The sequence below is a fragment of the Mustela erminea genome, chromosome 5 (assembly GCF_009829155.1).
Source record: "Mustela erminea isolate mMusErm1 chromosome 5, mMusErm1.Pri, whole genome shotgun sequence".
Taxonomy (NCBI): Eukaryota; Metazoa; Chordata; class Mammalia; order Carnivora; family Mustelidae; genus Mustela; species Mustela erminea.
Genome location: NC_045618.1, coordinates 122142160 through 122430517, shown reverse-complemented (window position 1 = coordinate 122430517; position 288358 = coordinate 122142160). Strand labels below are relative to the sequence as shown.

The 288358-nt window shown below is 35.2% G+C and overlaps 1 long non-coding RNA gene across 3 annotated transcripts; it reads left to right on the top strand.

Annotated features, from left to right (window-relative positions):
* The first annotated feature begins 85760 nt into the window (after nt 1-85760).
* LOC116591661 lies at nt 85761-223017 on the top strand. Of its 3 annotated transcripts, XR_004286094.1 has the most exons (5): nt 85761-85823; nt 162214-162377; nt 168217-168296; nt 219182-219316; nt 222870-223017. It is a non-coding gene; the product is annotated as an uncharacterized LOC116591661 (long non-coding RNA). The 3 variants fall into 3 exon arrangements; XR_004286095.1 differs by lacking the exon at nt 168217-168296; XR_004286096.1 differs by lacking the exon at nt 162214-162377 and having other exon boundaries at nt 85779-85823.
* The last annotated feature ends 65341 nt before the right edge of the window (nt 223018-288358 follow it).

Genomic DNA, 288358 nt, shown 5'->3' with positions numbered 1-288358 from the left:
TTTATTTACCTGGGTTTTGTTTGGTAACAATTGTACAGTTAGACCAAAATGCAACTAACTGTTACTGTCTAACTCTGGTTAACCAAATAACTTAGTGTTAGGCATTGTTAGTTCCATGGAGGTAGGTTGAGGGAAAGGATATTTCTTTTTTTCTGTTGTAACTTTCCTTATCTCATTTTTTTTTTTATGATTACCTGTGAAGTTATCTACACTCTTTCAAGAAGGAGGGATATGTATTCTGAAGGTGTTATATCATAGGTTTATCCAGGGTTATATATTTCAGACCCTCAACTTTTAAGTTGCATTGAATTTCTGTTTAGGGTGATCAAGGTCCATCCAGACGGATGTTAGCTACAGCTGGACATTGGAGAAGGATATAGGTGGACACCTGCCCCCTGCTAGGTCCTTATTTAGTTTGAATATGACAAGAGAGAAAAAGTGTCATCAAGAGCCATGTAAAGAAAATTGTGTTACTTGTATCAGTTGAATGGCCTTATCTAGGGTCAGTCTATGAGCTGAACACTGTAACAGTCCCTTATTCTCATTCTAGACATTTAAGGATGTCAATGGAGACAAGAGAATGGACTATGTGGCCTGTGTATTTCATGTACAATTTTCTCTCATTTTTGGATTTTCAAAAGCAATAGCATCAATTGGATACATACAATTTGCTCATGTGGGTATAGAGGCTGAGAAGTCTCAAGATCTGCAGTTAGCAAGCTGGAGACCCAGGAGAGGTGATGGCATAGTTCTAATCTGTGCCTGAAGGCTGAAGATCTGTGTCCCAGCTGGAAGACAATCAGGGCAGAGAGCTGATTCTCCCCTTTTGTTCTATTTAGGTTTCAAATGGTATCTTAGTCTATTTGGGCTGCTATAATAAATTACCATAGACTGGGTAGCTTATAAGCAACAGAAATTTTATTTCTCAGAGTTTTGGATGTTGTGAAATATAAAATCAAAGCTCCTATAGATTTGGTGTTTGATGACAGCCTTATTACTGGTTCATAAATGGATGCTTTTAATTATGTTCTTAAATGGCAGAAGAGCACAGGAGTCTGCAGAGATCATTAAAAAGGCATTCATTCCGGGGCGCCTGGGTGGCTCAACGGGTTTAAGCCTCTGCCTTCAGCTCGGGTCATGGTCTTGGGGTCCTGGGATCGAGCCCCATATCAGGTTCTCTGCTCGGTGGGGAGTCTGCTTTCCTTCCTCTCTCTCTGCCTGCCTCTCTGCCTACGTGTGATCTCTGTCTGTCAAATAAATAAATAAATTTTTTTTTTTTAAAAAAAGCATTCATTCCAAGGGCCCACCTCAAAATATCAAATAGGTTTCAACATATTACTTGGATTAGGGGGAGGACAAACATTCAGTCTATAGAAGTGGACAGATGATGCCCACCTGCATTGGGCAGTGCAATCTGCTTTACTCAGTTTATTGATTGAAATATTAATTTCAGGGGTGCCTGAGTAGCTCAGTCCAGCAAGCATCTGCCTTCAGCTCAGGTCATGATTGAGCCCCACGTTGGGCTCCCTGCTCATCAGAGTCTGCTTCTCCTCTCCTTCTGCCTGCCACTCTGCCTACTTGTGCTCTCTCTATCTCTCTGTCAAGTAAATAGATTTTTAAAAAAATCTTTAAAAAAAGAAATATTAATTTCATTCATAAATACACTCATAGACATACCCAATAAGATGTTTAACCAAGTATCTGGAATATCTGTATCTCAGTCAAGTTGACACATAAAATTAGCCATAGTGGTGGGAATAATCACGGTCAGGGTTAAGGTCTTTTAAAATGGCTTGTTTAACCTAGCATCTTCAAGGTCACTTCTCTTTTGAAGATCCATGTACATTGCTATGGAAAACAATTTGTCTCAGATGAATTAAATTCACCACACATTTGCTCTGCTCCTGCATTTACAGGACAGAGTGTTAAACTGTATGAGAAAAGGAAGGGACACACTTTAGAGTTTATAATATGGCACTGAAAGACAAATGTCACCTAATCAGAGAGGCAAAATATAATGAGATGTAGGGTAGGTATAAACTGTTTCCAAAGGAAGACCAAGAGAGGAGAAATTATGTCTACTGAATCAAAGGCTATATTAAGGTAAGGTCTGAATAGCCTGGATTTGGAGGATAAAAACAAGAGCTTAAAAATGGTTATTTTATATTATAATAACTAATCCACTTTGAAATAAATTTGTGCTGAAGCCCAGAAAATTCACTGGATAAGTAACAGTGAACTGTGGCCAAAGGCAGGCAAGGATCAGGATCCTATCATGGGATTTGCAGGAAGACACTTGGGGAACTATTTTGATGGAATCCTGAAGGAATTCCCTGGTTATCCATAGTAAAGGTATTTCTTATCTCCCAGTCAGTTCCAGCAATAAATGTGGTTATTTAGAAAGTGGGGTGCTCACTGAATACCATTGAACAAGGAAAGACTGTAAGTATAAGAAGAGTCTTGAAATGTAAATATCGACTGTTGCTCTATAGAAAGTGTTCTCTGTGAGCATCTGTGTGGTTCAATCAGTTAAGCATCATACTCTTGGGTTTGGCTCAGGTCATGATCTCATGGGTTGTGAAATCATGCCCTGTGTGGTGATCTGGACTCAGCAGAGAGTCTACTTGAAGATTCCCTCCCTCTTTCCCAGCCCCCATTCTCGCTTTTTAAATAAATAAATAAATATTTTAAAGAAAGTGTTCTTTGTACTGTACAGAATTAATGTTATTTTCTAAAGAATTAAACCTGGAATAATGGTACAATGAGCCTGTTGGTTACCACATAGATCTGTGATAAGTTGTAAAATATTTATTCAGAAAACAATTTTTACAACTAGCTTCCATATTAAGTGGAAAATTATTGCACATTCTTCCTATTTTGTAGATTTTGTAGATAGCATAAGACTGCCTCAATCAATACTTTTGTAGTTATTAATATTTAATTTTTATTGATCCTGCCTCATAATTTTGATCCTTTATGATTAATGATTATAGTAAATATGTACAGGATGGCAGAAGAAGATATAAAAGTAAGTTTTTAGCAGAGTAATAAAGACAAGGAATAAACAAGATATAGATGTTCTTCATCATAAATGAAGTCTAAAAGGGGAAGCAAAATTTTTCTACTAAAATACTTAATAATGGATATCATTTATTTAGTATCTATTATATACTAGGTTTTGTGCTTGGCACTTCAACACTAGAACTACAGTATTATTTACCAAATTTGTGAGGAAGAATCTGGGGCTGGGAGAAAAATTGTTGCCTTTTCCTATTTATACAGATAGCCAGTGATGGAGCTGACATTCACATGCAAGTTCAATCTCTCTTCACTTGTTCCAAAACTCATATTCTTTTCAATACATACTGGTCCCATATAGGAAAGACAACACCAGTCTTATATCTTTTATCATTGAAATATTTCTGGCCTTCCTTCACCCCACTGACACACTTTCTCTGTCTTTGCTTTGGTCTGAACTGATCCTTTCCTATTACACTAATAATCTCTGAATTGATTTTTCTTACTCTTATTTTCCATTTATGCCAGTTATCAATTTATCACCTTTCCACTTCAAATTCACCCTTGTTTTCCTTCTTCTGGCCATTTAGATATTCTCTTCTTTGTTCCAACATTTGCATTCCTTTTCAACAGCATAAACCGATCTTGTTTGGTCAGAGAGATGATTTATTTTCCAGGACCTGGAGGAAATCTTTTTGGCTTTTAGAGTTTGAAGAATTCTGTAAATTCCAAATAGGAATTTATACATCAGAACTGGCCAATGGTCCATCCAGTCAGGCATCCTGCTTCCTACTGAGTCTAATGATGGGTATTTTGGGAGAAAGCGACAAACTCACCATGATGTACCTAATTGAGAGACATAGCATTGCCAAGGAAATTTCTTCCTAAATCTGATAGCTTGTTGGTTTACGCATGGTGCCTGAGGCCTGATAACTATTTATCTCTATATTACCGTTACAGAGAAACTCTTATTTTTTCCTAAGAACACATTATTAAATTTCTCATAAGTATCTAATCCTTAATTGAATCTTATTAACCTCTTCTGATTAACAACCCACTGTAGAATGAACATGTAATCACATTCTGCATTTTAACTTCACTTAAAAACTTCCTGCCAAATGTACATAAAATAGCTGTATCTCTCTACATTATGGGTTTCTTAATAATACTCTCTCTCTCTCTCTCTCTCTCTATATATATATATATATATATTTGTGTGTGTGTGTGTGTGTGTGTACACATATACACATACCCCTGGAAGTCAACAACAAAAAAATACTCTGTAATTAAAATACAGAATGTATTCAGGTTATTAAGATACAGGAAGAGAAAGTTCAATGCATGACTTGTGAATGTTTCAAGTGCACTCTGTATTATTTGCTTAAACTTTTCAGGAACCCCATATTTCTTTAGTAGAAGAAAATTGCCACCGAACTAGACTACATTAATATGAAATATGTTTAACAATGTCCTTGTTTGGAAACTACTAACAACGTGTTAACAGTTTTCCAGGACACGGTGGACAGTGTATTTTATTTTTTTGACAACAGGGCTGCAAACCACTTTATGCAACTCTGTACAGCACTGTTAAGCTGTTGGTGGAGGGACTGTAAGTAAACAATCTATGTCATCAAAGGACTCAGCGCATTGTCATCACCTATTAGAATTTGAGCAATGCAAGCAAGGTCAAAATCTTGCATTAGTACTTTGTGCTTCTGTAGGTTAACTGCTACTCGAGCTTGGAGAACTAGCATTTGTATTTGTTGGTGGACTAATTAAGGGGAATGATATGCCAAAATAATTCTCTCTTCATCATTTTTTATACTTGTATTTTTTCATAGTATGCTTGGGTTAGTGGAGAGAAGGGCTCGAAGAACTATGAATTCCTTCATGATTCTGATTCTTTTTTTCTTTTTTTTTTTTTTTTTTTTGCAAAGGCAGCTGAACCTATTTTGAGTGAGAAGCTGTAAACTATTCCTAAGAAATAATAAATATTCAGTCATATGCTACAGGCTGATTCTCTGCATGGTAACATGTCAACCATCCAATATTTTGTTTATTAATATGACCTACAAGACTAAACGAGGGTTAATTTAAACATTATAGAATGAGCATCTTAAGTGTGTGTCTTCCAAGTGGATGCCCTGGATTTGAGTAGTTGACCTAGGTTGTCATTGCTATATGGCGTCAGGCAAGCTACGAATCCTCTATTAGCCTAGTTTTCATAAGTGCTATTTGACGGTTAGAAATCTAATAGCACTTTCTAAATCAGTGTTCCTATTATTATTACTGTTTTTAAAATTAATTTTCTAAATGGCATCGTTAACATGGATCAGTAAATTACGTAGACATAACTTATTCTACAATTAAGCTAGTTAATTTTGAGAACGAGTATGAACTGTGAGTTGTTTAGAAATAAAAAGGAAAGAAAGAAAATCTTGATAATAACACTATGTTGTACTTAATCAAGTTTCTTTAGGGAAATGATCTGGAATTCTTTTGTACTGTTACCAGGGAGCACTAGCCTCATAAAAAGGTTTCCACCATGTCCCTTCTTCTATACATGGGCATAACACTTCTACTTGAATGGCTTTGGAGCTTCAGGTTTCTGAGAGTGTCCTCATCAAATTATTTCTAAGTGCTTATCATTATCTTTATGCCCAGAATGCATATGTATAGATCTCCTAGTAAGTTTAAACAGGTTGACTAGAAATTTTTTTTTTTTAAAGATTGTATTTATTTAACAGACAGAGATCACATGTAGGCAGAGAGGCAGACAGAGAGGAGGAAGCAGGTTCCCTGCTGAGCAGAGAGCCCCATGTGGGGCTCGATCCCAGGAACCTGGGATCATGACCTGATCCGAAGGCAGAGGCTTTAACCCAGTGAGCCACCCAGGCTCCCTGACTAGAAATTTTTTTTATTCAAACTTTTATTTATGAGGCAAATCTGCCATACAGACACTGCTCCATGTATCTGAAGAGAAACACAGAAATCCACAAATGTGAAAACTAACAGAGTTAACAAAATTTTAACGTTTAAACTCAGAATGCACAGGCATAATTAGCATAAGGGCCCTTGGATGCATACTGCCATCTAGGTAAACAGAATCTCCAAGGTTGAGGATAGAATCTGGCATAAAACTAACACTCTTTGATTATTTCCTTGAAAACACACACACACACACCCCACATATATTCCACATCATTATACATACCACGTCATTATATATCATGTTTTTAGAGGATAATTTCTTGACCGATATATTTACTAATATTTTAAAAGTTAAATGTGATTTGAAAAATTATTCAATCATTGGAAATTTGAAAATAAGGAAATCTAAAAAAAATCACCCACAACACAGTTGACTTAAAGATTTCAATGTTATTTACACTTCAGAGTATTTTCCCTCAGGGCTATTATTTTTTGCATTGAACAATTTTTTTTTTAATGTCTGCAATATTTCATACATAACTTTCATATTCCCTTTTCTATCATTGAAACATATGCACATTTATAATGAAATTTCAGAAACAATATTATATTCTGTTTGGTGAATGGACGTTGAAATGTGTGTTCTCTGGGTTTTACTTTATAAATAAAGTTGAGGGACACCTTGGTGGATCAGTCCATTAACCATCTGACTTCAGCTCAGGTCATGATCCCAGGGTCCTGGAATCTAGTCCCACATCAGGCTCCTTGCTCAGCAGGTAGCGTGCTACTCCCTTGCTCCTCCTGCTTACACTTTCTTGCTCTCTCTCTCTCTCTGAAAAATAAAGTATTTGAAAAAAAAAAAAAAAGTTGAGGTACACCTGGGTGGCTAATTTGGTTAGGCATCTGCCTTTGACTCAGGTCATGATCCCAGAACCCTGGGATCTGGCTCATTTCTCAGTGGAGAGCCTGTTTCTTCCTCTCCTTCTCTCTCTGCCTGCCATTCCTCCTGCCTGTGCTCTGTCAAATAAATAAATAAATAAAATCTTTAAAAGAATAAATGAAAATTAAAAATAAGGTTGAATTTAACATCTTCAGGAAAAAAAAGTTTTTTTTCTTTGTTGCATTTATTTTCATAAACTTGGGTCCCAGAAATGTAATTTCTGATAAAAAGTAAGAACAATTTAAGTTTTTGATACATTAACTTTTAAAAGCTATTCTTTTTTTGTACCTTCATTTCTTAAATATTGCAGCCCTGGAGGGGTGAGTCTTTGTTGAGTTTGGGTAACTCAGTCACAATCATTTGAATATTATAATATTTGAACACTTTTCATGTATTGTATTTCTATTATTTTTCTTCTTCAGTAAATTACATATTTTCTTATTATCCTCAGTGTTTTTCTTATTGCTATTTCTTAGTTTTTCTACATTAAAGGTATTAACCCTCAGCTACTTATGTTCCAAATACATTTCTCTGAATTTATTCTTTTTGTAATAATTTTTGGCATGTAGACAATCTTGATCATTATGGAATGAAATTTGATCTTTTGAAATAAAATCTGTGATTTGAAAATTATATTTTATATGCTTATCAATCATTTTTCTCTAGAGTCTACAATAGAGATTTGGAAAAAATTACATATTTTCTTCAAGCTTCATATGATTTAAGTCATATTCAATTCTTTAATCCATATGAAATTATAATATATGATGAGCCAAATTGTTTTATTTTTCATGTTGTTTCTCCCTTTTGTTGTGGTCCTTTTCCAGTGGTCACTCTTTTAAGTTTATTTATTTAAGTAATGTCTACACTGAACATGGGGCTCCAAATCACAACCCCGAGATCAAGAGTACTACACTCTTCCAATTAACCCATCCACTGCCCCTTCAGTGGTCACTTTTTAAAACTTGGATATCGGGGCACCTGGGTGGCTTAGTGGGTTAAAACCTCTGCCTTCAGCTCAGGTCATGATTCCAGGGTCCTGGGATCGAGCTCCTCATTGGGCTTTCTGCTCAGCAGGGAGCCTGCTTTCCCCTCTCTCTATCTGCCTCTCTGCCTACTTGTGATCCATGAGGAGCTCGATTCCAGGAATGTAGATGCCACATAATTCCATTTCTTAGGTAGGCATCTCCGGGTTATGTCATGATGGCTGATGTTCAGTCACAGGTTAGTGAGAACTATTTGGAAATGTCAGTGTTAGCAAAGAAAAAGAAATGTATAATTGAAAATTTGCCCAGAGGTTTCAGTGAGGCTAACTCTTCTGAGGTCTGCAAAAGGCAGCATGCCAAGTCCCAGCGCTGTCTAAGCAATCAGATAAACACACATGTTTGCGTGTGACAGTGACCACTGACAGATGACCTATGAGAGCCTGTCAGAAAATATGTCTCGATTAGCAGTCAACTGGATGCTCTCCTTTGCTTTGTGCTTTGTGTTTTGTTTGGTAACAAAACATACTTCCTTGTTTTACTGGTGTGCAGCCACAGTTTGGGCCTATTTATTTCACATTCTCATCAGTTTCTTTTTAAGGTGCAATAATACTTGAAGGCTTTATTTAGACCCCTAAGTTAAACAATTTATATAATAAACCTGTGAATCACATGACTAAAGACTAAAGACTAAATCACATGACTTACTACCATGTAAGAAATAATTATCAGGATTCTAATGTTAGGAGTTTTCTATTTATTTTTCTTTCATTTTATTCTTATCATTGAAATGATAAGAATTTTTCTTATAGGAAATATTTCTAAGGCTATCTTTTTTTTTTTTTTTTTGAGTGAAATAAGTCAAGCAGAGAGAGTCAATTATCTAAGGCTATCTTTATTCCCTGATCATGGTGACTATCAGAAGGGACAGCATAACCATGAGAATAGAAAAGAACAAAGAGTCCTTAGGCATAACTTGTAGCCAGTGCTTTGAAATTACCCAGCTGGATGCTTTCTGCCTAGTTTACAGGTTTAATCTTCAGTGATATGAGAATTAAATGATCACTAGAGGTCTGTTTTCTCCTCCTTAATCCAATAATATGCTTTGTTCTGAAACAACATTCAGCATTTCTAAAAAGATCACTCTGTATACCAAATATAATAGCTTTATGGAAGAGAAATCTACAATTCCTAGTAACCTAATTTTGGGGGTATTATGTGGGTTAGTTCTTAGACTTAAGTATTTTTGTGTGTTTGAAATACTTGATGTATAATAGATGTCCTTCAAAGAAACAAGTTTCAAGCATTAGATATGTTAATCTATCTTTATTAGATATCTTTTATTTATCTATTTCATCTATCTTTTTTCTTCTCCTTTTCCTATGTAAGTACAATGTAAGAGTGAAAAGTATTAAAATTTGTTAACATGAATTTCACAGTTAGGAACAAGTCTTCTGAAACATCTGCATCTGACTATGATAATTAGAATCATAGTCATGAATCATCCAGTCATTGAGCCTATATCCTGTTATTATAGAATCATAGGTATGGATTATCCAATCATTAAGCCATTTATATTATTACCATTATCTAATCATGGACAGCACTTTTTAAAAATGTAGCTCTCTGAAGGCATCAGCCTATGTTCAAGGAGCCAACACTCAAGGGCACAAGATACTAGAATGGTGAGACATGCACAGTGGGGAGGCTGATCCTCCCCAATGCTTTCTTCTAAAGCCAAGGAAAGAGCATGTAATGAGTTAAAAGTCCAAGCAAATATTTTGATTGAGTCACAGCTACAGGGAGGGAAAAAAAAAAAGAAAAAAAAAGAAAAGAAATGTGGAGCCCAGTGAGAAAAAGGAATTCTGGCAAACACCTTGGGATTTTATTTCAGATTACTGAAAGATGACCTCCTAGAGCAAAGGCAGCAGCAGAGGACCAGGGCTATTAGATTGGAATCATCTTATTACAGATTAAATTAAGGTGATCTTCCAGAAGAAAATGATATCCTCTCTGGGGGATAAAACAAAGCAAAACAGAAAACAAAACACATCTAGAGACTTTAGAATGTTTTATATGCTCAGTCCAGAATTTAAAACATTATAGGCATGCCTGAAGATAGGAAGAAATGAATCAAAACATGTAACCCAAATTTCAGACAATAGAGGCAGACAGGCCTTCCATTTGTTGGAGTTAGCTACATACTTTAAAATGACTGTAAAAAAAAATTATCAGGAAAGTAGAACACAATGTGGATAGTTTTCCAGAGCACTACAATCTACATAAAAAGCATGACATTAAACTAGAATCAAAAGTATATTAACCAAAATGTATTTAATGAGCTAAGTAATGAATTAGAAACAGTAGAAAAACAATAAATAAATAAATACAGGAAAGAGCTTAGAGAATCATATGAAACAGTGAAAAGTTTTAGGCTCTATGATGTTAATGTAGAAGTAAAGAAGAGATAGAATAAGACAACAACAATATTTGAAAATTATTTGGTTATTTTTTCGAAATCATTGAAAGACATCCAACCACAGATTCTCAAAGATTTATTAATGCAAAAAGAAATATTTATAGTAAAACCACACTGAGGTATATCATACCAAATTGCTGAATGCCAAAGACGGAGAGAAAATTTTGAAAGCAAGGCACACTGCTTTAAAGGAGCAATTATAAAACTGATGGCTAATCTTTCAATAGAAATAAAGTCAAATTAAGTCTTTAATTCTAATTATCAGTCCAGACTAAAACAAAAACAAAAATTATACTTCCTATAACAAAGAGGTTGGAATTTAAAGGAAGAAAAAGACATGTCCTGCAAGTACCACCAAAAAGAAACTTGGAATAGCTATATTAATACCAGAGGAAGTATGGTTTTAATATTTATGTTTTTAAACAGCTTTTGGATATGTATCTCTCTACCATTTTTCAGAGTAGTTCAAACTCTTCAGTTACAGGCTACTCAATAAACAATTTCAACAATAAAGTACAGGTGCTCAGTCAAAGCATAACATTTATTATGGATCCAGTTTTCTCCTATAAATTTCTTGACTTATTATTATAAAAGGATTCTGGCAAGCTTCACCTCCAGGTGTTTCTGAGGCTAGAGAAAGAATACAGATCAACTGTTAACTAACCTTCCAAACAAGAAATCATTAGCATAATTATAACTCACACAAATATTTGGAAATTAAATCATACATTTCTGAATAAACCAAGGAAGAACCAAAAGAGAAAAAAGAACAACACCTGTGAGATTTAGGTAGAGTTATGTTTAGAAAGAAGGTAGGGCAAGATTAACAAATTAAACCCAATGAATATTAAAAAAGGGAAAAAATAAGATAAATAACAACAGTACAATAAAATCATTAAACAAGAGAAATTTTTCTTGGAAAATGATGTTAAAATTGCTACAATGAGTGATGAGTAGGATGAGAATACACAAATTAACAACATTCAACATTTTAAAAACATACACTGTTTTATACATTAAAAATATTGAGATGATAATATGAATATTTTATGTTATATGTTTGTGATAAAATACAGTAACCATGGGTGATGTAAGATATCTCTACCTTTACAATAATATTGTGAATCCAAAAACATGAAGTAACTTTATATTAAATAGTAATTGAAAACTGTCCTTTTGAGGTTGGAAACAGAATAGTCACCTTCTATGCAACAAGGTACTGGAGATCCCAGTTACGGTAACAAAGTGAGCCAAGTTTACATATGTAAAGAGTAAAGAAGAAATAATAAAATTCTGAATATTTGTGTATGTGTTTTTCTTTTCTTTTTTTTTTTTTTGAAGATTTTATTTATTTATTTGACAGACAACAATCACAAGTAGGCAGAGAGAGAGGGGTGGGGAAGGAGTCTCCCTGCTGAGCAGAGAGCCTGATTCAGGGCTTGATCCTAGGACCCTGGGATCATGACCTGAGCCAAAGGCAGAGGCTTTCCACTGAACCACCCAGGTGCCCCTGTATATATTTTTTATGTGCACGTGGTTATGTGTGTAGAGAAGTTATTATGATCACAAAAAAAGATTGTTAGAAGTAACTTGTGAATTGATCAAGGCTGTTGAGTTCAAGATTATAAGACATGAATTCTAGTTCTATAAGCCAGCAAAGAGATATTAGAAAATGAAATAAAATGGATACCTACCTGGCTCAGTCAGTTAGTGTCTGACTCTTGATTTTGGCTCAGGTCATGATCTCAGGGTTGTGAGACTGAGCTATCCACTGGGCTTTGCGCTGAGCATGGAATCTATTTAAGATTCTCACTCTCCCTCTGCCACTCCCTTGCTCTCTCTCTTAAAAAAAAAAAAAAAAAAAAAAAGGGAATTGAAAGGTAATGTCATTTATAGTTGAATCCAAACAAATACTCAATAATAATTCTACTGAAAATCATGTGGTGTACAGAAAACTGCAACAATTTTTGAGACTAATTAAAAAGACTCAAATAAATGAAGAGATTTACAAGTCTTGATGGGAGGTTTCCATATTGTAAATATGTCAATTCCTAAATGATCTCTGCAATTCCAATCAACATTGCAATAATTTCTCTTGACAAGCTGATTTCAATAATTATACAGAAATTCAGAGAGCCAGTGAAGCAAAGACAAAGTTAGAGAATTTACAGTACCAAGTATCAAGACTTATTTAGAAACAGAAATCACGATAATATGGTATTGGCCCAAGGAGAGAAAGACTCATGAATCCAAATACAGAGTTTAGAGAAATGAGAATACGTACGTACTTACTCCATATGTGAGAGATGTCACTTCATTGCAATGAAAATAGAATGGCCTGATAAATGGTGCTGGGACAACTGAATCATCATCATCATCATGGTTCCGATCTTAAACCTTTCACAAAGTGAACTGAAGATAGCTCTTTAACTCACATGAAAAAAAAAATGCAAAATTTCCCAACTTCTAGAAGATAACATTAGAAAATGTATTCATAACTTTCAATGGACAAATATTTCTTAGACCGAACATGAAAAGAACTGGCTATCAAGGAAAAGATTGGAAGTTCTCACTAAAAATTTAAAAACTTCTTGTTTATCAAAGAGCAATGTTGAAAAGACCAGAACACTTGCCACGGAATAGGAGAAAATATTTGTAATGCAAGTGTCTGTCAAAGGATATGTGTTAATAAAGATATCATTAGTCATTAAGGAAAAAATAAATAAATAATTCAGAGTCAAGGACTAAAAGGTCACTCCACAAATAAGTATTTTCAAATATCCAATAAATATTTGAATGTGTTCAACTTTGTTATTCTGCAAATGCAAATTAAAAGCACAAGGATATATTCCCACATTTGCCAAATTACATAATAGAATAGCAAAACTGCAAAATAAAATAAAATACTTAAAAACACCATGTATAGGGGTGCCTGGGTGGGTCAGTTGGTTAAAGCCTCTGTCTTTGGCTCAGGTCATGATCCCAGGGTCCTGGGATTGAGCCCCACATAGGGCTCTCTGCTCAGAAGGGGATCTGCTTCCTCCTCTCTCTCAGCCTCTCTCTCTGCCTACTTGTGATCTCTATCTGTCAAATAAATTAAAAAAAAAAAAAACTTTTGACAAAACAAAACAAAACACCATGTATAAGGTGCCTGGGTAGTTCAGTCACTTAAGCATCTGCCTTCATCTCAGGTCATGATTTTAGGGTCCTTGAATGGAGCCCCTTATTGGGTTCCCTTCTCAGCGAGGATTCTGATCCTCTCTTCCCTCTGCCCCCCCACTCATTTTCTCTCTCTCTCTTAAATAGATACATAAAAAACCTCAAAAAGACCCACAAGAAACAAACAAACAAACAACGCCATGTATTGGTGAAGATGCATCTCTTACAACAGGAACTCTTATAAAATATTACTTAGAAATTCCAGTTGGTACAACCATTTCGATAAGTTGTTTTTTGCTCTACATTTTAATATATGCATACCCCATGACACAATAAGTACACGTCTATGTAGGTGTTCAACATAGGTACATAAATATATCACTGATGGATCTGCAGTGAGAAGCATTATTGATAAATATTCGATGGGAAAAGAATGCAAGTGTATGCTATGAGTAGAACAGGTGATAGAATTTGAGGCATACTCATTCCGTATATAAATCATATTATGAAATTAGACTCAACTACAGCAATAATATGCACAAATCTCACAGACACAAATCTGAGTGAAAAAAAAGGTGAGAGAATACATGCTCTGTGATTTCTGTCATGTAAAAATGAAATGGGCAAAACAAATCAATGGTTATAGAAGTCAGAATGATGTTTGTTTTTCAGAAGATAACACCTGGGATGGGCCCGAGGCAGGCAGTCTTCTGGAAAGCTGCTAATATTTTATTTCTCAATCTGGTAGTGGTTACATAAATGTGCTTACTTTTCAATAATTATCAACAATAGTATGATTTGTGGGCCTTTCTCTATATGTGTTATATTTCAAAAATAAAATAAAATGGTAAATATTCTTCCTGGAGCAAAAAGATCACATTATGAAGAGTAATCAGTGTTGTTCTCTATAAGCTTGAAAAGCAGTGGGATTGGGTATTTCTAATCCCTAGTAACGAATTACAAAATGGAAAATTATCTGGCTGTGTTTCATTGGGAATTTGTGAATAGCCAGAAGGTTGGAATTGAGCTAATGTCCTGAAAAATTGCAACTGTTTAGCTGTAGAGATTCAGCCTGAAGGAAGTTAAATAGCTTAGCCAAAATTTTAAAAAAGATATTTGGCCATTTTGGGGCTAGACGTATGATCAGTTCAAGGAGATGGAGGACATTATTTGGAGAAAGAGGGAGAAGTAAATCGTAGGTAAAGGAAATCACATTGGCAGTAGAATTATGCTCTGTAATCAAACTGAAGTTATAACCATTTTATCTTCTGGGTATAAGTAAGGAAGAGAAAGTAATAATTAATAACTGTTTATAAATTTACACCAGAAACTCTGCTTCATAATTGATGTCCCTCCCTATTCTTGAACTTAAATCTATTCAGAAATCTATTTCTTGAACTTAAATCTGTTCAGAAAAATAGGAAACATACACAATCTCACTCACAGATTATGTTATGCAATACTCATATTTCACTTCTCCATTCATCAGTTACATGATACACTGATACACTGAACCAGAAAATGAATAACAGAAAGTCTTATACAAGCAGAAGAGATGTCAGCACTAAACTTAATTAATTTGCTCATAGGAAAGTACCTCTGGATCTAACTCATGTCCTGAGTCTTTATTATTTTCAGTTATCTGCTTTCCGTAAAATTATGACCCCAGGGTTGAATGTTCTAATATATTAGAATGCCAGTTTTTTTTTGCTTATGCAAGAACTTTATTTTAGACATTGAAAAGTGGCCTCGGTCATTCTTTTTGACATGACAGACTTTGGTTCTTTTGCCACTTCTGTCCTTCTTCCCTATGCCTGAAAACACAACCCACTTCACACTGTCATTCAGCCACAAATTCCTCCCAATCTCCTCTCCCATCTTGCTCACTGTCGCGGAAAGACTTTTGCTCCAATATTGTAGTAGTACCTCTGAATTAGGTAGATCTTTCCATAAAAGAAAGATGAAATTAAGGCCATCTCTCCTACGTTGGTGGGAAGGGAAATTAAAATTGTTGGACAGAAAAGCTTCCCCGAGGTAGTGGCTCTGAGTGTTCTGGCCAGGGAAGATGAACCCTGCAGCAGCACACTGGACAAGGGCTGTTCACACGGTTATGCTGAGAGCAGGCAGAACTATTGGGAACAACAGCAGAACAAAGTAGGGAAAGCCAGTAGGGCTAATACTTTCTATAAAATGATTATGCTTGTTAATCATTCACTATATAGTAAATTCGTGTTTTTATTGTAGCTTTGAAATGTTTACACCTTTTCATATTAGAAATGTATTAACTTATTGTTTCATTGAATTTGTTTCATGAATAATTTGCTTTATGAATTAAAAACATAGAACACTTTATATTTATATATTGTAATGATATAAAGATGTGAAAACATCTTTATATCATTACAATACAAAAAGATATAAAGATGTGAAAATATTTATATTTATATAAATATACAAATAAAGCATCAATATTTTGATGTGATACAAAATAGATACTTATATGTAGATATGTATATATACTATCTGATATACGTGTGAGTGTGTGTGTGTATATTTGATAGGTCACATAGGTGGATAGATGAATGCAGATGAATGCAGGTTACTACAAAATACAGAATATTTAAAGCAAAAAATTGAAAAGAGAAGATAGAGGCAGATTCAACAGAGGCAGTGAAAAGCAACGGTGAATCCAACAGTGATAGAGGAGAAGGAAAATTCATCAAAATGAAACATAAGAAATAAAAATGAAGCCATTTGCTTAAGGGCAAATATGATCTCCTGAAGACATCACCATAGCCTAGAAAAATTTTGACATTCATAGTGATGAGCCTAATAAATATGGAAAATATTTATTGCACTTTTTTAAAGGAGGCATCAAATACTATAGTTCTGGGTTTTCAATATATATATTTATAGTTCTGGGTTTTCAATATGTCAAGAAAACTTGCCACATTAAAATGTGATTTGTAAAGCAATTTTCTAAATATTAAAAAAAATGCATTCATCTATGTCTCACTTTTAAAACTATCCCCTGGTGGAAATTCATTGAGTTTTTCTATTTAAATAGAAGAGGCTTCCTTTTGTTAATGCACTTTTGTTAATTGCACGCTTAATGAAGCTCTGTGGGAGGCCCACCATGAAAAAGGCAGCATGTTATTCCTCAAGGAAATGTTTCTCAAGTTTCCATTGACATGTGTCCCCAGATGAACCTTCCTGCTTCTACCAGGTCTCTAATATTGTGGAGACTTGGAGAAATCCAAAATGTAGAAATAAGTGAAGTTGCTGCTTCATATTGATTACCAACTAAAGGAGATTTTATGAAGTAGCAGAATATTAATGATTTTGTGTCTTAATCTAAATATTATAAATAGTTTTATGTTATTTACTATTGTATTTTTATTAGGATTGGACCCATGAGGACTTCTATTGGCTAGAGAAGTGTCAGCAAAGTACACAGAATTATAGCACCAATTAAATGATAAGCTTCACATAACTTCTTTAGAAAAATCTGTAACCATGCAGATTCTCAGTATTATCTGGAAAGATGAGTAGAAATTGATGAGCACATGTATTTTTCACTAGTCACTTGAGATACTAGTTAATGTATAACTGAAACATTGTTAACAAAGTCATAGGAAGTAATGTCTAATACATTTAAAAAAATTTTTTAAGATTTTTAATTTATTTATTTGAGAGAGAGAGTGTGTGAGCACGAGCAGGGGTAGGGGCAGAGGGAGAAGGAAAAACAGACGCCCTGTTGAGCAGGGAGCCCCACTACAACTCAGGGCTAGATCCCAGGACCCCAGGATCATGACCTGGTTGAATACAGACCCAACTGAGCCACCCAGATGCCCCATCTAATACCTTTTTATTAACTGGGGGAGGAGAATAGTGTGATTTAGTGACATATTTCAATTCTATAATGCACATACTAAAAACTTTCTTGTTATGAGTAGTAACTCAAATTGGCATTATAAAACAATGATTTGGAGGGGTACCTATGTGGTTCAAAAAAAAAATGATTAGGAGAATTACTTTAATGAGTAACTTGTAATTATCACATCCTTAATTATGACTCCTAGTGTGTTTAACAATGACCTTTTCCCTAAACTTATTCAGCATACCAACTGAAAATGTCCTTAAACTCCTAATTCTCTTGCTAATTTTTTTTTACTAAAAAAAAAAAAAAAAAGAAAGAAAAATAGTGAATTCTAGCCAAGCCAATTTCACAGGTATTAGATTTCAATTAGTGGAGGCCTGACGTGTGCGTTTTCCCCAAGAGAATGTAGTTAAAAACAGTAAAAATTCAACTGTATAAATATCAAACATTTCAAACAATTCAAACATATCAACAATTCAAAAGAACAGTAATGATAGGTGAGTGAGTACAGACTATTAAAGTGTTTAGCTGCCCTTTGAGATAGTACTTGGGTATAGAATTGCTATAAAGGCCCCTCTTGAAATGTCAGTAAAGGAAGGACTGGATGCATTTCGGTAGGAATCACCTGGTTTTTAAGACTTCGTAATTACTGTTTCTATGTGTTCACTGATTTCCAACTTGTTTGATGGGTGCAACTGTTCAAAACAAAACTAAAGTCGAGCAGAGATACAAGGTTCTGTCGATTGATGGAGTTCAGGTTGGTTCTCTCTTTGGAAGTAATATAAAGTTGCTCTGCTAAGTGGGACTCTTTCACATGAACTTTGCAGGTGGAGTGAGCGGAGAAGCAAAGGACATCCAGTTATCTATGGAGTAACTCATCCCCATAGCCCCACAGCTCCAGCTTACAGCTTTGTGGTTTTATGAGAACATAAACTATAGTTCTAATATAATTAATATATTAAATTTATTTACAATTTAAATTTATTTAAAATTTAATATAATATAATATAATTAAAACTATGTTAGTAAAGCACTGCTATGGGCTCTCCCATTTTGACAAGATACTTTATTATTCCAAGTTTATTGCCACCACTAGTTAGACACTTCCAAACTAGAAACCTGTGCTCCCTATTTTTCTCATTTGGGTCTTCTAATTTTATTTGCGTGTGTAACATCTGCTTAGTTCAGAGCAGTGAACAAGCTATTAAGACTGTGCTGATAATGGGAGCTTCAAGATTTTTTATTTACATATGTCTCAGTCTAAAATATACACTCTTGGGACACGCATACACATTAATACAAATGTGCACCAGCAAGAGTTTTACTTCTAATCCATGTAGATGCTTCATAATTATTTTTAACACTTATCACTACCAGTAATTTGCTTTTTGCTTATTATCTTGTTCCTCAAATGTGATGTAAATATCGTGGGAGAGAGTCATAGAATGGGTTTCTTACAGATTCTGAGATGAAGGGTGACTTGTCGATTTACTTGGCAGTATTTTTGAGAGATTGACCACTAAAAAAGTTGGGAAGACAAGACTGAACCCGGGACAAAACTGACAGGAAATGCAGTAGAAATGGGGATTTAGCAGGTCTTATGAGCTTTAGAGCTGAGATGACCTTTCAGAGTGGTCATTCCTCCTGGGAGCAGACTGGAGGGTGAGAAGAAGGAAAGGTGACCTTGGGTCAAGAATTTCCTTTGGACAAGAACAATTCCCAAGGACAGATGCAGTTGTGAGCCAGTAGCATCAGATGTGGCTGACAAGTAGGACACATCTTTTATCTGACCTGGCACAATTTAATGACAGGGGGTTTTGGCTTTATTTGCATTGCTCCTTCCCATATTCCCAAAGCTTAGCATAGTACCTAGCACATAACATGTGTTTAGTGAATAACTGCTAAAAGAAAATAAATTATTTATCACAATCTTGTAACTTACATGTTATTAGAGCTACAAAATCCTGACGAAATAAGTTATAAATAACAGACCAGACTGAGAAGGAAGAAAAATTGTCTTAGTGTTCTCCCAATGAATTTAAAACATAGATATAACATGTTGTTTAATATAAAACAAAATAATTGTAGCATTTTTCTGACATATAATGGAGAAACACTTTGGTAAATATTAATATTATATCTAAGGAGCTCTCAGTGTTAAATGGGAAAATATAGTATAGGTTAGACCATTTGAAATTTTGTAGATCTCAATCAGTGTCTGTGAATCTGGTAAGTTCAGAAATAGATATACCAATATATTCTGGCATACTTCAAATAAAAGTGTGTTAGGTAACTTCAGTTACATAACAATTACATATGAAACTTTTAGTATCTTAATTTATTATTCAGAAAATTGTGGTGGTTTTGATTAAATCTACTAAAAAACTTGGTGCTCATTTCTATAAATACATGATAAAACTGGAATAATATAGAAAAGCACATCATTGCCCCAGGCCATGCACAGAATATAAATATGTGGAGTACTAAATGCATATAATTATAGAGGAGCAAATATATCAGCCTGGTCAGTTTCTCCTGGTAGCCTTTAACGCCATAAGAGAATGGAATATCAATGAGATATTAAGGGAAAATTTGTATCAGCCATGAAATACATAGTGAGACAAGATTTTCTACAGTTATCTGTAGGGTGTTCTATAGCTATTAGAAATCAAGGAAAATTTTCCCCATGATCTCCTTGTGAGAGCACTATTTAAGATAAACTATAGGTAATACAGGGATGTCCGGAGGAGTGAAATATAGGACTGACATTGGACATTTGAAAAATGGTTAAGCATAAAGCTAACATTAAAACAAATGTAAAATTAGATTGTAAAACAGAATATAAATGTAGATGCTATGACAATGTAAAAACAGCAGAGCACAATTTAGAAAAAAAAGATGTAAAGAACTCATGAGTAAGTTCAGCATTTGTCTTTTCTTTAATTGCTGACAAGTTAAGTGATAGATTCATAAACATTAGAAGTACTTAAAAAGATAGGGACAGCTACATGGCCTAGTTGGTTAAGGATCTGACTTTTGGTTTTGGCTGAGGTCATCATAGTCTTGTGGTCCTGGAATCAGTGTGCAAAGGGCTGTGTGCTTGGCACAGAGTCTGCTTGTCCCTCTGCTCCTCCCCCTGCTTGGCAATCTCTCTCTCAAATAAACAAATAAAACCTAAATAAACAAATGAATAAATGTACTTAGAAAGATAAACGCTGAGGAAACAGGATGATTGACTTTCTATATAATAGAATATATTATTATTTTATTTTTATAATACTGTATAAAATTTAATTTTTTAAGTACAGAATAAATACAAGTATTCCTATAAACTGTAGTGATTACACACACATACATCCAGCAGACACAGACATGGCAGTGAAAACCATTTTGTTTGTTAAAAATATAAAAGCCAACATTATAACCCAAAATCATTTGTTAGAACTAATATGAACTACTTCTGCCATATGAAAATTATAAATTGAAGACATACATTAAAAGAAAAGATTTATGAAATGGGACATGAACCCCAAATTTAGGTTAAAAATCTAGGATATAGTAAAGAAATTCAGATAAAATAGTGATTGAGGAAATTTGAAAATAAAAAGAAAAGTAAAGGTGTATTAGACAAATGCCTACAAAAAAGAGATTACAACTAATGAATCATTGAACACTATATAAAAAGCCGATGATGTACTATATGTTGTCTAAATGAACATAATATAAAAAAAGAAAGGTCCAGTTTACATGTTATCCCAGACTTTTGCATAATTATGTACTAGATAACATCAACATGCATAAAGCAAATATTAAAGGTAAACTTGGAATACAGAGAAACTCACTAGTAACAGGAAGCATTAATTTTCTCAGTTTGTGAAGGATTACCTGTGTAAAAGAATAAAATAATCAGCACTAATGATGTGTAACTACTCTGAAAATCATAAAAATAAAAAAATAACTTCTCAGGTACTCATGGAATAGTCATAGACATTAACAATACATTATTTTGCAATAAACTAATCAGACTGCCCAAAGAAATTGTGCAAATTAATAACAAAACTAGAAACAAAATGGTCCTTTCACAAAGAAATTAATATGATAATACACTCTATGTTAAATGACTATTTAATGAAAAAATATAAATATAAAGATCAGCTTTTCAAGAAAATAAAAATAATTAAAATTGCATTACTCAGAACTAATGGGACTCAGCAAAATTAGTGCTCTGGGGGAAAATTCATAGTCATGAAAAGTACATTAATCTAAAAGTAAAGAAAAAAAAACTTCCCATACAAAAAAAGTTAGACTAAAAATAACCAAAAACATAAAGATAATATGAAGAAAATAATGAATAAATATATGAAAAATATTTTAAAAGAAGAAAAATTGATAGAATTATAAGTAGAAACAAAAATTTGCTCTTTGAATAAAAATAAAATAAAAACACAAAACCTAACCTATATAAGAATAATGTAAAATCAAAAAAACAAAATAATAAAAAAGGGGAGGAAAAAAACACAAGTTAATTTATTTGTTCTCTGTTTATAGGTCTGATTTTGGTTTGCTGTTTGATTATTTTTTTGTTTTACATTTTAGATTTCATATATAAATGAAATCATATGGAATTTGTCTTTCTCTGTTTAACTTATTTCACTTAGCATAATACTCTCTAAGTCCATCCATGTTGTCACAAATGGCAAGAACTCATCTCTTTTTATTCTATATACTATTCCATATACATATACTACACCTTCTTTATCCATTCATGTATCAATGGACACTTAAGTTGCTTCCATATCTTGGCTATTATAAATAATACTAGAGTAAACATAGAAGTGCATATCTTTTCAAATTAATATTTCTTAAAGAATTTTTTTTAAAGATTTTATTTATTTATCAGAGAGAGAGAGGGGGAGAGAGCGAGCACAGGCAGACAGAATAACAGGCAGAGGCAGAGGGAGAAGCAGGCTCCCCGCCGAGCAAGGAGCCTGATGTGGTTCTTTGGATAAGAACCTAATACTTAAATCATATGTTATTGCTATATTTAATTTTTTGAGGAACTTCCATACTGTTTTCCACAGTTGCTGTACCAATTTATATTTCCACCAACAGTGCACAAGGATTCCTTTTCTCATTCTTTTAAACACTTTTTCTTTCCTGTCCTACTGATTCTAGCCATTCTGACAGGTATGAGGTGATATCCTGTAGTTTTGATTTGCAGTTCTCTGATGGTTAGTGATGTTATTTATTACTTCTAATGGTTTTTTAGTTGAGTCTATGGGGTTTTCTATATACAGTGTCATGTCGTCTGCAAATAGTGACAGTTTAACTTCTTTCCTACCAATATGGATGACTTTATTTCTTTTTCTTGTCTGATTGCTAAGACTAGGTTTTCCAGCACTATGTGGAATAAAAGTGGTAAGAGTGAACATCTTTGTCTTGTTCCTCATCTTAGAGGCAAAGTTCTCAGTTTTTCACTATTGAGTATAAAGTTAGTTTTGTTTTTCTCATTTATTGCTTTTATTATGTTGAGGTATATTTCCTTTAGACCTCTTTTATGAGAGTTTCTATCATGATTGAATGTTGAACTTTGCCAAATGCTTTTTCTGCATCTACTAACATGATCATATTACTTTCATCCTTCATTTCATTGATGCAGTATATGGCATTGATCTATTCATAAGTATAAAAACTGATAATTGCCAGAGAAAAGGGGGTTGTAAGGATGGGAGAAAGGTGGAGGGGTGGGAGAGATAAAGGCTTCTACTTATGGAATGAATAAGTCATGGGATGAAAGTTACAGTGTTGGGAATATAGCCAGTGTTATTATAATAGCATTGTATGGTGACAGATGATAGTTACAATTGTGGTGAGCCAAGCATAATGTATACGGATGTTAAATCACTACATTGTACACTAGAAGCTAATGTAACATTGTGTGTCAACTATCCCCAGATTTTATTTATTTATTTATTTATTTATTTATTTATTTATTTTTAAAGATTTTATTTATCCACCTGATAGAGATCACAAGTAGGCAGAGAGGCAGACAGAGAGGCAGACAGAGAGGCAGGCAGAGAGAGAGAGAGAGGAGGAAGCAGACTCCCCGCTGAGCAGAGAGCCCGATGCGGGGCTCGATCCCAGGACCCTGAGATCATGACCTGAGCCGAAGGCAGAGGTTTAAGCCACTGAGCCACCCAGGTGCCCCATATCCCCAGATTTAAAAAAAAAAAAAAAATTAAACCATAAAAGTTAAAAGAAGGCTACATTGAACTATGCAAATAAACTTGGAAAAATGGTTCAAAAGGATAAGGTAAGGAGATTAAGAGTACTGAGTAATGTAAAAAGAAAAACAAAAAGTTGATTTTAGGAAGCTATACATTACCAAATTTGACCTCATAAGAGATTAAATGTCTAAAAAATTGGTCGTGGAGAGTGTGTTAAAAAATAATTAAAGAGAAAGAATTTATATGATGCAAATTTTATTTAACACTTCATGAAGTGAATAGTTTCCTTTTGTAGAACTGTAAAGTGGATGGAAGGCAGGAAGTTTTAATAAAATAAACAATAAAGAACAAGGAAGCAAAACATAGAAAACGCGCGATTGGCTGAGGTCACACTGTCAACCTTGTTTGGGGTGACAAGGCCAGAGTTAGCTGACTGAATATACTGTTTCTGTTAAGCAGAATGTTTACAGGGATGCAAAGCTTATTTAAGTTTTATTTTGCTAATGTGACACCCCATGCAGAGGTGAATCCATCTTGGGCCTAGAAATGCATTTCAACAGGTATTATTAAAGATTTAGTCTTTTTTTTTTTTTTAGAGATTTTATTTATTTATTTGATAGACAGAGATCACAAGTAGGCAGAGAAGCAGGCAGAGAGAGAGAGGGAAGCAGGCTCCCCGCTGAGCAGAGAGCCTGATGCGGGGCTCGATCCCAGGACCCTGGGATCATGACCTGAGCTGAAGGCAGAGGCTTTAACCCACTGAGCCACCCAGGCGCCCCTAAAGATCTAGTCTTAAGCAAATACTACCACAGCCAAATCTTTTACAAGAAATTTTTATCAAACATTTAAACAGAAGAAGATTCTCATGTTATTTAAACTATTTCAGAACATAGAAAAAGGAAGGAAAACCTCCAAACTCTATGTATAAGGCAAGTATAACAATGATTCCAGCATTTAGCATACAAAAATTAGAATAATTTTCACTTATCACTAGTAGTAAAAATCATAAAGAAAAGTAGTGGGAAAATTCTGTTGAACATGAAAATAAAAATACTTGACTAATGTGGCTTATCCCAGGAATACTAGCATATATCAACATTAAGACAATAAAATGGCAAAGGACAAAATGCAATAATCATTATTAATTTAAAAATAATCAGTTTTTAAATAAGAATAGATGGATATTTATTAACATGACAAAAACATTCCTATTTCAAGAACAAAACCAAGAGCATGCTTAATGTAGAACAAACTTGATCAAATCCCACTAGAGTCAGAAACAAGAAATGGATGACCAAGCTGACCACTAGTATTAAACATTGGTGGCACATATATTAGACAGGAAAAAGAAAAAAAAAGTATAAACATTGAAAAAAATAGGTAAAACTATCTCTATTTACAAATGATATAATTGTATGGTAAGATAATTAACTGAGTAGCAGGCCATAAAATTACTATATAGAAACAAATTGAATATATTTTAAAAAGCTAGTAGAGTGATATAATAAATCCATTTATAACAGAAATAAGTAATTATTAAAAAGAAAACATCTGGAAATAAACTTAATATGGAAGAATTGTTTTTTTTACAAAGACTTTACTGAAGAAGAAAGAACAAGAAAAAAAAAGAAAAAAGCTTGAATAAATGGAAAGATATACTACATTTTTATTTAAAAAAAACCCAAAATCATAAAAATGTCATTGTACTTTGTAAGTATAATGGGACACAATTAAAACACTATCTTTGCCTGTTATTTGGAAAAAACAGTTCTGAGCCTCAAATAGAAAAATTAAAAGACTGGAATTCTGGTTTCTACTTGTAGAATTTGGAAACTGTCATTGCTGTTCTTAGAAAAAGAAAACAAAACAAAATAAAACAACTGTCCAAAATGAAAATCAAACACTTTCTATTAGAAATCTGAACAGCCTCGTCAATCTACAGAGTCACAGCTGAAATCTGCTTAACCTTGGGCAGAGAAGCTTCTGGGGCCAAAAACTGGTGGGAAAACTCAAATGGTAATTTTGATGAGTTTCTAGAAGTTGAATGTGGAGAGAGAGAAATTTCTCATGGTTACTGTCTTAAAAGAACCCCTATACTATCATAAACTTTTCTTCCTAAATTCCCACCAGGTTCTCATGGGCACAATCTGAAAACATCCCCTCAGATGTTTCCTTGTTGCTGGCAGGGAAAAGGCAAGAGCAAAAAATTTGAAATATATTCAAAACCTTCTCCATAACAAAGGCCTATACTATAGGAGAAAATAACTTGTCAGAACTCTGTTCAAGAGCCATGGGCAAAGGACATTCTTCTCTTCCATGCCCTTTAATCTCCAGTCTGCCAAAGGGGAAGGGGAGACATATACAAGAAAAACACTCATGGAAGTAGTAGATCAGAGACCAAAGTCTATTAAGACTGGGATTATATCATAAGATTACAGAATGCTTCCCCTCCACCATGTCTTACCACTATACCATCTAGTCTGCAGTATAGTAGTGTATTATATCTGATTAGGTGGCTTAAATAAATTTGTTTTCTCACAGTTCTGGAGACTGGGTAGTCCAAAATAAAGGTGATGGCCAATTGGTTCCTGGTAACTTACTTCCTGGCTTTGGATGGCTATCTTCTTGCTGTGTACTTACATAACAGAAATAAAGGTCTCCTTTATTTCCTTTATTTCTTCCTCTATTTCGGTCTGAGGTCTCCCATTTCTTTTCTTATAAAGACAGTAGTCCTGTTAGATGAGGCTCCATCCTTAATGACGTCATTTAATCTTAATTCCTTACTCTAAATAAAGTCACATTAGGTCAGACAGCATATGAATCTCAGCAGAAACAATCCAGTCCGTAGCAGTAAAGAAGCTCAAATTCAAGAGGAAAGACAACAACAAAGGTAGTAGAGGAATTTAAAGTCTCTGATATTTATAACTACAAAGCCCAACTCCTGCCCAGATTTACATAAACCCTCACACTAGATTATTTACCTCAACTTGTATTACATGATACAATATATCCACCTAAGAAAATTGCAAGATAAGAAAACTATGGAACAATATTCCTTATGAATATTGATTCGAAATCCCTTCACAAAATATCAGCAAATTGAATTTAACAATGTAGAACAAGAACAATAGATGGTTGCCAACTGGGATTTATTCCACATATTCAAGGCTGGTTCAACATTTAAAATTCAATTAATAGAATACATCAAGAAAATCCATATGATCATATCAACGTGGAAAAACATATGAAAAAATTACAAATTTTTTTATGATTAAAAACTCTCAGCAAATTAAGAATGAAGGGGAACTTCCTCAACTTAGCAATAAACATTTATTAAAATTTATAGCTCACTTTAGACTTAAAGGTTAGAGACCAGACACTTCTCCAAGACTGGGAAAGAGATAGGGATGTCCCCTCTCACCACTCCTATTTGAAACTCTACCAAAGGTCTAGATAATGCAAAACAACAACAACACAATCTGGAATTGAAAAAAAATAATATATCTCTTTTTATCAAGATGAAACCAGTATATCTGTAAAAAAAAAAAAATCAAAGAATCAATAAAAAAGTAAATACTGGAGATAAGTGACTAGAGATTCTCTACCAACAGTGAACAACTGGTACCTAAAGAACAAATTTTACCACCTAAAGAATTAAATACTTAGGTATAAACCTGGGGGCCCCAGGTGGCTCAGTTGGTTAAACATCTGCCTTTGGCTCAGGTCATGATTTCTGGGTCCTGGGATCCAGACTTGAGTAAGGAATCCCTGCTCAGCAGAGAGTCAGCTTCCCCCTGCTTGTACTCTCTCTTTCACTCTCTCTCAAATAAATAAATAAATAAATAAATAAAATCTTTAAAAATATTTAGGTATAAGCCTAACAAATATATATACAGGCTCTATACATGGAAAACTACAAAACACTGATGAAAAATAAAATTAAATGTTTTAAATAAATAGATAATCCATGTTAATAGATTGTGATACTTAATAATTGTTAAGATGCCAATTTTTCTCAACACAACTTTTTATATAGATTCTATAAAATCCCAATGAAAACCCAGCAAGTTATTTTGTGGCACAAACACATTCCAAAGTGTATTTGAAGATCAAAAACCAAGAATATCTAATCTACTATACTGAAGAAGAAGAACAAAGTTTAAGGACGTACACTAGCAAATTTCAAATCTTTTTATAAAGCTACAGTAATTGAGATATAATGGTGCTGGCGAAGAGAGAAATGGATGGATCAATATGACAGAATGGAGAGCCCAGAAATAGGCACAGCAATAATCAACTGATGTTTGACAAAGGAGTAATGGCAATGTGGTGGAAAACGGATATTACATATTGTTAGAACAACAGGACATACATATTCAAAAATAAATTCATAAAATGAATTTATATTACACCCAATTTTTTATATCATTCACAAAAATTTACTCACAATGGACCATAGATCTAAAATGCAAATGCAAACTGTAGAATTTCTAGAAAAAAACATGAGAAGAAATTTTAAATGACCTTGTGTTTGATAATGAGTTTTTAAATACATCAATAGTACTATCCATGAAAGAAAAAAAAAGATAAATTTAATTAGAAGTTGAATACCTGCTATATAAGTTTTTGTTAAGAGAATGAAAAGACATATCACAGACTCTAATACATAGCTCATAAAGAAATTGTAATTAAAGTATAAGAATAATCCTAAAAACTCAACAATATGAAAATAAACCACTCAATTAAAAATGGAACCACAAAATCTGAATGGATACTTTATCAAAGTAGATATGCTAATACATATAAGTATATAAGTTATGTTCAATATCAACTGACATTAAGGATTTGCAAATCAAAACAACAGTGAGATACAATTACATACCTACTAAAATAACTAAAATATGAAAAAAAGTACAATATAAACTGTTTGGAAAAGACATGAAATAAGTTAACAGGAAACTCTCACTCATTTTTGGTAGAAATCGAAATTGTACAGCAATTTCTTATAAAACTAAATACCATCTCACTATCTGAGATATCAGTCATGCTTCTCTGATGTACCCAACTGATTTGAAAACATATTTCCACAGAAAAATCTATACATGAACGTTTATAGCAGCTTTATTCATTATTACCAAAAACTGGAAGGAACCATGATGTCCTGCAATAGGTGAATGGATAAACTAACTGTGAAACATCCATATAATGGAGTATTATTCAGCAATAAAAAGAAATGGGCTATCAAGCCATAAAAGGATGCAGATGGATTTTAAATGCATATTGCTAAGTGAAAGAAATCAGTCTGAAAAAGCTTTAAACTGTATAATCCCAATTACATGATCTTCTGGAAAAGCCCATAATGTAGAGTTTTGCTGAAGGTTCGATGGGTTGAAGGGAAGGTTTTAGAGGGGCTATTATAATGGAATGAAACAATTCTCTGTGACACTATAGTGATGAATACAAAATATTAAGAATTTGTATTTCACAAATTAGAGTAAACTTTACAAAATAGAGTAAATGTTAAGGTGTTCAAATTAAAACAAAACTTTACAAAATAGAGTAAATGTTAAGGTGTGCAAATTAAAATGAATGTATTTAGGAGGTGGGGATAGTTTATTGATTGAATATAGAATGTGATGAAGATTCTAAATGTACTTCAAGTTTCGTGAAAGAATTTCGCTGAAAGAGCTGGGGAATTACATACTAAATTGATAAATGGAATCTGTAAGTCTAATGGCAAAAGGAACTATACATAGCACCATACTCTACTCAATACATTTGTTTCTCACAGAAGAGCATGACTCCCTACTCTTTAAATTTGGGCAGCCCACAGTGCTTCCTTCCAAAAATTATAGTATTAAAGGGGAATATAAAAGGAATAAGTTAACAGGAGGAAAACCTCAAAAATACTGTCTCAAGCAGGGTGATCAAGGTTAAAATAAACAGTGATTAATTATGCTGATAGTATGTACTCTTAATACAATGTGATGAGAATTGCACTTTATCTCTGTGTTCTTCCTCCACAAAATATATTACTCCAGTCTAATCATCAGAAAAACGTTAGACTAATCCTAATTGAGAGATGTACTAAAATACCCTCAAAACTGTCAAGGTCATCAAAAATAAGAAAAGCATATGAAATACTCACCACCAAGAGGAAATTAAGGAGACATGACTAATAATTATAATATGATATACTAGGTGGGATCCTGGAAAATAAAAACAGGGTAATAGGAAAAACTGAGGAAATCTGAATAAAGTATAGACTTTAGTAATAATAATAGATAATTAATTTTGACAAATGTTTTACAGTAATATGAGATGTGACTAACAGTGACAATTGGTTATAGGTTGTACAGGAACTTTCTGTACTTACATATTTGTACTTACTTTCTGTACTTTCCAAAGAATTCATGAATCTAAAACTCTTTTAAAATAAAAAAAAGATTATCAAATTGAGATGTAAACTAATAAATTAATTGCCAGACAGTTTGATGATGCCCTGTGTCCAGTATAATATTAAAACATATGAAAAGGGGCTCCTGGGTGGCTCAGTGGGTTAAGCCTCTGCCTCAGCTCAGGTCATGATCCCAGGGTCCTGGGATCCAGCTTAGCGTAGGGCTCCCTACTCAACAGGGACCCTGCTCCCCCCGACCCTGCCTGCCTCTCTGCCTACTTGTGATCTCTGTCTGTCAAATAAATAAATAAAATCTTAAAAAAAAAGCGTATGAAAAATTTTCATTATTAAAACAATGTTTTCTTTTCCATGTTAATAGAACAGTTGAACACAGAAAGAAAGCCAAACATTCAATTATATTGGACAAAATGGAATATTAAAAAGGAGAACTCTGAAAAAAAAAAAAAAGGAGAACTCTGGAATCATTGATGAAAGGCAGAACTCAATAATATTTAATGCTGTACTTATCTGGTAGCCATGTGGAAAAGTAATGAAGTTAGATTTGTACCTCGCAATGTACAGGGTAAGTTTCCAAAAGGATCAGAATTTAAATGTATAAATGAAATCATACATGTATCAGAAAAAGAATATGCAAAATAATTTATAAGCTTTACAAATGGAAAGTTCTTTAGTTCTCAAAACTCAGTCGTGAAAGATAGGACTGACAATTTTTCTACATAAAATGAAATATTTCAGGGGCGCCTGGATGGCTCAGTGGGTTGAAGTCTCTGCCTTCGGCTCAGGTCATGATCCAGGGTTCTGGGATCAAGCCCCACATCTGGCTCCCTGCTCAGCAGGGAGCCTGCCTCCCTCTCTCTCTCTCTCTCTCTGCCTGCCTTTGCCTACGTGTGTTCTCTGTCAAAAAAATAAACAAAATCTTTACAAAAAATGAAATATTTTATACATGACAAAAAAGTTAAAGTATACATAATAAAAGAACAACAAGAAAGGGAAATAATATATGCAATTCATTAAAAACTCCCTAATATAAAGAGTATTTAGAAATTGTTGAGAAAAAGACTACCTCCTAAAGAAAAAAATTGAAAAAAGTATAGAGTTCACAGAATAATGAAGACAAAAGACTTTTAGCCATATTTAAATATCATTAGGTTCTCTCATTTTACAAGAAAGACCAAGAGACAGAAATGGAAATAAAAACAACACTGAGAACATTTCCACATCAGACAGGCAAAAGTTCAACAATTTAACAATCAGGGGCACCTGGGTGGCTCAGTGGGTTTAGCCTCTGCCTTTGGCTCAGGTCATCATCTCAGGGTCCTGAGACCCAGCTCCGCATTAGGCTCTCTGCTCATCGAGGAGACTGCTTCCCCCTCTTTCTCTGCCTGCCTCTTTGCCTTCTTGTGATATCTGTCAAATAAATAAATAAAATTCTTTTTAAAAATTCTTTTTAAAAAATTCTTAAAAAAAGAATTTAACAATTAATTTTGTTAGTGAAGTTATGAAGAAATAAAGATTCTCTTGTATTGCTATGGAGTGCATTAATTTGTATGGCTCCCATTTAGCATAATGTATCAATACCTTTCATATTTACAAATGCATATACTAGACCCAGCAAACTTCACTTACAAGAATTTGTCATACAGATTTATTCACCTAGATAAGCAATCTTTTTACAGCGGTAGCTGTAAGAGCAAAAGATTTTAAAAAATATCTTTTAATAATGATTCAATTAAATAACTTCTGACATATCTATGTAATGGAATATTAGACAGCTATAAAGAATGAGAAGTTCTCTCTACACTAATATGAAATATACAGTTATCCTGACTGATAAGTGAGAAAGGAAAGTACAAAATAAGCATTTTGCCATTTTAGGAGAATATGGTCAAAATTTCATATATAGGCATAAATTAACTCTGTAAGATGTAAAGAAGAGATGAATATTCACTAAGGGAAGAATTGATGGGAAGAAATGGGAACTGAAATATATATGTGTGTGTTTGTGTCTGTATAATTTTTAATAATGTAAATGTGTGTCATTTTTAAAAAGTTATTTGACTTCTTTTTACCAATTCTATCAAAAGGACTGAAATGGTTTTTACCAATTCTATCAAAATGACCAAAATCATGCATTTAAGTCCAATCTACTCCTTGTCAATGTCAAAAGAAAACACGAGTTAATGTTGAAATCACCCAAATTAACAATATAACAAAACAAAACAGTGTTTACTATTATATAAAATTTTCCAGTGTATCTCATCTTAGAACTATAGTTAAGGTAAAGCTGTTGTTCTTGAAGGCAAACATTATCACAAGATACACTCACTGATCTCCTACTAAAAAAAAATCTTACATTTTCATTTGCAATAATTCTCTTAATTAATTTAGGATGAGTATTTACTCCCCCTGCCCCAATGAAAACATTTTCTAATGTTAAATGAATAATGTTTTATTGTTGAAGAAAATGTTTACAATATAGAGAGGATAGTGCTTACAGCTTGCAGCATAAGTTTAGTGTCCTTTGGTTTAAAAAAAAAATATGGTATTTAAATTCAAATTTCTAAATTTGTTTTTATTTAAAACTTGTCAAATGTCTTAATTGTATGACGTTATCAAGTCACTTTTATTTCAACTTTTCTCAGTGGGTTGTGGCAAAGATTAGATGACATTGTGTGCATAAGAGCATTTTGTAAATTTTAAGGCAGCAGATAACAATAAATTATTATTCTGACACAGTCATTTACTAAATTTTATGCTAGGATTCTCCAAACAATGAGTGGACTTTCTTTTAAAAAGTTCACCTTTGGCTTATTAGTACAGGAATTAATCACACCTTTAGCCTTGATGTTAGTTGTTATCATTAGATGATGCTGACACGTCTGAGGAGCAATCATATAAAAAAGGAGGACTAGTAAGTGTGGATGGCAGAACCATGGAAAGAGGAAATAAAAACTAAAGATGAAGAGAAAAGGGAAGAAGGTATAGAGTGACAAGAATCTATAATTTCAGTGCTCAGAACAGAGTTACTGGTATAGATTTCCAACTGGGGATTTTACATTTTAAATCCATTTAAATATCTGTTCATTGTAGTTATGCAGATCATTACAATAACTTTCCAAAATTTGGTGGAAAAAATGTGAAAATTAATGAACTTTTAAGGGTGTCCTGAGATATACACAATGTTATTAGTAGAAACAGCAATGCATAGTCATAGTTTATGTTTGTATCCTGGTAAGTTGATTTAGCTACTCTTTCTGATAGTACTATCTTACAAGATTGTAAATGATACTTCAGGCTAGCATAATATTTGTGCCTTACTATTTTCATGGCTTCTTTTCTATTCAATGTATTGATCCAACTCTATGGATACATCATTTCTACTCCCTTTCTTCTTTATACACCGGATAGATGTTTTTTCCCACATTTGCAATTTGGTTTCTTTGACTTTGTCCCAGTCTCTGAATTGTTGACTGTCTTCTTAGGGGTTAGTTACTTCAGAAAATGAATAAAGAGACTGTAACTGCATGAGTTTTTTTCAGGGTAGATAAGACTTTTATAGGATTTAGAATTAAAATAATAAAATATTTTTTATTTTATTATTTTATTTTTTCAGTGTTCCAAGATACAATGATAAATTCTTAGGTACATACATAATATTATCACAGTAGAGACAAAAGAGAACAAGAGTTGGTACATCAGTACTTCCCTCAGCTGATTCACAACATTTTTACTAGTTTGGATTTAATCCAAATTGATCTTGGCGTACTTTTCATCAACTCAACTAGGCAAGTTCCTGGTAAACAGAGAAAAGCTAGAAATACTGAAGATGAAAGGATTTCCGTATGTCTGGCCTAACCTTGGACAATGTCACTCCTAACAACAACAGATGGTGTTATTCCCTCTGAAGTCCTGTTTGTTGATGTTATAAATGACTTAATATTGGGATTTTTGGGGAAGTGCTGACAAAACCTATGCTAGATCATCTCACAAGATGGCATTAACTTGCATTTCTGGTAACTGTAAAGGCAGGTATTCTTGCTGCATTATAATTTGCATGACTTTCCTTATAATCCAATATCCCAGGACATTTCAAATATACATGAGAAAAATGGGAAGTTAGCATTTAGCAAATTGTAAAAGATTACCACATCAGCAAGATGTAGAGTCACTGATTTTTTTTTTTCTGTGTACAATAAAACATGAAATGGTCTTTAAACTTCAAAAACACAGAAGTCAAGAAGGAAGAATTTTAAACTAGGACTCAGAAGAAAAAAAGTCAACTGGCCATAAAAACTCTCTAGAAGCCTTTTGCTTGGGCCTGGTAGTTTCTGGGTTGGGAGTTAATTAGCATCAAATGAGGACAGTTAGAAACTGAGTGAGCAGAGACTGGACATACCTCTTTTGGGGAAGTTGTCATGTTCAGGAAGGTCTCTCAGTGACCGTTGGCCATTGACTGTTGTCAAATGTCAGTCATAGCAAATGTCTTACTGATAATTATCATATGTTAGAATTCAAAGAAAATTTATGGGCTATAATAATGGCCTGTAATGATATAAATACGGTTTTATCTATGTAAATATAATAATGAAGAAACTGGGACGCCTGGGTGGCTCAGTTGGTTAAGCGACTGCCTTCGGCTCAGGTCATGATCCCGGAGTCCTGGGATCGAGTCCCACATCGGGCTCCGAGCTCCATGGGGAGTCTGCTTCTCCCTCTGACCTTCTCCCCTCTCATGCTCTCTCTCTCTCTCAAATAAATAAATAAATTAATTAAAAAAAAATAATGAAGAAACTGAGTGCCAGGAAAGATGAACCGATCTCTCCATGTAATGTTATACCTGAGCATTTGATAATAAGTGAATAGCTAAGTATGCCTAGAACTTAAATTTCCTTATTCCTAGTTAAGTATTTTTTTTTTCAACTCTATCCTTATTTATACTATAAGGGTTGTTCTAGTACTAATTGTAGTGATTGTGAGTATTTCCATGAAAAAACTAACACTTGAATTTGGCAAATTCTGCAATATGAATTATCTCATCCACAACCACTGAGGATTTAATGAATAGCTGCTTTCATTAGAATCCCAGTGAATCTGATTCAGAAACTGAGGAAATTAAAAAAAACTAATATATATTATGTGTGTATATATATATATCACAGTATGTGAGAGACATCACACATAAAACTATAAAATGTTATTCCATTTTCATAATAGTCCTGTATTTAAGTTTTTGTACTCATATTTTTATGCTCAAAGGAAACAAAGTTCAGAGAAGAAAAATAACTTATCCAAGTCACATAACATGTAAAGAATGAAGTGAATTTGAATCTATCTTATTGTTAACTTTCCATCTGAGCAAGCAAATAATTTGTCCAAGGTTAAGCTGTAAGCATCAAAATGAGGTTTCAAATACAGGATTTCAGATTCTGTATCACTTGCATTTTCCATAGCATTGCACTTTAGACTTTTTCCAGAAGTTCCTCAGCATTTTTTATGAGGAGAAACTATTTTTCAATTTCTAAAACCTTGAAGTTCTGAGTGAGGTATACTTCTTGCCAATATGGATATTTGTGATGAGTCTCAGAAATGGGAATTTGGCAACATTAATCAGCTTGAAGGTCTACCCAATATAAAACCTAGATCTCTTTTTAAGATTTCTGTTGTTTGGTTAAGAGTTTTTATTATATGTACTCTCATGTACATTAAAATGACATACATATATATGTATCATATGTGCGTGTGCGTGTGTGTGTGTGTGTATCTACCTCTCATCTACCTTTTACTTATCATCAATTTAAATCTAGTGGGTTGGTATAGGATAAAAATATAAATACAACCACATTTCTTCATTTATTTTTAAAGATTTTATTTGAGAGAGAGAGACCATGAGCAGGGAAGGAGCAGAGGAAGAGGAACAGGGTGAAGCAGACTTCCTGCAGGGCAGAGAGCCCAGGGCAGGGCTGGATCCCAAGACCCTGAGATCATGACCTGAGCCAAAGTCAGATGTTTAACTGACTGAGCCACCCAGGAACCCTTCAAGGTCACTTTCCTGAAAAGGATGATCAAAAAATAGTCCCCAACATAAAGCACAATATATTGTGTGCCCCAGAATTAACAGGGCCACATCAGGTACATGGAGCAGAAACCTCTAGGCAGAAGTGATTTTTGGGGTCAGGTAAATCAAAGCTTCCTGTTTCCAGAGCTCTCGTTCTGAGTTTATTCACAGATGGGTGTATGGTAAAGATAAAAGGTTTGTCTCAGTCCTCTAAGTTTTCTGATATTAGAGGCAAAGTAGGAGGAAAATAGTAAAAGAAAGAAGATTAGGACGTAAGTAAGGGAAAAACCAGAATGTGGACTTTTGGCAATCATGTGGAAAAAAAGTGCAGATTTTATGAAGTAAAAAGTGGACACTGAGTGTTATATGTAACTGCGAAATGACTAAATTTTACTCTGGAAACCAATATTACACTATATGTTAACTAACTAGAATTTAAATAAGAACTTGAAACAGAAGGAAAGAAGGAAGGAAGGAAAGAAGAAAGGAGGGATGAAAGGAAGGAAGATACTAATACTGTTGACAGATGAATGAAAAAACCAAGTCAGAATTGGCAATTATCCCTGCCATACTGAATATGAAACAGTAGGTTGATTTTAAATCCCACCTACTGTTGAGGAACAGATTCAATAATCCAACGCTAGTCTTTGTTGTGTTTGGTTCAATGACTGGATGGAGCTTGCACCAAAAACCTTTGGAGCTGGGAAGGAGTGAGGCAGAGAAAGCCTAGGAAGCAGAATCATTTCATCTATGCCCTGAAACTCCTGGTGTACTGTTACTGGCAAAGCAGTCACCTGATAAATATTTGTTGATTGATTACAACATCAATAGAATCAGGGAATTTGCATATGATAATAGGGCTAAATATTTCATAGGACTCATTTGGAAAAATGAAGGGTAAATGATGTGATTAAGGTCTATGAAATTTTGGAGGATCTGAATTGAGTGAATGCAAATGTTCTCATTAAATGCTTGATTATTAGAATGTTGAGGATCTCCTTAAACTTGAAAGAGACAATTGTGAATAAATGAAGGTAATAAGACTAATGATAAAAAGGTTAATACACCTTTGGATCAAAAGTGGCATGGTAAGCTGGACGTATAGGAAGGCTTGAGGAGAATTGAGATTAAGTTGATGAATGACATATCCAGAGAGGAATTTAATATAATTTAATTACATGCACATTGGGAGACAATCCTATACCTACTTGAGTCTGACATTATGGAACAAAACAACATCCTTCTATAAATTCCTCCTCATTTTCCCTCTTAGGAGCTTAATGATGTTCTGAAAGGATAGTGGTTCTGTCATTTCTCACACATTTTCATTGAAGGACAACTATTTAGAAGGAGAGCACGATTATTCAAGGACTTTGAAACCAAGAATATTTCTCCTCCGTTTGGGAAGACTGTTGTTAGAATCAAGGGCACAGTTTTGGAGTGTCCTTAGCCCCACATCAACTGAACCGAGCTGGAGATGAATGAAGTAAGAGACATTATAGCCAAATAGCTTTTATCCACAGATGGAGGAAGAATATAGATTTTCCTCCTGGGTGAAGGATTTGAATTCCACTAGGTAAAGCATCTTTGATGAAGAGAGGCGGTAGATTATTTCTATTGCTGATCTAAATCTGTGTCCAACTTACACCACCAGCTGAATGTATCTCCTCCCATAAAATTCAGTTCATTTTGAAATTGTTTTGCATACAAAATACCCAACGACTTGTTGAGCAAGTATTTTACAGAGTTGACCATTTTTTTTTAGATAGAAATGATTCAATTATATATTAGTTATCAGGAAATGGCATAAAATAGTATTTCATATTCTGTTTAGTATTTTCTTTCATTAAAACGAATTTCTGTATTTTTACCTTGTAAATCACCAAGGAACAAGAGAATCCAGTTTCCAAATATCTTCAGTAGGGTTTTTATGTATTCGTTTTTTAAAGATTTTATTTATTTAAGAGAAAGAAAGTGAGAGAGAATGAGCAGGGGAAGGGGCAGAGGGAAAGGGAGAAGCAGACTCCCTGCTGATCAGGAATCCTAATAAGGGGTCTGTTCCTGGGACTGTGGGATCATGACCAAGCCAAAGGCAGCCCCTTAACTAACTGAGCCACTCATGGACCTGTATGTATCTATTTTATATAGGTAATTTAACACATGACTGTTTGAGATATTTAATAGCTGAGTAGATATAAACTATGTCCATATTAACAACCCCTCTTGCTAAAAAGCATTTCTTTCTTTCTTTCTTTCTTTCTTTCTTTCTTTCTTTCTTTCTTTCATCTTTCTCTCTTTCTTTCTTTCTTTTTTTTGTCAAAGTTGTTTCATCCAAATCCCCTTTTAGAGCCCAGGTACTTTTACAAAAAATATGATTAAAATACAAAAACCTCAGTCCCAGGGTCCTGGAAGCTAGCCCCATGTTGGGCTTCCTCCTTGGTAGGGAGCTTGCTTCTCCTTCTCCTTCTCCCTCTCCCTCTCCCTCCCCCTCCTGCTCTGTCTGCTTGTGCTCTCCAACAGATAAATAAATAAAATTTTTGGAAAAAAAAAATACAAAACTCCAATTGGTTTGCAATTCTAAAAAAAAAAAAAAAATTAAGACTGTAGTTCTGAACCAATATGTGTGAATAGCTTCTATTCTCTAAAACTATCTACAGGAATAGATTCTTGCAACGGGGGTTAATTGCTAGTATTTTATTTGACCTGACAGGACAACCAATGTTTCTACAGTCCAGTGTCAATGTGCCAGCACCCCCTGGTGGGCACTGTTAAAAATAAAATTTAGTTCTACTGATAAGAAAGGTTAAAGGTGTTCACTGGTATTCGGTTTATTGTACGGGAGTGCCTTTGGACAATTCAGACAGCTTTATGTTTCTGACTGAATACTGTCAAAAGAATACTATGTAACTACAAAAACCCAAGTTAGAATGACACCAGCTCTCATTGCCCTGAAATATCTTCCTATCTAAAGAGTTTACATGTGCATTTTTGTCTGTGTGTGTGTGTGCGCGCACGTGTGTGTGTGTATAAAGTAATATGAGTTATACATCGTGTGTGCTTGCTCAGCAAGCATTTTTTATTTAGGTTTGTGCTATGTATTCTTGCACTTACAGCCAAGGTTTTGACTCTTTCCCAGAGTTATTGTGGTATAGAAAAAAGCATGCATTTCTACATGAGACTGATTTTATTTGACCTTTAATTCTCTCAAATATTAGCATTGTGATTTAGAGAAAATTACTTAGCCTTTTGAACCTAATTTTCTTCATCTGTAAAACAAAAGTAGAAATACACACTGATTGTTACAAAGTAGAAATGGTCCACCCTCGCCCAGATAGTTTAGGGAAATTTTTCCTAGAGTCCTTCTGTGGCATCTGTTCTTAACAATACACATCTTTAAAATGCATAAACAAGTACACCTTTTTATCACTGAACATCAACAGTGATGCAAAAAAACTAAAGAATTTTAAGCATCAAAATGCATTATAGATGGTGCTTTTTGTGAAACTAAACACAAAGTAAACAACTGGAGATTTATCTTGATAGGAGTAAATTTTTTTTTTCTGTATTATCCTAGGTACCTGACATAAGTTAATTGTTGATAATTTTACAATAAATATTTATCAATTGATTGATAGAATGTGCAGGAGCTCTAAAAATAGTCAAGTCAAGAGCTAGAGCCTATTAGTGAAATTACATTAAACTTGGCAGGTTTATATAAATGCTTTTCTGTGAAATTATTTATAGATGTGAAAAAAATCCTTTTAATATTCACTCCCAAAATATTAGACTATCTCTATATGTATGACTAGTTCTTCAAATTTTGTCTGAATTAACAGGTGGTTTTAAATGGTGAAGTAAAATGAAAAGGAAAACAATAAAGGAAAATGAAAGAAAATTTAAGAATACTAGGCAAGTTGTTTCCTGATAGCAAGTTTTTGAGAAGGATTGTTGAATGCCCCAAAAAGTTGGAAAAGAAGGATTGTAAGGCACAAAATACTCAAAGAATGCAAAGTGCAAAAAGAACATACAAAAAGCAATCTCCATTTTTTTGCAGTTATGCTCTGTGATATCTGGAAACTATCTGGAACTGTTGTTTTGGTGAATGCACTTCAGAATTTCTTGGTTTCATGCTTTAGAAACAATCTGGTTTATGGTTCGTTGAACAAAGTAGATCTTCCCTGACCACAATGGTCTGTGGTGAAGGCTTTCACCAATGGATTCCAATGCTCATTTCCATTGGCTATGTTCTTAATTTACCATATGTGGCATGGTATATTTACATATACTTTAATGCTTCTATATTCTCCTCACAGCTAGATGGGAACTTCCTCTAGGCATGGACATACTTTTTCCTTTTAATGCCATGTGTTACAGATAACCAGGTCAGATTTTTCCAATAAGTTTGCAATTATCGTAAGGCTTAGTTTCTCAAACATTTGTGGCCATAAAACCACTCAGAATGGTGTGAAAGAATACAAATTACTCGAATTTACCCCCCAGAAAACTGACTCATAATTTTCCTTCGAAAGTGATTGGAAATCTGTATTTATAAGAAACAACCAAATTTATTCTTATAGTTATTTAAACATGGGCCTATTCAATTGGTTTGATTCAGAACAAATTTACTTAAAGGGAATGTAAGCACAGACAACTCAATTTAAAACATCAAAACAAATACTAGACAGAGGTTGCTTAACAAACAAATAGTGAAATTATAGTGGTCATTTCTTTCCTATAAATTTAAACATCCTTGTTCATTCTTTAGGATAATGAGATGAGCTTTTTTTTTTTTTTTTTTTTTTTTTCTGTTTGAGCTAGGTTTTATGTAGGAAATGACAACTGATACCTTAATAATTTGTCTTTCTTTCTCTTATCTCCTTTTATTTTTGGCTGAGAGAACACTTCCTGCTGGAATGAGAAATCATTAAAATGTCAGCAGTTTTGAATTTGTGAAATTTAGGTATGTAGATAACATGATTCTGTAAAAATAAATAGATAGATAGTAGATAGATAGATGATAATGGATGGTAGACAGATAAATAGATAGATAGGTAGATAAAGACAAAGTCTATTACCAAACAGCTGAGTTTTCAATTGTGTCACAATAATACCACAAATGTAGTGGCTTGAAATGAAAAAAAAAAAAAAATTATCTCACAGATTCCTTGGGTCAGAATTCCAGCAGATTTTTAACTGGGTCTTCCACTAAGCATCTTATAAACTAGAAATCAAGGTGTCAGCCAACTGACTGGAGTCCTGACTAAGGAAAAATACATCTTTAAGCCCCCTCTGGTTGTTGACAGAATTTGATTCTCTGTGGTAATAGTCTATGATCCCCACTATCTTGCTGGCTATCAACCAAGGAGCACTCTCAGCTCCTACAAGCCACTCACAGGACCGTGCCATGTGATCTTCGCCATCTCAACAACAAAGAATTTCTTTTACATCATTACTTCTTATTTTTCAAATATCTCTGGTTCCCTTTTACTACCAGATGGAAAATATCTGCTTTTGTAGGGCTCATATGATTACATCCATCTCACTCAAATAATCTCTTCTCTGTATCATAAAGTCAGTTGATTTGGGACTTGAACTATATCTGCAAAATTTCTTCACAGAAATTATGCAGAGTAGGGTTTGATTGAGAATGGACATCTTGGGATGCCATTTTAGAGCTCTATCAAAGCAGCTAACACTTGGAGCATTTTTTCCATAGGCAGAGGACTTAAAAATATGTAACAAAATCTAGCCCTAGAGTTTTACTGGACTTCCACAGTTTGTGTGAGTCAGAATAAAAGACACAGTAGTTCTAAAATACAGTTAAGTCTCATAGTGCCATGTTGGATGAAGGAATGCTTCTGCACAGAGGTATGTAACCTATTTATCAAGAATTCCTTTGAGGATCTAATGAACAATTAGAACTTATTCCCCACTTCCACAAATGTATACAGAGATTTCAGGGGTTTTTGTATGCCAAATTAAAAGTTTCTGACCTAAGTAAAAGTGAATGGAAAGAGAACATAATTGGAGCAGTTTCGGAAAAGAAAGGAGGAATTAGATGAAAATGGAGAAAAAATATACAAAGGAGAGTAGGTCTTTATGTGGTTTCAGGTATCAATTTATGGTGCAGGACCAGAAATTGCATGTTACTCTTTCAGTACATGATGGATTTAAAGATGAGTTAAGTAAAAATGTGCAGTAGTTTATGGGGCACCTGACTGGCTCAATCAGTTAAGCGTCTGCCTGCCGCTCAGGTCATGATCTCAGCGTCCTGGGATCGAGCCCTACATTGGGCTCCCTGTTCAGTGAGGACCCTTTGCCTTCTCCCTCTGATGTTTCTCCTGTTTGTGCTTGCTCTGTGTCAAATAAATAAATAAAAATATATTTTTTTAAAAGTGCAGTGATTTGGAAGATTTTATTGACAATTTAAGTCGACCTTCTCTCATACAAGTCAAAGTTTCACTTTCTGTATACAAAACATGAGATCTACTTTCTGAAACTTCAGTGATAATTGAATGATTAAATGTCCAGCATGCTCTTTGGCTCATTGAACGTGCTTTGCAAATGTGTATCTACTTTTCTTTTCCCAGGAGACTAAGTGCTGGTTAGGACTAGTCCTGGAATTTTATGATGGTTACATCTTTGCTTTGAGTTTAATGCCTATCTCCAGAGGTTGTCAGTTTAATACCTCCAAGATATGTCTCACTAATTATCAACAAGAGTCATACCTTATTTTGAAGTAGTCTCTTTTCATTCTTTAAAAGCTATGAGAAAGTAGAAAACATCATATGTAAGACTAGGTACAGGAGAAGGCAGAAATCATAACCAAGAGTTGTAACAATAACATACCTGGGTGGCTCAGATGAAGGGCTTTGAGGGCACATGTTACCTACTTTACAATTGAGCTCAGGACCTTCCTTATATGCTTTCGTCTATGTGCAAATATGGACATGGTTTAGTTAGTCTTTTCCTCAACTGTAATTTGTATTCTTCTTTTAGTAATTTCAAATGCATGTATTTTACCTACTTCCTTCATTAAAAAAATAAGCAGACAGACATGTAAGTTATATCTTTGGGAACTGGGGTTTAGAAAATGTTGATCAACTAATGTTAACATAAGACTGGATTCACTAGAGATGCTGGTTGTACTGAAACCTATATTTTAATCTAGCTCTCTTAGAAAACTTTTTTTCTAGCAATGATGAAAAAGAAATCCCTATAATAAAACAAAACAAAACATTGGCTTCCAAAGACCATGAGAATCAGATTGCCAATTTCAAATGACTGAGTTACCCCTCGGGACAAATCTTGTACCCAGATAAATTGTACTCATAATTTTTCTTTTAAAGGAGAAAACAAAAGACTGAATATAGCCTAACAAGAGACTAGTTATGGAGGGAGAAAAATGAATTAAGTCTTCCTTTGTTTGCAAATGACTTTATGTGTCCATTTAGAGAAACTCTTTCTTTTCTGTTTCTACCTTACCAATTAACATGTAGCTGTAATTCCTCACACCCTCACGACCCAAAATAATTATGATACCTTGGAAAGTACCTGAACCAGACATAAAAGACAGCTTGTTCATCAGACAGAATCACAGGATCTGGTTCTGTTTGTAAAACACTTAAGCTCTAAGTGCTGAATTTTCTCATGATGACCAAATAAAATAAAATAAAATATCACATGGAATGAAGGCAGGGGATTATGCTGGAGAAGTAGATCAAATATCCTCAGTGGATAGCTAGTGCCTGCCACCTCCAAGATCTATGGAAGAAGCTTTTATTTCTTTCTCCCAAGACATAAAATGGCAGGCCCAGGATGTGTGTTAATGTGCAACAGTGATTATCTTACTTCATTGCTCTGTGGCAAATGCATGCCTGGTTTGTGGAAAGTTGAAAATCAAATACAGGCATCAGAAAGATGAGGGTAAAAGGGATTTGTTAGGTGTTTGCACTGAGATACTAAAGAACTCCCATTAAGTTACATGTTGTAATAATTAAAACATTGCTTTGAATTGGTTTCAAAACTTAAGCAGATCCAGAGAAACTAGAAGGGGAATTAGGAACTAATTACATTAAAGTACTGAAGATCAAATTCTCATGGGCTGGTAGCTTCATGTTATTGTTTCTTTAAAACAGGAAGGCAAATATTATAAGGAAATATCAAAGGATGCTTTTCTAGGGCTCTGCATTATTCATCAGTATTAAGTATTTTTGTAATAGAGTTTAATTGAGTTAACTTATCTTGATTTTAATAATACATACTGCATCCACCGTGAAGTTTGCTGCTCCTCTTAACAACAAAATGCCGAAAGACATTTATTTAAAACATCATTTCAGAAGTGTAAAGGCTGGATTTCAAAACAGTATTTTCCAACTCCAAAAGAAAGATGATATTTATATATGATGAGTAAAATTTAATCAGGAAGCATTTAGTTTTAGCCTTTTATTTTCTTCTTCTTCCTGAAGAATAACACTGATACTTGATCAGATCAAACATGTTAGTGACCCCATGCTTCAAAATGAAATGAAATTTCAGTTAATTTCCTTGTGATTTTGGAGCCCCCTGCTGTCCTCCCACACTGGAAAGGAAGAGAGGGTGAATGAGACTAGGATGACTCCCGTGCTGTGCTGAGCACCACCTTACCACTTATCTTGTGGTTTATTTCATTTTAAAAAATTTTATGTGCTCTACCATGCTGTGGAATTTCTTCCATCTTGTGGATTTTTATTCTTTCTCTAAAAGGTTGATCTGATTTTGTCACATAAGAGAGCAAGGCTCAAGGGTATTTTCCAGAACAATCCAATCCTATAGCAAAGACGACAGTTTGCCTCCAGGCTTTCACCTAAAGTAATATGATGGAGAAAGGCTCCAGCCGCTTGCTGCATTGAACAGAAACTCATTAACATGTTGAACAGAATCTACATTTCCTATGGGCTCCAAGCTAGTGACTGAGTATGTCAGGGATATTATAGCAAGCTTGTTGTTGGAAAACTTAATACACCCCAGATGGCTGAGTAGATCTTGAGTAGATCAAAACTCCTTGATGACCTTGCCACACCTTTCAAGAGACTAGAACATTTAAAACATCTCTCCTTCCTTCTCTTCTTTCAAGGTTAGACCGACACTGTGGTGTGACAATTGTCCCAATACTCCATGGCTCCTTTTTTATATTCTTTTTTTGTTTTATTTTATTTTATTTTATTTATTATTCTGTTCATTTCATTTTCTTCTTGAAGTTTTCTCCAAACAAAGCCATTGCATGCTTAATGTGACCTTAAAGTCTTCCTCACAGAAATTGGACTATCATGATCTTTTATTTAAGGTTATATAATAATATAATTTATAAGGCAAAGAGAAGGAAAACAGGAGTATTTTCAGGATTTTTTTTATAGAATCACAAAATATTTACAGAATTGTATATTTGTACAAACAAAAATGGATCTTATTATGGGAAGAAGATTGAGAAAGTTCAGTTGTATCTTAGATTGCCAGATCCCTATTGTGACAGCTTATTTAAAATTATGAATGATTCTTCTCCTACTTAGTGGACTTTATTAAGTTGCTTATCTCTAGCTCAGCAAACAAAAGGCAACAAAACCCAACAAAAGAGATAAAAGCATCCCCATCTAATAGGCTCTATTGACATCATTCTCTTCTTCATACAGAGAAAAAAAATTTTCAGAGTAATGTGGAAAATATGTTTTTCTGCTGAATACTATGCAAAATAGTGAGGAACAGAAAAAAAAAAACTTGTCAAACTTATTATAAAGGTAGGACCCCATTTATAAATAAAATTGCATAATTATAAATCCCAAGATTTACTTAAATAAACTGACTTAAAATATCACGTAACTCAGATTGAGTATGACAAGACTCTGGTTTTGTTTGTTTTTTTGCTTTTGTTTTTTAATGGATAGTTTTGTTAACTCAAGTTAAAATAGTTAAAGGATACTTACCCAGAGACACATGTAATTTTGGCATGCATTACTTTGTGTATGACTTTTAATTATTCTGTTTTTAAATATAAAAAATTTAGATATATTTAAAATTAAATTTGAGTCAAATTTTAGTGGAACATGAATTTATACCTTACAACTAGGAAATTGTAATTTGAAAAATCACTGAACTATTCATATGCATGAATATATATGAAGATACATACATTTGCCATACATATAGCAAACATATATAACAAATATTTATGATATTTTTGATAGCATATTTTCTGTTAGAGAACTGTGATCTAGGCATATGCTCCTAGAGAGAGATAAAAATATTTCCTAAAAATCAATTAAAAGGGGAAATGGAAAGAGGAACAGTAATTCAAATAGTGTTTGTATTTTGCCAAATAATTTTTTCTTTATAGATTAAATTGACACTGAATATTTATTATATACATTTACCAAGCCAAAGTTTGATAGATCTTTCCTTATGTCACTGAATTAACTTGATTTCATGTTACTGTGAAAACAGTTCTGACTCACTTTTAGTGCTTTGCAAAGTGGTATTCTCTTTTTCAGACTAGTTCTCTACACACAGAAAAGACAGATAGCAGAGTCTGACCTTGACTTCCCAAGTGTATATTTTTTTAATTAGGACATTTTTCCATACTTAATAATTATTTCAATATTGAATTTTATACCTAGCATATACACACACATACACACACTGCTACTGACTGGTTTTGATCAATGTCTGCTTGTGGTTGGGAAAATGTATGCATCATTAACAATGCTTCCCACTCCAAACATACTACATTTGTGGTTGCAGGAACTATTTGAAGAATCTGTTGTAATTTGCTCTTGTCTTTCTCTGTTTGGTGTGAAATCGTTATCCAGAAAGAACTAATCTATATTGAGGTCAAGTCTATCTCTAATAGGGAAGTCTGCCCTGTTACAATGTAGGGCATGCCAACCACTGGAGATAGAGAGAAAGGGCTGGCAGGACTGTTCCATTATTGTTGATCTTAATCCATCATTTAAACTGCAGTAGGATTTATTGAGAGATTAGACAAAATCATAGAAAACAAATTTGCTAAAGTATAGCATGGGGAGATAGAAATGGGCATTGGTGGGAAGGGCAAAAATAACATGACACTGTCACATTTTGATGAAATAAAATATGATTAAAACCCTTAATCCTTAGTTGTTAAACTGCACATCCAGTGAATGCACAATGAAAGATGCAGTGTTGATGTTGTGTTACAATTATATTTTTGAGTCTTCTGAACTTCTTAGTTAATAGATGGACATTGAAAGCACTGCTATTTATTGGTGCTTTTTGGCAATGACTCTATGCTGCTTCTACCTTCTAAACCCTCACAAATGTACTGTGAAGATTTACATTCATAACAAGTATGGAACCCTGGAGGGAGAGTTTTAGCTATGAAATTTACCTCTCAAACCCATAACACATCTTTGGCAAGGAAATAAGTTACATTAAGGTTCCCCCCAGACCCTCCTCACCTTTGAGAAAAATAATGTCCTTAATTCTACCAAAGCACTAGAAAAGCTAGGACAAGTCCAAGAATCTGCCAGGAGGGGAAAACTACCAGGTGTTTAAATGGCAAACATCCATGGGATACAGTTGAATACATAAAGATGAATGGGGATGAAACATTTAGTTTGAAATGAATTCAAGTGAAAATTAAGCCAGACTATGACTGAAATATAATTTAATCTGTTCATTTTGCTCTAGTTAACCCCCACATATAAAAATATGCACTGAGAAAACAGGAACATGGTATAATATATATTGTAAAAACATATGGTAAGTATCCAAAGAGAAGTGTCAACCTCAAAACCAAGCAAACATAGTGCTCCCACTGGACACAAATTAAACCTGGGAAGCCTGTTAAATCCATAGCCAGGAAAAATATGACATATATTATAGGAAATAGGAAAGATAAACCAAAATAGGGAAAGATAAAACAAAGTTGCCAAACCTCACAAGACATTATACCAATGCAGGTCCCTTTTTTCACAGATAGGTAATCATGTCTGTAATGGAGAACTACAAACTAAGGATTGGCATGGAATAAAATACACTATAGCTTTTCTTTCTTTGTTTTTGTTTTCCTTTATTTTTGTAAGGAAACAAATTATGAATAGAAGCATAATTGGAGGTGAGATGGGATAAAAGGATGAATCCTTTCAGACATGACGCCTGTAGGGTGGTTTTTTTTTTTTTTTTTTTTTTTGGTCTCTAGTGGCAAATTATTGGAGGTGTTAATTATGTTGGATTTTCTGAGATTTGTAATTTCAAATATTTTCCTCTATGTCAGAATTTCAGATTTGGTGCATAGAAAATTTAGTATTTACTACTTTTTGAGATCATATATATGCATGTATATATGTATTGTATATAATTATAATATATACATAAATATAAATAAGGACAGAGAGAGGAGGACAGAGACTTCTTTATTTTAAGAGGTTAACTCCAGCAAGAGTTGAGCTAATTTGAATTTGAAATCTTTTTTTTTTTTTTTCAAGATTTTATTTATTTGACAGAGAGAGACACAACAAGAGAGGGAACACAAACTGGGGGAGTGGGAGAGGGACACTCGGGTTTCCCGCCAAGCAGGGAGCCCAATGCGGGGCTCGATTCCAGGACTCTGGGATCATGACCTGAGCTGAAGGCAGACACTTTATGCTTGAGCCACCCAGGTGCCCCTTGAATTTGATATCTTGAGCATAAGGTGGTCTAGCAAGCAGAATCCATTCCTCTTTTATAGGACTTCAGTGTTTCTTAAGAATTTCAACTGATTGGATAAGGCCCACCCATATTATGTACAACAGTCTACTTTACTCAATGTCCACTGATCTCAATGTTGTTCACATCTAAAAACAACAACAGCACAGCAATATCTTTACAACAAAAGCTGGGTTGGTATTTCACCAAATCACTGGGTACCAGAGCCTAGCCAAACTGATGCATAAAGATGACCATCCCAGTTGCCTAAGGATCAGATTTAACATTGTAAGTGGGATAATCTAGAAAACTAAACATTGTTGTAAACTTGTCACCTTTTTAAAAAAGAATTTTTTTTTAAAGATTTTATTTATTTATTTGACAGAGAGATAGAGAGATCACAAGTAAGCAGAGCAGCAGGCAGAGGGAGTGGGAGAAGCAGACTCTTCACTGAGCAGAGAGCCCGACGTGGGGCTCGATCCCAGGACACTGGGATCATGACCTGAGCCGAAGGCAGCCACTTAACCAACTGAGCCATCCAGGCACCCCAGCTTGTCACCCTTAATCCATAAGGTATATATAGAAAGAATAGGTGTGTGTAGCAGAGAGAGTTAATATTTGGCAAGTATGTAGGCAATTCCCTACTTACATGGCTCAACTCATGACTTTTCAATGTTACAGTTATGTGAAAGTCATACACATTCAATACAAACTGTACTTTGAGTTTTGAGTTTTGATTTTTTTCTTGGACTTGTGATATGTGATACAATACCCTCATGATTCTGGGCAGTGCCAACAAGCCACAGCTTCCAGTAATGATCCTGAGGATAAACAACACTACATTTACATCCATCTACACCTGTGTGGCCATTCTGATTTTTGCTTTCAGTATAGTATTCAATAAATATTATATGAGCTATTCAATACTTTATTATAAATTGGGCTTTGTTAGAAGATTTTGCACAACTGTGACTAGTGTAAATGTTCTGAACACATTTAAGGTAGGCTAGTTTAAGCTATGGTGTTCAATAGGTTAGGAGTATTTAATGCATTTCCAACTTACAATGGATTCATCAGGACATAACTCCTCATGAGATCTGTATTTGTTCCTTGTGTTACCAAATTTCAAAAGCAGTGATACCAAATTTTACTGCCAAAACAGGCCAGTAGACTGTCTCTGTCTCATCTAGATTGAAGTCATTAGGAACTTGTGTGTGTTCTCCATTTCTTTGCTATTACAAGAAGGAGGAAGAGTGTTTCACGTGTGAGTAAACCTACATTTTTTTTAAGGTAGCCAGATATCAAGGATTTTCTGTTGTATCACCTTGGTTAAGATGGTGGCATACATTTCTTATAAAAATAATCCATTTTTTATTGTAAAAGACATGTTCTTTGTTGAAATTAAAAACAAAAATCAAGAAATATTAAGAAGGAAATTAAGATAAGAGGAACATTATTTAAATTTCACTGCATCTTTTGATATTTGAATCAGCATATTAAATTAAAAATTGTTATTCTTAAATATTACATAATCACAAAGACACAAATATAAAACTAGAAAATATACACATGCATATAAGTTGTATCCTTACATTTAAAGACATAAGATTGCTCATTACCCTTAATATCATATTAAAATTCTTCAGAAGTAAAATTAGATGATCATGATAGGTATTCATAGGAAAATCTAAACCCCAATTATTTTAGATTTATGCGGTTTCCAACATTATTGTAATTACAAAATTATCCTAAAAAACAGTTATCATTGACATGATCCTATTACCAATTTACCCTTAATATCCAGAATATCACCATTGCTCATTTTAGTCAGCTTTCTAATCTTATAATTAGGAATGCTACACACACATCTCCTGACTTCAAAGTATTTTTTAAAAATGTGAACAATTATGTACAGTTGTATTCTACATTTGCAAAAACTGATACAGTAGTTTTATGTTTGATAACATGTAATGGTTTTCAAAACATTTTATGACTAAATATAAAACATTATTGTACAAGTACAGTATTAGTAATATATTTTTAAAAACTTAAACATGAAAAGTCTACTTTATATATATTGATAGCCAGACCTTATATATTGAAGAAACTTTTACAATTGTAATGGAAGAGAGAAAGCTAAGCTTTTACCTGTGATTTAGTTTCTGCCTTTTAGCTAAAAAAACAAAACAATAGAGAAAAAATACCTTTCAAAGTAGATTGGTAAAAATTATATTATACAAATTGATGACACATTCATTTTCCTATGGTATCAAATAGGCTTCACCACCTCACACTTTCCATATATTTCTGTGATTTTCGGGAGTTATTTTTCTTCAGGGGTGCCTGGGTGGCACATCAGGTAAACATGTGACTCTTGGTTTCAGCTCAGGTCATGGCCTCAGGATCTCAAGATGGAGGCCCAGGGTCTGGCTCTATTCTCAAGACAGAGTCTGCTTAAGACTCTCACTGTCCTTCCCCCACCTCCTTCTTTCTCTCTCCCTTCAATAAATAAATAAATAAATAAATGAAAATAAGTTATTTTTCTTTATTTTCAAATATCCTGTGATTGATGACAGAATTTCTTGTCTTCAAAAATTGACATATTGGAATTTTACGAATTGCATTCTAAGATCTCATTTAGACTTCAAACATTTTGCATCGTATTTCATTTCAAAATCCAAAAATGTTATTGTTTTGAGAAAAATTTTAATTTCCAGAATTTTGAAATCATTATGAAAATTTCTCCTTTAGTTATTATATTACTAAAAATGTGACCGATTTATAGTAGGTTTTTATGTGCACATAGTTCTTTAGGAAAAGTGTTCATTTTTAAAGCTATTCATATTTAACAGTATGTATGTCAGTATTTTTTAAACTGTTTCAAATACAAATATAATTAAAAATTATATGGACTCTGAAAAACCACCTGAGGGTCTTGAAGGGGTGGGGACGGGAGGTTGGAGGAACAAGGTGGTGGGTATTAGGGAGGGCACATTAATTTCTTCTGAAAAGAAATTTTAAAAACTTTTAATAGTTATTAAAAATCTTAAAAGTTAAAAAAAGTTTTAAAAGTTAAAAATAATTAAAAGTTAAAAAAATCATAATTGTGTTTTTCTGTCTGTGAAACACTTTGTAAAATACGGTTCAATGAAACAAAGTTGTTTAAATACATCCTTAAAAAATGATTCCATGATCTCTTGTGCCACAATTTAAAATTTCAGCATGTAAATATCACTGGCTTTTTTCCAAGCAATGACAATTCACTTTAGTAATAAAGCTTTTGCTTGGATGGTTAAAACCTCCTGTTTGACATAATAAGAAATTTAAGATGAAAATTAAATAATTAGAGGGACCAGTATTAAATTTAAAAATTAAATGAAATTCTCCAGTTAAACTCAAATTTAATTATTAAAACTAAATTCATCATGAGGATACAGAAAGTTGTCAGACAAAAACTGCACACAACTGAATTTGTAGCTGAACAAAGTGTCATATTTACTTTAAGTTTAGTTATTTGGATTCTGTATACCCAACATATGTGGCGTATATAAACAGTATGTTTCAAAGTATGTGACCTGGTATTGCCAGTTGTAAATGTAAGTACAGATTTATAGTCATCAGATGTATTCTATCTAATATCCAACTTAGGTAAATTTAAGATCTCTTCATATTTATTACAATATTCTTAAAATAAAAACAAACTAAGTGTTCTATACTTTATCTATGCAACAATTTAGTTATAAATGGAATATCAAAATGATTTAGGTAAATGAACTTTTAGAGTGAAAAAAAAGTAATTCCATGTGGTACATATTTGTCCTTTACCTTGAAAATTTCAATAAATAAGCTCAATAAATAAAACTAAATAAATAAACAAAAGCTCAATAAATAAGCACTATGATCATCACAGAGCCTGATGTTTTTTCTCAGGCCCTGGATGTTTGTATTAATATTCCCTCAATTGCACTATTAAATCATGAGAGAAGTAAATAGGAGATTTTGGTTGTCTTTGAAAGCTCAATAAGTAGATTTCAAAATGGCCATAAGGCAAATCTTCAAACTATACACAATAATTTCACCAATAAATCATGCTTCTAAATATTTTAACTATCTGGAGTGTTCCTTTTATGATGACACATCTCTTTTCAGATAGCTATAACTTGTGCATACATTAACACTAAAAAGAATTATATCCAATTTTGTAACTAATTAGATATTTACTGTCTTTGGCTACTGACTAAGAAAGTACAGGCATCTGAAAGAGCTAGAAGCAAGAACCCCTTGAAGGTCACCCTGGAGATCTGTGTCATGGAGATGTAGCATGCATACGCCCTAGTACACGTGGTGGAAAAACATGTGTCTAATTTTCCCAAGAAAAGGTTATTGAAATAAGTTATATTTTGCCAGGTGAGTGATTTGTTGACACTCCATAAGTAGCTGAATAGAGACGGAGAGAGAAGAATGTGATAGAGAGAGATGTTCAGTGAATGGGCTCAGATGAACACGGCCTCATTCATGTGCCTGTTTTAACCTTGAGCATGTAGCTTGCCCAGCTTCCTATACAGATAGGACTCTAAAACCTATGAGATGATAGATGGAGAAGTAATCTAATACATGTGACTCAAAGGTGCATTCTGTTTAAATAACCCTAATGCAGTCTGACATATTCTTTAAAACAAATGAGAAAGAGTAAGATAATGAAATTCCTGATTGCAGTTATAATGTATTTCTCTATTCAACTAACTATTCTTTCTTTTTTTTTTTTTGTAAGATTTTTTTTATTAACATATAATGTATTATTTGTTTCCAGGGTGCAGGTCTGTGATTCATCAGTCTTACACAATTTACAGCACTCACTATAGCACATACCCTCCCCAATGTCCATCACCCTGCCACCCCAACCCTCCCACTTCCTCCATCCAGCAACCCTCAGTTTGTTTCCTGAAACCAAGAGTCTCTTAAGATTTGTCTCCCTCTCTTGTTCTGTCTTGTTTCATTTTTCCCAGTAATGCAAGTGCTGGGTCATAGGGTAGCTCTATTTTTAACTTTTTGAGGAACCTCCATACTATTTTCCAAAGTGGCTGCCCCCCAGCGTATATTCCCACCGATAATTTGGGAGCGTTCCCCTTTATCTGCAGCCTCGCCAACACCTGTCATTTCTTGACTTAATTTTAGCCAGTCTGACTGGTGTGAGATGGTATCTTACCCTACGACTATTTCAGGTCATGGTCTCCTCGACTTTTCTCAATAGAGCATGGTTCTCTTTGAGTTTGCTGTTGTGGGAAGAGTTTTGGTTCTTAATGCATCCCATTGCTTCTTAAATAAAACCAACCTATGACATAAAGAGCTGCTTTTATCATTAAAACAAGCGAAAGACAAAGAAAAGAAAGAAAGTAGGCAAAGAGAAAGGAAAGAAGGAAAGAAAGAGAGAAAGAAGAGAAAAGAAAAGCAGAAATCATGGAATCATGATCTATGGAACTAATACCGGGAAAAGTGTCCTAAGATAAGGCACAAACATCATTGCCTTTCATTGTGCTTGAGCACTGTTTTAACATCCCAAACTAATCTGAGAAACAAAATATAAAAAACAATATAGGCACACAAACACACATTTACAGACTTTGACGAAGGGGGAAAAAAAAAAAAAAACCCGACTCTGAAACAGATGTTTCTTTTCCCCCTTTTGAACAAACATTTTACTGAAATTCTTCACACCAGATTTTACTAATTAATCTAGAGAAGGGAGTGACGGGTGCTGCTGGTGCTAATCACAGGAAACAGAAACCAAACTGCAGTCCATTTTTCCTGCCTTTGATAGCAGCATCTGGCTCCTTGGCAGGCTCCCTCAACCTTTGCGTTGACGTCCTAGGAGCTGCCTCAATTCTGTCAGTTTCCTGGGATGTCGCCGTTGGGCTGAAGCTCACCACAATCATTTTATTTCGTTGTTAATCACGCCGGATCTCGAGGAAATTCTTTCTTCTGTTTCTGGAATCATAGAAATAGTGTATATAAATTCAACCCAACCATGTGTTTCTGAGATGTCATCCTGAGATGTCCATAGATGTGTTTTACTTCTCAAGGCTGAATTTCATCTTAGATATGTATTGAATTTTAGCCTAGAAGGAATGGCCAAATGGAGGAGAGTCAAATACTTCTCAAAGCAAATCAATAAATTATTTAGAGGATCATAAGAGTGTATTAGAAACCCATTGATATAAAACCAAGCTGAAAATGTTTGAAGGAAAGTGAGAAAGTGCTCCTAAATTAAGTCTCTCCTGAACTGCTTTGCTAAGGAAAAAGAGGACAACCTCAAAGTGGAATCAAAGCCAATGGATCAAGAATTAAAAATCTAGTACAGAGGAGGAATAGGAACATAAAATGGATTTCTCTTCATAATTTCAAAATTCTTGTTATAATTAAATTTATTATACTGATGGGAATTTCAGAATCTTTCAAGTGGGACGCTATGCATAGCAAATTAAGCTGTAAGATATTAGTAGCGATCTTCTTGAAAAGCTTGTGTTTGCTATGTATTTTATAGCAGATATTTAATTTACATAATTGATTTAGAAGTCCTGCTCATGCTCTCTGGTAAGAAAAGTAGTATGACTTAGAGGGTAATTAGTTATTAAGGATCTGAATATTCTCACATCAATGAAGGTTTTAGTTCTAACTTCAAAATGTAGAAATGCTTTTTAAATAACTTATTTTTGCCTTTTTAATAATAAAATACATGTATTTCATGTTATAAAATATTCACACTATATTTTAAAACCTAAAAATGGAATATCCTTCATTTTCTTTGCCTCACACAATCCCTTCCTAAAAGATGTCTCCAATTTTGACTGGTCAAAATCCTTTCTATGCATTTAAAAGTGTGCATTTTACACAAATGACTTATTTTTTAAAACATGCATAGTTTCATAATATGTATGTTCTGAAACTTTATTTTTTGCTGAATGATATATTCTGGAAATATTTCAATGTCATTTCACAAAGACTTTATTGTTTTTAATGGTTGTGTCATATTCTGTATAATGAAGATCCCAAAATATATAATATACAATTCCCCTCTTGAAGGGTCTTAGGTTATGTCAATATTTCAAAGTTATGGGACAATATTACAATAAGCTTCATATTTATATTATTTTGCACATGTGAAAATATTTATCAAGGATAATATTGTAGAAAGGAAATTTCTGAACATAAAGATAGAGTCATCTAAATTTTTGGTGGCTTATTAGCCCTTTCTAATATACACTCCATCAACAACAGAGAACAGTTCTTATTTTCGCACATAATTTTTCAACCATTTGAATTTTTTGTTCATCTAATGAGAGACCTCACTGTGATTTTTAATCCATGTTTTCCTGATTATAAACAAAGACATAAAAATTTAAATTTTTGTCATTTGTGTTTATTTGACTGTGAATTGACTAATTAAACCATACTCATTTTTATTATTAGAATATATGTAATTTTCTTAGTTGTATAGTTGTATATTTGTATATTGTTTTCTCTGCATATTAATTCTTTGTTTATTAAATGTGGTACAAATTACTTTTCCAACTATAATTTATATATTAATGTTTTAGAAGTTCAATTTATCATAATAAAATTAAATATTTTGGCATGATCAAATCTGTTTATTCCTTTGTGGCTTTTTTTTTTTTTTAAGATTTATTTACTTATTTGACAGAGAGAGTGAGAGACACAAGCAGGAAGAGCAGCAGAGGGAGAAAGAGAAGTAGGGAGCAGGGATGGGCAGGGAGTCCGATGCAGGGCTCCATCCCAGGACCCTGGAATCATGACCTGAGCTTGAGGTAGTCTCTTAACCAACTGAGCCACGGAGCCCCTCCTTTGTTGCTTTTGATTTTGGTTCTTTTTAGGAAGAAGTTTTATAATTCAAAGTTATGTAAACTTTTATTTTACATTTTTCTTTAATAGTTGTTTTGGTTTTTAGTTCTTTAAACCATTTTGGTGTTTGTTGCTGTGTATGACATGAGGTATGATTCTAACTAAATTTTTTCTTCATTATAGCCAATATTTACAATAATTGTTGACTAGCTAATAATTTCTCAAATTATTTTTGAGGTTCTCCCATATCTTAAATTAAATCGCCTTAAACAAGCTGAGTGTTTTACTTTATTCTGTTTCATTTCTTGACTTTTGTATTACTGTACCTCAAAACCATAATTTTGTAAAAATGCCTAGTTCATTGGGACTGCTTGCATGGCCCAGTCAGTTAAACCTCTGCCTTTGGCTCAGGTCATGATCTCAGGGTCTTGGGATTAAGCTCCACATTAGGCGGTTTACTCAGTGAGGAGTCTGCTTTTCTCTCTCCCTCTAATCATGCACTTTCTCTCTCTCTCAGTTGTTTACTCACTCTCTCAAATAAATGAATAGGATTTTTAAAAAGTACCTAGTTCATAAGTGATTTAAGTAAAACATTGTTTTTAACCATAAATAATTATCCATTTTTACCTCATATTTTTTAAATAGTCTCCACACCCAATGTGGAACCCAGTGCAGGATTTGAACTCACAACCCTGAGGTCAAGACCTGAGCTGAAATCAAGAGTTGGATGCTTAACCGAGTCACCCAGCTGACTTATTTTTTTATGTTAAAATAAGAAGAAAAATAAGTAGGCTTATAAAATGTCTTATATTTTTTATATCTTTAAAAAATTATTTTGAGAGAAATATTATTTCAACCAAAATGGTAAAATTAGAGATGGTGCAGTAGAAGTTGGCAAATTCAAATCAGTATAGCTTTCTTTTTCCTTATGCTGAATCATGTCTAGCAAACCAAGGAAAGCATGTATATATTCTGAATGAGTCTAAACACTTTGAATGTCAATCTATTGGCTTTCTGGTATTTTCTGTTCAAGTGGACATAGTTTCCTTAATTGCCATATTTAAAGCTAAATACACTGAGAAGTTTATGAGTCTTTTGTGCACAATTTATAAATTAACTGTTGAGACAGACAACTATTGTCATTTCATCAATGATGAAATTTCTCTAAGGGTAACTCTTGGCTAAGAAGAAACTTCAGTGGATGTTATTCATGTGTTTAAGTATGCCAGAGAGAGATCCAAAATACATCCCTACTTATCACACCCCATTAATAGTAAAAAGAAAACAAACCATTTAAATAGATTTCCTTATTTTTCTTAGAGTAACTGTTTGGAGTAATATATATTTATTGGGATAATTTGATTACATCAGTCAAAACTAAACAAGACTAGTCGTCTTGGGGGTATTTTTATTTATTTATTTTTTCATTCATTGATTCGTTCCTTTGAAACACATTACCCGAACATCTAATATGAATGAAAATGTAATCAGGTAGTTATCAGGATTGAGACAACTATGCATATTTGTATGGGGAAGAAAATGCTCCTAAAGAGGTCACTACTGAATGTTAAAATATATTTCTTGGGGTGTAAAAATGGCTTGGAACACTTAAACTCTCAACATAAACTTTTGCTCCAGTAGCCCAAAGGAAGTCCTCTGGAAAAGCTCCCAATTATTAATGCCATTAGAGAAAAATAATGAGCAGTTAGGATGAGGGCATAAAAATTGATGATGGGATAATGGGGTATAAAGGGATCTGCCCAGAGAACAGATAGTGTGTGTCACACCCAGAAGTATAACTTTATGTATAGGAATACCTTGTTTTTATTGCATTTGACTTTATTATGTTCTGCACATATTACATTTTTTTTAATATATTAAAGGTTTGTAGCAACTCATGTATAGCCAATCTAAAGGCACCATTTTTTCAACAGAATTTGCTCACTTTGTGTCTCTGCATCACAGTTCAGTAATTCTCACAATGTTTCTAACTTCTTTATTGTTATTTTTTTATGGTGACCTGTGATCAGTGATTATTGATGTTACTATTGTAGTTGTTTTGGGACATCATGAGCTGTAGCCTTAATATAAGGCAGCAAATTTAATTGATAATTGTGGTATGTGTTCTGACTGCTCCACAGACTGACCATTCCACCATCTCTTCTCAGGCCTCCCTATTCCCCAAGAAACAATAATATTGCAATTAAGCCAGTCAATAGCCGTATAATGGTCTTTACGTATAAAAGTGAGAGGGAGAGTTACATGCCTCTCGTTTTAAGTCAAAAGCTAGGAATGATTAAGCTCAGTGAGGAAATCAGGTTGAAAGCCTAGATAGACCAAAGCTAGGTCTCTGGTGCCAGTTAGCCAAGCTATGGTTGCAAAGGAAAAGATTTTGAAGGAAATTAAAAGAACTGCTCCAGTGAACACATGAATGATAATAAAGCAAAACAGTCTTATTATGGATATGTTGAAAATTTTAGTGGTCTGGATAAATCAAACCAGCCATAATATTCCCTTAAACCAAAACCTAGTTCAGAGAAAGTCCTCAATTGCCTTTATTTCTATGAAGGCTGAGAGAGGTGAGGAAGCTGCAGAAGAAAAGTTTAAAGGTGGCCGAGGTTGGTTCATGAAGTTTAAAGAAAGAAGCTGTTTCCATAATATAAAAATGCAAAGTGAAGTAGAACATGCTGTTGTAGAAACTGCATCAAGTTCTCCAGAAGATCGAGTTAAGATATTTAATGAAGGTGGCTACACCAAACAACAGATTTTCAATGAGATGAAACAGTCTTCTATTAAAAAAAGATGGCAGCAAGGATTTTCATAGCTAGAGAGAAGTCAATGATTGGTTTTAATGATTCAAAGGATGGCCTGACCCTCTAATTAGGGACTAATGCTGTTGGTGACTTTAAGGTGAAGCCAATGATCAATGCCCATTCCAAAAATCCCAAGACCTTCAAGAATTCTGCTAAATATACTATGCCTGTGTATTATTCTATAAATAGAACAAGAAAGGCCTGATGACAGCACCTCTGTTTATAACAGAGTTTACTGAATATTTAAGCACACAGTTGAGAATGACTGCTCAGGAAAAAAACAAAACAAAACAAAACAAAACAAAAACAAAAAACAAAAAATAAAAACAAAACAAAAAACACCAAATACAAGAAACAAAAAACAAAAAACAAAAACAGATTTCTTTCAAAATATTACTTCTCACTGTCATTGCAGCTGATCAGCGGAGAGCACTGATGGAAATGTAAAATGAGATTAATGTTGTTCTCATGCCTAACACAATGTCCATTCTAAACCCCTTGGGTAAAGAGTAATTTCAACTTTCAAGTCTCCTTATTTAAGAAATACAATAGTAGCTACAGCTGCCATTGTACTGATGGATCTGAGCAGAGCAAATTGAAACTTTCTGGAAAGGATTCACCATTCTAGATGCAATTAAGAACATCTATGATTCATGGCAAGAGGTCAAAATATTAACATTAACAGAAGTTTGGGAGATGTTGATTCCAGCCCACTTGACTTTGAGGGGGTCAAGACTTCAGTGGAAGAAGTGCCTGTTGAAGTGGTAGAAATAGTAAGAGAACTAGAATTAGTAGTGGAGCCTGAAGATGGGTGTGAATTGCTGAAATCTCGCGATGAAACTCTAATGGATGAGGAGTTGCTTCTTGTGGATAAGTACAGAAAGTGGTTTCTTGGGATGGAACCTACTCCTAGAGAAGAATTTGTGAGACTGTTGAAATAACAACCAAGAATTAGAATATTACATAAACATAGTTGATAAAGCATTTGCAGAGTCTGAAATGATTGACCCCAACTTTGAAAGAAGTCCTACTATGTGTAAAATGCTATCAAACAGTATGGCATGCTATAGAGAAATCATTTATGAAAGGAAAAGTCAATCAATGTGGTAACTTCATCTCTGTCTTATTTTAATAAAGTGCCACAACCACCCTAGCCCCCAATGACCACCATGCTGATCAGTCAGCAACTGTCAACATTGAAGCAAGACCCTCCTCCAGCAAGATTACTAGTCACTGAAAGGTCAGATGGTGGCTAGCACTTTTTGACAATAAAGCATTTTTTAAATTAAGGTATGTACATTGTTTTTTAGACATAATGTTTTTGGACACTTAATAGACTACAATGTAATGTGAACAAAAGTTTCATATGCATGAGGAAACCAAAAAGAATATTTGGCTCAATATTTATTGCAATATTTGCTTAGTCAGTGATCTGGAAGTGAATGCACAATATCTCCAAGTTATGTCTGTCTTGCAGAGATACACATAGAGGTAAATCCTTTAATGCACCTCTGTATTACTTTCCTATTGTTGAAAAAAATTATTTTGAGTGCAGTGGCTTAAACAACACATATTTATTATTTTTACAATTCTAGATATCAGAAGTGTGAAATGGGAGTCACTGGGCTGCAACCAAGGTGTTGGAAGGGCTGCCTTCTTCCTTGTGGGTTTAGGGGAGAATGTGTTTCCTTTCTTTTTCCATTTTCTAGAACCTGTCTGCATTCCTCGGCTTTAAGGCTTCTCCCTCTACCCCTGACATCAGCAATTGCGTCTCTCTGACTTGCAGTTCCATCCCCACAGGATCCTCTTCCTCTCTGTTCCCTTCAGTACATCACCTTCTCTGATTCTGATTCAGCTGCTTTGTTCTTTCACTGACAGAGTCTCTGGTGATTATAGTGGTTATAGCTGTAAAATCAGAATAATCGCCCCATGTTTACTTCAAGATCCTTAATTTACATCTGCATAGTCTCTTTGCCCATGCAAGGTAACAAATTCCTGGACTCCTGAGATTAAAGTTTGCACATCTCTGGAAGGCCACTTTCTGCTTGGACAGAAGTATTCTACTTTCTGATTACTTCAGCCAAAGTCAATTTCAGTTGTTGGCGATGAAGAACCATAAATAAAACACTAGTGTTTCTAAAAGTGTGTTCAATGTACCCAAAGACTGCCTCGTATCTCCCGAATAGGATTGTTTGAAAGTGGATCAATGAATTGCATTTTTTTTGGACAGGTAATTATGATGCACAGTAAATATCTGAGTCCATGATTTTAATGTTGCACTTACAAAAGAATAAATTTTAAGTGTTCTTATCTTTCAAGAATGTCCCTATGATTTTATTTCTTAAAGTAAAAAGGTTTAGGAAAAAAAGCCTTGGCTTTAGAACTAGACTTCAGTTTGGATTTGGGGTCTCATACTTTTCAGGCATAACTCTTCAGAGCTCTATCCATTCACACTCAAGACTGACCAAATCCTGTTCCATCTAACAATAATTTTATCAACCACATACAGAGCAGTATCATTGATCCCAATAGACTAATATAAAGGTGGAATAAGACACTTCTATAGCAAGTAATAGTGTTTAGAACATGATAGGTATACAAGAAAAAGTTGCCCTGTTAAAATGCAACACAATGAGTGTATCCATAAAAAAATAATTCCCATATTAATTTAAGGCACTGCTTAATATTCCTTTTACTGTTCCCAGGACTTTGTATTTTCCAATTCTTCTTTAGTCAGCACAGAGCTATAGAGATTATTTTAACCCCTCCTTCCTGTCCAGATGTCCTTTCTCTCCACAGTTTTACTTCAACAACTTCCGGAAGCCGCCTCTGCTGCCCGTTGATTTTTGTTCAGGGTTTTTGATTAAGAGGTTGTGGCATGTTAATCTCTGTAATGCATTTCTCTGTGGACTTTTCCAGACAGCCCCTCTTTCATCTGGACCTCCTTTAGCCTTCAAAGGCACCGTTCAGGGCCAAATCTGAGGTAGGTTTAAGGTCTGGAGTAAATCATACTGGGAGGCCCCTTCTTTTGGTTAAATGGAGAAAAGGGAAGTGATAAGACATAGGAAGGGTTCCCTAGGCTTGAGAAACACAAAGGCAAAGGGATCAATATTCCAGGTGTCCTGCCTCTGGGTCCTTTAAAATTTGTGAGATGATTGTTTATATTCACTATTGTGCTTTTTGATATTCAGCACAGTATAATTGTCAAATATTTCAATAAATAACCAACTTATATTGCAGTCTTTCTGATGGCATTTTTAGAAAACTGTCAGTAATTTTTACATTTTAATCCAAAAATTATTTCACAGTAAACCTTAAATTATTACCACTACTAAAAACTAACATATGCATTTATAGTTGACATCAGATGAGCTTATTTTTATAAAGAGTAACTATATTAGCATTGGAGGAAAAAGACTCAATCACAGCGCAATAATATAGCCAGCAAAATAAATAAAACATCTGGTCAAACAGCTGTATTTTGATGTATATAAGCCATAAGATTGAATTGACTAATTTTTATGAATGATTTTTCTCTACTTACTTAAAAATATTGATCATAATTCCATTTTCTTTGGAAATTGATTTTCTTTTTTTCTTTGGAATACATGTGTATATAAATTTCAGCATCTGTGTCTATATTAGGGAAGGGGAATAAAGATACCCTGGCAGGTGGGTCACTGCAGTCTAGAATTTTCAGGTCAGATTTAGATCACAGAATATCAGTTATCCCACAGAACCACTCACCTACACTTTTTATAAAATACTTAATAAATCTCTTGAATAATAGATAACTAAAGTCCATCTCTGTTCCTCCAAAACCAAGTAATCTAACAAACTTTTCTTAAAGAAGATTTTGTGTGTGTGTGTGTGTGTTTTGTTTTTGTTTTTGTTTTTGTTTTTTTTTGGCAGAGAGAGAGAGAGAGAGTATAAGCAGGGACAGCAGCAAGCAGAAGGAAAGGGAGAGGGAGAAGCAGGCTCCCCACTGAGCAAAGAGCCTGATGTGGGGCTTGATCCCAGAACCCTACAATCATGACCTATACTGAGGGCAGATGTTTAACCAACTGAGCCACCCAGTGCCCCCATCTAAACAAACTTCTAAATAATCAGGCTCCCCTCATTTCCTTAACTGTGACCACATTGGTATTAAGTGATGCTCTTTTGGTCAATATGTACAGAACTATTTTGTATTCTCTAATTAACTACTTCCATTTTCCTTAGCCCTATGTATAGATGAAATGCCCACAAAGTGGTAACAGTGATTTTAAAATATATCCCTCAGTGTCTTATGTTGTGGAGAAATTACACAAATTGTTAGTTTCCACTTATAAAAGGATAAGAGCTACCTTTTTTAACTTCTCTTTCTAAAATGTTTTTTTTTAATTGAAAATAAATCTGGTAGGCTAATGTAAGCATACAATGGAGATATGAAAATTTATTATATATAAATATAAAATTGACAGTTGCTCGTGCTTTGAATATTCTCTTTCCTTAGACAAGCTCCCCTTCTTCATTTTTCTGGAATATATGAGAACCAAGATGTTATTTTTAAAACCCAATAACTTCTTTCCTCAACCTGAAGTTTATTTGCTCCCTCTTAATTGCTAAATATTAAGCATCTGCCATATGCCCAACATGATATGGGAGAAATAAACAAGAAAAAAAGGTCACAAACTAGTTTCTTGCTCTTGGGGAATAAATACATAAATAAATACATAAATAAATAACTTTCTTTCTTATCCACGAACTCCTTCAGAAATTACTAACAATCTCTATCACAAACTAGTAAAAAACTTATTCCAGACAGGATAGAGAGATGTTACCATTCCTCTTTTCTTTAATGTGACACCTTCAAGGTCTGTAAGAGCTTATAATCTGCCACTTTCCTGAAACACAAATTTAAATCCTGAGCTGCCCGGCAAAGGTGGGAAGGATTCACTTTCCCAGTAAATATGAGCAGAGGGTATAATGTGAATGGTGTATATTAGCAAAAAAGAGGTTTAGAGAAGAGAAAGAACATCTTCCAACTTACATTTCGCTATATTGAAACAGACAGGAATAGTTGGGCGGGCAGTAGTTACCATATCCTTTCCCAGTAAAGCTGGGAGAGCAGCATTATATAAAGTGCCACCCTAATGAAAGGAGAGGTTTCAGACCATCAGCTAAGATACAGCTGGTTTGCTGTTTTGGAGTGAATATAGCAGATGCCAGCCACGATGATGAGGGAGGAAAGGGGTAGTGCCCTGCAGAGGACCAGTCCTCAGGGGAGAGGATCGAGTATGAGGAAGATTCAACAAGGCTACTAGAGGGAAGACATCTGCATCTCATATGTTTCTGTTTTCCTAGAGTTGCTGCCTTTAATGGGGATGTGTGTATTTAAAGTTATATTTTAGCATGTAATTTCATCTAAAAATACAATACACGGTTGATATCTATGGAGTCAGGAGTTTACATAGATGTCGAGTCTACTAGATGCTATACCTGTGTTTCAAACAGCCTTTGGCAAGTCAGTACACCTCACCCATCAAATGGGTCTCTCGGTTTTATTGACATGTAATCCATTGCTTTTACTGCGTAAAATTTACACAGACATGCATGTCTTTCTGCCACAAGCTCAGTTTTAGGGGACAGAAACAAATTTGTCAGCACGTTTAGAATGAAAGAATAAATACAAAATGCCTCGCTCCTAACATGATGATAAAAAAAGGAAATGTGAAATAAAAAGTGAAATATGAAAATACGTTGTAACTATAGTTGGCAAAGAAAAAGATTAAAATGTTGAAAAAAAATAACAGCATCCTCAAGATTTGAGATCTAAGTGGTGAATCCTGGGTTTCCAAGTGGAGGAAGTGGCCTTCGTGCTCACAGCAAATAACTGGGCTTTCTGTTATTTGTTGAGCAAATTACTGGGAGCTGAAAAATAACAGGCATGCAAAATCACCTTACAGCTGACTTGTTCTGCAAAGTTCAGTGGATGTAAGGGGTGAAAGCTGTGCCTGGCAAGGAATAAGAGAAATTCAGCAGGTAAAAAAAAAAAAAAAAAAGGAAAGAAAGAAAGAAAGAAAAAAAAAAAAGGCTACCACCCACTGCTGCCTATTAAATAAGTATTACAATATTGGCAATGGCACCTGGGTTTTACTCAAAGTCAGAGAGAGAAAATGGAATCTTGGCAGATTAAAGCAATAGTCGTGCTGAAAATGTAAACACACATACGGAGATACACATGCACACACACATACTATATAATTTTTTTCATTTGTTTCTTTTCAGGCAAATTAGAGTGTGGACTTCCCAGCTAATTACCCTTATCCTGACTCCCAGAGAGCCGACTACCTTCTCAATAACTTACAGGTGACTTATTATTATTTTTTCCTGCCAGTTCTGCTCTGTGTTTAAATCAGAAGGGCAGATAACCCATTTGTATCAAATTATGCATGACAGTTTGGGGAGTGGGTTATATACTTCTATGAAAGGCACAAAAACCCCAAGCTGTTGCATTTCATTACCCATACCACTCTTTGTTCCGGAGGCAAGGGCTTTTGTAGTTTTTCAAGATAATTTCTTGCAATTCTGTTTGCCTCATTGTGAAGAATTCAGAGAGCTGTAAGGGGATTGGAAAATATATGCCTCCCATATAGCCTGTAGGTTCCTTGAATTTGGAGGAACAGAGGAAAGCAGAAGACAAAACAACAACAGCAAAAACCAAACCAAACCAAACAAAAACAAAAACGACAATAAGTGAAACCACTACAGTCATTCTGCCAATGGTGGAATTATCTTTTTCTTCACAATTAGCAGTTCCTTTTGCTATGATGTGAGGTTATAGATAGATGTGATCAACTAGTGTCATTGACATCTCCTTATTTCAGATATGTATGCATTAATTCCTTTGTTTCTGGGCATCAGACTAACTAGATTGGGGAGATGGGGAGGAAAGCAGCCAGTTCATGGCAGACAGTACAGGCTATATGGTAATATACACAGCGTCTAGTAGAGCCAGAGTATTGTTTCCACAGAGAAGTTTGTGCCTGAGAAAGCATAGCTTGCCCTATAATCTTAAAACCTTCATACTGCCTTCATTCAGCAATTTGATCTGTTGTAGAATAGTCTTGTTTGTAAGGGTCAAGGAGAAGGGCTGCTTATGTTTTGACCAAAACCAGCTGCAGATACCTTTCTGGTCTTTGGACATACCCACAGTTGACAACCTTTTGGTCGCCTGGTAAATGTAACAAATGTACTTACCTGGATATGGTTACATATTGGCTCCAAAGTCAACTAGCCATGACATAACAATAGGAGGTAGAAGAGGCAGCAATGAGTTCTTTACCTTCCAGTAATGTCCTGATATCCCAGATCACTTGATCTCTAGAAACTTCTGAACAGGAAGCTCCTCTATTTTCATGGAATTTACCTCCCACCATCTTGAGGGTGACTAAGATATCTGCTTCTTGTTCTCTGAGGCTAATTAACATGTACTTTCAGTGATGTGTACTTGGAGGCAGTTCTATGGACTGTGAAGTGGTCAGATTCTCTCCCAACTAAATTGTGTCTCAGAGCCTCGGGACTGAGAGGATCCTGAGGCAAAACAATAAAAGTATATGTTCCTTCAAAACTACAGCAAAGTAGATGGAGAGAAAAGAGCACACTTTAGACCAATAAGTGCATGCCAGGTATTGAGGTTTTAGTCATTTGCAGCTTCAGCTCCAATTGAAGTCTTTATCTGATTGTGTTCATTGATAGTCCTCCGCTAGTCCCCCAAATTTGTCTACTTCTGCATCCACTGAGTTGGAGAACTAGAAGGGTTGCGACCAGAATCACTGCTTTTGCAAATTTCACATCTTTGATAGTGGTGGTGGTAATGACCGTGATTCCAGTAGGAATGCTATTATTCCTCTTTATGTTGACATGTAAAGGAAGTTCCAGAGACTTCTATATGATCTTTCCTATCAAAACAGCCTTGTGGTCCACAGAATGCTGAAGTAGAAGTCTGTCAATTGCAAAGGACATATTTCAGAGATGCATTCAAGAACTGGGAAAGTAAATGTGAATATTTGGATCCTACAGGCTCTATTATGTTAGAGACAAATATTTAAATCTCATTTATTACTATCCCTTTTAAGTTGTGTCTCTGGATCACAGCGAGTCTCTATATCCTAGCAATTAGAAACTCAGAGCTACAGGAAGATAAAAAGAATCCACAATTTTCTGAGTCACTTCCCTCTCTTTTTGCTTTTGAAGATTTAAAGAACTAGCAGTATTTGCAATTGTAGCAATACCATCCTCAAGATCATCAGGCTTCTTTATTTAAGAGTCTGTGAGTTCGTGAAATAATTTAAGAATAGAAATTAGGGTGAGATGTCATAAGTCCTGACCATAGTTGGTTATAAAAATCAAGTAGGATGTGAGTAGGATGCCCCTGTTTTTGCTCTTCAGCTTCTATGATCAGTTAAGCACTGTCAACTACCCTTCCAATTACTATGGCAGAATGCTGCTCTCAAGATCCCCACACTTAGTGGCCCTCTGAAAGTTATACTGTCTGTGGCCTCTGCAACTATGCTTACTGTCTTCTCATTCCCATTCTATTGGGAGAACATCTCAACTGCCCCTTCTCCCACTAGCTACTAATATATATATATATATTTTTTTTCTTTCTTTCTTTTTTTTTTTCTAAGAAATGCTTACACTCCCCTCCCCAGTGTGTTTCAAACGGTCTTGGAGTAAGGGTATCTACTAGGTCCTTTGTGAGTCAGCATTTGCTTGGGTGGAGACATGAACAAGAAAATTTCACTCATTTATTTAAATCTGTATAGATTTTGAATTCCTTCCTTTGGAATCTACCAAAGTTTTTATCATCTCAGTGCCGTCATGGGCACTGCACAGTCTGGGTTTTAGCTACTAATTCAACACATGGGATCTAGACTTTTGGTAAGTGCCCCCATGTAGCTAAATCAGCTTAATCTAAAAATTACTGTTTTGTTTTGTTTTTTGTTTTTTTTGTTGTTGTTGTTGTTGTTTTTTCTCCTTCATTAAGTATTCCCATGATCTATTTCAGCTACTCATCACAACGTAGTAAATTACATTAACTATCTTTTTGCTATGTGAAGCTTTGTTTCCTGGATAAACTAGGAGCTGTTCTTAGTTATAGAAATGGAGACCAAGGATAAGAAAGGGAGAAGGGTCCAGGAAGAAAATCCCTTTGTGTTGCAGAACAATTCCATCAGCTGAAGAAGGCACAAGTATCTTCAAGGAAGGCAGAGGTTCTCTGGGAGACAAAGGCAGTTTAGGGGTGATTGGGCATTGCTGTATTGCAAATCCAAGGATTGTGTCCCATCAGTCTGCTTCAGGATCCCATTCTTTTCTGGTTAATGTCTTCACTTTCACAAAATAAATTAAGAGAGACAGAATTTGACTCACTTCAGAATGCAACAACTCTTAGGCTTGAATGTGGCATTTTAGTGGTGCAGCTGCTAAAAATTAGTTTCTTGATCATGAGTTCTAGAAAATTCCCAGGTTTTAGTTATTATTCTCTTACCCAGTATTCAAGGATTGCAGCATGCCATGATCTCTTTCTCTCTCTCTCTTTTTTTATTTAAGTGTGCAGTGCTCTCCCCAGCAACCACTCCACATTTAATTCTCCATATTTCATGGTCTTCCTACTTTTCCTATAGCAGTGACCACATTTTCTTTCCTTAAAGCCAACCCTCAATGAGCACTTCACTTCACACATTTCACACATTTCTCCACCAATGAGAACTTAACTTACTCTTCCACCTAATATCTCTGCTCTGAATATTAAATTAATTCTGACTTAGGCAGATAAATAATACCAGATTATCTGATTTCCCTGAAAGTTCCTTACCTGCAACTCACACCCTGTGCTGATTTCTATACTAGTTAGGGTCCTATAACGACAAAATCAGAAACAGACTCATGCTAATTTAAACAGAAAAGAGTTTTAAGTGTAGAACTTAGGTCACAGAATCCCTTTGAAGATTGAAGAGCAAATATCAGAAATTGAGAAAGAAACTAGAGGTGTTGGATTTAGGATGACCAGCTCATCCTGGTTTGCCTGGGACTCTCCTAGTTTTAGCCCTGAAACTCCCACGTCTGAAGAAATCCCTCAGTCCTGGGCCAACAGGAAAGAGTGATCACCCTACCTGGAGGGCTGCAGTAACCCCTCAAATCATGCCACAGGAGCAGCCTGGTTATTGTTACACTGACACTAGATTTTGTAAACTATCCGTGATTCTACTGGGACCACGGCCTTGAAATTATCCCGCTACCAAAATTCTAAATAGTCCTGTTGAGCTTTTTTTTTTTTTTCTTTCTTTCTTTTTTTTTTTTTTTTTTTTTTTTGGTCAACTGGCTATAGATTCAACATTCATGTCCAGATCATCTGTTTTCATCTCTTATCTGACCCTACTAACTGTCAAAGGTCAGCTTTTGCAGGATTTTGGGCTTCACTTGGAGGCTTAGCTCTCAGATTCCATTAGGACTTTTATGAGGCTAGGTAGACAAAGAAAAAAAAAAAAAAAAAGGAAACAAATTGCATTAGAACACTAAGTAAACAATACGATGGGCCAAAGAGGGGAAACCGAAATAATGCTGGTGTCATTAAAAAAACTTATGTCAGAAGGTGATAAGGAAAAAAGCATCAAAATTTGAGGAAGTTTTACACATCAGTTTGTTGCACAGCTGTGGGAGCTGACAATATATTTATATTACATGTGATAATGAGCACAAGGATGGACTGACTGAGTATTTACCACCCAAAGCAAATTCCTCAAAGGATCAGAATATGAGGTGCTCCAACCTAGATCCTTGACATCTTGGGTCCACTCGTCTTGCCAGCATTTGGTAATGTTATTTTCAATGAATATTGCTTAAATATTTAAGGAAAAGTAGAATACAAAATTAAAATTAAATCAGAAAATAGATAGCCTATGTCATTTTTTGAAACATGGAATCTGAATTCTGATTAGATGGTGTTAGAGGCAAGCATACAGAATTGCCAATCAGCTTGAAAATACTCCCGTCTCAGTTTCACCGAGATCTGTCTCCACCAAATTGTATATGTATGTTTTCACTTCTTTGACTCTCCTTTGTCACATGGTTCTAGAAGAATGGACAAGAAAAAAAAAAAACATAAACAAAATTGAAAGCCTTTTTGTTCTTTCACAACTTCTAATTAGTTTTTGTGGAGTTATTATGCTATTGGTCAGACTGAATGAATTGTGGATTATAAGCAATAACCTCATTAAATGGCTTACTTTAAAATGTGCACTTCATAAACTGAAATATGATAATGACTGTGACACAAAGAGTATCTTCAAAAACTCAGAAAAAATACATTTACCCCATTTTCACATATTCCATTTCTAAGACATTTTTGTTGTTGACTTCAGGGGAAAATAGTGTGAATATAGCAACAAACATGTCATACAACGTTGTAATGAAAATAAAATCTATAGCTATATGTGTCAGTCTTTAAATTCAAAAAGTGGGCATTTTTTAAAAAATTGCACTAAGGAGCAATATAATCCTTATTCAATTTTAATGAAATAACCTTCTTCATTCATGAAATCAGAAGGCATATTAATAGAACAAAGATGACCTAATGACTTTAAATCTTACACTTTCCTACTTGGTGAATTTTATAATGAGAGTCTGATAATCCCAGCTCAACATTTTCAAACATAGAGTCCAGGTCAGAAAATATTGCTCTATAATCTTTTCAAACATTCATGTAGATGTTTATTAGATCTTTTAGTTGTCATGGCCACTGTGTTCTCTGATGCTGACCTCCAGCTTATATCTGAGAGATGTAGGTGAGATTTTGTTACAAATTGGCTTCAACCTTTGCCTGGAAGGACCAAAGATGTTTATAAATAGATGTTCTATAGGGGCCTCCTGCATTGAGCTCCAGAAGAATGTGCATTTATTATCTCACTCACTGTGTGTTTTATTAAATGAAATACTGGAGAGAAGTGTAAGACATCAAGTATATGGTGGAGCCATTAATAGGCCAACAGCACAGGCCACATTTCCTTTTCATCAAATCTGACAGTTTTAGTGTCTACAATATCATGGCCTACTTTAAAAGAGTTGCACCTATTCAGGCTGAATTAAAGGTTACAAGTATCAAAGTGTAACCTATCAACTGGTGAATACCCATCATCAATCAACCAATTAATATGTTATACCTATCTGGACACATCAGCTTTCACTTGAGCGTTCCCCCTTTTTAACTGAGGAATCAATATAGCTCCTTGTTGTGGTAAAACTACTAAAGAGGAAGGGAAAAAATGATCGACTGAATGTTTTTGCCCCATAAATCCTAAGAGCTGTTACTAAACTAATTTTAAAACATTCAGTATAACAATGGTTCAGTGTTTACTAGATGATATTTCAGGTCAATTTTGTGAGTTTATCTTGTTTTCTGGGAAAATTCAGATTCGTTTTACTTTCATGTGAAAATAATAATCTATTTTACAATGATTATGTGGACAATCACTTAAAAATAAAATATAGCTATGAAAAATAATTGTTAGCATCTGTTTTACTTTAACAGACTTAGCATGAGGAAAAAGTAAAGCAAATTGGGCATAGGGAAACTGTAGTTCTTGAGATCAGAGTAAAACATATAGATTAACTTCCTTTCCATTAACTTATATTTTGATACCTTATTTTCAGTGAAAACCTTCTAATGGAGCATGTTGGAGACAGTCTTCATCAACTTTGAAAGTTTTATGAGCATTCTTATTTTACACTAAAAATCCAGTAACGTGTTTCCTAAATCCTAATGTACCATTTAGTCTCTTATTTTAAAGCATTGGTTATATTCCCATTCTCCTGGCATATAACTTTGTATTGGTAGACAGTATTGGCAAGAAGATGTTAGGAGGTAAGAATAACCTTGGGTTAAGAGCAAGCGAGAAAACAGGAACTTTAGTCCTACAACCATAAGGAACCGAATTCTGCCAAAATAGTGAAATTGAAATGGTGTTGTGAACCTCAAATGGATTCATCATCCTGGCCAATTTCAGCATAGTGAGACAGAACGGAGGACTCAACTAACCAGTGAACCAGGCTCCTGACCCATAGTAAATTATGAAATAATACATTTGTGTGGTTATATGCTGCAAAGATTGTGGCAATTTATTATGCAAAGATTGTGGCAATTTATTATGCAATATAGAAAGCTACTACAAAATATACACTCCTCCATGTCTTATGTATACATTTATTACTTATTAGAACACTGTTGGCCTAGACCAATGCAATAATAATTGTACCAAGACACTAAGACAAATGCAGTAGTAGTGATTGTTTTACTTGTTTTATTTGACTGTCATATACATACCATAGTTGCACAATACACGGCAAAATACATTTTTAACAGCTTGTTACTTCGAATAATAACTTTCAACTATTAAGATATATGGCATATAGACTTCCATTTGTTCTCTATCTCTGTATCCTGCCAGTGTTACTGGTGGGCATGTGCAGTATCCTATCCTAATATTCACATTATTCTTCAGTGTTTCTAAGTAGGGTTAGAAGCTCTGTCCTCTGTGCTTCTTCACAACACAGTTTAAACACCCTGATATAATATGAATCATGTATAGTTATAATTTGTCCATTAGTGGGTCTTTTGAACTCTTTTAGAACTTTATCTCAGTATCTTTATACTAAGACTTTATCTCAGCTTCTCCAATCAATAATACCAAGCACAGTGCTTAACACCTGACAGATGTTTCAAAGATGCATATTTAAATAAAAAGATGAGTAGAACTGACATAAAATGTTTAGTTTTATCTTTTTTTTTTAGTTTTATCTTGATTGTCAATCTAACACCCATTTTCTACTCCCAAATGCCCCAAAACACACATTATTTTTTAAGATTTTATTTTTTATTTGACAGATAAAGATCACAAGTAGGCAGAGAGGCAGGCAGAGAGAGGAGGAAGCAGGCTCTCCAAGGAGCAGAGAGCCCGATGTGGGGCTCGATTCCAGGACCCTGGGATGATGACCTGAACCAAAGGCAGAGGCTTTAACCCACAGAGCCACCCAGGCGCCCCAACACGCATTTAAAATAGATGTAATTATCTGTCTTAATAAAGGGCTGAACCTTTATTTGCTTGCCAAACATGCTGAATATTTACATCAGATGGTCCAAACCATTGATGTCATCCTGGAATTTGGTTGTCTATTAAAGAAAATGTTTATCTCTATTCCTTGAAAAATGACAGATAATTAGCATTTGTTAAGTTTAATTAATTTTCCATAAAATTAAAATTGAGTCTTTGATTGTGCTATGAATGCTTTCTTGTCAGAAAGAGACGTTAGAGGTGGATATTAACTAAGTCATTGAATAACCGTATAAAATTGGATTGTGTTGACCAAACTGGTATTGACTAAGCCACTATTGTTCACTGTGACATAATACATATGTGTTCATGTACTTATATTTATATATATACACATATATATATGGGGAATTTTCTTTTCTTTTTTTAAGATTTTATTTATTTATTCAAAAGACAAAGATCACAAGTAGGCAGAGGGGCAGGCAGAGAGAGGAGGAAGCAGGTTCCCTGCGGAGCAGAGAGCCTAATGTGGGGCTCGATCCCAGGATGCTGGGATCATGACCTGAGCCAAAAGCAGAGGCTTTAACCCACTGAGCCACCCAGGCGCCCCTATGGGGAATTTTCTAAGGAAAACCACAGTCAACAAAAATCTGCCCTCCCTAAACTGGGGTATACTAAGCTATCCATCAAGAATTGGGCACAATTCCATTATCTTAAGTAATCTAGACCCAGAGTCAACTGTTAAAAAGCAGAGAGAAACATTTTGAGGAACCTTCATGCTGTTTTCCAGAGTGGCTGCACCAGCTTGCATTCCCACCAACAGTGTAGGAGGGTTCCCCTTTCTCCACATCCTCGCCAGCATCTGTCATTTCCTGACTTATTTTAGCCATTCTGACTGGTGTGAGGTGATATCTCATTGTGGTTTTGATTTGTATTTCCCTGATGCCGAGTGATATGGAGCACTTTTTCATGTGTCTGTTGGCCATCTGGATGTCTTCTTTGCCCTATGACCCAGCAATTGCACTATTGGGTATTTACCCTAAAGATACAAACGTAGTGATCCAAAGGGGCACGTGCACCCGAATGTTTATAGCAGCAATGTCCACAATAGCCAAACTATGGAAAGAACCTAGATGTCCATCAACAGATGAATGGATCAAGAAGATGTGGTATATATACACAATGGAATACTATGCAGCCATCAAAAGAAATGAAATCTTGCCATTTGCGACAACATGGATGGAACTAGAGCGTATCATGCTTAGTGAAATAAGTCAAGCAGAGAAAGACAGCTATCATATGATCTCCCTGATATGAGGAAGTGGTGATGCAACATGGGGGCTTAAGAATAAATGAAACAAGATGGGATTGGGAGGGAGACAAACCATAAGTGACTCTTAATCTCACAAAGCAAACTGAGGGTTGCTGGGGGGAGGGGGTTTGGGAGAAGGGGGTGGGATTATGGACATTGGGGAGTGTATGTGCTTTGGTGAGTGCTGTGAAGTCTGTAAACCTGGTGATTCACAGACCTGTACCCCTGGGGATAAAAATATATGTTTATAAAAAATAAAAAATTAAAAAAAAAAAAGCAGAGAGAAATAAATACCACTTGGGATAGCAATGGAAAAGATTTTTCCTTTTTCGTCCCAGAGAAATTTGTGCTATTTTCACATCAAGAATCTCAAATGAACTTGACAAATATCTAATATTGCTTAGAGCTCACATAAATGCTTGCACTAATTGAGGTTACAAATTATTCTTAACTATTATTAACATTTGTTGTGGTTAATAATAATAGCCATTTATAACAGTAAAATGTCAACAATAAAACCAAAGGTATAATGAGGAAAATAAAGATAGCTCATGAAGCACATGGCATTGTCATGTCTAGAAACATGGGTATAAGAACTTCTCTGGCTGGGTCCAACACTGACCTCAAATACTTTAAACTCAGTTTCCTCAACATTTAATAAAAAAAAAGGCACACAGAATTATATTATCTTAAGGATTTAGAACATGGCCTTATACAACAATTACTCAGTATGATGTTGATGTTATTGGAATTTAAAAAGAAACTATTTTTCTTGAATTTAAATCAATAAAAGCTTTTTATTTAAAAAATTTTAAAGATTTTTATATATTTATGACAGAGAAAAATAGTGAGAGAGGGAACACAAGCATAGGGTAGGGCTGGAGAGGGAGAGAGGGTTCCTGTCAAGCAGTGAGCCTGATGCAGGACTCAATCCCAGGAGGCTGGGATCAGGACCTGGGCCAAAGGCAGACGTTTAATAACTGAGCAATCCAGGCACCCCCAATAAAAGCTTTTTAGACTGTTATTATCATCACTATTATTGTCAAAAGTCCAAAAATAACTATAAATTAAACTATTTACAAAAATAACTATAAATTAGGGCGCCTGGGTGGCTCAGTGGGTTAAGCCACTGCCTTCGGCTCAGGTCATGATCTCAGGGTCCTGGGATCCAGTCCCGCATCGGGCTCTCTGCTCAGCAGGGAGCCTGCTTCCTCCTCTCTCTCTCTCTGCCTGCCTCTCTGCCTACTTGTGATCTCTCTCTGTCAAATAAATAAATAAAATCTTTAAAAAAAAATAACTATAAATTAAACAGCATTACTAGGTGTCTTAAAATGGCTTGATATTGACTTTTCTACCAATGGTGACATGGAGAATTAATTACATTTAATTACTAAAAAGATAGAAAAATCATATTTCTGAACATCTGATATATAAGTCTAAATTTCAAACCTGACAAACATTTATCCCCGTTAATTATCTCACCAGCCATGATTAAAATATCTCTCGTTGATATCCCATGGATGTCATAAAAACCTGCTAATGCATTACAAATATAATAAAAATGTATTGAAATGTGACACTAAAATTATTGCAAAATACACAGATTATTTTCATGGAGTTGGTGTTAGAAGACACATAGGGGTACACACAGAGAAATCATTGAAATACATATTTTTTGCTTTTTAAAAGTGTAATTGAAATACAATGCTACATTAGTTTCAGGTGTAAAACATAGTGATTTGACAAGTTTATACATTATGCTATGCTCACCACAGTTTAGCTACCATCTGTCACTATATGACACTAAGACAATATCATCAACTATATTCCCTATGCTGTACCTTTTATCCCCATGGCTTATTCATTTCATAGCTGGAAATCTGTATCTCCCACTCCCCTTCTCCCGATTCCCTCTTGTAGACATCAGTTTGTTATCTGTATTTATGGGTCTATGTCTGCTGTTGGCTGGTTTATTCATTTGTTTTGCTGTTTAGATTTTATATATAAATAAAATCATAGAGTATCTGTTTTTCTCTGTTTGACTTGTTTAACTTAGCTTAATATATTCAAGATATATCCATGTTGTCACAAATGCACAATCTCACCCTTTTTTTGGCTGGGTAGTATTTTATTACACACACACACACACACACACACACACACACCCCACTTCTTCTTTATCCATTCATCTATTGATAGTCATTTGGGTTGCTTCTATATCTTGGTGTTTGTAAACAATGCTTCAATAAATGTAGGGTGCATAAAGCTTTTCAGATTAATATTTTCATTTTCTTTGAGTAAATACCTAGCAGTGAGATCTGTACTAACAGTATTTTTATTTTTAATTTTTGGGGGAACATCCATATTGTTTTCCACAGTGGATGGACCAATTTACATTCCCACCAACAGTACCTAAGAGATTGTTTTACTCCTCATCTTTGCCAGCACTTGTTATTTCCAATATTTTTTATTCTAGCAATTCTGAGAGGTGTAAGGTGATATCTCATTTTGATTTTGATTTGTATTACACTGGTGATTAGTGATGTTGAACATCTTTTCATGTATCTCTTGACCACTTATATGTCTTCTTTGTAAAAGTGTCTATTCAGGTCCTTGGCCAATTTTATTTTTTTTTTTTGTAATGGGATTATTTCCTTTTTTGGCATTGATTGGCTTAAATTATTTTTATATTTTGGATATTAACTCCTTATTGGATAATATCATTCACAAATATCTTCTCCCAACCTTTAAATTTCATTGATGATTTTCTTAAGTGAAAAAACTATTTTTTTGTGTAATTCTAATAGTTTGTTTTTGTTTTTGTTTTTGTTTTCCTCGCCTGAGAAACAGCCAATACCACAGAAATATAAAGGTTTATAAGAGAATACTATGAAAAATTATTTGCCAACAAATTGGACAAACTAGAAAAAACGGATGAATTCCTAGAAACATACAATCTTCCAAAACTGAATCAGGAAGAAACAGAAAATCAAATAGGCCAATTACTGGTAACAAAATTAAAATGGTAATTTAAAAATCTCCCAACAATGAAAAGTCCAGGAGCAGACGAATTTTTAGCTGAATTCTACCAAACCTTTAAAGATCTAATGCCTGTTGTCCTAAAATATTACAAAATTATAAGAAGTAGGAAAATTTCCAAATTCATTCTATGAAATCACCATTACCCTGAAACCTAAACCAGACAAAGACACTACCAAAAGGAAAAGAGAGAGAGAAAGAGAAAACTACAGGCTTATATCCCTGATGACCACTATATGCAAAGAGCTTAACAAAATATTAGGAAATTATAATTGATAATACATTAAAATATTAAAGGGAATGCTAGACATCAGCAAAATTGAGGATGACTGACTTATTTTTCATAAAATAGGGGCAGGAATTGTTATCTTAGGTAAGAAACATATTACTTGAAGTATCATTCATGTTATTATTAATAATAGCTGACTTTTAGTGAATGATTATAATGTACCAAGCATAATAAACATTTTATGTAGATAACATACAATAAAAATAGTTATCTTTGTGTAGTGATATTATGTATATTTTTTCTTGCATAACATATGATTTTAGAATGAATATGAATTATTTGGTTAAAAAAAGTTTCTACAGTCATTCTAACTAACACTTAATACATGACACTTCTGAGTTGTAATTCATATGACCCTTTTCTCTGTGACACAACACTAAATACCTGTTGTATTTTCAACCCCAGATGGTATCATTCACTGGTGTGTAAAAGGAGCTCTCTTCATAAATTCTGTAAGGTACATAAAGATCCTTTCATAAGAGATATGGTTATGTGTTACTCTCTTTGATAAGTGTGAATGCACACATTTGTTTTTGCTGGGAAACCAAACATTTTTCAAGGATGTGTGAATTCATAATTTATTATGTGGATGAATGATGTTTGTACATGATATTCTTTTTCTTTCTAAAATTTACTGAAGGACAAAAAGTAAATTCCAACTCTTAAATCATTTGTGAGAACTAGAATACAAAATTATGGCATCTTTAAATGGTGCTTCTTACTTAGGGAAAAAAGGAAAATGGAAGTGAAAATGTATTCCTGAGAAGTTCAATACAGTGATAAAATAATTCCTAACATGGAAGTTCACCAGTCTGGTGATGAAGAGGTTGGAGAATAAGGTTACAAAAAAGAAAATAAAAGCTGAGAAAAAAAATCTTACTAGTAAAAATGCATTGAAAATGACTTATAAAAAGAACCTTAGGATCAGGTCATCCATTTACCTACTGTTAAAATATAGAAACTATATTTCAACTAAAATGATTTACACTGAAAACTAGATTCCTGTGGATCCTTAAGTATGTATCTGTGTCCCAAAAGGCTTTTAAATCTGTAGTACTGTAAATAAGGGCACAGATAATTTGGAGCCAGTAATTTACTTATTTATTTTACAACATAGAGAAATAAAAAGGAATAATTAAAATATAATATATACCTGTAAGAAGTGTTTCATATCATTAGTCTGTAGAAGTGTTGTTTCATTAAAAAGCTCATCTATTGATAGTGGTAGGAAAAAAAGGTCAATTTAACACAATAAATCCTAGAAATACATACATAGTAGAAAACATATTTTGGGAATATTTTATTTATAAAATTTTATGTAATCTATGTAAATATAAATATATAGTATATATAATTCATACCATGTACCTTTTAAAGATAAATTATTTAGATACATATGTGTACATTATATGTCTATATGTATGTAAATACATGAATATGTATGCATAGGTATATATGCATATTTGATAAAGTAATAATTTAAATATAACACTACTAAATAACATATGAGCATGTCCTAATTTTAAAAAGATGTAAAATGTCCTGAATTCTGTTTTCAGCTTAAATAGCTAATTCTCAGGGACAAAGTCCAAGAACATTCAATTATAAGCATGCCCTGGCATTCTTTAGCAATGCACCTCACTTGATTTTCTTCAAAGTTACGGTCACTACCTAAAAGGCTTCTTTTCTAGGTGTATGGGTGGCTCAGTCAGTTGAGTGTCTGCCTTTGGCTCAGGTCATGATCCCAGGGTCCTGGGATGGAGCCCTGTATCAGGCTCCCTGGTTGATGAGGAGACTGCTTCTCCCTCTCCCTCTGCCTACTGCTCTACCTACTTGTGCTCTCTCTATCTCTCTGTCAAATAAATAAATAAAATCTTTTAAAAAATAAGTAAACAAAAGGCTTCTTTTCTTCATTTATTGGTTGACTTGCTTATTTTCTGTCTACCTCCAACTAAAATGTGAGCTTCCTCAGAATGTTTTTCCTCAGCAAATCATCAGCTCCCAGGATAGGACTGGGATCATAGTGGATGCTTTATAAATATTAGTTGAATGCATAAATACTCAGATTGAATATCAATGTATAAACTATCATTTGCAAGCCTGTATTCCCTGTGTCATTTTTTAAAAATCCTTAAGGCATATTTAAGAAATCTTTAATTACTCAACCCTTTTATCATTAGAGAAAATATTAATGAGAATATTGTGCTACTTGAATTATTTCCCACCCTACCATAAGGGATGAGTTGGTATTGTGTCCCATTCATTTTAAGCATAAGAGAGGATTTTCAAATAGATCCATTCAAAAGTTTAATATGTGTCCTTTGGAGGATGGGGAAAATGGAGAAAGAAATTTAAAGAGTGAGAGGCTGGCTGAAGGCTGGCTGTGGTAATAAAGAGTGGACTTCGGTTTGGGAGGAACTGAATGATTCAATGATAATCTGCCTGAGATCCTGTTTAGATTATACCTGGAATTATGTATTTAAGGAAGACCATTCCTGGTTGTAAAGCTTACAAAAAGTGAAGAAGTCGAGTCTGGGTCTGTAGGAAGTGAGATGAGAGAGGTGGCTATATCCAAATTATGTAGGGATATGCAAAGATTTGATTTTTACATTGACTATTGGAGGATTTTGAACAGAGGAGTAACATGATCCAAATTGTTAGAAATAGATTGCCCTGGTTCTATGCTGAGAACAGAATAATAAGAAAAGGGGTAGAAGGAGAAGACTAATATAAGAACTTGTTCAAGAGACACTTGTGATATCTTGTCCAGGGTGGTAACCACTACTGTCATGTTTCACCTGGATTATTACAAGTATTTCAGGCTCCCTTTAGTTGTCCCGCCTACACTCCTCTCCTAAACCAAAGAAGTTGGGTGGGAATGCAAAACAGGAGAAAGGGGACATGGGATGGCTCAGTCAGTTAAGCGTCTACCTTCTGCTTGGGTCATGGTCCTGGGGTCCTGGAATCCAGTCCCATATCAGGCTCCCTGCTCAGCGGGGAGTCTTATAACTCTCCCACCTGCTCATGCTTTCTCACTATCTCTCTCCCTCTCAAATGAATAAATAAAATCTTAAATAGATAGATTTATTAACACACACACACACACACACACACACACACACACACACACACACAGTAGAAAGAATGAAGAAGCCAGTCACAGAGTTCTAGCCCAAGCAGAACCACACTGCCTTAAGTAGGTAGACAGCCCAAAGCACAGCCACAGTGGGGGCAGGAAAGAGCCTCAATTTATTTATTTTTTTTTAAAGATCTTATTTATTTATTTATTTATTTATTTATTTATTTTAGAGAGAGAGAGAAGAAAAAGAAGAAGAAGAAGCAGAGGGAGAGGGAAACAACAGCTGCCACACTGAACACAAAGCCCAACACCACGATAGATCCCCTGATCCTGAGATCGTTACCTGAGCAGAAACCAGGAGTCCACAGCTTAACTGACTGAGGCCCTGAGACACCCCAAAAGAGCTTCAAGTTAAAAGAAGTTGGATTAGTTTGATTATTACATTGGATTATTACATTGGATAATTAGTAAGTGAGCTGAAACTGTTGTGAGTATAACTGACCAGATGCCTTTGTATTTCCTGAGAACAATATTTCATCTAAAGGCAGGGAAAAAATTAGTTTCAAGCATGTTTACAAAGAAGTGAGGAGAAAGAAAAAAATAAGTGTGTGTGTGTGTGTGTGTGGTGTGTGTGTGTGTGTTTCCACCCATTCTAACACTGGCTAAATGGGGGTTATATGTGCATAGTGCTGTTTTTCCTTAAAAATATGATACCAACTATCTATATGGGGGAATTAAATGTTCTAGGAAGCCCTGTAGCAAGGCAACCTTGTTTTTCTTTGTATTACTATAACTCCGAATGTAAGTATAATATTAGGTAAGTAGAGTGAAATGAGTAAAATCTGTTGAACTAGATGAGGGACATGAGATTACCCGCTGAGTTTTGCCAGTTCTTATCTGGCCACATCGTATTTTAGATCTAAGTTTATCTTCTCTGTAAGTGGCAGTTCATATATACATTACAAATATTTTTCAGAGAAAGAATATAGAATAAAATATATGTAAACTACCCAATTCAGTAATTGAAAATTAAACAGGTGATTAATAAACATTATTCATGGGGTGCCTGGATGGCTCAGTCATTAAGCATCTGCCTTTGGCTCAGGTCATGATCCCAGGGTCCTGGGATCCAGCCCGGTGTCAGGCTCCCTGCTCCGTGGAGAGCTGCTTCCCCTCTCCCACCCCCCTGCTTGTGTTCCCTCTCTTGCTGTGTCTCTCTCTGTCAAATAAATGAATAGTATCTTTAAAATTAAAATATATATATATTAATTTAATATTAAATATAAACAACAACAACAAAAAAACCCTCATTGCTTTTTTTTTTCTTTTCTATTTGGACCTCAGAGGCAATTGTTTGACATAATTATACTCTCATTTCATGGAAAATTATCATCGCTGGTGTGTGCAAGGCCCATCTCCTGACTGATTGAATGTTTTGTTTTCTTTAACTGTGTTATTTCCTACTATCATTCAGTATTTACTTTTCAAAAGCATTTTATATGTGTTAGTTAGTTGGTATATCCTTTTATAAAGTGTCTATTGTTTGAGGCTGCATATGATTTTAATTTACACATATGGAATTATATTAGAGATTGCATCTCTTCCTTATTTTATTTCTCTGTAGTATTTCCTTCTTTAGATCTATCCATGTCACTTTATGAGGACTATGTGGTTGTTTCATTATCTTCTATAGTATGCATCTACTACAATTAACTAATATGCATCCCTGATAATAGACATGACATTGCTTCCAACATTCCATCCCCCCACAATAAAACAGTGGTTAACATGCATGCACACATCCCCCAAAGAACATACGTGAGCATTTCTCTGGGATATATGCCCAGGTATAAACAAATATTTAAATTGACCTATTGTTGCTGTTCCATACTTATCTAGAATGGCTGCAGCCACCAGAAATGCAGGAGGCAGGAGTGTTTTTGTATTCCAATAAACCCATCAACTTTACTCACTCAGTTTTCTGCAATCTGCCAGCTCCAGAAAGTGATACCTTCTTATTTGAATTTATGCTTTTCTGTTTACTAATGTGATTTAGAATTTACTGCTGTCTTGATGGTTTTAGTATTGTAAATGGCTTTAATATAAATTAATATATATTGGGATGCCTGGGTGACTCATTTGGTTAAGCGTCTGCCTTCGGTTCAGGTGATCCCTGGGTCCTGGGATCGAGTCCTGAATCGGGCTCCCTACTCAGTGGGGAGTCTGTTTCTCACTCTGCCTGCTCTGTCTGTTCTGCCTGCAACTCTCCCTGTATCTGCTCGCTCTCTCTATCTAATAAATAAATAAAATCTTTTTAAAAGATAAAAATTAATAAATTATATATAATAAATATAAATACATAGTTATATTAATTAATATAAGTATAAAATTGCTTTTATCCTTGAAATATTAGTCCTTTTCTCATTGTATTATTCTTGTTGATAATTTGCAGGACTTCTTTGTATATTCCATATAGCCAGCTCTTAATGGTTTTGATATTGTAAATATTTCTCCCATTGGCCAAGAAGAGACTGTATGCAAGAGTGGTAAATAACATGGACTTTTTATTTAACTATCCATATGACCTTGGACAAATTACTTTATCTCTTTAGTTGTTGTTATTGTGCTGTATCCATCAGCAAAACAGGCATAATGATAGAAAAGGTTCTTGGCACACATTAAGCCCTCTATAGGTATTAGCTCTTATGGTTCTTGCCTCTATCCATGGTGTCCTTTGTTTGAAAAAAATCCTTTATTTTGAACTGTAATTGAATTCCCTATAGTTCAATGTTTTGTATGTTTTACTTAGAAAGCCCTTCCCCACTCTTATATCGGAAAGGTGTTATACTACATTGTCTTCTTTTAAATTTATCGTTTGACCCTTCACTTGTGAACCTTTAATCTGTCAGATCTATCAGGATTTCACCACTGAATATAGTATTATATGAGGATCTGGTTTTCTTTTTCTTCAGGCCGAGCCAGTTTTGACAACCTCAACTGCTAATCCCCATTGATTTGTGGGGCTGTTCAACAATTCATCTTTTGAAAATGTAACAAAAACAAACAAAAACTGTAAACTCAGAGTAGAACAAGAGCTTCTATGTTAGTGTTAAAATAAAGAATAAAACTTGAAATAACCATGGAAGAGCCTCTGGGTTTATGATACGAACCACTCTTAGAAATTAAGGATTTTGTGATCTGCATTTTCTGAATGTTTTATTTTAAATAATCATTTGACCCCAATAAAGTTATCTTTTCTTTTTTCAAAGAAGGCTTGATTAAACGCCAAATAAGTGGATGCATTTGGTTGCGCAATCGCTATTGAGAAGATAAGACTTTTTAAAAATTTTTTTAAAGATTTTATTATTTATTTGAGAGAGATATATACAGAGAGAGCACCAGCAGAGCGAGGAGAGAGGGAGAGGGACAAGCAGAGTCCCTGCTGATCAGGGAGCCTGACTGGGGGCAGATCCTAGGACCTTGGGGTCATGAACTGAGGTGAAGTCAGATGCTCCACTGACTGAGACACCCAGATGCCCTGACAATGCTTTACTTTTTAAGATTTCTTTGTCTTCTTTTCATATTTCACCCCAATATAATCTGATTCAGTTATTGGTGGACATTAATGGGGCTTTATGTTATCAAGGAAAGATGAAGTTCTCATTCATGATCACTAATTATCCTTTTAAGGGTAGAGGTAGACAAGAAAGGGAAATACCTTCAAGGAGTATGGGCTTGAAACATAAGCCTTTGGGGAATGAATCTCAGCTCATAACTCTTAATTTGCTTATTCACTTTGATACTCACTTTTTTTGTCTTTACTGATGGCAAGTTGTGTCATTTAAATGAAAGAATACATCTCTCAAGTTTCTTGCCAAATGTTTGATAAGTCTATATGTTAACCCCACCTCTTTCTCTTTCCTAAAAAAATTAAAGCTCCAATTTATTTTATAAAAATGAGGTTTTAACTGCCTACCACTCTGTGTAGTGCAAAAATTATTTTGTAGACTTGCACACTTATTTTTTTAAATCATCAAATAAGAATGGCAAAATTTGATTAACATGAAGACTTCAAATGTCTGCTTTTAATGGGAGACACGCTGAATCCAAGAAAAGAATCCCTTAAATTGTGTATTGAATACCAGACAAGCATTCACACATTGGTTTCTTGGGTGCCAGGTAATTAAAATGTGTAATTTGATCTTAATTAAATTACAGACTACCCAAAGGCCTTGATCAGTGACCTTAATGGCTTCCTCCACTCTGTGCAAAGAAAAAAAAAAAATAGACTTTAAAAATCTAGCTATTGAATTCTCTTCCTTTTCTACTACAACATCCCACCCCAGTAGACACACACTTCTACTGAGTGCAGTGTCAACATACCTCAAATGCACCAATTAAAATCAGAGCTAACTCTCAACTGCCAGGCCTGTCTTTTTTTATCTTATTTTTATTTTTAACTTGGCACCAGGGAAGTCTGGGCAGCATCAGTTATGTAATTCCTGTGCAACCCCAAGTTCCCACCAGCGTTGAGCTTGACCTTCAAAACACTCCCCAGGTATTGCTCTTTTTCTTTTGGCTTTTGTCTATTCTTACCCCTTTTTGCCTTCTCGCCTCTGGTTTTTGCTTTTTATTTTGGTTGAAGTGTTTCTGATCAGCAGGAGAACTATCCTGGAGCTTTTCTATCTTGCAGAGTTAGTTAATGAGATTGTTGCGGACTTTAGATTCCAAAAGAGAGTTTTTCAATTTAGTGGGTGAGGTTAAAGTCAAAATCAAGAGAATTTATGTATTTGTTGAATCTTCATGACTCAGTATAAAAGCAATGAACTTTAGAGTCAAACACCTGAAATTGAATGTAGCTCTACAAACTATTAATTGTATGATTATGTATTTCTCAGTTTCTTCAACAATAAAGTGAGGGTGCTTGACTATCCCACAAGACACATATAAAAACTAAACTAAAGCATACATATAGAAAAGGAATAGCCCATTTATTTTGCTTGGAATGACAATGAAACATAACACTTTAAATTCTTGACTTTTTAGAAGATGGTTTCACATTTATTTGCTCATTAAATCTTTCTTCTTACTATCCATAACTGTTTAATAATTTTAAGAACATAAAATACTGTTTTTTGCTCCCTCTTTAGTTTATCATTATTCTTTAGTAAGCCACATCTTTTAAATTGAATTTGGGTCTAGATTTTTACTTAGGATTAGTACAAGTATATATATTCTGAATTGTTGCAGTTCAAATGGTATATTTATACTTCCTTAATGTCAGAATAAAATTAAAAAATTTAGTCATTCAAAGTTTTCTAAAGTTATAAATGAGTAATTATATTTGTATAGGTAAATAATAAACTTGTAAGCAATATAAGAATGAAAATAAGTTAACTATTTTCATGGTCATACTCAGACTAAAGAATGTAGAAAGAATCAAGTGGTTTTAATTAAAACATATGAGATTGTTTTCCTCTTTTTAATCTAAAAAAAGAAATATATATCAATGTTGATGTTTTATTCAAAATGATCAAATATTTATTCAAAACCATGAGCTGTGCATTACTTTAAAATCCTATTTAATTATAGGGTGTAACTATCTTATCAGAATATTGATTTTTATCTTTGTGGCTCCTCACATTGGTTATGGACAGTGTTTCTCTGTCAAATATATGGCTTCTGGCTAGTAGAACTGGATATGCATACAATACTTTATATCAATTCTAATATTTGTGTTTTGAACACATTTCCCAGTTACTAAAATAACAATGCCATGTATTATGTCTCTAAATTTTGTATTTATCATTGTTTTCTTGGTTGTTTGTTATATATTACACATAAATGGATTTAGTTTGGATTTATTTTCACACTTTTTACTCTTTATCTTTAACATCAACTTTATTTGATGTCGGTGCCCGAGCGGCTTGTAGTGCATGCGCGGTGATGCTTCTGGGCTCCGCCGTGCCCGCTCGTTGCCTCGGCCGCCGCTGCCTCAAGCCGACGCCGACGCCGGGTGGCAACAGTGTGGAGCTGCTCTGGCTGGGCCCGCGGGGGGGCCCCGGGCGCCGCACGACTTTTTCGGTGCCCGAAAGTAAACACGCCTTTAAGATGGCGGCTGGATGCGAGCCAGTAGGCAGAACTTAGGATTTTGTATCTATGTGGCTGCGAGTGATTGGTTGTGCAACCTTGGTATATATAGACATGCACGGGCGGGGGAGAGAGAGATCCCAACAGCTACGCAGAATAAAGCTTGCTTCGCTGAGGTCTCCTGGTCGTTCTTGTTGGCGAGAGCGACAAGTGGTGCCGAAACCCGGGAAACCCGAAACCTACACCGAGGATTTCTCAGTGAACGCAACGATCCGGTAAGTGTGCACAAAATTTCAGATAAGAAAGTTCCTAAGTATAGGATGAGAAGTGAGAAAGTTCCTAAGTATAGGACGAGAAGTGAGAAAGTTCCTAAGTATAGGACGAGAAGTAAAAGGGTTCCTAGGCATAGGACAAGAAATAATGGGATCAAAGTTTACTAAGATGGGAGGATTACTGACGGAGGTGCTTAAGGCTAATGGCACTCCGCTAGACTCTAACCATAAAATGGTTAAAAATGTTATCGAGGAGCAGGTCAGAGAAGCCTCTAAGGCAGGATCTAGCAGAGGGGGAGAAAATTCAGAGGAGAGCTCCTCTGAAGATGAGCTTGGGGAAGCCATGACACACTTAAAATTAAAAGAGGAAGTCCCTAACGAACCTTTAAAGGGAAAGACATACAAAGAAGCCGGGAAAAAATATGACTCCCTAGCGCCCTCTGTCAGAAGGTCAAGAATTCCTACCCCTGAATGTAGGCCTATAGCGCCACCTGCAGAATGACTGCCACCATATAACACTTCATGCTCCCGAGGGGCATGCGGTTGTCCAGAATGTAGAAATGCAGGATGGAGGGACATTACGGACTTTACTAAACCCTCCCCTCTTGCATACCCAGTGTTAGAAGATCAAAATCAACAGAGGTTTCATCAACCACTAGACTTCAAACTTATTAAACAGTTTAAGGAAGCAGTCACTACTTATGGGCCACAGGCTGCTTATACACTTTCACTTTTGGAAGCAGTTGGTAGCATTAACCTTACCCCAGACGATTGAACTAACATGGCAAAAGCAACTCTGTCTGGTGGACAATACTTGATATGGAAAACTGCTTGGCAAGAGTGTAGCTCAGAAACTGCCCAGCATAACGCCGCGTCAGGGAATCCCCACTGGAATATTGACATGCTCATGGGAGGAGGTCAATTTGTGGGACAAAACAATCAGATTGGGTACCCCCCAGGGGTGTATGTAGATAGCAGCTGCAGCCACTAGGGCTTGGAAGACCATACAGAGTTCTGGCGATTTGCAGGGACAACTTTCCAAGGTGTTGCAGGGGCCTAATGAACCCTATGCTGACTTTGTAGATCGTCTGCTCCAAGTAGCAAGGTGCATATTTGGGGATGTGGACAAAGCAATGCCCCTTGTTAAACAATTAGCCTATGAACAAGCAAATAAATGGTGTAAAGAGGCATCCGAGGGCAATGCTCTAGCAGACCACAATAGTCGTTTCCAACTTATTTGCCCTACCTTAGAACAGGCGAAGTTGTTCCATAGCAAATGGCATGTGAATTCTAATACCTTAAGATATAGATTCCATATCACCAAAGAACAGGCAAGAGATATAGTAAGGACCTGTGGGAATTGTGCCACATTACTCCCTCAGCCTTCCTTAGGGGTAAATCCCAAAGGTCTTCAAGCTAATCACCTATGGCAAATGGATGTCACACATGTACCTGAATTCGGGCAACAAAAGTACGTACATATATCAGTGGACACTTATTTGGGTATCATAATGGCTACTCCCCTCACGGGGGAGAATTCAAAACAAGTCATCACACACTGCCTACGATGCTTCACAGAGTATCCCAAAACAAATAAAGACAGATAATGGACCTGCATATACATCAAAATCTATCCATCAATTCCTAACTCAATTTGGTATAGTCCATACTATAGGTATACCTTACAATCCACAAGGTCAAGGAATAATTGAACGCGACAATGGCACCTTCAAACGATGCTTACAAAAAATAAGAAAAGGGGGAATAGGGGATAACTACAAGTCACCCCGTGATCTTACATCTCTCACCCTTTACATTTTAAATTTTTTGTCCTTGGACCATAATGGTACATCTGCAGCAGACAGGCATGCGGCGGTTACTGAAAGCACTCTAGCCCAGGCAAAGTGGAAGGATATACTCATGGGCCAATGGAGAGGCCCTGACCGGGTCCTAAGATGGCACCGAGGTTCCGTTTGTCTTTTTCCACAGGATGCCCAAGTGCCTATCTGGGTCCCTGAGCGACTGATTAGAAGAATCGATCAACATGGCCTGCCCCGTCCTGATGCTCGGCCTGATAGCGATCCTGGCGACACCAGCATCCCTTCAACAGATGCACCAATGGACAATAGTGAAAGCCTGGCCGTTCCCCATGCCACTGACGAATGAGTCCGCCATCCTCCCTCCTGTATACCTACTTTCATTCCCATGCCCGTTTCTGTAAATCCTAACATTCGCCTGTATTGCTCTCAAGACATAAAAGAGACTTTGGGTTCACTGCAGCCATTATTGCGGCTGTAGCAGCCTCCGCAGCTGCAGCAACTGCAGCGGCTGTAGCTCTCACCACATCTGTAACAAGTGGACATTCTCCAGAAACTATTGACGACCGGATGCATCCAATCACTTTCTGGACTTTGCATAACCTCCGTGGCCTATAATGACCTTTCTATTGCTGCTAATCTGTCGAAAGAGTTAAGCAGATAAGATTGACATAGCTCCATTACGGGATTGGGTATCTGTTGTAAATCCTTATGTTCCGCCGTTTTGCATCACTACGTAAACAACAATGTAGGCAACAGTTGGCGCTCAAACAAGCTTGCATGGCACTGGAAGCTGGTACATTTCCCCAAATCTGGCTGGCAGCGCTAGATCGGTAGTCAATGACGGGTAAGATTGGCTGCATGCACATAGCAACCTAAGCCAGGAGTTCTCCAACCAGGGGGAATTATCCGATGACGGGTAAGCATGTTCATGGCAGCTGACAACCTAAGACAGGCACGATCTCCTGCCTTGCATGCCTAATATAAAAGAAAAGGGGGAGATGTCGGTGCCCCAGCGGCTTGTAGTGCATGCGCGGTGATGCTTCTGGGCTCCGCCGTGCCCGCTCGTTGCCTCGGCCGCCGCTGCCTCAAGCCGTCACAGCCGCCGGGTGGCAACGGTGCGGAGCTGCTCCGGCTAGGCCCGGGGGAGGGGGGGCCCGGGCGCCGCACGACTTTTTCGGTGCCCGAAAGTAAACACGCCTTTAAGATGGCGGCTGGATGCAAGCCAGTAGGCAGAACTTAGGATTTTGTATCTATGTGGCTGCGAGTGATTGGTTGTGCAACCTTGGTATATATAGACATGCACTGGCGGGGGAGAGAGAGATCCCAACAGCTATGCAGAAATAAAGCTTGCTTCGCTGAGGTCTCCTGGTCGTTCTTGCTGGTGAGAGCGACAATTTTAGACTTCAGGAAATTCACAAAAATAAATTAGGTGCACACACAAATACAAATTAATAGTCCTTGCCTAGTTTAAGACACTTAAATTAGGGTAAGTTAAGGATGTATATTATAATTTCCAGAATAGGGCGCCTGGGTGGCTCAGTTGGTTGGGCAACTGCCTTCAGCTCAGGTCATGATCCTGGACTTCCAGGATCAAGTCCCGCATCAGGCTCCCAGCTCGTTGGGGAGTCTGCTTCTCCCTCTGACCTTCTCCTCTCTCATCTCTCTCTCACTCATTCTCCCTCAAATAAATAAATAAAATCTTAAAAAAAAAATAATTTCCAGAATAACCACTAAAATTTATGAGTATTTACTAGAAATCTAATAGAGTAATTAATATGAAATATAAAAAAATAATGATCCAAAGAAGCTAGGAATGTAAAACAAATGAAAAATAAGATAAGAAAAATTAAATACCAAAGGCAAGTTTGAAGACCTAAATAAAACATGTGCCTCATTATTCAGGAATTTAGCCATTTTTTTAAATTGCCAAATGGAATTAAAAAAAAAAAAAGAGGGAGGAGTAAAACATCATCCTATCTATAAGAGATACATATTAGATACATAGCTTAAAAAAGGACTAGAAATAAAAGAACAGAAAAAGATAGAATGCAAAAAACAGTATGCTTAAGAAAGTAGGACAACAATGTTTTGTTTTGTTTTGCTTTTTCTCTTTCAAGATTATATTTAAATTAAATTAACATATATTGTAGTATTGGTTTCAAGGGTATAACTTAATGATTGGTCATTTTCATAATACACCCAGTGCTTATCATAACAAGTGCCTTCCTTAATGTCCTTTACCTGTTTAGCCTGTCCTGTCACTTACCTCTCCTCCAGCCACCCTCAGTTTGTTCTCTACAGTTAAGAGGTTCTTATGGTTTATCTCCCCCTCAGTTTTTATCTTATTTTATTTTTTCTTTTCTTCCATTATTTTTCATCTTTTTTTTTTTTCTTAAATTTCACATATGAGTGAATCATAGGGTATTTGTCTTTCTCTGACTGGTTTTATTTCACTTGACATAGGACCCTCTAATTCTATAAACGTCATTGCAAATGGCAAGATTTTATTCTTTCTGATGGCTGAATAATATTCCATAGAATATCTATATCTATGTATTTTATATATATTTATGTATATTTTACATATATCTGTATCTATATCTATCTATATCTACCTATATGTCCTCACTCCACATCATCTTTATCCATGCATCAGTCAATAGACATTTGGACTCTTTCCATAATTTGGCTATTGTTAATAATGCTGCTGTAAACATTGGGTGCATGTGCCCCTTTGAGTTAATATTTTTGTATCCTTAGGATAAATACTTAGTGCAATTGCTGGGTAGTTCTATTTTTAAATTCTTGAGGAACCTCAATACTCTTTCCCAGATTGACTGCATCAAATTTCATTCCCACCTACAGTGTAAGAAGGTTCCCCTTTCTGCATATCCCTGCCAACATCTGTTATTTCCTGAGTTGTTAATTTTAGCCATTCTAACAGATGTGAGGTAGTATCTGACTGTGGTCTTGATTTGTATTTCCTTGATGATGAGTGGTGTTGACTATTTTTTCAGGTGTCTATTATTCCGTTTGTATGACTTCTTTGGAGAAATGCCTGTTCATGTCTTCTGCCCATTTCTTAACTGGATTATTTGGTTTTGGGTATTGAGTTTGATAAGTTCTTCCTTTTCTTTTTTTTTTTAAGATTTTATTTATTTATTTGACAGACAGATCACAAGTAGGCAGAGAGGCAGGCAGAGAGAGAGGGAGGAGGAAGCAGGCTCCCTGCTGAGCAGAGAGCCCAATGTGGGGCTCAATCCCAGGACACTGGGATCATGACCTGAGCCGAAGGCAGAGGCTTTAACCCCCTGAACCACCCAGGTGCCCCAAGTTTGATAAGTTCTTAATAGATCTTGGGTATTAGCCCTTTACCTGATATGTCATTTTCAAATATCTTGTCCCATTCCATAAGTTGCCTTTTAGTTTTGTTGACTGTTTCCTTTGCTTTACAGAAGATTTTTATCTTGATTAAGTCCCAATAGTTCGTTTTTGCTTTTGTTTCTCTTGCTTCCTGAGATGTGTCTGGTAAGAAGTTCCTGCGGTCTAGATCAAAGAGGTTGTCGCCTGTGTTCTTCTCTAGGATTTTGATGGTTTCCACTAACACATTAAGGTCTTTCATCCATTTTGAATTTATTTTTGTGTATGGTGCAAAGTGATCTAGTTTCATTCTTCTGCATGTCACTGTCCAGTTTTCCCAACATAATTTGTTGAAGATACTTTTTTCTATTAGATATTTTTCCTGCTTCATCAAAGATTAGTTGACCATATGTTGTGCATCCATTTCTGGGTTCTCTATTCTGTTCCATTAATCTATATGTCTGTTTTTGTGCCAGTACCATGTTGTCTTGATGATTACAGTTTTGTAATATAACTTGAGTCCAGGTGCCTCCAGCTTTTGTTTTCTTTTTCAACATTACTTTGGCTATTCAGGGTCTTTTCTGGGTCCATACAAATTTTAGGATGGTCTGCTCTAGCTCTGTGGAAAGTACTGGTGTTACTTTGATAAGGATTACATTGAATGTATAGATAGCTTTGGATAGTATAGACATTTTAACAATATTTGTTCCTCCAACACATGAGCAAGGAATGCTTTTCCATTTCTTTGTGTATTCCTCAATTTCTTTTAAAAGTGTTCTATTGTTCTGAGTACAGATCTTTTACTTCTTTGGTTAGATTTATTCCTTGGTATCTTATGGCTTTTGATGTAATTATAAATGGGATTGACTCCTTGATTTCTTTTTCTGCTGCTTCATTATTGTTATATAGAAATCAGATTCCTGTACATTGATTTTATATCCTGAAACGTTGCTGAATTTGTGGATCCATTCTAGCAATTACTGGTGGAGTTGTTCTGGTTTTCTGCATAGAGTATCATGGCGTCAGCAAAGAGTGAAAATTTGACTTCTTCCTTATTGATTTGTATGCTTTTAATGTCCTTTCTTTCTTTCTTTCTTAGAAAGAGAGAGTGATTCAGGGGGAGGGGCAGAGAGAGGGAGAGAGAGACTCTTAAGCAAGCTCCACACCCAGTGTAGAGCCCGATGTAAGGCTCAATCTCACAACCCCAAGATCATGACCTGAGCCAAAATCAAGAGTTGGGCTCTTAACTGACTGAACCACCCGGTGCCCTGTCTTTTATTTCTTTTTGTTCTCTGATTTCTGAGACTAGAACTTTCAGTACTATGTTGAATGACAGTGGTGGGAGTGGACATTCCTGTCCTATTCGTGACTTTAGGGGAAAAGCTCTCAGTTTTTCTCCAATCAAGATGATATTAGCTGTGGGTCTTTCATATGTTCCTTCTATCCCTACTTTGTTGAAGGTTTTTGTCAAGAAGGATGCTATATTTTGTCAAATGCTTTTTCTGCATCTATTGAGAAGATCATATGATTCTTATCTTTACTTTTACTAATGTGGTGCATCAGGTTGATTTATTCATGGATTGAACCACTTCTACAGCCCACTTGATCATAATGAATAATCCTTTTAATGTACTTTTGGATTCAATTGGTTTCTTGTTGAGAATTTTTGGATCCATGTTCATCAGGGATATTGGTTTGTAATTTTCCTCTTTAGTGGGGCCTTTCTTTGGTTTTGGAATCAAGGTAACCCTGGCCTAATGGAATGAATTTGGAGGCTTTCTCTCCATTTCTATTATGTTGGAACAGCTTCAGAAGAATAGGCATGAATTCTTCTTTAAATGTTTGGTAGGAAAAAAAATAAAAATGAATGTTAGATAGAATTCCCCTGAGAACTCATCTGGCCCTGGACTCTTGTTTGTTGGGAGACTTTTGATTATTAATTCAATTCCTTTGCTATTTATTGGTCTGTTCAGATTTTCTGTTACTTCCTATTGCAGTTTTCATAATTTTTATTTTCCTAGGAATTTATGCATTTCTTCCAGATTGCCCAATTTACTGGCATATAACTACTCATAATATTCTCTTATAATTGCTTGTATTTGTGGTGATAGTTGTGATCTCGCCTCTTTTTTCCATGATTTTACTTATTTGGGTCCTTTCTCTTTTCTTTTTGATAAGTCTGGTTAGGGGTTTATCAATTTTGTTAATTCTTTCAAAGAACTAGTTCCTAGTTCCATTGATCTATTCTCTTTTTTCTTTATTTCTATATAATTTATTTCTACTCTAATCTTATTTATTTCCTTTCTGCTGGTTCTAGGCTTTGTTTGCTGTTCCTTTTTCAGTTTGCTTAGGTGTAAGATTAAGTTGTGTATTTGAGAATTTTCTTGCTTCTTGAAGAAGACCTGTATTGCTAAATACTTCCTTCTTATGAACACCTTTGCTGCATCTCAAAGGTTGTGAACTGTCATATGTTGATTTTTATTTGCTTCCATGTGATTTTTTAATTTCTTCTTTAATTTCCTGATTAAGTCAATCATTCTTTAACTGGATGTTCTTTAACCTCCATGTATTTGTTGTCTTTCCTTTTTTTTTTTTTTTTTTTTTTTTTTTTTTTGGTTGGCTTCAAGTTTCATTAATGTTGTGGTCTGAAAATATGCATGGTATAATCTCAATCTTTTCCTACATGTTGAGGCCTGATTTGTGACATATATCTGATCTATTCCAGAGAATGTTCTATGTGCACTCAAAAAAAAAAAAATGTGTATTCTGATGCTTTAGTATGAAATGCTCTGAATATATCTGTTAAAGATATCTGGTCCAGTGTGTCATTCAAGTCCATTGTTCCTTGTTGATCTTCTGCTTAGATGATCTGTTCATTGCTGTGAGCGAGGTATTAAAATCCCATACTATTATAGTATATTATCATCAATGAGTTTTTTCTGCTTGGTATTAATTGACATATATTTTGGGGCTCCCAAGATGATGACATAAATATTTACAATTGTCAGAACTTCTTGTTGGATAGACCACTTTATTATAATATAGTACCCTTCTTCATGTCTTATTACAGTCTTCGGTTTAAAATCATGTTTGTTGTATATAAGCATGGCTACTCTGGCTTTCTTTTGATGTACATTAGCATGATATTTGGCTCTCCACCCCCTGACTTTCAATCTAGAGGTGTCTTTGGATCTAAAATGAGTCTCTTGTAAGCAGCATATCTATGGGTCTCGTGTTTTTTTGTTTGTTTGTTTGTTTGTTTGTTTCTGTTTTTGTTTAATCTATTTTGATATCCCATGACTTTTGATTGGAACATTTAGTCCATTTATTTTCAGAGTCATTATTTATAGATATGAATGTAGTGCCATTGTATTCTTTATAAAGTCACCGTTCCTGTAGATTATCTCTGTTCCTTTCTAGTTTTTCTTTTCTTTGTTTTTTTTTTTTGCTTTTGTTCTCTCTTTCCTGCTCAAAGGTTCCCCTTCAATAGTTCTAGTGGAGCTGGTTTTAGTGTTCATGAACTCTTTTAGTTTTTGCTTGTCTTGGAAATGCTTGATCCCTCCTTCTATATATCCCTCTATCTCATCTATTTATCAATCCAAGAACCTTGCGGGATACAGTTTTCATGGCTGCGTATTTTTCCCATTTATCATATTGAATATATCATATCACTCTCTTCTGGCCAATCAAGTTTCTGTGAACAAGACTGCTGCTAACTTTATGTGTCTATCCTTGTAGGTTAAGAATTTTGTCCTTACTTACTTTCAGAATTATCTCCTTATTTTTGCATTTTGCAAGTTTCACTATGATATATATATGTCTTGGTGTTGACCTGTTTTTGTTGATTTTGAGGGGAGTGCTCTGTGCCTCTTGGACTTGAATGCCTGTTTATTTCTCCAGATTATGGAAGTTCTCAGCTATATATTTTTCAAATAAACCTTCTGCCCCTTTTCTCTGCTCTTCTTCTGACACACACATAATACAGACATTATTACATTTTGTGGAATCACTGAGTTCCCTAAGTCTATATTCATGATCTAGTAGTTTTCTTTCCCCTTTTTTTCAGCTTCATTATTTTCAATAATTTTATCTTCTATATCACCTATCCAATCCTTTGATTCTTCTGTCCTCATTGTGATAATATCCAGTCAGTTTTGCATCTCAGAGTGTTTTTTGTTTTTTGTTTTTTTTGGCCTGGCTAATTTTTTTAAGCCTTCTATCTCTGTAGCAAAGGTTGCTTGGGGTCCTCTATGCTTCTTTCAAGCCTGGCTAGTTATTTTATGATTGTTGTTCTAAATTCTTATTCAGATATACTGCATATATCTGTTTTGAACAAATCCCTGCCTGTGATTTCTTCTCGATCTTTCTGGCCCTGTTCATGTTAAGACAAGAAGGACTGCAGGCAAATAAAAAGTGAACACTTAATAACAGTAAAAGGATCAATATATTCTGGAAGTATAACTACTATAATTATATATGAGCCTAATGAAAATCCCTCAAAAATAATGAAGTCCAAATTGTCAAAACTGAATAAAAATGTATAAAAATTCACAATTATAGTTGGAGACTAATTCCCATCATTTAAAAATGAAAAGATTAACTAGAAAAATAATCAGTAAGGATATAAAAGATATAAATGACACCACAAACTCCCTTAACTTAATTTGCATTTATAGAAAACCACACTCAATAACTGTAAAAAAGAACATTTCTTTCAAGCCCATATAGAAATTCAGTAAGAGAGACCATGTGATGGGCTATAAAACAAGTCTTAATAGATTTCATTTCAAAAGCTCAAAATTTTAGAGTATGTTTTCTGATCACAATAAAATTATATCAGAAACCATAAAATACATTGAAAAGAACCAAATATGTGGAAATCAGTTAACTCATTTCTAAACAAATGAAGGCAATTAACAAACAATTTTTAACTGAATGATAATGAAAGCACAATACATCAAAACTAGTCTGATGCAGCTAAAATGGAGCTTTAGAAGAAAATGTATGATTTCAAATTCTTACATTTAGACAATTAATACTATAAAATTGAAAATCCAAGTTTTCATTTTGGAAGTGAGAATAAAGAAGAACAAATTAAACTCAGGTGAAAGGAAGAAAGTAACCAATAAGGAGCTGAAATAAATGGAACAGGAAGAAAAGCATGCAATAGAAAAATACAATAAAAATAAGGTGATTTTTAAAAATATTTAAAAATATATGTGTGAAATTCTAACTAGACTGTTCAAGAAAGGGGAAGAACACCAAATACCAACATTCGGAATGAAGAAGATATACCACTACATACCCATAGTCATTAAAATTAATTAGTAATACAATAAATAGATTTGCATGATGAATTTGACAACACAGACAGAATGAATAATTGCTGGAAAGACACACTTAACCAAAACTCACATGAGAAGAAATAGAAAATATCAAGAACTTTTATATTAGTTTTCCATTGCTGGTATAACAAATCACAACTAACTTGGCAACTTAAAACAACATAAATGCATTATCTTATATTTCTGGAAGTCAGAAATCCAAAATGGGATTCACCGAACTGAAACTAAGGTGTCAGTAGAGGTGTCATTCTTCAAGAATCTCTAGGGAAGAAACTTTTTCCTTCTTTCAGAGGACACATGAATTCTTTGGTTCATGCCCTTTCATCTGTCCTCTAAGTCAGCAATGAGCAGTTGAATTTTTTTTTTTTCCAATTGCTTCATTCTGAGTATGTTTTTTCTATCTTCCTCTTCTATGTTTAGGACTCTGATTATTTCATTTGGTCTAAACAGATAATAAGGATAATCTTGCCACTTTAAAGTCAGCTGGTTTGTAATTGTTATCTTAATTCTCCTTTGTCATGTAAAGTAATGTCACATGTTTAAGAACTTAAGATGTAGACATCTTTGAGAGGCCATTATTCTGTCTATCAGCTTAATTTGGACTCAAATATTTTCAAGGAGAAATTCATTAAATATTTAAGGGAGAAATAATAGCAAACTTACAAAAAAATCACTTAGAATAAGGGAATATTTCCCAACCTATTTTATGAGATCAGTGTTCTCATACCAAGACTATATTAAGACAAGAAAAGCATACTACATGCCAAAATTTCTCATAAACATAGATATATAAATCCTTATCAAATTTTTAGCAAAAGATATCCAACACTACATGGAAGGAATTACACATTATGACCAATTGGTATTTATTTCAGGAATTCCAGTTTGCTCTATATTTGAAAATCAGTTAGTGCATGTTAAAAATTTAATAGAGTAACACAGGAAAAAAAAAGGAGCATGTCAATAAGTGAAGAAAAGCATTTAACAGTGTTCATCTATGATAAAAATTTTTAGTAAACTAAAATAGATAAGAAATTCCTCAACTTCATAAAAAGCTTATATACAAGTAATATACTTATCAATAAAAGACTAAAGATTCTCCTCTGCCCACCCCCACCACAACTGAGAACAAGGCAAGGATCCTGTCTCTTCTTTTTTATTCAAAATTGTGCTGGTGGTACTGGTAATTGTCGTAAGAAAAAAAAAGGAGAAGTCATTCAGATTTAGAGAAAGAAGTAAAACCTTTATTCAAAGATAGCATAAGTGATCCTCTTAAGTAGCCTAAGAAATCTTTAAACAAAAAATATTAGAGAGTAAGTTTAGTAAGATTGAAAGGCATAGAGTTACTATCAAAAATAAGTATCTTTAGGTATAATAACAAATAATTATAAAAGAAATAAAAAAGTATGAAAGTATAATTCCAAATAAAATGGTATCAAAATATGAAATACTTAGGGAAAAATTAAAATATTTATGTACAAGAACTGTACACTGAAAATGATAAGCTCTACTGAGGGACATTAAATACATAAATGAACTTCAAGACTTACTGTGTTCTTGGAATAGAGAACTCTGTATTGTTAGGATGAAAATTTTTCCTAAATTGAATAATATATTAAATGTAATCCCAGTTAAAATCGTGATATTTTTTGTTCATTTGTAAACATTAATAGGTTTATTTTAAGAATATATAATAGTGCAAAAGGTGTAAAACAGTCAAAATGATTTTTAAAAAGGAGAACCAAATTGGAAGATGTGTACTACCTGCTATCAAGATTTACTATAGATCTAAATGTAAGAGTTAAAACTATAAACGTTTTAGGACAGAACATAGGAGAAAAAAATCTTTGTAATCTTATGAAGGTTTGTGTATACTTAGATAAAACACAAATAAAGACAAGAGTATCAATAAAATGGACTTAAAATAAAAGTTAGACTTGGAATTATAATATTAGAGAACAAAAGGCTACCCAAAGAATGAGGAAAAAAATATAACACATACATCTGATAAAGAACTTTTCCAGAATTATAAATCAATATATATAACTCAGTGATAAAATGAAAAGTAATCTAGTAAAAATGGGCAAAAGGTTTAAATAGACACTTAACAAAAGAAGATATATAAATGGCCCCCAAACACATATAAAGATGCTTACACCTGTAGTCATCAGGAAAATACAAATTGAAGTCAAATTAGTTACCAATTAGTAACTCATTACAAGAGCATGAATATATATTTTTTAAAGGTAGTATTAGGGATAGCAAAACAGAATCCTCATATGTTTCTGGTGGAAATGTTATATGGTAGTTTATCTTTCCTCAATTTCACTCCTAATTATTTACCAAAGGGAAATGAAAACATATGTGTACACAGAGGCTTCTACTTGAATGTTTATAGAAACTTTATTCATAACAGCCCCAAAAGGAAACAATAAAAGGTCTATAAGCAGGTGGATGGATAAAGAAACATTAAAATATGCATACAATGGAATACTCATCGGTTACCTCAAGGATCAAACTACTGATGCACTCAATAATATGAATAAGTACTTTCTTAAAAATGTATGGTGAGTGAACAATGTTAGCCTCAAAAGATACACATATCTTGAGTTCATTTATGTGCATTTCTGGATAGAGCAAAATCATAAGCGACAGAAAGCTAGTTAATGGTTGAACTGAGCCTCGTGGTTATGGGAAGGACTGTCTGAAAAGCAATAGACCAAAAATTCTGGAGAAAAGAAAATCCTCTGTGTCTTGAATGGGATGAAGATTTCATGTTTATAGGCATTTCTCAAAATTATTAATTTGTACATTTTCAATGGTCTTAGTTTGTTGTGCATAGATTATGTCTTTTTAATGTTGATTTAAAAATAGCAATTTCCTCTAGGAAGTGGAGTCAGGTGTGAAGTCACACCCAATTTGAGGCTGAAGTTGTCTTCTAAGTGATCCCACTGCTATTGTTTTTTATTTGATATGCCACTTGGAGTCATGCAATATGGTCACCCTGGGTGGAGAACTGTCATGGGCTTCCATATTTACCAATATTTTTGTATATCATTTGAATTTTATAACCATATGAGTTATATTTTCAAAAATAAAGCATAAATTCCATTGTACATATACAGAAACAATGTGGAACATGATAAAGGGCTACAAGTGTCATCCTTAAGGATAAAGTTAGATTCAGTGAGATTGCCAAATCCATTAGATTTCTGAAGAGGAGACAGACTTTTTCAACAGTCACAGTAGAGGTTTTCATTTTTGTAATTTTCTTTTTTAGATTGCTTCTTATCTTGATAAAAGCAGAAAATTTTCTTTTTAAAATTATGTGAACTCTATAGGATAACTATTTTTGGCAACAATTTGAAGAAATGAAATCTAGGTGAAAATCTATTCTATTACAAGCTCAAAAATAACAGTTACTTTTTAGAAAAAAATAAAAATGGATGATTTCTATTTTAGAAAATACCTACCTAAATATTTGGAGATGGAGAATAGTGGGTGTAGCAGGCTTCACTTGTAAAAGAAAAATAGATACATGAATTCTTCTTCATAATAAATAAGTAGGCATTAGGGATAAGAGAAGAGAGTGGGTGGAGTAAAGAAGTTGGGAAAGTCAAACAAAGAATAATTTTTATAGCTGGCCCAACTGGATTTGAACGGGGCAGTCATATAAGATGGTGAGGTGATCTGTAAGTGGAATTATTTTAATATATGCAGAGCTCAAAGTCAGAGGCATATAAGAAAAATATAAACTTCTCACCTAGTATCCCCAGGTAAAGCACATAGAATATGTGACTCCCATCTCAATAGCTGTGAATAAAGCAAAATTTATGTGAAGCTCAAAGGACTGCATGTATTTGATGACATGTTGAATACAAAAAGAATGCAGATTTGTAATCTCTGCTCTGGCACACATATTTGTGTATTTTCTCAAGTCCCTTTTCTCTCTCGGTTTCTGATTCCTTTGTGACATAATAAATTTAAATCACAGTCTTCAAGATACGTTACATTTGGATATTTTTTATACCCTCTTGATATGCATGCCACTAAATTTATCTTAACTGTTTTTGAAATTCCCTTCATTTTATATACACACACACACACACACACACACACACACATATACATATATATATCCTTCAGTTTTGAAAAGGGCAAAGTGTTTGGGTTTTTAGGATCTTTCTTGCTTTGTTTTAATTGGTTTTATTTCAAGTTCAGTAAATACCCACAGACAGCCTTTGACATTTTGAGTACATGCTGGGGCTACAATGATGACCAGGTTCATGTCTTCATGAACCATTTTCCTATGGGAAAGACAGATGTAATTCAAATTTCAAGTTGCCTAATTTTTTAATTCGTTTACAAGAATATTCATAGGAATTAAGAAAATCTCGCAGCTTACCCCCCCAAAAAAAAGAAAGAAAGAAAAAAAGAAAAAGAAAAAGAAAAGAAAGGAAAGAAAATCTCATAGTCAATTAGAAAAATTAAGGTTAACTTTTGAATATTTGAAAATCAAATTATCATAAACCCTATGTTGCCAACATTTCCTCTTTACAGATATAATAAAATGGTGGAGGAAAGGGGTAGAGAGGAAAACCTACTCTCTCAGCAAGATAAGACAGTAGGTAATGTCCTCTGCCCTGTTGTGGCCATGCCTTTGAATCATGCTGGTATTCCCTTCCACTGAAGGCAGTTTAACTAAAAGAACAAATAGAACCAGCATATGGTCTGCCTAATTATCACTGGAAAAACTGAAGCTCATTAAATCTTTGGTAATATATGATTAAGAAAATCTACACAAAAGTAAAAGGAACCTGTTACTTCCTGTTATATAAATGCAAAATGTAATAACTACTAGAGATATTACATTTTCTTATTAGTAAGGACTGCTCTGCAACCAACATAACTAAAATAATATTTAACTTCATAATCAAACCTCTTTTTATTTTTGGATTATTTTGATTCACGAAAAAAGTCATGGTAATAATTCATGTATTCCTACCCGCTGTTTCTTCCCTCTGCATATTTCTTTCTTTGCCAATTTGAATACCTTTTATTACTTTTTTTTGTCTGATTGCTGTTGCTAGAAATTCTAGTACTATGTTGAAAAACAGTGGCGAGAGTGGACATCCTTGTCATGTTCCTGATTTCAAAGGGAAGGCTGTCAGCTTTTTCCCATGAAGGATGATATATGTTGTGAGTTTTTCATAGATGGATTTTATGAAGTTGAGGAATATTCCCTCTATCCTTATACTTTGAAGGGTTTTAATCAGGAATGGATGCAGGAAAAAATATGCAGTGGAAAAAAGACAGCCTCTTCAATAAATGGTGCTGGGGAAATTGGACAGCTATGTATAGAATAATGAAACTTGACCATTTTCTTAAACCATACACAAAAATAAACTCAAAATGGATAAAAGACCTCAATGTGAGGCAGGAATCTATCCAAATCCTAGAGAAGAACATCGGTAGTAACCTCTTTGTCTTCGGCCACAGCAACTTCTTTCAAGATGTGGCCCCAAAGGCAAATTTGGGTCTTCAAGAAGATCAAAAGCTTCTGCACAGCAAAGGAAACAGTCAACAAAACAAAGAGACAACCCAGAGAATGGGAAGACATATTTGCAAATGACAGTACGGACAAAGGGCTGATATCCAAGATCTATAAGAACTCCTCAAACTCAACACTCACAAAACAGATAAGCACATCAAAAAATGGGCAGAAGACATGAACAGACACTTCTCCAAATAAGACATACAAACAGCTAACAAACACATGAAAAACATTTTCATCATCATTAGCCATCAGGGAGATTCAAATCAAAACCACATTGAGAGGGTGCCTGGGTGGCTCAGTTGGTTAGGTAACTGCCTTCAGCTCAGGTCATGATCCCAGGGTCCTGGGATTGAGTCCCGCATCTGGATCCCTGCTCCATGGGGAGTCTGCTTCTCCCTCTGACCTTCTCCCCTCTCATGCTCTCTCTCACTGTCTCTCTCATAAATAAATGGATAAAATCTAAAAAAAATAAATAAATAAAAACACATTGAGATACCACCTTACAGCAGTTAGAAAAGCCAAAATCAACAAAACAGTAAACAACAAGTGTTGAAGAGGATATGGAGAAAGGGGAACCCTCTTGTACTGTTGGTGGGAATGCAAGTTGGGGCAGCCACTTTGGAAAACAGTGTGGATATTCCTTAAGAAATTAAAAATAGAGCTACCCTATGACCCTGCAATTGCACTAGTGAGTATTTACATCAAAGATACAGATATAGTGACAAGAAGGGCCATCTGAATACCAATGTTCATAGAAGCAAGGGCTGTGGTCGCCAAACTGTGGAAAGAACCAAGATGCCCTTCAATGGACCAATGGATAAAGAAGATATGGTCCATATATACTATGGACCAAGATACTATGCTCCATCAGAAAGGATGAATACCCAACTTTTATATCAACATGGATGATATTGGAGGAGATTATGCTGAGAGAAGTAAGTCAAACAGAGAGAGTCAATTATCATATGGTTTCACTTGGAATATAACATAAGGAATAAGGAGGACATTGGGAGATGGGGAGGAGAAGTGAGCTGAGGGAAATCGGAGGGGGATAAAAACCAGGAGAGACTGTTGACTCTGAGAAACAAACTGAAGGTTTTGGAAGGGATGGAGGTGGGGAGTTGGGTGAACCTGGTGGTGGGTATTAAGGAGGGCATGTATTGCTTGGAGTGCTGGGTGCGGTGCATAAACAATGAATTTTGGAACATACACACACACAAATTAAATTAAATTAATTAATTTATTTTTATAATTTTTTTTAAAGATTTTATTTATTTGACAGAGAGAGAGAGATCACAAGTAGGCAGAGAGGCAGGCAGAGAGAGAGGGAGAAGTAGGCTCCCCGCCAAGCAGAGAGCCTGATGTGGGGCTCGATCCCAGGACCCTGAGATCATGACCTGAGCCAAAGGCAGAGGCTTAACCCACTGAGCCACCCAGGTGCCCCTAAATTAAATTTAATTTAAAAAAAGATACAACATTTTATTGTGCATCTTTTGTAACTGTAACAGCATGTGGTTTGATGAGTTTGTTACTTGTCTGGAAAATTTTTCAGTATCCGTCAATACTTCCTTATATTTTTAATATTATTAATTCTGAAATATTTTAAGTACAAGGCAATATGATAAGACACCAGTTACTGTAAGATTCAAATAGAGTTTCTCCTTTTACTACCTGTGTGACCAAAAGCAAATTACTTAGGTTTTCATGGCTTTGTTCCACATCCATAAAAGGGAGAGGATAATAGTTCTTTCCTCATCAATTTATTATGAAAATTCAATAAACTGATATAAATAAAGCCCTAACAAAGGTGCCTAGCAAAAGGCAAGAGGTCACAAATGTTACTGTATTGGGGTTTGAAATAAGAAGTTTGTTATCAGGAACATGAACAACATAGAATGCAGAAACCATGATTCCAATTTACAAGTGAATCCTGTGGTGACTCACATTCATGTTCTATGGCTGTGTCCACTCAAGTCTTTCCTCTGACAGCAAGGTGTTGTGAGTGCTCTGGGCAGAGGTGAATCTGTTGCTCTTCCTGTGCAACTGTCTGATTTATCAGCTCTTCCACTCTCACTCAAGTCACATGAGGTGTTCACACTCTGCTTTAACACAGCATCTGCTTATAAGAACTTTACTGCTCAGCCTGCATATCTTTATAAAATCCCTTTTTTATGGTCTCTGTTTCCTGTGCTGTTTTACTGGACACATTTCACTCCATTTTCTGGAGAAGGTGATTTATTTTTCTTTTACAATGATCTTTTCCGGTCCTGCTGTGTGTCTCATTCCTTTTTCCATGGCATAATTTCCTGTACTTGTACTTTAAATAGTACCTCTGACATATGTGCCCTGCGTACTTTCTGCAGATGCCCATTGTGACATTTGCTCCATGTCACTGGTTACATCATCTCATCATTCAACAAATACTTATTAAATAACACTATACTCCAGGACTTGTCCCTGCATTTTGAGTTTAGTGCTGAGAGAAAGAAGACAAATATCAAATTAAAAAATGCATAAACATGTACTTAAGGGAAAAACATGGGACCATAGGAAATTATAATGGAGAAATATAATTTAGGTAGAGTTGAGTGTGGTCAAGGGTGGATGTTCTCAGAGGTATGGGTTGAAGTGTCTCTGACATCAGGAGTTAACTTATAATGTCAGGGAAGTTAATGGATATAAATTTGAAGATTTTAAAGATGATGCTTACTACTACATAATTGAATGAGATGACTGTGAGAGGTGTAAAATGAGGAAAGTGACAAGAGCTTAGCTCTGATGATTTCCAATATTTAAAATTTGGGTGGAGAAAGAAGACCTTGAATAGACAAGTAAGATAGAAAATAGATGTATACATAGCTGAGGCATATTTTCTTCCATGAGTCATAAAAGAAGCCCTCCCAGGAAATAGTTAATTATCAGTCTTGTATCTACTGAGAACACTAGTTGAGTGAGGAGAGAAAGGGGGCATATAGGAGTAGATTTCATTGATGGCCTTTGCAAGAAGTTTTAATGGAGAAGTGGAGATGGATGCCAGAAAACACATCAGAGTTGGGAAAGAAAAATTTAAAAAATAGGTTTAAAAAGGTATGGGAGGGAATGGCAGGTGCCACCTTCATAGCTCCTCTTCTTCCTGCAAAATTAAACCTTGAAATTTAGCAAAACCCATGTTTACTTGGAATATAGCAACTTCTCCATCCCCCTCTTCACCTTAGTAACTGACATCTGGCACTTGAATTATAAAAGGATGTGTTGATGGGCAGGAAGTCTTCTTAAAAGAGTGCTACCAAACACCCATTGGTGTCTTCTGACTTCGTCCTTTCTTCCTTCCTGTGTCCTGGACTAAAGTACAATGGCTGAAAGCTTCAGCTGCTATTTTTAGCCATGGTGCTGAAAGCTACACCCTGTTGATGTTACTACAGTAACATACTGTAAATTGGAAGGACCCAATTTGTTACCAAATAACTGAGCTGCAGTACCAGTTCCAGATTACAGCTTTCAGATTTCATTTCAAAAGATAGAAGGAAATTTCTGATAAACCTAAGTTTTCTAGCCTAGAAACCTGAGCTTAATTACAACTGAAAGAAGATACCAAGCTGTAAAGAGGAAAAAAGAAATTGTAGATAAAATTTTTCAACGTATTTAAATACACAAAGAAATCATTAGGGTAAGAGTTCAAAGATAAAGAGGAGTGCATGCCTTAAAATAAATACACAAATAAATGACAGGTGATAGTGATGATACAGGTTATTATTGGAGATAACCACATGTATTCTAACTAGAAAAAAAAAGGTGAATAAAAATACATTTAATACAATGGATAGATAGATGACAGATGGTAGATAGATGATAGATGATAGATAAATAGATGATAGGAAGGACATAGAATCCAGAGAAAGGATAGAGGAGTTGTCTTAGGAAAAGATAGAGATCATTCCTTAAGGGCAATGGAAGAAGTAAATATGAGTTCAGAAATAAGCAGAATTGTAAATTTGATGGTTGGAAAACAAGGGAGTTCTAATTTGCTAGCTTTTAATTTTTTTTAGTGAAGATATTTAGCTGACTGGTACAGAGCAAGAGAAATTTGATGAGAGTGAACTAGGCATGGAAATATTAGGGCAATTCCACTCTGAAGCATATACACAGAAGAAATTCTTACAAGTGAGCAAAGAAAAATGAAAAGAATTTTCAATGAAAATCACTGTTAACTCCCTGGTTTATGAATTTCTGATAGGATTATCTTCTCAAAATATTCTCCAATTGCAGGGTCATAGGGAAGCTCTATTTTTAATTTCTTAAGGAATGTCCCCACTGTTTTTCAAAGTGGCTGCCCCAACTTGCATTCCCACTAACAGTGCAAGAGGGTTCCCCTTTCTCCATATCCTCTTCAACACTTGCTGTTTACTGTATTGTTGATTTTGGCCATTCTAACTGGTGCAAGGTGGTATCTCAATTTGGTTTTGATTTGAATCTCCCTGATGGCTAGTGATGATGAACATTTTTTTCATGTGTCTGTTAGCCATTTGTATGTCTTATTTGGAGAAGTGTCTGTTCATGTCTTCTGTCCATTTTTTGACATGATTATTTGTTTTGTGTGTCTTGAGTTTGGGAATTATTCCAAAGATACAGATGTAGTAAAAAGAAGGGCCATCTGAATCTGAACAATCATCACAGCAATGGCCACGGTTGCCAAACTGTGGAAAGAACAAAGATGCCCTTCAATGGACGAATGGATAAAGATATGGTCCATATATACTATGGAGTACTATGCCTCCATCAGAAAGGATGAATATCCAACTTTTGTATCAACATGGACAGGACTGGAAGAGATTATGCTGAGTGGTCAAGCAGAGAGAGTCAATTATCATATGGTTTTGCTTACTTGTGGAGCATAAGGAATAACATGGAGGACATGGGGAGATGGAGAGAAGTGAGGTCAGGAAATTGGAAGGGGAGATGAGCCATGAGAGACTGTGGACTCTGAGAAAAAAACAGTTTTGGGGGGGGGTGTGACGTTGGGTGAGTCTGGTGGTGGGTATTATGGAAGGCATGTCTTGCATAGAGCACTAGGTGTGGTGCATAAACAATGAATTCTGGAACACTAAAAAGAAGTTTAAGAAAATAAAATGTTTAAAAAAAAAAGAAAAAGAAAACATATTTAGTAATATGGTAATATATGTATATATATTCTCCACAGCTTGTGAAAAAATTTTTGTTTTCTGTCAGGAAATAGATCAAGTTAAAGGAAAGTCTGAATTTCTGGTTAATCAATGCCCCCAAGAAATGTAAGTTTGCCTTTATTGTATTACTGGTAACTCTGCTTTCCAAACAGTGTCAATGGGCCAATCACTTCCTGGAATAGCAGAGACAAAAAGAAGATGACTATTGTGTACTTTTGTTTACTTCTTCTTTGCTATTACATATAGATTACATGGACCAAAGGAAACCCTTATATTACATTTTGAATGAGTTCTAAAATACTAGAAAAATGATATTTTTTCAGATGAAATTAATTATATTGTCCCAAATATAAAGATATTGAAAAATTAGAAAACAATCTTATATTCAGAGATTAGGAAAGTATCTTGTAACCTCTTTATGTGATCTTTGATAATGAGAAAAATGTAATGAATATCTTGGCTGCCTTTCCATTGATAATACTACATAATGGTAAGTGGCTCATTGGCTGAGATAGCGGTTTCTGTTTCCCTTGAATTGAATCACTCCTTAGACCACAAACAGTAATTTCAACATCCTGTGCAATATCAAGAATTTTAACTCATAAGAAGGATCAGGGAAAATGAAATAGGTTGATCACAATTTTCTCTGTTAAGCCCTTAATAAATATATATTATGAACAGGTGCTTCAATTTTGTTTAGGTTCAATTTATTTTCAGTAGGAATAGTATTACCTTAGTATTTATGATTACTGAAAATAAAAGAATATTAAGTAGAGTATGGAAAAATATCAAATAATTAGTCACTTAGAGCAGATTCTTTGGTACCTACACTATTTAAATTGTTAGGATTTTAGAAGGAAAACTAAGATAAAAAGATAAGTTCATATCTCAGAAGGGTTCACCCTGGAGTTTTCAATCTAGCATGACTAAGTTTTTCAGAATATCATTAAAGTGGTCTTCATCTTTGTAGGCCCTGAAATTTAGTTCTGTCAGTTCAATCAAGGGTGATAAGTTCTGGACAATTAAGTTAGCCATATCATCCCAGTGAGATACTCTTTAATAGAACACTGAATAATATTTTATAAACTATACAGAGTTCACTAAATTGTTACCACCATACAAAAAGGCAGATATTGGTAACCATGATGTGTGTTGTGTGGCTTACATCCTGATTTTCTGAAAGAATACTTTTTTTTTTTTTTTTCACATGCGAGCAGTTACATGTTAACAGTTCTGGTAAATATCATCAAGTCAATGTCCATTTATGGTAATGCCTCTACATCATCTCTTACACTAATGGCCTAACCTGTTAGATATGATATCTGAATCAGCTTCCAACTTATTCATATACTTATTTTTTGAGTATTTTCTTTATGCATATCACTGCTTTAGGCTCAGGGGACTGTGAAAAATTGGACAGCAATATCACATAAAATGAGGGATGCTTCATTGACAATATTTTTTCCCAAACTACAAAACAGAATAGATTTCCTTGGATAGAAATAATTGAGAGAGTTTTTCCATTAAGTCATTCAACAATTAATGTTGAGGACCTACTATAGCCCAAACAGTGTATTAAATCTTGAGGAAACAAAACAGGATAAGGTATGGCAATTGGGAAGAATTTTTATTTTTTTTCTTTACAGAGATCTTATAAATCAATGGACTTAGAGTATGGTGGCTTGACCATTTTTTGGTATTCAATATTGGTTGAATAAATTAATGAGTCTCCAAATGTCAGTCATACTGAATCTTGTTTTAAAGGTAAGATTTTTGTTTAAACCTAAGGATATGGTCCAATAGTTGTGCCTTTGAAAAAAAATTGCAAGACCTCTGTAAATCAGTTAGCTAGTGCCTGGCATTTAATAGGAACTCCTGCTCATGTCCTTCTTTTTCAGATATAATAGAAATAATCTGTATATATTTAACACAATGAACTTGGCTAAGAATAGATAAAGATGGGAAAGGGAGGGTCTTGTAATATATTTTAGAAATACAAAATGTATGTAAATGTCTCATGTAATTTCAATGCTGTATTATTCTTGTCATTTATTGACTGGCACCCAAAACTCCAGCCTTATGGTTTGCCTTCCCCCACATACCATTTGTTCTTCAGTTACAGAAAACCACTGGGATCCTTATGTACACCATATTCTTTGTCCTTCTGTGCTCTTCTATGTTATTACATCTGTTTGGGGACCATATTTTTTGGTAAAAGTTATTATTATAGACAATGGGATCTACCCTAGCTAAACAAAAATATATATAAAAAATGTGGGAGACACAGAATTATTGGAAAAGCTAAAGAATAGATTTAATGCTGGTCTTCCAGAAAATTCTTCAAAGGATTTCACAGATCTGGCCATCAGGGAGTCATTGCTTCTGATCCATGAGGAGAGTTGCAGAATGGAAGGCTGAGTGCCATAGCAGCTGGCTCAAAGTCTCCTTGTCTCTCTTCAGTTATGGGCCAGAATCATGGAGATACAACTTCTGCTTCTCTTTCCCTAGACTTTCAGTGGCAAAGTGACACTTAGGACATCTTGAAGGAAGAACCTAAATCCCATCCAGAACCTGAACTGCAAGAGAGTCTGCAAATTATAGTTCTTGCTTCCCAGAAGCAAGAAACCTTTGAAAGCATTTGGCATAGGTGTTAGTAAGCCAATTTAAAATATATCTCACAAACTCACACTTTCAATGAGTTTCTTATAATGCAGTTCTCTCACAGTTATCATTTAGATTATGCATGTTTCTATAAGAGATTTAATAAAAGGTCATTGTGAGTTTTTTTTTTTTAAGATTTTTATTTTATTTATTTGACAGACAGAGATCACAAATAGGCAGAGAGGCAGGCAGAGAGAAAGGGGGAAGAAGGCTCCCTGCTGAGCAGAGAGACTGTCCCAGGACCCTGAGATCATGACCTGAGCCAAAGGTCGAAGCTTAACTCACTGAGCCACCCAAGCACCCCAGGCATTGTGATTTTTAATTATTTATCTCCCATGACACGTAGAATCAGTGAAAGTTCACTCAAGAAAGGAAAAATCACTCATTATTTCAAATAGAAAATAGAAATATGATGCATTAAAAAACGCTTGCACAACTGTGAAAGGGCCAGGGCTGCAAAGGCCAAGGAGGTTGCTGCTGGAGTCATGCAGTCATTAAAACAGGAATTGCCAGAATTTCAGAGGAGACTTTGGGTATGATCTCAGCTGCCTGCTGTAGAGAATGAGAAAGCTGACAATGAGTTTGCAGGGAAGCCTCTATAAAGCTCAGGAATCCCAGAGATGTTGCCCCCATAGGTCTTAGTTTCTTACCATCCTGGGTCAGCAGGTTCAGAAAAGCTTACCTGACGTTCTCCCTAAGACTCACCTCTTCCTTCAGCTTCAGCCAGAGAATAATGACCCCTCTTCCCCTCCACCTTTCAACTGCTGTTTATTAGCATAATCACAATAATACTGGAGAGAAGTACTAGAAAATAAATTGCTAGCTTCCCCCTTAGAATGAATGGATGAATGTAAGGGAAGACAGATATCATTTTGAGTTAATAACAAATGATATGTTATAGTCCACCCATTTAATAAATCAAGCATTTCCTTCTACCAAATTAAACTGGTAAAGCAATCATGACAATGATTTTGTTCTTTCCTTTGATATGATGAAACTGTCTTTATTCCTCTGAAGAAGTGATTATTATTTTCCCAAAAAGAGTGTCCCTTTGTGGAGATGGTCATTCCTTTCCTAACTCAATCACAATCTTCTTTAATAACCTGCAATAATTTATTACATTTATAGCTATAATTATAAAGTTGTCAATTTTAATTACGAATTTAAACACATTGAGCAAAACTTGCTTAAAAGAAGAGAAAGAAAGTAAAAACTATTGACTAATGTGTGATGCAATGTAACAAGAAAAAAATATGCATATCTCTGTTTTTCTGATTACTGAAACTAATTCTGGGGTCATAGTTGTTATTACTTCCTTCTTCAATTAGCTGTTCTCTGTCCCTTTTTCTCAATACCTCTACTATTTGTGGTTATTTTAACCTCATAAATTGGCTTAAGTTTTTTTCTAGACTTCTAAGAATATTTAGTTCTTTCATTAACGTTTACTACTTGTGATCAAAGTATTAAAAGGCACCCTAGAGATTTCCCTCAGATACAGATATACTCTTTTATTCTTCTATCAATCATTCTCAAAAGTCTGAGGAACCTCAAGTAGTCAGGTGACAGGTTCAAGTTCAAAATCACTGTAACCATTATGTTGTCCCCTTGTAGAAGCATTCCACTTTTGTGCAGTAAGCCTTCTAACTAACAGGATCCAGAGTAGCTGAAACATGTAGCAACACCTTTTGGTTTGGGGGCCTCTGTATTCTGGTAATGGACCACCTAGAAAACCCAGAATAATTTTTCTATGTCAATATTCTTCATTTAATCACATCCACAAATTGTCTTTTGCAATATAAAGTAACACTCACAGGTTCCAGGGTTAGGAAGTAGACATATTTGGAGGCCATTATTCAGTATTCCCCATCATGTTAGTACCAAGTGATGGTAGTAGCCAGCTTTGGAGAAAAGAAATATATGTTTTTGAACCCATGAGTAATATCCATCTCTGCTATCAATATAACTTTATGAGCTCATTATGCAAGCATGGAGTGGGGGTGGGCTGACAGCAGGAAAAGTAACTAACATACATAGAATGAGGTCTCTTGCCACCATTTACTACAATGGATGTCTTTGGGGATGGTTATTGTGGAGAATCAAAATAGGACACAAAGTCCTCGCACTGAATTCTTATTATAGAATGTCCGTTCACATATATCTTCCCCAGAGCTTCTTGTTACTAACATTTCATCTTGCTTTTGCCATTTCACTGATAATACAAACATTATTCACTATCATGAATCAGTGAAATTCATCTCTGGCTGTCTCTCCTTTGCACTGATCCAAAGAGAGGGGACAGCAGGTCATGCTTTATAAACTTCTCCCAGTTGTTTCTCTTCTCTAGTGTATTCTATGAAGTTGAAGTAGACAACTTTTGGGTGATACCAGAATATTATCTGTATTTTTTAAGTTTTGTTTTTCTTCAATTAGCCAATTTATCATAAGGAACTCCCCAAGAATCCATTAGGTATGGATTGAAGGACATATGACAATTTGGCTCATTTAAGAACTATCAGAATCTAAGACAATTGCTTAAACAATTTACTTGTACCTTGGTCTCTGATGAAACCCACATATAAAGGCCTATCTATTCATTAGTTTTCTATAACTCCCAGTTGAATAGTACATCAAAAACTGATGATGTACTACATGCTGACTAATAAATAATAAAATAATATGATAATTTAAAAAAGGAATTACCAATAAAGAAAATTTTAAATTGTTCAAACTATAAAAAAGACATATCTATGAAATTATCAATCAATCAGTAAATAGATATACGATTATGGTTATATGATTGTATATGCCATTTTTACTTTAGTGATGGAGTCCTGTTGCCATATTTAAATTTATAGCTTAGTGGCCCAGATTACACTCCACTCATCATGGACAGTTCAGTTTCCATAATTGCTTGGCGTCTCTTAGACAAACAGGACCAGGACCCAGTAATAAGCCAGTTGCTATTTATCAAAAATTATTGCAATATACTTTCTTCAAGGAAAAGAGTGTACTCCCTATTGTGGCTTGACAGAAACATCAGTATCTGCTGGTACTTGAACATTAGTGAGTCAGCTGGGTTATAAGTTCTAGATAAAACTCATTTGTACTGATCCTGAACCTGCTTCAGTCTTCCCTTTGTTCTCATAGGGCATTTGGATACTCAGCACACCAAAATGGAGTATTTTTGCCCATCAGACATACTTCAAAAACATCAAACATTGTGTCTATGTATATTGATTATAGAATTTGAAAAGTATATCTTACCCCTCACTTTATTTATTTATTTATTTATTTTTACCCCTCACTTTAAAGAATATATCTTATCATGCCCCATATCAACACATATCTGGAAGCTTTACAAATGACAAGACATTTAATTTGTTTTAGTCCATCTCCCATGTCTGGCACCTGTGTCTTATAGAAACCATTTAGGGGTGCCTGGTTGGCTCAGTGGGTTAAAGCCTCTGTCGTCGGCTCAGGTCATGATCCCAGGGTCCTGGGATTGAGTCCTGCATAGGGGTGTCTGCTCAGCAGGAAGCCTGCTTCCCTCTCTCTCTGCCTACCTCTTTGCCTACTTGTGATCTCTGTCTGTCAAATAAATAAAATCTTAAAAAACAAAACAAAACAAACAAACAAGCAAACAAAAAAACCCTATAGTCTCATAAAAAAAAATCTAAGATTTAGATATAATTTAGGATGCAGAGGAAGAAATAGAAGAAAGAGCATATGATATCTATAATATTATAACCTACAGGCATACATTTTTGGTAACTGAAATGATCATATTTTATTTATGTATGTATTTATTTTATTTACCATATGTCTTTGGTTTTTGTCCAGTTTCTGGCTCACAGCTCCCCAAACCCTCAGAATTTCCTTAGTGTTAAAGGTAACAAAGGTGTCTTTTGTTATATTAATGAATGTGGTTTTTGGACTCCAACCAAGAGCAAATATTGGTTGTCAGGAGGACCAACCATGTAATTGAAGGGATGGAAATTTCAGTCTCATTCCTGAACTCCAGGGAGGGCAGAGAAGTTGCAGGTTGAATCAGCCAATGGCCAATGTTGTAGTCAGTCATGACTGCAATGAAGCATCCATAGACACCCATAGTTTTGGAGTTTCCAGGTTGGTGAACATTTGGAGATGGAATAAGACTGGTGCACCTCAAGAGGGCATGGAAACTTCATATTCTTTCCCCTTTTCTCATTCTTTGTATCTCTTCATATGGCTGTTGACTCACATCCTTTATCATATTCTTTTTTTTTTATTTTATAAAAGATTTTATTTAATTATTTGATAGAGAGAGATCACAAGTAGGCAGAGAGGCAGGCAGAGAGAGAGGAAGGGAAGCAGGCTCCCTGCTGAGCAGAGAGCCCAATGCGGGACTCGATCCCAGCACCCTGAGATCGTGACCTGAGCTGAAGGCAGCGGCTTAACCCACTGAGCCAACCAGGCACCCCCTTTATCATATTCTTTAATACACTGGTAAACTTAAATGTTTCCCTGAATTCTGAGGACAACACTAACAAATTAATCAGACCTAAGGGAGGAGGTTGTTGGAACCTCCAATCTATAGCTGGTTTGTCAGAAGCATAGGTAAGAGTTTGGAGCTCACAACTGTCCTCTGATGCTGGAGTAGGGGGTAATGGGAGACAGTCTTGTAGGACTGAATGCTTAACCTATAGAATGTGATGATATTTTGGTGTAAATAGTGTCAGAATTGAGTTGAATTCTTAGCCACTCTACTGGCGTCCAAGGATTTCTTCGTGTCTTATGTGGAGCAATACCACCTGCCATGTTAGAATTGAGTCCGGGAACACTTAAAGAATACCAAGTTGTCAATAGACAATCTACAGTTCAACCATAAATTCTTAAGGAATGAGACATTCTTTTAAGTGTGTTCTCAGACTTGGGGTGCTTGGGTGGCTCAGTTGTTAAGCATCTGCCTTTGGCTCAGGTCATGATCTCAGGGTCCTGAGATCGAGCCCCACATTAGGCTCCATACTCAATGGGAAGCCTGCTTCTCCCTCTCCACTCCCCCTGCTTGTGTTCTTTCTCTCACTGTGTCTCTTTATGTCAAATAAATTAAAAAAAAAATCTTTAAAAATAAATAAATAAATAATGTGTTCTGAGACTTGAGTACAAGAGTGAATAAATGAAGGATGAATTAGTGAATGAATGGATGAATAATTTCCCAGGTCAATTTGTTTGTAGTGGGACTTAAGCTTTATTCTTGAAAAGAAGAGTGACTCATTTTTCTAGATTGCCTTTATAAGAACTGGTATGCAGCTTTTGAGACAATGACTTTATCCCAGTGTTTACCAGTGTAACAATTAAATGACTCAAATCCATGACACCTCAAGGCCTATGAGAAAGCCAAGATGATTTTACTGCCACTTTGACATTTTGTCAATGTCTGTGAATACAAGGCACTTAGGTCAGCAGTGGAGTTACAGATTCACTGTCTAAATCAAGGAATTTCATGTTCAATTAATTTGATGAACCATTGAACCTGAACTCAATTCTTGTTACCTTACCATGTTTGGACTGGCTTTAAGCATCTGGGGCTGCATTTAATATATATCTAACTTTCATGATCATGCTAAATTTCTGGAAATTTCTGGAATTTGAGACCTGCTATTTCTCAGTTTCTCACTAAACTATTTGTTCTGCCTTCCATTTTTTCTTTAATACATACTCTTGAGAAGTTAGTTGGATTAAAGCAGCATATTTTTTCTGAGATGTCAGTTTCTTCTTTCCTATTTACTTATTTGTTTATTCAAAAATATTTGTGGAGAATATGCTATGTATCAGGCATTATTATAAGTAGTTATGAGAACCAACAAACTTCTTTCTATCAGAAAATTTATATTTCAGTGAGAAGTGGTAACACATAAATAAATGAATAATTGAAAATGCTATAAATAACATATCAGATAGTTATATATCCTGTGAAGAGATTTAATTTAGGTAATGGGACAAGGAGCAGCCTTATACTAGTTATTCAGAAAAATCTCTATAGAGCAATACATTTGGCAAGGAATCTGAATGAAACAAAGGGCAAAAATGTAAATATTGGAGGGGAAGGAGCATTCAGAGGAACCAGCTAACACAGGGTTTGGCAAACTTTTTCTAGAAAAGGTCACATATTCTAGGCTTTGTGGAACAGGATATCATGACAACTACACTCTCTTGTTGTAGCACAAAATAAGCCACAACAAAAATACAAATGAAGGAAAGTCACTTTGTTCCAATAGAACTTTATTTACAAAATCAGGTTGTAGGCTAGATTTGGCTCTCAGACTGTAGTTTTCCAATTCCCATGCTAATACAAGGACCCTAAATTGTAACTGCACAAACTGGGCATGTTAGAAGAACTCAAAGAATGGCCTGATGTACCCTTATGGATAGGGTGAAGGGTGTTATGAAATAAAGCAAGAGCTGTAATCAGCATCAGCATCATATAAAAAAAAAATAAAGAGGTTGGGTCATATTTTAAGCTTATAATAAATTATAAATTTGGCAACATATTCCTGCTGTATATATATCCATACATCATTTTGTATATTTAGTGTGCCCTCACAATCTGATTTTGGGCTTGAACAGCTTTTATGTACTGGGACTAGTTTTCATTTCTGTTTTTAGGATAGATTTTCTTTCATAAAAGTTCAAGTTCATTCAGTCTTCTTCATAAAGAATAGGTTGTAAAGTGACAAGAAAGAGGATAGGATGGCTTATTAAAACCATGCTAGTAGTACAGAAAGACTTGTTGATGTCAGAGGGACAGTGAAGGTTCTAGACATGTTTTGGGAGTGGTTTCAACAGATTATCTATCATGTGGGATTGAATGTGGGGAGTGAGGAAACAAGAGAAGTCTGGAATCACATGTCAATATTATAATTAAGATGGTAGAATGGTGATATTGGACTGTGAGATGGGAAACGTCTGAGAATCAATTATCTATGAAGTGAATGACAATCGAGAGGTTTGTTCTGGCTCATTTCAGTTTAAGGATCAACATGATACCTAGAACCAAAGAGATTTCTAGTTTCATGGCTAATTAAATCTTCCTGCTTAAGTAGTCAAACCCATGCATTTTAGGTCTTTACTTACAGTTGCCAAATTGAGTCTAATACCTAGAATTGCTGGGAAAATACTATTAAGACATAACAGGAGGGACAGTGAAGAGAGACCAGATGCAGAGGTAGAACAATGAGAAAGCCCTTTTAGAATTAGACCTAAAGTTTCTGGTCACTGTAAATCAGGTTTCACTTCTATTTGGGGCAATATTTATGTACCTCGGAACACCTCCTATATCTTAACTGCGTGGATCATCAAGGAATGAAAATTTTCTCTCCTTCTAAAAGTGCTAGGGTGGAAAAACTACTGCATTAGGAGTTGAGAAAGGGCTAAAATTGTGGTGTCATCACTAACTGGTTCTGTGATCTTAGACAGCCATAAAGTCTCTCTTCTCAATTTTCCTCTCTCTCTATAGTACAATTAAACAATTTTTATGCAAAGGCCTTTTGAGAGGATTTAATTGTTTTAGATTAGTTTCACTTTTGTTAGTGTTTATGATCAATTACTATAAAATTATGGTCTTGAGAGGTCTTCACAATCAGGCTTGTGTACACACTACAAAATACAACTCTACCACTGTCCTTCTTTCTTACTGTCCTTTAGCCACGGAAGTTTGGGAATTTTTTTTTTTTTTTCTGCATCTAGAACATACCATATCACCCTTATCTGAGACTTTGCATTTACCTGACTTCATTTTCACAAGGCCTAATCCTCCCTGATCTATAAGATGGCAGCCTAAATGTCACCTACTCAAAAAGGTATTACCTCACTAGAACACTGAATTTCAGGATTTTTATTTTTTTCATAGCACTTAAAATTTACTTTAAGTTATTTAATCTATTTATTGTTACTATCTTTCTTCCCTACTAGAACATAAGCTTCATGAGACCAGGGACATTTATCATTTTTTTAATCAAAAACCAAGCATAGCACAAAGTCTGATGCAAGGTAGAAACTCAGTAACTGTTAGATTGTAAGATAATTGATTAATTAGCTCACTTTTAATACAGAACTTGGCACTCTAAATAATAGTTAATATTATTGTGATTTTATTATGGTCTCATTTTGAGAAAGGATTTCTGAATTCCTCAGTAGTCATCTGCTTTCAATAGACTGTCAAAGAAAAATCTCTCAAGTAAGCTTTTATGAATTTTTCCAACTTATCCAAAAATGGCCCCAATGGAACTGCCTTCCTCTTTAATAGAACCAATTAGTCTAACAAGTTTGGGTTTGACTGCAAGGTGTTCCAGTTTCAACCAATTCTACAATTAAGCTGCCTTAGATATCTAGGCCTTGATTTGTATTTTTCTGTCACAGAAATTTGTCCTGTAGTCTCTTATATAACTACAGAACAAATTTCCACTCATTTACTCTATTTTTATTTTTCTCCCTGTCTTCCTTCTTTCTCCCTTTCCTCCCTCTCTCTCTCTTTTTTTCCCCTTCTTTTCATTATTCTTTCCATTTCCCCTGCTCTTTTGTCTTCCTACATTTAATCAACTAATCAGGCATTGCTCTTAATTCTGGAGGTAGAATCACAAACATGACAGAAAACCCTGCTCTAACGGAGCTCACACTCAAACACGGAAGACAGGCAATAAATAAGAACAGGTAAGAGAGGGATTTGTGTAGCTCTATTCATGAGGAACATTCCAGTCCAAGGGGACAAGAAATGCAATAGACAGCATATGCTTAACATGTTTACAATGAATAAGGATATCAGCCTTATAAATATGGAAGTTGTTGGAAATTACATTTGAAGATTAGCCCAAAGTAAGACCATTACAGCCCCTATAGTTTACTCTAAACATACAGAAAAAAAGATTGAAAAGTTTTGTCAAGATAATGGTTTAACTTGATTTACATTTTGACAAGTTTGCTCTGTTTTGTGTGAACCACAGAATGTAGGGGGTCAAAGGTGGTAGCAGGGAAACTAGAAGATGATGGTTTGGAATGTAGTATAATCATAAAATAGTGAGTCTTGGGATCTATTTGCAAGGTGAGGATAATAGAGTTTGCTTGTGGTTTAGTTACAGTGTATGAAAAAGAAAAATCAAGCTTGATTCTACAGTTTGTTTTCTAAGCAGTGCTGTAAATAGTAATGCTATTTATTTGGAAGGGGAAGAATTAATTAGGATAGAAAATCGAGTTCAGTGTTGACATGTTAAGTTGGAGATGTATCAAAGGTTTATAGTTCTATATGAATCCAGAGTTCAGAAGAAAGATGGGAATCAGCTATAAAATTTAAGAGTCATCTGCATAGTGATGATGATGTTAAAATCCATGGCTTGAATAAGGTCATGAAGGGTGTAAGTATACTCGGGGAAAAGGCTATAATATTGATTTAGGAGTGATCCCAAATCAGGAAAGAAAATGATACTGAATAAAAGAGATTGAGATAAGGAGCCATTGAGATTAGAGGAAAACCAAGAGTGGCTTTATGTTACAGTAAGGGAATAAATATGGAAGGTGAGTGAACCAGGAAAGACCACTTTATGAAAAGATTTCTTTCTCCCTAGGTTCTATCTAACCATGCTCCCCTCCTCCTCCTACACAATTACTATGGCTAATTAATTGACCTTGTGGTAAATTCCATGTTCATACCAAAGTGATCTGTTGACAAATGCGTAAGAATCTGACAACTTTATCTGACATAGGTTCTCATCACACCTCACATAAGAACATAAGATACCATTTCGGACGATTGGATGTATTACCTCCTCTGTAAATTGAAGATAGTATTTATTTACTTTTGGAACTAATCCTATGTTAGTCCAATGACATGATGCACCTTAAAACTCTTTGAACATTATGCAGTACTCTATTAATGCCAGTTTTCTTTGCTATTATTTGTAAAAGAAGCCAATGGTAGTGAAAAAAGACAAAGAGAAGGAAAGATAGAGTTTGGTTTGTTTCCTTTTCGATTTGGCATGAATCACTGGGTGTACTTAGTTTCTATTCCTTTTCTTTAACATGAGTTTTCAACTTTGCTACTCATAAGTTTAAGTCTTATAAAGTGTTTCCTGCTGAAATGCCATGCTGACTATTATTCAGCAGCAAATAAATATTGCTGTCCTCACTAATTTGAAACAGTATGAGTTTTAAACCTCTAGCTGTGGGAGATTTATTAAGATTACAGTTTTCATCACCATCCCTTCAAGTCCATCAAGATAGGTCAAAGCTGTATAATTTAAAAAAAAAACAAAAAACTAACAGCAATTTCCATTCTTTTTAGACTATGCTTTCTGAGCCAACAATATTGTTAGAAACACAGGCTTGAAGTAAATGAAACAGATATCCACAAATCCTTGTAAATAGTTTAATCTGACCTCTGATTTTGGAGGTAAGAAATTTTGTTAAGTATTTCTTTTAAGCACAACTATGAGCACAAAGCATTCCTTGGTAAAAAAAAAAAAAAAGCATACATTTTATATACTAACTTATTTTTATACTTTCTTTTCAAATAGTTTTTTTTATAATAATTAAGTTAAAATGAAAACATGTAAAAAAAAAAGAAAACATGTAATCTTTTTTTTTTTTTTAAAGATTTTATTTATTTATTTGACAGACAGAGATCACAAGTAGGCAGAGAGGCAGGCAGAGAGAGAGAGAGAGGGAAGCAGGCTCCTTGCTGAGCAGAGAGCCCGATGCGGGACTCGATCCCAGGACCCTGAGATCATGACCTGAGCCGAAGGCAGCGGCTTAACCCACTGAGCCACCCAGGAGCCCAGAAAACATGTAATCTTGCTATTCACTCTGAAATGGTGAATATTGCTAAGAAACTCTTATTTAATCTTGTAATTTTCTAAGTACCATTTCAATAAATTGCCTAATTGTATTTATTGATTTAGAGTAAGTGGCCTCTAACAAATGATTAAATGGTAAATGGAACCATTTTGTTCTGAGTTCATTAATACTTAGGCAAACTGAAGTTTGAGAATATTTTAATAATTATGATGGTCAATGCATAGAAATAGCTTGAGGAAAAATTTGAGAATGTTTCAAGAAATACAATTTATGGAAGAATAGTCAGCATTTGAAATGACTCTTTTCTTGTTGGATAGATTTGTTGTTGTTGTTGGATAGATTTAAATTAACACTCAAGTGAGAGTTAGTATATTGCCTAATAGACCAGTCATGACCATGAAATTTTGAGAACAAATTGTATCATTATATAACAAATCCAATTTTAAAGGCATTAATTGAGTCAATTTTTTCTAAGAAACTACAACGAATATTTTTATAAGGAAAAAAATGACTCCTCTTTAGCTAATGACCAATTAAACATTATAGTAACTCTTTTTTTTTTTTTTTTAAGATTTTATTTATTTATTTGACAGACAGCAACCACAAGTAGGCAGAGAGGCAGGCAGAGAAAGAGGAAGAAGCAGGCTCCCTGCCGAGCAGAGAGCCCGATGTGGGGCTCGATCCCAGGACCCTGGGATCATGACCTGAGCCGAAGGCAGAGGCTTTAACCCACTGAGCCACCCAGGTGCCCCCATTATAGTAACTCTTGCTATACATAAGTTTTCACTCAATATTTTTTCAGTGAATAAATATATCTATTATATAAGTTCAAGTTTTCAGATTAGAATAATTTACTTTTAGTGATTTTGCATATTTATGCATAGCAATGAGTCTAGATTTTAAGAAAATAACATTATGGACTTTTTTTTTTTTGAGATTTTATTTATTTATTTGACAGACTGGGATCACAAGTAGGCAGAGAGGCAGGCAGAGAGAGACGGGGAAGCAGGCTCCCTGCTGAGCAGAGAGCCTGATGTGGGGCTGGATCCCAGGACCCCGAGATCATGACCAGAGCCGAAGTCAGAGGCCTTAACCCACTGAGCCACCCAGGTGCCCCTAATGATTTCTTAATTCAAAAAATGTACTAGATAATTCTTGTAGAACATTAAAAAAAATGTATCCAAACCAACCAAAACTCTCAGTAAGCTAATAAGTAGGCTTTAAAACAGACACCTAAAGCTATATCTTTTCTTTAAGTAATGATAGTACTTGAATGCAACTTACAATATGAATATTTTGTGTATGGCTTAAAAATAATAGTGAGTAGAATAATAAATATTTTGCTACTGCACATATATGATGACTTCATCTTTATGCTGGAAAGTCCTCTTCTGGATTTTATAGCTCCATCCTATTATTCTTGTTCCCCATCCTGACTTTTCACCCACCTTTTCTTTTTTATTTTTCTTTTTTTAAAATTTTTATTTTTTTAAAATTTCTTTTCAGTGTACCAAAACTAATTGTTTATGTACCACAACCAGTGCTCCATGCAATACGTGCCCTCCATAATACCCACCATGAGGCTCACCCAACTTCCCACCCCCTCCCCTACAAAACTCTAAGTTTGTTTCTCAGAGTCCACAGTCTCTTGTGGTTCTTTTTAAGAAGAATATATTCATTCCTCTAGTTCTGAGTGAAGATATACCTGCTAACCCCTTGTAATCCTCTCACTATGTCCCCTTTTTATTTCTAGCATTTGAAAGAGATAAATTTCTGCCACAACTATGTAGCTGTCAGGATAGGGCAGGAAGTGTTCCAGGGGATTCCAACAGGCCTGTGGGAGCCAGGTGTGTATAAAGACTTCAAATAATTAACTGGATCCCTCAAGTCTTTTTGAAAATGAACCACCTTCCTTTGTTGCTTTATTGCATCTTCTTTTCTGTCAAAAGTTTAAATTGTGGTCCCCTTACCCAAGTTTCCTTCTTCATCTGCTACCTAGTATAGAATGTTCCAAGTATAAAGTGCATTGAACCAAAGGATTAAATATGAATTATTAAGCCCACATTTACTACCTCATAACCTTAGATAGGTTTGCCTTTAGTCTCATCTCATTATATGATATTACTACTGCCTCACTATATGTTGTCACTCCATTAGATATTACTTCCTTATTATGTGGTGTTACTACATTTATTGTGAAAATTTATATTAAAGATCCTATCTGTTTGTTAGTGGATGTTAGCTGGTAGATGTTAGGGGAACATAAATAGGTGTTGGTGATTACATATGCAAATGAAGTTGGCTACATTTGAAAAGAAAATGTTTCTATTGCAATTTTTGATGAGTTTCTAATTATCTTGCAGAATTTTAGGTCACTTTAAACATTGATTTATTCATTGAGCATTTCCCATGTGTCTAATACTTAAAACATTGTGCTAAACATCATGGCAAATGGGACTCAGATTGGTGAAATAGTTGTGAGACCTTGTTTCCTCTCAGTGGTTCAGCTTTACTTTTTCTTTGCTCCCACAGCTTTTGTGCTTAGTTCTGTTTCCTTAATGAATAACAATTTTATTTATTTTATTTTATTTTATTTTATTTTATCTTTGCTGTGTTCCAAGTTTCATTGTTTATGCACCATACCCAGCGCTCCATGCAATATGTGCCCTCCTTAATACCCATGACCAGGCTCACCTAACCACCCACCCCCCTCCCCTTCAAAATTTTCAGTTTGCTTCTCAGAGTCCACAATCTCTCATGATTCCTCTCCCCCTCTGATTTCACCCAATTCACTTGTCCCTTCCTTCTCCTAATGTCCTCCATAGTATTCCTTATCCTCCATAAGTAAGTGTAATGCAGTGATAATTGACTCTCTCTGCTTGACTTATTTCAGTCAGCATAATCTCCTCCAGTCCTGTCCATGTTGATACAAAAGTTGGGTATTAAAAAAAAAAAAATGGGTATTCATCCTTTCTGATGGAGGCATAAAATTCCATTGTATATATGGACCATAACTTTATCCATCCATCTGTTAAAGGGCATCTTGGTTCTTTCCACAGTTTGGCTATTGTGACCATTGGTGCCATGAACATTGGGGTACATATGGCCCTTCTTTTCACTATATCTGTATGTTTGGGGTAAATATCCAGTAGTTCAATTGCAGGATCATAGGGTAGCTCTATTTTTAATTTCTTAAGGAATCTCCACACTCCGTTCTAAAGTGGCTGCACCAACTTGCATTCCCACCAGCAGTTTAAGATGGTTTCCCTTTCTCCACATCCTTTGAACACTTTTAGCTAAGGGACTTATTTCTTTCACACCATATTTTAGCAAGCAACACATTCTCAAGAAGTATTTATTAAAAGAAGGAATGGTTGAATAAAGCAGGAAGAGTTCAAGGGAGTTACTGACCTAACAATGGATGTGAATGGATGCTCAAGCAGAGCTGGTGTGACTAAAGATTTCTTGCCCAGAATGCCTGACACTTTTTCTCTGCCATGAGTTTTGTCATCTAATTCCATGAATCATGAATTGAACATCATCTTTTAAAATAAAGGTATCTGAGAGGGAATTAAAGGCTATTGTTCTTGCATTATTGTTATAAGCTAATGATTTTGTGTGCATTGATTCTCCAAGCCCTAGGCTCCAAAAGTATTTTTTGTAATTAAAATAAAATCAGTTTGTTTTCCTCCCACATCTAACTAAGCTTAGCTGCACCAATTCAATGGGAGTCTAGGGAGGAGATTAAGACTCATTTGAGGTCCTTGAAGGAATTGTATACACTTTTCAGTGAGCTTGAGTGAGGTACTACGTTTGACTGATTAAAGCTAATTGAAAATATTTTGTGAAATATATTTTGCCATCCTGGCTTGAGAATCTAATTACCAATAAGAACATTGAATACATGAAAAACAAAAATATAATCCAGATTTCTACTTACTCCAGATTGTTTGAACAGGTCCTTTCTGTAATTTTATTTTTTTCCCTCATGCAGCGATAAAGGTATATTAGGTGATTAGGACAATATATGTTACATGATAATTAATTGCAAAAAGGAAAATCAGTGGTTAATAAAATAGTTTATTGCCTAACAACTGCTGAAGAGTTTCACATTATTTCCTTTAGTTCTTACCAAATCCTTATGAGATTAGTAATACTATCACACTATTTTATATACAAGGAAAGGGACCTGGAAGGAAGAGAGAAAGTCAATAAATGTTAGAGTCACAATTTGAAACCAGGTCCCTCAGTGTACTTCAAGATTGTTGCATTGCACTGAACCCATATTTATCTATCCATCAAGAATCAGTGGGTCCTGTCTTTGTGCCTTGCACAGTGCCTAAGTAGAGTTGTGGGCAATGCAAACATTTTTGTTCTTGTCTTACAGAGTATAGATCCCAATGCAGGGAGAGAAGTTACACCAATAAACTCACAAATATGTACTTAGATGTTACCATCTATTATTTGAAGTAAAAAGGTGGGTATGATGAGAGAGAAAAAGGGATTCAACTTAATTTAAATAATGTAGTGATGATTGGAGTGGTCAAGAAAAGCTACCTGGGTAGGTCTAATGGAGGCAGGGTTTATGTGAGGTCTTGAAGGATGCATACGATGTAGACAGACTAAAGAAAAGGGTTTGTAAAAAGACAAATACTTTAAAGGTCCGTGAGAGCAAATGAGGTTGGTTCTTTCCAGAAACTGTGAGATTGGTCAGGGTGGGCTCTGTGTGTGCTTGATCATTGAGCTGGATGTAGCATCAAAGTCAAAGGGCTTTAGAGATCCTGCCTGAACTTGTCTGCCAAGCCCTTCTCTGGATGTCCTTATGCCATAAAGTTAAAGCAGCTGAAGCTGACTCACTCCCATCTTGCCTCCCTTTGGTAGGAAATGATATTTATCTAAATTTCCCGGAATTTTTCTCTTATAGACATTTTCAGAGTTTTCCAGGGGCTTTTCTGACAATAGTTTTCTCATAGCTTGAAAAGAAACAGATAAACTCTAATTTGAGTTCCACCCAGTAGTTTCATTATCTACTAAGCTTTAGGAAAATGTCTATTTCATGGATTAGAGTCTGTGGAATATGTGTTTATATTTCATGGAATATACTCCATGGAAAAATCAAATTGGAAAGCACTGCATAGTACACCTCTGAGATCATGGTCTCCAGTAATACATAAAAACAAACAAATAAAAACTGATCAAAGTTGCACCAAAAATAATGTCTCATTTTCTTCAATGCAGCATTTCTCTAAGTCTTTTGGACATGGAAAACTTTTCTGTTGCTGTTGAGGATTTTTAAGAACTTTACCTTCTAACTCATAGTTTGGGAAAAGCAGCTTCAATTCCATCACATAAACTTTAATGCATAGAACTCTCTCTAAGGAAGGCTTTTTATTTCTTAAATTAACACTAGACAAAATCAGATATGAGTAAGCAACTAATAATTCAACCACATTGATGTTTTGTTGGCACATAAATCAATTTACATGGCACTGAAGCTACTCATGGATTTAATCTCATCTCTTTTGTATGATTTTAACTGACTCACCTATTAATCAATTTGGGGAAACCAATCATATTGGGGGGGAAATTTGTACATGTATTTCATTTCAAAGTCTCTCTTAAAAATAGATCCTAAATACAATGATCAAAAATATGACCTTATATCTTCTTAATATCTACCATCAATGTATATTTTTGAATTAGTATTCTCTCCTACAACTTATCTAACATTTTGAGGAATTAACAATTTTTTAATAAATTAACCTAAATTTTCTTTTTTCCAATATGTAAATTAATTCCAATTCTTAATTGTCTTCTTAATCTAATTTTCTTCTCTTTAACCATGTGTACACATATGAAATATTTTAAAGATTGTCTTGAAATATAGTTATTAATATATCTCAATTTTAGTTTTAAAGGTTCCTTCCTTACAAAGTCATGGAGTTTTGGGATCAAATGAACTTGGTAATACTTGCTTTGCTTTGTTCATTATATCTTGAGGTGCCCCCTAGGTTGCCCTGGACTTCATACACTCCATGCTGGGATCATCTGTTCTTTTTTCTAATTTGAGTTTTCAAGCTCTTTTTTTTCCGCCTCTTAAATTTGTTTTAAAATAATATCACCATTATTTGAGGTACATGGAGAAATGGTAGTTTTTGATGCATTTTCTCTTTACTTCTGTCAGACTTAATTATGTATTATATCATAAATCTTTTTCTAGTCCATGTTTGGCTAAAACAATATTATTGAGACAGAGACAATGATACTCAAGATACGTTACTCAAGAATGTTTCAGAACACCTCCTAATACTTTGAAATAATGTAGATGTAAATCTGGAGCCCCAGAGTAACTTGCCTAGTATCATCCAGCACAAAGAGGCAAAGCCTCTGGTTTTTCTGGTCCAAGTATGTACTCATGCTTCTGTACAACAAAATCTCACTTCATTAATAAAATACTAACGATGATTGGCTTGGTAGTAACCCATGCAAATGTTAGCTGCCGTGATTTTCCAGATGTTTCTTTAATAATCTAATTAGCACTCCAGTAGATAAATGTTATGCAGTAGGAATATGTTTATAAGAGAGAAAAGTTAGCTTTTATTTAACAAAGATGAAAATGATACCATTGTTATGATATTAGCGAATAGCTAAATATGAAAAATTGTGTTTAGAGGCACAACGCACTTGGATTAGCAAGTCTATGCTTTTTATTTAGCTGATTTTTTTCCTATTTGGTAAAAGTTAACATACTGATTTCTAACAAGATGTGCATGTGCCTGTGTGTTTGTAAGACAGATAAAATTATTATCAGATAGCAATCTTTAATGATAAAATATGTAGAACTTTTAAATTTGGCTTATTCCCTTAAAGAAAGACAAAGAAAGGGATATCCTCAGATAAATCCATATCTAAAATAACACCTTGGGCGCCTGGGTGGCTCAGTTGGTTGGGCAACTGCTTTTGGCTAGGGTCACGGTCCTGGGGTTCCCAGGGTCGAGTCCCACATCGGGCTCCCAGGTCCATGGGGAGTCTGCTTCTCCTTCTGACCTTCTCACCTCTCATGCTCTCTCTCAAATAAATAGATAAAATCTTTTAAAAAAAAAGTTATTAAAATAACACCTTAATTTATACTAATCCTTTTTAACCACTTCAGTCAATAATGATACACACAGTTTATTGATTTGTATTTTTACTCAATATATATTGGTGGGGTGATTTATTTATTTATTTATTTATTTTTAGGTCAGGTCCTATTCTGTGCACTGGGGACAAGGCTTAAATCAGACTGAAATGGCCCTTGCCCTCATGAAGTCTTTTGAAGACAAACAGTAAACTTGTAAACAAGTTACAGATTGTGAACAGTGTTATAAAACTGCTATACTGGAGAGTAAAGTGTGCAGGTTGGCATTTAAGCTGAGTCCTGAAGAACGAGAATGAACTAGTCATGCAAAAATCTCACTGAAAATGGTTCTACTCAGAAGGAATGGCAGGTGCAAAGCCCTAGGTGAGGAAATATCTTGGCATGTTTAAAGAACATTAAAAACAGACACAGAAAAAAAAAAAAAAAACACCATCCACAACATCTTGGACTATAGTGAGCAAGAACAGAATTGGTAAGAAATAAGATTAAAAAATGGCACCACAGATCCTTTAGGATCTGGTAGGCTGTAACAAAAGATATTGGTTTTATTTTATGTGCACAGGGTACATCAGAATTTTTTAAACATAAAAATGATATAATCTGACTTATGATTTGTATGTATTAATCTGAATGAAATATAGAATGCTGATAATAGGAAGTGTGGCATAAGTAGTAGTTGAAGCCAAATATTCCATTTTTCATATTTCTTGGAGTTGAATGCAGCCGTGCCATGTCACTGGTTGGCTTAGTCAGCAAAAACCCCCACGGACAGGTCACCAGTCCTTCACATTCTGCACCACAGCAATGGAGGAGGCTAAATTTTCCAGATACTATTTCTATTAGATAGTCCCAGCCAGCCTGGACCCCTAAATGACTGTATGCAGCTGAGTCCCTCAAAATTTTATAAGAAGCATGTAACAGGAGCATGAAATGAATACTAGCCGGTTTAAGCCACTGCAATTTTGGAATTGTTTGTGACCAAAGCATAACCAAACTTATTATGGGTAATACAGAGAGCAATGTGGGAAGAGGAAACACGATGAATATTGTACTAGTTTGCATGAGAAGCAATGTTGTAGTGTACAGATATCAAACTGAAATAGATTTAAATTCCATTATGTAGGTAAAACAGACAAAACCAGTGGACATATTGGATGTTCTGAATGTCTTCTAAGTGAAGTTAGTCTATTTTATCAATTGTCTGTTGGAACCTGAAACCCATTCCCGCACTGATCTCTAACGTCTCTGTAGCAAGAGCTAGAAACGTGGAACCTACATTCTCTAGACTCTCTCAGAAGCAGGGTTCCACTTTATGCCCTGCAAATGGAAAATTCTTGTAAAGATTTGATAGGATGAGAAGAGTGGAGAGTTGCCTTAGCTTCAGTGTGGAGGTGTGAAAGCTTTGGAAGATGCTAAACAGAAGATTTTTGCTAATAGATTCCAAGCATCAACATGTGAATCAACCTATTTGATACTGAGAGCCTTGTTTGAGGTTGACAGTGATCTCTGCTTATCAGGATTTCTGGAAAGGCAAGAGCAATTTCCTTGATTTTCTCTGTCCCCACTCACCCAATAATTTCAAATGCTTCTAATTCGTTGTATTAAAATCCCTTCTTAATGGAAATACCTACAGTTGTTTCTGTTTTCCACACAAACTGTTCATTACCCAGTATGATATATCTATTTTCTAATAAATCACCTTAGTAATCAGGAAACCGAGGCTCAGAAAGTTAAGGGCATGGTTTAAGATCCTTTTGTTATAATTGGTGTAACTGGCCCATAAAGCTAGTCCATAACTTGTGATTCATAATTTGTGCTCCTTCTATGATAACATGTCTCTCTAAATCTTAATATTCTTCCCTACAAAATGGAATTTTAAACAATCCCCTTGTAATCTCTGAGCTTATGATTGACACTATCACAATTTATGCATTCTTATTCCAACAATGAAATTTCTGCTTATAAGGAAATGATACCTACTGGTGCATCTCGGCACATTTTTATTTTCCATCTGATTTCCATTTTCATATAAAGCTACCAAATCAGATTTCATAATTTGAAACTCTTTGAATTTTCTGGTTTAGCTTACAGGTAAATGATACTATGCAGAATTGCTGTTATGAATCCAATAACACCACAGTGAGAAATGAGAAAATAGACATTATTGAAGAAGTGGGGAAAAGGTCTTAAAAAACTGATTTTTGAGTCAAACGCCTTTCATCACAGAGAGAGAGACATTAACGAAATGCCTAAGGTAAGCAGAATGTTGCAGCTGTAGGTTTTTGGTTTCTTTTTTTCTTTTCTTTTTTTTTTTTTTTTCAAAGATATTTTTGTTTTTCTCAAATGTCCTGGGAACACATATGTTTTTTAACTTCTCAAAATTAACTTTAGTCTTTCTTTTTCATAGTCAGGGGTGTCCTTTTCATTTCAGACAAGTGTTAGGTATAAATAGAATGGACAAGTACTTGGTTAGAAAGAGTTGATTAGGAGAAGTAAAGAGAAGCAGACACACATACACTTAGACCCTATAAGTAAATTGCATGTGAATCATATATAGAGGACAGTTCACCATGTTTTAGGTTTCACTGAGTAGCACTTTCAAAAGAACAGAGAGGTCCTAAAAATCAAGTGAAATTATTCAAATATCATTCTGTTCTGCTCAGGCTACCACAACAAAATATTGCAGATGGGGTGGCTTACACAATTTAATTTCTCACATTCTGGAGGCTAGAAGTCCAAGGTCAAGGTACCTTGCAACATTGGTTTCAGGAAGGCCTCTCTTCCTGGCTTGAGATGGTCACCTTTTCACTGTGCCCCAACTGGCCTTTTCTCTACACACAGAGACAGAGACATCTTTGTCATCTCTTCTTAAGAGGACACCAGTCCTATTGAATCAGAGCTCCACCCTTAGGAAAGTATATAACCTTCATTAACTCCTTAAGGGCTCTATTTCCAGATATAGTCATCTTGGGGTTTAGGACTTCAACATGTAAATTTGAGGGGAAACACAGTTCAGTCCAAAGCCTATAAATAACAAGGATTCAATAAATACATGTAGACAGGAATTTGAGACTAATAAATTATAGATAGAAATTGTGATTTGTATCATCATCTCAATTTCCAAGTGACTATTGCAAAATACTGGCCTAAAATATGGATGGAAATACCTTTTCAGTTATGAAGTCAGAGGACCCAAGAGAAAATACAATTGTTATGCTTTGACAGAAACTTGGTCAATATTTTTTCTTATATTTTTATTCACTGAATTTGTGAATGAGGCTACTATGTGATTTTTATCTTCTTTTGGGTCCATTCTCACGGCTGATTTTAAGTATAATTAAATAAAACAAAAATAAAAACAAAACAAATAAGCAAAACCCAAAAGCGATAATATTGGTCTTCAATACCCCTGCTCTCTGGAGAAAAGAGGTACTCCTAAGCTTAGAAGTGAAGGGCACTAAGAAAGGATAAAAACCTAGATCAGTCTATGTAAAATTAAAATGTTCTGTCAATAATAATCCATTTTAAAAACTGTACCACGTACTGAGGAAAAACAGCTAACCAAAAATATAATACTTAAAATGCAGAAAATTCACAAGGAAGGAAACAGAAAAATATTCCTCCTTACTAATAATCAAGAAGACACAATTCATATCCTATTTCTCACCTGAAATAGTAGTTCAAAATGCAGACAGCTTGTCAGTGAAAAAGATGCTCTCATATATTGTCAGAGTGGGTGTAAATAAGAACACTGATTCTGAAAAATATGATGACAATATTTACTGGAATCTTTAAGTTTTATCCCCATTGATCTAGTTTTGTTAATCTTGAGAAGAAATTACAAGTAAAACTATAAATATTTTGGAAAAGCCCAAATCGTGACCCCCAAGGATATCATATCCCAATTCCTGGAACTTGTAAATATTGCCTTATGTGATAAAGATTTTTCAGGTGTGATGAAATTATGGATCTTGAGATCGGAGTATCATCCTGGAATATCCAGCAGGCCCTACATCTTACCATCAGCATCTTTGTAAGAGTGAGACAGAGGGAGACACACACACACACACACACACACACACACAAGCACATGCACACATGGGGTCGTGGAGTGGTCACAAAGCAGAGAAAGACTTGAAGATGTTCACCTTGAAGTCTGCAGTAATATGGCATTACTGGGGAATGCTGGCTGGCAGACCACGCAACACAAGCTGGAAGAGGGAAGGTATGGATCTTGTCTTAGCACCTTCAGAAGGAGCACAACTCTGACAGCACTTTGAATCTGACCCAGTGATACTGATTTTGGATCTCTGGCTCCCAGGACTGTGAAAGGATGAATTTCTGTTGCTTTAAGCTGAGAAGTTTATGGTACTCTATTACACAGAAAACTAGTACATGTAGATTAAAAAGAAGAAGAAGAAGAAGAAGAAGAAACAGTTCATTGCAACATCATTTCCAACTGATGGGAACTCAAATTCCAAAACTATAAATCATCCATGGTACATTTATCCAATTGAATATTATTCTACTTTTAAAAGTAATAGCTGTAATTTTAGACAAATTTTCCAAAATTAGTGATGAAATGGGCAAAAAGTTATGTAATTGTAATTATGACTATAGAAATAAATGAAATGCCCTTTATTTCAATATTGAACACTTAACAAGATGGAAATTAATCATGGGTTAGTATGACCCTCTCTGGCCTAATTCTAGAGATACTGCAGAAGTTAAAGGAATGTGTATGAGTCTACAAGTCACTGAGAAAAGCAAGGGATAAGGGAAATATCGAACAAGTGACATTTGTTACCTCCCACCAGAAGGAGTGATTCCAAGATGACAATCTCCTTCATGGTTCACAGGTATTGGGGATACCAAGAAAGATATGATTCACACAGGCACCTGATGGAACAATGCTTTACTCACATAGAACAAGACAGCATAATCAGCATCAGGAGTGAACACAGGTCACCCACAGACAGTGGGTCTAACCCCACAGCCATGGCAGGGAGATGCTCTGCACATCCCCTTCTTATACTGCAGGTGCAGGATCATGTTCCTTCCCTGCCAGGAGCAGAAAGAACACTGAGTTGGACAGGTGTCATATAATACACACACTTAAGCAGAACAAAGAAAGGGCAGCCTAGAACACAGGACAGTATTCCCAAGCAAGGTGATAGGCACAGCACAGAGTATAAGGGCTCCCTCTCTCCCTATAAGGAAATATTCCCCTCTGCTCTCCTCTGCTCTAGGTAACACTCTACATACTGGTATATTTAGGCAGAAATGTAATGAATCTACAATGGACTTTCAAATGATCTCAACAGATGATAGTTTAATGGACAGATAGATGAATAGATGGACAGAAACTATCAATGGTTGAATCTGAATAACAGATATAAGGACGATCAACGTAAAGTCTTAAGCTTTGCACTAATTACTGTTTGAAATCCTTATCATTAAATGTTGAGTGAGAAAAGGGGATACAGGGGTGCCTGGGTGGCTCAGGGGGTTAAGCCTCTGCCTTTGGCTCAGGTCATGATCCCAGGGTCCTGGGATCGAGCCCCGGGCTCTCTGCTCTGCGGGGGGCCTGCTTCCTCCTCTCTCTCTCTCTACCTGCCTCTCTGTCTTCTTGTGATCTCTCGCTGTCAAATAAATAAATAAAATCTTTAAAAATAAATAAATAAATAGAAAATAAAGAAAATCTGTATATAAGTGTCCCTGTGTCGTTCAAGCTCATATTGTTCAAGGGTCAACAGCATTAAAAACATACTCAAAAGGCACATCATATTATGCTGCAATATTAGGAACATATGTAAAACAATTCAGAGTGGTCACTTATTGGGGGGACAGGAACGATAGAGGTGAATGGAAATGGTAAGGGGAAAATATATGAATTTCTCTGCAGAGATTGGAGATGATCAAGGCCAATGAACCAAGGAGTGCAATTAGATCAATTCTTTGTGCTGAGGTCCAAAATACTGAATATTGTTTTGAAAGCCAGTGAGAGATAATGTTGTAAAAAGCAAGTATCACATGTTCCCTTCCATATTATATAACCGACTCACATGTGAGAAAGGACGGTTGACCCACATTACTCTGACATAAAATGGCTGCATTTTGTTGTCAACTCCATATTTCAGGAAACAGCTCTCTGTATAATGGTTCAATTCTGGTTCTACATAAAAAACATTTGAGTCTCCAGGTACCACCCATATTAAAAAGTATTGCAAAAGGAAATATGGTTCCGCTGAGGAAGTCAGAAGACCAATATGTATCCTGATACTGTCTTGTGACTTGTATGCAATCGCTTCAACACTTGCTTCTGAAATGTCTTCAGGTGTAGAGTGGGAGGGATAAAACTGAATACTTTCTCCAAGTCTTTTTTTCTAGCTGCATCATTTTCTGGAAAGATGTTAGAATGGAATAAGTGCAAAATCTCTGAGGTCTGGTTGTTTCTAATTCTAGTTCTGCAACATGCTCGTGAGGTAAACATGGGCAAGTCTCTGAATTTTACACAGCATGTTTCCTCTCCTGTAAAATAATAAAGAAAGCATTCAGGCCAGGACAATTGTGAGGATTTAAATAACAGCATAGGTAAGGCACTCGACAAGGGATTCATCATCTCGTACGGTTTCAACAAGTGTTTTTGCTAATAAAAATTTCAGTCTAGTTTTTCTCTGTGAGTAGTTTTCCCAGATCATCAAAAACACATATTAGCCTTTTAACTTAGGTCTGATTTGAACATGCCTTGGAGAACTCGATAAATACTTGGTATTAGCAGTTCATTAGATATCATTTTTCTCCTGCTTCCCATAAGTGGAACCCTTGTTCTGATTCACCTGACAGATGCTGAACTCCCAAAGAAAAGCTTGTTAAACATTTAGCCAACTGGAGCATTTTTGTAATTTCAACGGCAAATGTACCAATCAAATAAGCATTTGTTGAGTAAGGAGCTCAAGGCATGTGTTAGTAGTCACTGTCACGGGAGTCCTGGAACAATCTTTCTGCCAAAACTAACTCGGTCTGTCCCAAACTGCTGTTCAATCCTCCCACGTTTCCTTTGCTCTTAATTTTTTTTTCTTTTACATTTTTCTTAATTTAGTTTTAAAATGCAAGAACCATTTTATCAATGGTGAGCTTTATGTAGTTCCCCCCACAAGCCCCGGTGTTGCTGGAGTGCTGACTGGAAACTGACAGCTAGGCGGTGGAAATCAAAACTTTTTTGGTTGCATTTTGGATTTTCTTATTAAGTAGCTAGGTAGACCTCAGTCTATCACTCATCTTCTGTAGGTTTAAAGATCTCTGTCCCCATCTTTGAACAGCAGGTCCATTGTGATCGTGTCCTGAAAATAGAATCTTTGTTTCTGAACTGATACTTCTGTGCAAAAATATAAGGGTCATATTTATGTCCATTTCTCCCTGCCCTTATAGCATTGTAAGTCACAATTGATGAAGGCACAACACTCTGTGATCTGATGTAATTCACTGTGAAACCACTATCCATTTTTGACACTTAAGCTCTGCTTGCCAATTTGCAAGTCTGCTTACAGACTGTCCAACCGTGGGGTCAAGCAATTATTCTGTGGGCCATTGTGAATTCTCTGATGTGGTTGCTCTCTATGTGATTTGATTAAGAGGGTGGCCTGAGGCCACATCCACACACTTCTTAACAATGAACAATTAGGTAGAGAGTGTTTGAGCATGAATGCTGTGATTTTAAGGAACTGAGACGGTCCTTCTGTCCTTTTCTTAACCTTCTAAATGTTGATACTCCAAATCAAGTTAACAGGTAGAAAAAAGCATTTTATTCGACGGTTAGAGGTTAGATTTAAAAGCAAATGCCTGGGGTTAACTAAAACCATTTAGCTAAGTTACTTCTTGTGCTGGGTTTGACAGTGTCTCTCTGTCTCTCTCTCTCTGTCTCTCTCTCTCTCTCACACACACACACACGGATATACTGCTAAATCATATCATTCCTGGAATTCAGAATGTGACCTTATTTGGAAATAAATTAATTGAAGCTTAATTAGTTAAGTAAGGTGAAATCATAGAGCTAAGGTGGATCCTTAATCCACTATGACTCGTGCTTTAAGATGAGAAGAGACACACAGGCATACAGGGAAAATGCCCATGTGACAAGAGGCAGAGTTACTGGCAACAACTGCAGCTAACAGAAAGGCAGGGGACAGAGTCTCTGCTGAAGCTTTCAGTGAGATGGACCCCTGCTGACACCTTGATTTAGGTTAGATTTCTAACATCCAGAACTGTGAAACAACACACTTACGTTGTTTTAAACACCCATCCTGTGGTCATTTGTTATGGCAGCCCTAAGATGCTAATGCAGTATATTATATTTTGGAATTTTCATAACATAAAGACACTGAACCCTAGGGTGAAGGAACACAGGAAATAGATGAACGTAGTCAAAAGTAGCGTTTTATGCCATTCCTCAGGAGCTTACCAAAACATTTTAAAACTGGAAAGATTGTCCACAGGAACTCTAAGAATGAGATCTGAGCTTTCCCCTCCTTATATTTTTATTATCTCTGCTTCTTCCCTTTTTTGTGTGAACTTCATTACACACTTTGAAGGTCATTATGTGCCACGTTTTAAAAACTACGTTATTTCTGTCTCTAATTCTTTAAGCTATCAAACATAATTGTCCCCATGGTCTCATTGATTAGTAAAACCCTGCAAAACAAAATAGTATCTCTGTTTATAAATTAACGTCCGTCGATGAGTATAAAAGAACAGCTGAAATTACAGTGTGCATGACATTTTGAAGTAGCCATTTTGATGTAGACAGTTTCAGGAAAGCAAAAAGTTAAAGCTTCTCTTAATTAGTCTTTAGGATATTTTAATTTGCACAGCGCACAAATTCATCCCCATCCTGAGTCTTTTCCCATCTGGATTTCTGGCAACCAGCCATTATCCTCAGCCAAACAGTAACATGGGTTTGGACTCAGGACTGGGTGAGGGATGAGGTTCTTGTTGGGTGGCCAGTCATGGATACAGTCTGGGAGAAATGAGCGTCAGAGATGGGATGAGGCCAAGGAACAGCAGCCCAGTGTTTCAGTTTTACACACTTTTAAATTTATTTCTCATGAAGCACACAGATTGTGTTTTGTTTGTTAACACAATCACACAGTCCTATAATAGGGAGAAAAAAGAACATTTTCATTGGATATTAAAAAAATTGCTTTATTCTTCCTATCTTAATGGAGGTTTACTGTTTAGGTTTTTGTTTGTTCATTTTCCTTGTTCTTTCTATTTACTTTGCTCATGTTTTCAAGTTACTGTTTACTCTGTGTTCTTTTATCCACGTACTTCCTTTTCTGACTTAAAGCAAGCACACATTTCTTTACCATTATGTGAAAGTAAGATGCCTTCCATCCCTTTCAGTAAAAATGCTCTATTTTTCCTCCTACTGTTCTCTCCAGACTCATTAAAATAAAAACTTTAAAATATTTTTACTCTCCCCATTTCTCCTTCCCACTTATTCTTCAGTCCCTATGAATCAAAAGGATTTGGATTATGGGAAATTACCAATATCTAGGCTTTTTAAAAATGGAAATTGTATATAGATCAACATGTATTTATGTTCTGGTCCCCCAGGAGTTGCTCCTTCATAGCTTCTCTGTTCTTCATCCTTCTCTATATGGAGCTTTTTGCCCTTCATGATATTTTATAGAATTCATTCTTAAATATTTTCTTCAGGTCAGATATATGGGTCATGTGTTGCATGAATCTTTACAAATACTGTATTTTTTTTTTTTTCACCCTGACAAGTAAATGATATCTTGGCTTGAAATGAAATGCTTGGGTAATAGTTCTTTTTTCTTAGGCTTTCTCTGAAGACTTTTAAATTGCTATTGTTTTATTTTACTTTGTTTTTAATTATTGAAATTTAGACAAGGATTTGCATGGAGCTTTTTTTTTCTGAAATGAAAAAAAGCTTCTAAGCTATGTGTTCTATTTTTAGTTATTTTTATTTCATAGTTGTTTGGGAATAACTTCTCAGTCAACCCATTTTTTTTCTTCTATTTCTGATTCACTTCTAATTAATTGGAGGTTCCTTGTATCTGTATTATTAGGTTTTTCCTTTTACTTATAGTTTTTGTCTCTTTTTGAATTTTGGTTTGGTTTAAGCTTTTTTTTTTTTTTTTGGTAGTATTTGATATTCTGAGCCACTCCAAAAATGAGCCCCTTTCATTTAGTTAATTTGCTTAATTCTATAGTTTATTTATTTTTATTTACTTTAAGATTTATGTATTTATTTGAGAGGGAGAGAAAATGAATAGGAGGGACAGAAGAAGAGGGAGAAAAGAGTTCACGCTGAGCTCAGAACCCAAGGTGGGGAGCAGAGCCTGAGATGGGGCTAAATCTCACCACCCTGCGATCAGGACCTGAGCCAAATACAAGAGTCCCATGCTTAACCAACTGGATTGCCACCCAGGCACCCTGATAGATAGTTTAAAAATACTGTGTGTTGGGGCACCTGGGTGTCTCAGTTGGTTAAGCATCTGCCTTAGGCTCAGGTCATGATCCCTGAGTTCTGGGATGGACCCTGCCTTGGTCTCTGGCTCAGCAAGGGAGTCTCTTCTCCCTTCTCCCAAACCACCCCCACCACTCACCCACCCCCACCCTGCTCCAAGGTTCATGCACTCTCTCTGGCTCTCTCCTTCAAATAAATAAATAAATAAAATCTTAAAATTTTTTTAAAAAAATACTGTGTGTTTAGTTTCAAAAAGACTTTTTAGAGCTGTAATGGAACCACTCTATTTTCATGTTTTTTATATTCCCTTTTGTTTCTATTGTTGTTATGTATCTCCTTCAGTTGTTTATTTTCCCCATAGAGAACAGATTCTTCGTAACTTATTCTGAGTTGACAACTTTCTGGTTCCCGGATCCCCATAGCAACAAATAAATGTTCTTTCCCTCTCTCCTTAAGGCTCCACCATGCCTGCCACCTCTCAGGAGAATAGAGTTGACCCTGGGCCAGCATTGGACAGCCTTGACTTGAGTTCTCAAGTCTCTATTGAAGCACTAAGAAAGGCTTGTCTGTGTCTCATTTCCAAGCAATAGTGCTATAAACATCATTCTACCTGACATTTTTCCCCACAAGTTCTGAAGGGAGGGATGTTAGTGGCTCCTCCACCCTGGGGAAGTTCTGGGGAACTTCCTTCCAAAGAAGTTTATAAATCCCAAGAAGTCAAGCTCTTTCTGGGATCCATCCTCTTATATTTGTTTTAAGGTTCTCTGGCAAGAGTCCTCAGACTCTCTTCCTGAGCAGAAGGGAACACTAGCAAGACCCATGTTCTGTTCACAATCTCCCAGCCCTGTCTTCCCAGCATATCCACCATCTTCTTGGCCAGACAGAGAACCAATGTTTGGACAGGAATTGGGAACAGGAGCTGCAGGGGGAAAAAAGTCAAGTCCTGTTTTTCGGGTTTTTTGGTTTGTTTCTTTGTTTGTTTGTTTGTTTTGGAATTCATGCAATATTTTCCTTACCAAATGTTTCTGATATGTCACCCCATTTAATTAACCACTCTCCAATATACTTTTTTGTGTAATAGACTAATTATTAGTACAAATAGATATATTCCCATGGGCTATATGGTTGCCTCTATGAGATAAAAGACAAACTCATTTTTTTTTTTTCTCTTGTATTTATCGTGGTCAAATGATCATTGCCAGTGCAATCCAGATGTTCAATAAATACTGTTTGATTTGATAAAATCATTTTAGAAAGTCAGAAAAGACATACATCCAGAGTTTAATAGTGCTTTAAGAGAGGAGTATTACTTCTATATTCTTTGAACATTTTATAAGCATGTTTTACGTATTTTAACTTAAAAAGACACACACATACACAAAAGAGTAAAAGTAATGACCAAAGCCTTTCAAGTTCAATTCACTGGATTCCTGTATATTTAACTTTCTAGACCTTGAGTTATACTGACCATATGTAGAGTGAAGGAAGGAAAAAGAAGAGAAAGAAAGGAGGGAGGAAGAGAGGGAGAAAGGGAGAAAAAAATAGGCGGTGCTACAGATAAATTATTTTTTTCCGATTTGCTTTATGATATAGCCACAAATAAGAAATTCAGTTTTGTGATATTTTCATGACCCAGTTTCAAAACCATATTTAAGTGAGATGTCTTAGAATTTGAAATATTTGTATAGTTACTAAAAGATCACAATTTCACTTGTTCTCATGGAAATGTTATCCAAAAAAAAATCTATAGTACATCCATAAAAGGAGTCAATGGTTTCTCCAAAGCATCTTTGGTAGGTGTCTTGAGTATTTAGTAACCATCTCTAATAGCTTGCTTCTTAGTTGCATAATAGTTTTATTATTTGGGAGCTGTGTATGTTGCATATGATGTAGATCAGTTTAACAGTTAATGTTCTAGCTACATGACGTGGGTTTGAAGACACAGCCTAGTATTGAAAGCAAAATTAAAATGGAGAATTTGAGCAAGAATGGAATATTTGCAAAGTTTTGCAGTGTGAGTCATAATTTCTGTGTTTTGCTAATAGTCAAAGGTAAGGCTTTGAATGAGTGAGGTGAAGTCTTTCACTTGAAGAATCTGCCCAAGCATGTAGGTGTTCTGCAGTTGGGCCATAGATGAAGGTTGGGGTTTATCTCTGTATTAGAACAGAGGAGAAAGCAAGTGTGTTTTTCCTCTGTTGACTGAATGCTTGGCTTTCCCTTCAAAACATGAATAGACTGTATTCACATGATGTTGAGCTTTGGTTGAAACAGTGTCTATAAGGCATTATTCCTATCCATGCTAGATTTTATCTAAGACCCCATCAAAAGGAACCCATGCCAAGCTAAAAGTGCTATAAAATGGTAATTTTCCCATGCTCATAAGAGAGAAAATACCCCTGATTATGACTTCTAATGTTTCTGTAGCATTTAGTGTGATCTCAGAATAAAGAGCTTGTAAGAACAATGAGAATGTAAAGCTTTGTCTTATTTCAGATTCCACCCAGTGACACATATTTGGCTGGAGATAATGTTTCACAGACATTTCTGTCTCTTGACTTCATTATTTCATTTTTCTTAGTCATTTTTGCTAATGCATAAAACTCTAAGATTTCTGTTATTAAGATGATTCATTATGTTTTAATGTAGAAATTAGCTGAGAAATCTCGAGAGCTTGGTTCTTGTGTACATAACTGTTACTTAAGTGCAAATTTATTAGTATTTTTCATGAATACAGATGTCAGTGCTTCTAGTGACACATGTGTTAATATTTGTGATGTGTGTGTATGCGTGTTAGCTTTAACCATGTCTATGTTGTTATGGGTGAGAGTGAGGAAATGGATGTCAGTGGTTGCGACTGACAGTGATGGGTAATTCACTGTGATAAGTGAAGGAGGTTACTGATGGATGTGACTGCAACCTGACCATGAGCTGGACCTCAGGAATCACAAACTCATCATCATCCCTTTCCCTTTCTTCACAATATACCCTCTGCCCAACTGAACAGTATATATGAATGAGCCCAATAAAGCCTTTATATAAACTTTTAAGATTCTGGTGGACCAGTGCAGAAAGCTACTCATTTTGCAAGTAGACAAACATCCTCCTCCCAAGACAAGCCTCATATGCAAATTCCCTTGTTTATTAAACCTGCCACCAATCTGGAGTGGTCTCTTTCTTCAATCTCTCTTTGCCCTCTCTGTATGGAGCCCATTTTCAAACCAATAGCAATGTAGTTAAATGTAGTTCATATAGTGAAGTTTATCAGACTATATTCCTCCCGTGTGATCAATTAGCTAACATTTCCCATTTTACTACATAAAATGGACCATCAAAAACTGTCTAATGTTATAAGAATTTTAATTTAATCAACCGAGAATTAACTCATTAGTTTAGTGCACATATGTCTAGAACAAAACAACTGGAAAGTTTTTCTCTTAGATATTTTTTATACATGATCCCTTGAAATCTAGCTATTTGATTTATTAACAAGTAGCATGTTTGAAATCCTCTATCTAAAATTAGAGTCTACAGAATTAATGGAAGTTTTGCCAAATCTTGAACAATGTTGGTGCTGACACTGGGAAGTACGGTCTTCACAAACAGATTTCTAAACCCTATCCGGATAAAATGAGTAATAAACTTTTTTCAAAATCTCAAACTATAGGAGAATTAAATTTACTAGTTATGAAGAATTCTTTGATGATAAGAGTGAATAAATAATGATAAAAATACAGGGTTTTTGGTAGATAAGATTCTGCCTGTCTACGAGGAAAACAGTCATAGCTAATTGTTAAGACATAGTCTAGGTTGAGTCTCTGCAACATTTCCAATGCAGACAGATAATAAAAGTTACTAATAGTTTTTTTTTTGTACACCAGAATAAAGATGAAAATAATAAATAAGTTGGAATAAATTGAAAAGGAATATAATAAACAAAATATAGACACTTTATTTCCATTTTCTCTTTGTCCTTGACTTGTCCTTATCTATTCTGAACGAAGTATCACAGAGACCTGTTAAACTCTGGAATGTTTAGTGCAGAGATAAGCACAGAATCTCTGCCTGTGGAGACCCTAAGGCTCCCATTTTTTCAAAGAAGTTTAGATGTAATTGCATCTGCTGGCGGTAGGAAGGGGCACCATCTGTGTTTCTCTCCCTTCCTCCCTATACCTCCCTCTCTGCCTCCCTTCTTCCCTCTGTCCTTCCTCCTTCTCTCCCTCTTTTCTTTTCTTCCTTCCTTCCTTTCTTTTTTTTTTCTTCCTTTCTTTATATTCTCATTCCATTAGTCTTGAATAAAAATCTATGGCTTTATTTACTTGTACATCAAATTTAGAATAATATAAGTAGTCTTATTTTAATGTCTGCCGCCTTCCTATAGAAATCGTGTAGATACTCAAATGGCCTCATAAAGAATCTGAAAAGGGGCAATTAAACACCTTTCAGAGTTTGCCGCCTGCTTTCCTTATCACTATTTTCAGAAACATCCTTACCGACCTTCATCACTGCCAAGGCCTAGAAAACTTCTATGTTACTATGTTCACTTCTTTCATTTCAAGCTAAAAATAATCCCACTTCTTACCCCAAAGAGACTTTGCAAATATTTTTAAGACATTTATTTCTTACCCTTATTTGTTTGTTCACTTTTATTGTTTTATATATATATATATTTGTTTATTTGTTTGTTCACTTTTATTGTGTTATTTATATATATATATATATATATATATATATATATATATATATGCTTGTTTTACTTCTCTTCTTAAATTAGGGCTCACAGATTTAAATACCATCAGGGGCCGGTCTGAACATGAATGAGGGATCCAGTCTGGATGATAGGGAATAGTGAGGACTATGGAACCTGAAGAAGACAAATTCACCCTAAATCAAAGTGTACTAAAATGCTATCCTAACAAAACTCTGCCAAACTTGATCTTAGCCTGTAAATGACTAAAATAGATTGTGTGACTCTCCTCTACCATAATAGGCCCAATATGTTATCAACTTTATACAAAGCATAGTTACGCATTATTAGCTAACCCAACAATGTGTTAATTGTCTGAATCAGCAAAATACTGTAGTCTCAGATATTTCTCTACTTTTTGGTTCTACCACATTATTTGTCTCACATTTTAATTCTTGGTTTATAGGACTGTCTTCCCCAAGTTGAGCATGAGTTTCTTTAAGATGGAGGTTAGGGGGAAGATCAAGATAGAGTGATGTTTGTTTCCACATGCAGTGTGTGCTCTAGAGTCTGGTATGGAGGCACAGATATTTGATAATTGCCTAGAAGAATGAAGTCAGAATTCAGGTTGTAGGACTATCAGGAAGAACTGTTAGGGAGCATGGTTTTGTGAGCTTCTGATCTTGTACTAGATAGTAGGAAAATATAAAGTTGACTCTTGAGCAACATGTGTTCAAATTATGTGGATCCACATATACAGAGAAATGCATATATAAAAATACAGTAGTAGAGCACCTGAGTGGCTCAGTCATTGGGTATCTGCCTTCGGCTCAGGTCATGATCTCAGGGTCCTGGGTTTGAGCCCCACATTGGGCTCCCTGCTCAGCAGGAAGCCTGCTTCTCCCTCTCCAACTCCCTCTGCCTATGTTCCTTCTCTTGCTGTGTCTCTCTCTGTCAAATAAATATAATCTTTAAAATAAATAAAATAAAATAAAAATACAGTAGAATTATGTAAATGTATTTTCTCTTCTTTAGGATTTTCTTGATAACATTCTTTTCTCTAACTTACTTACTGTAAGTACACAATATATATTACATAGAAAATACATCTTAATTGACTGTTATCATTAAGGCTTCTGATCAACAGTAGACTATTAGTAGTTAAGTTTTGGGGGAGTCAAAAGTAATGGCTTTTCAACTGTGTGAAGTCTTGGAGGCCCTAACTGCCATGTTGTTCAAGCGCCGAATGTACATAGATATATAATTCTAGCATTTTCTTTATACAGATCAGAATGTATTGATGAAAGGATGAAAAATGAATGATCTATATAAAATTTTATTTTTTAATTTAATATTTGTATATATCTGAGTGAGGGACTTTACCTATGTAGACCTACATCTCTCTATCTTAAAAGAATAAAAATTTGGCAGGGGTAAATGAGGCCATAAATCCTATTTAACCTAGAAGCCAAATGAGAATCACTGGTAATGTGTTTTTTGAGAACATGGGAAAAATAAAAACAAAAGCAAAAACCAACTATTTGTTGCTAGAAGAATTTTAATGAACACAAACACAGGTTTTTTTTTATGTTTTTTTCTTCTTTCTTCTGAAATAAATTCAAACTTATAAAAAGTTTATAAAACAATAAAAATTATCCCAAATATCCTTCACACATATTCTCCTAATGTAACCATTTATAGCATTTGCTTTTCTTCTCCCTCCCTCCTTCCCTTCCTCCCTCCCTCTCTCTTTTTCTTTCTTATTCATTTAATTATCATAACTCTTTAGCCAACTTTACTTTGGAAGTGTCTTTCTGTTTTTGTTTTTAAAGAGTATAGGCCCGTTATTTTAAACAGTGTCCCCAAGTTGGGGTTAGTCCACTATTTGCTCAGGATTATATTCAATCTATGTTCTTTTGGGGCAGAAATACCAGAGAAGTTGTGTTCTGTCTTTCTTAGTACATCATGTCAGAAGGCACATGGCTCTCATTTGTTCTGAGTTTCATTTATGGTTAATTTTGATCACTTGAGCAAGGTATTGTCTTCCAGGTTTCTCTTCTGTAAAGTTCCTCTTTCTTGCTTTGCAGTTAATAAGTACCTTGTGAAGGTACTTTGAGATCATGCAATCATTTTATTTATCATCATACTTTTTGTCGGTAGTCTTACCATAACAGTAGTCTTACCATTAGAGGTTTGATGTCAATTTTTTTATGTATTACTCAGAACATGTGAAATATATGGTCACATACCAGGTTTATCTAGACCATGAGAATACTTCTGCAATCAGAAAGCTAAAGTCTTACTGATGAACTTCCACCATAACTTCAGAAGGTCAAGGAGCCTATGGATAATTCTGTTTTGACTATTACAACAGGCTGAAGAATATTTGAAGGTATAACTGATAGTCCTTTGGGAATTTTGCTTAATAGTCTTTAGACAACTGTGCCACCATATTTTTCAAAATTATTTTTTAAAGAATTATACTTGTGGAATTATTTATCCATTTGTTTTTGATTTTTTGTTTTGTTTTGTTACTGATTATCTTTGGGCTTATCAGCATAAAAGATAGGATAAAACAAATAGATGTAGGAGTGCCTGGGTGGCTCAGTGGGTTAAGCCTTTGCCTTTGGCTCAGGTCATGATCTTGGGGTCCTGGGATCAAGCCCCGCTCGAGCCCTGCCTCTGCTCAGCAGGGAGTCTGCTTTCCCCTCTCTCTCTACCTGCCTCTCTGCCTACTTGTGATCTCTGTCTGTCAAAAAAATAAAACCTTAAAAAAAAATAGATGTGTAGATACCTTTTCTTTTTTCTTATTTTTAATTAGATTCCATTTTTAGAGGATATAAGCACATTTTTACCCTTTTATCTTTGATGCAATCTTTGTAAGGTTACATTGCATCCTGTCAATGTTCTTGCCATGAATTTTGATAAATAAAGATACAAATCTGTACATTATTTTGATTTACCAAAAAATAAAATAATATGAGCTAATACTTGATCTACTGGCCACTGGCAAAGATTATATTTTTCCTTCTTTATTTATTTACTTATTTATTTTTTGGTTAACTACTCATTTAAACATTAAATGACACTTCTTGTCTCTCTTAAATACTTTATTAGTGAGGTACAGTTAAGGATAGCCGGAATATTTATAATGCAGGAGGCAGATTGCTTTGAATCATAAGATGTTGTGAACATCAAGGAGTCTGAATAACAACACAAATGATCCCTCAAAAATATGGACAAGTATAGTCAAATAAGATTTGAATTAAAAATAAAAAACTAAACTGAATTACCTGCGACCTGATTATCCAGGAAACTGAATAAAAGTCAAGATACTTCTCACAAAGCAGATAAGAAGACATTTATGTTTATAAAGTGACAGAAAAGTTTAAAAAATAGTTTAATTGTTAGCAAGAAACTATTCATCAAACAATACTTATATAAATATTATTTGGGAAAGTTTTATTCTAGATCTAGCTTACTTATATCATCTTCCTGCATTTGACATGATTTCTCCAGATTTTTAACATAGCTGTTTATTAATAACAGTAATAATGGTCGATATTATTTTGAAGATCTATTTGAAGAACAGTTTTTTTGTTTTATGTGTCAGAGTCGGAATCACTTTTTAGGAAATTTAATTTAATATTTCTTATGTTAGTCTGGTTTCTCCAAAGAAACAGGACCACTGGGGTGGACAGATAGATGATAGGTAGGTAGAGAGGTAGATAAACAGATAGATAGACAGATTATAGACCTACTCTAAGGATTTGAGAAATACTTTTTCCTTACTCAAACTTTTATTCTATTTAGGCCTTGAACTGATTAGTGAGGGGTCTGCTTTACTCTATCAATTCAAATGTTAATCCCATTCAGAAACTCCTTCACAGACACCCTCGGGGCACCCCATAGCCAGTTGACACATAAAATTAACCATCACATTTGTGTTTAACATTATTTTGGTACCCGAAAGAGAAAATATTTGGGGGTATGTGAAATTTGAAGTGTTTGTTCAATATTAAGATGACAATATTTTACAGGTTTTTCCAAAAGATAATTTCTTCTGGAGCTTAAAATTTTCTGGTCATTTCTCCAAAAGTAATGGCAGATGTTCTAAGATGTATTGGGGATTGTTACAGGAGATTGTAAAGACAGAGATGAAGTAGTCTAAATACGGGTCTTTGAGTTAGCACATTTAATGCATAGGGTATGTACAACCCAAGGCTTCTGTGCAAACAAGGGAATTTGGGAAAAGTTTTGATGACAAAGAATCCCAGTTTCCAGTATCACAGAGTCAGGGTGAGAGCACGTATACTATGCAGTACAGAGGAGTGCAGAACTTTAACTCCCGGAGTTGGCATGCAGAACAATCCTGAGAACAAACTCAACAGTCTGGTTGGATAGAAAAAACAAAAAAAAAGATGGAATAGTCCTAGATTTTGTGCTTTAGTCCTGAATTTTCAAACAATATGGTATGATTTGGCTTCCATACTATCAGAGGTCTTTCCCTATTTTCTTATGCTAAAACGAGTTGAAACTGTTGTTTTAAATGTTAACTGCGACAAAAAGGATTTAGGAAAAGTTGTCTTTGTGGCAATTTGTCATAGAAACTAACAAGGAAATATAAGTGGCTCTTCTGTAATAAAGAAAAAAGGGATAAAAAGTCACTGGTTAGCATGTAAAAAGAAAATATATTTTTCATTTTGATGTGTATTTCACTAAGGCCTAGATTGATTTTAAAGACAATGCAGATAGAGAAACTAATATATATCTTCTATATACATTTTTATTAAGCTGTAGATATATGACACATTTTATCAAATTGCACCTTAAATATGAACAGCTTATTATATGTCAATTAGACCTTAATAAAGGTGTTAAAAACAGTAAACCAAATCATATATCTGTATGGAAGGCATAATGATGTCTTCAAGTAGTGACTGTCCACTTACATTGGATTGCATCAGTGAGTTGTATCAGTTAACCAAGGAACTCTAATATTTTCACTGTCTTTCCACTGAGTTAACTGATCATTGCTAGCTGAACAGTTCGTATTTCACATAGCCATAATCATAGCAATATTTTTTTTATAATTTTTTATTTTTTATAAACATATATTTTTATCCCCAGGGGTACAGGTCTGTGAATCACCAGTTTTACACACTTCACAGCACTCACCAAAGCACATACCCTCCCCAATGTCCATAATCCCACCCCCTTCTCCCAAACCCCCTCCCCCCAGCAACCCTCAGTTTGTTTTGTGAGATTAAGAGTCACTTATGGTTTGTCTCCCTCCCAATCCCATCTTGTTTCATTTATTCTTCTCCTAATACACAATGGAATACTATAGCAATATTTTTTGATGTTGTGTCTATGGTTAGCTGACCACACAGTCTGACACTAAAGAGAATTTCTGGCAATAAGCACAATTTCTAGGCTTCATTGGCAATAACAAAATTGGAAAATAAGATATACAGAATGAAGGTAGGGAGAGGGGCACCTGTGTGTCTCAGGTGGTTGAATGTTGGACATTCGGTTTCAGTTCAGGTCATGACCTCAGGGTCTTGAGATCAAGCTCTGCCTTGAACATTTTGCCTGGTTCCATGCTCAGCTCAGAGTCTGTTTCTCTCTCTCTCCCTCTCCCAGCTCCCCTTGCTCTCTCCCTCTTTAAATAAACAAAAGAAAAATCTTAAGAAAAAAGGTAAAGAGAGTATGCTAAAATCCAGTAACCTTGTCCATGGAATCAAAGAAAGGATTTATTATTATTATTATTATTATTATTATTTTAATGTCCAGGTCTTACCTTTTTTTTCACTCCCTTTAAAAAGGGATATCAGGGTATGTTCAAACATTTATCTTTCAAACTTTAAAGAAACAAAATACATTGTATTTTTAAAGAGTAAGATTTATTGCACCATGTCTGATTCATCAGAAAGAAAGAAAAAGTCATTTCTATTCTATTATGCTTTACAGTTTATAGGTATGTTCACATATATAGCTTTATTTAAGTCTCCTTAAGACCTAAGGCACTGATATTCTAATTTTTTAATCAAGTAGCTGAAACTTGGAGAAGTGAGTGATTCATGGTCAAGAGATACTAAACCAGATGAAATTAACAACTTCAACTCATTTTCTTGATGCAAGGAAACTGTCAAAAATATGGTTTTGCATTCCCGTCCTAATGAGAAATTCTTAGAAGTTCAGCTTTAGGGAAGTTCTTAAAAAGTTGGAATATTTAATGGAGAGGGACAGCGGCTTATCTTCATTGACCTGGTTTATTCATCCATAAAAATCATTGAAGGCAGAAGAGAAATAGGCTTGCAATGCAAAATAAAAAGTGAGCACTTTGGTTTAGCACAAATGCAAGCCCTAAGTACTAAGAATACTGAATGGCAAATGGCCAACAAGAACTGCCAACTCAACATCTTCAGCAAATGGAATGAAATTCAGAAGTCTGCTCACAACCTGTGTGAATATTACACCAGGGAGCATTCTAATATCGAGGCTCTCTTTGAATGTAACTATCCACTGAGATTTTAAGATCTCCTTGAGGAAGTTTTCTGGAGAAGAAAATATTGTCATTGTCTATTTCAAGACTCAAAGAAAGTAAGAAAAACAAGTGAAGAAGCTGAGATGTTTAAAATCTTACTAAATATACAGGTAAGAAAGGACAGAAATGATTTTGCTAAATCCTTTGATGAATGATATGTATGGGGCTTCTGATACATTGGTCTTCAGATATAACCAATAAGATGTCTCTGGTAACAACAAACTTTATTATTTCAAGATGGACAACAATCTCCTTTTAAATCGATTTTTGAGGAATTATTTTCTTTGATGATTAATGGGATTAAAACAGTTTTGTTAGGAGACTTTTTTTTTTAAGATTTTATTTATTTATTTGAGAGAGAGAGCAGGAGAGGAAGCAGAAAGCAAAGGAAGAGGAAGAAGCAGACTCCCACTGAACAGGGAGCCCATGTAGGCCATCCTAGGACCCCAAGGTCATGACCTGAGCCAAAGGCATCCACTTACCCAGCTGAGACACCCATTGCCCCGCTAGGAGACTTTTATAAAACTTTGTCCCTGTTCTCCTCCTCGTTATTATTACAATTACCGTTTTTAATAACTAACAGCATTTATTATGTTCAGTATAAGGTTTTCTTTCTTTATTGGAAACAGGAACTAGCTCAAGAAAAAAAAAAAGGAAAGAATGAGGGGGAAAAATTACGAGCACACACACACATATATAATTTATAGACATAATTAGCATCGATGTGAGTACTGTATTTCAATTTTAGTTTCTTGGCTGTCTAAAACTATTTGACAATAGAAGATAAACAAATATACTATAAGTTGACTGTATGTTCATTAAAGTACTAAAAATATTTTCATTAAAAATAACTAACTTATGGAGCACCTGGGTGCCTCGGTGGGTTAAAGCCTCTGCCTTTGACTCAGGTCACGATCCCAGGGTCCTGGGATCAAGCCCTGGAACAGGCTCTCTGCTCAGCGGGGAGCCTGCTTCCCACTCTCTCTCTGCCTGCCTCTTTGCCTGCTTGTGATCTATGTCAAATAAATAAATAAAATCTTAAAACAACAACAACAACAACAACAACAACAACAAAACTAAGTGATTTCTTCATCTCAGTTCACCCTAACTAAAGATCTTAGAAGAAAACATTAGAAACCTTAAAAAGTTAAGTAAATTAAATAAATTAAATGCAAATTTATTCAGTCAGCCTTAAGACTAATCGGAAAGACATACTGATATTGTTTTGTTTGTCAGTGAATTCACTTTATAAGACACATACCTGTTCTGGAAACCATTTCTGCTGTTGAAATTGCTTAAAAAATGTTCTCAATCAATTATCTGTAACAATGCACTAGAAGACAATTTGTGATTACTTAGCATTTTTTAACCATGGTTTTCTATTAAATAATTAGCAGTGATATCCTAAATCTAACTTCCTGAAGAAGTTTCACCTGTGTTAAAAGGTTATCATGCACATACTTTGTGACTAAAAATAACAAGAGCTTCTCAAATTCACACAGTGTTAATATTCTTAAATTCACAGTTTCCATTCCACCAGTGTGATTGCTTTCCTCCGTTCAATCCTAATTTACTTTTCTTTCTCTTCTCCTCTTTCATCGTCCTCTTTCCTTTGTTTCCTCACTTACTGAGTACCAATGAAGGGCTTGCACAAGATGAAATTAGATTTTAGAAAATCAAAAACGGAAGAGGTATACTTTGCTTTTTGAAAAGTATGATCCATGCAAATAAACAACTATGATATGATTTGATAAATATGATATGATATGATATGATATGTAAACAATTACGATATGATTTGACAAAGACATCTATTGAAAAATGAGACCTAGAAAGGAATGACTAACTGATCCTATAGGGATATGGTGAAACAGATCCCTCCTAGAATGGTGTTTACTATGAACCTCGAAGTATGACTAGACATTTTCCAAGCTACAAGGGATATAGAGGAAAAAGGATCCCAGACAGAGTGTGGAAGAAATAATGTGGTACAAATGAACTAACACTGAAAGAAAATTGTGATTTTCTTTGGAAAAGGTAATTGATTAAGTCTAATTTTAGGGAAATCTTTTCTTCAGGTTGGAATGGATTATGTCTGATCTCTCCAAGCCACACACATTTAAAAACAAAAATCTGGGGAGTCTCTTAGCTTGGGTTGCTATCACAAATTACCACAGACGGAATGTCTTAAACAACAGAAATGTATTTCTCACAGTTCTAGAGGCCTTGAAGTCTGAGAGATCAGGGTACCAGCATGATCTGTGAGCACCCTCTTCCTGCTTTGTAATGGCCATCTTCTTGTTTTGTCCTCACATGCAGAGTGATCATCCCTCTGATGTCTCTTCTTTCAAGAGTCCAGTTCCATCATGACAGCTCCATTCTCACGACCTAACTCCTTCCTAGACCCTCCACCTCTAAATGCCATCATCATGGGGATTAGGGCATCAAGATAGTATTTGGGAGGGACTCAAACATTCCATCCATAGCAGGAGAGTACCTTCATATTTCTGTAGAACAAAAAATTATTTTTATTTATGTATTTATTTATTCATTTTTTAAAATTTTATTTATTTACTTGAGAGAGAGAGAAAGTGAGAGAGAACATGAGAGGGGAGAAGGTCAGAGGGAAAAGCAGACTCCCCACAGAGCTGGGAGACCAATGCAGGAATTGATCCCAGGACCCTGGGATCATGACCTGAACCGAAGGCAGTTGCTTAACCAACTGAGCCACCCAGGTGCCCAATAAATTGTTTTTAAATGATATAAAGATAAAATGAAACAAAATATGTGCTATTTTAAAACTGATACCTTCTACTTCAGTCAACATCTAAGGTGGATTATTTAGCTTCCAGAGCAAGTTTCAGTAAACTACAGCTCTTGGGCCAAACCTGGACTGCTGTCTGTTTTTGTAAATAGTTTTATTGGACACAGTCATAACTATTTATGTAGAGATGTATGTATTGTCCATGGCTACTCTTGTGCTATAACAACAGAGTCAGTTTGTAGAGACAGAGATAATGTGGTTACAAAATACTAAAATGTTTACTATTTGGCCCTTTATGAATGAAGTTTGCTAATCCATGCATTAGATCTGAAGTAATAATCCCATCTCAGATTTTCTGATTTACCTCATATGTGTCTGTTGGGAAATTTTATATATATGTATATATACACACACACACACACACACACACACACACACACACGACATATGTAGGACCTGGTTCTCCCTCTGCATCTCTCTCTCTCTCTCTGTCTCTTATGAATAAATAAAAACTAAATGCTTAAAATATATATTTAATAATATTTAAGTTATATGTATAATAAAATAATTAATAATAATGTAATGTATGTTCTATTGGGAAGTATGTATGTTTTATATATAATAAAATAAGTATAAATGATATAATTTATACATATATAAATATGTATTCATACATATGTATCTACCCATCTAATTATACACATACATACACACATAACACCGAGCAGTACTTTAAGGGGCACCTAGGTGGCTTAGTTGGTAAGGGTCCAAGACTTGGTTTCAGCTTAGATCTGATCTCGGGGTCTTGGGATCCAGCCCCATGTCAAGCTCCCCACTCAGTGCAGAGTTTGCTTAACTTTCTCTCTCTCTCTTCATCTGCTCCTCTCCACTTCGAATGCTTGCTCTCTTTCTCTCTCTCACTGAAATAAATAATTAAATCTTAAAAAAAAAAAAAAGTACTGAGTATTTTAAATTACTAGGCTTAAATGATCCTTTACAGTTCCTTTTTTATATAAAAACTAATTATATTTAAATATGTTTCAATTAGTTTATAAAAATAAAATGTGGTATAATTAATCTTCTTTCCCTGTGTCCCCTGCTGAACTTATTTTTTATTAAATATTTGTCATTCCTTTGTCAGTCTTGCCCATTCTGTTCCTTAATATTATATTGCATTTGTGACTTAGCATTTGGAATGTGGTCATAGTCAAGTTTGCTTCTCACAGGTTAGTTATCAGACGCTGCTAACTATACTTCATCTTTCTCTAACCCAAGCCTCTCCTATCTGAGGTAATTCAACCAAGACTTGTATCAATTGCCAAGTATTTGTGGAACATAGAATATCAGTTGTATCTCAACAATTACTGACATTCTTGTAGAAGTATATTAAAACATCTGTCCTTCTTCCTTCTCTCTTTCCCACCAACCCTTTTTTTCTTTCTTTTCTTTTTTTTCCTTCCTTCCTTCCTTCCTTCCTTCCTTCCTTCCTTCCTTCCTTCCTTTCTTTCTCTTTCACTAAGTTTAATTTTCATGGATTTAATGCAATTGATTTTTGTACTAAAAAATATCCCCACCATATATCAAGGCAAAAGGAAACAAATACATGGTGCATGTTTTCTGAGTGAATGCACACTTGCTTTAAACAACAGTGGGTCTATAGAATCAGCATTCACTAAAACTGAATTTATTTCAAGGATATTAGGTTGTTGGCATTTATTAAAATGTTAAAGGGAAGAGTAGTTTAGGTAGTGGTTGATGCTGGCATTTTCTTGGGAGAAAAATGGGTTGAGGATAAACATTGGAGGTATCCAAGCTAGAGAAATCAGCTTGAAGACTTAAAGGCGTAGGATAAATCCTGCTTTACTGACTCATTGGTTTTAAAGGCATTATGGAAGAGAAAGAACATACCTGTGTAGTATGAAGTGCCAAAGAAAACACATATTTAAGGTAAAGCACATGTATATATTATATATAAAATTAATAAGATTATCAATATTAGAACCCTACATTTCAGTTTCATGTTTTGAAGTGAAAGAGGATTATTCAATGTTTATTAATTTTACTTTTAAAGTTTAAAAGTCATAGAACCAAGTTTGAGTTGTATGAGTCATACAACCAAGGATATGTGCCTTAAGTCCGTAGGTAAGGGGTCTCAGGTATGGATTAGAATGGGGATAGTTTCCCTGTGGGTGATAAGGACTGGCAGTGCTCCTAAAGTCCCCTTTGTTCAGCCAGGGTCAGTGCACAGAGCATTGGACCCAGCAGGGTGTCCAGTTGCCACTGTTTTCTGAGACTGCTGGGTCCAGTCCTTCAGTCTTGTTTTCTCTGGAGGCTCCCTGAGTCAGAGACCAAAGCCTGGGGCCCTTTAAGGCTACATATATTTACACGTGATACTAACATTCCCTTTAATGTTGAAAGATAATCAGGCCTTACTGTTTCAAGTAAGTCTGGGGAGTCAACAGCACTATAGTACTAACAGTACTTCAAATAATTTGAAAAGGAATCTTTACAGAAAGTTCTAAGAGCATTTTCAAATTATATAGCATTCTAGACCAAACTGGAAACAGCAACAGTGTACAGTTAATTCCATAGGAGACCCCTTACCTGAATCCAACAATGGGATAAACATGTACCTCGAAATAATTATAGTGTTTTGATCAGTTGCTTGAGATTTAAATTATATGTTATCCCATTTGTATTGTTGACCTACAGGTAGTAACAGAAATTGAAAATGAGGCCACCCTCTCAAGTCTCATCACTAATTGAAAGTTTTTTCTCATTATTATTTTTGCTTTATTTTGTGTTTCGTCTCTGGACTTCATCAGAAGTTGCTATAGACACACCCCAGGTCACATTGTCATGTTTGAAACTGCAGGGCCCCTCTGGTTAGAATGCAGCCTTACTTCTAAGGGTAGAGTTCAACTCTTTTTGTCTTCTTTGCAGCAAATTAAATTACTGGCACTTACAAGCTTTTGGAGAGCAGGTCCCTCATCATTAAAATGTGTATTTCGGACCACCTTTAATTCACCTTTGCTCTCCACATTTGCAAATTTTCCCATCCACCAACCTGAATGCAAAGATTAATTCTCTGCCATGTTTTCGTTTCATGTCATCTAACAAACTATGTTTATGTTTACTCTATAACTTAGGAAGGGAAGCTATTTTTCTTCATCATTTTCATTTGCATTATCATTATGTCATCATCACCTGGGAGATAAAAAGTCTTCCTAGCACTGACTCGTGTCCGGGGTTAACCTAAGAATCTATAGGAAATGCACATGTAAGGTCATAGAATTCTTTCCTTTGCAAATATGTCCAGCTTTACATCTCCTAACAAGAATTTTATTTTATTTTTGCCCCCACTGGCTGAAAGTAGACCTTTATTTCAAGAAAGCTGTTCGTGCTCTGAAACTCGGCTTTGGTCATTGTCCTCAACAAATTATTTTTAAAATCTTCTAAGAGGGTGAATTTTTGTCTTTAATTTGTATTTCATTATGGGTCCCTTGAGGCAACAGAGAGATGAAATCAGAGATAGGTCCCTGGCTTCAAATTCCTGGGGCTCAGTCCCAGTTGCTCTATCTACTAGCTATGTGATTGTGACACTCCCCAGTTCAATTTTCTCACCTACAAAATGAAAACATTAAGAACAGTTAACTCAGTGAAGTTGTAGAGAGTAATAACAGAGTGAATGGTGCCTAATCAAAGTAAATACATGTTAGCTGTTATCATTCCAAGTCAAGTTAGGTAACACATGGCAGGCTCGGTAACAATAAGGTTGAATAACAGATATTTTTATTTTTTGAATTATCTTGTAAATTAGGAATTTCTTAACAGTAACATCCAAAATAAGTTATATAATTGGAACAAATACATGAACTTCCAAGATTATTGTCCTTAATAGATAGCATGGATTATAATTAACATATAGGTTATAGATAATGAAATATAATGTATGTATATATGTATATGTGTATGTATATATGTATGCGTATATACACATATGTATGTATATATCTACACATGTACATGTGTATATACACGTGTGTATATGCATGTAGGTATATGTATGTATGTAAATGTGTGTATACATTTATATGTGTATATATAAAATATATATGTAAATTTTTTTTAACCTTCTAGTTACAACTTCTCATTGCTTGAGAGGCTGTTTTGCCCTCTTAGAGTTGCTAATCTAGAAGGATTTAAACAGGTTTGAAACGTTTAATGAAGGAGTTGGGTGCCTGCACTTGATTAATGATAAAAGTATGTGCATCTTTAGAAGCCAGAGAGGAGTCATCTTCACAAGAGAATATTTGACTCTTGAAGGTTTCATAAATTTATTTAATAGCAGTTCTAGATAGTGCTTTTACATTCCATTTTATCATAAATTTTGCTGTAGTGTGTTATTTCTCTCTGGACACCTTGACAGCTGAGTACAAAGTTCTACTCTTTCTAATGGGTATTCATAGGGCAGTTTTCTTTAACACATCCTGGTTCTAACACCATAGGCATCGTTTCCTGGTATTTTAAAAGTTATTTGGTCAAGAGGTTGCTTATTATTTGCTTAACTCCCTGAGAACTATGCACTTAAACCATAAAATCCCTCTCCACTAAACAGGGCCTCACATTACCACCTTTGCCAAAGGCCAGGAAGGATTTATCATGGTGCTGCATCATGCATTTGGATATGAACTGACATAGATCTATAATATAGTTTAGTGGAAGTAGTTGATGTTTTCTGAATGATAACTCTTGACCTGAGAAGCTCAGAAGTAATGAAAGTGGGATAAATTTGCATGATTTGTGCCATAAGCAATATTTATAATGTAAGAGGGCTTTAAAGATTAATACATTCCCAAGGCAACACATGAAAGAGACAGGAAAGGTTATTCGATGATCATTCAAGTGCACTATTTATTTGCAATGCTTTCATTTGAAAGATTTTCTTCATTTTCCCCCTTTCCCCCCTTAATTTAGTATACAAAGGGGCATTGATAACTCCCTAATTTTAAAATATTCTCTGTAAATTTAACTCTTTTAATCAAGGAGAGGAGGCACAGTACTGCTTGAAGAAATAGTTGATTGATTGTCTCTCATTAGTTAAGTGGCCTAAAGTATTTTGTAAGTTCTTATATCATTAACTCCTTATTTTGAGAATCAAATAGCTTAAAGTATTTTTCACAAAATAGTTACATTATTGCTTTATCTAATTATCAATTTGTAGAAGAAAAATTGATGTGTAAAGTCCCTAAGAAAGTATATAATTACAAAGTTTGAGAATTCAAGTCTGAGGTTGACAACACACTTAAAGATAGTCCTCAGCCTAATTTCTTCTGAATTACTTGTCATGAACTTTTACCTTTCTATCTCTAAATATGGTAAGTTTTCAAAATGACTTCATACTCCTTATTTTTCCCATCTTAAAAATTAAATGCATCTTGGTGCAGTGCTAAAATGAAAAGATCAGTAGGAAGAATCACAAAAGAAAATGTTCAAGAAAATTTAAGGGTTAACTTAAGTTTTAATATCTACATACATTGTATTTTTAATTCCTTTGGCAAATATGTTGTGACAGTATAGTTGTGTCTGCTCATTACGAAAACAGTTGAAACTAATTGAAAAGCAAAGAGTTCTGTCAGTCAAACACTAGATTTTCTTCAAAGTCTCAAATTGCATTCAATGAATATACAGAATAGGATGTTTATTCTAGAAATGTGGACAGAAGTTGAGCAGCCAATAAAAAGATTCCCTGCCACATGGGCTCGCACCCGTGCCCTGCTTCCCATCACAAGCTCTGTGTAGGAGATTTATTTTCTCATTCTCTTTTTGGTAGATTAGATCTCAATGAGAAAAGAGTTGGAAATATTATGACTTACTTGGTAATATTCCTCCGAGGGAAAAATAAATTTATTCTCTCTTATCTCATGTCTCATGGAGGATGATCTAATAATGCTTCCATTTACAAATGAGAGAAATTATTTAGGAAATTTAGTAAAGGTAAGACAATAAATAAGTAGGACCAAAACTAGAGGTCTCTTGATATTTAATTTTTTCCTGACATCTTTAACAGTAATTTTCTTTGAGATCAGCTGCAAAATTTTGAAGAGTAATTTAGAGAAAATATTTCTCTTTTCCTCTTAGAGGCACACAAAACATAAAAATGGAAGTTGTTTAAGAATGATCACTTGGATCCATTCTCGAGTTTTGAAGAACAGTAAGCTTTGTATTTACAGTGTAAATATTATATATATAAATATATATGCATATATATATATATATAAAATTAAGTTATTATAGCAAATTAAATGGATCCAGATAAATTACTTCCTAAGCATTATGGTCTTGACTTAAAATCAAATGACTATTCTTCCCCAAATGGTCTCTGTTCCATCCTAATAGCTTTGAAGGATAAGCCTGTTTACTTCCACTTTGAAGATCTATTTTCAGTTTAGTACCATAGACTCACTGGAAAGATCTCTCTGTTTTGCTAGCCTAAACTGAAGAGGAAAATTCACATTCTCTTTACATTGTTTCCCTCACACCTGATAGGATGATTGCAGGCTATACGATCAATCAGTTCTAAAGCTATAGACTTTAGCTGTATATTGGGTACACCAATGCCCTCTTGATGCATAACTGTGTATATCTTTGTAAAACAAGGATAATCCTGTTCTCGTGTTACAGAATTATTGCTAGGGTTTGAATAATAAAATGCACAATAAAATCTTTGACACATTGTGAGTGGTAAAATGTTTGATATTACATTATTACTTGTTTAACATCTTCTAATGTTCTGCAAGCAAACATGGCGTGGGTTATATTGCAAGGTGGAGTTGGAAAATACATCAAAATAGTAATAAAATCTTATCTTACCGCCTGTGGCATGAGATTTCTTCCTTTTCAGAATATTCTTTTTTAAAAGATTTTATTTATTTTTGAGAGAGAGAGAGCACACATGAGTGGTGGGGGGGAGGCAGAAGGAGAAACATTTCCCACTGAGCAGGGATTGGAGGACCCTGGGATCATAACCTGAACTGAAGGCAGATGCTTAACCCACTGTGCCACCCAGGTACCCTCAGAATATTCTTGACTCGTATTTGCTTATTAATTTACCATTAACTGGTTGCTTGTTACCATAATTATGTATAGGTCCAATTATTCCAACTCTGCTGCAAGCATCTTGAGGGAAGTTGTTTGGACTTTTAATTCAATCTAAATATACATTCTATGTAATAATTTATAATCCATAAAATGTTTTTTTGTAAGATTTTTATTTATTTATTTGACAGACAGAGATCATTAGCAGACAGAGAGGCAGGCAGAGAGAGAGGGGGGTAAGCAGGCTCCCCGCTGCGCAGAGAGCCCGATGCGGAGCTCGATTCCAGGATCACGGGATCATGACCTGAGCCGAAGGCAGAGGCTTTAACCCACTGAGCCACCCAGGCGCCCCCATAAAATGTATTTTGAATCCAAAAGAAATTGAAGAAGTGTTTCTTTGAAAGAATAGGCCATGTACCTAAGGTCAGATGATCGTATTTCCATTTGTGTTTCTTAGTCTCTGCAAGCTACCTTTTCTTAGGAAAATCATTTAAGCACAAGGAGCAGGTTACCCTCATCTATACAATTGTGGTAATGCTACCTCCCTACCACTTAGAATGATGTGAATCATACAAGATAATGCAGATGAAAGTACTCTAAACTTTAAGCATGTGTCAAGTTAAGAAGTTAAAGCCCTAAGTTGGAAATGAGAATGAGAGTTGGCTCTTATTATGATGTCTCAATGCATAATACTATAATATTTAGTTGCATCTATGTACTCAAAATGACAATGTGATTTTGAGAATGCCCTCAAATATAGTAATTTGCAGATGGATATGATCTGCTTATAAACAAGAGCACTCTTAGGAGTATTCTGTGTCTCCTAAAATCTGTTGTTGTATGTCATGCTGACATAAGAATAAATGTAAAGAAAATAATTAAGGAAAAAAAAAATCACGGGCACAAATGTCACGTTGCCAGGATCATTCACCCTCCTCCCATGGACGAAGATAAGCTTGGAGAGGTGAAGTGGGATGAGAATAATTTTTATTATTTCTTCTCACTCTCAGACTGAACTTTCACCCTTCTGAAAGAACAGTCTTGAAATTCAACCTTCCTTCTCAGGCTTTAATAAACATAGACAAGGTTTATTTCTATTTCTTTCAGAAACTGGAGTGAGATATGTTGAAATGCCACATGAAAGGCCTTGCTTAGAGGGTTTCCAGCTGAGACTGGAGATTGAAGTGGCGAACATTCTCACAAGGGATCCAGGCCTTCAGGATATTTCCAAACAAACCTTGTGGCCCCTCGGGGACAAGGGTAAACTTACGGTGAGTATCTGAGGCTCTCTCTGGTAGACCAAGCTCCTTTCGAAGTTGTCTCACACAAATGGTGGTAATGAAGAGCTTTAGACAAGTTTTCTTGATGATATTTTGCATTTTCTACATTACTTACATTATTTTCTCTGCTTTAAGTAGGAAAGGAAAGGCTATTTTTCACTTAATGTCAAATGTTAACTACATTGTGGAAGATCCAGCTTCTTCTTCTTCCTTCTTTTTTTTTTTTTTTTCCATTTTTTAAAATTTTTTCAATGACCTCTCCTCAGGAAGAGGCTGATGGAAAATGAAGCGTTACCTGGCTTAATAGGTTTCAATCTCCTGCACGGGCAGCTTCAGTGATATTTTGGAGTCTGTTAAAAGGGACTCAAAATTGCACAGTAGGAAGGAACTACCAAATAACTCCTTGAAGCTCTGTTTTCTAGATTATCAAAAAAGAAAAATAGGAAAAATGCATAATGTATTATTTTCTTTGGTGGTTGTTCTGTTGATATAAGATATGCTCTTCTTTACTAGAAAATTACAAGGAATACCTATAGCATATCCAAGTAAATGGCCTTAAATAATAAATGAGATTTAAATAAAAGCATAACTATTGAAAAAATAGGAGAATACAGTTTTTAGTTTAAAAAGTAAGATATTATATTACTCCACTTTCATTTCCTATATCTTGACTCAGTCCAGTGCAAAACTCGGGGGCAAAACAGGGTTTTCCCTTGTGATGTCTGTTTTAGAATAAGAAACAGAGAATTTATACATAAAAATAATTTTGTTGATTAGTATTTGTCTTTGAGTTGTACTAAAAATAGAGGTGTTCTAGAAGCATACAAACACTGCATCAAAAACTAATGATGTATTTTATGGTGGCTAACATAACACAATAAAAAAAAAAGAAGCATAAAAACACTGATTTTTATATGGATACTCACTATATAATTTCTAATTAAATCTTGTCTTTTGAAAGATTGTTCTTTGGGCACCTGGCTAGCTCAGTTGGTTAAGCATCAGCTTTTGGCTCAGGTCAAGATCCCAGGGTCTTAAGATTGAGTCCTGCATCAGGCTCTCTGCAGGAAGCCTATTTCTTCCTCTCTCTCTGACTGCAGTTCCCCCTGCTTGTGCTCTCTCTCTCGCTCTCTCTGTCAAATAGATAGGTAGATAGATAGATAGATGATACATAGATAAAATCTTTTAAAAAAAGAAAGAAAAAAAGAAATATTGTTCTCTTCCTATGATATGTTGAGTTGATTTTAAAGCAGATTCTCAATTACACTTCTGTAGCACCAAATGCGTACTACAATGTCTGAACCACATCCTGCTGTTACTTTGGCCAACACCATGAGTAAAAGGACAGAGAAGGGTGTCACAGTCGTTCATATGTATAATATTCATTATGATACAAAATTATCTTCTTGTTTTAAACTTTTCTTTTAGTCTTCCCAACACGGCTCATAACAGGTTTGGTGAACGGATAGACTGGACAAGTGGAGTGGTTTGTTGAATGTGCTCGTACAAGCAAAAAGCAAATTTATTTTTATGACTTCTTGCTTAACCCCATCCTCTTCACTCACTCTTTGACCCCATATGATCACCATTCTCACCCCATATGTTGCAATATCAATTCTCATATCTTTTCCTATTACTTCATTTAACAAAATGTCTGTACCGCTAGGGTAACCAACAGCCCAGGTTTGCCAGGACTGAGGAATTTCCAGAGATGTAGGACTCTCTGTGCTGAAACCCAGAATGACTAACAGGGATGATTTGTCAACCTAAATGAACGGCCTAGAAATCATGAGACTCCAAACTTCTTCAGCTCTTACTCAGACTTAAAATTCTGCTGTGCAAGAGGCTCTTGTGGTCAGATTTTGCACTATTTCTCATCTTGCTTTTCTACTCTTCTTTGTCCACTCACAAAGCTGCACTTGGCTGCTCCAGGTTTGATTTTGGAAACGGACAGTAAGGTCAGCCAAGATGGGTACAGGCAAAATCTATATCAGTAACCTCTGAGAGTATCCTGCCTTTTCTTAACATCCTTGAAATCAATTTCATCAGATTCAACAGAGAGATCTCGCTCATTTATTCTTCCTAACTCTCCTCTGCAGAATGTCAAGGATTTGGGATGAGTTTGCTTTATTTTGTCTTGCAGTAGTTAGTTATCGTGATATGGAAATGCCATACAAATGAACTTTGTATTAGCTACAAGCTATGCTGGCCTAATGTGAGTTTTCCATAAGACCTCAAAAACAGAGGATGGCAAATTGAGATCTATTATTGAAACTGTTGGAATTATTTTCTTGATAAGTTTACAAGAATAATGTGAAGACCTTGTATTTTGGGGGGAAGAGGAGAGAATGGGGTATGATTAGGGAAAATTGTGGGTTCCCAGATACAGTTCTTCCATTACCAAACAAGGGATGATCTGAGGTAATGATTGTATATACTGACTTTCACTGGTTGAAAAAGAAATGTCAGTGACTGATAAATAATAGTAAGCTTTTCTTTCTGACCCATTATAAATTGCCTGTGAGGTTTGTCAGTTCTCTGGATTTGTAGACAATCCAGGAAACTCACTGACCATGGAAAGACTCATATTTTAAAATATTATCAAAGGCATACACGCTTTACTGTCAGGATAAAAGCTCTCTAGAATGGCAAACATTCAAGTCCCAGGTTTCTGAGGGTCTCTTCATTCTTTTCTCCACATTTATTCCCCACCCTTCTAAACTGATTCAGGATTTTATATGTCCTATTAATTGTTTAACCACTCTGGCTTTACAAATTCACAGTACTTCCGAAAACAGTCTGTGTTCATGCTTGGATATGAATCTTTTTGAGAAATCAGGACACTTCCTATAATGAGTGAGGGAGATCTAAGATAAATCTTAGATAAATCTAAGCTCCCTCCATGAAATGGAAAAACAAGGCTAGATCTCAACTTATTATATTGACTGTGTTTATGCCTAAATTGATTTCAGCCCAAGTTTTGACTAGTTTCTATCCTTATATAAATAATTGGAAATCATTACAAAATGTTTTCTCCTACAGGAACTTAAATCACACTTTATAAAAATAGACAATATTTGGAAATAAGAATGTATACACTCTTAATCTGATTATTGCTTACCATTCAATTCTTATCACTTAATGTGGAGGTGTTTATCTTTGGTCAAAAAAATGGCCTAAACTCTGACCTATAAAATATGTCTAAAATAACTAGAGTGATCTTTTACTTTTTTTTTTTCTGTAAACCAAGGCAGTTTTAAAATGAGTGGGATCATGAAAAATATTTAAAATCAAATACTTTTTGAATGTTTGGTGATAAAAATATAATTTTAATATATTAGCAGATCTATAAATTAGTCTTAATAAAATTTTAATTTCAGAAATAAAAATACCCATAACATAAATATTTATTTTTTTAAAAAGCAAGAAAGCTCATTATATTTATATTTATGTCATATATTACATGTATATAATAATATATGCATATGTTATTTCATATATAATTACATATTGTTATATTAATATTATTTATGTACTTCTATTTTTATACTGATTTTCTCAATGTTTAAGAATAAGTAGACTAATTGTTCTTAGTCTGATTTTACGATTTAAACAGTATCTTAATCATATCTTAATGACATTTTTAAGATATGTCATTCCAACATATCTTAATGACATTTTTTAAATTAATACATATCGATATGATTTTTTAAAAATATTTTTGAAAATTATTTGCAATTTTCTTCAAAGTTGCACTTTATGGCTAGTAAATAAATATGAACACACACACACACACACACATACATAAACAAATAAGCAAATCTTCAGTTGATTCTTTTCTAGAGATCATAATATTTTAACTCATAAAATATTCACTCTGTAGGTGCTAGTGGGGAATATTGCTAAGTGGGGAATATTCTCCATTCTAAATTGTATTGAAGTATAAACATTTTTTGGCTGAAATGTTTTTATGTTATTATGTTGCTTCAATTTAGACATTATTTTTTTTAAGATTTAATTAATTTATTTATTTGACAGATCACAAGTAGGTAGAGAGGCAGGCAGAGAGAGAGGAGGAAGCAGACTCCCTGCTGCGCAGAGAGCCCAATGCAGGGCTCCATCCCAGGACCCTGGGATCATGACCTGAGCTGAAGGCAGAGGCTTTAACTCACTGAGCCACCCAGGTGCCCCCAATTTAGACATTATTAATTCAATAATTATTTTTACAAGGAAAACTTGCCAAATTAATTGTTGCCATTTATTCTTGTGAATGTCTTGCCAAATACAGATACTGCAATATCAAAGTCTTTCTCAATTTCAATCTAAAGACAAGCGAAAGAGCTTTTGGCTTTGGGCTGAGGAGGAGGCCAAGGTGCAACTCACTTTGGTGCTACTGAATCCAGGTTTATCTGACAGCACACCACCTAAGTTCGACCCCAACAAGATCAGAGTACTCCTGAGGTTAGTGGTGGGAAAGTCAGTGCCACCTCTGCCCTGGCCCCAAGATGGACCGTCTGGGTCTATCTCCAAAAAAGCCTGGGGTGATGACACCATTAAGACAACCAGTGATTGGAGGGTATGAGGATTCCAGTGAAACTGACTGTTCAGAATAGATAGGCCCAGATTTAAGTGGTACCTTCTGCCTCTCCCATGATTTTTAAAGCCCTCAAGGAACTTCAAAGAGATAGACACAGAAAAACATTAAGGACAGTGTAGCTATCATTTTTGACGAGATTGTAAACATTGCCCAACAAATGCAACACCAACCTTTCACCAGAGTTTCTCTGGAACCATTAAAGAGATGCTAGGGATTGTCCAACCTGTGAGCTGTAGTTTTGATGGCCACCACCTGCATGACATCATTGATGACATAAGTAGTGGTACAATAGAGGGGTGCCTGGGTGGCTCAGTCATTAAGCATTTGCCTTCAGCTCAGGTCATGATTCCAGAGTCCTGGATTCAAGCCCTACATCAGGCTCCCTGTTCCTTGGGAAGCCTGCTTCTCCCTCTCTCATTCCCTCTGCTTGCATTGCCTCTCTTGCTGACTCTCTCTCTGTCGAATAAATAAATAAAATCCTTTTTTTTAAATAAAAATCTTTAAAAAAAAATAGTGCGCAATAGAAAACCCAACTAGTTGAGCACTCCAAAGGAAAATATTTCAATGAAGGGTTGTTTGACAACCAATAAATAAATTAATTAATTAATTCAAATTTAAAAATTGGGGAAAGGATGAGAAAATAATAATGTATTTTTGAAATACGTTTTGGTATTCAATGTCAGCTTCGTCACCAAGATTTTCTGGTTTAGTTATCTTAAGCTTATACATATGAAATAATTGTAAATATAGGCAAATATAAGTTAGTTATTAGAGCATCCCAGATTCTCTAGACACAGTTATAAGTTATGTCTACACACAAAAAATCCATTCTTAAGTACATTTCTGCTCCAAAATTTCTTAAGTTTCATATACTCCATCATTATCAGACTAATTTTCTGACATTTTTTACTTTAAATTAAATTTAAAATGCATATTTCACCTTAAAGCCAAAGAATTCTACCATGTATTGAAATTTTTAACTGACTTACATTCATGATAATGTTTTGTCATCAGCAAACTGCTTTTCAAAAAAATCTAATTCTTCCATTAATAGAATTTAAAAATATGACTATTACAAATTAATTAATTTTCTACTCAAATCATCTCATAGAGTGGCATAAAACTGGTACATCTATTTGTAAAGTTCTTCTGTTAATGATCTAACACATTAACAAATACATGTATGTGTGTATATATATATATATATATTTTAACTTTCTTGTACATTCACAGGAAAACTTGAAGTGGAAAATAAGAGAAATTAATTTAGAACAGTTGCTTGATCTAAATGAAATGTCAAGCTTCACCGGATGGTATGTAAATGCACTTTCCACAGCTAAACATGTTCAATAACTGTGCTTGTCATAGTCTCTTTTAAACATAGTTTCTTTTAGTTATCTATTGCTGCATAACACATTTTCTCAAAATTTAAGTTCAAACAACTCAGTTTTTGAAAGCTGAAAATCTAGAAACAGATCAACTGGATGGTTCAGGCTCTGATCTCTCATAAGGTTGCAATCAAGCTGTTGGCAGAGACTGTAGTTCCTTCAAGACTCACCTAGGGCTGGAGAATTTGCTACCAACCTCACTTGCATGGTAGCTGGCATGCCACAGTTCCTGTCTGGCTCTTGGCCAGAGGCTTAGTCTCTCCCATGTGGGCCTCTTCATGGCAGCTGTTTTCCCCAGAGCAGAGAGAGAGAGAGAGAGAGAGAGAGAAGGTGCTCAAGATGAAAATCAGTCTTTTCTAAGCTCACGTTGACTGCAATATGCCCTTACTTTTGCTATTTACCATACTGTCCAACCTTTGTGTGGAGAAGACTATATACATGATAGAAATAGCAGGAGGCAGAGATCACTGGGAGCCTTCCTGGAGGCGTGACTATTCTGCATTTCAAGTACTAGATAACCCCACAACCTCATGGAGTATGGGAAAGGTTAACTGACATTTGCACAGAAACCCACTCACCATCAACTTTACAGAGAAGTTGAAATTTGGCGCCTAATTTTTCCTCAAATATTTTTGCTTTCTTGAATTTGTTGTGATCAAAAGAGTTCTTGTAAAAAATAAAATGTGTTAGTGCACAATGAAATAAATAGCTTTGGAATGATGTCATGTAAAAAGTGCCAAAATAAGCACCACAGCAACTGTATTCAGACAGCTCTCTCCGGTTGACAGCAGAACAGCTAAGACTGTAATTCCACACATATCTTGGAGAAAACAAGTCTGTAATTATCCATATTTACCACCATCCCATCGAACAGTGACCAAGCAAACTTGTGTACACAGCAGCCTTCGACACAGACAGTGATGTAAGTAGCCAGTGAAGTGGCCTTCGACATGGACAGTGATGTAAGTAGCCAGTAAAGTGGCCAGTCAGGGTGAAGAAAGGATTTCAACCCTGCCTCTCCTAAGAAAACACAAGAGTTAACTCTCCCTCACCGCTGCTCTCTGAGCACACTAATTCTTTTATTCAAGTGTTATGCATCCTGTCCTTAAAAAGGAAATTAGTATTTTGGAGAAAGGGTGGAGAGAAAATAGGTGGATATAGCTAATCATCCTTTCGATATAAAAGCCCGTTAAAGTGAGAAATGCACTTAATGCATGCGAGTCTCCCAAATTATTAATGGAGACCATGTGAGACACTGGGAGTATTACCAAGCCCATCTTAATTCATTACGGTGTAATAATAACCAAAATACAATAATGCAATAATAATGCCTTATTTAAAAATAAAAATTCAGAACAGATGCTAAACTGAATGGTATCCCAGGCCAATAGAAACAAACACAGCCTGTCCTGGCAAAGTGAGTACACCGTCACTGATCACCTTAATAACTTTATATGTAGGCTAAGGAGTGTGGGTGGAATGTAGGTTACCATACATATGATGAAAATAGCATTTCCAAGCATTTCATGGTGGTAAAAATCTGTCATCAGTACTGTTCCTGGGAAATACGTTGTCACAAACTGGAAGTTATGGGAAAAGTGGCAAAGATTTGGGGCTGGTGGTGTCCTAATTGTCTTATCACATTCTTGTGAAAATACAAAAGAATCAGTCCTATTATACTATTGTTTGTCTCAGAAATAGAGATATTTTCATACTGTGAGAGAATGCTGTTAATAAGGGTGTAAATATTAGGTTAGTGGAAAGATGGTAAACAATTTGAACAAACATCAAGTAATAAAGGGCCGTTTGGGCAAATGTTAATTACATACCTATTTCTAATAATTTAAAAAGTGTTTAATAAGCCTGGAGTCATTTTGAGTCATTTCCATAAGCATCTTTGTATGTCCCCAAAGAGAAATTAAGATCAGGGAAAAGGATTCCTACTGCATACTCTTTCAAGTCAGGAGACTTGAGATGAGCACCCCCCTACCATTTTACACCTTATTCAGTCAAGGAATTAGTGCCTTTCCTCAATGTAATGGCTCATGAGTTTTAAAAGTTGGCTGTTTAAAAAGTATCATTATGAGGGGCGCCTGGGTGGCTCAGTGGGTTAAAGCCTCTGCCTTCAGCTCAGGTCATGATCCCGGGGTCCTGGGATAAAGCCCCGCTTCGGGCTCTCTGCTCAGCAGGGAGCCTGCTTCCACCTCTCTCTCTGTCTGCCTGCCTCTCTGCCTACTTGTGATCTCTGCCTGTTAAATAAATAAATAAAATCTTTAAAAAGAATAAAAAATAAAAAGTATCATTATGAGAAATTCCAGGCACTGAGAAAACCTATGTACCTACCATTTAAATTTAACAAATGCAGAAATTTTGTCATGGGAATTGGCATGTTGTTAGCCTTTTCGTATTACTGGCTATTAAAAATTGGACTCTAGTTTATATTGAAGCAATATAGTCTTACTTGGTCTTTCTAGAACTTGACTTTCTATTAGTTTATTTAGTATAATGTATTAATTTTAATTTACCTAATATTAGAAAAATGGATCACATACTAATACAGTTAAGGAACTATAGCATTTTCATTTTGTTTTAACTGATCATATCCTTTTAATGATTTTATTGACCTATTTATCTATTTCTTTATGTGTAGATTCCTTATATGTGTTGTATAGTAATTATTTTTCTCAGAAACTTTTCAAATATCCTTTCCAAGTCTGTGACTTCTTTTCTAACATTGGCTGTACTACTATCTTTTGTCATCAAGAACTCCGCCATTTTAATGTGGTCCAATATGGCACTTTTGTTTTCTTATATGATTTGTGCTTTACGTGTTTTCCTTTTGAAATTCTTCCCTCTACTCTGAGGTCATAAAAATTAACTTTTATGTTATATTATGCAAATTTATCTTTTTTCTTTTCACATATATATCTTTATTTAATTTGACATTTATCATGAATAAAAACTGACATTTTATCCAATAGAGAAACAATTTCCCATACATCACATTTTGTTTTCCCAGCTTTCTTGAGAAAATATTGACATTTAGCATTATGTAATTTTAAGGTATACACCATGCTGCTTTGGTGTATGTAGATATTGTGAAATGATTACCACCATAAAATTAGTTAACAGATTCATTAGTTCACATATTTGCCTTTTGTATTTGTGTGGCGAGAACATCTAAGTTCTACTTTCTTCGCAACTTTTAAGTATACAATGTAACCACTAACTATAGTCACCACTCTGTTCACTGGATCCTCCATACCTCTGGAATCAATTATGCTAGGTTGAAGCCAGTTTGCAAGGCTGTTACTGGATCTACAGTGGAGTACGCAGTTGGCAATCTTGTTACCAGGGGCTTAGGCATGTGTGGGTCCTGTCTGGTCTCTGTAGGGGATGCAACTGCTCCAGGACTTTGGTCAGTAGGATAGCATTGGGACAAGTGTCCATTTCAAGGTCCAAAAGGAGGTACTCAGACAGTGAACCTATTACTGGATGCATGGATGGGTGTGGCTCCCAGCAGGTCCTTGGGAGGAGCCCTGCCATGTCACTGGGTGGGTTCCAAGGTGGGAGGAACTTTCCAGGTGGTGGCTGAGGGGGCTGGGACTGAGTCCAAGCACTGCTTCAAGGTCCACAACCAAGACGGAGGTCTGCATACCTGGCTCTGGAGGCATAAACAAGAATGTTTCCCACCAAGTTCCTGAAGCAAAAGGAGGGGCCCATTACCCATGGTTGGGAGGGGGTAGAGCCAAGTACAGTGCCCTTTCAGAATCTCTGGGGATTCAGATAGGACCCTGTGCTGACAGAACTGCAAGTGGACGGTGGTTGGGAGGGGCTACAGCCTAGTTATAGGGCCATATCAGAATCTACAATTGGACCGAGATCAGTAGGCTTACCTTCAAGGGTTCCTGGACTGTGGCAAAGAGGGACTGGAGTTGAGTAACAGGTCACTTCAGTGTCCATGGCCAGGAACAGGTTCTACATGCCTATTAACTGAGCCATGTTTGGATGTGACTCTCCTCAGGTCCCCTTGCATATCTGAGGTATGCTGGTGACAGGATCAAAGCCAAATGGGGATGTAACCAAGTCCTACCTGAACTACAAATCTCCCACCTGGATCCCACAAAGGCACTTTTGACCATGGGTGGCTGCCAAATTATTGCTGCTGAAGAGAATCTCTTAGTGTGCCATTTGGCTGACACTGTTCCACACATCACATACTGATTCATCTATTTTTTTGTTAGCTGTTTGTGTAGATATAGATATTTAGTGTATCAGCACCTGTTCTTATACCTACTTACATAATATCTGTTATATGCTTGGTTCTGTGTTTGGAGTCTTTATTCTGCTTCACTGTCTATTCTGAACAGTGCTATGCTATATCAAGTGTCATATATCATAGAGACCTTGAGTTCTGGTAGGTTAAATGCCATACCCTTATTTTTTTCTAAATGGTTTTTAGCGTTCCTAGCCCTTTATTTTGCTCAATTGCTTTAACAAACCCCAGTTGGAATATTGATTGGAATCACATTAAATTTATATGTTGGTTTGGAGAAAACTGTTATCTTTGCAAAGTTAATTATTTTCATCCATAAACACAATGATTTTCATTGATTACCTTATATAACACTATCTTTTTTTTTTTTTGAGAGAAGACCTGTAATTCTTCAGTTATTTGTTACTAACTAATGTATAGATGTTTCCTCATTATAAAAGAGACTATTTTATCCATCTATCATTTATCTATCTATCTATCTATCTATCTATCGATCATCTATCTATCTGTCTATTGAGAAAGATAGTGTGTATGCATGAGAGGAGAGGTTGGGAGGGGGCAAAGGCAGAGAGAGAGAGAACCCTAAGCAGGTTCCATGCCCAATGTACTTGACACGGGGTGATTTCACAACCCTGAGATCATGACCTGGGCCCAAATCAAGAGTCAGACACTAATGAAACTGACCCGCCACACACCCTGAATAAGAGCCTACTTTAAATCACCTTTTTCTAATTTGTTTTAATTCAGTTTGTTTTTATATATTGATCTTGGAACCAACAACCTTGCCCAACTATATTATTAGTCATATTTTGTCTGTAAGTACTCATGGATGTTCAATGTCATTAATCTTGTCTTCTATAAGTACTAGCAAGGCTGTTTTTTCCTGTTCCATTCTAATACTCCTTACTTGTTTTGTTTTGTTTTTCTCTTTTTTTCTTTTCCTTTCTTACCTCACTGGCTAGAATTTCAAATATAATGTTCATTATAGTAGAAAATTGGCTTTTTTCCTGACTTTTATGGAAATATTTCTAATATTTTACTAATAATATAATACTTGTCATGTTGTTTTGGTTATCTTTATCATGTTAAAATATTTCCTTATATTACAACTTACAAAATTATAAATTGATATTAAATTTTATTGAGTGCTTTTCTGCATTGGAAGCAATGTTTTGTTGTTGTTGTTGTTTTAATCTTTAAGAGTTTTATTACCATTACTAGCCTTTGTTTACTATCACTTAGCATTTTAGGATTTTATATTATGCTTTTGAAATACTAATTTCAATATAATGCTAAACTCACACAAATTTGAAGAGACTTCCCTCTCTAGTTTTCTGGAGGAATTTGTGTATGTTAGGGCTTAAATGGTCCTTTAAAAAGTCCCTATAAATCTTAGTTGGTTTATTAGATCTCTGATGCACTCATCTAAATATTTCCTATATACATGTTCAAATTTATTACAGACAGTCTCATTTGACTTTATGGTGTTGTGAAAGTGATACGCATTCAGAATAAAACTTACTTAAATTTTTAATCTTTCCTTGGGATGGTGAGCTATATGCAGTATTATCCTCTTTCGTGATGCTGGGCAGTGGCAGTGGGCCTCATGTCCCACTCAGCCACACAGCCACAAAATTAAGCAACCAGTATACTGACAACCGTTCTGTACCCATATGACCATTCTGTTTTTCTGTACAGTATTTCAGTACTGTATTTAATAAGTTACATGAGATATCCAACACTTTACCATAAAATATGCTTTGTTCTAGATGATTTTCCCAACTGTAGACTAACGTAAGGGCTCTTAGCTTGCTTGAGTTTGGCTAGACTAAGCGGTGATGTTCAGTAGGTTGGATGTATTAAAGGCATTTTCCACTTTATGATGTTTTCAATTTACAGTGCTTTTATTGGGACGGAGCTCCAAGGTACGTCAAGAAAGATCTATAGTTACATCAACAGTAATGTTTTTCTGAATTGTCTAACGTACTGTTACCTAGAAATGGTACTCTCACTCCTGTTACTTACATCCAGCTCTTTTTCTTTGTTGAATTTCCATAGCATTCTGTGAACTTTTTTCAACAAAATTTTATGAGCCATTTTATGTTTGTTTTTTTTAGATATGTATGTTCATTGTGTTAATTTAACTTCCATTCTAGAATGATATTCTAGCTGGGATACTACATTCTAGACTTATATGACTGTATTTTATTATTAAATCTCTTATTGTAGATGTAAAATCAACCATTGCTTTTATAAATATTTTTTCCATCTCTTCTTTATTTGCTTTATCAAATATCTTGTCCGTACTTTAAATATCTCTTTTTATTATCTTCTGGACTCCATTATTGGTAAGAAGTCAGTGATGTTTGGAATGTTTCTAATGTTTCAATTTACACTTCTAATTTCAATATAAAAATATTATTAAAGAAAAGTTTCATAAGAAGGTGAAATTTTGGTATTTTTGGCTATAGTTATGATCTCTATTTTCAAAAGTTCAACTGTTCAGTCTTTTTTTAACCACTTTTAACTCCTCTTGGACAAAGTGGTTTTTCTCTTTGTTCAAATTTTCAACACTTATCTGATGCAAATTTTCATCACACCTCAATTTAGTGTGTTTTTCTTTCATTCCTTCTTTCTTTTCTTCCATCCTTCCTTCCTTCCTTCCTTCCTTCCTTCTCTCATTCCTTTACATTATACATGTATCTTCTTATTTTTCTTTTAGATCATAATTTATACCAGAGTGGGGTCCTTTCATATGTAGACTATTAAAATACAAAAACAATGTAACACTTTATTTATTGGGAAATGTACTTTTTGTCATTAAAACATTTTGGCAAGTTAAAGCGACTTTAAGACTTGTTAAAATTAGATCAGTGATCCTATTAATGACCTCAGTACCTTTACCTTAACACTGATGGTTTGGAAGCTGTGGATTTACAGTTGTACATGCAGTAGATATTGAAAAAAAGAAAATGCATCTCAATGAAACATTTTTCTTTTTAACAGAATATTTTATTTTACTCTTTTAAATAGCTTTATTGGGATATAATTGATATACAAATTGATATAATTAGTATATAATTGAGTATAACTACACATATTTAGTGTGTACAATTTCATGAGTTTGGACATATGCAAACATCTATGAAACCATCACAACAATTAAGGTAATAGAGGCATCCAACATCTCCCATAGTTTCCTTGTTTCCCTTTATTTTTGTTTCTTGTTTTTTTGTGTGTGGTAAGAACACATAACATGAGATTTTCTCTCTTAATAAATTTTGGAGTGCAAGATACCATGTTGTCAACTATAGGCACTTTGATGTACAGCATATATCTCGAAGTTCTTCATCTAGCATAACTAAAACTTTAAACCCAATGAAGAACAATTTTTCTTTACTTTCCTCAGTCCCTGCCAATAGCTTATATTCTCCACTTTATGAGATTTTAGAGATTTAATGTAGGTGGAATTTTGCAGTATTTGTCCTTTGTGACTGGCTTATTTTACTTAACAAATGTCCTCCATGTTCATGCATATGTTCACAAATGAAGGGATTTTCCCTTTTTTTTTTTTTTTACAAGACAGAAGGATATTCTTTTGTATTATATACCACATTTTCTTTATCCATTCACCCATCAGTGGACTTTTGTTTGCTCCCATAACTAGGCTATAAGTAATGCTGCAGGGAATATAAGAATGCTTATATTTCGTCCATATCCTGATTTCAGTTCTTTTAGATTGTACCGAGAAATGGGATCACCAGATCATAATATTTCTATTTCTAATTTTTTGAGAACCCTCTGTATTTCTTTCCACTAGAGCTATACCATTTTATGTTCTCACCAACAGTGAGTATAGTGAGTACAGTTGTTCCAGTTTTTCCATAACCTGATCAACATTTGTTATTATTATTATTTCTTAAATAATATCCATCATTTTTTAATAATATCTATACTTTTTAATAATATCCATTCTAAGTTGTGTGATATGAGGTGATATCTCATTGTATATTTGGTTTGCATTTCTCTAATAATAAATGAACATCATTTCTTATACCTGTGGTCCATTTGTATGTTTTTTTCTGGAGAAATGTTTATGGTACCTTTGCCCATTTTTAAATTGTAGTATTATTATTATTTATATTATCTTGCTATTGAATTATGGGAGATTTTTATAGATTTTGCAAATAAACTTATCAGGTATATGGTTTAGAAATATTTTCTCCTATTTTGTAGGTTTCCTTTTCATTTTGTCGATTGTTTCCTTTGCTGTGAAAAGATTTTTCAGTTTGATGTAGTCCCACTTGTCAATGTTGCTTTCGTTGCCTGTGCCTCTGATATTATATTTAAGAAATCATTGCCAACACTAATGTCAAGAAAAATGTTTACTGTTTTCTTATCGGAGTTTTACCATTGCAGATCTTACATTTCAGTCTTTAAACTATTTAGAGTTGAGTTTTTTATAGGAGAGAGGCCCAATTGTTTTTTTGTTTGTTTGTTTTTTGGGCCTTTTTTTTTTTTTTTAATCTATCCAATAGTTTACCGATACTGTTTGTCAATGAGAATATCCTATCCATTCCTTAATGTGCGTTCTTACTACCCTTGTCAAAGATCAGTTGAGCATATGTGCATAGTTCATTTTTGGCTCTGTATGTGGTTTCATTATGATTGCCAGCATTACCAACTACATTTGTTGGCAGACAGATAATGTATATTTATTTGCAATATGTTTTATGCATGATCATAGTAAGTTTATTACTCCTATCAATATGAAATATAATTTTCTGTGACTCTTGCCTTTTCTCATTATTTGGATACAGATGTATAGAAATGAATATTTATATCTATTCTCCACCCACATCCTTCTCAATATCTTTGACATCACTACTTGGAAGATGATAACCAAAGAGATACCCATAATGGTAAAAATATTGGTGCCCAAAGCCTCACCAGCCTCCCATTATTCTGCTTGATCTCTCTCAAAACCTGTCTTATTTTGGGTTGGTCTTAAATCCTCTAATTTGTTCTCTCTGCTCAATGATTCTGCTCTCTCTGGAGGCGTTCCCTCTCGCTGTCCTCTTCTCAACCTTGATGCTGTGAGGTGGCCTTAGGGTCACCTTGTTTGTCTCTCCTTCACCATTATTAGCTTGTCAATACTTTATTGTTTCTTCAGTACACATCACTTCTTTTACTCTCTCATGATCTTATTGTTTTCTACTCCTATTGTGACTGTTTTGAGGTGACAAAAATTTTTTTACAATGACTCTGGTATGATAAGACTTCACCTGGATGTGTGTTTTCACATTTTCACAGATAACCTTCCATTCCACTTTCTCATTTTTTGAACTTGTCTCCAGACCAGCTACTGAAAATAAAATTGAATTAAAGAAAGTAATGAAACAAATTTGCTTAGTTCTGTGACAACAGGGTACTGTCCCAACTTTTAGCCAGAACCTGTCATAAAACCTACTTTCACAAAATATCTTTAGTGACAGCAGAGTGAAAAGATTGTAAGTTAGAGAAACGCAGGCATCAGATCTCAGGTGGTTATTGTAGGACACTAGAAGTCACACAATAATGATCACTTAGATCAGGGTTTGGAAATGAAAGAATCTATCTGGAAAAAAATATGTAGCAGTTAATATCATAGTTTAGTGAATGGTTTCATGGAGAGTGGTAGAGAGAACAGATACCAAATTGTCTGTAATTCAAGTTTCTAGTGTGAGTAACACAGGAAGTGAAATCAAAAAGAGAAACAGTTTTAGATTGAAGATTTGTAGAAATAAGTAGCAAACACCACTCTGCATTTTTGCATTCTAATTTGTAACTTGTAAATTTTATAGCTAAGTTCCTTGACAGAGCAGGCTTTGACCTAGCTGTAGAAAGAACCTACTTAAGAACCAAGTGTTCTATCTTCATATACTCCAAAGGATCTTTTGCTGGAGAACATGAATGAGGAGGCTACGAAGAGTTTGGATTGCTGGTTCTAAGCCTCAGACCTCACAAAGACTCATGGGCCACCTACTTTAGACTATCCATTTTTGTATTTTAGGTGCTATCTGACGTTCTCTCTAGTCAAAATGTTCAAAATGTTTTCTGAGTAAAGGAATAAAAAAATGTTACTTTACCAGCAGTGATCTCTTTGACAAAATGGAAAGAACTCAATCATTTCCAAAGTCCAGAATGTCACTTTTCTCTAAAGCTACATCTTCATCTCTGTTTTTCTTATTTTCTCCGACTTTCATATATAGTTTGATTCTTTTAGAGGCCTCTGTAAGGGGTTCCAGAATAGTGACTGGCACTTTGTAAACTTTAAATAACATTTGGTTAATGAATAAGTAAATTAATAAAAAAAAAAGAATGGATGTGTATTCTACCATTTTGAATGGACCCTTAAACAGCTACTCTCTAATTGCAGAAGTTATTTTTGTGTTTATTATTTTGATACTATTTATACTGGTATCATCAGCAACTTCCAAGGGCATATCTTCTTTTCAGGTTTTAACATTTTTTTATTTGCATATTTCAACAATTGTGCAGCCCAGTAATTAAAAGCATTTAAACAAAAAAGAGCATTCTGGTGAAATTGCATGTTACAGCCTGCAAGATACCTTGGACTGCCTTGCTTTTTACTCTAGATTTCACTCTCATCCCACCCAGCTTCTTTGTTCACCAACATGCAAGTTCTTTTCTTTCCCTGCCAGCCAGACAGGCAGATGGGAGAGGCAGGAGTGGCCTTCCTTGTCAGTAGTCCTCGGTTCTTTGATGTGAAAAGGGGCAGCAGAGTCATTTAAACTCAATCCAATCTCTCTGCATCCTACAAAGTTAAACAAGTAAAAGAAGTAAAATAAGAAGGCAGTGCTTGTGAAATGTACAGTGACTACTGGCGGCACACACCTCATTACAAATTTCCCTGCTTGCTTCACCTGTTCTATTGCTTCTTCTGAAGGCACTGGATTTTTCTCTTGTGTTTCTGTCTTCAATTTTGACTTAGCACATTTCTCAATCTCAGCCATATTGGGTTTGTCCAACACGGACGCAGAGCAGACCGGAGCAAGGCAGGTGAGCCAAGCAGTCTGATTTGTGGTCTGTGCAGTAGCCATTGTCATGTCCAAAGGCAAATTTTAATGGATTTTCCCATATCCATGATACATATAGTTATCTGACTCTGTATTCCCTAAGCCATCATTTTAAATGTTGAATGATAAGCAAAGTGTAAAACCATGACAGTCTATGTTTTGGAATGATTTTGTTAATTCTTACAGAATTTTATGAAGTGGGTATTCTATTTATTATCATTTTATGTAGGAGGAAATTAAATATCAGATAAATTAAGTAAGTTAGCCTGTGAAAGAGACAAGATTTAAAGTCAGATCTGAGTACTTAAAGATGGTCTTAACATTGTCATGTTAGATGTCAGAAGCCCATCTTCTCCAGAACTCAAAACTCTAACCTTACAATTCCTTAAATTTCTCCATGCCAGTGTTTCACTCCAGAACTGGGCATGATCTTTAAGAAAAACTTCACATTAGAATCCCAGTACTGCTTCTCTACCATAGTGTTTTATCATTCGGACACTATCACACTCATCTCATCCGCTCCGAGCTTCTGTAGAACTTCTCCATTCCTTGATGCCTTTTTCTTTAATCTGTTATCCATTTCCTGCCCTAATATATTTTCTTACTCAGCCTTGAACAAGTAGTGACAACTTTTAGTTGTAAGAACAGAAGCCAGACTCGAATTATTCAAGCAAAAGTTTATTTGTCACTCTTAGACTACAGAGCACAAAAAATAATTGACTCCAAATGACAGGATTTAGGTGTTCAACTGAGTTGGAATATGGCTCAGTTCAAGTACTAAATTATCTCATCCAAATATTGTGTCTCTCTCTCTCTATTTTACTTCTAAATCTTGATTTTTTCTAGGTGTATGAGCTCCTGGCTAATATATATGCACACATATATAATCATACATATATACACAAATTTTTATTTTTACTTTTAAAAATAAAATTTTTATTCTATCTTCCTTATTCCCAGCAAGTAAATGCAACCAACTTAGATTAATTTAAGGCCTTATTAAGTATAATTTTTTTTTAATTTCTGATCAACCTTAAGATTAAAGTTTTCTGAATGTATTCTCCCCTTCCCCCTTCTTCTAGCATAACAGGCTGAGGTGTCTTCTTTTGTCATTATTCCATTTGTAATTATTGTTACTTTCATTATTCCATTTCCTGTAGTACTTACCCATAATATCATGTGTGCTTGCTAGTGACTTATATCCTTCACCTTAGATGTGTTCTCAGACTTGAAGACCCCTCACCACACATGCATCTCTGTACTACGATACGGCTTCATCACCCTCTTTCCTTGCTCAGATGTGCTTTTAAAAAGTTAAGTCTTCACTAACACTCCCTGATTCTTTGCTTCTTATTTCCTTTTTCAGCTTATTGCATTACAGTTTCTGCCTCTACTCTATTGAAATTGTTTTGGCAGATATTGTCTATAATGTCCTTACTGCCAAATTCAATTGATAAATTTTAGTCCTTATCTTACTGGACATATGGGCTGGTTCTCTAATGCATCTTTTTGATTACTTGGCTATCATTAAAGCTTTCTTACTTTTTTTTTTTTTTTACTTTTCTGACTACTCCTTTCTGGTTTTCTTTATGAAATTCCTAAAGGTAGGTCTTTTCCAGGGTTCTCCCATTGGATCAACTATGTTTTATTCTAAATAACTGGAAGAGTTTACCTGAAGATCGAGCCCTGCTGGTCCCCTTGAATCTGGCTTTTTCATCCAATAACTATTTTTCCTTCTTCCCTTATTTATGTCCCACAAATACTTCAAATTCAACATACTGAAGCTCACAATTTCTCTAACTGGCATCCCTAGTGTTGTTGCTCCCCTTCAGATGAAGTAAAGGTTAACGATCATTGTAGTTACTATTATCATCATCATCACTTGATATTATTATATTTATATTTCTAGAATCCCTTTTAATACTGGGCACATAGTACCTTTTAAAACAATAAACTGTATTAGTAAATAATGCATTCCCATCATTTAAACAAACTTCCATACAACTTTCTGAGAACATATCATCATTATTATTAGTTTAGTCTTCTTCCTAAACTAGACTAGCTTGAGAGATGAACCATAACTTACTATTAAATCTCTTGTTTCTTCACAGTACTTGCCCCTTTGTTGAGTTTAGTAAATGTTACTAAATAAAGCAAATGAAGATTTTCTGCTAATAAGCCTTAGATTTTGGTCTAATTGAAATAGAACCTTCTTTAATTTTCTTCTTCTTCTTCTTCTGCCTCTCCTCTCTTTCTTTTTCTCCTTCCTCTTTCTCCTCCATTTTTTTGTTTTGTTTTGTTTTGTTTTTTTAAATTTTTTATTTTTTATAAACATATGTATTTATCCCCAGGGGTACAGGTCTGTGAATCACCAGGTTTACACACTTCACAGCACTCACCAAAGCACATACCCTCCCCAGTGTCCATAATCGCACCCCCTTCTCCCAAACCCCCTCCCCCCAGCAACCCTCAGTTTGTTTTGTGATATTAAGAGTCACTTATGGTTTGTCTCCTGCAAAGAAGACATCCAGATGGCCAACAGACACATGAAAAAGTGCTCCATATCACTCGGCATATCAGGGAAATACAAATCAAAACCACAATGAGATATCACCTCACACCAGTCAGAATGGCTAAAATCAACAAGTCAGGAAATGACAGATGCTGGCGAGGATGCGGAGAAAGGGGAACTCTCCTACACTGTTGGTGGGAATGCAAGCTGGTGCAGCCACTCTGGAAAACAGCATGGAGGTTCCTCAAAATGTTGAAAATAGAACTGCCCTATGACCCAGCAATTGCACTATTGGGTATTTACCCTAAAGATACAAACGTAGTGATCCAAAGGGGCACGTGCACCCGAATGTTTATAGCAGCAATGTCTCCTCCATTTTTCCTTCCCCTCCTCCTTCTCATTCTTCTCATTAACATTACTCACTGTGTTAATTTCTTAGAATTACTATAACAAAATACCATAGGCTTGGCAGTGTAAACAACAAAAATTTATTTTCCTCACAGTTTTAAAGGCCATGAGTTCAAGATTAAGGTACCAGCAGCACTGTTTTCTTTGAGGGCTCTATCCTTGGCTTTCACAGGGCCAACCTCTTGCTGTACCTTCATATAGTTGTTCCTCGGTACATGCGTATCTTTAATATTTCTCTAGATCTTCTAATCTCTTCCTAGAAGGGCATCACTCAAATTGCATTAGGACATACTCTAAAGTCCTCATTTTAAATTAATACCTCTTTAAAGCTCCTATCTCCAGTAAAAGTCACTTTCTGAGGTACTGGAGGTTAGGGCTCCAACAGTTGAATTTTGCAGGAGTACATTTCTGTCCGTAATGCTCCCTCATTTGGTTATTTCATCTTTTCTCACTATGTAAAGTCACGAGATAGTGATCATGTTTTTATTTCTAGCCAGGATCAATCCCCTAAAATGCCATCATGACAACTCCATCCTTTCAGTGTTGCAGGACAAAGGCTTCTCATCTCAACACTTTCTGTTTTATCCTCTGTCTAGTCCATTAACAAACTGTTGACCTTTCCTTCAGAATATATCCAGATCTTGACCAACACTTCTCATTACTTCCTCTACAGTCACTGCACTACAGTCAACCAACTTCCATTTCCAGAAGTGTTGCAAAACCTCCTATCCACCCCTGGCTTGAACCTCCACCTATGTTCTAATTCTACCCATCTATAGCCTTCCACAGTAGAAGAGACAGAGTGACCAACTTTAAAACTAAATCAGATGATGTTTTTCTTGAATTCAAATATTTCTAGTAGCTTTCTATCTCACTCAGGGTAAAAATAGCAATGAAGCAGGTCATGGATCATTAAAAAATGATTGGATCCCCACACCACCACTATCTCTTTGACTCTTTCCTATGTGACTATATCATTCACTCACTCTCCTCAAGCCACACAGGCCTCATGGCTTTTCTTCTACCACATCAGGTATATCTCTATCTCAAGAACATTACACTTGCAGTTCCTTCTGCTGTGGAGTGCCCCTCCCCTAGGCATTCTCACGATATATTCCTTAACCTTCTTCTGACGTTTACTCAAATATCCCCTTTTCAGTGAGGTTATCTATGACCTCCAAACACAAGATAACAGACCTCCCATGGTCTACTTCTTTTCTTGTTTTACTTTTCTTGTTTTACTTTCTTCCTGTGTACTTGGGGGAATCTTTTATATTTTAAAGATTCATTTATTTTATATCTCATTTTCCCCACCCCAACAACATATACACCCACTAGAATCTGAGTTCTATAGGTAAAACAACCTATTTTTTTTTCATAATCTAAAAGAAAAAAAAAATTGCAATCATAGCCAGCAGTGGTAAAACATGTGGATTCTTGAGATTTGAGGTATTATTCAGATATACTAAAGATGTTATTGTTTTCTATAGGCTAGGCTTTGCTCTCTATTAATGTTGTTGAAGATAGCTTGTTTCTGATTTCTAACTCCAAAACTTCCATTAGGTGTTCTGTAAATATTACATGTAAATGATGATCATAGTAACATCCAATCAAGAATAAGCCAAATGCTGCTATGTTTCCTAGTTTTCAGAAAGACAAAAATACAGTTATTTAAGGAAAACTGAACTTTAACTAGTTTCTGCACAGACTGTCAACATTGGAGCCTAATTACAAGCATTTATGTGTCGTTACCAGCCTTTTTGGACCTAACCATCTGAGTCTAGCCTATTCATTGATTCACTATTCACTGATATCTCTGTCATGTTTCTACTCATTTGAAAGAATCCTCAGAAGAACTAAATACAGTATTTGTGAAAGAAAAAAACAAGTTCAGCCATCAGGTCATCTTTCTATGGGGAATAGGCTCTAATAAAAATGAATTACAGTCCAAGAATCCAGAGATGCAGAGTATCACATACTATTTCCTGGTCTTAAATTAGCTTAAGTTTTGATTCTCAATTCCCAACCTGCCTAGGAGCTGTGAAAGGTAACCTTATTTTTACTGAAATTTCCTTTTCACTCCAGGATAGTGCAAATCCTCAGTGATCTGAAGGGTGGGGGCACCGAGAATTTCACTTAAGTCATTAATCATCTTTCTTTCCCATGTAGCACAGAGACCCAGCTATTCCAGTGTTCCCTCAGGATGCTGGCTTTACTGCTCTGATGTGTTACATAGAGCCCAGGAATCACGGACAGGCCTGAACCCAAGTAAATAGCGCCCTTGATGTTTCTCCTCCCAAGACAGAAACAGAAAGATAATGGGACAAGGAGTATCACAGGCATTTGTTGATTTGGAAACCTCTCTTGAAAATGTTTCTACATCCTAGCTCCTTACAGGACATTCAGCTTTATTTCTTCAATACCTTGAGGTTTTAAGAAAAATAGATGCCTTCATGGGAATTGTCTATAGACAACTTCTGCCTTCTGCCTTGCTGCAAATCTTCCCTGGGGAAAGAAAATGCAAAAACTTACCCTGGCTTGAACGAAAAGCAAAATGGGAAAACAAAGAGAGAAAAAATTCACACAAACATCTTTAAAATGTTATTGCCACCAATTTAATTATATTTGGAGTTACAGAACGTAAAATAGGAAGAGAACAAAAGCACCTAATAAGCAAATGAAATAAAGGTGTTAGGATTTCATCAGAAATAGTTGAAAAACCTAGGGGTAGTTATTCTTAAGAAAAGGAAACTATTATGTAGTCATTTTGTTCTCAGTTGCTCTGAAAAGAAGAGATGAAGAGAGGCATGTTTCAGTTTAGCATGAAAAAGGAACATCAATGTTTGATGAATATGGAGAAAAAAAAAACTGGTTTTGTTCCCAGTTTCTCAATCTTTGGGCAAGTCAGATAACATATGAGTCTTAATTTTTTTAGTCTCTCTCTCTCTCTCTCTCTTTTTTTTTCTTCTTTATTCACATATTCAATAAATGCTTATATAGTACTTTCTATGTGATTCAAAGTACTATCTTCAGTTTTTTGTGCCAGTGAGCAGCAAAATTTAATATTTTGCTTTCATGGCATTTACTGTTTAGTGATGGGGATAGAAATTAGTCAAATAGCAGTTTAACTTAATGGAGAATAACAGTAACAAGAGCTATGAAGGAAAATATTAAAAATGGAGTTGCGAAGGAGGACTAAGACCAATTCTGTGAGGGCTGGAGACTATAGCTGAAGATGGACTGGGGTGGAGGTGGTTTCATAGGTCATGTGGTATCTGGTGAAAGGAATGAGGTGGGTAAAGTCTTTGAGCTGAGAAGAGAGTGTGCTACCCTCAAGGAACTGAAAGTCAGTGAAAAAAAGAAAACTAGAGGAAAGGAGAAGAAGCCTGGGAAAGAAGACAGGGATGAAACCACATAGAGATACAAAAGATAAACAAAATGGGACCATTTACCTGAAGACTAATAATAAGCCAATGTAGTTTTATTGGTGACTACAGGATGGAGGCCTAAATTTTTTGAGGAGTCTCATATAGGTAGTTTCAGCACTGAAATAACATTTGAAAGTTATCCAAAAGACCATACCAATGGCAGCCATTTGTAATGATTACACTTGCTATAATATAAGCCATTGCATTCTGAGGTAGATAATTCCCATACTTTATTTATTTATTTATTTATTTTTAAAATTTTTTATTTTTTATAAACATATGTTTTTATCCCCAGGGGTACAGGTCTGTGAATCACCAGGTTTACACACTTCACAGCACTCACCAAAGCACATACCCTCTCCAGTGTCCATAATCCCACCCCCTTCTCCCAAACCCCCTCCCCCCAGCAACCCTCAGTTTGTTTTGTGAGATTAAGAGTCACTTATGGTTTGTCCCATACTTTATTTAAACAGAAATTAAGTTGTTATCTATTTGAAATGTCCCTCAAGTGAGTTTTGCTTTGGGAGAGGGTTTGAAATACTGGGGACATGTTCTAGTTTCATTCTTGTTCTAGTTTTATTAGCCCTACTTTTAGTCTAGTTCTATTTTTTTTTTTCCTTTTAATTCCTTGGTCTTCCATAGAAGCATGCTGAGGAGAATGACACTATGGCATTAGAAGTTTCTGTAGTTTCACTATACCAGAAGCCTCTATTGTTATATCCCTCTTTATCTGACAGAGTTGTTCAGGAGAAATTCATACTCTTAGATTAATGGAGAAAAGCTAACGGGTGGAAAAAGTTTCAGGAGACCTCCTGAGGTTTTATGCATTGAAGACCCAAGAGAATAAGTTTTAGTTAGGCATATAGTTCTTCAAAATGATGGGTTACTAGTTATCTATTTCCAATCTGCTTCCATAAATAATTATGGAAGCAGATTGGTGAGAATGAGTCCGGAAACTGTGATAGAGCTTCATAATCCCCATAATAACCTAAATCAATATGCAAATGATCTAGTAAAAATAGTTTTCTTGTGTCTTATATTTAGCTGAAATATGGAGATTATGCCAATCTATAACAGGCCCACGCACATCATATATTACTTTGTTCTGGAAGATATTTGATGTCTGCTCAGACTTTCCAATACATGGCTCTCATTCCTAACAACCATAGGTGTTTTGGCTCAGAGTTAATTGATTAATATCTATGAACTTCCCCATAGGAATTTTTTGCATATTAAAGTTATCAGACATGGGGCACAAAACCTCTTACCCTTCCTTAAAAAGGGATAAATTCTGCTATAACCTTTTTGCTCCAAATCTCCCTGTAGGATCAGACTCAAGGCTGACTTCAGCTGAAACTACATTCATTTGTGAATTCTCTGCGTATCCTGCCCAACTGCTTTCGCTCCTATAAAGCGCCCCCTGAATCAATCATATAGACAGGAATCCCAGCCTCAAACTTCGCTTCTGGGAATTCTGACTCAAGACACATATTCTTTGAGAATTTCCTTCTTATATGAAGAAAAAAATTAGTATTTTCAAACAATATGAGAACTTAAGTAAATTGCATTTTCTATGAAAATACACTCTATAATGAAACTATACATACATTTCTCTATATCTAAACTACAGATACATACATATGTAGATAAATATACATATATCCCAAACATTAAGAATTAAAATAATAATAATTTCTTTAGAAAAAAGAGCCTACCTTTGATCTTTGTTGATTTTTTTTAATTTTTTAAATTTTTTTTTATTATTTTTTTTGCACAGAGAGAGAGATCACAAGTAGGCAGAGGCAGGCAGAGGGGGGGGGGGAAGCAGGCTCCCCACTGAGCAGAGAGCCCGATGTGGGGCTCGATCCCAGGACCCTGGGATCATGACCTGAGCCGAAGGAAGAGGCTTTAACCCACTGAGCCTCCCAGGTGCCCCATGTTGATTACTTTCTGTGAATAAACTTCTTAGTTTGATGTAGTCCCACTTGCTTTATTTTTATTTTTATTTTTATTTTGGCTTTGTTGCCTGTGTTTTTGACATTATAGAAGTCTTAAGGACCTCTGCATACAAGATCATGTCATCTGCAAACAGAAATAATTTCATATCATCCTTTGAATTAGGATATCTTTTTCTTTTCTCTCTCTTTCTCTCTCTCTCTCTCTCTCTCTCTCTCTTTTTCTAATTGTTTTGACTGGGACTTTTAGTACTATACTGACTAGAGGAAACAACCAACAAAGAACACTTTTCTCATGAATGGATACTGAATTTTATTAAATCCTTTCCCACAAAATTTATGAAGTTCATGTGATTTTTCTTCTTTAACTTGTTCATACAATGGATTACACTAATGGAACAATTCTTTTAGAATTTCCTTTTTATGTCTTTAGTATTTTTTAGTGTGGAGCTGAATTTTCTCAAGCTGCCACAATGAAAGACCACAAAATGGGAAAATTAAAAAGAAAGATGTCTCACTGTTTGGGAAGCTAAAATTCCAAATACAAGGTGTATGCATGGTTGATTCCCTCTAAGGACAGAGTGGGAAGAATTTGTTCTAGGCTTTTCTCCTTGGCTTATAACCAGTCATCCTCTCCCTCTGTTCCTTCCATTATCTCCCCTCTATGGGTATGTGTGGCCAAATTTCCCCTTTTTATAAGGACAGCAGTCATATTCAGTTAGGATTCCCACTAATAGCCCTATTTTAACTTTATTATCTCTGTTAAGACCCTACCTCTAAATACATCACATTTTGAAGTATCGCAGGTAGGAATACCAACATTCTTTTTGGAGAGAGCACAATTCTACCCTTAATAATCACATTATGTAGGCTTTTCAGTGATTTCTGTAATACATAAATGTTACATATTATATATGTGTGACATAACACAATATAATATAATATAAATTACTATATTAAATCATATAATAATATTAATATATTATATATGTATCATATATATACAATACCCATAACTCCTAACAGTTCATAGATGTCATTATTTAGCATTTCAAGTAAACTGCAGATACCTTACCTCACTTTATATCCCTTAATAATATAACTGTCTTAATTATTTCTTCCACATACATTTAGAACCTTATCAGAGTTATGATTTTGGTTTCAATCCTCAATGATAATTTAGAAAAATTAGGAAAAAAAGGAAAATCTGATATATTGTCCCATATATTCGCTTACTACCTTCTCCTTTCCTTTCTGATATTCTAAGATTCTTTCTTTTATTATTTCCTCTCTGTTTAAAGAAACTTCTTTAACCGGTTCCTTACTGGTTCATCTATTTGTGACAAATCTCATATTCTTTTTCCTTTTTCTAAAAATATTGTGATTTCCTCTCCATTCCTAAGGATAATTTTCTGGGATTTAGGATTATGAGTTGATAGGATTTTGCTTTCAACAGCTGAACTTTGCACTTTTTTTTTTCCTAGCAGCCATGATTTCTGATGAGAAACCCACTGTCGATTTCAATTTATTTTTTCCATATAGATAAAATGTCTTTCTCATTGCCTTCAAGGATTTTTCTTTAGCTTCACAAGCTTGACTATAACTGTATCTTGAAGTGAATTTTTGGTGGTTTTTGCTATTTGTGTTCCTTAACTTTTGAATCTGTAGGTTTATATCTTTTGCCAAGTTTGAGAAGTTTTCAATCATTTTTTCTTCTCTTCTGGCTCTTTTATGACCACATGTTAGATCTTTTGTTATAGTCTGAAAGGTACCTGAGGCTCTGTTCATTGCTTTTTCAGACTATTTCCTTTCTGGTGTTCATATTGAGTAATTTCTGTTGTTTCATTTTCAAGTTCACTGATCATTTCCTCTATCCCTGCAATGCCGCTATTGAACCATTTCTTGAGATTTCTTTTTTAAACTTTATTTCAGTTGTAGTTTTTAGTTCTAACATTTCCATTTGGTACAAGATGTATCTTCTTTATTTTTTTTAAGATTTTATTTATTTGACAGACAGAGAGAGAGAGATCACAAGTGGACAGAGAGGCAGGCAGAGGGAGAGGGGGAAACAGGATCCCTGTTGATGAAGTCCCTACACGGGGCTTCATCCCAGGACCCTGACATCATGACCTGAGCAGAAGGCAGAGGCTTAACCCACTGAGCCACCCAGGTGCCCCTATTTCTTAAGTGAGACTTCCTATTTATTTGCTAAAGCTTTCTTTAGCAAATACATACTTTACATACTTTTCCAAGTATGTAATTGCATGTTAACACATTTTTATAATGGCTGCTTTAAAATCTTTGTCAGATAGTTTAGATATCTGTGTCATCTCAATGTTGACATAGATTGTCTTTTTGTTTTTTTAAGATTTTATTTATTTATTTGACAGACAGAGATCACAAGTAGGCAGAGAGGCAGGCGGAGAGAGAGGAGGAAGCAGGCTCTCCACTGAGCAGAGAGCCCAATGCAGGGCTCAATCCCAGGACCCTGAGATCATGACCTGAGTGAAGGCAGAGGCTTCAACCCACTGAGCTACAAAGGTGCACCCCCCCTTTTGTTTTTTGAAGATTTTATTTATTTATTTGACAAAGATAGAGTAAAAGCAGAGGGAACAGCAGAGGGAGAGGAAGAAATACCATGTCCCTGGGATTATGACCCAAGCTGAAGGCAGACTCTCAACCAACTGAGCCACCCAGGAGCCCCAATTAATTGCCTTTTTTTCAGTTTGAGATCTTACTAGTTCTTTGTATGATGAGAGTTTTTTAATTTTTTTTTTTAATCAAAACCTGGACATTTTGGATAGTATATTGTACAACTCTAAGTTTTAATAGGCAGGGCAAGAGAGGGGCACCACCTTGTAGGTTTCATGGAATTGTTTACAAATAAACAGATTAAAAATGGTAAGTACGTGAATAAATATGTAGTGCTTTTCTGATGTTAAAATTATAACTTCTCTATTCTATTATTAAAAGTCAGTCCCTAAGTCCACCTTACAGTCTCACACTCAGAGGTAGGGAATTTATGCTCCACCTTCTCAAGGCAAGAATAACAACGAATTTGTGGATTTATTTAAAGTCATCATATATAATGTTGATCAAAGAAGCCAGACACAAAAGAGTATACATGGTGTAATTCTACTTTTATAGCTTTTTTAAAGATAAAAAATAATTTGTACTAGCTGTCAGAATAGCAATTATTGCTAAGGGCTGGTAGTGATTCAGAGATGATGAAAGAGGTGCTGATAACGTTCTACTTCTTGACTCCTAACTTGTGATGGTTGAATAAATAAGCTAAACTTATCTTTAAAAGTTATTTGGGCTATATGTATGCATTTTTATTTAAATGCTTATCTGTAGATACAACATATCATATTGAGTTAAAAAAATAGGGCAAAAAACTTGAACAGGGACTTTAAAGAAGGTGATCAAGAAGACAATACATAGAAAATTGACCACATTCATTAGTGATTAGAGAAAAGCAAATCGAACCACATCGATATATTTCAACTGAATGTAAAATCAGCTAGCTTAACTATAACTCCTGTATTTGGCTGGTGTGGATACAACTTGTTATAATGGAAAAAAACATCTGGCATTACCTGCTAAAGCTGAATAGGTGTCTATGCTAATCTGACCAATCCCACATCTAAGTACAGTCATGTTTATTTGTGTATCCATACTTACCAGAAGTACATGCTCAAATGATCATAGTAGCATCATCTGCCATTGTCACAAACTGGAAACCACTCAAATATCTATCAGCACTTAAATGACTGAGTCATTCATGGTATAGACATAGAGAGTACACTCTATAATAATGAAAATGAACTATACTCAAAAACTTGCAGAAATCTCACAAACATAATACTGAGCTGTAGAAGCCAGTCGCAAAAGTGTCCAAACTGTCAAGATTAAAAATAGTTAAAACTAGGGGCACCTGGTTGGCTCAGTCGGTTAAGCATCTAATTCTTGATTTTGGTTCAAGTCATGATCTCAGGGTCATGAGATCAAGTCCTGCATTGGGCTCCACTCTCAATGGGAAGTCTGCTCGAGATTCTTTCCCTCTCCCTCTGTCTTTGCCTCTCCCCCGCAAGCCCCTGCTCATGCACTCTCTCTTGATAGCGCTCAAATAAATAAATAAATAAATCTTAAAAAATAGTTAAAACTAATTTAAGATAGAATGAAGATAATAGTTACATTTGCAGCTAGGAATTATCCTGACCAGGGCGCAAAATGCTTTTTTAGAGCTCTATATGTTCTATTTTTTTTCATCTTAGTGCTGGCTCTGTGAAGATGCTCACTTTCAGAACTTCTTGAAACCATACACTTATGATTTGTACATTTTTATGTCAGTATCTTATAAAATAACTAAGGAAAATAAAAAATAAAATGTGGAGAATGCATCCTTGTAACACCATTGCAGTATTGTAATATTCAGAAGTGGTTATCATGGGCAGAAGAAAATTTTAAAGATAGTGATATTCTCTTGACTAATTATAATTTTTTAAGAATTTGTTTGTTGTTATTTTTACATACTACATACTTTCCTGATAGAAATAAGTAGCAGAATATCAGGAATATATACTGTGATTATACCTTCCTGTGGACAAAGAACCATATTCTTTAGAACTTTAATGATTTTTCTGGTGAATAGTCCTATATATTATAGAAATTTAGTAGACAGAGAGGGCTTCATATGTCTGAAATACTTTAATGATTAATTTTGATTCATTTTAAATAATAGAGACCAGTACAGTTTTTAGTCATAGAATATTAATAAGACTCATTGGCACACTGAAAATCTCCATAATACTGTCATTGAAAACCCCATCAATATCATCAAGAATATTGGGGTGATATGGCAAGCCAGGTGACATATTGAAGTCACTTTTTCCTTCTCTGCAGGAGTATACAGCATCAGTGCTCAGGGAGTATAGAATGGTTTGAATTAAGAAGTTTCAATGCTGGGAAGAGAATCCAAATCTGAAATTTCCAAATGACAGCTTAGACACAGAGTGCCAAATCTTATCCCTCTCATGCTGTGCTACTGAAAGCCAAGAAAAACTAAAACTCAACAAAGAGACTTTTCATGCTATCTCTGGTGATCCAAATCAAGAAATCTATTCAGGCTGGGGACCATTAAACCAAGAGCTGCTTGCCATGCCCTGAATTGGCCAATGCCAGACTCTACCACATCACATCCATACACATGTTAGATTAACTGGTTGTGCTTCACCACTCTTGATTTGAAAAAAGGGGCCAGAAGAAGAAGGTGCTAGTTTGACTTGCCGTATTTATGAGATCATAATATTTTCACTAACTTTGTGTGTGTAATTCAGTGAATGTGTTAACATTTGGAAACATCTGAACCACATTAAGGGATAAAGTACAGGCGCAGCATGGAATAAAATCTCCAATATTGCCAACATATCCAGATTATTTTGTTTAAAAAAAATCAATAACGTGCCTGAATAACTCTAAACATCTGGATATTTGTAAATACATGTAGGAACAACCTCATGTTTTGGCATCATGTACAATTGGTGACACTGATGGATTAATCCTGATCATTATTCCTTGGGAACATTGACCAAGAAACTGGAACATTGTGATTTCCTCATCATAACTTGAATTGTTATTGTACCTTATGTTTACTAGAATATTTTCACATGTACTGGTTTATTTGCCCTATTTGAAGCCCTTTATAATTAAACAGAACTTACTTCTTATTTGCTTTTTTTAAGCAAATAATGGATGAAATGTGGTTAAGTGGCCCTGCCTAGGTCATAGCTGGTTCCATGGAGAAGAGAACCCATTTTAATTGAATCTATTGATTTCTCTCTCCTGAAACTCTGATATCATGGAATTGAGAATAATGTATGGTGTGCATCCTTAGATTGAGATAAAAAACACAATAATCTATCTTGATACATCCTCACCTCTGGTGTGTACCATGATATTCCTTCTGAGATTAACACCATAAGGAATGGTCCATACACACCATTAGATAATAACTTTTCTGAAGACTTAGAATAAGTCTTTTGAGCAGACAGAAGCCTCCTAGTCACTTCTTGAGACATGAGGAAACAGCTCAAAGACAGCTTTGGAACCTATTTGAAGTCACATAGTAAATTCAGAGCTGATACTAGAACCAGTCTAATGACTCAGACTAGCTATCTTTTCAGGACACTACACATTAACTTCCTCAGCTGAAAACAAAAGGAAAGAAGTTCTAGATAAATAGAATGAGATGTTTCCTAAACAGTATCGCTGACTGTATTCATGTTGACACCTTCCCAAGGTTATTACAAACAATGTTAGTCATATTTTGGAAAGTCTTAATATTTCTCTGTTTCAGTCCATCTGGACAGTATCCTTGCCATAGTAAAACTGGTTTGCCTTTCAGATAGGATCCAAGATCAGAAGCAGCTTATCTTAGAAATAGCATTTGTTGTAATAATTTGGGGATAAATATTTTTTCTCTGTGATTCCTACCTGAAGCACTTCAATCTCAATCATCCAACATGATCTTTATTTTATAAACTTTCTACCTTTTCGATTTATGTAAACATTTTCACTTAAAATGAAATACCTCCATGAGGTATGAATTCGATTTTTGTGCATAAATAAGAATTGTATAAAGAAATATTTAAGCCTCAGGGGAAAGCTGATGTGAAGAGCAAAATTACAAGAAATGAAAAGTGTTCCTGATTGCAAAGTAAAACTATATTTTATAGTGCTTTATCAAAACTATACGTGTTATAAATCAATGCTGAATTTTTCAGTATAGTTTATTACATATTATATACATACATATATCTTTATACCCACTCCTTCTCTACTCAGTTTAATTAGTTACTCTGATATTTATGGGTGAACATTATCAATCCAATACTAGTAATTGCATAATCTATAAAATAATATGACATGTTTTGGGGGCCATAAAATTAATTGATGTAAAATGAAAACATTTGTGAGGTTTAGCATGCATTTCTTAATGTAAGCACAGCCACTCCATGTTCTTCTTACTCTTTTCTACAGTGCATTGGTTTATTTTTTTCCACATGAAGCCACACACTAATTCTGCTTTTTTATTAACCACAATGAAAGAAACTTTCCTGTAGAACTTTCATAAGATTCGTGCAAGTGCAAGAAAATCACTGAATTATTATAAGGTGTTTTTTTGTTGTTGTTGTTTTTGTTTTTGTTTTCTTTTTTTTTTTACTTTCCCAGACGTGTCAAGTACAATTGAATATATATGTTTGTTTTATATAAGTATTCATTTTGTTTTAATTTATGGAGTTAAGCCTTTCTTATATTTTGTTTTGAAATGTTTGGTTTTATGTCCTTAAATTTAATTTCATAATTGAACTGATCTTTTGAAAACAAATAATTATAATAGTTTCTATTTTTGTCTGCATCCTTATAGATGCCTATAATATGCATCTATATTACATTTTCAAATGCACAAATTTATGGTTGCTATAGAACTACATGTATATAAACTAATGTTATTTTCCATGCTATCCTACTTGACTGAACTAACACACTTGTATAATTCTCATTGATAATTTCCAATTTCTGGCTATAGGTTTTCATTTCTTTAAATTTAACTTCATTTTTTTAGATTATGATCTTGGAACCATTCTTATTTTTAGCTAGTACTTATTTATTATTTTCTCCTATAGCTCATAAGATATTTATCATTTTGCACATTTTATTATTTAAAAAAACATTTTTTAGATTGGTAATAAAAAGGGACTAAGAAGCTATGCTTTTTCTGCCACAGCATACTATATTTCAGGACATTAACTAACTTAAAACGTAGCATTTGATATTATTCTGGTAAAATACAGATCACAGTCTTTCTAAGTAACTTGGGCTGGTTGCTTATTGCTTCCCCATATGTGGAAGAGTTACTAATATTTAATTTTCAGCAAATCAATAGGTGTTTGCATTCTTATTAACTGCTACAAAAAGCAATTATTGAGGTCTGTAAGTCTCTCCCACAAAGGTCAACTTTTCTATTGGTGAGCTTATTTTTAAGCAAAGGTAAGCCAATGCAATATTCTTTTGCCTATCTACTTAAATACCTGTTAATTTCCATCAGAAACTAGATTGACTGTGTGCTTGGAAAAGTAGAGGAGTTATTTAGATATCATGCATTAGCATTCTTTGTTACTGTAGTTGTTAGGAATAAGAAGTTGACTAATTTGATGCTGACTAGATTTTGCTTCTTGGAACAAAACATACAAACAAACACAAAAACAAAATGCAAAAACAAAAACAGAGCATCTAAATGTGATGGAACTTTTGGTGTATTTGTGGATTTTTAATATTGGCTGTTTACAAGTTCTTGTCAGCTTTTTAACTGACTTCTTCCCCCCTCTGAATTTATAAGTAGCCAAGTTAGTACATTAAAATTATAGCCAGAAATGTCTGCCATGTTTCTTTTCATGTATATGCATTTATTTACCCTTGGGATTTAATTGGACTCAGAATTCTCATGGCTGTTCTGTAAAATAAAGGGGAGAATCAGTAAACCCTGAAATAATTACCATGTAAGTGTTGGACCAAATGTGCTAAAATATAGATTACTCTGGTGGTTTCTGTAATAGAACATCCGATTTGGCCATTTTAAACATATTAAAAATTAATGAGTAGAATCTGTGTTTTATCAGTTGAAATACTCTTAGTGATTCATTAGTGGGGGTTGAATCATGCTATTACAAAATACTTAAAACATGGAAAATACATGAGAGTACTACACTGACACCTACCACAACAGAGAATTAACATGTTTCATCAAGTTGCTATATTTGTTTTAAGTCATTTTTGTTTAAACAGATAAACATTATTAATAGCCATTATTCAAATTATCCCAATTGTGTCTCCCTCTCCCAAGAGGTAACTATTACCTTCAAGTTGGTGAGTGTTCCTATGATTCATATTTTTATAGATAAGTATCTCCAACAACCTATGTATTTGCTGCTTTGAATATACTTGTAATTGATTTACTAGTGTACATACATTTTGCCCATTGCTATTTTCAGTACAAGCTCTGTTTTTTATGAATATATTCACACACACACACACACACACACGCACACAGATCTAGTTAACATATTAGAATTCCATGATGTGACTAAGCCATAATTTATTTATATACTTTCCAAATGATGTGTATTTATATTATTTGTAATTCCCCAATGATGAAAACATGCTATTAATAGGGTATTTATTGGAATTAATTTTTTTTAAATATTGAGATTTGTATATCTTTCTTGTTACCTGACTCAAAGAGTGGGCTTTCTTTCTTTCTTTCTTTCTTTTTTTTTCCACTCAGATTAAAACTAAAGCCACTCAGAATATTTCACCAGCTCTTATAGGGTGGGAAGAGGTGCTTGGTCATTTAAAAATAAGATAATCTTGATAGACCGAAAAGCATTTTGAAAACCTGAGTCTGAGCCTTATAGTTTCCTCCATAAGGAAAACCTTTTTAAGCCAGATTTACCCTGAAGCAGTTTCCTTCCAAGCCTCGGAGAGCTTTTTGCTTAAGAGGGTGTGCAGCTCGGGTCATGATCCCGGCGTCCTGGGATCGAGTCCCACATCGGGCTCCTTGCTCAGCAGGGAGCCTGCTTCTCCCTCTGCCTCTGCCTGCCATTCTTTCTGCCTGTGCTCACTCTCTCCCCCCCCCCCTCTCTCTCTGATAAATAAATAAAATCTTTAAAAAAAAAAAAGATTAAAAAAAAAAAAGAGGGTGTGCCATTCTCTCTCACCCAGCTTATGACCATCCCGTTTGTAAAGCTGATACAAGGAACATCGTTTATAGAATTCAGAAAAGGCATGCATAAGATGCGTTTGCATTCTGCATTCATTTGAGTTTTTCTGAACATCCCAATAGTCAATGCCTTGATTCGAAAAATGTAGACAATGCAGATCCCTAATACATCCACGATCTGACATTAAATAGTAGAATAGAAACTTCTAATCGCCTTCGTTTGGAAAGTTCCAACATATTGCACACATTTCCCCTGATGGTGCTATCCTTTCACTACAAGCACAGCTCAAGCCTTTGTGTAGGCCTTTTTCTACACTTTTTCTGTAATTTAGTGTCAGAAGGTTCACTTGCACTTCGTGTTTCTTTTTCTCAAGCACATCTAAAAAATGATATCGTCTAAAATTAAATTGCCTTAATTTGTCTATTCTAGCAGTTCTACTCTGGGAGGAGATGCAGAGAGGGTCTGCCCATCGGAACCCAGGTTTTACATATTAATCTTCCATGTATTGCTGACAGTATACTGCATGAAAATTAGGACTCCCATCTGAAGGGACATTATAGGGAACTCACTACATAGAATCCAGTTGATAATAGATGATATCTCCTATCTGACCCTGCTGCCTCCAGTTTTTTTGGGTTTTTTTCCGTCCCATCTCTTGCTTGCTGCCAGGATTCTCTTCAAAACAAAAATAGGATCATGCCAAGCCTTAGCTTAAACATTATTTTTAATCCTCCAATCCATTAATTTTATTCTTATCTACAAAAAAAGCTTAAATCCTTATTGCTTTTTCATTTTCTCCCCACCTCTCTTGACTCTAAATACCATTCAGAACTTGAAATTTTGAATTTCCCCTAAGGCCCTGCAGAGACTTGCTTTCTTACAACTTCTGTGCCTTTGGATATATTCTCTCTCCTATCTGGAATGTCCCTGAACTCTTCTCTCTGTCTAGCAACTCCCTTCTAATTATGCAATGTCCTGTGTGCATCTCCACTATCACAGGCAATAATACCTTTATTATGAAGGGTTCCTGGTGACTCTCTGCAGGTAGAATTACTTGCTATCCACTTGCATTTCCAAAATATTTGTTTTTCAAAAATATGTATGATAATGTTTTTGATATGTCTTTTTTTTAGACCCAAGTTTCTGAGCTCCAAAGATAGAGTATTTAACAAAACACAATTTGATAACATGAAACAACCATTATTATATTTCATCTATCTCCACAAAGTAGTGGCATTCAATAGATATATGTTCCATGTACATACCAATCCCCATGTACAATGGGAATTTCATATGTACATGAAATACATATGTATTTTATGTTCATTAAACCAATATTTGTAGACACATATCATGCTAGCTTGCATTCATTCTACTTGATGGAAATACAACTTTGAACTACTTCCCACCCTGCTACAAAGAACTGAAGTTCCCCCAAAATTATTGCTTGTGTTTTGGGTCTCTGAGTCATGGGTTACGTCTTTGACAAGAGGACACAGTAAAACTAAGTGGCCTCTGCTGAAATGACTAATGACAAGCACTTCATTGAGACAGTACCTTAAACCACTACAGCGACAGTATTTCCATGAATAAGGTGTGACTGTATGAAGAAAACAGCTTGAATGGATAACATTTTGCGGGTAATAGTAACCTTGGAAACTTGGATCCCAGCCATTCAAGATCGAGCTCTTCTCCAGCTATTACATTTCACCTCACACTGTAATTTAGTGCTGCCCTTTACAGGATCTCCAAATACCACACAAACATTATATTTATGACAGCAGAGACTATAGCTAACTTTCTCCAAACACTTGTACCATAGATCCTTCCCCTCCGGAATTTTTTTTTTTTTTTTTTCCAAATCATGTTCCTTTGGACAGACTACAAAGACCTGATCACAGCTCCCTTGTCATTTTTCTCTTTTTGAGAAATATAACTTTAAACTAGTTTTGAATTATGTGAGAGGAGACAGTGTATATTTTCTACTTTAAAAGCAATTTGAGGTGGAGTTCTCTGGCACAAAGGCAATTCAAAAATAGCTGAAGCTTAAGAGTTGAAATCCCCCCTTGTCTGGTATATATTGAATAGAATTATTAGCAATCAGAGTTATTTTCAAATACTCAGTACAAAATTACAGAAGTGTTTAGCTTTATAATTATTTTGTAGGCAACGAAAGTGCCAGATTGAAGGCACTATTTGTTCTGTTAGAATTTTGAAGAGTGGTAAGCCATTGGGTGTCATTTTAATTGTTTAAGTACTTTCAAATTAAAAGAAACAAGAATAGAAATTAAATATAAAAAATATGAAGTAAGGACATCTTGATACTTCACCCAGAATGTCTTTCCATTATCTTACCTGTAATTCATTACAATGCATCCCTTGGTGGGGGAGATATATTAGTGTAATATTAAGATCAGGAGCTTTGGACTCAGGAAACATTTAGTTCAAATCCTGTCTTCAATATTTTTCTATTTACCGTGGCAAGTTCCTTAAACTACAATGCTTACACAGTTTATTTATCTATAAAATATATGTATGTCAGTCATCATACTTACAGTTTAATGATCTTCACTGAGAACAATTTTCCATCCCAAACTTAATTTTCACTGGTTTTTAGAAGATAAAGTACCTTCCACATTGGAAATGAGATTCACAGGGAAGATTAGAAATATTTAGAAAATATTTTTAAAGATGCCATGTTTTCCATAAAGTAATAAATTAGTAATCAGGTTTTGAATTTACATACTATATGTGAAAAGAATTCACTGTAAAAACTTGTGTGCAGAATTCTTTCTAAAGTCCTATCTCAGAGACATAACAGTGTAACATATGTGGGTATCTTTGAATACATCTCTAAGATGCTGTGAGTTTGTAGGGGGCAAGACAAAATTACTCTATGCAAATGTCAAGGTGGCTATTTCCTGATAGATGGCATAAGAAGGAAAAATTAGCATTTAAAGTTCAGGTCATTTTTAATATGGGGAAGCATGATGCTGTATCACTCTGGGTAAAGCTGAAGTTATATGCATAAGATAAGGGAAATGATGGTTAATTAGAATTAAAAGCATACATATAGGGCGCCTAGGTGGCTCAGTCAGTTAAGCATTGCCTTCTGCTCAGATAACAACCCCAGGGGCCTGGGATCAATCCCACATGGGGCTCCCTACTCAGAGGAGAGTCTGTTTCTCCCTCACGCTCTGCCCCTCTTCCCTGCTTGTGCTCTCAATCTCTTTCTCTCTTTCAAATAAATAAATTAAATCTTTTTTTTTTTTTTTAAGCACATATATTCCTATATAAAGGCAGTTGGACAGGTATCAGGTAAATGAATGGCTGCATTTCTAAATGGGTGGAAATGTCTTATCTTGATCTCCAAAGAAGCTACCAGAACGTTCTATGAAACTGGAAGATATAGTTGAGACTTATCCTCTGATGGCATACTCAAAATAGATTGTTTAAGGAAACATTTATTAATACCTTCAATCTATTTAGATTTCTTTTAATGGTCTACAATATAAGACCTAAAGCATTTTTTTTTCAAATTAGGAAAATGATTAGCATCAAATCATTTTCATATTTCATAAATCAAATTAGGAAAAATTAGCATGATTTCAATGTAAAAACACAAAATAGTTTCTTTTAAGTATGACGTTGTGCTACTATTTGGATTTTTATGTCTTAATGTTAGACATCCGAAACTTATGAAGACTTCAGTCCAATTATGTAACAAACCTGGAATTTAATATCACTGTGTGTCAGTTTAGTTTAGAGGAGTATAAGAAACATGACAGCAACAAGTTGAAGACAACTGAAACGTAGATAAAGTAGGCCTGGGAAACTTAAAATGGGAGACACTTGAATCCCTTAATCACTTTTTTTGGAAGGGAAACTGCCCACCAACTGTAGACATGCATCCTTGGACAGTCATGTTTTATATATAGGATATAAATTCAAGTTACCTGTGTGAGAAATAAAGGTCTATAATGGTTGGGGGGAAAAAAATCTATGATGGTTAAATTATTATATATTTTTAGTTTCTATTGCATGAGTTTTTGTTGTTTCTTTATTGAGAATAACTTATATATGTTGAAACATATATCTAAATACGATTTAGCAATGTCCATAATCTAAGACAGTTTCTTTATGAACTTTTCTTGTCAATCATCTATGCTCCTTAGATATAGGCTCTGTTCTGGTTAATATCACCATAGCTTAGCTATTTATACTTTAAAAATTCATACAAATGAAGCCATATACCCCATATTCTTTTGAGTTGGATCCCTTCAGGGATATTATGCTAATGAGGTTCACCCATGTTGTCAGGGTAGAAGTAGTACACTCCTTTTTTATTTGTGTATTACATTTAATCGGTGTATCAATTTGTTCATCCATGTTTTGTTTTTATGAACATTTGGATTCTTTTCTGTTTGGGGCCATTATAAACAGTTTATGTGAGCATTCCTATACAAATATTTTTGTATATATTTGTTTAATTTCTCCAGGATAAATACCTAGTAGTGAAATTTCTGGGTCCTAGGAAGGGTATATGTATGACTTTGGTGGTGGTGGTTGTTGTTCTTATTAAATAATTGCCAAAATTTTATTCCAAACTTTTGTGTAATGTTCTACCCTTCCTAGTGATTTCTGAGATCTCCATTTGTTCCATATCTTCATCAAAATTTGGAATTCATATTTTTAATTTATCCATTCTAATGGGTGGAAAATGGTATCTCATTACTGTTTTTTTTTTGTTTTTTTTGTTTTTTTTTTTTAAAGATTTTATTTATTTATTTGACAGAAATCACAAGTAGATGGAGAGGCAGGCAGAGAGAGAGAGAGGGAAGCAGGCTCTCTGCTGAGCAGGGAGCCCGATGTGGGACTCGATCCCAGGACTCTGAGATCATGACCTGAGCCGAAGGCAGCGGCTTAACCCACTGAGCCACCCAGGCGCCCTCATTACTGTTTTAATTGCATTTTCCTTGTGGCTAATGATGCTGATCATCTTTTAAAGTGCTTAAGGGCTATTTTGTTTTGCACATAAGACTTATATGTGAAGTCTCTTTTAAAATTTCTGCCCATTTATTTTTATTGAGCACTATTGTTTAAAATTGAGTTTTAATTCTTTTTAAATTTTGTCAGAATGTGTATTGAAAATATCTTTCCAGAGTATGCCTCATCTTTTTTGTCTTTTAAGTATGTTTATTCACTAATGAAAGATTCTCAAATAAAAAAAAAAAAGCTAACTTATCAACTTTTTATGGTTTCCATTTTTTGAGTCATAAGGAAGTTTTTCATTAACGCAAGACTGTAAATATATTCTCCTACAGTTTCTTCTAGAAATTTTATAGTTTTAGGCTTTACACTTATGTTCAATCTCAATTTGACAGTTATATATGGTGTATGAATTTGTTTCAAAACTCTTTTAAAAATAATTTCTTTCGGGGCATCTGGGTAGCTCAGTGGTTTAAGCCTCTGCCTTCAGCTCAGGTCATGATCTCAGGGTCCTGGGATAGAGCCCTGCATGAGGCTCTCTGCTCAGCAGGGAGCCTGTTTCCCCCTCTCTCTCTCTGCCTGACTCTTGTGATTTCTCTTTCAAATAAATAAATAAAATTTTTAAAAAATGTCTTTACTCCACTACATTTTTTACTCCCTCCCAAATATTAATTTATTTACCAACTAAGTATATATCAAGTTCTGGATTCTCTGTTCCATTTCATTGATATAATGCCAATGTTACATGGTTTTAGTTACTATAGATTAAACAAAACTAAATTCATGTCCTAGTACTCTTTTCAGTGATTGTTTTGCTGTTCTAGTGTCCTTTTATTTCTTTTTTTTTTTTTTTTTTTTTTTTTTTTTTAATTTTTAATTTATTTTATTTTTTTTTATTTCCAGCATAACAGTATTCATTATTTTTGCACCACACCCCGTGCTCCATGCAATCCGTGCCCTCTATAATACCCACCACCTGGTACCCCAACCTCCCACCCCCCGTCCCTTCAAAACCCTCAGATTGTTTTTCAGAGTCCATAGTCTCTCATGGTTCACCTCCCCTTCCAATTTCCCCCAACTCCCTTCTCCACTCTAAGTCCCCATGTCCTCCATGCTATTTGTTATGCTCCACAAATAAGTGAAACCATAGGATAATTGACTCTCTCTGCTTGACTTATTTCACTCAGCATAATCTCTTCCAGTCCCGTCCATGTTGCTACAAAAGTTGGGTATTCATCCTTTCTGATGGAGGCATAATACTCTATCCCCAGGGGTACAGGTCTGTGAATCACCAGGTTTACACACTTCACAGCACTCACCAAAGCACATACCCTCCCCAATGTCCATAATCCCACCCCCTTCTCCCAAACCCCCTCCCCCCAGCAACCCTCAGTTTGTTTTGTGAGATTAAAAGTCACTTATGGTTTGTCTCCCTCCCAATCCCATCTTGTTTCCTTTATTCTTCTCCTACCCACTTAAGCCCCCATGTTGCATCACCACTTCCTCATATCAAGGAGATCATATGATAGTTGTCTTTCTCTGCTTGACTTATTTCGCTAAGCATGATACGCTCTAGTTCCATCCATGTTGTCGCAAATGGCAAGATTTCATTTCTTTTGATGGCTGCATAGTATTCCATTGTGTATATATACCACATCTTCTTGATCCATTCATCTGTTGATGGACATCTAGGTTCTTTCCATAGTTTGGCTATTGTGGACATTGCTGCTATAAACATTCGGGTGCACGTGCCCCTTTGGATCACTACGTTTGTATCCTTAGGGTAAATACCCAATAGTGCAATTGCTGGGTCATAGGGCAGTTCTATTTTCAACATTTTGAGGAACCTCCATGCTGTTTTCCAGAGTGGCTGCACCAGCTTGCATTCCCACCAACAGTGTAGGAGGGTTCCCCTTTCTCCGCATCCTCGCCAGCATCTGTCATTTCCTGACTTGTTTATTTTAGCCATTCTGACTGGTGTGAGGTGGTATCCTTTTATTTCTAATAGAGATTTCATTTGTCAATTTCTACACACATACAAAAAGCTTCTTATGATTTTAAATGAAGTTGTGTTCAATATATACATCAAATTCAGGAAAACTATCACCTCAACAATATGATTCTTTTAATTAGCATTGTCTTATTTAACTTTTCTATACATTGTTTTTATAAAATTTTAACTACAATAGTCTTGCATTCTTTTAATAAAACTATCCCCAATTATTTTGTGCTTTTTGATGTTAATTATGAATGGTAATTTTTTAAAAAATTTCCTATTGTTCATTACTGGTACCTAGAAAGAAACGTATCATATATTTCCTTAATACCTGTAACTTTGTTAAAAATTCATATGTAAGTTACAATAGATTTTTGCATATATCATTGAATTTTAATGTAAGTATTCATGACAACTGTGCTTGAAGAGTTTGGACTTTTCCTTTCCAATGTTTATACTTTTGCTTTTATTGTTGTTTTCTTTTTGCTTTAGGGACATCAGATATGCTCTCTTGTATAAGGCTGAATAAAAATGGTGAAGGAAGAGATTCTTGTCTTCTCAAACTTAGGGGAGTTTTGTTCAATGTTCTACCAGAGTGAGTGTTGCTAGGTGAAGGCTCTTTGTAGATAGGCTCTTTAGTAGATAGACAAAAATGTCTTTCTACTCTAGCTTGCTGAGAGCTTTTTTCATGAATGTGTGTTAAATTTGCCCAGTTTTCTGCATCTAACTAGATGATCATGTAATTTCACAATTTTGTATGTTAAATCATCTTTGCATTCCTAGGATAAATTCTACTTTTTTCTGATGTATTATCTAATTATGTATTGATGGATTTGATTTGCAAATGTTTTCTGAATGATTTTTCATAAATGTACAGAAGGAATAATAATTTGTTATTTTATGTTTTTATAATTTCCTTGTCAGATTTTGATATGAATATTATTCTAACATCATAAAAAGATTTGGGGATATTTCTTCTTCATATTCTGATATGGTTTGATAATACCCAGGACACAGTCCGAGAAAGCTCTCACCTAGCAGAGATGGGACAATTTGAACACCAAATAGCATAATCATTGTAATGGACTGAAATCCATTACATGTGAGTTCAAAAATCATTGATCAATTTTAGAGCTAGGAAATTGTATTATAATTTTGGAACACTATTTTTAAAATTTTATTAACATATATTGTATTATTTGTTTCAGGGATACAAGTCTGTGATTCATCAGTCTTAAACAATTCACAGCCCTAACCATAGCACATACCCTCCCCTATCCCTCCCGTTCCCTCCAGCAACCCTCAGTTTGTTTCCTAAGATTAAGAGTCTCTTATGGTTTGTCTCCCTCTCTGGTATCATCTTGTTTCATTTTCCCCCCCTTCCCCTAAGAGCTCTTGTCTTGTTTCTCAATTTCCTCATATCAGTGAGATTATATGATAATTGCCTTTTTCTGATTGACTTATTTTGCTTGGCATAATAACCTCTAGTGCCATCCATGTTGTTGCAAATGGCAAGATTCTGGGGTTTTTTGATGGCTCCATTGTATATATGTATATACCATATCTTCTTTATCCATTCATCTGTTGATGGGCAGCTAGGCTCTTTCCAGAGTTTGGCTATTGTGGACATTGGAACATTATATTTTTTAAAGATTTCATTTATTTATTTGAGAGAGAGAAACCAAGTGAGAGAGCAAGAGAACACAAGGAGAGGGAGGAGCTGAGGGAGAAGCAGATTCCCCACTGAGCAGGGAGCCCAGTGTGGTACTTGATCCCGGCACCTCGGGATCATGACTTGAACTGAAGACAGACACTTAACTGACTGAACCACCCAGGCACCCAGAACATTATTCTTTTAAAAATGAAATAGGTATTTATCCAAAGAATACAAAAATACCAATTCAATGGAATACATGCACCTCAATGTCTATAACAGCATTATCTATAATAGCCAAATTATGGAAACAGTCCCACTGTCCATCAACTGATGAATGACTAAGGAAGGTGAAGCATGTGTGTATAGATAGACAGATGTAATAGATATACATCTCTTTATTATACATAATGAAATATTACTCAGCCATAAAAAAGAATGAAATCTTGTTATTTCAAATGACATGGTTGGAGCTAGAGAGCACTAACTAAGCAAAATAAATCAGTCAAAGAAAGACAAATGTCATATGATTTCATTCACATGTGGAATTTAAGAAATAAAACAAAAGAGCAAAAAGAAAAATGAATGAGAGAGAGAAAGAAACAAACCAAGAAACAGACAATATTAACTATAGACAATAAACTGATGGCTACCAGAGGGAGGTGGATGGGGGGTTGGGTGAAACAGGTGATAAGGATTAAAGAGTGTACTTTTATACTCTTCTGTTTATTAGCTACAATGCTTCTTTCAAGATAATTTTCCTCTCAATTATTTGTTTAAATGAAGTATAATTCATGTGAAGAAGACAATTTAAATGCTTTATCTCCCCCACTCATGTGATTACACTCTCTCTGAAAAAAAAATTTAATAAAATTTAAAAAATAATAAAAATAATACTAATAAAATGTCTTAGCAAATTTATCATCAGTAACAGCCAGATGATTAATGTTAACTAAAGGTTACTATACATATATTTAAACTGATTTGGCAGCAAATTTGCTACAAAGTACTTTGCTAAGAGCATGTGCATTTTTGAAATATTTTGAAAGTTATAAAAAGGTATGATTTTTTAATGCCACCTAATTTAATTCACTCAACTTCTTAATAATTCTGAACATTTAAAGACTGACTTTAATAAAGATCCAAAATTGACAAGTCACTTTAAAAAATAAAGAAAACAAAATCATGTATTGATATCTGCCTATTCTTCTCACATACTAGGTACCCTGTTCATTAAATTATTGCTTTTCCTTAGTATAGACAATGGAAATTTTTTTCCTTGTCTATTAATGGCTTGAACAAAAAAGATAGAAGAAAATAAAAAAGTCAAGGCATCCTGACTCACATAGTCATTATAAATACACAGTAAAATAAAAGCATTTTGATGATGTATCTTGGAAAAGAAGGCAAAGTTACTATGATTACTGTATCTTTGATAGCTAAAAATCAATATAATAAATTACTTATTTTATATCCACATATAAACACATTAGATACATTCTGATCATTCCCCACATTCTTGTAAATTTTTCTAATGAGAGTTGTTTATGTTCCTCTATAACCAAACACTTTCCAGATAGCTAGATTCTTTACTTTAGCACATAGTTAACTATAATCTTTTACAAGCCATAAATTTGCACCTAAATCATTTCTCATTTATAAAACTCTAGTCATATTCAAAGTTAATTGAAAACTTGAAATTTCCCCTAAAGCTCATACCATATAAAGGTCAGTAAAAAGGTAATAATAATTATTTTTTAAAAATGCGATACAAGGTGAAGATCTTAATAAACCACCTTATTTAGAGCTGTTTTATTACAAATATATTTTAAAACTGTAAATTCACAGTAAACAAGTCTGATAATTTAAGGAAATCTCTAGAAAGAGCAAGAAACAGCTAGGTGCTTAACAAATATGTGGCTTTAAACTACTCAAGTTTATTAATGGTGACAGCAACTTTGGGATTCAAATGGACACAAAATTACAAAGAAAAGAGAACCATGGAGAGAGAAAATATATTCTCATTTTGAATTAAATCAACTTAAATACAAAGAAGGCAGTTTAGTTCCTTCTTCTTATCAACTTGTTATTAATGAATTAGGATCTTACATGCAAATATCCCCGTCTGTGTGGACCTTGGAATGCACCAATATCTTCAAACCATTATTTGGTCTTAGGATTCCTTGAGTGAACCTGAGCCCTTACTTTTGGATTTGCCTCATGCAGTGAACATATAATTTACCTTCTAACACAAAGAACTTTCAATAATTGCACTGGGATAATAAGCATAAAAGGGAATTTCCCTGGGCAAATTGGAACATCTGCTTACCTGCCACATGACCCCTCTATCCTGAATCATTGAAGACCAGGGCCTGATCTCCAGTGCCAGAGCATGAGTGTGGGACCTAGGGCTAGGGGTGAGGTCTTTACTTATAAAATTGTCTGGATACCAGGAAATCGGTCAGGTAGTTACTAAAATGTGAAGTTTATAGAAAACAATGGAATCAAAAGAATCTCAGTAGAGCACACAGACAGATTCTTTAAATATCTCCTCCTGTTTTGGAGTTACTTACATAGTCCTAAACCCAAATCAGCTTTCATTCTCAGGGATATATGCTTACTTCTCTCCCCATCTCCTCTTCCTCACTTTGAAATCTTCCCCAAATGAGAAGTGGCTGGCATGAACATGAGACTGTTCCCTGAATTCTCTAACTGAATATGTTTCCCCTTCTGTTTCTCAGTCAACATGTTTCCTTTTATAGCCTTCTGAAAAATTTTGCCATACAATGGCAATATTGTGATAATCTAGAATATCTTATAGTATCAATGAGACTTTCAAAACAAGACCCCATGCTTCTTGTAGTTCTGTCTGCACACAGTTTTGGTAGGTTTTTAGCAGAGTCTGATACCCAACACAGCCACTAGCACTATCTAGTGACTGTCACAAGCTTGCACATGACATGATAGAATGTCATAAGATAGGCAGCAGCCTGTGGAACAAGGTTATGCTTTTACATTAATTTGGGCCACTTTTACATATAGCCTTGATTGGTGTTTATCACACACTGTTCTTTGTAATTAAAATTGTAAGATACACAGTCATCCACAACCCACTTTTTGGGGGGGGAGGCAAGGAGAAACAGAGGGAGAGGAAGAGAGAAAATTTTAAGTAGGCTCTACACCTAACACGGACTCCGATGCAGGGCTTGATCTCATGACTCTGAAATCATGACCTGAGTTGAAATCAAGAATTGGATATTCAACTGACTGAGCCACCCAGGTGTTCCACTTTTTGTGTGGATCATGTCAGCCAAAACACAGTCACTTTAACTCTGGTATATTTTTCTGCTTTCTCACCACCCCATGATCAATGACTAAAGAATATTTCCCTGCCTTAGGAGATTATGATAGTTGTTCCCAATCTGCCAACTATAAGTACTTACAGTTTTGTATTTCATCCTGTCCCCTACTGTTATCAGTTAAAGTTACTCACTAAAAGCTACCCTCCTGGCATTACAAATACTTTGGATGACCATTCATTGATGTCAAAGAAATAAATTATAATCAGAGATAATCTGACAGTTACTTAATATAACTACATTTTTACTAAGTATATTAATACATTTCTCTCACACTATACACTCATAAAATTCAGGGAAAAAAAATTTCTGTCCTGATTTATGGATAGAAAATTGACTTCTGAATTTACTATCCGCTACCAATAAATAAAATGATTTTAAACCCATGTTAATTTTTCACTCGCCTTACATTAGCTTTCGGTCAATTTAATCCATCCCAAGATATACACTTGCATAAACATGGCTCAGAAGAAATGAATCATTGAAATTAATTCCCTCACACGCACAAAAAGGGAGCTCTGTAGACATGGCTCTGAATAACTACCCACCATTATCTTTCCCATGGAACTCAATTTTTTGGTTTCATTGTCTGTCCTTAAAAAAGCTGAGAATATCATTTGGAAAATTGCTGGTATCTTGGAAGATGGGAAATCTCAAAATGTGTTCTGAAGCCCAATGCTGTATAGCAAATGGAGTGAATAAAAAATGCAGATAGAATGAGTCTATATGTACAGCTTATTCACCTGCCGCTTTCAGCTGTGTAACCCTTTGATTTGGGTGCTTTGATTTCATATGTTTATGTGTTAAGAAAATATTTATTAAGCCAGACAATGTGGATGGGACAACACAAAGATAAATTAAACATGCATTAGATATCCTTTATTACCCAACACCCAAGTAATTGTGATTTCACTTGTCCCAAAAATTAATAGCATGAAATAAGGTGCTGCATGTACAGTTTAAGCTGCTATATGGTTTCAGAAAATAGGGAGAGTTAAAAGTTATGAATTATCAGGACAGATTGTTTTCCCCGTTACCAGTGATAGAAGTGGGAACATTGATGGACATGATAAGATATCATCCAGATTCTCCAAATATACTTGCATAAATATGGAACAATTTTTTTGTGTGCTTTCCAGTCAAACTTCTTTTCAGTTCTTAAAGAATTTAAACCAAGTTTGTTACGACAGAGGTAACATATGCAGAGTGACTGCAGAAGCCTTCTCTTGAGTTGCTTTGTTTTTTATATTCTTACCACTGTGAACTATTAATAAAGAAGAAAATATAACTTGAGCTAACTTAATGGATGAGCTGCAAAATGTGTGTTGTTATGTTTCTTTATAAGGAATATCATATATATATATATATATATAGAGAGAGAGAGAGAGAGAGAGAGAGAAACATTCCTTATGGGGCATTGTTCAAGATTGCAATTAATCCCCCACAATTTCTTTCAAAAACAAGCTAGGGAGAGGGTAAAATACAACATTTACAGAAATCCCTGTTATTTCTGCTATAATGGATTGCCATTTTTTTTTTATGATGCCCAGAATAAGTGGGGGTGTGTTTGGAGATGGGGAAAGGAGGTAATAACTTTAGTGCGAGAGAGGGAACCAAATAAAGGTTCTTCTTGTCTCTCCTTTACACAAATTGTTTGGGCATTATGAAGACAAAACATAAACCTGAGATAACCAGGGGCGCCTGGGTGGCTCAGTGGGTTAAGCCTCTGCCTTCAGCTCAGGTCATGATCTCAGGATCCTGGGATGGAGTCCCACATCGAGCTCTCTGCTCAGCGGGGAGCCTGCTTCCCCCCCCCCTCTCTCTGCCTGCCTCTCTGCCTCTTTGTGATCTCTGTCTGTCAAATAAATAAATAAAATCTTAAAAAAAAAAATACCTGAGATAACCAAGTGTGGTTAACCTCTTTTTTTGCTTTGCACTGTTCCAACTCTGCTGTATTGAATTTGGTTCAGGGAGCAAGGGAATCTTCAAAAGCAGACCAATTCATAGCCTCGAAGACTTTTAAATTGAAGACATTTGATTAACCACAAAACAATGAAAATGGAGATAGTGGACTAATCTTTCAATAAAAAATATCAGTGATCAAACTGAAAATCATACAGAAAATTTGCAGAACCATGGGATCCCCCAGTGAGGCTAGACTCTGTCTGAGAGATTATCATTTTGCAGGAGCTAATTTTACTTATTTATTTTTTTCTACAGCAAGACTTTTAAAAATGGGTTCCATAGCTTAATTAATCCAGGCTCTGACAAGGAGTTCTTAAAAGTAGAAAATAAAAGTGGATTGCCAAGAAAAATTATCATTTAACCTGAGCTATGGTTTGGACCACTAAGGAGAGAAATAGCAAAATTAGAACAGAGGATGTCCAGAATGAATGTCAGTTTTAGGGCTCCTTTTAATTTATGTCACAGACACAGAGGAACAAGAATGGTATTTTTGTTCCTTTGATCTTCTCCTGGCCAGATCCTTTTCTCAGGCTTGGCTGCTTAGGTAGAATGCACCAATGAAATCTGGGCATTAGATGATATTCCTTTATAGACCCTTTTCAAGTCTCTTAAGAAACTATTTCTGTTCTCAGAGGTTAAATCTTGAACAAGGAAATGAACTCTAGAACATTGGTATTTAGATTCCACCATATATTGAGCACTTTATTAAGAATAAGGTAAGATCATTTGTGAGAAAAGTTAATTAAATACAAGATTTTTTTCCCTCAAATATATTTTAATTCATTGAAGACAGAATAAAAATACCACATGAAAAAATTAGAATTAGAATTTGTTGGTAAGTAGGAAATGCTGATTTAAACAATATTAGTGTATTGGAGAAACACTGTTTAGAACCATTATTACTCTATATTCTTTAATAAATGACCCAATACAAGATGGCACCTAATTACATGAAAAAAAGTATGCCATGTCTTAACACAAGTGCTGCTTTATTTATGTTGAAATTTTGTCAACTCTCTGAAAACCCTATTTTATACAGGAATAGATAGGATATAATGCAAAGTAATGTTAATGAAACCTCTGTAACTTCTGTGTGTGTCTCCAGAAGGATAGGGCTACTGAATAGTCAGTATTATAAGTTAAATGTGCTCTGAACTAGAAGTCAGAAAACTTTGGTTTGAGTTCTGATTTTATTGTTAGCCAGTTAAAAGCCGATAGGCAAATTTAGTCACTGACATAGTTCTGGACCTTGTGGAGTGGCGGGGGAAGGAAATTGGACTATGTCATCTCAAAAATATATTTTTTTCCCCATATCCTCTGGTCTATGTTCCCTATGCAATCTATTAACAAACCCTGAGGAGTACTTGCCAGGTTTATGCTACATGCCCTTCTTAGTGTGGGGAACACAGCTATGAATCTGTCCAACAGCACCCTTGTTTTCATAGATAGAAAAAAAAAAAGGGGGGGTTCTATGAGGAAGTGGTATGTATCATGAAGAAAACAAAGTGTGGTGCTTAGCAAAAGAATGTCTGTGGCGTTACTTTAAATGAACTAATCAGGAAAGACCATCCAAGGGGTCATCTTGGCAGTCATAGATGAGTAACAGGAAAGATCTGGAGAGAAAGAATTCCCAGCAGAGAATCAGCAAGTGCAAGAACTAGGGGTACTTTGCTGTCACAGTCAGAAGAACATATGGTTCTTGATCTTGGGGTTGTAAGTTCGAACGTTGGGGATAGATCCCACTTTAAAAGAAAGAAAGAAAGAAAGAAAGAAAGAAAGAAAGAAAGAGAGAGAGAGAGAGAGAGAGAGAAAGAGAGAGAGAGAGAGAGAAAGAAAGAAAGAAAGAAAGAAAGAAAGAAAGAAAGAAAGAGAAAGAAAGAAAGCGCAAGAACTGAGAATTAAATAGAAAGGGGAAGACACCATAGTGAGCTTGGAACCCAGTGGACTAGAGGGGATGACATGGAAGGGCAGATCTTGGTCTGCCCCATAAATCAGCATTCAGTGTGTGGAATTTAATCTTTGATGCTTGATAATGGCTTGTAGGACTTCATAATTTTAAAAGATATCCCTGGCTGCTGGGTGAAAAAAATCATTGGGAGGACATGTTAGATTGGGCTGCTAAAACAGAATACTGTAATCTAGATGACTTAAACAACAACAAAAATGTGGTTTTTTTACCAGTCTGCTTTCAGAGTGATGGCCAGGTTGGCTTACTGTGAGAGGTCTCTTTCTGATTTGTAGATGACCCCCTTCTTCCTGCCTCCTCAGATAAGAGAAAGAAAACTCTCTAATGTCTTACAAGGTCACTGATTCTGCTCATGGTCTCCACCACCTGACCCAGTTACCCACTAAAATTTCCACCTCCTGACATCATACTGGGAGTTAGAATTTCAACATATAAATGTGGTGTGGAAGGGGAACAAACATTCATCTATGAGAGAGAGGAAGGGGGAAGACAATTAGACCAGATAGTAGTATTAATAGTACTAATAGTAGTATTAGGATAAAAGTGAGAGCTGATCAAGGAGGTAGTGAGGTGAATGGATCAGTTCACTGAGTTGCAAACAACCCAATCAATGTTTGCAATGAGTTGACAAGAATTGCAATGATGATTTGACTTAGGGGTGAAGAAGAAAGGGAGGATAGGCTCCCAGCTTTTAGGCTTGAACAATTAAATAAAATGGTGCCACTGAACTTAATGGGGAAGAGTACAGGAGAAACAGGACAAGAGTGCATTTAGAGGGTGGTGTTAGAGTTCTGTTCTAAACTGATTAATTTAGATTTGTTTTTAGACACCCCAGTGTAGATGGCTAAGTCAGGAATTAAGGAATTTTGAGCTGTTGGTAGAGGTTTGGGAATAACAGCTTGTTATGAAGCTTAGAAAAAAGAAAATGATAATAATTAATCTCTGGTAATAGATTTTCCATAAAGACAAGACTAATATGATAGTATAATGGAAACTTAGTTGGATCTGGATGTTTCCAGAAGAAGCCAGCATACCTATGCTGGGGTTTTCTCTCAGGGAAAATCCGGTGCTAAGATGTTCATAGTCAGAAACTTAATATGTCTACACATGAGAACAAATTCCTTTCACAGGGAAACATAAACCAATTCTTCATGAAATTGAAATACAAAGCCAAATCATAATTTATTAATTAGTATACAGATCAGATAAATTTTAAGTGAAAATATCCATTATTTTCACAGTAGGAATTTCTACAGATGAAACCAAATTTTCCTTAGGACCCTTCTTATGCTAATGCTTTAAATGCTCTTGTTCTGATGCCAATCCTATTATAATTAGAATTTTCTACACTGAGAGGAACGCCTTATTTATGTTAATAAAATTGTCTTGAAGTAGTCTGTCTCCAGAAAGGGTTTACCAATAGCACCATAGATACTTTGGTGAAGGTTTTCTTTCTTGAAGAACCTCTGAATTGTGCTTGAATGGATGTTATAGATAATTGCTTTTGCAAATCATGCTTGAAGGCTCCCTTTCCTGACCAATCTTTTTTTTTTTTTCCTGATTGACAAGTTATTTTCTCTGAATATATTAATGTACTCAGTGAGATCTCTTTGGTATTCTTAACAATTCTGTTATTTTCGATGTATTTATTTATATCTCGATTGTGTGTCAATGTAATAATTGAGATCCCTAGTTGCAATGCTATATCCCCTTTGTGCAAGTCTCTGGAGGAAAACTATAGGTGCCCTATAACATCACAAACCACTCAAACATCTTTCAGTAGCACTTAGTGGGCTGAATTTATTGAAATTACAAAAGACTAATTTTTTTTCTTCACTATATGAATGGAAAAAAGTAAAGTATGGTTGTGATAAATTTGAGTTACCCATATATTCAGTTAACCATATTTTCCCCAACCCCAAAAGACCAGTGCAACAATACTTGTATGGTATTTTTACTTATTTGAGTATTCAGGAGACATTATTTAAAAGTTTATTTCTTCTAATCTGTGAACCCAGAATTATTTCAAAGTAATTAAAATTCATCTAACTATTTATAGATTACCTTTGAAACTCAAAGCCATCCTGCTCTATCCTGCTCTGTGTGGCATTGCCAGGATTTAGAAATTCCTGTGTCCTAACATTTAATCTTGTAATACTGATAAGTGGGATATCTTGTTTCTTTCTTTCTTTTTTTTTTTTTTTTTTTTCTTTTTTTCCCCTCCGCCATGAGCCAGGTTTTTGCTAGATATTTTGTAAGGAATATCTCACTTAATCAGCATACAAATCTATAGTGTAGGTCTCCCTTCTGCCACAGAATCAGTTAAAGACTATATGATGGAGTATTCTGCCTCAGTCCTCAGAACTATGACGAGAGATGGTGCAGGTTTTGCACAAAGGGAGGCTTAGTTCAAAGTTCATAGCCACTAAGCCATAGTGATTATGAAAACTTTACTGAAGTATAATTAACATAGTGTTACATTAGTTTCAACTGTGCAATATAATGGCTCAACAATTCTTTACACCACGCAGTTCTCATCACAGAAAATACATTCTTAATCTGCTTTACTGAGTTCATCTATCCCCACCCATTTCCCCTCTGGCAATTATAGATTTGTTATCTGTAGTTAAGAGTCTATTGCTTTGTCTTTTCTCATTCCTTGTTCTGTTCCTTTTTTTTTTTTTTTTTTAAGCTTTGTTTATTTGAGAGAGAGAGAGAGCATGAAGAGGGGAGGGGAAGAGAGAGAGAGAGAATCTTAAGCAGACAGCGCTGAATACAGAGCTGGTTGCAGAGCTTGAATGCATGAAGCAGGAGATCATGAGCCGGAAACAAAAGTCGGAAGAGGGCTTGGTTCAACTGAGCCACCCCGGGCACCCCTCTTTGTTTTGTTTCTTAAAGTCCACATATGAGTGAAATCATAGGTGTTTGTCTTTCTTTGTCTGACTTATTTCACTTGACATTATGCCTTGTAGGTCCATTCATGTTGTTGCATATGGCAAGATCTCATTCTTTTTTACAGCTGAATAATCAATCAATCAATCACATCTCTATATCCATTCATCTATGGGTAGATTTTGGGTTGTTTCAGTATCTTGGCTATTAAACATAATACTGTAGTAAACACTGGGGTGCATATATCTTTTCAAATAAGCATTTTTATTTTCTTTGGGAAAATACCCTGTAGTAGAATGAGTGTATTAAATAGTAGTACTATTTTTAAATTTTTGAGGAAACTCCATACTCTTCCACAGTGGCTGTACCAATTTGCATTCCCAACCAACAGTGCACAAGGATTCCTTTTTCTCCACATCCCTCCCCCAATATTTGCTATTTCTTATATTTTAGATTTTAGCCATTCTGATTAAATGACATCTCATTTTAGTTTTGATTTGCATTTCCCTGATGATGAGTGATGTTGAGCATCTTTTCGTGTGTCTGTCGGCCATCTGTATGTCTTTTTTAGAAAATGTCTGTTTAGGTCCTTTTTTTAAAAATTGAGTTGCCTTTTCTTTTTTATTCAAATCAAATCCATTCTTCATATATTTTGGATATTGATCCCTCATCAAATATAACATTTTCAAATATTTTCTCCCATTTATTAGGTTACCTTGTTATTTAGTTAGTGGTTTCCTTCACCATGCAGAAGCTCTTTATTTCGGTGTAGTCCCAATAGTTTAATTTTGCTTTGTTTCCATTGCCTGATAAGACATACCCAGAAAGATGTTTCTATGGCCGATGTCAAAAAAATTACTGCCGTGTTTTTTTCTAGGAGTTTTATGGTTTCAGGTCTCACATTCAGAACTATATTCCATTTTTAGTTTATTTCTATATATGATGTAAGAAAGTGGTTGAGTTTCATTCTTTTGCATGTAGCTTCCCACAATTATGGAAATTTTAATGCTCCAAGTGGTCTTCATTTTCATGAAACCTCCAAAACATGGTCATTTCTCCAAAGTTTGTTTTTTCTTTATTAGATAATTGTCCATTTTCATTTGTAACATTGACATTTTATACATTAAATAATATACTATGCATTTTATATAATGTACATAATAACATTACATATACACACATATATGTGTGTGTGTGTGTGTGTGTGTATACCTATAAAATCACATGAAGGAAGTGACATTGTTTTTAATAAAATGACTCAGAGCTAACCAGTCAAGTTTGCAGATGAGGCCCTATAATCAGTTCTGAAATCATTATCAGATCTATACAATATTACTCAGTATAACTAGTAAAGTTTACAAGTGAAATGTATACTCTTTAGATATACCACTCATGGCGGGGGCGCCTGGGTGGCTCAGTGGGTTAAAGCCCCTGCCTTCGGCTCGGGTAATGATCTCAGGGTCCTGGGATCGAGCCCCACGTCGGGCTCTCTGCTCAGCGGGGAGCTTGCTTCCCCCTCTCTCTGCCTGCCTCTCTGCCTGCTTGTGATCTCTCTCTGTCAAATAAATAAAATCTTAAAAAAAAAAAAAAAGATATACCACTCAGTAGCTGAGATCAGGATATGCTAATAAAGTCAAGGAAAAACAGGCTTTGTGGATTACTTACTAATTTTGCTTAAGTCCAGGAGTACCGAACTTCAACCTACCTTCATTTTATTTCTTTTTTTCAGAAAATCTATCCCAAGCATGAATCTTACAATAAGCCTACAGCATGATCTTCTCATGCATAAAATAGCAAAATATACAAAGGTGTTCATGTTTTTTGTTTTTCCCAAGAATCTTTACAAGACATGGCATCTACTTTGTTGTTATATCATATATACTCATTGGTATTTCATTTACAAAGGAAAGCACTACATTAATTCTTATACAGCTTTCATTCAACCAGAATATGCTCTCAGTATGATACATAATAATCTCAGAAGTCTGGATGATAAGCTATTCCCCATTACCTTGTTTCTGATAAACTTTTACTTGTTTTGACCAACTCGACTGCCTCAGGGGTCTATTCTATTAAAGCCTCACAATGCCTTCTGGTCTTTTCTCTTTCCCTCCCTTTCTCCCTCCCTCTCTCTCTCCCTCTTTCCCTTTCTTTCTTCTTTCCCTCTTTTTTTCTTTCTTTCTTCCTTCTTTGTAGTTCCTTTTTCCAAGTGATAAGAGGCAAACTTCATAGAACAAGACTTGAATTTTCCCCTGGCACATCACCATGTTCTTTTGCAAAAGCTTTCTTCTCTGACACTCGTGAAGTAATTTACTGCCATGAATACAGTTTTGTACCCTTTGGTAAAGTCTGCCATCAAGAGTTTCTATCCCTCTTTTGTCAAGTCTTACTGTCCTATCTGAAGGTCCTCCTGACTTCTGCCCTCTTGGTGTATGACAGAGAAATTTCTGACTTTGTAATTAAAAGTTCTCATGGCAAATACAGTAATAAAATCCTTTCTGTGGCTGAGACAATGCTTTGTGTTCATTAAATTCTCTTTTCAACTACAGAGTGAGCTCTGGCTGCTATTCTGTGACATGATTCCACACTCACCTGATCTATGACGATAAGACCAGTCATCAACACAATATGTGGTGCCTGTCCAGAAATTAGTCCTGGACAGAGCAACTTCAGGTAACTAACTAGTAAGTACTTTGAGGCACAAGGAAAATTAAGTTGGTAATAAAGTTCTGAGTTCCATTATCAATTTCTATATTAAGTTATACTGCAGTGTTCCTACATATAAAATGGGGCTGGGACGCCTGGATGGCTCAGTTGGTTGAGTGGCTGCTTTGGCTCAGGTCATGATCCCAGAGTTCTGATATGGAGTCGTGCATTGGGCTCCTTGCTTGGCAGGGAGCCTGCTTCTCCCTCTGCCTGCCACTCCACCTGGTTGTGCTCTCTCTCGCTCTCTGACAAATAAATAAAACCTTTTAAAAAATAATAAAAAATAAAATAAAATGGGGCTGAACTAGATCTTGCAAAGGCCCTTTCCTCGTTTCTATGAGTCCATTTTTGTTTATGTTTTTTGGTTTTAGATTATATTATTATTATTATTAATTATTTTATGTTCAATTAGCCAACATATAATCTAGACTGGGAACTCCTTGTGCCTGTTCCCGTAATACCTTGTGTGTAGCTCTATAGTATCTATGGCAACACAATATTCTAATTATCTGTTTACTTATGAAATGCCACTCTTAATCCATGAGTTCACTGAGACCAAGGCCTTTGGAGACTAGCACATTATTATTTTTGAGTAAATAATTAATCTCTTAATAATTATATACCCAAAAGTTTGGGCTCCTAAACATAATTTACAACAAAATTACAGACAATTCTGTTTTGACCAGAATTCTCTTTCTTCTCTGAAATATCTGAAATGTGCTACAAAACTACAAGACCTTTACCAAAAGCAGATGTTGTGAAGTTGAATGAAGCCATCACTCAACCATGTGGAATGTCCAAAACTGTCATTTTTTGGCAACCATATGTCTGTTCTGATATCTCGATTCAGAGAAAAGGACTTTTTTTTTTTTTGCAGGACTGTATTATAAATAGTTTATTTAAATCTCAAAATTACAAAGACTATTTAAACTTATATTTGGGGTACAACATGAATAATTACTTGTTCTATTACTCTATTTTTAGCTCTTATCAGATTGGCAAATAGTGTGTATTAGATCATATTAAGCTTTATTTAATATTATGAAAACTATTTTATAAGTTTCATGTGAGTATCATATATTTTTGGATGGTAAAATGTGTAAAGTTTGGGGATATTATTATTAGTGTTTTTAAATCCTATCTGAAGCCATACTTCTAAAATCCAACTGGCGCCAAGGTAGACTCATTAAAAAGTGTAATATAGTTTTACTAGTCACTGCCTTTTGCTTAAACAGTTCTATTCTTGACTACCCTTTAGCCCTGATACTTTATGAAACTGATGCTTTATGATTATATTTGAGGAAATACTAGATTTGGGGAGAATACTCCCAGTTTTACCTGAATATACACCAAAATAACTCTTTCTTTATGTGAATATTCTATTTCAAGGAAAGAGCTGACAAATAATCATCTAAGAATACAGAAGATTCTGACAAAAGAAATTTAATTTCTAACTACTGGCATAGTAGTTGACAAATCCAGTTAGAGGCAGCAGGAGTGCCCATCACTCCCTGAGATACCTTACAACCAAGGAAATAGAAATAGGTGTTAATGCTGAACAGCTTGGCAAATGACAGCACTGGAACACAGACCCAGGGGTGTACCTTCATGAAAAAAGAATGAAGTCAGAAAGCTTTGTGAGGCTGTGGGGAAACTTGGAGACATGCTAGACAAAGTATTAGGGAATTAAAATAAGTTATTGAGAACATGATTAATCATCAAATTGCTTCCTTTCACTTTTGCTGCAGGCTGCTGTTTTCTTCTACCTTTCTACCTTTTTTTCACAGTCTTTCTTTTCTACTTCTTCTAATAGCATACCCATTTACATCACAGAAATCCTTGAATTCAGAATAATAAGGTGATAATCTCAACTCTGTAATTCTAAACTCCTCAAAATTGATGTCCTCTTTTTTTTTTTTAAGATTTTATTTATTTGAGACAGTGAGACAGAGATAATGACAGAGGTAAGAAGAGAGAGCAGGAGTGTCAGGGGAGGGGCAGAGGGAGTGGGAGAGTAGGCTCCCTGCTGAGCAGAAAGCCCACCAGTGAGCTGATCCCTGGACAATGATCATAACCTGAGCCAAAGGCAGAGGCTTAATGAACTGAGCCATCCAGGTGCTCCCAACTGATATCCTCTTTTTATAAAATAATAAATGATGAACATTTGATGAACATGTGAACAAACTACTATATGTGATGTACTTCTCTTTCAGCTAAAACTCATTTGTGTATATCTAAACAATTAAAACATAAATCTTGTAAGGGAAAAAAAACTTTCCTGAATCCATTTCCTGTCTTTCCATATCTAGTTCAACTGTAGCTGTTCACTGGCATTGATTAGAAAAATATAGAATGATGTTGAGTAACTCATGAATCTAGAATGCCATAGCACAAAATATTTTTGAACCCTAACATAAAATATTTTAATTTATTGCATTCTATGTATAGTTTTGGCCAAATCCTAGAGTTTGAGATGTCTTTATAAAAGTACCCAAATTCTAAGCAACACAATTAAAACCTGATGTTTCTTACTGTCAAAAGAATGAATATATATATATATATATATATATATATATATATATGTTTTTTTTTTCTCCCAAATGTATATCCAGTCTTCTTTTACATTTACAGTCTTTATTTGCCTTCACCATTATGGAGGAGATGAATTCCAAATTCTTTGTAGGACCTATAAGATCCTCTATATTTTGGCTTCAGGATACTTTTTTAATATCTCTTTTTTTCTTTCTTCCTGTAACCAAACTATCCTTAGTAAAGAGAAGTGCAACCAACCTGAATTTTGACTAGATATGAAACACTAGGTATTAACATCCATATTCAGGCAGAACCAAGGAAGATCCCAAATACTACCATAATAGATAGAATTAATTTCTAGTTTAAATAAACCAGAATTTTACCAAAATTAATATAGCAATTTTATCAATTTTTTAAATCTTTAAAATTTCACATTATCATACAATAACAATAATTTCTTAACACTTTCAGCTGCTGAATTATCCTGGTAGAAACTGGACTATACACTTTGCAATTCTTAATAAGTATTTGTTTTCCTCTGAGGTTGGAACAAGAATACTTTTTTTTTTTTTTTTGTCTTCCCCACTGTGGGTTCTATGAATGGCTGTGGCTAAATCATTATCTCATCTTTCTGAGATGACTAACTGAGGTATAGATTTATCAGTCACTCATCTGCCAGACTGGAAAATATGATTCATGATGTTCAGGCCTTTTATTGATGTGATCCCCAAAATGAAGCTTTACAAATTATGTGCCAAAATGCTTTTTAACATTTTTCCCATACATACCTAATATGATTGTCTCCATTCAGCATCTTGTTTTATTTCTCTTACTTTTTTTTTTAATGAATTCCACTGTTTCATACAAAAGTTGAAGGAAAAATGGTCCTGATATATAGGCTCAGAAATAGTTGGTTTTAAGGTAACAAAATAATGCATTAATGTTCACCTGCCTCAGTATTCATACTATGTACGCTGACTGCAATATTTTTGTTAACAGATGGATAGCAGCACCATTAGAGAGAAATCAAGGAAAACCTACACTTTGGATCCCACCCGTCCTGGTTATTTAAAAGAAGCTGTTTTATCGGGGCGCCTGGGTGGCTCAGTGGGTTGAGCCTCTGCCTTCAGCTCAGGTCATGATCTCAGGGTTCTGGGATCGAGTCCTGCATTGGGCTCTCTGCTCAGCGGGGTGCCTGCTTCCTTCTTCCTCTCTCTCTGCTTGCCTCTCTGCCTACTTGTGATCTCTCTCTGTCAAATAAATAAAATCTTTAAAAAAAAAAAAAAAAGAAGCTGTTTTATCTTCAGTTAACCATTAGTACTGAATAATATCAGGAGTGGGAAGTAGACTTACAATGTATATTTTAATTCTTTCTTTCGTTCAAGAATCCTCTTCAAAAACAAACGAACAAAAAAAATGTATTCTTCCTTCTTTAAAAAAAAAAAAAAAAAGCTTATATTAGAACAAATGTGAATGAATCCTTCCTGAATGTCACAGTTCTTCTTTGACTATGGCGGGGGAGGATTTTTTGAGAGTACCCACCCATCTTTTTACTCATGGTCATATACACACACACACACACACACACACACACACACACATGTATACATACATATGTATACATATATGTACATATATGTATATGTACATGTATATATTTTTTAAAAAAGGAATATATATATTATATATATATTATATATATATTAAAAGAAGGAAGAATATTTTTGTTTGTTTTTTGTTTATATATATATAATTATGTTGTAAAAATTCAACAGAAAGATATGGACGTATCTTTATATGCTAGTGATCAGTAAATCATTCATAGCCAATAACAGTGCCATGACACTTTTTGTATTGATTTTCTATTATTTAAATACTCCTTGCATTTGATTCATTCTCTTGTTAGCTCTGGCAAATCCAATAAGCAGTTATCTCTCAGCAAGGAAGTAAAGTAGAAAGAGAGTTGAATTCATCATTTACCTTAGTCAATTCGGACTGCCGTAACAAATGACAGATGTGGTGGATTAACCACAGAAATTTATTTTTCACAGTTCTGGGTATTTAAAGTCTAAGCTCAAGGTGCCTGCTGGTTCAGTTCCTAATGAGAACCCTCTCCTGCTTTGCAGATAGCTGTCTTCTCATTTTATTCTCACATGACAGAGACTGAAAATCCTTTCTCTTCTTAGAAGGACACTAATTATATCATGGGGACCCCATCCTCTTGACCACATTTAAACCTAATTACCTCCAAAGGCCCTAGCTATAGAATTATGAAATGCATTTCTTCAATAATAAGACTTGAAAGTCAAAATAACTCCTCAATCCATAGGCTGCAGGATAAATATTGCATTACCAGACATGAAAATAATATTAGTTTCATTGTGCATCTCTATGAGAGATCTTGGATGATAAGGTGCACTGCCAATGAGCAGTAATATGAAAGAAGTCTCCCCCCCCAGCAGGAGGTCTCACTGATGGGCTTAACATATTCAGTAAAATGTGTTGTAAACAGAAGTGAAATAATCCTGATGGGTCCATAATCAAAGGAATGAGACTTATACAAAGCAAAGGTCAAGCAAAGCTTTATTTCGCACCAAGCATCAAGAATCAAACCGACCGGTTGGGGCTGCCTCTTACAGAGAGGGCGACCCCTCCCTGCCTCCCTAACTTTTAAAGGGCAAAGGCCATGTGGTTGAGCCTAGCCACACACAGGTGACCAATGAGATTACAACACACAGAGAAAGCTGCCCAGTCGTGCTAGGTCACACACAAGTGACCAATTGAATCACAATTCACCCTATAGTAGATATTTGAATTAGCCTATCACTTTGGTCAGAATCAGCACCCAAAAGGCGGGGCCCACACTCCTTGGTAGCTAGGGAGAGAGTATGTGTGCCCCACTGATTGGATGTCTCCACCTGGCCTGACCCGCCCTTGTATTTGGGCTCTGTTACCTGGGACTGGTTTCCAGAACTTGCTTTTAATTAAGTCCCCTGGGGGGAGGAGGGGGCAGGGTCAGTTTAAGTTTTACTGCATAAACAACAAAATGGCTATTCAACCCAAATGGAGCCGCTCTGGATAAATAGGCCATTACAATGAAAGCTTTGTTACTCCATTTATAGAGCACAGGCAGAGTAGATTAAGCACAATATTTAGGGAGTGTAGTATTCTCAGAATGGTCAATGAACAATGGCTTCAACTTAAAGTCACCAACTGCATTCTCCTCTAACAAGAGAGTCAGACTGTCCTTTGAAGCTTTGAAGCCAGGCATTGACTTCTCCTCTCTAAGTATGAAAATCTAGATTTTCAAAAAAAACATTTTTTTTTCTGATATAAGACTGTTTCATCTACAGTGAAAATCTACCGTCTAGTGTAGGCCCCTTCATGAATGATCTTAGCTAGATCTCCTGGATAACTATCTGCAGCTTCTGCATCAATGCGTCCTGCTTTACCGTATACTATGGCTTCTTTCTTTAAACCTCATAAATCAAACTCTGCTGCTTTCAGACTTTTCTTCTACAGCTTCTTTACCTCTCTCAGCATCACAGAATTAAAGAGTTCAGGGTCTTTCTCTGGATTCTACTTCAGTTTAAGGGAATGTTGTAGCTCTTTTGGTCACCCATCCAGACTACTAGAACTTCCTGCACATTAACAATAAGACTGTTTCCTTTATTATCATTCATGTGTTTACTGGAGTAGCACTTAAAATTTTCTTCAAGAACTTTTCCTTTACATTCACAACTTGGCTATGACTCTTTGGTGTAAGAAACTTAGTTTTGGCCTATCTCAGTTTTCTTTTTATTTATTTTTTATTTATTATTATTAATTTTTTAATTTATTTGTCTGACAGATAGAGATCACAAGCAGGCAGAGGTAGGCAGAGAGAGGGGGGGAAGCAGGCTCCCCACTGAGCAGAGAGCCACACACAGGGCTCGATCCCAAGACCCTGAGATCAAGACCTAAGCTGAAGGCAGAGGCTTTAACCCACTGAGCCACCCAGGCTCCCCCCATCTCAGTTTTCAACATGCTTTGTCACTAATATGAATCTTTTCTGGATTTTGAAATGACGTGAAAGATAAGCAACTCTTCCTTTCATCTGTACACTTAGAGGTCATTGTGGGTTATTAATTGGCCTAATCATTTTCATTGTATCCCAGAGAACTGGGAGGTCTGAGAAGAGGGAGAGAGATGGAGAAATGGCTAGTCAATGGAGACGTCGAAACACATACAACACAATGTTTATCCATTAAGTTCACTGTTTTATATGGGCATGGTTCCCAATGACCCCAAACAATTAACAATAGTAACATCAAAGGTCACTGATCACAGATCACATAATATATATAATAATAATGAAAAATGTTTGAAATATTGTAAGAATTACCAAAATGTGACCCAGAAACATGAAGTGAGCAAATGCTGTTAGAAAAACAGTGTCCATAGATCTGCCCAGTACATATATGATTGCCAAGACCTTCAATTTGCCTAAAATGCAATAAAGCAAAGTGCAATAAAACAAACAAAAAAGGGTTCCAATTCTTTTGCTCATAAGTTCTACTGTTCACAAAATACTACAACCTAAACACGACTCAGCCCAGCTCCTGCCACTTTAGAACAGAGATCACCTTTATTCCATTGTTCAAAAATATGTTCTTCAGTTCTGTCTGAGACCTCATCAGAATGACCTTTACCACCTTATTTATACCAATATTCTGTAAGTAATTATTTATTTTATGTATTCCCTGAGAAGATTGAAGCTTTTTTTCTACAGCTTTTCTCTTAGTATTCTTAGAAGGGAATATTTATAGTGGTGGTGAGTCCTCACTGGAAATCCACTTTAAATTCCCTTTATAGCAATGTCAGCCATGTCTAGCATGCTCTTCAAAACTCTTACAAGCTTCTGCCCATTAGGCCAGTTCCAAAGCTGCTTCCACACAGATGGGTGCCTATTGTATCAATGGTTCACTTCTCAGGGCCAATGTCTGTCTTAGCTCTGGCTGTGGTAACAAAATACTATAGGCTAGGTAGTTTAAACAACATAAATTTATTTCTCACAGTTCTGGAGGCTGGAAGGTCCAAGATCAGGGTGCTAGCTGATTGTGTTCCTGGTGAAACCCCTGGTTCCTGGTTTGCAGACCTCCATATTTTCATTGTATCCTCACACGGTGGAGATAGCAAGTTCTAATCTGTTTCCCTTCTAAGAATACTAATACCATCATTCAGCCCCACCCCAAGACTTATTTAAACCTAATTCTCCCTTAAATACCCACTTCCTAATATCACCTTATTGGGGGTTGGGATTTCAATATATGAACTTTGGTGGGGGACACAAACAAGCAGTCCAAACTATCATTAGACCACAAAACTGCGATGCTAAAAAAAAAAAAGTCTTCTCTTCTAGACATTAACAAATATTTGATATATACTATAAAGAGTTAAGGTATTTTAAAATACCACTATTTTATGAACACCAGGGAAAATGTATCAGGAGTGATATATACCATTTTCAGGTCAAGAATTTAAGAAATGAGTGTATCTCCTCACCCTTTACCATGCACTCCTTCTCCTTTCCCTGGCTGGAGGCATGTAATGACATGTCTTTATGGGAACAGGGAAGCCAAAATATGGAAAATCCGGGCAGCTGAACCACCATATGGAGGTGAGCCATTTCCTAAGAACACCCTCTGTGAATCAGTATAGGAGCAGGAAATAAACTTTAATTGCAATTGGAGTGTTACCATACCTTTTGAGTTATTTTGTAACTCTTATGCTAACCACCTCTCTATTTTTCTCTCTCACTCTCTAATATGTCCATCTCTAATGCTTTCTCACAGTCTTTGCATTCTGTATACTTTAAGACTGGATAAATTTTGACTTATCTTGGATATTGGAGTTCTTCTCGTGGAAATTTTAGGTGACAATGTTGATACACTGTTGATTCATCCTTTCAAGATAGAAAGTATTTTCAATTCTCAAATAGAATTTTTTCCTTACAAATTCTTGGAGTCAATGGTATTAAATGATGAAACATTTAAAAGTTATGTTTAATGTTATTGATGCTAAAATAATGAACCAACTGTATGGACACTAGAATTTCAATAGAGTATAATCTCCATCAGTCTTTGCCTTAATTTAAAATTATTTAAATATATCTAACTCTAAAATGATATGTTTTTATTCCAAAATTATTGCATCAGAAGTAATTTCTGGTATAATATTCACCAATCTATGTATCTATTTAACTGCTTGTGTAGTTAATCTTGATCTTCAATTGTTAGATCACTTAATTTTTGCAGTGATAAGTACAAATTCATATTTCAACTGACATTGCTTCAGTAAAAATATTCCTAAAGAGAGTATATGCCTAATTATATCTATAATGGTAATATATATTTGAGTGTGATTCTAGATATTAACTCTAAAGCCAAAAGTGTTGCTAAAATTGCATTGCTAGTACTTTTGGACTGTTTATTTTGAACTTAAAAATGCGATCATAGCATTATTGATCAGGTGCAAGTTCAGGTATGACAGAAATGACATTGATGTGGATATTTGACAGTCTCTTGGTCCAAAGCCTAAAGCCAATATTACACAACGGATTTTTGCCAAATACTAAAGGTGAAGCTTATTAACACTTTGGTATGTTATTACCACCTCCATAACATTTCATTAATACTTCACACTTTACCACTTTGGCAAATATTGTTTCTTCTCCCTTCTTTTACCTTTCCATTACCTCATCTTGTCTGATAAGTTTATCTTTCCAGTTGTAATTGAAACATCTACTCTTTTCAAGAAATCTACATTGAATATTATTTTCTCAACATCTCAACCATTATCATCTTATACATCACAGTTAGTTCAATTATTAACTTGTGTGACTATTTTAGAATAGAACAACAAATGTCAAATAATAGTGATATGATGTCTACTTATAGGGCTTGAATGTAATGAATATCAGGAAAAAATATTTACAGACTTCTGATTTAAAAGGGAAAATAAGCCCATGGATTGTCGTACTTCAACCATAAGTTTGCAGTGAGATGCCTGGCTATGTGCTCACTTGCAATAGTGAGGCAACCTTGCTTGCTTCGAGCAGGTATGGGAATGGGCTCTTTGGTTGTCAGAGGCATTTACTGGGTTTCTGCAAAATAAGAAGACTGAGGGAGAATATTCATCCATAAAAGATTGCTGAGGAAGCCCCAAAGGAGGGGAAAGGTCCCTGTGGTGGAGTTGGAAGTGTTTTCGTAGTATTGATTTATAGAGACCCCAGCGGCAGCACTGACTGCTGTGAAGAGTGGGAGTGGGTGTTTGAACACAGACCAGGGACAGGGTCTGCTGCCTGTGGTTCAGTTCTCACACCACTCCTTCATCCTGAGTTTGTCTTTACTCTACACTGAGAGTCTTGGTCACCTGACATTTAACCCCTGGGGCCTGAGAAAGGGACTGAACAACAAGAAAAATAACAAAATATTTTATGTTTCCAGAAATAGGTGGGATTTCTCCAGTTGCTTTACCTCCTTCTAGCACTTCCAAGAGGCCCTAGCCCTTCCCAGGCCTTGCAATACATAGTGATTCTTGACAGCCATCACCTTCTGCCCAGGACCAGTCCTGCTTGTAGCCAGCCCTCCCATTAGAGAGTCACCAGCTGTGGAAATGATCCTGACTCTATAGTAGCAGAATATACCCAACATCAGTCTCATCAGCCAAGGTTGTCACAGATAGATACAAAAGGACATCCGAAGAGCAACATCCATTTGAAGAAAATACACACACACACACACACACACACACACACACACATATCAAGACTAGCACAGAAGACCACAAACACAGAGGAAAACAGGACAAATATAAGCTAGAAAATTTACTTATGTTCTGACAAATATCTTCAGAGGAGTATATTCAAACAATAAAACAAGATTAGATAAGTAAGAATTAGAAGGAATTAGAGATTAAAAAGTCTTCTGATGGGTAAAATTACAGGAAGAAGATAAATGTGCTGAAAGTGAAATTGAGGAACTCTCTGGAACGTAAAAGGAGTCATGGGGTAGTTAAAACCCTAGTCAGGGAAATCCCAAAAAATGTGAGGGAGGAGAAAATAAAAGGAAGAAAATAATCAAGGAAACATTAAAAGAAAATTTTACAGAGCTGAAGTAAGGCAAAACATACTCAGATCCAAAGGATCCAGTGAAGAACAAACAGAATGAATGCTAACAGACCTACCTGCCCATAGAGGGAGTTTTATAAACTGAGGCTACATATAGTGAAATCTATAGTAAAATTGTCTTAAGATAATTTACCTACAAAAGAAGAGAAATGGTGATGGGATCAGATTGTTTTTTCATTAAACTGGGAACTGGGGAAAAATGGAAAAATGGATAATTATTTAAAAACAAAATAATTTTGAACTAAGGGAAATAATCTATTTTGAAGATAAAATGAATATTTTAGGTAGAGATAGACCAAAAAGGTTATTTGAAAAGTGTCTTTCACACTTTGAAAAGTATCTTTGTAATGTGTGTTTTCCACACTTTTCTAATGTATGTGTATTTTCCTTTCTGTACTTAAAAAGTGTCATTCGTGTGAAACTGTTTCTATACTTATTTGTGTCAAGAACTTTATCAACACCCTTTCTGTCCCATCTACTAGGCATTTAGGAACATAGAATGATTTGGGATCACAAAATAAATTGAAAGGATTAGTGAACACCTAACTCAACTGATTTTGATATGACAGTAAAAAATAAAACAAATAAGCAAAAAAAAAAAAAATGTTTTATTGATCGGCCCCTGAAGACCAAGCATTTTATTGATTTTTTCTTTAATTTTTATGACAATCCTGTCAAAGGTTAGAGACATTTTCGATGTACAGATGGCAAAACCAAGATGGAGAGACTCTCAGTGACTTCTTCAAGGCTACAGGCTCCATGTGCCCTGTTTTATTTATTTATTTATTTATTTATTTATTTATCTGCTTGCCTCATATTGCTGTTTTTACCTTTTGGGTTTGTAGCTGGGATTTAAAATCTAAAGGATTTACTTGTGAAAAATTTAGTCTCGCTGTGGATACATCCCTCCCCCCCCCAAAAAAAAAAAAAAAAAATATATATATATATATATATATATATATATATCTGGGCTGAATTAAACTAATGGGTACACAACTTGCCACATGTGTTTCTTGAGATCATATGAGTCACCTGGAAGAGAAATACCAGCAGCCCACCATGCACTAGGGAAATAAAAGATTGCACTACCCAGCCCCATACTGCATGTGTTACAAGTAAGTTATTAATAGATGGGATATCTTAAGGGATTTCAGTTGAGGTTGCTTATCAAGAAGTTGCATGTCTTAGATGCCAAAAAAAAAAAAAAAAAAAGAAATGCAATTTTGTTGTCATACTTAATGCTTTGCACTTGCAGTTGTCTAAAATATTACACAAGGCCACTATGCTGATTGCAAAGTCAGTTAAGTTTACTCAGAGTATACAAATTACCACAGGCTAGCTTTTTTTTTTTTTTAAAAAGAAGGATTTTTTTTTTTCCATTGCTGTATTTGCATCAGTTGGTGTGATGGGTCTCTATCAAAATAACTGAAAATTTTCAACCCTGTCTAGCAGCTCATATTCCTAGAGATGGAATGAGCTACATAGTTTGCAGACACCAGTGCAAAATGAAAATGTAGTTTCTCTTTTTTAAAAATATTAAGAATTTTAAGACAGTGGCAGCAGAGCATGAAACCAAGCATGGAAACTTTCTGAACAGGGGCTTCCCTGTAGCTGCACAAGTGCCATGCCTGTGAAATCTGCCCTGTCTTGGTAGGCAGCCTGGTGAGATGAATTGTTGAAATAGGCAACACAGTCTGAAAGCAAGAGTGTTGCTGCTCTGGACACCAAACAACCTTCTTTATGCCCAAAGCTTCTATGCTTTATCAGATCTCCTTAGACTAAAATTTCTGAGTAGTCTCTCACTCAAACTACTTTGGGTAATTCTATATAGCAGTAATCTTCCTTCTGGTATGAGGAATTGTCGATAATGTTTGAGATGTCTTTTAGTTGGGTTACCTAGTTATGCTCCATTCTTCTTCAGCCTTCTCCCTCTCCTTGTCCTGTATTATCAGTCACCATCTGTATTTATTGGCTTTCATGTTGCATGTCTATAAAGAGAGCTCCCAAATTATACAAATTTATTGCCCCCACAAACTTGGATCCACTTATTATTATTATTTATTATAGAGACACAGAAAACTTTAGAGAGACATGTATCCAGCTGGATCTCAATTCTTTTTTTTTTTTTTAAGATTTTATTTATTTATTTGACAGAGAGAAATCACAAGTAGACGGAGAGGCAGGCAGAGAGAGAGGAAGGGAAGCAGGCTCCCTGCTGAGCAGAGAGCCCGATGCGGGACTCGATCCCAGGACCCTGAGATCATGACCTGAGCCGAAGGCAGCGGCTTAACCCACTGAGCCACCCAGGCGCCCTGGATCTCAATTCTTATTCTGATATTCTTTGCTGACTTACGCCATTATTGCTTCACATGTAAAGATATGTATACAGAGACACAATACTGGCAAGTCACTTAGCAAAGTCGTACCATGCCTGAAAGCAAGTGCTAGCATCAGTCCATCATCTCTGACCATCAGTTCTGTGGTCCTCCATCCCCAATCTTGCCTGTCTATTCTAACTCTTGTTAGTGTAGTACATGAATATTGGGTAAGATCTAAAGGCAAAATTATATACAAATGGCTGCTCTTAAAATTCTTCCATTTTTTTGCTGCAACCCTGGTTAAAATGCCTTTTCTATCTTTAAACTCATTCTCAGTGAAAGCAATGTAATGCAGTAAGTTCCAATAATGCTATGATCCTCTTGATAGAAATGACATGGACGACAGGTCAGGACATGAAATATTCTGGCAAATAACTGCCACATTAATAAGATGATTTGAAAGAATAATTATAGCCATTAATTCCTGTATAGCACTTCTTCATGCCTGGAATATTCTAAATCCTAACATATGTAATCATCAAAATAGATCTAAAAAATAGATATTCCTACTCTCTCCATTTTACAGATGACTAAACTGAGACACTGGGAAATTAACTAATTGTCCCAGGTAATGTGCTAATAACGTTAATGTTGTACCACTTCCTTATTATAGATTCACTAATTATTTTACTATGAAATAAGTCTTCAGTCCTTATGTAAACAAAATGTTTCTGCTCTTGGTTTGATTTAGAAGATTTTGGTATCCTTTCTATGTCTAAAATTAAATAGTTTGGAGAAGAAAAGCTCAACTGTAAACCACATTCAAATAATTCCCATTAACTGTCAACAATGTAATTATGTGCTATTTTTATGTAGCTCTTACAGGTTTTTTTTTTACTTTAAAAAATTAAATGATTGCATACAAAATGAGGAAATTTTGTTCTCATTTAATCCTTACTGTGAATATAGGCACAATGATTTTATTATTCTGAAGCTATTGATTGCTCTTGAAATGTCCTGCTTCATAATTAGGACATACTATAATCAACCACATCCTAAATCTTTCCTTCAATAACTTTTTTTTTGCTTTATTTTTTAGTTGTCCCCTTTTCAATATAGTAGTGCCTCACAAAATTTGAGGTTTTTCAGGTAAAACATAGTTTATTTAAATATTCTGTGTTAGAGTAGCTTGACTCAAGGTGAAATGTGTTTGGTAATTTTCCCTTTAAGGATAGCCTTTTATACTGCTCATTCAGTCCTCAAAAACATTTCTCTGTTGGGTGACACTGCATAAATTAAACAGTGCTGATTTATGTTATAATTAGTTATATGGTACAGTATCTTAAAATAATTTCTCAAAAGAAAATTGCCTTTTCTTTTAGAGAAAAATTGGTTTAAATGTTTTTAATACTTAAAATCAGCTAGCTGAAAAAGTCAGTGATTAAAGGGCTAAATGCCACATGCATATATCAAAGATACTGCTACAAAGTATAAGCCAATATGCTTAAGTTCCCTTGAAAACATGCTGTCTTAAAAAAAAAAAAATCAGTTGCTTTTCAAAACATTTTAAAAATTCTAAGAATGTTCTTTAGTTTTTCTAGGATATCTGTTTTTCCTTATTATGTTTCTAAAAATGAGGTACAAAAACATACAAACACATAGCCACAAATTCAATGAATTAAAGCATACGTTTTCTAAGTCAAGCATCTACATTAAAGTTCTATGTATTTGGTAGAAATAACTGAGAGTTAACAATATTTTGCTTTGCAAACAACTTTTAAGAGTAATAAGATACAAGCTAAAAAATGGGAGGAAAGATTTATAAATCAAGTATCTGACAAAATACTCCAATGTAAAATACATAACGAGTGTCAACAGTAAGAAAATGGGGGGAAAAGGAAAGAAAAGAAAAAGACCTAAAAAGACCCTTTACCACTGAGGATATATGGATGAAAACTCAGCACATGAAGATATTTCAACATTGTTAACCATTCTAGAAATACAAATTAAAGACATGATGAGATACACAAAGTGTATATTATTTGGTTAAAATAAAAAAAAAATATAGATAATATTGACTGCCGGTATGATGTGTGATCTCATACATTGCTAGTTGGCATGTAAAATGGTACAGTTATTTGGCCATTTCCTAAGAAGCTAAACATGCAATTTAATAGGAAAATGTTTGACGTTTTCTTAGAAAGCGAACATAAAACCCAGCAATCACACTCCTGAGTATTTATTTACTCCAAAGAAGTGAAAATTCACATCCATACAAAACCTGGACATGAATGTTTTTGTAGTTTTATTTGTAATAGCCCCAAACTGGATGGAAGCCAAATGTCCTTCAATGGGCTAAACAAGCTGTCATGTATTCATACAGTGGAGCAGAACTCACAGCAATAAAAAGAAGAAACTATTGATAACTATGACTTGGTTGGATCTCAAGAAATTTCACTGAGTGAAACAGACAGAGAAGATTTACTACATGATTTCATTTATATAAGAGTTTTTAATTAAAATTTTAGTGGTAGAGAATAGATCGGTGGTAAACAGGGGTTTGGTAGAGAAGGGTGTTCTGCAGGCATTTACAGGGATGGCATGAAGGTGCTTCATGGACCTCAGAAGGTCCATGGAAGGTGACGAAGGCAGGCCAGGTTCATATCCTGATTAAGTAGTGGTTACACAAATCCGCACATGTAATACATTTCTGATGTATAAGCAAAATGAGTTTTCATTTGAAAATTGGTAAAATCGAAATTAGGTCCCTAGTAAAATCAATAACATTGTACAAATGGCTGTCTCTTAGTTTTGGCAATGTACTGTGGTTGTATGAGAATGATCATTGGGAGAAACTGGATGAAGGGTAACAGAAACCCACTCTGCTATTTTTTGGAATTTCTTGTGAGTCTACAATTATTTTAAAATATTTTTTAAATGAAATCAGGATATTTATTTACTATTCACCCATGCATTATGCACTTCAAATTACAAATTATAACCTACTAACTATAATAATAGTTTTCAAAACAGGGAAGACCTGACCAGTGTTGTCCTTAACATTTACTTTTTCCCTCTGTGAAAAAAAGTCTTTAAAAAACTTAATGCACAATATTTAAAGTTAATATGAATATATGTACACAAATATAACTTTAATATGTGTGTATACATATATATACACATATGCATATATATGTGTGTGTGTGTGTGTATATATATATGAATTCTATAAACATCCTCATTTTAAGAAGGACTTTTGGAACTTTGTGGGTATTTGAACTGAACTGAAAGAAAATTATGTCTGGAATGGAAAAACTAATTTTAAATTATGATTTTACAATTGCCTTACTTTATGCTGACAAAACACATTTCTAGCAACTGTTGTCATATAGGTTCATCTTAGACAAAAGATAATTATATGTTATAATCGCATATATAATTTATTAATTTGAATACTACTCATTTTGCTTCACTTGTGGTAGGCTGAAAAATTTCTCTCATATACCTTTGTTCCATTTTTTTCTTAACTGGTTTTATGGACTAGATTTCCCAGTATATAGCAGAGGAAGGATTAGGTAGATAGAGAAGGGTTCATTTCCACCTTAAGTTCTCCCATTTTCCTGAGACGGTTGATTTCCATAGTAAAATGCATTGTGCTGAATAGCTCTTTTGTAAAAAATCTATTATAATATATATTTTTTTTTCCAGAGAGAATAATTACCTAACAACAAGAACAGTGTGTTATAGAAAACTCACTATTATATTTTCTGAAAGGAAACAGAACTTTTCAGAAGAGAGAGGAAATAAATCAACAGAGCACATGAAGCAATATGCTTTAGGACAAAGGAACTTCAATGAAAGAGACACTATGATGGTTGGTTTTTTGTTAAATGGACTGATGATTACAGTTGGGATAAAAGGCCAAATCATTATCAGAAATTTTAGGTAATTATTTTGATTTATTATTTCCTTTCATATTGAAGGCTGTATCTGACTTTGATGAGTTTTTTTTTTTTAATTTGTGCTTCAAAAGATTGAGGGAGAAGTGGAAAAAAACTGCTTCAGAACAAGATGGCAGAAGATACTATCAAAGTAATTTTAAAACAAAGTATTAAGTATGAAATTCATGATAATAATAGCATTCCTGACTATTAAAACATTCCTGATATTAAATATTAAAATATACGCTATGACTCATAATAGTTAGTATGTCCTTGAATAAAACACTTTAGAACACTGTTTCAGCAAATATTTATTGATTCCCAGGAATTTTGCTGGCTACTTGATGCTAAAACATAGATAAACATGGTCCCTTTCCTTGAAAAAAGTATATTTAAGTGAAAAGAAACACAATCCCCTTAACACATTGTAGTAGATATATATTAAGTCTTAGTGTATGTGATTTTATTTGGAAATAGGGTCTTTGCAGCTGTAACTAATTTAATGATCTCAAGATGATATTGTTGGACTTAGAGTGTATCCTGAATCCAAGGACTGATGTCTTTATAAGAAAGAAGACACACAGAGAGAAAAAGGCCATGCAAAGATGGAGGCTGGGAAGCCATACTTCACATCTTTCTTATCTAGAGACAAGAAGACCAGTCCAGGGGCGCCTGGGTGGCTCAGTGGGTTAAGCCGCTGCCTTCGGCTCAGGTCATGATCTCAGGGTCCTGGGATCGAGTCCCGCATCGGGCTCTCTGCTCAGCAGGGAGCCTGCTTCCCTTCCTCTCTCTCTGCCTGCCTCTCTGCCTACTTGTGATTTCTCTCTGTAAAAAAAAAAAATAAAAACTTTAAAAAAAAAAAAAAAAAAAAAAAAAAAAAAAAAGACCAGTCCAAACATGTTCCTCTGGCAAAGGTAGATATAAGAGGATTTGAATATTTCTGTTCACACTCTTCTATGAGTGTGAACAGAAATATTCAAATCCTCTCAAAGTCTAAGGATGGAAATGACCAACTGACTTTCCTGCTTGATTCTACTAGCCAAAATAAATCTAAGACGGGGAAAAATATACCCACCCTTTTAGGAGAGTAACTTCAAAGTTCCATGAAAAAGTCTATGAAACATTTTTCCATTTCTTTGTGTCTTCCTCAATTACTTTCATGAGTACTTTATAGTTTTCTGAATATAGATTCTTTGCCTCTTTGGTTAGGTTTATTCCTAGGTAACTTATGGTTTTGGGTGCAATTTTAAATGGGATTGACTCCTTAATTTCTCTTTCTTCTGTCTTGTTGTTGGTGTAGAGAAATGCAACTGATTTCTGTGCATTGATTTTATATCCTGACACTTTACTGAATTCCTATACAAGTTCTAGCAGTTTGGGAGTAGAGTCTTTTGGGTTTTCCACATATAGTATCAAATCATCTGCAAAGAGTGTATCACTCGGCATCAGGGAAATACAAATTAAAACCACAATGAGATATCACCTCACACCAGTCAGAATGGCTAAAATTAACAAGTCAGGAAATGACAGATGCTGACGAGGATGTGGAGAAAGGGGAACCCTCCTACACTGTTAGTGGGAATGCAAGCTGGTGCAACCACTCTGGAAAACAGCATGGAGGTTCCTCAAAATGTTGAAAATAGAACTACCCTATGTCCCAGCAATTGCACTACTGGGCATTTACCCTCAAGATACAAACGTAGTGACCCGAAGGGGCACATGCACCCGAATGTTTATAGCAGCAATGTCTACAAGAGCCAAACTATGGAAAGAACCTAGATGTCCATCAACAGATGAATGGCTAAAGAAGATGTGGTATATATACACAATGGAATACTATGCAGCCATCAAAAGAAATGAAATCTTGCCATTTGCGATGACGTGGATGGAACTAGAGGGTATCATGCTTAGTGAAATAAGTCAAGTGGAGAAAGACAACTATCATATGATCTCCCTGATATGAGGAAATAGAGATGCAACAGGGGGGGTTAAGGGGGTAGGAGAAGAATAAATGAAACAAGATGGGATTGGGAGGGAGACAAGCCATAAGTGACTCTTAATCTCACAAAAAAACCTGAGGGTTGCTGGGGGAAGGGGGGTTGGGGGAAGGGGGGTGGGGTTATGGACATTGGGGAGGGTATGTGCTATGGTGAGTGATGTGAAGTGTGTAAACCTGGTGATTCACATACCTGTACCCAGGGGGATAAAAATATATTATATGTTTATAAAAATTAAAAAGAAAAAAAAAGTCTATGAATACAAGGATATGTGTTGAAACAGGCCAATAATGCAATTGACTGTACTTGGTTTCAGGGCACAAAGCATTCCTGCATTTTCTGTTGTATTTCAGGACATTTTTTTCCCTCAGATTCTTGGCTGTTCTTTCTCATCTCCTAAATCTCTAATCAATGGATTGCTATTGGGCTCAGTTCATGAACCCCTTTCTTTTTCTATATAATGTTCTCATCTGGTTTCTGAGGTCACAAAGAATCAGATAATAAATACTCCATGATAGCAGGAATATATATATATATATATTTATTTATTACTGATGTGGTCCATGTGTATGTATAAACAGTTGGCACATATATGTTCTCATTCAGTAAAATATATTTTTGTGAAGAATGAATCTGTAAATCAGTATGATGATGATTTTGGAACTCCTGCCTTGACCTCTCCTTTGAACTCCAAATACATATTTCCAACTGTTTCTTTGAGAGCTCTACTCAAATGTCTTTAAGAATTTCAAATTAACCTTACAAATCTTTCCTGTTCTAATCTTCTACAGATGAATAAATGGCAAACTCGTCTTTCTACTTAGTCATACTAAAACCTTGAGGTCATCTTTGATTTTTCTCTTTCCGTCATACCTGGTATTTATAGTGAATATATATGTACCTGTAACCACTTTGGAGTTGCTCTGGCAATTTTATAAAGTTAAATATGTTTACATTAGCTTTTTTCATATTAGTCTCAAAATTGAAACAATCCAAACATCTTAACAAGAGACCAGATAGGGGTGCCTGGGTGGCTCAGTGGGTTAAGCCGCTGCCTTTGGCTCAGGCCATGATCTCAGGGTCCTGGGATCAAGTCCCGCATCAGGCTCTCTGCTCAGCAGGGAGCCTGCTTCCTCCTCTCTCTCTGCCTGCCTCTCTGCCTACTTGTGATCTCTCTCTGTCAAATAAATAAATAAAATCTTTAAAAAAAAAAAAAACAAGAGACGAGATAAATAGTTTGGATATTTATTCAATGGACTACTACTCAGAAATAAAGGGCAGAAACAACTGATACATGCAACATTAATGAACCTCAAAAGGATTATTCTGAATTTAAAAAGCCAGGATAAAAAAGAGTACATATGATTTCATCTATATGAATGTCAAGAAGTGGCATAACTAATTTATAGAGAAAGAAATCAGAACAGCAGTTGCCTGGAGGGGTCAGTGATGGTCTGGGAAGAGTAATAATGAATATTTCCAAAATGATGCAAATGTTTTATGTATGAATATAGTTGTGTATTTTAAAGGTATAAACAATTTTCAAAATTCATTCAATTCTAACCTTAAGATGTATGATTTTACTGTATATATTTTATAATTCAATAAAACAATAAATTACTATTTATAACATATATATATTTAAATTATCAAGAAAAACTTTAAAATGAAATACCTAGAATAATAACCACCAGAGTTAATGAACATTTTTTGAACATTAATAACATTTTTTAGAAGTTCTACACATGTTCCATAAATGTGCCATCTACCCTTTCCTCCTCAAAACAAACATTATATTGGAATGTGTTGATATTTCCCTTGCTTTTTAAATATTTTTAGCATATATACAAATCTATAATTCTATAAATCTGTCCTTACATAATATATTGCATAGAGTTGCATGTTATAACTGTACAAAACCACATCACCCTATATCATACTATAGGCATGATTCTGCAATTTAAGTTTCTTTTGATGAGCAGTATTCTATTTTAATGGAATCAACTGCCATTTTTTCTGTTACAGTTTAGTTTACTTTGCTTGTCCCTTGTTTAAAACTTTCAACTCTATCCTAAATATATGAAAGCGTTTTGAATACATATATATTTTTTAAGATTTGCCTTTCAGATTTAAGGCCTCTGACCATCTGGAATTGATTTTTATGTCTGGTATATGATAAGTACCTGATTTCATTCATTTGCTTTGGATAACCAATTATACTAGCACCAATTATTGTAAAGGTCACCTATTTTTCCTTTGAACTACAGTACTCTGTCATATATCAAGTCTCCATATATATGAAGTTCTGTTTCTGCAGTTTTACTCTGTTGTACTCTTTTACTTTTACACCCTTCTGCCGTTCTCAAATAGACCTGACTTCTAGAACTTTATAAGTATTCATAACTAACTGGAAAACGTCCACCTTCCCCTGCCATGCTGTTCCTTCCCTTTTGTTTCTTACTTTAATTATCCTTTTTAACTATCCTTCTATTAACATTGTAGAACAGCTTATCAAGTTCCATTATTTTCAATTTTGATTAAAATTGTATTAACTGTACAGATCAAATTGCTAGCATTCATATCCTTGCCATACTGAATTTTCCTGTTCATGGTACATGCTTAATGTTTTCTTATGCCTGGTTTAATGTAGAAATTAAGATTTTATTGTTCTCTTAATACATTTGTCCAATTTCTTCCAGACCTGTTCATAGATACCTTATATTTTGCTGTAATGTAAATATCTTTTTATATTCGGTTTTATACTTTTTATTTGCTGGTACATAAAAATATAATTAATTTCTCAAAATTATTATAAAATAACATTAATTTGAATAATATTTGTAGCTACATTTAATTTTTTATGTAGTGAAAAATATCTTCCAGGAATAATTGAATGATGTGAGTCTTTTCCATTACATTTATTTCTTTTTCTTGTCTTACAGCACTAGCTAAGGATTCTAGTTTAGTGTTAAATAGAGGTAGTGACCTAGGGAATATTGTGTCCTCCTTCATTTCACAGGGAATTGTTCTACTATTACTAAATGGTTTTCTTTTATCAAGTTAATATAGTATGCATCAATTCCTGGGCGACTAAGGTAATTTATCAATAACGGGTTGTCAATTTCTCTAGTGCTTTTTTAATATCATGTTTTGGAAAGTTGATATAGCTTTTCAACTTAGTTTGCTAATATGGAAAATATCATTGTAGCATTTCTAATTTAAAATCAACTTTGGGGGGCGCCTGGGTGGCTCAGTGGGTTAAGCCTCTGCCTTCGGCCCAGGTCATGATCCCAGGGGCCTGGGATCGAGTCCCGCATTGGGCTCTCTGCTCAGCAGGGAGCCTGCTTCTCCTCATCTCTCTCTCTGTCTGTCTCTCTGCCTATTTGTGATCTCTCTCTCTCTGTCAAATAAATAAATAAAATCTTTAAAAAAATAAAATAAAAATTAAAAAAAATAAAATAAAATAAAATCAACTTTGGGGCACTGGGTGGCTCATTGGGTTAAGCATCCAACTCGGTTTTGGCTGAGGTCATGATTTCAGGGTTGTGCAATCAAGCCCCATGGCAGGCTCCATGCTCAGTGCAGAGTCTGCTCTAGATTCTTTCTCCCTCTCCTCCCTCTCTGCTCTTCCCCTTCTCTGATCTCTCTCTCTCTCACACACTGCATGTACTCTCTCTCTCTCTCAAATAATTAAATAAATAAAATCTTTTAAAAAATCAACACTGCATTTTGTTTTTCTGGCATAAACCCATATTAATTATAAATTCTTTTTTTTAATCGTGTTATGTTAGTTATCATATAGTACATCATTAGTTTTTGATGTAATGTTCCATGATTCATTTTTTGCATATAACACCCAGTGCTCCATGTAATCCACACCCTCCTTAATACCCATTACCAGGCCCTCCTATACCCCCACGCCACTCCCTTCTAAAACTCTCCATTTATTTCCCAGAGTCCATAGTCTTTTTTTTTTTTAATATGAGTCCATAGTCTTTAATGGTTCTTCTCCCACTCTGATTTTTCCCCTTTCATTTTTCCCTTCTCCTAATGTCTTCCATGCTATTCCTTATTTTTCACAAATAAGCGAAACTATATGATAATTGACTTTCTCTGTTTGACTGACTCGTCTTTCGAACTCTTGTATCAAACTGGTACCAAGCTTATTGATGTGTGTTTGGTTATATTCTCTCCTTTTTACTCTAACACAAATGGGTTTGTGTTAGATTAAAATCACGTGTTTGAATATTGCATATAACTACCTTATAAATATTTGACTCTAGAATTTTTATATTTAAATGATTTTAAACCATTTATTCAACTTATTTGATAATTATAATACCATTAAATTATTTTACTTATCTTTCAGTCAGTATTTTTTTTTAAGATTTTATTTATTTATTTGACAGACAGATATCTCAAGTAAGCAGAGAGGTAGGCAGAGAGAGACAGGGAAAAGCAGGCTCCCTGCTGAGCAGAGAGCCCAATGCAGGGCTCCATCCCAGGACCCTGGAATCATGACCTGAGCCGAAGGCAGAGGCTTTAACCCACTGAGCCACCCAGGCGCCCCTCAGTCAGTATTTTTAACTGACAGTTGTGTTTCTTTGTCCAAGATGATAGTTTGAATCTCAGAAATATAGGCAAAGACACAGAGGGTGTCTATGATACTTACTTTTATGCATCGACTTGATTAGGCTATGGTAGTCAATTACTTAATCAAACACCGATCTAGTTATCACTGTGGAGCTATTTTGTAGATGTGATTAAATTCTTTTTGAGTAATGGAAATCATTCTTGATTTCAGTGAACCTCACCCAATCTGTTGAAAGGCCATAAGAACAAAAATTATACATATTTATATATACAAAATAATACATATTTATTACATATTATACATTTATTACATATTATACATTTTTAATTTTTTATTTTTATGTATAAATATATATGATATGTTTATATATACATATATAAATAAATAATTTATATATGTATATATAAATATAATATATATGTATATAATATATAAAATATATTTTATATAAACATATTTATATTTTATATTTGTTTTAATTTATTACATATTATACATATTAAAACAATACATATTTATTAATACATATTTATATATACAAAATAAAAATCTGTTGAAAGGCCATAAGAACAAAATTTATGAGAAAGAAGAGAAACTGCATCATCAGCTCTTACCCGAGATTTCAAGCTTTCTGGACTGTTCTACTAACTATGGACTTGCCAGCCCCTATTATCACATACATCAGTTGCTTGAAGTCTCTCTATTCCTACTGGTTTTATTTCTCTGGAGAACTCTGACTGGGACTGTTTTAGTTAAGATCTCATTCCCTAGGCTCTATCTTTTATCCTCTCACTTCCCTCAGAAGCTGCTCTAGGTCGTAACTCCAGACTGTATGAAGCAGCAGCCTTTTTTCCAGCTTTTCCTCCAAACTTTGTCTTCTGATCCATCATCTTTCTGTTGAGAAGCACTTTTCCTCCTCAATAGATTAGGGGAGCTAAAATCCTGGTCCCCATTGCCCCTTATAGAACCAATTAGAGTGGCATCTCTAGCTATAATCACGACTTCAGCTTTCAGATGTTGAATATATTTATCTTGATTATGAAGCTGGATATATCTTTCCAGTTTGGAATAAAGTCTGTGCATCAAAGTGTGCTACACTATCTTCCTGAATTTATTTATATTACCCACAGTTACATGTCTATATATTTAGGGGAAGTTTATTATTTTGCCCATTTTCAGAAATATAACCCTAAATGAGTAGGCTCTTCAGATTTTTCTTTCTATTATAAATGTTTAAAATGAAATAACAGTTTGAGGTGAAAGTTTGTAGTAGTGGGACTTTTGAAGAATGAATTTTCGGAAATGGTTGACCAGTAAGAACAAAAAAACCATGCACCGTATTCATTGTGTTTTAACCTTCTAGTTATTTCTAATGTCTTATATATAGAGCATAATAGCATAGGCTGCCAACAGTGGAAACCAAACATTTAACTGAAGATATAAAATGTTTGAAAATCCTCAGGGTTAACCCTGAATTTGTCTGTAAGCTTAGGTTCCACATTTGAAGAGAAGGAAATTATAAATATATCCAGTAGCATGACAACTTCTGTTGGACCTTTCATTTTCAGTTTGTTTCAAAGCATCCTTTTTAAATGTTACTGTGGGTTATGACAGAGGATGAAAGAGACATACATTCGGGCCTGACACAGGAATTAAACCCTCTGCAGGCAATCTACAGGAAGAATGGAACATAGAGATTGATTCTTAAGTTGGGAACAGCCACAGACTGCTATACACATGAGCACAAAGCCTGTAGTATGAGGATAGAGTGGGTCGGGTTTTCTGGCTCTGAAAATGATTTTCCGAAATACTATCCATCTATGAGTTTAGGCTTGTGGTCACTACATACAGTAGACTGAGATGGTAGACTGTCCACTCTAACTCACCAGTAAGTGTTCGGCGCTAGGACAAAAACTCAATTATTGGTACTTGGTTTCCACTGGAGCCTTAAAAACAATGTTATCTCTAATATATATGGAACCATATATTCCTAGAGGCATTCACATGAATAATATGGGAAAATGCCTGCTGAATGGTATCAAAGTGTCAAAATTGGACATCGCCTTTGGGAAAACAGCCATGATTTATGATCTTAGGAAACGGGTCTGTGTTTGTTTGTTTGCTGCTTGGATTTCTTAAGAAGATTAAGAATTCAGATATTTCTTATAAGTGTCAAATATCGAATGATTTGTTCAAACTGAAACTTTTCAAATACACTTGCTATTTTCAAATTTTAATGTATGAGTTCTTTCAACTTTACTCATTTTCAGTCTTTTTATAATCCAAGAGCAGCAGTCTTTACAAAATAAAAGGTATTGAAAATATGAGATTTATGAAAGTTATTACTTCCATGTTATTTTCAATTAAATAAAAAATTTTAAATACATATTACTTATATTATTGTTAACTACTTTTCAATACACAGAAAGATTATTTTATAAGTCAGAGTGCATACAAGATGATTTTCTTGACCAGTGAAGAAATTCTGCTACCTCTCAATTAAAACATTAGTCATAAGCTACAGGGAAAAATTCAATCACATAAAATTTAAGTATATAACAATGAAATCACTATATTTAAAACTCTCTGGGGGTGATCAAATATGGAAACAAGTTGTTTCCTAACAGAGGTAATGTACTTAAAGTGGAATGTGCAAAATTTCCCATCTTTAAGGTTTAATATCCACGAGCTCCTTTCTGATAATATACCCCTGACCCTGAACAATCTGGCTTATGTGATTTTTGTAGTATCATTTTATTATTTTAAAGATTAAAATCATGTAGAAACAGAAGGGAAATAAATATGCAAGTTTATTTTAAATATGTTGTATCATCGTATGAAAACATGCGCAGCTCTTAAAAGAGTCTGAGGTTCCACTTTTCAAGGTAACTCTAATCTACATTTCCATAGAAAATGAGAATCTATACCGTTGTAATGCATTTCTATGGTAACCATTTTATGCTTAAAATAAACTAATAAATCTCATAAGAAGATTGCCCTTCACAGGCTTTGGACAAATAACTGTGTCTTTTTATTTATCAGTTCTGAAAGTTCCTCAATATGTATTATTCTGTTCTTTGCTCACTCAGAGCAGCTAGAGGGATCAAGATTGCCTGAGGTTCCATTTAGCAAGAAGTAACATGTAGCTAACAAGACAAGTTAGGTGAGTAAGTGATGCAACTAGGAAAGAACAGTTGTATTTCAGGATACACCAGTGCTAGGAACCAAGGCTTCTGTGACAGATGGAGATAAGGGATGAGGTTAGGCATGGATGCTAGAAATTCCAAGAAAATAGAAAGAATTCTTAGTCACTAATGACCCATAATTGCCATAGCTATGTTTTGTATTACTATGTTGATTCATATGTGCAAGTAAATAAATTTATGTAAAAAATACATAAGGCACTTTCAGATTTTAACTATCAATTTTCCAAAAGCTTGGTACTAAGGTGCTATAGGGCAGCAATCCAACCTTGAACATTGTCCTGCATTTCTCCACCTCTCAGTGCCTCAATCATTCAATGTAAAATGAGGACAATAATCTTTCTCCTACTTCCCTGATGAGACTATTTAGAAAATAAAATAAAAGATTGAGACAAAGCCCTCCACTAACCAGTATGCTCTCTGGTAACAACTTCTGAAGTGTCTAGAACTTTCAGGGGACCTGAGTAGTTTTACCTTTTTCTCCAGTCTAGAGACATGTGTACCCCAAGTGCAAAATAATTCCTAGGATAGGGAAAGACATCAAAGCAAAAGACCTGTAACATTCAGAATTAATTGCCTCTGGTGATGAAGTTGTGTCTTATATAAAAAACTGAAAGCCAGTCTTGGCACATTTAAACATGTAACTAATGTCTCATTATATTGTGGGAGTCATTTCAGGGAGATAGCAACTCAGTCTTCTCCATCGTAAAAGAAATGTCCTTCACACCTCCAGAATCCCTTTTTTAATTTGTTTAAAATATGGTTCTCCAATTCTTTAATGTTCTTCTCATTCAGGGATAAGGACTACGGTATTTGGATTAGAAAGCATGCACTGAATCCTCTGAGGGTCGGTAATAAAAGAGTGTTGTATCACTGAAACACTCTCAAGTGGAGTCCTGCATTGCCCTGAAGCATATTTGACCCTCCTAGAACCACCCAGTTGTGAGGAGCCCAAGCCACACAGAGATGTGATGAATAAGTGCTCCTGTCTGCTTCCTCAGCTGACCACAGCCCCCACATCTTCCCTGGCCTGGCGCACAAGCATGTGAGCAAGAGAGCCTTTGCATTTTTTTGGTACCCAGTTATTGAGTGACCCCCAGCCTTTGAGTTTGACCAGCTGAGGTCCCAAGTCTTGTAGAAGACAGAAAACTATTCCCCTCTACCCTAACCCACATATTCTGGGAGAATAATAAAATGGTTGCTTTTAGCTATGGTCATAGGATAACTGTTACCTAGCAAAAGTAACTGCTATAGAAATTTTGTTCCAGAGGTGAAGTGGAGACATCTCCAGACTGAACTGATACCCTAATAGGATGGGACTGTGGGCTGTGTCTGTGTGTATGATGGTGGACTATATTGCACGTAAGAGGAATGAAAATAATTTGTGATCAGAGGACTCAATGTAGTGCTTTCAAAACATAGACCAAAAACTTTTTTTTTTTTTTTAAGATTTTATTTATTTATTTATTTGACAGAGAGAGAGAAAGCACAAGCAGGGGGAGTGGCAAGCAGAGGGAGAAGGAGAAAACTGGTTCCTGGAGGAGCAGGAGCTTGATGCAGGGCTCACTCCATCCCAGGATCCTGGGATCATGACCTGAGCCAAAGGCAGTCGCTTAACCAACTGAGCCACCCAGGCACCCCAAGCTCTTTAATGCTCTTATATTGGAGAGTTAGAATTCATGTTCCTTTCCATTAGTCAAGGCAGGCTATGACTAAAAAAATACACTCTTAAATTCTGGGTAATTTGTTAGACAGCTCTTTGACCTGGAATTTTCTTTACCCTTTTAAAATCTACATATCAATTTAAAAATCTACTTATCAGTTGAGGAATAGTTTATATAGCATAAAATGCACATATTTTCAGAGCACAGTTTGATGAGTTTTAACAATTCTATACACCTGTATAACCACCCCATGGAACAAAGTGGTCTCTTCCAATTTTTATTTTTCTCTTAACCCCTCTTCATCCAGGCAGTCACTGCTCTGAGTTCTATTAGCTTAAACTGGTTTATTTGCCAGAGATACTCTTTAACTCCAAATCCACGTTTGATAGAAACGCTTGCAACTAAGTGTAGCAAAGTGATTTCCTTTGTAGCCACTGCCAAAGAAATTAGTATACATGTGTGTCTTCTCTACCTCTCTTCTAATTGGGTAGCTAAATGCCAAGTACTCCAGGGTATAAGATGGCAAGAGTTGAGGAGTGGGACTCCCCATACAGGTGTGGACCCCTGAATTTCACATTGGGCCATTGCCTGAGTGAGAAAGGAACTTTTATTACTCCCATTTATCATATTTTATTCATTATGGCATACACATTTTTCTCAACCAATGCACTATACATAACAGGCTCTTAGAATTTAGCATCTTCTTATTTAAAGAAACATAAGCATCAATAACCCTGCTTCATAAACTACTGAGAAAACAAAAATCATCTTGTTGAGCAAGGAGTCTGAACAAGGAGAGCCAGTTAGCTGGATGAAGGAAGGCTTATTGATTTGTATAAAAGACCTGGCCCTTGAAATCACAATGTTCAAAGTCCATTGACTAAGAAGATCTCCCACTGTCAGGGATCTGCATCACCTTCTGCCTCTATGGTTGTCTTTTAAATGCTCTTTTGGTTGTCTAGTCCCAATTTGGGTTGATATATTCTTTATTTAGACATTTCAATATACTCAGTTGAGTTTCACTCAGGTCTTGGCAGACTTGGCTTGATGTTATTCATATGTTTATATCTATTATTCTAATTTGTTGATCAAAAAGTTTTAACTTTAAAAAAGTGATCTTATTTTCTTCTACATGGTTTCAAGAAGTTGCCACCATTGCCTTTCAAAACATAATCATTGGGAAAAATGATTAAGAACACCAAACTTGGGTGCATGGGTGGCTCAGTCATTAAACATCTGCCTTTGGCTCAGGTCATGATCCAGGGTCCTGGGATCAAGCCCTGCATCAGGCTCCCTGATCAGTGGGAAGCCTGCTTCTCCCTCTCTCACTCTCCCTGCTTGTATTCCCTCTTGCTGACTCTGTCTCTGTCAAATAAATAAACAAAATCTTTAAAATAAATAAAAATAAAAAATAACTTTTTTTTTTCTTAATGTAATTGATAGCTAATCAATTATATACATCAGAATATAATTGATGGCTAATACTAATAACCACAGAGAAGATCTTAAGGTCTTTAACACCTACTGTTAAATCATTATTGGGTCATCATTTCTTTTTATTTTACTGTGGCTCAATCTGAGTCTTACTACTAAGGTCAATAAGGAAAGATCAATAAGGAAAGGTCAATAAGAAAAATCGAAAACTGGGGCACCTGGGTGGCTCAGTGGCTTAAGCCTCTGCCTTCAGCTCAAGTCATGATCCCAGGGTCCTGGGATCAGGTCCCACATGGGGCTCTCTGCTCAGCAGGGAGCTTGCTTCCTCCTCTCTCTCTCTCTGTGCTTGCCTCTCTGCCTACTTGTGATCTCTCTCTGTCAAATAAATAAAATAAAATAAAATAAAAAAGAAAAATCGAAAACATTTAGTCTCCATGCCAAAATATAAGACTTTAGTTAATAATTACTTCATTTGAATTTCTTTACCCATGTAAGTTTAAAACATTGTTTGAGAACTTTGTATTTTTCCTTTCTCCCAAAGACATGTTTATTAATGTAAACTAACAGGATTTAAGAATAAGGTTTGGATTTAATTTACAAGGAGATAATCCTTAATGGCAAAAGGAATCTCTAAATTTTTAAGGCCAGTAAGAAATACATTGTGATTTTTTAAAATTTGTTATCATGAGTTATTAATATCATTGACAGCATGCTATTCAAAAACAATGTGTGTTCTCTTTTCCATTGCACAGAGTTGCCACTGCACATCTTGAACTGGGTGATCCAATAGCCCCACAAAAACAACATGTCCGAACCTTAATCTGGAAATATTAAAGTTCAAAATAAAATAATATAATAGTTGTAAAATCCCTAGGGTTAATTGCTTGAATTATTATGATGATTAAAAAAAATCATTTCACATTTGACATGTGAAATGCCAAAAATAATTATGATAATTCTTCCCCATTTTTCCCTCACCAAAAATTTATTTCAACAATGCTAAATCTACAAAACAGATACAAAAAGTATACAATGAACCCCATATAGTTATTGTTTAGATTCATTGTTAATATTTTATCATATCTGTGCTATCACACATATATACACACCCACCTTTTTTGCTGAAACATTTAAAGAGTGAGTACATACAGACACCATGACATTTCATTCCTAAACATTTAGTATCACCCAAGAAAAGCATATAAACACATTCTAATACAAACACAACACAATTTACCATATTCAGAAAACACAATATGAATATGGAACTATTATCTAATATGTAACCAAATCTACCAATTTTCATAATAATTTGCATGGTAAGTTTTAAAAAGCAACCCAAGATGCAATCAAAGATCACCTCTTGCATTAAGTTTTCATGACTTCCTAGCCGCTTTTATCTAGGAATACTCCATCTACTTGGTGTTCATGAAAGTATTATAAATGGTTTTAGTTATTTCAATAAATGTAATATCTATTTATATGATTATACTCTCCTGGTTAAACTCAAGCTCCACTCTCTTTGGCAATGGCTGGAAAGAATATACATAAGTGATGTATGTTATTCAGAACCTGAATCACAGGATACTAGTTTTTTTGGGGTTTTTTTGTTTGTTTGTTTTGTTTTCCTTCTAGGTAAGGTGTTTATTTCTTCTTCAAGGTGCATGAAGTTGTCTTGCTATCCTGGGCTAAGGCTCTGGTATTTTCTGACCTCTCTAATGACTTAACAGCATGGGAGCTATAGCCGCTCTCTTGAGTTCAGCTCTTCAGGAGTTCTGTCCACAGCAGGTGCGCCGCACTAGGCTTCCACCTTGGTTGGTCCTGCAGTCCACCCTGCCCTTCTAGCTGCTAGAGGCAGTTGAAGATGACTGCTAAGCTTTTGAGCCCCTGAGCTAAGGCAATGGTGGTAAATCTAGAAGGAGGGTGGGGGTGATTCAGGCTGCATCTGTGGTGTCCTCGGGAATCTGATCCCTACTCCCTGGTTTGTTATGGAGCTCTTTTCAGTCCCGACTACCTTTTCCAGCAAGCAAATGTCTTGGGGCTAGACACTAAATAAATTTCACATTTTGGAGTTTTTATCCTCTCTTGATATCAAACCAGTAATTCGTCATGTTTTATTAAATATTTCATGCTACTAAAATGTTCTTTTTTTTCACCTTTTGAAATTATCTTTGGAGGGAAATTTGATTCAAATCACTTAAGCTACCATTATTAAAAGAAGAAATATAACTAACTTTTCAGTCCTTTATTTTCAACTTTATATATATTTTTTTCAGTTTGTCATTTATCAGCTACAAATTGCTGATCATTTTTTTTCCTTTAGTGCCTTCTGTTATTCTCAGTTTTCTTCTATTTGAATTTTATAGTATCAATCACCAATGTATAAGGACATCTAATTAATCATTTTAGCCTCTAGAATGAATGATAAATTATATCTATATACTCTCTCCAAATGTAACATTATAACATAATATAATTAATTTCCTCTGTTTGCAAGTTACCAAAGTTGATTGCCATACTCCATTTTAGTTTGAGAAACCAATTCAGTGGGTCACAACCAATAAAAAAGAAACAGAATTAAAAGTTTAGCATGTAGAACACACTGAAATTCCTTAAAATTTAATCATTTATATACATATACACATACACACACTCATATCTGCTATATAAACACTGAATATATGAAAAATATACAATATATGTATGTACATGTATAGCATGAGTCACAGTTTTTTAAAAGTTGGCTGAGTGAAATAAGTCAAGCAGAGAGAGTCAGTTATCATATGGTTTCACTTACTTGTGGAGCATAAAAAATAATATAGAGGACTTTGGGAGATGGGGAGGAGAGGTGAGTTGGGGGAAATCGGAGGGGGAGACAAACCATGAGAGACTGTGGACTCTGAGAAACAGACTGAGGGTTTTGGAGGGTGGGGGATGGGGGGTTGGGTGTGCCTTGTGGTGGGTATTAAGGAGGGCACATATTGCAAGGAGCACTGGGTGAAGTGCATAAGCAATGAATTTTGGAACACACACACATACACACACATTAAATTAAATAAAAGAAAAATAGGAAATGCCTAGGAAAAAAAACGTTGAAAATACGGTTCAGTCTTCTGCTTCTATACTTTATTAACTTTATATGTCTCTTGATTTTGAAGAAAATATGCTAAATTATTCCCTTTACAATTCTTTCATGTATATAATTGTGCCTTGCTTATTAAATTTTCTTGTTTCTTGGGGCACTTGGTTGGCTTAGTCAGTTAAAGGTCCAACTCTTGGTTTCAGCTCAGGTCATCATCTAATGGGTCATGGAATCAAGCCTCACATTTGGCTCTGTGCTCAGTGGGGAGTCTGCTAGAAGATTCCAGAGTTCTACATGCTTTTAACGTAAGTTTTCTGGAGTCATGTATTTCCCTACCATTTTGTTTCTATTCTCATTAGTTTTTATTGAAAGGAATGAACAGTCCATGTTTGTTCACTATCTTACCATCCTGACCAACATCACACATTTTTAAAATCAATATAAGCTCCTGGAAAGAGCATACAGAATTGTCCTTTCAGCTTTTTCAATGCTTAATGAATTTTCATTAAAATTTTCAACTCAGTGAAGTTTGGCTTTCTTCTTATTAACACTAAATTGTTCTTATTAATTTCATCACTGACCTCCATGTTTCTAAACCTAACATGTTTCACCTTTTTAGACTTCAACTGATAGCTCATATTAGCTTATGTGTCTGTCAACCATATAATTGTCAAATTTCACTCCTGGCTCAATTTCTGGAACCCCATTTACTTTGGGGCCATATTTGACATCCCTTAAACCTCTGCATCTCTCCCCTCTAATGTCTATTCTTTCTTAGCCTTTTATGTTTTTACTGGTGCTATGCATGGCTTATGCATAAGAGGTAGGTAAGGGATATTAAATCTATCTTTAACTTAGAGAAGAGATTCTACTAAGTACCATACCATTTCTATTTACTTACTTCATCTTCTTACTGGAATATCCCATATACATTCCTAATTCAACATGTCCAAAGTTAAAGTCGTCATGGATTTCCTAAACATGATGCCATTCCTGAGTATTAATTCTTGGAAAATGTAAGTTCATCAATTCAATGTCCTAAGAATTAAAATTCAGAGTCCTCCTAGTTTCTCATTGTATTTTATACTCTTCCCTAATTCTTCCAACCCATCATAACTCTTCTATGATTCTGTCTTCTTAACACCTCTGAAGTCTGTATCTCTTTTTCCATTCTTAAAATCTATTTCCTACATTGATTGTGAATTAACTGCAATAGTCTTTCTTCTGGACTAATTTTATGGGAGTTCAGCTCTCTCTAATATATCTTCAAATCTGACAATATAATCCTGATGACTATACTTAAAACATGGCTAATAGCTCCAAAGTATAAATTAAAATTTATATTTTATAAATATTTATATTGAATATATTTATAAATTATATAAATATATATAAAGAAAATATTTACATTTTATAAATATTTATATTAAAATATACAGGTCACTTAAAAACCTGGCTTCTGTGGCTTCTGGGTGACTCAGTCATTGAGCATCTGCCTTCGGTTTGGGTCATGATCCCAAGTTCCTGGGATCGAGCCCCACATCGGGCTCCCTGCTCAGCTGGAAGCCTGCTCCTCCTTCTCTTACTTCCCCTGCTTGTGTCCCCTTTCTCACTGTCTCTCCTTCTGTCAAATAAATAAATAAATCTTTAAAAAAAAAAAAAAAAAAAACTGGCTTCTATCTGCACAGTACATCCCACCCAATCACCTCTTTTCTTTATACTCCAGCATTACCAACATTTGTATGCTCCATGTCCTGCCATGGAATTATAGAACCACCATGTTGTTCACAGAGCATTCCCCCAACACTCTTTGGGATATCCTCACTTTGTTTTCCTTTGCCTTCTTTTGCTTGTTCAGATTTCACCTCAAATAGTATATTCCATGTTACATCTTCCCTGAATCCCAGAGAACCAGAGATACCGCTGCAGTGGTACTTTTCTGCATTTTATATCTGTAATAAGGTATATTGGGATAATCTCCCTGTCTGTTTATTTATAAATGCATAAGCTCTTTTAGGAGAAGTTTAATAATAGAAACTACTGCATGTGGTTTTGAAATTAAATTCCTGAAAAACAGATTTGAAATTCAATTCCTGGAAAACAGTAAGCACAACATAAGTTTTAGCTATAAATACTGCTATCTAGCCATAGTGATTAATTCACAGATCTTGCTATTCTTGAAAAGTGACACAGCTTAAAAAAAAAATACTACAGACCCTCAACAAACACACATTGAATGTATGAATGTATATGGAAATATGTTGCATTCGTGTATCATGACATCAAGGTTATGAAATTATAGTGGCAGTGAAAGAATTATGTTCCTAATTCTCTGTCAAAAAATCAGTAGCTTTCACAGATATTGTTAGATCAGATATTATAGTAAGATATACCAGAGATTATAGGTGTCTAAATTCCAGGAAAAATGGACTTTGGATCTGAAATAAGATCAATGTATAATATTAGCTCTGTATACCAACTAATTCCAAAGGCAGGGGTTATCCCTTCTTGTTAAGCCTATGCTGCAGTTGGACTATATTGTAGTACTCAAGGTCTCACTTATTTCAAAGCCTATGGGTATATAGGAGGCAGTCTCAGGAGGTGGTCTGACCTCTTGAGTAAGTCTTGAATATTATATGTATATGAATTTTTGCTAAGTTTATTTTCTGCATTTCTCTCTGTGAAGTTGTAACTTTGAAATTGTTATTACCATGACGTGAGGATCGAAATGGGTGACTTTACAATGAAGCTGTACATATATTCAGGTCACTGCTGTGTACTTTCTGAAATTACTAGAGGGGAAATCCACCAGAACCAGTGTCATCACCTCTCACGCATAGCTGGGAATATGAGTGGGTACTTACAGATGCACACCAACACACACTTACACACAAGCTCATCAATGATATAGATGAAACACATATAGAACTTCTGTCCTTCAAAGTTAAACCTGTTGAAAAACTTCCAGTGGACCGTCTAAACCTACAACCTTGAGCGGTCATGTAAAATTGGTGAGTGGGAAACTTTAGTTGTGAATCTGATAAAGTCATCCTTTGAGTCCATGTCAGGTGTATTTGTCTGTTTTTTGTTTTTGTTTTTGTTTTTGTTTTTGCCTTGTTTTGTTTTGTTTTTAGTATTTACAGCGGTTTTATGTCATTCCTAAATACTTGCAATTCTTAGACCAGACAGTTGCTGGAAAGGCCTATAAGAACTGAACAGTTTTCTTTCACAACGCCAGGAAATTGGGGCACCTGGGTGGCTCAGTTGGTTAAGCGACTGCCTTTGGCTCAGGTCATGATCCCGGAGTCCTGAAATCAAGTCTCTTGTGGGGCTCCCTGCTCAGAGGAGAGTCCTCTTCTCCCTCTGATCATCGCCCCCTCATGCTCTCTCTCTGTCTCTCTCTCATGCTCTCTCTCAAATTAATTATTATTTTTTTAATGTCAGAAAATTTTCTGGTTCAGAGACTTAATCAAACAACTATACATCGCTGACTATTTCATTCAGTTGTGTCCCCCCTAAAAAATACTATCTTTTTTTTTTTTTAAGAATGAGCACCAGTGGATGGGAAGAAGGGGCAGAGGAAGAATCTCAGACAGGCTCCATACCCAGCACAGAGCCCAACGGGGACCTGATCTTACCTCCCTGAAACCACAACCTGAGCAGAAATCAAGATTCAGATGTTTACCGACTGAGCCGCTCAGGTGCCCTGAATGTGATCCTTCTTTATAGATAAAACCCAACATCAAACATCCAGTCTGCTATCTACTAATTACTAAGATTGGAATAACTGCCTTATTTTAAAGGACCATTAAAACATTTGTTTTTGTATTAAAAGCAAACTGAAACACCAAAATTTGTTCCAGTACTACTCATATGTAATTTCTCCATCTTTCTATGGCTTATTTTACTAATCATTTTTAGGAATGCTATGTATATTACAAGTCTTTCCTTTATACCATCTTGCATAAATTTTATATGACCCTGCTTGTTAGGTAAATCAGGTGTAGTTACCCCTATAGGGCTCAAGAAAGGGCAGAGTTTTTGATAAACAACAAAATAGGTGAAAATTGTCAGAAATCCAGTAAAGACAAGAAGGTACTTTTACTAAAATTCTATGCTTTTATCTACAATTAAGTGAATCCATATCTGCTCCTGATTTTTAGAATAATAGATTTGGAGATATTTAAAATTTTTTTCATTTTATTCTTTTCATTTTTTGTATATCTTAGATTCATGGTGATTTTGGGAAGCCATTTTCATCTCCATTATTTTGTTTGCCTGCTTTTTTTTTTTAATTTATCTTATTCACAAACTGGTTTTATTTATTAACTTATTTATTTAGTCTCTTATTTTCAGAAGTTCATGATTGTTAGGAGACTTTTTGTTTGTTTTTTAACTGTCTAGGCAATGTATCTACAGCATAACTATTTCTGGGGATCAGAGAGGTAGAAGAAATAAGAACTAAGGATTCCCAAAACAATATGCTTCAAATTCATTTTGTTCTATTTTACTTATTTATTTATTCATTTTTCTGAACACTAACTTGGAAATGTAACAGATATTGTTGTTCTGGAATTAATACTATTCACTTCTCTGTTCAATTTCCTAAAATAAGTTCTCAGCAGATTTTTATTAAAGTGGTAAAAAATACACTCATAGCTTAGATTTTTCTTAGAATTACCTCCCAGGAAGATGGAAAATGGCAAACCAGAAATAAGGCTCCAGAATTTGTAGATATTTATAATGCATTAGCATCCAGTTTTTATTGTTATTATCTGGTGTTTATTCCCATAGTTCTGATATAACAAAGATGTATGATATTTAGTAGTACACTAACATACTAAACATTGATTACTGAAAAGTATATATAGCCTTGGATATATAGCTAAAGTCAGCAAAATTTTAACGGCTTACAAGGGTTTGAATATGATGCCTGCAGAGAATGAAATATAGTTTATCCATTTTCTCTAAAGTCCCTAGACTCAATAAAGAGATGGTTTAAAAAATCAATAATCACCTTGGAAAACAACAAGAGGAAACCTTGAGGATAAGAAAACTTTAGAAAATCCTAAGAGACAGAAGGCAAGCAGGGCCAGAACCAAATAAGGAAAGCTCAGTTCAAATGTACATAAGAAAATATTGCTGCCAAATACAGAAAAAAGAGACTTATCACTCCTGACAGATGGATCCCAGTTACAAAGTAACTGATGTGTAATTTTTAGGGTGATTAATTGAGGCTTCATAGAAAGTAAATATACAACCTTGGAACATCTCTCAACATGCACTGATATGGTTTTGTGCCACTGGGTGATGGTGGTTGAGTTTAGCTCCCAGTGTGAACAGTGGATCCTGGTAAGCAGGGCAGTGTACTTAATGAGTAATGAGTGCAAATAAGAGAAGGAAGTATTCATACTCAAAAGATAAGCAGGTGAAATAACTTGCCAACTGTCACATTCTTCCTACCAATCTCTCATGAAGACAAAGTACCAAATGATGAACAACCCTACATGTATACCTCTACCTCACAAACATCCTCTGGGCAACTGCCAAACATTTAAGGAAAACTGACACCATGAAAAGTAAAAACACTCAATAAATGTAAGGCTACCCTAAGGAAAGGTGAGGAAACATAGTAAAAAGTGAAAAGATAGCACACCTTAACATTTCATTAATTTCATAGTCTCAGAAAAATGTGAAAGAACATGGGGTTCACACAAAAGAATCAACTAATGATCAAAAATCTGAATTATGAAAAATGAAAAAACAGAAAAAGAACCTAGAAGGATACGTTAGAAAATCTTTACAAACAGGGAGACACAAAATACAGTATCACAGGATAAGTAAAATAAAATTATGGAAGAGAATGAAGGACTGATCTAGAAATTCTAAAATTATCTGCCATGTTCCAGGAGAAAATAAAGAAAACAGCAAGGAGAGAACATTTCCAACAAAATAAAGGAAGAGATTTCCTTGAACTGATGAAAGACATGAATTACCCAAAAGAGATTCTCTAGTGCCAAAAATAATGAAACAAACACACACGGACACACCTATTAAACCTATTGTAATAAAATGTAAAACTACCCAAGAGAGATAGAAAATCATAAAATTTCCAGACAGAGAAGGACAGGGGAAAAAAAATCTCTACAAATGAATGAGACTCAGTTCTTAGGTGCTATAAACCATTTCACCTTGAAATCCACAAATTGAAGTTCTAATCCCAATGTGATGATATTTGAAGGTTAGGTTTTTGGCAAGTAATTACATTTAGAGAAGTCATCAGGGTGGGGCTCCCGTGATGATATTAGTGTCCCTAGAATATGTAATGTAACTGCTTGACAATTAGGTTTTTATTATTATTATTAAGCTTTTAAGCTTTATATTATATATTAATATTAAGCTTTTAAGCGGGGGCATCCATTTCAAAGAAATAGTCCTCTCTCCAATAAACACATTGCCAGTTACACAATTTGATATAGACCCAGGCTCACCATACCCATGAAACTGTCCTTTTAGAAAGCCTGCCTGACCTAAATAACTGACCTTTTGAGTGACTCTGCTTTCTACTTCCTGTGCTCTAATTCCCACTCTTGTGTTTTAAATTCACCAATGGAGTGAACCAACAAAACCTAGGCACCCCACTCTTGACCCAATAAAAGTAGAACTCCAGGTCCATGGTCTCTGTCTCTCTCCCCACAACCTTGAAGTATGGCTTCAGGTGTGCCATGTATCCTCCAGGATTTCTGAGTTATAAACCTTATCTTTTCAAAGTTCCCTGGTGGTTTTTGCTTAGCTGTGCCTTGAAATCATAATAAGAATCACACGATCTGGTCCAGCTACAACATTCCCAGCTCCAACTGGGAAAATGTCAGTGGGGGCTCAACACAAGTAGAACATGGGGCTGGCCAAATTTAGAGCATAGCTCCTGGTTGAGTTTGCCAACAGATTTAAATTTTTGAACAAGAATAACTTTAAATCTATCTGCACTAACTACAGCCTTGATGATTGGAAGATGTTTCAGACATGGGAGGATTCTGAAATGTCACCTGCACAGATTCTACTTAAAAATGTGATTGGAAGTAGAGAGTGGTTATAGTTGCACATTATGAATTCAATGAATGCCACTGAATCACAGAGTTAAAATGGCACAGTTTATGTTACAATTGTTTTTTACCACAATAAGAAAAATGTTATTAGACAATTAATTCTAACAAGACAAAATATGAACCCAGAAGGAACAAGAGAAATGAAGGAAGCAATGGTGAATAGTCAGTAAGATAATTAAATACACTGGTCTCAAAATATCTAGAGTGATATAGCAACAGTTAAAGACTGAAGGAGATTTAATTACCATAATGTAAAACCATATCTAATAAAGATACAACAAACTTCCTATGTGCTGAAACATAGTAAACACACTATTTTTTAAGCAGATGAAAGATACTGGGCACCTGGGTAGCTCAGTCGGGTAAGTGTTTGCCTTTGGGTCAGGTCATGACCCCAGGATCCTGGGATCCAGCCCCACATCATGCTCCCTGATCAGTAGAGAGTCTCCTTCTTCCTCTGTCCCTCCGTGTTCTTGTGCTTTCCCTCTCTCACTCTCTCAAATAAATAAACAGATAAAGTATTAAAAAAAATAAAAATACAAAAATAATCAAATATTAAACCACTTCATAGTTGATGTTATACTGGCTATGTTCAATGGCTATTATATAGTACACCTAAAGATCAATAATCATAAGTAGCTAAATATGTGTGTATGTGTTACACCAAGTTCTAGATAATTTTCAGTTTAAAGAAGAAATTCATTGAAAATTACAACTGTTTAAAAAAAAGAAAGAAAATGTTTTATGCAGGCAAATACAATTTGTTGGAAATTTATGGCCCCTTGCTATAAATTGACAAAATAGTCTCAAAATAGAAAACCTGAATAGACAAAAACTATAGGATGCATTAAAACAGTAATAAAAATTCTACCTCTTAAAAGTAAGCAGACACAGATGTTTCAAGAATAAATGATATCAAGCTCTCAAGGAACAAATAACTCCTACCTTATAAAAACTGTTTAGAACACAGAAAAAAGGTGGGAAGCTCTCCAAGTCATTTTGCAAGGCGTGCATAAAGACAACTTTACTAGTGTCTGGGGGCTTGAGCAGAGACCATGAAGCTGGAGAGCACTAGTTGCCAGACTATCACTACAGAACATGCTGAGACACTGTGACAGTCATGGAAGTTTTAGCTCATAGCCCAACTTGAAGCCTTCAATCTGCAGGCAAGTAGATTGATCAGATGTATTCCCTAGTAAGAATTACTCTGGAGAGAACTGATGGTATACTGTGGAGCCCCAGCCCTTCCCTAGCAGAAAGAGCTTCCAGTGAGCTTTGAGAAGCTTGAGGTAAGCAGACTGAACATTGCAGAACTCAGAACACTGGAACCTGCTTCTGGAAATTAGTGGGAGAAGGACTTTTGTGTTTCTCTGTGTGTTGAATGGACCCAAGAGCTAGTGCCAAACCTTACACAGGCTGAAACTAATCACTGTCTAGCAAGCCGTCAAGAGAACTGAGGAACCTGTAAGTGGAAGAGGCTGGGTAGGAAGAGCTGATGGAAAATAGAAGCTTCCAAGTCCTAAGAAACCAGCTAGAGGAAGACAGATGACATTCGTGTGGCTTATCAAATACTGTGCATCTCCAACAGACAACAAAAGCACAACACAGGAGACAAAAGCAGAACTCAGCCATCACACAGATGGTCCCCAAACCAGATAATGATGAGCAAAAGAGTCATTTCAGACTTTGTTCTTTTCCTCATATCCTTGCCACTTCCTAGGTCTGACTCTGAAGAGGCCCAAAAGAGAGGCCAACTGGAGGAAGTGGAGAGAGAGAAAAGAGAGGAGCAGGAGAAACTGGCCACATTCCCCTTCTCCCCTGTCTTGGCAACCAATAATGGAAGATAGCTTTGATTGAGCCTGGACTAGGCAAACAATCTGCTCCTAAATAATAATAGCTTGGAAAGTTAGGGGCTCTGTGCAACCATCACCTCTGATCATTTTTTAGTTTTGCTCCCACTGAGTTAGCTCCTTCAATACACTAATATTACAGTATTAAACTAGTAACACTGTAAAGCGTGTTAGCAATACAAAATTAGGATAACACAATAAAAAGGAACAGTAAGAATATCTCTTAAATAAAATAATAATAAAGCAAATAGTAAAAGAGTAACTCAAAGTAGCAAAGTAGGATGTATCCCCAGTAATAAAAAGATGTTACAATAACAAAATGCATATATATATATATATATGTACATATATATATGCATTCTACATACATACATTCTATACATATACATATAAGAATATAATTCTTTGTATTAATAAATCAAAGGGGAAAATATTATCCCAGTGCAAGCCCAATAAGTCTTACCTAAAGTTAAATAGTCATAATAAAACTAAATCCAAAAAAATAGCATAGAAACTATGAAGTAAAGGGGCATCCTTAATAGAAAACATCAGCTACATTGTTATTATCTAAAATTATTTATCAATGTAAGAAATAAGACACACTCGAATTTACCACAGTAACCACTCAGAAAAGTACTGGTGTTCCCAGCCAAATGAATCAGAGAAGAGACTGATGTGGTTTTAAAGACTAAAAAAAGGTATACAACTGGCATGTTTATTTCAGGTGGTATAATTGTCTCCCTAAGAAATCCGGGCAAATGAACCACAAATTAGCAAAGGGCCTAGTTAACAATTAGATCATAGAAATCAAAAACTATTTCTTAAATAAACCTACCAATCACAAAAAAGAACAGAAAAAAAAAGCTTTTACCAGGTGACAAGACTATAAAGTACCTAGGAGTTAGTACAAACACAATAAAAAAGGACACAACTTTTTATAATGTAATTGAAGGAAATTTTTTGAAAAACTGAATTAGGTCATGAAGGAGAAGATGATAACAGCAATTACAATGCTCTTGTTAATCAATTCCCAAATATTATTCATAAAACTTGACAAAGTAATTAAAAAATGCTTATGATGTTGTCACTGTTTTTACTTGCCAAATGATTATGAGATTATAAGAGAATCAAAGGAAGAGAGAGACATCATCTTATCACATCCCTGACTATTTGTTATATAAATTCAGTCACTGTGGTATTGTACAGAAATGGACGAGGAGATTAATTGACCAGAACAAGTAATTCAGAAATAGACTTATATGTATAGGAATTTGTACAGTGGATAAAGGGGGTTTCAAACTGGTGAAGAAATGGTGGATTTTTCTATAGATAGATAGATAGATAGATAGCCAGGAAACCTTGATATTCACATGAAAACAATAAAATTATATTCTTATCCCCTTTACTCAAATTCCAGATAGAAAAAAATAAACATAAATAGCAAAACTGTAAATATATTTTTAAATATGATAAAATATGTTTATGACTTTTAGGGAAAAGGTCTTTGTATATAAAACACATAAAACAAACATCATAAATTAAAGGAATCATAAATTCACCATTCTAAAAATTTTAAACTTCATAAGACAAAAGACAAATTAGCTAGAGTAAAAGTAAACAGTGTACTAGAAAAACACATTAATAATAAAATGACTCTCAGCCTTATTCTCTGGCATACAAAAAGACATCCCCCAAATCAAGAAAATACAAGCAAGCCAACAGAAAGATGAAAAGATGAATGATTTTTATGAACAGGCAATTTACTGAAAAGGATGTAAATAAGGTTGAGAACCTAAGAAAAAAAGACTGTAGCATCTAGATAAATGCAGATCGAAACCAGCAAAATACCACATTTCAAGTTGGAAAGTTTAAGCAGGCCTGCATGCTGCCCTTCTGCCCAATTTATTCAGCAATCGAGGTGAGTAGGGGAAATTTGGCGGAATCTTTTTTCTTTCTTTTTTTTTTTTAAATATTTCATTTATTTATTAGACAGACAGACCACAAGCAGGCAAAGAGGCAGGTAGAGAGAGAGGGAAAAGCAGGCTCCCCACTGAACAGAGAGCCCGATGCGGGGCTCGATCCCAGGACCCTGAGATCATGACCTGAGCTGAAAGCAAAGGCTGAACCCACTGAGCCACCCAGGTGCCCCTGACAGAATCTTTTAAGATAAATCATAATGCTAAAAATGCTCCTGGCCTAAAAGCAGCCATTCATTTTGGAATAGTTACTTTCTAATGTGTACACAAGACACAAAACATCTATAAGAAACTAAACTGCCTCATAGTTTGTAATAGTGAAAGTTGAAAAAACAAAACAAACAAACTAACAAAAAACCTCTAAATACCCAGGATTGTGAAATTGTTTAATTTAACTGTAGTACATTCAGAGGACCATATACTATATGGCACTTTAAAAGAATAAGATAGACCAAATTCTATTAGTTATATAGTAAGGAAAATATTTAATGTCCATATCAAAAAATACTTAAATAAAAAGTTACCCAATTATATTCTTTTATAAAGGTACATACATATATATGAACATGCATACAAAAAAAATATCTGAAGGGAGATACACCTAACAGATGATAGGTGATTATAAATTTCCTTTAGGAGGGGAAGATTATGATGATATGGGCGTGGTATCTATTATACTTTATTTATACTTGTCTCTTATATTTTCATTTGGCATAAAAGTCAACCTGTCACATGATAGCCATAGTGAATCAAAAGAGAAAAATTATTTGATCACCTTGAGTGATTTCACATATTTTTTTTCATATTCCATCCCTCTAACCTATCATTAAGACCTCTTCCACATACATGTGTATTGCACTTATAGATCACCTGATATCCCCCTGCAGGAGAAAAATATATTTATGCTTTTGCATTCTTGTTGATGTGCACATGCGAGGATATATTTTACATTTTTCAGAGAAGTGGTCATGTGTGTAAGTTTTGTGGTACTCGGCCATAAATGAGTCAGTTAACACACTACATTTTTTCCCTTCAGTGATGCTGATATACCCTGTCATCCATGTATGGATCTATTATTTATAACATTTCTAACTATTTACCAAAAAGAAAGGTTAAGCTTAGTGCGAACATAAACCATCATGGCCCATCTAACGTCAGGGCATTCCATTCCTCTTGTCCCTCCCACCTGCCCCAGTCTGTTGCCGTAGTTGGGAGCTGGCTGCAGCAGGCCATTCATGTACTTCTGCCCTCCAGAAAACGGAGTGCCACTGGCACTTAAATGTGAGAGATAATCCGTGGCAGGTAAGTGGTACGTAGGCAGAGTTGACATTTTGCCCTTTAAAGCCTAACTTTGAGCAACATCCGGACAGTAGAGAGTTCAGCACTAGCTGTTTCCAAGGATCCATCATTTTAATGCCTGGTAGTTTGGGGCTGGTGATGAATCTGGGTGGGATTCCCTAGGATGGGAATAAAATATGCCACAAAAATAAATGTGAAGTCAAATGTGAACCTATCCACCCCCCACCACCCGCCCAGTGCATAGGATTTCGGCAATTCTCTTGTAAATTGGATTTAAAACTACAATCACGAGAATAGTATATTAATGCTGATCTAATGTGCAGGTGTGTACATGTGCAGATACATTTTACCCATCCAGTGAAAGATGAGATCTAAGAGATAACTCTGTGAAATGGCGTAGTACATGAAGAACTCCGAACTCCAAGTTCGGTTTCTGGGGGGAATGATGAGAAGGAATAGATGAAAGGGTAGGCAGAGCCAGATGAAGGGAAGTCTTGTCTGTCAGGTTTCAAGTCTTGAGTTTTGTATTGAGATGATCAGTCTTTTGGGAGGAAGACTGCTAGGTACATAAAGACTTTCCCAGTGGTACCCCACAGAAATAGTCCAAAGGAATCCATTTCGAGATCCTCAAATTCTAGGTCCTTAATTCCCATGTAGTCTGTTTCTAAAGCTGCCTAAGAGATTTAGATCATAATCCTATTAATCCTTCCCTCATTTCAGCAAAGAAAGGTATAACCCTAACCTTCGTTGTGGAACAAAGAGATCAAATATGTTGGTTTTGGAGAAACTCCTTTAATGATTCACGGATATGACTTAAACATATTGGTCTTCCTATGCACATTCTGAATTCAAAAGGTCTATGCATTAGGGGTAACTGAACTCGATTCTCTTAAACCTAACTAAATTTTTGTCTAAGATGACCAAATTTCTAAAGATACATTTAATAAAATCCAAGGATTAAAAAAAGTGCATGATTCTTTAAGATTGGATGTGTAATATTCAATAGGTATTTAAAACCCATTTCATCAAAGTATGAACTATTTATTCCAATTACAGTAAATCCCTATTTCATCTTACAAAACATTTAGTATCTTTTTCTACCATTAACCAAAAACATTCTAAAATTATGATGAAATATTTGTTTTTGGAAACAACTCTTTGAGGGAGAATGAAACCAAAATATTTGAAGACTTCTGTTTTGGTCTTCAGTGAAAAATCATTAAGGCAGGAAAAGGGTACTGAGGTGACATGATAATTGCAGTTAACCTTGCAGGGTTGTGAGGTGACGAGGAAGATCTATTCTGATATACCAAGTTTTTTAAAGTACTGCAAAATCTAAGAGTAAACCAGATTGCCACATCTGCTCCTCCTTCAGGAGCACACCCTTCCGTTAGTTGATTAAGTGGAATATTTCTGGAGTTTCTTCTCTCCCTCTGCTCTTCCCTTCCCCTACCCTGGTTCATGTTCTCATTTTTTCTCAAATAAATAAATAAAATTTTTTTTTGGGGGGGGAGGAAGGCTGCTGGATGGTTCAGTTGGTTAAGCAGCTTCCTTTGGCTTATGTCATGATCTCAGGGTCCTGGGACCGAGCCCCATGTCGGGATCTATGCTCAGTGGAAGCCTGTTTCTCCCTCTCCCTCTGCCACATTCATGCATTCTTTCTCTCTCCCAAAGAAATAAACAAAATCTAAAAAAAAAAAAAAAAAGAATATTTCTTAGGTTTCTGTGGTGAGGTAGGCAAGTATGAACATGGCAGATCTATGACTTTTACAAGAAGATCATGTAAATCAAATTCAGTGTTCTTAATTATTCTTTTTTTTAAATTGAAGTATGTCAACTTTGGAAGTCTTGTGGAAAGTGAACTTTTTTTTTTAATTAATTAATTTATTTTCAGAAAAACAGTATTCATTATTTTTTTCACCACACCCAGTGCTCCATGCAATCCGTGCCCTCTATAATACCCACCACCTGGTACCCCAACCTCCCACCCCCCCGCCACTTCAAACCCCTCATATTGTTTTTCAGAGTCCATAGTCTCTCATCGTACACCTCCCCTTCCAATTTACCCCAACTCCCTTCTCCTCTCTAACACCCCTTGTCCTCCATGATAATTGTTATGCTCCACAAATAAGTGAAACCATATGATAATTGACTCTCTCTGCTTGACTTATTTCAGTCAGCATAATCTCTTCCAGTCCCATCCATGTTGCTACAAAAGTTGGGTATTCATCCTTTCTGATGGAGGCATAATACTCCATAGTGTATATGGACCATATCTTCCTTATCCATTTGTCCATTGAAGGGCATCTTGGTTCTTTCTATAGTTTGGCGACCATGGCCATTGCTGCTATAAACATTGGGGTACAGATGGCCCTTCTTTTCACGACATCTGTATCTTTGGGGTAAATACCCAGGAGTGCAATGGCAGGGTCATGGGGAAGTTCTATTTTTAATTCCTTGAGGAATCTCCACACTGTTCTCCAAAGAGGCTGCACCAACTTGCATTCCCACCAACAGTGTAAGAGGGTTCCCCTTTCTCCACATCCTCTCCAACACATGTTGTTTCCTGTTTTGTTAATTTTGGCCATTCTAACTGGTGTAAGGTGATATCTCAATGTGGCTTTAATTTGAATCTCCCTGAGGGCTAGTGATGATGAACATTTTTTCATGTGTCTGATAGCCATTTGTATGTCTTGATTGGAGAAGTGTCTGTTCATATCTTCTGCCCATTTTTTGATATGTTTGCCTGTTTCGTGTGTGTTGAGTTTGAGGAGTTCATTATAGATCCTGGATATCAGCCTTTTGTCTGTACTGTCATTTGCAAATATCTTCTCCCATTCCGTGGGTTGCCTCTTTGTTTTTTTGACTGTTTCCTTTGCTGTGCAGAAGCTTTTGATTTGAACTTTTTATCCAATGCTTTTATTAAAAAGGATATTTATTTTCTGGAAAGTGAGTACATTATTTTCAGGGTGAAAACAAGCTAACAAGCAAACAAAATTCCTGATCAAACATAGGGTAAGAAAGAAAATCTTCCTTCCTTTCACTCTCTTGTCTGCTTTCCTTCTTTTCTCCCTCCTCCCTCTCTTTTCCTTCTAATTGCTGTCATTGTCTTCCCCTTCCTCTTCTTCTTTCTCTCTGTTTTTCTCTTTCTCTCCTACAGTTATGTCTAAAAACAACTATGGATACCGGTTATCTTTTTGTAATTTCACATTCTGAGAACTTTTCCCTTCATTCAGTCTTCAGTGAGACCTCAGGACCTGACCTTTTTTGCTTACCCACATCTACCCACTGACCTTTGTCTCACATTTTCCCTTAAGCTCTTCTTTGCAGTTTATCTCTTTAGGCAAAGAAGAACTGCCGGGAGAAAGCTCAGGTGGCTCAGAGTCCCCAGTTTGAGCTCAACTCCAGACTGAGGCCTGTGCAGATGGGCCATGGACTGACCTCTGGAATGACTGACAATTACTTTTACCTCATTATAATATTAAAATCTCTGCCCAAGGAGCTGCACAAGCTTCTTACTAGCATGCAATGTATGTAAAGACATATGTTTCCTTAAGGCCCATGCGTGACTCTAGGCCCTCCTCTACATAGGATGACAAGACTTCCCTATCTAAATATTCATCCTAACCCTAAATAAAAGGAACCCATTTCCCTTTGCTTGGGGAGTCAAAGCTTTGAAATTTATTCCTCATGATCTCCTTGTTTGCTGCAAATAAAGTTTCCACTCTGCAGCAATTTATCTTTTACAGTTTCTACTTATGACTCACCAAAGAGCAGACTCATCTAGGTTTGGTTACAATCCCTCCCCTGCTGCACTAGGTGTTATACACTGATAAATTATTGAACACTACGTCTGAAGCTAATGATGTACTATATGTTGGCTAATTGAATTTAAATTAAAAAAATTCCCCTACTGCCCACTTGCAGTATATGTAGGGTATGTCTAGGAATTTAATGGCGATATTGCTAAAATCAAGTCTCTAGCTGCAAGTGTTAGGGCAGACAAACAGGGAGGCACAACAGTTTTTCAGTAGCAGCTTCTCACTAGACACTGAGGTGCTCGTGGAGGTCCACTCCACAACCTGCAGCGAGTGAGCTTTGTTAAAGAATTTTCAAAAGACAAAATACCTGTCGGTTTTATTAGAACAACAACAACAACAAAAATGCCAGTTTTGAGCCACAGCTTTTTGAGCAAACAATTAAAAAAAAAAAAGTGTTGTTTTAAAGCTAAAATTGGGAAGTGCTTCTGTGACCAATATCCTCTGGCATAAAAATGGAAAGGACTTTTTTTTTTTTAATTGGAAACAATTGCAAAATTGTCTGAAGGCAATTGAAAGAAGAATGGAAATACTAGCAACTCCGGTTTTGAAGAAGTAAACAGATACATGATGAAGGCGTGACTGCTTTAGAAAATCAATGTTGAGTCAAAAGTTTGGGGTCTATGTTTTCTGTTTCAGTTTGAGTCGCTACGAATGTTTCTTACTTCCTCAAAGTATTTTTATCCTTTAACAGATTCCTTCCTTTCTCGTTCCCTCTCTCTCGGGAAATGTATAATTATATACGAATCACTGGTCATCTCCTGCTGCTACATTTTATATTTATAAACCTAAATTTTTGCTTGAAATTCAAAATTTTGTTGAAAATTTTGTTCAGCATGAACAATCAAATATATGAGATCAAAACTGACATTTTTGCCTTGATAAAAATAATCATCTTAAAACAAGTCAAAGACGGCTGACCTGGAGTTGCCGGCTGACTTACCTGCTATTTTTTTGGTATCATGTTGTGTACATAAAATACAACTTTCTAGACATAATTTTAAATATATTTTAAATAAAATTATTTATTTATTGTCAATCAAAAGCAAGGTTCTTATTCAAGGTAAGAATCAAAAAAGCATAAGGCTTAGACAAATCCACAAAAAAGCTCTCCTAGCATGCTTAAATACTTGATTAATAAATGTACCCATGTTGCATTTTGGGTGTCAAAGAGAAAAATGAATCTATATGGCAGTACTTGTTCACCAAATGTAGACTCTATTAAAATCATTCTTTTGGGTGTTTAGGAAAAGATCCTGAAATATCATAAATAACTTGTGGGCAAATTATGTTTCCTTGTTTTGTACTTCAGGGAAAAAAAAAAAATCAGCCATGAAAATACTCTTATTCCAGCAGCCTAGTATCATCAAATAGTTAACTCCAATGTTAATGCAAAATGTCAGTGTAAATTGTCAGGGTTGTAAGGTAGTATATTAATGCTCATAAAAAGCTTGTATTATGTAGCATACAATACTGCACTGTCAATTCAAAGGCTTATTCTAAAGGAAGATAATTCTGAATTATATTTTTGTCTCTGTTCTGTGACAGCCTAAACTGAATATGTTCTTTGCTTTTCATTCTAAAAATGAAACTTATGTCAGTTCATCCGAGGGAGAAGAATGGAAATGGAAAGCATCACAGGGAATTTAGGACTATATTATAGTCTAAATTAAATATCCATTTTGCCTCTAATGTGAGCCATGGTTTCCTAGCTGCACAGAAGTGGAATTCAGCTCAAGCAGAAGTTAATTTCCCTTCTCTGTTCCTGGAATGCCAAAGGCAGAACATTCAGCACCACATCAGGCAATACTCCCATAAAGCTAATAGATTTAGCAGAATTGAAAAGTAATGTGACCCCTGGAATTGAAAAACTTGCTGGCAAAGTAGAAATATCATAACCCTGGGATTTCCTAGTGTTGCTTCTACAGCCAGCTCTTAGGAGTTTGGAGTTGCAAAGGACCACCTGGTGAGACACAGGCTTTTCAGAGTAAGAACCCAAAACTCATAAACTTTATCACTTGGGTTCACAGAATGGTCTCTGGGATGACAGATGACTGGGGAAGGGAAGCCAGTTAGGAGTGATGACCGTTGAAAATTCCAAGGTAAATGGGGAAGAAAGGTTGTATCTGATAATTTTTGTGTATGTTTATAGGATTTCTTTCTTGCTCTGTTCCTCTCTTTTCTCTTAGAAAATGTGTAATTAAATACAATGCTACTGTTGATCTCCTGTTCGTTTTTATGTTCATAAGTATAATTTTTGTTTAAAATTTAAACATTTGTTGAATTACAAAGACACCATGAATAACCTAATACATGAGCTCAAAACTGACATTTTTGCTTTGAAAAAATCATTACTTTTAACCGAGTAGACCATTTCAGAAAGGTCACAAGTAGAGTCAGAGAATATGGGACAGAACAACATGACCCTACCAGTCATGGTAGAGGGAAGAGTCAGGTCACCACGTTTGGTAACTATAGACTGTTAAGAACAAATATGGAAAGGAGCACCTGGATGGCTCAGTGGGTAAAAGCCTCTGCCTTCGGCTCAGGTCATGATCCCAGCGTCCTGGGATCAAACCCCACATCGGGCTCTCTGCTCTGCGGGGAGCCTGCTTTCTCCTCTCTCTCTGCCTGCTTGTGATCTCTGTTTGTCAAATAAATAAATAAAATCTTAAAAAAAAAAAAAAAAGAATAAGTATGGAAAGATGCCTGATTTTCAGCTTTCCAAATTAGGAAATGAATTTAATAATTCTTATATAATGAATTAGTTATGAATGTGCATATCTACATATTATTTGTACTACAATACTCATATTTGACCATGAAGACTAACAGATTCTAGCTATGTGTCTGGGTGTGTCAGAAGAAACAGAAGGAGATTATTAACTGTAGCAAAATAGTTATAAACCCATTAGAGAAGATAGATTATAACACAGCAAACCAAAATTACAATCTAAGTCAGCATTTTAGTTAATAAACTTCTGGTAGCCCAAAGGAAAATATCCTCTTAGACTTCACCTTCCTTTTTTTTTTTTTTTAAAGATTTTATTTATTTATTTGACAGAAAGAGAGATCACAAGTAGGGAGAGCAGCAGGCAGAGAGGCGGGGGGAAGCAGGCTCCCTGCTGAGCAGAGAGCCCTATGTGGGGCTCATGCAGGGGGACTCGATCCCAGGACCCTGAGATCATGACCTGAGCCAAAAGTAGAGGCTCAACCCACTGAGACACCCAGGCACCCCAAGACTTCCCCTTCTTAAAGTAAGACTAGGAAATGTTTTTCCTAGTACTTTAGACATGCAACATCCAGTTGTAATGAAATACTTCTCTTTGTCTGACCCAGTAATTTAGTGAGCTCCAAGTTAGTGCACTTTTAATCATACAAGTTATATTATTTGGTAATTGAGTGCATGACTAAACTGTGATTATAGAAAACGTACTATGTTTTACAAGCAAACATTTCAGATTTTGTTGGTCAATATCAGGGGTGCTTGATTTAAAAAGATCGATGATCTAAATTTACTTCCCTAATAATAACTATTAGATCACAAATTGTTTTGATTGAAAAGCCCTTATGCTATTCATACAGGAATTATAATTTTTGGCTATGTCTGTGACATTCTTGTGATAAATATCTGACTTTAGAGTAGCTAATTATTATGATGTTCCCATGGGTAAATATAATTATAAGCACATATATATTTTAATCACTTATGGAGGAAGAAATGGATATTAGTAATAAAATAAGTGCTACAAGAAAATATTAGCATAATAATTAGAACAGGGAAATTAGACACCATTCAAATTATTAATGATCATTTTCTGATTTGTTTTATTAATGTTTTGGATCTATTACTAACCGTGCCTTAATCAGGATACCTTAAAAGTAAGTAATGTTGGAACACAAACACACTCACACACACATATACACACACATACATATGTATTCATACATACACAAAGGTGCAAATACAACTTTTTCGAAACTAAATATATTTTTATCGAAATATAGAAAAAAAAGATTATACTACCTGAATTAGAATTTATGCTTTATTTGCATACTGTCATAGATGTTATTTTAAGAAATTTGTTACTGAGTTTTTGCCTTAAAATTAATAAAATAAAAGTGGAGAATTCTGTTGGTTATAGCTGTAAGGGTGGAAAAGTTTTTCTTTCTTCCCTTCTTGGTTTTTTTTTTGGGGGGGGGAGGTGGGGGGCTGGCCTAATAATTAAGTGACATAAAACAGAGTAACAGAAGAAAAACAAATTTAATTCATACATATGGAAACTCATAGAAATATGAGGCTCAAAGAAGTGACCAAAGAAAGCAGCTTTTATACCTTTTAAACAAAGAACCAATAAATTAATGAAGAATTGACAAGACAAAGAAGTTTGGGCTTGAGGTGGTAAATTAGTAAAGAAGTAACAAGGTTTGTTTATACAAACTTGTCAGCCTTGAATGAGAAGGTTATCTCCTTCCCCACCTGGTACAGGAAGGTACCTTCTTTCACGTGGGAGACTTATTTCCTCTTTTCCGGGGGACAAAGGATGGTGAGAGTGACCTTTTTGTATAGGCTGTTGCTTATGTAATTTTAATTCAAAATGATCCATATGCCAAAGAGGTATTGCGGGGGGGCAGTCCTGAACCCCATCCTAGAGTAACTTATAAAGGTCAAAAGGGATGAAGTTTACTGTTCTCCATTGTAGAAAACTGGCAAGACCATTAAATAAAAAAAAAAATTAAAACATTTTTCAAAAAGCTGCATTTACATGGTAAAACCATCCAAACACTGTGTTTAATTTATGCTCCATTAGGTATGTGGGTTTATATGGCTATCTATTACATTATTGAGACCAGGTCTAATAGCAGCTGCCATTTACAGTACCTAGGAGATACTGAGCAGTTTATTAAAGTGCTTATTTTCACTAATAGGAAATCTGATCACTAGTTCTTTTTCTAGTGTTATTAGGAAAGCAAAAATGCATTTTTTTCCTAGATGAGATTTAGGGGTAATTAATCTTTGTAGTAAATGTAGGTTTATCCTTATTGTATTAATATATCAAAAAGTAGGCTTTTAAAAAGTTGTTTAATAAAAGAAATCTACAGAAAGTGCAGAGAGGAATGTACACCTCACCAGGGATATGCCTCTAGGAGAACAAATTAACATCATGGACCCACACCCATCCATACCTTCAGGTCTTTGCTTGTCTTTTTCATTCCTTATAAGCAAAAACATTGAAATTGGAAAATAGAGGTATACTCAGAAATCTAAATTTCTATACCATTTCTTCTGTACAGTTTATTCGGCTATTATCAAGCACAACATGACTTAAGGGAAATCAAATTTTATTTCTCTTGGGGAACAGAGGTTGGTAGGGGCTGAACAAAACAAATCTGTAGGACCTTCTTTTGAAATACTTTTGGAATCAGCCAAACACTCTGAGATACTCCATATATTTCCAATGAAGCCATGATATTCCAGAAAATCAGAGTGCGCCATGAATTACTGTTCTTGTAACCAGGGCCTGAGGGTACGAGAGCCCCTGGATTCCGGGGTCCCACACAGACCAGGTTTGGCTATTTGCCACTGGTAAAATCCAAAGGCAGCCAGATGAGTGGTGGTGAAACAAGAAAAAATATTATTTCAGTGAGGCTGTCCACTGGGAAAATAGTAGACTAAAGCCTCAAAGGGCTGAAAATACTTACAGGTTTAAGTAAGAAAACTGTGGGACAAAGATCAGTGAGAACTTGCAGGTGGGTGGTCAAGTTCAGGTTGATCATTGCCTTGAGGTCAATCTGGTGGGGTCTTGCTGGCCTCAGGGCACTTTTTATTGCTGGAAGGGGCAGTTTTGGTTCCTGTCTTGATCGGCTTTGCCCACAGGGTCTTTTGCCTGAGTTAAAAGAAGCTGAGAGGAAGAGCTTCATCAGTTGGAGAGGACAGACTAAAGTCTAAATGGAGGTTAAGTCCTCTTTGATGATCTAAATTGGAGTATCACATTCCTTCCAATGACTCTCCATAATATGGGAGATTATTTATAACCATCAACATCTATTGGCTATAACACTAATAAAATAATAATGGTGATGATAGCTATCATGTATTGCAAGCTTTTTATGTGCAAAATGTTGTGTCAAGGACTTTACCTGAGTCTATTGTCTTACTCAGAATACAAAACCTGTGGAATGTATTGTAGCCACAGCCAACTCCGATTTCATACTTTTGTTGATTTACCAATCTCCTTTTCCTTAACTTTTTAACTACCTCATTTTTCCATCCTGGAAAGGCTCAAAAATCAAAAGCCTTTTTCTTTTTTTGGTTTGATTTCCCCAAAACATGATTTACAAAGACAGCCTCTTGCAAACTATTTGTCATCCTATTTTGAGGATAATAATGGAGTTACATTGGGTACATTACAGCAACATGTACCCATGCAATTTAGAATATTCCAGCTTTTAAAATCCTCATCCATTTCTGCTTATGCATGTTTTACCAGCCCTCCCCTCCTGGCTGCTCTTCTCTTGGCTATTTTGCCTCTTGCATTTTGTTGTCCCTGGTCTTCTCATTTCTGCCTCAACTCCTATCTTTGGTCTTGATGTATGCCCATAAATTCAGAAGTACTTGAAAGTTTTGTGCAGAACAATTCAGCTCTCTATTTACAATATATACATGAGTACTGAGGAACATTTTAAATGAACTTAAAAAATAACCAAAGCCTCCACTGTACACTTAGAAAAATAAATGTATTTAATTCTGATATTAGCATTCAGCGATAAGATGGCTTGATCTGTATCCATTGTAAAATAAATCCATTTCTACATAAGCAGCCTAACTCAGTTAGCTCCTCTTGGCTGCAGCTCAAACAATCAGCAGGAAATGTGGCTCCAAGGGAGAGTGATCAGATTGGCCGTTCTAGAATCACCCACCTTCCTGAGTGGGCTTTCTGAATATCCTCACTCTGCATGCATCTGGGATAGTGGAATAGACTTGGGCAGAGTTTCTAGGGATTTGAAAAGTCTCTCTCTTCCCCATTAGGAGCTGTGAGATAATTTAATTGCCAGGTCTGCACCTAGAGGTCAAACTGTTACGTACTGTGCAGTCACCTAGCGGAGGGCATGACTTGGACTTCAAACTGCAGGCCCTGTGTCTGTGAAGCTATAGGGTCCTGGGGGAGGGAACTTTTCTCATGTATGCAGTGGCCTCTGTAGCTCATCTATGGCCCGGAATGGCTTACCTATTCTGTTCTTGTATGTGCTCTCTGGTGGAGTGTGTGCTCATTTCTTGTGTTTACTTGTAACTGAGGAATGACACGGGAAATAATTCTTGTACTCCTTTGAGTTTCCCATATTTTCAAATACCTTCTATATGGTAGACACTGAGGATGATTAAATTAATTATAATATCTAAAATGGCGACCCTCTCACCTCCTAACTCTCCTCTCAAACCTCCTGTATCCCATGTAATTTTGGAAGTTCCTTGTGAGTGTGCCGCAAGTGCTCACATGCAAGCCCAGCAGATGTTGCCATTGTTGGGCTGAAAATCTCTTTGGGAAAGCTTCTTTTCCCTGAAGTATAAAGGCATATTGTTTTAGGGCTCGGCCTCTACTCCTGGGTAATTAGCAAGTTTTTCCTCTCACGTCCCAAGATCACACATCAGTGCCTTCTCACACTAAATCTTCCATAAAAGGATGTGCCTTTTAAAATTAAATTCCGAGATAGGATCTGGAGGTGTGCTCCAATGATAAAAGCACACTTGGAAAATTGGGTTCTCTCTAAAAATTCTATCTGAAGAGTCCATGAGAGATGAAATAAATGTTTCCCATGACAATTTCCTGCTGCGAGCTCAGCGATACAGAGCGCTGGTCCTCAACCCTCACGGCCCCCGAAATTCACCCGGGAGCTTTGAAAACTTCTGATGCTCAGACCTCATCCCAGGCCAATTCAATCAGATGCTCTCAGGTGGAGCAAAGGCACCAGGAGTTTGTCAGATTTCCCAGTGATTCTAACATGCAGCTAAGCCTGGGAACCACTGAAGGATGTGCCCTTTTATTTGTTACACAATTAGATATATGATACATACCAGTTAGTAATGGAATGAAAAGAGTATGTATTATACTTCTGATATAATTGCCAAATTTTTTTCACTTTATTGAATCATTAAATTTGACCCTCAAATTTGTCTAAAAAATTCAGAGTGTAAGAGCCTATTCAGCCAGAGCAGCCCCACCCCGGTTGAACAGCTGTTTTGTTGTAAAACTTAAATTGACTTTGCCCACCGCCCCAGGGGAACTTACTTAAAAACAAGTCCCAGAAATGAGTCCCAGGTATCAAAGTCCAAGTACAAGGGTGGGTCAGGCCAGGTGGAGGTGTTCAATCAGTGGGGGTGCATACTGTCTCCTAGCTACCAAGGAGTATGGGCCCCCACCCTTTGGGAGCCTTTTGGCGCCAATCCTAACCAAGGTCTGATAGGCTAAATCAAATGTCTACTAGGGTAAATTGTAATTCAATCGGTTATCTAGCATGACTGTGCAGCTTTCTCTGTGTATTACAATTTCGTTGACCACCTGTGTGTGGTCAGGCTCAACCACATGGCCTTTGCTCTAAAAAGTTAGTCTGGAAAGCAGGAGGGGTCGCCCTTTCTATAAGAGGCGCGGCCCTGGCTGGCCAGTTTGATTCCTGATGCTTGGCGCAAAATAAAGCTTTGCTTGATCTTCGCTTTGTATCAGTCTCGCTCCTATAATCATGGACCCATTATTGAGGTACCCATTTTTGGGGGGGACCCAACAAGAGTAAAGAAGCCTGTCTTAAGTATTTGCTCTTATTTAATATGATCTCATTCATATATGAATGATGTATGTACCACATATATTTTTATAAGAAACAGGTCTTTGCTCTTAATAGAGCTCAGCGTCCTGCCGCTTGCTTCCCACTTCATGTTATAATCTTCTGTGACATCACAATTAATTCCTGTGGAGATGATTATGGTGACACAGAGAGGATTATGATTTCAAGAAAGTGATAAACAGTAGGGACGGAATAAGGCCTTATTTTACTTCTCAAGGATTACTAGCTTGGTATCAGCCAAAACCCTCCAAAAAAAAGAAAAAAAAATTCCTACAGAATAATACAAAATAGTATAAAACTGTAGATTTCTTTCTCTTGTGAAAGGCAATTAACTCTTTGAACAGTTTTTGGTTGATTGCATCAGCTTAATTACTTATTTAAACAGCAAATGTTTTGTCAGCTCAATCACATATTTTATTAGCATTGCTTTAAATTAAGATTCCAAATGTACCTTATGATTTAGATTTATCGGCATCATTATTGTGGATATTGGCTACCTATGAATGTTTATCTTTGCAAATACCTCTGACTTTAGGCCTTTAAACTGGTGATAAAATAAATTTGGCCTTCAAAGAACGCATTAATTACCATTAAAGTTATCAAGAATTGCGTGATAAAGCAAGTGATTTCTTTTTGTTTACATAAGCCCAAAAAAATTCGAATGAAGAATCTTCCAGTGCCTTTAATTCCATGGAATGATATTCAAAACATTATGTGCAAATGATCTACATTAATATTTTACTTAAACATTCATTATATTACTTGACCCACAATTTTTCTCCTGATATTTTTATCCATGTACATGGATAGAAAGAGAGTACCATATATGGGGTGTGACTCACAGTCTTATGTCAAAAATGGCAGAAGTGGGAATAGCAGAGAAAAGGATCAAGGTTGACTATGAAACAACATCATCCCCACCTGAATTTACCATCTAATGAGGGTTTGCCAATAAGGATAATTTGGGTAGCTACAATTTTTCAGAATTTTTATTTCTCTAGACTTTTCATAGGAGGCCCAACAAAACATATAAGGGGACACAATCTTTTAGCTCCATCCACCAGGAATTTAAATAAAAATCGTTTTAAGCTCAGTGGAGGTGTTTTGTTTTGTTTTGTTTCAAATTTCTCCAGGCAAGCATAAATGTTATCTAATAGTTTTACAGAATATACTCAGGCCTGAAGGATTCAAAATTGTCTACTTTGATTCGGAGAAACTCTTGAGTTGTTACTCCTAGAAAGCTCAAATGCGATAATCAATAAATGGTTAATTTTTTTTCACAGTTTTGGCATTGTTCTTGAGACAGAAAATAAAAGCAAAATGAAAAGTTTATAAACAACTTAAAGAACCTGTAAAATGGTATTTTGTGAGGCTATCTTTTTAAGTAGGAAGAACTTTCTTCATAATTACCCAAACACAATTTTCACTCTGAAAGCTTTTTAGCTTTGAAAATTTCCTAAATTATAATTAATTGATTTAAATCTTGCCTTGATGAAAGAATCCAACCAGATAAGATTAATTTCTTAGTCTCTAACTATCTAACTTACCCAAGAGGCTATTCCAAAATACTCAGCACTCAGACCCCCATTGATTATAATTTATATAAATGATCTGATTCTCTACAAAAGTACTAAAAAAGTACAATAGATACACAAAGCAGTGGGCTGGTGGGAACATACAGAGCAGACTCTCTCCACGTGAGCTATTATGAAAGCTGATTTAATTATTTCTTTTCAAAGTTTAATATGCAAAAAGTTAACTTCTAGAAATATTCAGACCATTGCCAGATGGCTATGAAAATTGTTTTTCATTAAATTGGACTGTTCAAATTTTCCAGGCCCATGAATCCAAAGACAGTTTAATCATAGTCAAGAGGGAATTGTAACTCTGGAAAACTAAGCAGAACCCTCCAGCCAGGGCTATAATGATAATTATAATGAAATAAGACCCCATGATTGGGAATCAGCCTACAAGAAGGTAATTCTAGCCATCCAGAGTCTGGCATGAGAGGTTTATCAAAAGCAAGACCTGAGAAAAATTCCTGAATAGTCTACTGAAGAAACTGAAAGAAGAATCGACTTTCCTTAGAAGAGAGGTACAGGGTGTCATCCCTGGGTTGTATATGCCATTGAGTTAAGATTATGGTTTCTCACTTAATATTCACTTACCCAATCAAAGGAGCATTTATCAAATATTTTGTTCATCATGCCAAGTTTAAATACAGAGTAATGTGACTGATGTTGAAAATAATCCTTTTGATGAGGGATGTTTTCACTTGGATCTTCATAGGAAGCTTTCTGGGACGTGCCCCAATCATCAGATGACTGTGGAAGACCCTCTGTGCAAAGCATCTTCACAATCACTTCCTAAACTACTGAGGATAAAATACTCTTATTTCAGATGTAGACATCTCAAAGCGCTATGACTGAATTCAGTGGATGGAGGAGCTAGTTGAGAATTTATAGTTAACATAAGAAATAGAACACTTCCAGGCTACTTAACACTTGCATAGTAGCGTGATATAAATGGAAGCCCCCACAATACTGCCACATCATGATGACAGTTTAAGATTCTTTGCTGTCCTGCTGCAATGGGGATATTTAATGGTGTTGCTTGGGGTTTATCGTGACATTCATTTTTGTACAAAAATTAGGGATCTAGTTTTACATAAAGAAGTCTAAACGAGAAATGAATCTTCCCACCAACTAAAGATTTACACAAGTCTGATGCCTTCCCTTCATTTGCAAATATTAATCGCATAGATACCCTAGAGCTGATACTTTTTTTTTTGGTTATAAATATAGAGTTAAGATAGATTCATTTTAATAACTTCCCAGATAATGCTGGAATTTTGAGGGCATTGGAGAGATACACAGCTTTCCATATACAATTAAGAGTGGGTACTTGCAACCAATACCTTGAATGAGTAGAGACATACAGGGCACCAAAGCAAGAGGGATATATCTTACCTCAGGAATATTGTGAGATATAAAGAAAGCACTTCTGATATTAACAGAAGTATTTTCTTAGCTCTGCTGGTTAAAAGTCCCTGACCCTTGGGGGAAAAAAAAAAAAATCAAATCTAACAGAAACTGCTATCCTTCAACATTCCTACATATCGATATATAACAATAATTCTCATTTAAAAATGTGATGCAGTCATTCTCAGTACATGACTGTGTCAAAGTCATAAACATCGTCTTCAGTTACTATAAATGTGCCACAAACGGGAGTAACCCACTGTGTGCTCAAGTCAGGTTTCTGGGCATTGAGTTGTGGACAGCATGGTAAACTTCCGCTTATATACATCTGACTGAAGGAGACCTATTTTAACTAGCGCTGGACATTAATGTATATGAGCTTAAATTCAAAAGAAACTCTAGCAAAGGGATGAACTAGAACAGATAACAATTTGCTGATTCCATGAGTATGTTTCTATTTGTTCTTTTCTGAAAGAGATTGAAATAAATACTTCATTTTCTCATGTAAGTGTACTCAATTATTAAATGTCCCATTAGAATTTGTCAGGGAAGAAAAAAAAAGAGAGAGAGAGAAAAATTTTCCTAATGGTGATTTTAGATTTAGAATTGAGTAAAGCCTTGCTTTAACTAAAAATGATTGCTCTCTTTTACGAATTTCATTAGGTAAAAACCAGGAATGGGTTATTCTACAAATAAAATAAGGCTTCCTAAAAATATTTTTGCATATGCAAAATGCAAAAAATGAGTAAACAGTTGGATTTCATACCAGGTTATAGTATTCTTTGGGTACTTTTCTATTCTCTTCAGAAGACTTAATAGCTACATATTCTGTACCTGAAGAACACTTCACTCCTACAAAAAACAATGAAGAAAGCTAAGATTATTGAGCAATGCCTAATGCCAGCTCAAGTGCACTACAGACATTATTTTATTTAATTCTGACAACCACACAGTGAGGTTGAAGCTCTTGTTATTACCATTTATTCAAAGAAGGAAAGCATTAGAAGGGATTAAGTGACTTGCCCAAGGACATTGTAATTAAAGTCAGAGCCTTTAAGTTCTCTGTGCTACACCTTTAAACTTAGCAAGAATTATCAACTTGCATTTTAGCTAGCTTCTTTCCTGTTTCTTGAATAAAATTAGACTGCCAACTCTCAGAGGGGAAGATTTTATATTATGCTTCTCGGCATTCTTAGACTCTAACAGCTTCTGGCTCTAGTGCTCAATGAATGAATAAAGAAATGTTGAATGCATGAATGAATGGATACTTAAAAACAATTAAATCACCTTTCAGTCAAGGCAACATTTACTGTTTCTTTCACTTTTTTGTATAGATGTTTTAGTGCTTTAAATCTTTGCAGGAAAACACAGAAGGCTCATATTTTTGCTTTGAAAATAGTTGAATGGTCTCAAAGGTACAAAGCAAAATGTTATCACTCGATTTGAGGATGATTTGTTTTCATTTCGTGATTATTTGGAGTCCTTCCTCAGAGACAGCTCACAGGCTGGGCGGCTAGAAGTGGTTATCATAACCTTGACTTCAAAAAGTACTAGGGAGGGACCTCTGGTAGTTCATCTAAGTGGCAGGGGTCATTAATAGGTTCTTTGACCTACACAGAGTTAACATTTTTCTAGTAGCATCCAGTTTAAACCAATTTTCTCAGCAAAGAGTGGGTACCTTCATGGCTGAACCCCACATCAGGTTTTTGCACTCTTAGTAATGACAAAGACCCTATGGATCCCTGTCTGCATGGTCCAGTTACAGAAAACTCTGTTCCACACTGTGCAGTCATGGGTATTGGTTCACAGAAATGATGGAAATTGTTTGATCATGAATAGTTCTCAAAGTGCTTTAAAGGGGCGCCTGGGTGGCTCAGTGGGTTAAAGCCTCTGCCTTCAGCTCAGGTCATGATCCCAGGGTCCTGGGATTGAGACCCACATCTGGTTTTCTGCTCAGCAGGGAGTCTGCTTCCCCTTCTCTCTCTCTGCCTACTTGTGTTCTCTGTTTGTCAAATAAATAAATAAAATATTATTTTTTTTAAAAAGTGCTTTAAAAAATTCTTACCTCTTTCTTAGGACCATTAAGATTGGTGACCTTTAAATGATTTAATATTTGCAAAATACCTGAAGTTCCCTGAAGTACTAAGTAAATATGAAAATCACTGACAAAGAAGTCAATATATGTAAATGACCTATTTAAAAAAAAAAAAAGATAGCGTGAATTAGGCACAAGAGAGGCTGTTCATGTACCTTACTTGAACAGAAATTGTAGAAACTATTCCTAGACAGGATTCTTCAGTTTCAGTTGTTTTTTTTAAACAACCACTTTAAAAAAAAATTTTTTTTAGTGGTTTCGAATTGTTGATGATCAAAATCTACACACAGAAATAACATTGACTCTGCTATGAGATTAATTTTCAAAGGCTTTCCTTTGAAATGATGCAGGTATTAAAGCACATCACTCAGCAGGGGTGGGGACATAACAGTCACCAAATATCAACCTTGACGATGACAGTTTATTTGGAATTCTTTGTTTATTCCTAAGGTTGGCAATTGCTCTACACCTCTTGATATTGAGCCTCATTTGTGAGTTACAGTCATGGGACTATTTGTCACATCCCAGGACCTGCTTCTTGAAGGGATGCTGAAAGACATACAAAGCTAGAACAGGGACTCAAAAGTCTGGATGTTTATCCACACTCCATTCAAAAACAATCTCAATGATTTTTGATATAATATTCTGACAGTTCCCATTTAGATCTTGTTTGAGAGTGCAAGGGCAGAGGCCATGAAAAAAAAGTAAAGTAAAAATGTGGGCTGGGAAGAGTAAATATTGAAACTTTATGAGCATAAAAGATTCAAATTAAATTTGTGATGAAGTTCTGGAGAGCGCCTTGATGTTAACTCGAGTCAGCTATCACGGTAGCAAAGCCATAGATTCCTTCTGCCTGCAAAGTGCACATGTGATAAGGTTCACTAAGATTCTTGTCCATGCAGACTCTCCTATATCTCAAGTCTCTAACTAGATGGAATATCAGAACAGAACTTCTTTTATCCTTTTTCTCTTGTTTGTTTATAAATAAGTTCTTGTCTTCACAAGTGAGATTAAAACAGCACAGAACATGCCCAGCAAAGACAAGCAAATTCCTTCACTTTCCTGACTCATCCTGTCCTCTTGGTACTGCTGAAGCTTCCCTTCCTTGCCCAGAGCCCAATGCTCACTCCTTGTTCTAATGAAGATAAAGGCACACCCTGGGTTTGGGAAGGGAAAACTCTTGTCTCTATATCCAGGTTCTCTTCACAGCTGTGTGGATATGTGGGAATTCTTAAAAGGGTTTGGTTGTTTCTTTCCTTTATTTATTTATTTATTTATTTTAAGATTTAATTTTTTATATGACAGAGAGAAATCACAAGTAAGCAGAGAGGCAGACAGAGAGAGAGAGGGGAGGAAGCAGGCTCCCTGCTGAGCAGAGAGCCTGAAGCAGGGCTCAATCCTAGGACCCTGAGATTATGACCTGAGCCTAAGGCAGAAGCTTAACCCACTGAGCCACCCAGGCGCCCCGGTTTGGTTGTTTCTTGTTAGACATTCCAATACTTTACACAAACTAACACTGATCCAGGGGAAGGACCTGGAATTATTAGGAGGTGAGCTCACTCTCTGAGAAGGAAAAATAATAGGAATCAGATCATAATGTATATTGCTGAGGCATTTAGCTTAAGAAGTGGTTTGTAAATATAAAACTGGAAAAGTTGGGAAAAATAGCATGTGTTTGACCCTCAGTAGAGGAAGAAAAATCATTAATTAATTATCTGTTTATTTTTGTTGTCACTGTTTTATTTTTTCTGCTTCCTCCTATCTCCCAGATGTTAGAAGATTGCCTGACACATTATGGTGGTCGGTATCATTTGCATTAATAGAATCCAGGAAATCAATAATAAAATCACAAAGACTAGCATCTTTATATAAATATAGAAAAGTAATGAAGGACAGAGCTAAAAAAGAAAAGCAAAGGATTAGGAAGAATAAGTATTCAGCTTCATTAGTAATCAAGGATATCTATCTATATTTGTATATGTAAATAAAATATACTTTCTCCTTATCAAAATAACATTGTCAAAAATACTAATATAATTTTGATGAAAATGTAGCAAAATTACTGGTTAAAAGGTAGATTCTGAAAAATATTAAAAAAAGGTAAATTCTGGGACATAATAATGCTCCCATTTAATCCTAAATCTTTAACATATGCGTCCCTTTGATATAAATTCCATTTCTAGGAACTTATTCTGTGGTAAAAAAAATAAGTAAATAAGACATATATACATATTCAAGGCTATTCTTTCCAAAAATATTCATAATCAAAGGAAATTAATGTTGATATAACCTGAATTTCTATCAAAAGTGTTTGAATATATAGATATGGACATTGCTATATACAAAGCATAATGCATATTAATCAATGTCGCTGGATGTTAACAATCTACCATTAAATCAAAAAGAGGTTTACAGGGATGCCTGGGTGGCTCAGTGGGTTAAGCCGCTGTCTTCGGCTCAGGTCATGATTCCAGGTTCCTGGGATCGAGCCCCAAATCGGGCTCTCTGCTCAGCAGGGAGTCTGCTTCCTCCTCTCTCTCTGCCTGCCTCTCTGCCTGCTTGTCATCTCTCTCTGTCAAATAAATAAATAAAATCTTTAGGAAAAAAAAAAGAGGTTCACAAAGTTTGTTATGTGAAAAAGAAAGATGCAAAAATTTTTAATAAACTATCAATAGAGTTGATATTTAAGTGTTTGACAAAAAGGGGATTTCACCTTGATATTTTCAGATTCAGTAAATGCTACATTTATAATGTACATTTTTTTAAAAGACTTATTTATTTATTTGACAGAGAGAGATCACAAGTAGGCAGAGAGGCAGGCAGAGAGAGAGAGGGGGAAGCAGGCTCCCCGCTGAGCAGAGAGCCAGATGCGGGTCTCGATCCCAGGACCTTGAGATCATGACCCGAGCTGCAGGGAGAGGCTTAACTACTGAGCCACCCAGGGGCTCCTATAACCTGCATTTTTACTGTGGGAAGCATATACCCTCATAGAAACTTGAGAACTCGAAAATCAGTCATGCTTATTCCAATCTAAAGAATCTGTTAAGAAAAAAAAATGCAATTCAAAAATTTAGAAAAGAAGATTCAAAGAACAATGCATTTGTATGTATTTTGGTCTTCTGAATTCACTCTGACCATGCACATAATTAGCTTTAGATTTTGCTTAGATTTAGTATGACAAGTTATTTGAATATCTTTATCAATAAGGTTTTCTGATTCTTTGTTCTATTTGTGGGCTCCTGCCCAGGAGGAAATGGTTCAACTTATGTATTCTTTTACACTTAGAGTGAATATTATTGGTCTTCTGTGAATTTTGCCAGAACTTACCAGTACTCTGGATGAACTAAGCAAATTGAGCTTCTGATCTGTAAAGGTAAGGACGTTGGTGGCCCTTTTATCACCAGAAGGCACTGTCAGCCTGGGAGGCCCTCTTCTCACATGGCCAGCAGCCCAGAAGAGCTTCCTGCAGCTTTTGCTTCAAATGGTGTAACTGGGCCATTCTTGCAGCTTCAAAACCATTGGGTAACAGGTGGCCCTTACATCTACACTACTGTAGCATACATAAAAGGCATAAAACTCCTCCTGTGATGATTCTTGTCCCCATGGCTGGCTTTATTCCTAAATATATCCTGCCCAGTTTTAACAACTAGTTGAATCCCTTATTCACCATTCTTATGACTCCTGCAGCCAGACTTACCCTCTACTTTCTGCTGTGCAACTTTCTCCACTAGGCCTTTCTTCATTAGAAAGTCAGGTGATGATGAGGCACCTGGGTGGCTCAGTGGTTAAGCCTCTGCCTTCAGCTGGGGTCATGATCTCAGGGTCCTAGGATCAAGCTCTGCGTCGGGCTCTCTGCTCAGTGGGGAGCCAGCTCCCCACTCTCTCTCTGCCTGCTGCTCTGCCTACTTGTGATCTCTCTTTCTCTGTCTAATACATAAATAAAATCTTCAAAAAAAAAATAAGAAAGAAAGAAAAGAAAGTCAGGTGATGGATGACCTGTATTCTCAAATTTCACAGCACACAACCTTTGCTCCACATTGCATGGGTACATGGTGGTTTCCTTCGCTCTCTGCTGCTAGATTCTGATTCCCTATAAGGAAAAAATCTATGTCTGTTATGGGACTTAGTAGGACAATGACAGACACTAACCACTCAAAAAGTATTAATATAAGAATGAAAGAATGAATGAATGGTTGAAAAACAGAATAAATCAATGGTAATACAAAAAATAAAGAGATTGCTCTTTCTTCAAGGATGAAATCATTGGGGCATTTAGTGACTCCTTCTAATTTGATTTGAGGAAATAGTACTGTAATTATGATGAAAATAAGGTAATCAACACTTCTTTAATAAACGAAATGCATCATTTTTGACTTTCAATGTTTTAGAATTACTGTATCTTTTAGTATAGTCATTATAAATGTTTTAAGCGACAGAATCAAAATTTTAAAAAAAAAATCAAACAAATCCTGAACAGATAATTAGCATATTACTATGGCATAGCCATTCCCTCTCTTTCTGTTCCTTGTCTTACTTTCATGTCACTTACTGTAAATATTTCCTTGGACCCTAATATGTGTCAGGTGCTATTTTATGAGTTAGGGATAAACAGTGAACAAGATAAAAAAGGTTGATGGCTTCACAGTGTCTATGCTGGAGGATATGGAGAGGCAATCAATAACAAATCAATAAACATATTAACAATGTAATTTCAGAACAGAGTAAATAATGGAAGGAACAATGTACTATGAGGTATAGAACTGAGGACAAAGGGTGTTTCTAAATTAGAATCTGTGGTTGAGAAGGAGCTATCCAGAGCAGTGATAATTAAATTCTTCACCTGGACGACAGTGGGTCTAGAAACTTCTTTTTGTCTGCTTGATCATGCCTTGGACACCCTCATCTCAAATCCACACCTACTTCAATAATCTCTAAAAACCAGTGTTATGGCTGATTGAGAAAGAATTCCTCCAAGATGGAATGTCAAGATTATATTTGCTCCTTATTTCATGCATCTTCCCTTTGCTGTTACATCCCAGGCTTGAAATCTGTCTTGACATTCCTAGATACATTTTTTTTTTCCTTTCCACCAGTTAATCGGTGACATGTTTGCTATTTTTCAGTGATTGTGTCAGACCCATGGGCACAGTGGGATTCTTGTTTTCTTCATTTGTATTTCTCATCAAAAAAAAAAAAAAAATCGAAAGAAAGCAAAGCTGTTGAAATTGATGAAGCAAACTGCAATTTCTCCAGCTTCAGAGAAAATGTTCCTTCAAATTTCATAGACATTTGGCTACGTCACATCTCTTAAATAAAATTAACATTTTATACCTACCTTGTGCAAGATATAAATAGGGGCATCTCTCCAATAAAAAGTGTATAAATAGTGAACTAAACACCTTGGCATGTCACATGGGGTAAAAAATTATATGATTTTATTTAGTAAGCATTTTCTTATTTTTTATCTTCATGTGATGTAAAACAAAGATTTTTAGTTGGACAGAGATGCTTCTGACAGTCTAACTCTTGGTAATCTATTGATGTGGCCATGAGGGAAACTCGAAAGAGAAGGCAGAAGCCAAGTACAGCAAAATGACATCAATCCAATGGCACATTTTCCATTGCTTTCAATACAGTCTCTGTTGTCACACATCGCATCTACTCGCACACACACAACAAAGCAAAGCAAAACACAGAAACAAAAATATACACGTGAGAACAGGAAAGACACACACCAGTCAGTGATCCACAGGTTTGAAGAGTTTAAAGCATAGCTTCTTATTTAAGCTTAGAGAACAACAGTAGCTGTCTTTAGACCACTATTATAAGTGGAAAAATCCCTTGACGATATCTTCAGCAGCCTCTAGAAGAGCCAAGAACCTCCTGCCATCCCAACTCTTAACACTTAGAGAATCTTGCTTCTTCCCCTTCATTTGGCAATGAACCTCTCATTACCATGTCTGACATCTCGACTACTAATATTGTAAGGGGTTATATATAAATGGTTCGCTTCCCTCAGCCGGTCTCCGTAATTTATATATAATTTATTTTAAGAACTCAGAGGATCAGAAAAGCTAGGTTTGCATTAATTGATGTTTCTCTATTTCCTTGTCAGTAATTCA